Raw genomic sequence first — 285,707 nt, 5'->3', positions numbered from 1 at the left:
TATATTTCCATCAAGGCAGCACTTACTGATCAGGAGGCCTGATTAAGTGACATTGCCTGCTTATCTGTCTACAGACAGATAAAATAAAATGTGTGTTAAAAGAACAAGATGGACAGTACGTAAGAAATAGTAAGGTGGGAATGACGTAAGTAGTGGAGTTATGGTTTGCATCCAAAATTTCCCAGGTTCAGTCCTTGAAAATCTGCAGGGAAGGCTGGGGCAGACTCCTGCCGGAATCCCTGGAGAGCTTCTGCCAGTCAGTCAATAGGAAACAGCGTGGTGGGTTGGAGTCACTTTTGAGATGTCCAAACAGGTGAGTCACTGCCACTTACAAGGAAGGGCAAGGTGGTGGGGAGGGGAGTGCGGTGAAAATGTGCTGGCAGGACCACTGGGTTGGCTCCGTTGGTGTGTTTGCACCGCACCACCCTTGCCACTGCCTCTCCTGGTAAACAGCAGTGCCTCACCTGGCAGGAGATCAGAGAAATGCTTCCACCCCACCGTGCTGCCAGTGGGCGTGCAGTCTTTTGTTGAATCTTCAATGGTTGGTATTCAAGGAGGAGATCCTCAGATCTGAGGATCTCAGCCAATGGGCAGATTCACATGGAACATGGCAGTCTTTCAGGTACGCCAGCTTCAAACCCTTTAGGACTTACAGGGGTTTAAAGGGGCTCTTTGACTTGAGCTTGGGAAGAACCTGGCAGCCAACACAACATGGGTCCCATTCAACAGCCTAGTATCCTGAACCTGGTGCAATTTCAAAGGCAGCTCTACATACAATGTATTGCAGTGCTAGTCTAATGGTGTTAGCAAAGTGTGATAGGAAACTGTGGCCAGATGATTTCTTTTGCAGAAGAGCATGCTTCTTGTCAATCAACCAACTCAAATTGGGATAAGGCACATCATTGACAGCTGTCAAACTGGCTCTAAAAGCACCCTCAAGCTGCAAACCTGGTTTTCAAGGAGTATTGCAAACTGCTCCACAACAGGCCAGGCACCATTGTTATGGTCTCATGAACCATCTCACAATACCTTTAGTCTTTTACGGGAATTATTGCCCTAAAAGGGCAGGATGGCTGGGGGAACAGGTTTAGCCTCACCCACAGGGCCACATGATTCCTTCCAGCCCCTCATGTGATGGAGTAAATTTTTGTAGCAGGGAGTCTTGCGTATCCAATGGAGACTCCCTGTGCAATCGAGAACCTGGTCTTGAGAACCCTGCATTTGGAACATTATCAATACTGTTGATCAGATTACACCTCCTTGCCCAAATCAACTCACATCTCAATGCAGATATTCTCAGGGCATTGTTTCTGCAAACACATGAGGCTGAGTGTTTCCAGATGTCCATCCATATTTGGAAAATACACACACCATCTCAGGTTACCGGAATCTCCAGCCTGAGTTATCTGGCCAGTAAGTTCATTCCCTTGAAGAGACATCATAAAAGTGAAAGAACTCATTGCAGTGTCAGCCAGGGAGTATCCTGTTTTCTGCTTTGCACAATTTTAAGGCCAAAGCAGATTTATATCATTCATCAGCATGTTTGTGTATATATGTATACATGTATATACACCTAAATTTAACCATTCTGATCTGAATTGAGGCTGTAGCATAAGGGAGAGGGAAGTTAATCCATTGCCCTGATGACAGTCCTAACCCTTAGTGGAGACCCCTTCCAGTTGCTACTTGCCTTGGGGGAAAAGCTCCCATGGGCAGCAATGGGAGCTTCTCTCCCAATGCAAATACCAACTGGAGGGGGGCCTAATATGCACTGAGAAAGCCACAGAGCAAGGGTTAAAGCATGTCCCGCTACTGCTTCCATGGTGAAACTTATCATTTGGACAAGGAGCTACCCAAGTACTTTATTGTCTCTCTCTAACAAGAACAGACACCAGAAACATCTGGTGCCACCAAGGGACTTAACTACCCACTGATTATTCAGGAATCTGAAAGAACATGTAAGGTTTTAAATCTGTAGGCTGCCCAATCCCATGGGTCAGTGGTTTTCAACCCGTGTGCCGTGGCACCCTGGGGTGCCTTGAATGATGGTCAGGGGTGCCATGGGCAACACTGGCCTCTGGCCTCCTTTCCTTCCCTCCATCCTCTGATGCCCTCTCGCATCTCTGCCTCCCAAAGGCAGGCAGAGACAACCCAGTGGTGCCTCTGGGGCTGGCTAGGGGGTGCTGATTGCCAGGAGCTGAGGCACCCTTGGAGTAAGCAAGCAAGTGGGTGAGGGAGACTAGCCACCCAGTCCGCCAACCCTTGCAGTTGGGAATGGACAGGCAAGTGGGAAGCCGAGCAGGCAGGCACTGTGCTAGCCTTTCTTGTGCTTGCTGTGTGCAAAGCCTGCCTGGGAGCTAAGGGCCCAGTGCATGCAGGCTCGACAGCCACTGCTGTATCCCAAGGTAAGGTGCTGGCCTCACGTTCACTTTTGGCCAGTCTCCGTTGGGGTGCCAAGGCTGGGGAACTCTTCTTTCCAGACCCCTGTGGGGCAGTGTGAGGAGGCACCTCTCTTTGGGGCACGAGGTGTGTGGCTCAGAGATGAGGGGCAGCAGCACTGGCTTCCCAGAGAACTCCCAAGGAGAGGGGAGAAGAGAGGAGGCTGAGGGAACACTCCACAAGGGAGGGTGCTTGAAAAAGGGTGAAAGGCTGCCAGCTCTGCAGGCAAGGGGTGACATAACTGGGCTCCTGAGCCCTACAGGGGTGCCGCAGAAAGAAAGTAGTTGGTCAAGGCAACCGTGGACTGAAAAAGGTTGAAAACCTTTGCCACAGGTATCTGGTTGGCCACAATGAGAACAGGATGGTGGACAAAATGGACTTTTGGTCTGATCCATCAGGGTTGTTGATGCCCCTCGTGTTAGAGTATGTGTGCGCCATCCAGTCTGCCTGCCCTGCATCCCCTAAATTAGCCTGCTGCCCTCAGATGCACTGCTGTCTCTTTGCCACCGTTGGAGGAAGTTTCAGCTCTCGGTCTGATTGACTTTTGTACATGGAATGCGAGGAGGCCACCATCTTGTCCTTTGCCACAGGCAACACAATGTCTTGGGGCTGGGCTGGTTACCATGTACACTGATAAGCTTGCACACCATTTTGTAACATTTTGGTTGGCCTCACAAAAGTATCGACCTTCTACGGATTTTGGAATGGATAAATGTGTCCTCCACGACTTTGTCACTTTAAGAATTCATCTGGACTTATCACCGCATGTTGTGGTAGTTTCTCCCCTAAGTCACTTACCAATAATGTGAAAAAATACTTGCCCTTCTCTGTCCTGTGCGTACTGGCCTTCACTATTATGAATTGTGAAGGCAGAAATAAAACATTGAGGTTCCTCTTACTGATTGCACAAGGCACTGTGAAAAATAAAAATAAAACTACAAGTCCCTCCTGATGGTTTGCCGTCCAGTCTTGTTAACCAAGTTATGTTAATCTACAAATGGAAAGTTTAGTGCTGTTGGGTCACTTTTTACTATATACGCTTCAAGAATTGCCAACTGAATGAGAAGATGTTATGTCCAACTGAGCATATAAAACATATATCTTTGCAAATCAACTAATTCTCTATTAGTTCTAAATGCAGAGTACTGCAAGGTCCCTGTTTTGTTTCTGATTTATCTCTAAAGGTTTGGTGCTGGGATCCACTGCACAGAGGCTCTAAGGACAAGATGGCAATGCTTACTAGGTGTGCTTCATTGCATTGGTTCTTATGACCCTTAAATGATAAATGAGTATTCATGTTGTAGGTGAGGGGCTGAGACCAAGAGATTGTAGGGTGCCTAAGGCAGTACAATCCTATACAGTAGTACCTCGGGTTAAGAACTTAATTCGTTCTGGAGGTCCGTTCTTAACCTGAAGCTGTTCTTAACCTGAAGCACCACTTTAGCTAATGGGGCCTCCCGCTGCCGCCGCACCGCCACAGCACAATTTCTGTTCTCATTCTGAAGCAAAGTTCTTAACCCGAGGAACTATTTCTGGGTTAGCGGAGTCTGTAACCTGAAGCATCTGTCACCCAAGGTACCACTGTACATGCCTCAGAGCATTGGAAGAGCCTTACTGCAACAGCCCAAGGGCCTGTCCATTCTCACATTGGCCAATCAGATGCTCATGGGAAGCCCACACACGAATAACACAAATCGTTTCTCTCTCCAACTAAAAAAGTGAAATGACTCCAGCTGCAAACTCCAGGAGCAGGGTTGTGAAATTTGGTCACCACCACTTCAAGCTGGTCCTAGCAGCTGTTCAAAGCAGGAGTGTTTCCATCTTCCCATTTTCCATCCAGGGTAGGAGAATGTTCACATACATCCTACTGCCACCAGCTCCTGCCTTTTTGCTGCTGTTCACCCATAACCCAGAGCAAATATTCTTGCTTCATTTTCCCACTTGGAGATGAACAGCTGGGAGAAAAAATGCAGAAGCAGAACTACCCATGTTGTGTAAGGCACTGTTCAACTCTCTTAGGCCATGCACATGTTGAGAAATCAGCTATTAGCTCAAGGCCACAGGGCAGCAAGTAATATTTTCTGCAGAAGATTAAATAAGAGTGTTCTAGTGCCAAAGGACGAGGTCAGATCAGATATAGGCATTTGGAGACACTGATCAAGGAACTCAGTGGCTTCTATGCCTCCCCCCCCCCCCCCGTAATATACAGGAGCAGGATTAATTATTGGATGAGGCCCACGGAAGGACATACCTCCTTGACCACCCCAAACGTCGACATTGTGCATTCAAGAACAAAATGTGTAAATTAAGTTGGCCATGTTTACAAGTGTATCCCCATATGTTTTGCTTGGAGAAGGGACTGCAAAGCAAAGGCTGAACAGGCAGGATATCTGATCCCTGGCAACTCCAGTTAAAAGGGTCAGGGAGCAGGAGTCTCTGCTTGAGACCCTGGACAGCTGCTGCCCATCAGAAAAGACAATACTAGTCTTAGCTAGTACAAGACAGTCTTCTATAGTCAGATTTAGAAAAGATATACCTTGCAAAGGGCAAGGAACAAACATAGCAAAAGTGGAAGAATGCTGAGTTTAGGAAGGCAGGTTAGGAAGTTTAGGTTATGTATTTTTTTGCAGTTTTATTTGTTGATTGTGGCTGCTTTTGTTATGTTGTAATTATGTGTTTTTTCCACACAAGCCATCTTGAGCATGCTTTGAGCCAAGCACAGGTGGCATATAAATTAAATGATTGTACGCATATATGTAATGGCAAAGTTTCTAACAATCCCAGTCTTAATTAGCACATGTTGACGTTTGCAGCTTTGCTTGCTGTGCGGTGGATTGGAGACAATCCAAAAACTAAGGCTGGAAGTAGCTCAGAGCAGAGGCAATGAGTTATAATCTTCTTATCTGACATAAGCTGCTGAACAACCTGCCTTGGAAAATTACTGATATGAGGAAAAACCTTGCCGTTTTAGCATGAAGAAGAGTTATGTCTACCTTGGGAGTCGCTTGGGGTAAGTGGTTATCATGCTTTCCCATCAGTCTATGGGGCTTCTGGTTTTTATGCTGCTTGCATATTCTGGATGTCTGGAAAAAAGCAAAGCCAAACAAAAAACAAAATGAAGATCTGCTCAGGCAGAAGCAGAAAGATTCCTGTGGAATGTTTTATTTCTCTTTTTTTAAACAGATAACCCCTGGCTATATTGCAAGGCGCCTTTGAAAGCAAAACTGAGCACTACAGTGCATACTTTGGCTCAGCCCTAAGAAAATTCCTGCTGGTTCAGACCAGGGGTGCCAACTTGAATAAAATATGGGGGGGGGGGGCAGATAAGCCCCACCCTGCATAATTGACTGCAAGATGCAATGCACACACACCATTTGAATGGCAATGCCCACCTGTTAAGTTGTGGGTGAACATATCAGACGACACAGCGATTCTTCAGACAGCTCTTGTTTATTCACAGGCCAGAACAGAACTGAGCTGAAGGGTTCAGCCAACCTGCTTATATAGAGCTCAACTACAAAGCAACAGTAACAACTTTCTGTAACTATCCAATCACTGAACGTCACTTTCAATTCCTTATCTGCATATGTGGACCTGAGTGAAAACTATCTACAGTATCCCCCTGCTGGCCCAGGGTGAGAACTTCAGTACATAACACCACCAACTTTGGGGACGGAGCGGTCCCTTCAAATATGTTATAGGGGTGGGGGTAGAAGAGCCCTCGGGCCCTAGGAGTTGGCTCCTATGGGTCAGACCAAAGGCCTACCTAATCCTGCTCCCCACAGGGGCCAAGCAGGATGACCATATACAAGCCACAATGACATTGTTGGCCTCCGTTTGTCTCAAGAGACAATGGAGTGTACCTCCGGGGGTGAAGTCAAACTGCTGCATTAGTAGCACCAAAATGACCTTCCTCGGGTGCAAGCCTGGGAAGGGTGTATGGAGGTCCTGGGCTGCCCAGATGACAAGACCCCGCTCTTGGTCTCACTGATGTGGTCCAGAGGAAAGCCTCGGAGTAAGCAAGCAAGCGAGAGAGCCCAGTCATCCAGTCCGCCAGCCCTTGCAGTTGGGAATGGACAGACAAGTGGGAGGCCGGGCTGGCAGGCACTGTGCTGGCTTTTCTTGTGCTTGCTGTGTACAAGGCCTGCCTGGGAGCTAAGTGTCTGGTGCTGAAGAGAAGCCTTTCCACCATGCAGGCCCAGCAGTGCCCACTGCTGCCGCTTCTGTGGGTATGTTTCGTTATCTGAAATTAAAAATCAATAATATATATAAATACGTAAGTCATAGGCTCAGGGTTTTGTTGTCGTTTTTGAATAGGAACACGGGAACTGAGTTCCCTTACATTTTTAAAATTAAATACTCATTTCTCTTTTTTATATTTATTGAATTTATATACCGCCCTGTACCACTTATATATGTAATCAATATTAATCAATCAATTTAATCAATATTAATCAATATTTGGCCTGCGCCAAAAATCCAGCTCAATAAAGTTGTGGCCATTTCTAGTCCAGATCATTGTCTGCTTGAGTTTATTAATCACATCTTACATTTAGCCACTGTGGCTGGGCCTTCAATAAACAAACAAACAAAATTCATGGTGCCTCTCCCAACCGCGGATCCTATGCTTGCCCTTGTGAGAGGCGGGCGGCGGCGGCAGAACCAGTGGTGAGAAAGGGCTCCTTTCGGGCTTCTCGTCTCTCTGCCACTGCCACCCGCCTCACTCGAGTATAAGCCGAGGGGGGCTTTTTCAGCATAAAAAATGTGCTGAAAAAGTCGGCTTATACTTGAGTATATACGGCATATCAGGAAACATCGGCAGCTCATGGGGAAGAATGATGGCTAAATGGGAAGGAGCACAGCTCAGTGTTAGAGCAAATATTTTGCATGGAAAAGATCCTAGGTTCAACCCAGTTGGAAATGGGGCTTGTTGCTGCCAGTCAGTGTAGATGACAGTGAGTAAAATGGACCAGTGATTTGAAGGGGGATGGATTCTTTTTCTTCTATACTGGTAAACTATGAACTGTCAAAATATAACCCTGCTCCTTCCTCCTCCTCTGCCTTTGCCGCTGTTGGCAGCGGAGGAACTAGCAGCCTTTCGGGCTGCTTGTTCTTCCTCCGCCGCTGCCGCCACCACCAGGTTTGTGGTGTGGTGAACCGGCTTATACTCGAGTCAGTACGTTTTCCCAGTTTTTTGTGCTAAAATTAGGTGCCTCGGCTTATATTTGAGTCAGCTTATATTCGAGTATATACGGTATATGGTCCTTCCCCAGTGGTCATCTCAAGATGCTACAGTCTAGTCTTAATAGGTAACATGAGGAAAATGTGGATAAGAGATTCTCCCAGGACTGTGACATTCTAACGTCTTTCTCCCACGTTTCCTCAAAGGAGCTTGGAGCAGCACACATGGTCCCCTCCATTTTATTCTCACAAAGATCTTGAGAGTTAAGTCAGGCTTGAGCGATAGGAAGTGGTCCAAAGTCACACAGTGAACGTACTAGCTGAGTGTGGTTTTCCCCAGTCCTAGTCACACCAAACTGGCTTCAGATATGAAATTTAGGGTCGGGTGACCTGCTTAATCTCTTCCTGGCATGCATGCACATGGGGCGCAACTCATGTAATTAATGCAATCTTCCTCCTGATACCATAATTGGCCAGAACTGTTAATAAAGACCTCATGACATGCTCCCATCTTGTGCTCCCCTCACTTCCTGTGCGGAAGTCACAGTTACTCTTAAAAAACAAACAGAGGGGCAGAATTGTGCAAACCCCATTGGGCATGACCTCTCCTATTCCATCAGTGTGTTTTTTTCCTGGTCAGCCTGCTGAAACATGCTGCTAAAAATCACCCCCACCCCCACTTCCCCTTTAAATTTGGTTCAGGACACAATGTTTATGTGCTGACTCCATTGAACTGGTGGTGGTGGTTTAAATCAGCTGTGTCTCTGTATAAGAGGTCTTTTATCACCATGCTTCATCCAAGTATTTAGACCATGTGGGGCAGTGGGAAGGGGAATAAGGTTTCAAAGAGAGCCCTTAGGATAGTAGTGGGTAAAGTCCAGTGTGATTATAGCAGCAGTGGAAGAAAAGAGATATGGGCCAAAGTGAGATGACTGCAAGAACCCTTAAACTTTTGCAATTCTCAGTACCCAATAACCGGCAGGCCTGACTGAATCCTCAAGCTGTATATTTTTCAAATTTACCCAAAGCCAATGGAGTCACCCAGTGCCATGATTCCAATTCTTGTGTCATGCCTCTACTTCCTGTTCTGTTCTATCTTACTGAAGAACCCATGTCCTTTGCCCAAATTACCTCTCAGTTGGATAATGTCATGAAGGCTTCAAACCTATGCTCATGTACCTGGGAGTAAGCCCCACCAAACTCGTGTCAAAGGCTGAAGAAAGAACTTCCCAGGTAGTAATGGAGTTATGGAAGATAAGGCAAAGTAGCAATGAAAGGTTCTCAGCAAAGTTGATATAGGAATAAGACAATTTCATGGAGGAGAAGGTTATCACTGAGCATACCCTATGTCCTCAAATGCAGCCAGCGAAGGAGAAAGAACTTCTGTCAGCTGGCCAATTGCTGCCTTTGGGATGGGGGAATCTGAGATTGCATCATGTTTCCTACTTTAAAGGCAGGCATTTTCCAGGTTACTGCCCCTTTCTTAGCTTGTGATTTATATATAAATGGATGTTATAAAAACACTATGGTTACATGGTGTTAGTCACACTCAAGTCCATTAGAATTCATGGGTTCAAACTTCCTTTGCCCAGTGCTGTACCACGTTCTCTCTTGGAACTCTCCACACCATAGGGAAACAGATAACCGTGAAACAATATTTACACAAAGCAATCCCACAATTTATCATTATCTTTTGCACTGGTGCATCAGTTAGGAGAAATTCCACCACCGTTTCTCAGAGGAAGATGAAATTCTTCAGATACTTTGTTGGATGGGTGGCTTAACTTAAAAGGTGCCGATTGCGAAGAGCACCAGAGATACAGATCAACCTAGCAGAAGGACCTGAAACAGAGATAGCCAGGAATTGCTGGAGAACTCGAAACTGCTTTCTCCAGGCAAAGACCATCGGATTAACTCTCCTGAAGCCAGTGCAAACAAATGCCATTTCTGCAACATGAAGTTCAGTAAAGGGGAGTTAGCTGGGATTCACAGCCTGTCTTGTGATAGGCGACAGAATCATACAATGAGGGGAAACATGGGGCACAATCCAGAGCAAGTGAAGTGTCCTTCAAATATTAGTGCAGTTAACCCAGGCAATCTGGGGTTAACTTTCTCCCTGATGCTATTGTATGTTCCAAGAGTTTGATAAGGAGGAAGCATTCTACAGTATTCAGATTTAGTCCTCCCCTGCACTATGAAGTGGTACAATCCAGCAACAGATATATATCACCTTACCTAAGTCTGCTGATTGTGTGGCTCAGCTGTAAGTTAAATGCAAATTTAATCTTTACATTATTATTATTTTTTTAAAAAAACTTCAATTCACAAAACACTTTCACCAAAGGGGGAGGTGACACAGTGGCATAGCATGGGGGGTGCAGGGGGGGCTGGCCGCACCGGGCGCAACATCTGGGGGTTAGGGGGCGCAAATCCATGGGTTAGGGGGCGCAAATTACTTGCCTTGCCCCGGGTGCTGACAACCCATGCTACGCCACTGAGGGGACAGGAGCATGGCTATCATGGTTATCTTCTTGAGTGAGTCCCAATACCACTTGCAGCATAAAGAGAATCAATTTTTTTTCTCTGTCAGCATAGCTGTCAACATTTCCCCCTTTTTATGGGAAATTCCTTTATTCCTAATAGGATTCCTCACAAGAAAAGGGAAAAGTTGACAGCCATGTCTATCAGCATGAAATCTTGACGTACAAAAGCTAATTCCCGACATTCCATGGTAATCTTCTAAAAGTCTGCACACCTGTCTTAGGCATGTGTTTACGGACATGGCAAGTCTGCAGACTGGGCTATAACTTAGGAAGTAGAAGAAAACCATGTACCCCAGTAATATGCAAATTCTAGATGGAGTGTGCTTGACATTGTTTGGAGTCTGTAACCTGAAGCGTCTGTAACCCAAGGTACCACTGTATTTGAAAACATGGGCAGCATTAATATAAATTCAACAGGGTAAATAGGTTTTGGTGGATGTAACAATGGAATACTGAATGGTTTAGTTTATATAAAATATGCAGGGATTTATGTGATGCAAAATGAACCATGGAGAGAGAAGAAAGGAAGTCACTGGTATTTTAAGGTTGTTTAAATGAATATTCTAAAATTTAATAAAAAATATGCCAAAAAAAGAGGTTGGCTCAGTCTAAGACCGTTCCCTATATTCCCGTGTTTAAATGCCACAGTGAGGGGGCTCATACCTTCAGTTCTTGGCACAAGGCTCTTCCACCAGTCAGGGAATTGCTTACTTATTCCTCAGGGTATCATAGCTTATTAGGAAATGAAACTTGACTCCACATCAACTTTCGATCTGTGCCCTGCTACCCACTGTTCCCAAGGCGTAGCAGATTGTTGAATCACGATCTAACCCTCTACATCTCTAAGGAGTTGAGACATATGGAATATAGTTCCCTGTTGGCAGACACTGTCATTGAGAGATGAGTAGAGTAAATGTCACCAAGGAAAAAGAGGGGGTTATATGTGCACTGAAGAACTGCTTTGTTTCATGGGATGTATTTTCTTTAAGAAGGGAAAGTCACAGCTGGCCAACACAGACTGCACTGCAACTCTAGCTCTACACCAGGAATAGTCTCCATTTTCTTGTACTTTTCCATCTGTTATTACCTTTATATTTCACCTTTTCTCCGAGATACACAAGGTGGCGTACGTGGTCCTCCTCTTCCCCATTTTCAGCCCCACAACAACCCTCTGAGGTTTGATAGGCTTGAGAGACTGTGACTGGTCCCAGGTGACATCAAGAGCTTTATGCCTGAGTGGGGATTTGAACCCTGGTCTCCTAGGTCTAGTTCACTAGTCTAATCACTACTCTGCACTGGCACCATGGCTGTTCCTCATAAAATGTCTTGCCATGTTTTGTTCTCCATTCTACATTCTGGGGGGAAGTGGAGAAGGCCTTTTTAAAAGGTGATACATTTCAGTCTCCAGCTCACAGCATCGCTAGCCATTGGCCATGCTGGCAGGGGCTGATGGGGGTTGGTGCCTGTGACGTTAACATATGAGAGTGCTGGAGGTGAAATAGTTAAACAAGTTACCCAATCAGAACCCAGGGGGGTGGAGTCAGAGGGACTATAAAACCAGCTCTGGGAGGGGCAAAGGGGGAGTTCATTGGGAGTTGGGTGGTTGGTTGGAGTGGGAGTGAATTGGGATAGAGTCTGTGGGTAGGTTGAGTTAAAAAGGTAAAGGGACCCCTGACCATTAGGTCCAGTCGTGACCGACTCTGGGGTTGCGGCACTCATCTCACTTTATTGGCCGAGGGAGCCTGCGTACAGCTTCCGGGTCATGTGGCCAGCATGATTAAGCTGCTTCTGGCGAACCAGAGCAGTTCATGGAAACACTGTTTACCTTCCCATTGGAGTGGTACCTATTTATCTACTTGCACTTTGACGTGCTTTCGAACTGCTAGGTTGGCAGGAGCAGGGACCGAGCAACGGGCGCTTACCCCGTTGCGGGGATTCGAACCGCCAACCTTCTGATCAGCAAGTCCTAGGCTCTGTGGTTTAACCCACAGAGCCACCTGCGTCCCTAGGTTGAGTTAGTGTGGCGAAATAAGCTGATTCAGGAACAGTTAGGAGCTAGGAAGACAAGTAAATATCTGAGAGGTGGTTTAGTGAATGAGAGCAGGTAGCGGAAGTATTAGGTCTGGATAGGCACCCCACAATTGTAATTGACTGATACCGTTTATGAAACCAAACGCTTGTTAAACGGCAATAAATAAACAGAAGTTTATGTTCCAATTTAACCCTGACTGGACTCTGTATTGTACCAGGTAGGGCCTGGATGGTGGCAGTGATAAATAAAGTGGTGGCACAGGGATCAATAGACGGTGAAACGTCCGGGGACCCTGTGTGATCGCCACAGTGCCCAGCAACAGTGGGCCACAAATTCTCTAGCTCTGACGGAAGGGGGCATGGCAAGGGCAGATTGAGAGCCTGCTGGGGATATACCAGGGCGAGGTACTTACGTATCTGCAGGATCTGGTGCCTTCCCAGTACCCCAACATTTTCCCAGTCCAGAGACACAACTATGCCAGCCTATGGGGGGCAGGGAGAGAGAGAAGGAAATCTGTGAGATGTGATACGTAAGTAGCAGTCAAGTACAACATTCCTTGTTTTCCTAGAGTGGGCATGCGGGGGGAATATTTGGTCCAGCCAATCGAAAACTTCCTGTTTCCTCCTGGCTGGGACGTACTTCCTTTGCAAGTGACTAGAGGTGGGCATGACCTTACCTGTCCAGGTAACAAAAGGACAAGGCGTGCAACACCCTCTCTCTCTTTGACTTCCTCCGCAGGTGGAGCAGCAGCTTTTAGCTAGAGATGCTTAGTTGGCTTCCAGCCAACAGAGGACATTGGGACTATCTCCATATCGGATAGCTCCACATGTATATACTTTGTGACTAAGTCTGCCTTCAGGGATCCAACTGTGAACTGATGATGTGAATAAACTTCTTTTATATACTTTACATAAGTTTGTAGCGTGTTTATTCTTTTAAGAGGGATAGAAAGGAACTTACCAGGAATCTAATACAGTGGTACCTCGGGTTAAGAACTTAATTTGTTCTGGAGGTCCATTCTTAACCTGAAACTGTTCTTAACCTGAGGTACCACTTTAGCTAATCGGGCCTCCCGCTCCCACTGTGCCGCCACCGCATGATTTCTGTTCTCATCCTGAAGCAAAGTTCTTAACCCGAGGTACTATTTCTGGGTTAGAGGAGTCTGTAACCAGAAGCATCTGTAACCTGAAGCATCTGTAACCCAAGGTACCACTGTATTGAGAGGCTTAAGCAAGCTTGCAACCAGCTATCCGCTGTGTGTTTAAAAGGGGAATGTAAAACTCTGCTAAGTTATAGAACTTGCTAGTGCAAGTTAGGAAGGATATTAATAAACAATATATCCTCTCCTGCCTCCCTGAACATTCCCACAAAATCATCAAGGGGGAAAACTGGAAAGGCTTTGGCAGAAGTGGAGCAGCACCACTAAAGAGAGCCAGTGTGGTGTAGTGGTTAAGAGCAGTAGTCTCGTAATCTGGGGAACCGGGTTTGCGTCTCTGCTCCTCCACATGCAGCTGCTGGGTGACCTTGGGCTAGTCTCTCAGCCTCACTCACCTCACAGAGTGTTTGTTGTGGGGGAGGAAGGGAAAGAAGAATGTTAGCCGCTTTGAGACTCCTTAAAGGGAGTGAAAGGCGGGATATCAAATCCAAACTCTTCTTCTTCTTCTAAACTAGCTTGCCAGTTGCTTACTGGGAGGTAAAGAAGTGGGGTGAAGCAGTGGGGAGGTTGATGCTGTGAAATACACCAGCAGAGCCCATCTGGAGTTCCTGCCAGCGTGTTTGCCCTGTACTGACCTCCTTGTCACCTCTTTCCACTGACTTTTCTTTCTGCTAAGCAATTGCAAACCCACCTGTTCGCAAGCTAGCCTAGTGGCGTCACCCACTCTGCAAGGCAGCTTCTGGCTTTGGGTGATGCAAAGTCTTTGACGTCCCTGACTCCCCAGCAGGATTTTTCTGGAAACGAATTATTGTGAGGCTTCCATTGCTCCTTGTTCCCTCTGATGCCAGCAAGTGTTGAACCTTGTCCTGCCTGCACCAGGTAAGAAAGGTTACTGAGGGGGAAAGATCCCTTCAGCTTTGGTGGCTCTTGCTTCGGTCATGCTTGATGCTGGCCTGGCATGGGACCTGCGAGGTCTAGTGGGTAGAGTGTTGGACTAGGACCTGGGAGACAGGGGTTCAAAACCCCAATCACAGCCATGGAGTTCACTGGTGATATTGGGCCAGTTGCCTCATCTCGCATAGGGTTGTGAGGATGAAATGAGGAGGGGTAGAATCGGAGGGAAGGTGGAAAATGAATGTGATAATAAGTAAAATAAATAAAACCCAACAGAAGTCCTGACACTACGGAAAAGCAGGGCTGTTTGGGTGGCTCTGAAGTTTGCCTTCCAAAAACTTAGCAAGGAAGGCAGGCTGTTAGATTAAACAGGCTAAAGAGGGAGACGAGACTCCTGTTGAGAACCCAAACTATTGAAAGATTGGAAACTGCTGTTGTGTCTCTGAGAATGGAGGGGATGCTGATGGCTAAAGGAACTGATTTCAATGCTCAGTCTAACAAAGCACTTGTAGAATTCTCTCTAAAGCATTCTCTCTCTTTTGCAATAATTTTTATTAGTTTTCAATTACAAAAATCCAACGTAAGCCTTATTATAACAATACCAAATTACAATACCAGTTCAAATACCAATCAATCAAATAGCCAATTAATAATTTAGGTGGCCCCCTGTGTGCTAGATTTCAAGGTTTAATAATTCCCTTTAATTCTGCTTCGAATCCATTACTCAATCCAATTACAATCCAATCTTAATAATAATCTCTTATACAACAGCTACAATGTTTTTAACTTCAGTTCGTGTTGACACATTTAATAATTTATGAATCTGCAAGTGAAGCTTTCCTTTATTCTTCCTGTGTGTGGTATTTATTTTAACCACATTGTTCCTTTTTGTCCTTGCCAAATATTATGTCTATCTTGGTTATTCTTGATCTCCGTCATGCCTTGTGGCGTTGTTGTCACGATGTCGTTCTAAAGAAATCTCTTCTTCCTTTGTTTTCGACACCTCTGCCATTCATTTCTAAAGCATCCATTTGACCTTCCTCACAAAAGTTTTTTATTGTGGTGTAATTACTAAAAGTTTTGTGTTTGCAAAAACCATAAATTGCAGTCATGTTCAAATGTGATGAGATAATAAGCCTCCCATGACCTCCTTCTAAAAGTAACCAATCTTGGTTAAGCCCCTGGAACCTGTCACCACGAGAAATTTACCGCATTTTTCGCTCTATAAGACGCACCAGGCCACAAGACGCACCTAGTTTTTGGAGGAGGAAAACAAGAAAAAAAATATTCTGAATCTCAGAAGCCAGAACAGCAAGAGGGATCGCTGCGCAGTGAAAGCAGCAATCCCTCTTGCTGTTCTGGCTTCTGGGATAGCTGCGCAGCCTGCATTCGCTCCATAAGATGCACACACATTTCCCCTTACTTTTTAGGAGGGAAAAAGTGAGTCTTATAGAGCAAAAAATACGGTATTTATCACTTACTGCATTTATAACCTACCTTTCCCCCCAAGATGCTCAAAGTAACATACATGCTTCTCCCTGCTCCTCAATTAATCCCCACAAGCAACCCTGAGAGGTAGGTTAGGCAGAGAGGTGGTGACCATAGCCAGTGGCGTAGCGTGGGGGGTGCAGGGGGGCCGGCCGCACTGGGCGCAACATCTGGGGGTTAGGGTTAGGGGGCGCAAATCCACGGGTTAGGGGGCGCAAATCCACGGGTTAGGGGGCGCAAATTACTTGCCTTGCCCCGGGTGCTGACAACCCACGCTACGCCACTGACCATAGCTGTCAATGTTTCCCTTTCTTTAAGGGAAATTCCCTTATTCCGAATAGGATTCCTCTCAAGAAAAGGGAAAAGTTGACTGCTATGGTGGTGACTGTCCCAAGGTGAGCTTCGGGGCTGAATGGGGATTTGAATTGTGGTCTGACACTCGAACCACTGTACCATGCTGACTCTCAAGTGGGGTAAATGTAACAGTATCTTACAGGGTTTAAAGGAGTTACTCTCCTTTGAACAGTATTTTTGCTTTTTTTCAAAATATTGCATTTTGTGGCAAAGCAAACTTTTTGGAAAACCAGGTGCGAATCTTCAGCTGTGGGCCTCGAGCCTTGAGGGAAGTGAAAAGAATTTCTGTAGGGTTCAGACAGACATATCATGCAGATTACTAAATCTCTACATGAAGCTCCATAAAATGAATTAATGAAGAAGGCCGCATTTTAAGACTGATATTCAAATGGGCCTCTAGAGACATCTCTACGACGTCTAACTGAGCAGGATAAAGAAAGCAAACCAGCTTCTTCTCCATCATTTCTTTGATACTGCATTGGGACCTCAGCCAAGATCAAACTTCCTATGTCACTAGGCATTGTGCCAACATATGATAACATTCCAGTTCATGACTGTTTTTAAGAGGAGTAAAGATAACTTTATATTGGATTTTCTTTTTATTTTGATCCACTTTCAGATGTCTCTTCCTCAGCTGGCTGAAGATGGCTCTAAAAGCAAGAATAATAAAAATGGTCTGAAATTAATTGAATATTTGCTATGTTACGAAGCTTGACAAGGAAATATGTTTTCTTCATCCTCCCATTTGATTCTGGCAAGCAAACTGATTTTTGACTCTCCACGCTGTTTTCTGGCTGTTCGTATGTGTGTGTGTGTGTGTGTGCATTTGCACACCAGAGAATTTTGCTTCATGCAAAATCTCTCAGGACTTGTTTCCATTTTTTAAAATTACGTTTTCCAAAATTTCACACATACATAATAAAAAACTCCCCCCCCAACTTGCTGACCCAAGGTGTTTCTGTTTCTTTCTCTGGTGCACGTTGTCTTCTATCTCTTAACCCTTAACAAAACTACTATGATCTTTAATCCCATCCGTTGCTCATAGTTCCAATCCTGCTCTTGTGTTCATCATATGATAATATTTCTTTAAATGATCAAAAAAAAAAAAAAAGGTTTCCATTCTTCCACAAAACCTTCATTACTAGGTTCTCTTATTTTAGCTGTTAACTTTGCCAGTTCTACTTAATCCGTCAGCTTGCTTATCCATTCTGCTTTAGTGGGTATTTCTGCTTTGTTCCATTATTGTGCGTAGAGAATCCTTGCTGAAGTTGTAACATGCATAAATTTGGACTCGTTTCCAGTGAAGGCCTTGCTGAGCACAAAGAACATCCCAAATACAGATGCAACCTGCAAAAGAAATGCTTGGCATGTTCTAGTAGCATATTTTGCAAAGCTAGGGAGCTTTTTGGCCTAGTATGGGCTAAGATCAAGTGCAGGGCAAATGTTTAATGGTTAATTTTTCTAGTAGGGCTGTTTCCCATACTATTTGGTACCACTGGTCCATGCTTACTCCTGACAGGTCTCTCCAGTGTCTGGTTATGGTGTTTCTGGCTGCTGAAAGTAGGTGAGTTATGAGTGCTTTGTGGTGTAAATGGGCATTGTTGTCTTGGAAGATGTTTAGTAGGGCCAATTCTGGGCTGATGTCTAATACTTGCTTAGTTATTTTACAAATTTCTCATATGGCTATTGCCCACCCCACTCACATACAAAAACAAAGATCACCACAGCCAATCACAAACAAACAACCACACCCTAGGCCAGCCCCAACCTCTCTCACCACCAAAAGAACACAAGTGAACAGCACGAGTAACGCTGACACCAAACCCTACATACATTAAGCAAAATAGAAACATCGCCACCCGACCCCACCCATCTTCCACCCCTCTCCCCCTTTTCTTCCTAATGTCTCAACAAATGAAACTGATTTGTAAAAATGTTACATGTAAAAAATACGAGAGACATTACACATACTTCTGTAAAACAAGAAAATCTTTAATAAATAAGGGGGGGGGAGTGTACGGCAAATGTAAATGCTGTGTTGCTCTGTGTTTTGCTGTATTGCAAAGCCATGCACGGTATTGAAAATACAGTTTTTTAAAACCACAATGTAAGAAAGGCCCTCCAAAGATTGCTGGACTGCCCTTCCCATCATCCCTGACTGTGGGCTATGCTAGTTGGGGCTGATGGGAGGTGGACTCCAACGACATCTGGAGGAAGCCAGGCTCTACATCCCTGATATAAAACAGTCACAAATGAAAAGCAGAAACAGAATCAGAACTGAATCAAATCACTACCAGCTGCCTTCTAACAATCCAAGTACCTTGCTGAGTCGAAAGGTCTCACCCAAGTCTTCTGAAAACCTGCAGTGAAATGGCCAAATAAGTGGCCTAAGGCAAGGAGTTCCAAAGAGCTATTAAAGAAATGGCCTAAAACTACTTCATTCAATGGGGGTGGGGTGGGTGGTTTCATCTCACGATCTTGAGGCACATAGAAGAACATACAAGGTGGAGGTGTTCCTTCAAGTGCCAAGAGCCAGACAGCCTGGGACAAAACTAGCAAATTTATTTGAATAGGGAAACTAGCTGGAGAAGCAGTGCAAATCTTTGAGAATAGGTGTTAGCGTGGCCATTTATGTTAGCTATTCTTGATATATATATAAAAATAGATGCCTTACACAAGACTTGAAGATAAATCTTTACTTGTCAGTTTGGCAGTAGTTGAAGAACAAGTATTACACACACACACACACACACACACACACCAATGCATTCCTCTCCCTTGAGCCCAAGAGAGGGTTTAGTTCCTTTTGTTTTAAAAAAAAACTCATCTGTAGCAGTGCATAAGTTATATAGCTTGCCTTCCCTCACAAATTCCTACAGATGTCTGCTTGAAGTCACCGCACTCCCCAATTCACGAAGAATCAACTAACAGAATAACCAATCAATTCCCAACTGTCACTTGCCAGCTGCCAATTTCCAACTACCACCTCCTTTCCCCAATACCATATATTCTTTGTGGAATACGTTTACAATGCAAATGCAATACAAATGCTAACAATGTGTGCACAGCCAAAAATGAAGACATGTGTGACCACACAAGGGGTAGAACCATGGAGGACACAGATTTGTATTTGCTAATTTATATACATAGATGGAAATTCAGAAATAATTACTGAGGTTCTTAATTTTTATACTGGACTTGGAGCAGCCTGCCCACACTTTGAGTTCTGCTTCTGAGGCCCTGTTTGTGTACCCACCTGGGAGAGCAAACATACTGGCAGGGACAAGAGAGAGGGCTTTTTTAGCGGTGGCCCCACCTTTGTGGAACTGTGTTCGACGTTACAGATGGGTAGCCGTGTTGGTCTGCCATAGTCAAAATAAAAAAATTCCTTCCTGTAGCACCTTAAAGACCAACTAAGTTACAGGCTCCCCCTTGCCAAGCCTTTAAGCAGGCTTTGAAAACTGGGTTTTTGGTGATGGTTTTAATCAGGCTGCCCAAATCCTGTTTGAAAGCGTACTCTGTTTGACAGCTGTCCAAGTCTGAGACTGGTTTAAAGATAAAGAGCTAGAAAAACGAAGGGTGAGAGCTTTGAAGTTGCCATCAACAGCACCACCTGGTCAGCAGAATGAGCAAGCATGCAAGTTTCCTGGTGTCTTTTTGATTATATTGAGATTTACTGCTTTTCTAATTATAGTGATCATTTCTAAATTTGTGCCTACACATATAAAATTACCATATGCATTTTTAATGTAAATTGGTGTCCTCTTTAGTCCTTCGCTCTTGGTGATGCAAATCTTCTTTTCCAACCATGCATATTATATTGTAATTGCATAGTTCTACTGGGGCTGATTGCTGTTTTAATGCATTGTATATAACTATATAAATAGGGAGTGTTGAATTTTTCAGCTTTCAAATTCCAAAAATGATGGGTGCTAAAAAGCTGGTGGCGCTGTGGGTAAAACCTCAGCGCCTAGGACTTGCCGATCGCATGGTCGGCAGTTCGAATCCCCGGGCAGGGTGCGCTCCCGTTGCTCAATCCCAGCGCCTGCCAACCTAGCAGTTCGAAAGCACCCTCGGGTGCAAGTAGATAAATAGGGACCGCTTACTAGCGGGAAAGTAAACGGTGTTTCCGTGTGTGGCTCTGGCTCACCAGAGCAGCTTCGTCACGCTGGCCACATGACCCAGAAGTGTCTGCGGACAGCGCTGGCTCCCAGCCTCTAGAGTGAGATGAGCGCACAACCCTAGAGTATGTCAAGACTGGCCCGTACAGGCAGGGGTACCTTTACCTTTTTATATGTATCTGAAGAAGTGTGCATGCACACAAAAGCTTACACCTAAAACAACTCAGCTGGTCTCTAGGGTGCTGCTTTATAATTTTTAAATTCTTATGGAAGGATTCTTTTAAAGACTTTCTTAGATCATATAACTTTTCTGAAGACTTGATTCTTTTAAGGGAGTTTTTAGGTTTTGAAGAAAAGTCTTTTTAACTATCTTTTAAAATAGTTTTGTTTTATTTTATTTTGACTACAGCAGACCAACACGGCTACCTACTTGAATTTAATATAATTTCGTTTTTCTTGGCAAACAACTACTCAAAAATTATTGACTTTTTAAACCTGGTTGTGGAATTTCCAATCATTTTAACTATGTCAACTATTTTTAATGTTTTAATTCAAAGTTATGGGTTTTATACATTATTGTTATATCTGACCTACATGCCTGGTGAGAAAGGCTTCATTAAAAAAACAAAACACCACAACATGGTGGAATATAACCCTATTGAATAAGGAAATCTACTTCTGGATTGTGCAGTGCAGCTGCCTGGGGGCAGCAAAATGTCTAAGCTGATGTGCTGAACTTTTCAGGACACAGACAGCAAACACTTTCCTAATCTTCTGCTTTCAGATCAGACAGTCTGCTATCCATATCTTGCTCCTTTTGCATTGTTGTCTTGCTTCCAGATAAGTGCATGGTCCCCTGACCATATTTTGTCATCTTTTTAACATTTCCTCATTCCCAGTAGGCATATAACCAGATATTCCCCCATTATGCTTAGGCCCATGGCCTCAATCTGCCCCCCTTTTGTTGGATGCTTAAAACCCTAAGCAAAGCCCTGCTGGATCAGATCCAAGGCCCATTCTGCCAAGCATTCTGTTGTGAGAAAGCTTGTGAGAAAGTGGACTAGAGTGGTCATGTGGCCTGCTTGACATGTGTCCCACAGTCCTCTCTTTGAAGGACAGTCCTCCATCGATGAGCTGCCCATTTTAAAGATAAAGAACTGTGCAGCCGGGCTGAAGGAGGTGGGGAAAGTCATAGAATCATAGAGTTGGAATAGACCACAAGGGCCATCGAGTCCAACCCCCTGCCAAGCAGGAAAGTCAATGTAGGAAGCAAGCTAGAATGCCAGATTATTGAAAACTACTGTTGAAACAAGTCTTGGCAGGGATTAGAGAAGAGGCTCGACTGGTGTAGTGGTGGAATTGTACAGCAACAGCCCAACATTGGTGCATTAATAAAAGAACGATCTCTTCTTTCTTGGGTTTTGGAAGGGCTGTAATTTGCCAGGCACATATTTCCACATGTGGTAGAGTTTTTCCATCATGAACTCCTCTTGTCACTGTCAGAGGGTTTTTTGGGAGGGAAATATCTGCTCTAACCTCTTTTCGAAACATTTTCACCACAACATTCGCCTCAGTCCTCCCAGAACTTAGGCCAGATTGGACTGATGATCTGAGGGACGCTGGCTATTGGAAATAGTAGATCTTGAGCAATTTTGTTCCCTTCAGTGGGTTTTTTTCTTGCAGAAATGCTTTGCTCTCTGGCAATTGCGTGGCTGGGATGTGTCTTTGAACTGAAAGAGAAAGCCTCTTTCTTCTCGGGATGGAGAGAGATGTGGATGAGTAGAAACTACTGGAGTGCAAGTATCTGTGTGCAAGCACTGCACAGAGAAAACGCTATGTCTGTTGCTCTGTCGCTGCTCGGCACAGAGCCAGAGCAGGGCTCTTGGGAGTTTGTGATACGCAAGAGCTCCAAGGAAGAATTCTGAAACATCAGAGCGATCAGTTCGAATGTTTTATTAAAGAAAGGCATAGACTTACAGTGAAGCAGCCTGCTAGTTCCCCTTGCCCTTACAGACTCTGCAGCACGCAGGCATTGCAGCAAGGAGATGGCTTGTCCGCATGCAAGCAAAAGGGCTTAGCTTCTTCTTCTTTTCTTTTTTCTTTTATAAATATTTTTAATTGAATTTTACATTGCAAATTTAAATTCAAACAATCATCATCATCATTTAGGATTCCCTGCATCCTTTTACTCCCCTCCACCCTTCCATGGTTGCCATTTTCAATCTTTTTCCACTGCTTCCCTTATTTTTTCTATTTTTCTTACATAATCCATTTTTACCTTAGTTTTCAGTACATTACAAACGTTATTCAAATCCCGCCAAAGTTTTTAGCTGTTTACAGTGTTCTCTTAAGTACATTGTCAATTTTCCCCATTCCTTCTTAAAGTTCTTCTTTATTGACTGGAAGAAATTCAAAGATTATCTGCAGAAGCACTGTAAAATTAAGGAATGTTGAAATGACGTTTGATTGAAAATAAGTGGTACTGGTAAAGAGATGTTTAAGAAAATGTAAATAGGGATTGACAATTGGAAATGGATATTTATAATAATAGGTTAATATATAGTGTAAGGATAAATGTTAGAGGGTAAGGATTTGCTGAATTTAATATTTGAACTGGAATACAAAATGGGAGGTGTGAGGAGGTCAAGAAACTAGTGAAGAAAATATAAGATTTAGAAATACTAATCTATCTTTAGTTTTGATTTTTGGCTTTTCTCTTTGTTCTTATTTCTTATTCTTTCTTCTTTCTTTTCTCTTTTTCCTATCAACTGTTTTTCTATGATGTATTTTTTATCTGTTTTGTTTTTGTAGCTTAAATGTTGGAATTTGTTTTTATTGTTTGTGAAATATCAATAAATATCATTTTTTAAAAAATAAAGTTCTTCTTTTCCTGGTTTCTGATTTTCCCATGCAACTTTGCCATTTCAGCGTAGTCCATCATCTTCATCAGTCATTCATCTCTGGTTGGGACTTTATCTTCTTTCCATTTCTGGGCCAATAGTATCCAGAGGCCTTTTTGCTAGGAATTTTAGGTGCAGAGATACCAAAGGAGCAGAGACGATTATTTATGTATGCGACAACAGCAGCACGGATACTACTAGCTTCTTAATACAGCAAAGCAAAATACGTAAATCACCTGACTGGCAGGTAGCCAGTACCCAAAACATCACAGATATCCCTCTCTCTGGCCTCGGAACCCAGTATCCCAAGCCCAAAAGGGTACCTTCAAAGCAAGCTGAACATAGACCTTGGCTACAACCGCTAACAGTTGATTGTGGGGTCATCTTGAGTGCCAAGATAGCGCTATCAGAGCTTCCGGAGCAGCTCACATTTGGTTCAACACACCTGTCCACTTTTGCCTTTGGAACCACCCACCACTTGCACGTTGCTCCTGGAAGGCTGCCAAGGATGGTATGAGTCCCTCCTTCTGGAATAAGTCCCCCCTTGTGTTATGTGACAGACCAGGAGTGGAGAGGCCTCTTCAAATCCCCACTCAGCCCTGAAACTTGTTGGAATGACCTTGTGTCAGCCACAATCTCTCAGGTCCAACCACCTCACAGGGCTGTTGTGAGGATCATATGAGGAGGACAAAGATCTGCATCTACTGTCTTGACTCTGCAATTCAGCTTTCACTCACATGGGACTAAAGCGATGGATATTTTGTCAACAGGATCTCCTGTAACCACTACCACAATAGTGCTAGTACTATTACTACTAGAAATAGCAATATATGTCATCCATATCGTACTTTAGAACATACCACATATATTATCTCAGCAGTGCTCACCACTGTATAATCCCCTTGGCTTCTAGAATACCTCTAGCTTGGCCTCAAGTATTGCCTAAAGCCAAATTTGAGGCACACTTGGGACCTCTTGATTGTTGAAAACATCTGGGGAATTTCAAAGCAAGCCAAACAAGTTTTGATAAGACCAGCAAAATTCCTCAGCTGTCTCCCCTCACCATCTTCACACTTCTAGGTTCCCAAAGAGGTTCCTACTTCGGGGGTGGGGTGGGGGGAGAGAGTAATTTAAAGTGGAGCTAGAAGAGTTTCAGTACGACTAATTAAATTTCTCAAGAGGGTTTTTCAGTCTCAAAAATATATTCCCTGGCCATGGAAAAATCCCTCTGAGCATATGCAGGGTATTTTTATATGAATGGTGAGAACGAGCGAAGAATGTAGAAGGGAAGCTATTGGTAAAATATTAGTTTATTTGAGGAGGCAGCACCAATTCAGACTGTGGAGCGCTATTATTAACTAAACTTTCACTCACAGAGGAGTAATGAGATCAGTGCTTCTGAGCTTTCCCAGGTTATTTTTACTTCAATTGTTTAGCCAAGTAATAACAGCAAGCTGCGTTGTGCTTTCTAACAGTCCTATGCAAGTCCATTTAGAAGAAAGTACCATACCCTTAGTGGTGGTTATTCCTGGTTATTCCTTGAAGGTTGTTGGGTGGCCTCTACTGACCCCTTGGGAGATTTAATTTCAGGAGATTCTGGAGAAGGATTCTTAGATTGCAAGCCTGAGATCAGGGGCTGTCTTACTACTGATCTTTGTCAGTAGCTTTGAGAGCTTTTTTGGCTTTAAATAAATCATTGCCTTCTCTTATTTGCAGTATATACCAACTTTCATTTTGAAAAAAGACCCTGTCTTTTTTTAAAGAGATGTCAACAGCTCTATACTTGAGTATAGAGCCTTGAATTGAGCCTTGTGGATGGCACACAGGGGCTGACTGTAGTGTTTTCAAACATTAGCTTTAGCTTCCAGACAAACTTCACGGACAGCCCAATGTCTGGACATATTAGAACATAGGTTACTTACACGAAGCTATCCCAGTTCAGAAATTATTGTAGCTAGTGCATCAGCTGAAGCTGGGAATAAGCATTCCTTGCCACTGAAGCTACGTGGGCTTATGGTGAAAGCTTCGACCATATGCATGCTTCTTATATCTCCCATTCACAACAGGATCTCTCGCTATTTTATTGCTAAATAAAATTGCATAACTATTTAGCCAAGCTATTTGGATAAGTGGGCAACAGGTTATACAGTATATCCTGATAACAACAGTTCACGAGAAAAAGGTCCTGAAAATCAGGGAGCTAGAAAACTAAAAATAGAGCATCAGCATTTAAAGAGCTGCCATTTGGCTCATTTGTCTTAAATTTATGAAACCGTTAAGACTTTTATGGCCTCTGCATTTGGGTGCTCTCAGTCAGAGCCATCATAGAAACAATGACGGAGAAAGGCGATACATAAAACTTTTGAATATAAATGAAAACAAAACAAAACAAAACACCACCACCCTGCTTTACAGACTCCTGTGCTCCTCGCTACTGTTTTGAATTTACTGTATTTTTCGCTCCATAAGACACACCTTTTCCCTCCTAAAATGTAAGGGGAAATGTGTGTGCGTCTTATGGAGCGAATGCAGGGGAGAGGCAGGCACGAAAATCCCCCGCGGCTCTTGCGGGCTTTTCCCCAGGAGGGAGAAGGGACTGACTGGCCGCTTCAGTCCCTTCTCCCTTCTCGTAGAAAAGCCCGCAGGAGCCACGCGCTCCTTAAAGGGTGTGTGGCTCCTGTGGGCTTTGGCGGGAGTGGGGGAACCAGGTTCCCCCCCCAGCCCCAAAGAGTAGCGGACAGGCTACTCCCCAAAATGTGGGCTTTTGTGGGAGGTGGGGGAATTCCCCCACCTCCCACAAAAGCAGGGAGAAGGTCTGGGAGAAGCGGACAGGCTGCACGCAGCCTGTCTGCTGCTCCCTGAGCTGCTCTTTGGGGCTGGGGAGGGAAAGAAACCAGGCTTCCCCCAGCAGCCCTGAGAAGCTCTTGGAGAAGCGGACAGGCTGCACACAGCCTGTCCGCTTCTCCCTGAGCTGGGGGGGGGGAGAATAATATTTGGAGGTCTTTAAGCAGAGGCTTGACAACCATATGTCAGGAGTGCTCTGATGGTGTTTCCTGCTTGGCAGGGGGTTGGACTTGATGGCCCTTGTGGTCTCTTCCAACTCTATGATTCTATGATTCTATTTTTTCCCTTGATTTCCCCCTCTGAAAACTAGGTGCACCCTATGGTCAGGTGCGCCTTATGGAGCAAAAAATACAGTATTTCCAGCCACGTGAAAACCATTGAGGGTTTAAAAGGGGGTATATCTACCATACAGAATAAACTGGTTTCACAACAGTTTCCACTTCCTGTGGGTGGGGGTTCCAGATGGTTGTTTGTTGTGTGCTCCTCACGCACTTACGTTTTTCACATAATCACTGGCATCAGAATGTCAGCCCTCGTTCTTCCCAGTTTAATTGATTGATCCCTTCCATGGAAACTGCAGCAAGTTTCTTTAAGACAAGACACCAGCCAGCTGCCAATGACCCATTTGCGATACCCATTTGCAATATTTAGCACACACTTCCACACTGGAAGCAACTAAAACAAGGCCAGCCCCAACGCATTCTGGCACCCGAGGCGAACCACTAAATGGCATTTCTTCACTAGGGCTGTGAGATTTCGTGGAGGAAGGGGCTGCTGAACAGATGGCAGATCTGACTTCCATGAAGTGAGCCGCAGCTGTCACTGACACTGTGGCAGTGAGTGATGCATTCCTCAGAGGCCAGATCTGCTAAACCCTGTGGATTCTGCTGCCCCCGGCTGTCAACCTCAACTTGCCTCATGACCTAAAAAGTAACTGTAGTTCTGTGGAGAGGAGTGAGACAGGGGCCTCTTTTTCTGCACCCTCGCCAAATTAAAATGACCTCACACATAACAATGGTCCTGAAAGACCTACATTGGCTCCTAGTACATTTCCGAGCACAATTCAAAGTGTTGGTGCTGACCTTTAAAGCCCTAAATGACCTCGGTCGAGAAGACCTGAAGGAGCATCTCCACCCCATTGTTCAGCTCAGACACTGAGGTCCAGCTGTGAGGGCCTTCTGGCAGTTCCCTCACTGTGAGACGTGAGGTTACAGGAACCAGGCAGAGGGCCTTCTTGGTAGTGGTGCCCGCCCTGTGAAACACCCTCCCATCAAATGTCAAGGAAATAAACAACTATCTGACTTTTAGAAGACATTTGAAGGCAGTCCTGTTTAGGGAAGTTTTTAATGTTTGATGTTTTATTGTATTTTTAATATTTTGTTGGAAGCCGCCCAGAGTAGCTGGGGAAACCCAGCCCAAAGGACAGGGTTCAATAATAAATTGTGATGATGATGATGATGATATTCTTTGAGGGATGCCACAACAGTTAATTAATGTGAAACTGTTAACAGCATGTAAGAGATGTCCTTAGTGCCAAATGGTTTAAGGAAACACACGAACGTTCTACATAATTGAGTTAGCTTCTGGTAGGGATCCTAGGACAATTTGCACCTTATGAACAATTGATTTGAAATACCTCGAAGCAAAAAAGGACTGATTTCCCCCCATGGACTGTTCTAATGTATCACACCAAGTTTTCATCTTCTCAGTATTTTGCTGGGATTTTAGTTATATGAATGGACTGCCTGTCCTATTTAGAGGGCATGTTTATGGAAACAGGGTGTTGCTTGCAGACGGGATGAAAGTGTTAATTTCACACATATATTCCAGTGCATTGCTAAATTTCTTTCTGTAAGTATGATCTGTTCTAGTTCCCCAACTGTTCCAAAGAAAGTCATGCCAGTGATTTCATTCTAAATTAACTTTTAATAAGCTTTCATATTTCAGTGTAGTATAAAATGGAGATGCATCTTGGGGAGGGGGAAAGGTTTTTCATTGCAGCATTTTTCATATAACTGATTGATAATTTCTCATTTAGAAAAATTGGCACTTTTTTTATTATGCATATAGCCGTGATAACTTCAGCAATATATACAAACTAACCTTTTGGCACATATACATACAGGTATTTTACAGATAATAAATAAGAACATTTAAAGCCTAGTTTTATTTTCTCACATATAAAATACTTCACCATTTGGTGATCAAATGCTGTTGATATTTATATTTGATTTTGCCTTGAAATGTGCAATTCATAATACATTTATAGATACTGAACCCTCCACTTTTCAGGAATTTGAAAATGGAAGTATGAACTTTCGTCAAGAAGAAAGACTGCCTCATCTTTACAGATCTCCTTCAGTACTTAGTTATCAAACTCAAAATTATCATGCCTACACCATAGTTCATCAGGGCATAGAAATCATTTTTGAGCCAGCTAAACTATTATAAATTCTTTTCTAAAAAGAATGTTCTTGAAGGATGCAGTTTGTTGTGTTAGACTGGGGTACGTGCGTACTGGACCACAGTTTTGTCGCCACACACAGGATTTTGGTAACAATTTATTTGTGACATGTTTTTGCTCAAACAATGAATATTAAATGTCAGATAGCCCCTCGGAACAAGAGATAGAAGGTCAGTACATATATATTTCCAGGTATGCTTTTTCCGGTATCCTCATAAAACAACAGCTTTTTGTTTTAACTGAGTTATCAGCTACAAAACTGAAATGATTACTAAAGTATTTTGAGCATTCTAGTAAATACTTCTTAGGGCCCCTTTGTTTCATAGCTTGTCCATGTGTCCATGACTTTCTGATTCAAAGGGTGTAACGCTTGTGCATAATATGAAAGTGTGCATATTCTAAAAGTGTGCAATACTGCTTTTTGTTAAAACCTAGATGATTTCAGACAAACACTGTTATTCAAGCTTCTGCTGTTCATATTGCTGAGCAACAAAAGAGGTTCCATCCCCAAATTTAAGAATACCAGCAACAAAGAGGTGTTTGTCCTTTATCCTAGTCCTAGGAACAATGACTGCAGCTGTAACAATTGCTCAAGACTAGGAGTTGTCAAATTGAAATTGATAACGGAAATAGTGTTCCTGCAATCTTTTAACACACCGTTACTCCTATTTACTAATTGCTTGGTACAGTGCCAGAGAATGCATATGTTTTTATACAGATGCACTGCATTCTTGTTTAAAAAATGAAGATAGGACATTAAAAAAATGCTAGCTTCTTCTCTGGAAAATTTATTATCCTATTTAAAAAGTAAGTGTTCAATAAGTAATACCTAAGTGTACATAAGTGCTGACCAACTGCAGAGACTTCACCCTGCAGTCTTTCAGTCATGTTCAGGGTTGGAGGAGAAATGTATATAACAGGAATATGTTAAGTGAGAACTCTATCTATTGCCCTCCCCCTTCAAGTGAAATTATTGCCTTTCAGTCAAAGGATGCAACACTGAATGAATGACCTGAATGGAAATTGTCCAGCAAAATGTCCAAGTGATCATTAAAAAAACCCTATAAAAATACAAACTCATCAATTGAAATATCTAGCCTTTCAATAAATAGTTTTGGTTTTTTTTACACACAGTACATTATAAAAAAGTGAGAAACTGTAACAAGGTGGTGTGACAATTATGGTAGTTTGCTCTCAATGCAATGTGAGAGGCTTCTTTTAAAAAAAGAACAATTGGCTAGTGTGCGCTCTTTTGCATACTGAGATGTAACAAAAATGCTCTGACCCAGAGAAGGGCATCCCCATATTTTACAGTAGGCTTCTGCACGCATATCATTTGCTGGATCGGGAATACAGTGAGGATTTGAATTCTCGTTGAAAATGTTGTCTATTGCACTGCATTCATTTCAGTTGGGTGTGCGTTCAACTGGGCAACCCCAACCGCATTCTGGTGCAACCAGTCTAGAGCCTGGGTTGGGCGAAAGTCTTAGAGCAATGAAGAAAGTAGACAGCATTGCAGAAGACCGATAAATATTTCAATGGGTTCAGCCCCCGAACAGCCAACATATTGGCTCTTTCCCTGAATGGAACTTCTTCACCCACTTGCTATCCTTCGAGGAACTCAAGCGCCGATATTTATTTTGTGACTTGACCTGGTCTCTAAAAAAGAAAACAATGGGGTGGCAAAGAAAGAGGAACATGAGATCCATGGGCACAGCAGGATTGAACTTGGGGGTGGAGGTGGGAACTGCTGCCAGAAGGCAGAAGAGGGGGCAGTTAAAATAGCTTGTCGGCATGAGCCCACCAGGGTTCAGTATTGTGGGATGTGAAACACAAGAGCAGTCAAGTACAACATCCCTAGAGTGGACATAAAAGGGGATGTCTGGACCAGCCAGTCGGAACTTCCTGTTTCTCCTAGGCTGGGACAGACTTCCTCTGCATGTGACTAGAGTTAGGTGTGACCTCACCTGCAAAGGTAACCAAAAAGCAGGACTGGTCAGCCATCTCTTTCTCTCTGTGACCACATTCGTCTTGGCTTCCAGCCAAGAGAGGACAAAGGAGCTGTCTCCTTATGGGATAGTTTCCAGGTGTATATTACTTTTGTAACTTAGGTCTGCCTTCTGGGATCCATTTGTGAACAGAATGTGTGAGTAAACTCTTTTTATACTTTTATAGAAGACTGTCATGTCTATGAATTAACAAGGAAACGTATTTTAGAGGCTTTAGCGAGCCTGAGCAAACGCATCCGCTGTGCGAGTTTAAAAAGGGGAGTGTTACTCAGCTAAATTGTAGAACTTGTTAACACAAGTTGGAAAGGATATAACCAAACAATATATCCTCTCCTGCAGCCCTGAACATTCCCACAAGTATTTGGTGGTTTGTGCTTTTTTTTCTCTCCCTCAGAATGCAGAGGATATGTTTGAATTATATCCCATGGGAGGATGCCTGCACACAATCAGAGAGAAGCGTTATGTTTGGCTTTCTCTACAATGCCCTAGCAGGTTACGTACAGAACGAGGAGAACCCTGCAGTGTGTGGTCAGTGGACTAGGGGGTCTAGGCTAACCCCTTAAATGTTCATCTGGCACCTCCTTCCCAAAGCCCAGGAAGCTTCTGCCTGGCTTAGGGAGAGGGGCACGCTGCTCCAATGGGTCCAAGAGCCCTCCTTCCACCTTCCCAAAGCCAGGTAGCTTTGGGAACGAGGCAGCAGAGCTCCAGCATCCTGTCAGAGGCCTGGCACCTCCTTCCCAAACCCCAGAAAGATTCTGCCCAGCTTAGGGAGGGAGGCACGATGCTCACACATCCACACACCGACCTACTCACTCTCAAGGTGGCACCTCTGGCCCTAACTGGTCCCGTCACTGAGGTACAGTCTAGCAAGAGTGCATCACCTGATTTTGCTTATAATGAAACTTGGCTCTTAATCACCGTTTAGGAAGAGCAGGCATGGGTTGGATTCTACAGTGACCTGTCTGGTGGGGTGGAGCTGCTGCACTCAAGATACTAACCTTGCTAACTAGCAATGCCTCTGCTGCAGCTTGCCTGAATCAGACTTAGATGGGGCAGGGCAGTGATGATGTAAGGGCTGTGAGGGCACACCAGCAGAAGTGCTGGATCATGTCTGCCACTGTTCCTGTGCAGTTCCAAACCCACCACTGCCCTGCCCTACCAACTGTGAGAAAGGTGGTGGCAACCCATCACTCATGACCGAGTTCTCAGTGATACAGCTGCAAAGTTCTTACCATGAATTGTGATCAATGGAGTTTTTTCCAAGGCATCTCACGAATTCCACAGCTCCGCCTCCTTTTTTGAGGTAAGAGAATCCATCGCGAGAGCAGAACACCAACCTGCAGAGTACACAGAATATTACCATAGCTCTTTCCCGAAACAGCTATTAATACACCATCCTAAATGCAACATCTTATCTCTTGTTATTTAATCTGTTTCTTACACTGGAAAAGTCTTCTGAATAGTGGCATTTTATAATTGCGGGGAGGAGACAGGTTAACATGTTACTTTATTTCTTCTATGATGAAATTATACATATGGCACTTTCAATTATTCCAGAGAAGCAAGTTATGCTTACAAACCACAAAGATTTTGTGACATTAAAAATACCATCCTGGACCATATTTTGTAAAACATTTAATACTGCAAGCTTCCGCTGTATAGTGCAGAGAAGTATTACAATTATATACTCCCACTGAAGTCTGATCTTTAGCAGAAGACTAAATTAGAAAAACACTGGGGGGGGGATGTTGCTTGCTGATTATCCTATTGACACTGTCAGCAAACCTACATGGTAAAACTTTTACTGGACCATATCACAGCATTTCCTCCTTGCTTGCTGCACAATGTATTGATGATTCCTTGCACTCTAGAGGACAGGAAGCCCACCTCTATGCTCTCTCTGGGAGTTTGACTGTATGGAACTACCTTCTATCAAGACAGTCCATTGGCTAATAGAGCTCAATATTGTCTACTCTGATTGGGAGACACTCTAAAACAGGGGTCAGCAAACTTTCAGTGGGGGGCCGGTCCACTGTCCCTCAGACCTTGTGGGGGGGGGTCGGGCTATATTTTGAGGAAAGAAATGAACGAATTCCTATGCCCCACAAATAACCCAGAGATGCATTTTAAATAAAAGCACACATTCTACTCATGTAAAAACACCCGGCAGGCCCCGCAAATAACCCAGAGGTGCATGTTAAATAAAAGCACACATTCTACTCGTGTAAAAACATGCTGATTCCCGGATCATCCGTGGGCCGGATTTAGAAGGCAATTGGACCAGATCCAGCCCCTGGGGCCTTCGTTTGCCAACCCATGGTCTAAAGTGTCCAGAGAGCGCCAAGTATTCCGCTCACTGAATGGGCTGTTCCTCTCCATCCTCCAGCATCCCCAAAGCATCTTATCACAAGAGTCAGAGGACCCTCAAACAATGTGGGATATGGTGTGGAAGGCTGCTGGTGGTGAGGGGAGTCTCCCTTGCATGAGAAGAACTGCCTTTCGCTCACATGGTGCACCTCATGGTGCCAAGGTCTCTCTCAACTCTGCTAGTAGAGATGTTTTAACTCAAGTCTGGTGGACCCGTGGAACTCCGATATTGCTGGATTATAAATCCCATGTTCCCTGACCATGGGCCATGATGGAGGGCCACAGGTTCACCAGCCCTGCCTGAACTCATCTGGGTTTCCCATCCACAAAAAATTTCAGCATACCACTTTCACAGAGAATGGATAGATGGCAACTAGTCCTAGATGAAAGCAAAATGCGCTGCAAGGTAAATGACACACACACACACACACACACGGCACAATCCATTCTCTTACTTTTTCTGGGTTTCTCCAGCCTTGACTCTGACTTTTTGGATGCCAAACTCAGGGGTACCCCACCAATCGGCCCAGTCGAGAAATGAGCCTTTCTCCCACTGGATTTTGACAATGAGCAAGTCCCCAATGTCAACCTCTGTGTAGATCAGGAACGAATGAGTTTTGTTTGTGGAGATCTCGGGCCTGTTAAAAAAGAAAATCTATGCTTAGGCAATACTTCCCTGAAACCTTGTAAGAATTCAGTTATCTGAGAATGCAGTTGTTTCTTAAATGAGGAAACATGGAAAAGAAGGTGCTGGCTCATAGGACATAGCACACATCGTATCAAACATGTATAGGAGCAAAGATGTTCCACTAAATAATCAATTCTACCCACTATGTCAATCCTTATTGTAGCATCCACACAGGCACACGAGAGAGAAAGTGGGACACTGGCTTGCAAGAGACCAAGCTGAGACGACTCAAAACAAGAGCATGAAGTAGAGACAGAACCCATTTTTCAATACCATTACAGTGTTACCTCGGGTTAAGAGGTCTGTTCTTAACCTGAAACTGTTCTTAACCTGAAACACCACTTTAGCTAATGCTAAGGCTGCTGCCGGAGCACGATATCTGTTCTCATCCTGAAGCAAAGTTCTTAACCCGAGGTACTATTTCTGGGTTAGTGGAGTCTGTAACCTGAAGCGTCTGTAACCTGAACTGTCTGTAACCCAAGGTACCACTGTATTAGACTACGTCTGCCCACAGAATCTCACATGGGAGAAGGAAGTTCAGATTTAATTTTAAATCTCTGGTGGACTTAGGTGTCCTAACTGCCTTGTGACTAATCTTTGTACACAAAGATATGATTAGAGGAACTCGGCAATAAAAATTCAGTTATCTATGTGATTAAGTCACGAGACATAAGGGCATAAAAATACAGCGCCTACTGAACTCTTCATTTTATTTTATTTTAAAGTGAATGGGTGGAGATCTGCATACACAAAGAACAACACATATGACATCTACTCATAGCTTTATCATTTACACAACACAATTCCTAAGCAATTTGAAGCTTTTGCCATACCTGGTCAATTGAGTCCCATAATACAGAAAGAGGCAAAGTGATTCTACTCTCTGCCCTGCATAGCTGCTTAGCTCCTTAACTATTTCTCAAACTGGATAGCTGCCTTTGTACGCAGAAGTGTTTTGAGGTGTGTGTTTTGGACTCAGACTACAAGATGCAGACTGAGAAGCAAGCCTGTGCATGACTGATTGATTATAGAGTCTTTGTATAACTCTGTGTGTCTGTCTGTATGTCCATACATTTAACATTTTTCTACTACCCAAAATAAATGCAGTTGTTTGTCAATACTCACAGTGAAATTGCAATATTCTCACTTTCATCCTTTGTGCCATAGAAAGAGAGACGGAATTGCTGGTCTTTCTTGGTTGTATTCACCTTTGCGAAAAAATGGATCTTGACTTGATAATGATAGACTAAGCAACAAAAAGAGAGACCAAAAACAACAGATGAAAAACCTAAATTCAATTCTTTTTAATTATCTTGAGTTAGAAGCCACTACTTTTATTCAAGCATATCAATACTTCTGCATCCAAGTCACAAAGTCAGTTTTGTAAGATTTATTCACCATCAGTTAACAAAAGATCATAAAATCCATTGATAATCACCTTCTGTATCATGTGATGGAAAGGTGGGGTATAAATTTAACAAATAAATCAATTTATACCCAATCAGAGAACTTTATCTGATTATCTCATATCTGCAAACAATGCTGTTTTTTTGCATTGTGACTGGATTCTGGACAATAATGGAATGAATTAACAATGTCAATCAATCAATCAATCAATCAATTTATTGTGCATTGCCAAAGGCCTTTACAATGTACAGCTGAGGGCAAGGGTATGAAATTGCATGACATACCCTATAAAAGTCTGCAGCATAAAAAGTTTACAGCATGAATTTTTAAAATTAGAGAGCATTAACATGTCTGGAACGGAGCTTCTTAGCTGCCAGAGCAAATTTGGGTACCAGGTGTGTCATCTGTAGATCTTTATCAGAGTTCGACTGCCACTTCCTAGGGGGATTGGCCCTATACTGTATACAGTGGGGGCAAATTAGCAGGTAGCACATGATATCCTCAACCTGATTGCATCCATCAATGCATTTGCGTTCCATATTGGGAATTCCCAGGTATCTCCCCTCTAAGTATGCTGAGGGCATCTGTTGGAACCTTAGTTCAACAAATGCCCCCCTCAGTCATGGGAAAGTCAGTGTCTCAAGGTCTTGAATGGTTGATCTTAATTTGGGGGTACCAGGAAGAGTAAAGAGCAGCTATAATGGATGCTCTATCTTGATTGGCATTCTGGTCAATGATCCAATTTCTAAGGTCATGTGAACTCAGGGCCAAATATTTCTCCATTTGGAGATTTTAAGCCCTAAACTTATTGTGACACTTTTGCATCCAGCCACTTGTTTTTAGTTGCTCTAACCAGAAGAGCTTAGTAGGAATATGGCCCTCAGAGGCATTTAGTCTGTGCCAGTATCTGAGGTAGGCTAGATTGATTCCAGCTGCTATCGAGGGGAGACCCAACTCAGTTCAAAGGTGGGCGACCAGCAAAATTAACAATGTCAGATCCAGACAAAACAGCTGGTACGGCTGCAGCCTGCTTCTCTCCTTACTCGGGGAAAGAGAGGCATGATTCAGGTGGAAGGTTCCTGCACAAGCTCCTTTGAATAAGTAGTGCCTATGCAAGAGAACTACCAGGCTTTTCCATCGTTCTCTTTAAACTATATATATTCATGCACAAAAAACCCCCAGAGATTAGAATAGAGAAAGTCACCGCTTTTACCTTTGTAAGGCATTTGACTTCGAGTCTTCAGGTACATCTTGGTGCCCCTCTTGCTTCTTACTCTGTTGGCTTTGTAGCCCAAGTTGTTGCAGCGGTTCTTTCTGCAGCTCAAGCAGAGCCCTTTGTCAAACGCTTCTTTTGAGTTGCAGCGATAGGCCATGATTGGTTTCTCCTCGTACAAGAGGGAATCGATGAAGAGGTGAATGGAGCGTTCATGGGAGCATTTCAGCAGCTGATCTGCGTCTTTAAGGAAAAGGAAGCCATTACGTTACGGATGCACAGCTTACAGATGTGTGCCCTTTGTTAAACAACATATACAATATATGCAGGCGCAGTAAATGGCCTCCAGTTTTGACTTTTTGGAGGCCAAAATCAGTAAGTTTCAATGATGCAGATTTCCCCCCTAGAAAAAGAAATGTGATTTTTCTGCTCGTTCCAATGTAAGGATTTTCACTATAGATAAGAAGAAATAACCAATGTAATAGGGACCAGCACGAAGATCAATTCTCACATATATATGATATAGGTTAAATACTATTACCTTGAAGGCTATAGTTGATTAAAGGTAAAGGGACCCCTGACCATTAGGTCCAGTCGTGACCGACTCTGGGGTTGCGGCGCTCATCTCGCTTTATTGGCCGAGTGAGCCGGCGTACAACTTCCGGGTCATGTGGCCAGCATGACTAAGCCGCTTCTGGTGAACCAGAGCAGTGCACGGAAACGCCGTTTACCTTCCCGCTGGAGCGGTGCCTAGTTATCTACTTGCACTTTGAGGTGCTTTCGAACTGCTAGGTTGGCAGGAGCAGGGACTGAGCAACGGGAGCTCACCCTGTCACGGGGATTCAAACTGCCGACCTTCTGGTTGGCAAGTTCTAGGCTCTGTGGTTTAACCCACAGTGCCACCCGTGTCCCATAGTTGATTAAGCTATCATAAATTAAAAATGAGTGTTTCTGACACATTTAAGAATGATGTATTCTATGACACTGTTGATTGTATTTTACTAGTAAAATATTGTGGGTCAAGTCCCCATTTGCAGTGGATATGCTGGACCTAGCCATCCAACATTAAAATAAGCAGCTCTCTAATGCATAACACCTCTGGAGAATATTGAGTGTTTTCTTAACCATTCATCCACTGCATCTCTTGAATTCCCCAGTTGAGAATTGATAATGTGATTGGGAAACTAAAAAAAAAAAAAAATCTAGCTAAACTTGGAATAAGCGTGAATTCAAACAAGAAAAAGTATAAAATTAATGGATGTTTCTGTGAAGGATCTGAAAAAAGGGAAGCAAGTTTTCAGAAGAATTTAATGTTCAGTAGCACATATGAACACAATTAACCACTAGCTTTCGGTCATATTTATGCCTTTATTAAGAATCAGACTTGAAAACTCACCCTGAAGTCCTCCTTCTGCAATCAGGAGCAGGGCTTGCGCGACATTGCAACCAGGTTGGAAGATACCTCCATTAGGGTAGATATCAACATGCCCAACAGGTTTCTGTATTCCAATGCTGCGATCTGGGGACCCCCTTGTGAAAGTGTGCAAGACATCTACAAAGACAGCGTCATCTGGGGAAAGGCGTACGGATGAATCAGCATATTCAAAGTTAGGGCCAGCAGGATCTAAACCTTAGGAGGGAAGAAAACTGTTAGAAATCCCTGTAAGTATGATGCTTTTGTACGGCACATTGTCTAAAACAGAGCTTCCCAAACTTTTCATGTTGGTGATACCCTTTTTTAAAGACATATGGTGCATCATTTCGCGACACAGCAATTCAGTTTTACTAGCAAACCAGAAGTTAAACTAACCCCTTTGCAGCTGCAGGAGGAGTGCAGGGAGCATTCACATGACACACCTACACACTGCAGCCGGCACACTAACGTGTCACAACACACAATTTGGAAAACTCTGGTCTAAAAGAATGAATATTAGTGGTAGAGTTCCATAGGCCGGATTCACCTAACCTTGCATTCTAGCAGAAGCCAGTGCAAGGTCTCCCACTAGCACAACGGGCCTTTGCCCCCTCTCTTTCCGCAAATGAGGATTGGAAGAACCCTAGTGGGAGGACAGGGGAGATTTGTTTTGTCAGGAAAGTAGAAATACTTGTACCAATGGATTGGTGTAACATTGAATTCCTCCCCATTTCTCATTCAGTTCAATGTCAAAATTCCCACAGATATAAATAGCTCTCAACTGCACCTGCGCCTGCCCTGTGGAACGCCCTCCCATCAGATGTCAAGGAAATAACTATCTGACTTTTAGAAGACATCTGAAGGCAGCCCTGTTAGGAAAGTTTTTAATATTTGATGTTTTATTCTGGTTTTTAATCCTTCGGGAGCCGCCCAGAATGCCTGGGGAAACCTAGCCGGATGGGCAGGGTATAAATAATAAATGGTGATGGTGTTGGTGATGATGATGCTAGAAACAGAATCCTATAACTATTAGCACTACATCCCATTTCAGAAAGGTTGTAAAGCCTTTATGTAACATTTTAATGACCCTTTCCTGGTTTTGTTCTGGGGATAATTCATTTTGTAACGTGGAAGGAACCACGGCATTCAACCTTTCCTTTTTTAACTCAATGGCATCAATATTAGCTTACCAGTAATTCTGTTAATCTTATTAGTGGTCAGACTCCCAGCAATGCCGGCAACGTGGGCGCCAAGGCTGTATCCCAGCAAATGGACTTTGTTCAGTGAGTAACTGAATTGCTCCTATGAAAAAAAATCATATTAAAAAGATTAAGCTCTAAATCTATAGTTTTTATCTTGCTTGACACTGAACAGCCGATGAACTGATTTGCAACGGGGGCCAGCCTAGCACTTGGGCTGCTCCCAGACTACACACACACACACACACAAGTCATGCCCAGCGCTGCTTTGCACCTTCATTGAGTGCTTTTGCCTGCCTGGATGGGCTCCTTGAACTCTGACCATGCCTCTTTCCTGCTTGGATGGAGGCTGCAGAACAGTGTGTGTGTGTGTGTGTGTGTGTGTGTGTGTGTGTACCAACCTACAGTACAAAGGTAAAGTTCACATTGACTGCTATGCCCACTTTTGCTTCCAGTGCTTCCCAGCACAGGAATGAGGCTCCCAGAAGGTTATCTATACAAGAATGTGGCCCTCACCCCGATTTAGTCCAAAAATACTACCACAAACCCACTCAACTTGCACTAGAGCAGGGTACAACTCCCATCATCCCTAGCTAGCAAGACCAGTGGTCAGGGATGATGGGAGTTGTAGTCCAAAAACAGCTGGAGACCCAAGGTTGGGGGAGCATGGTTACTATTCATATATCCAGGAGACTAAGGACAAAGAAAAGAAAAAAAGGACAAAGAGGTGTGGTCCTTGCCAAAGTGTACCGCTTCAAGCTGCAGCTCGGATTCTCAGATGTTCTTCCATATTAAAAAATCCCCGGACAGAAATCCAATAGGACGGAAAGAAGGTTCTCTAGTCTGGCCTTCTGCCCAGTCTATATGCAGAACATTCCCTCCATTGGGAGAATATTTAAACATGTAATTGCCCCACCTGCAGCCCCATGTGGCACACTTCAACAAGAGATGCATCACTAGATTTCGCTGACTGCATAGCTATGCTTTAATATATAGCGTTTATAGTACATATTCTACACCTTTAACCTTCCTTGAATGTATTATGCACTAAAAATGAATGCAACTGCTTACCTCCAGCCAGTCAACAAACTTGGCAACATCTTCTCCCACCTCCTTTGTGTAGGCAGCAGAATCTGGATAATGTAAGCTGGATCGAGACAGCCAATCAACGACAATAACATTTGAATGGGGTTCCCTTTGATACAGAGCCTTTACCAGCTTGGGGACCCAGCTCTCGTACATGCCAATCACCTGCAAGACAGGAATAGAAACCACATTATTCTGTCTCAAGCTGTCACAGGGACCCCCCCCCCCAACCAAGGATGCAGTGTATGAACACACAAGATTAACACAATTTTCAAAGGTTTCCAGTGTGGGAACCTAAGAGGAAAGCATGTTTGATTAGGGAATTATATCACAGGAGCATCTAAGGTATATTTTAGGGGGACGGGAATCACTGAGGACAGATTTCAGCAGTATTAGTATAGTAAGTAAGTTAGCTTTACTATATGAGCCAAATGCCATGACAAAACCATAGAAAAGAAATATATATATATATAGCTGTAAAGGTAAAGGGACCCCTGACCATTAGGTCCAGTCGTGACCGACTCTGGGGTTGCGGCGCTCATCTCGCTTTATTGGCTAAGGGAGCTGGAGTACAGTTTCCGGGGCATGTGGCCAGCATGACTAAGCCACTTCTGGCGAACCAGAGCAGCGCACGGAAATGCCGTTTACCTTCCCGCTGGAGTGGTACCTATTGATTTACTTGCACTTTGACGTGCTTTCGAATTGCTAGGTTGGCAGGAGCACGGACTGAGCAACAGGAGCTCACCCTGTCGCGGGGATTCGAACCGCCAACCTTCTGATAGGCAAGCCCTAGGCTCTGTGGTTTAACCCACAGCGCCACCTACGTCCCATATATAGCTGTGTATATATATATAAACAGCCACTGCCTGAACCATCAAAATCATAGAATGCAGATGCACACCTAGACTGGGGACTCCACACAGAATACACAAATTTCCAATTTAGACCTATTATTAGTATAGTGAACACATACAAAATTCCCTCTCACAAGATGTGGTGATCAATTGTAGCCTAGATGGCTTTAAATAAGAATATGAAACTCTACTCGTCTAGTCTAGCATCCTGTTCTGAAAATTGCCAACCTGTTCTCTCACTGCCTGTGCAAAGCCTGCGAGACCTGAGGACAAGGTCTGCCCACTTGCAATTCCCAGCAACTGTCATTCGGAGGCATGTGGAGGCAATGGAATGGAGGCAGAACATGAAAATCTACCTAAACAGAACTGGACACATTTGCGAAGGATAAGTCGTCTATTCACCATGAAAGCTAAATGGAAACTGCATGCACAGAGGCAATATATCCCTTGAATACCAGATGCTGGAGTCAGACAAGAACAATGCCCTGGTCTTAATGCCCTGCTTGTTTAAGGACCAGGGCTAGTACTGGGAACCTTCAGTTCCATATGGGGCCCTGGTAAGTGTTGCAGCTAAGAACATCTTCCCAGCAATGAAGTATTCTCAAGCTCTGGGTGGCCCTGTCTTATTGGGCCCTCCTGAATCAGAAAGCCTTCCCTGTTTGGGCTGGGACACTACCTGAATAGTAAGGTCTTTCAACAGTGGTGTGTTTCTTCTGTGCCTGACTTCGCCCCTTAGCCCTGACTCTCTGGCTCTTGAACCACCTCTGACAGCTGCCTACAACTCACCCTCGACAGCTTCGTGGCTTCCAGATGAATCTGGCTGGCCAGCGGTGGAAACAGAATGATGGACTAGACCAGTGTTTCCCAACCTTGGGTCTCCAGCTATTTTGGGACTACAATTCCCATCATCTCTCACCACTGGTCTTGTTAGCTAGGGATGATAGGAGTTGTAGTCCCAAAAACAGCTGGAGAACTAAGTTTGGGAAACCCTGCACTAGACTGGCCCTTGCTTTCTCATTGAACTCTGCTGCTCTTATTTTGCTAAAGGTTATGATACAGTTATTTTTTAAGCTTAATATTATATTTGCTGCAAATTACTTATAAACACATAATATGTATTTCTAAGAACAAGTCTAAAGACTTTTTAACACTAAATGGAGCTCAGAAGGCTATCCACCACCCAGAAATGTGACAACTATTTGAAGTCTTCAAACAAAAACATCTTGAAGGTCCCAGGCCACAGAGAGGTTAGGCTGGCCTCAACTAGAGCCAGGGCTTTTTCGGCTGGGGCTCCGATCTGGTGGAACGCTCTGTCACAAGAGACTAGGGCCCTGCGGGACTTGACATTTTTCTGCAGGGCCTGCAAGACAGAGCTGTTCCACCAGGCCTTTGGTCTGGGCACAGCCTGACTCCCTCCTTTGGCAATCTGCACAGAACTCTAGCCCAATGGTTGACATCAATTTGATTTGAATTAATTTTATAATGAAATGATTTTAGAATGTTGTACTATTTTATTGTTGTTAGCCGCCCTGAGCCTGGCTTCGGCTGGGAAGGGCGGGATATAAATAAAATTTATTATTATTATCATTATTATTAAGTAGTATAGCATATGAGAATGATACAGAAAATTCGCTAATAGACTCTGTTCAAACCGCTCTGAATCAGAAAGCAACTGTGAAGCATCAGGAGAACTGCAACCCCTCTTACCGTCCATCCATGTATAACCACAAAGGTTTTACTGGTATGATTGAAGCTGCACTGCGCTACACTGGTTTCCTGGCCAGGAACTATGAGGCAGGTGTCTTCATCAGGTTTCCCAGGTGTCCTTAAAGAAAATTTGCTCTCGATGCTGCTGAAGTCCCACTTTTTGTCCGTAGTGCTCCCTAATGTGAGAACAAAACATGAAAACATTAAAATGACTTAAAAGAAAAGGAACGCCAGCAAATAATGTGATCGTTCTGCATTGCACACACAGCCTGTGTGGCCATAGAATCATAGAATCATAGAGTTGGAAGAGACCACAAGGGCCATCGAGTCCAACCCCCTGCCAAGCAGGAAACACCATCAGAGCACTCCTGACATATGGTTGTCAAGCCTCTGCTTAAAGACCTCCAAAAAAGGAGACTCCACCACACTCCTTGGCAGCAAATTACACTGTTGAACAGCTCTTACTGTCAGGAAGTTCTTCCTAATGTTTAGGTGGAATCTTCTTTCTTGTAGTTTGGATCCATTGCTCCGTGTCCGCTTCTCTGGAGCAGCAGAAAACAACCTTTCTCCCTCCTCTATGTGACATCCTTTTATATATTTGAACATGGCTATCATATCACCCCTTAACCTCCTCTTCTGCAGGCTAAACATAACCTCTTGAAGGGTCTTCCTTGAGGATGGTATGGAGGGTGGTGGACCACTGTCCCCTGCCCATCCTAGGATGCTGGCAAGACCAATGCCCACAACTATCATTGCTTTAGCAGCTGTATTAGCAGCTAAAGAGGCAGATGGGCCACCCCTGTTTCTGATCCCTAGCTACAATGGAATTCATCAGCATGTAAATCATTTGCCGCACAAAGAAAGTGCATACCATTTCAATTTTAAAATATATCACATTACCAATTAGCCTTGCAAGTTAATTCACAAACATTAGTAATCTGTCTGCATGTGTGTGTACACAGCACAGTTCACAAAACACAGTTTATAAAAGCTTTCCTGGCTTGTGTGCCTGGCTATCTATAAATCCTACCGTCATCAAATATTTTACTTTACTTGAATCAAGACATTTAGACTTCACTAGCAGCTTCCATCTTGCTCTTTAACAAAAGGGGCAGACAACATATTTTGCAGTGAAGATTGCTTAATTTTAACATTAAGCATGGTCTAATCTCAGTCCTTTGCTCAATAGGCAGCTCTTGGTCTGCTTCTACCTATCAAATATTTATTCACCTTTTCATAACATAGCAAATGTTGGTACTACAGCTGCCTTGTTTATCTAACTGTGTATTCAATTTGTTGTTTCACATAAGAGTTTCACAATGTTCTGGGAACATATTTGTGGAGTGCTGTTCAGAACTAGCAAAGGAAATGACGAAACCACAGCGTCTAATATATGTGTACAAATACAACAGAGACTTGGATTACTCTTAATTAGGCTGAGATTTGACTTTCTGCGACCTTTACAAAAACTATCATGCTATTACTGGTATCCTAGGATGTATATACACCAAAAATATTGAACTGACAGGTTTTCCCACTGAAATCACGAATGTTGCGCTGGAATTTATATTATTATTATTATTATTATTATTATTATTATTATTATTATTATTAATAATAATAATAATAATATACCACCCTACATCTGGAGGTCTCAGGGTGATTCAGCCCATCATATCCAAGTAGGCCAATGGTTCCTCTAACAGTTATATGTTTAATACCCTAACCTAAGCTCTAGGTGAAGAAATGCCAGCATTTTCAAAGGGTGTATTCCCATTTCAAAGTTAAGCATGCGTATATTTGCAAAATGAGTCCAGCACCATATTCCTTGGGTTGAAATCAGTAGGACTTTTGTCTCACTGGCTTCTGTGCATTGGTGCCAGGAAGGCTAAAAGGTGTGTGTAGTGGAAGGGAAGTAAAGGAAGCAATTAAACTCATTTATTTTTGTGGAAATTATTCTCAGACTTTGGAATCTGTGACTCTTTGGCTCCCCTGCCTCTGAAGGAAAATATTTTAGTATGGCTGGGATCACACATACCGTATTGTGCATTTATTAGAACTAAATAAATTTTAGAATTATTTTTCCCCCATTTGTTTATTTTACATAATGCCTTTCAACCTGCTAGGACTCACTGCCATCTTCAGGGAGCTCCCTTTCAAGAGAAATACATTTTATTCCTTCAGTCCTAGCTGAAGAATTTTGGTTCAGGCAGGCATTCCCAGGTTCACACTGTTTAATGGTACAGGGTTTCTTTTTTTTATGCTGACTGGTGCTAGTTCATATTACCGCTTATGATATTTTATGGCAGCTTTTGCACCTTATTGTTCTTAGTCTCAAGTACTACTCACAGTAGCCTTGCAAAACAAATGCATTGTCTCCTCAACCTATTGCCAGTTCCTAAGTATATCTTTAGGTTTATCACAGATTGCTAAATAAATATTCATTTTACCCACTAAGAAAAGGAAATTCATAGTTGAGTAGGTCTTAAGCTAAGTTAAAACAAACTCTTTGCTGCACCATTAAGTGATGAATCGACAGACTTCTGGATGGAATAAAAATAGCCTTCAACTATACAGAATGCATACAGGAAACCCTGTAATAGACTTCTGGTCATGAAAGGTTCTTGTTCCAAACAGAAACACAAAGAAGAACACCCTGTCTGTATTTTATTTACACCTTTGCATTTCTATACTTAGCTACTCTACAACTCCAGTAAGTTCATATAATTTCATAAACACAAAACTTTTACCAGTTTATACCTAGCAAGACATCTTGGCATGAAAAGCCAAGCTTATTTCATTTGAATTGCTGCCTGCCAGCTAAGTATACACAGCATACACATATACTGCCTTTATGCAGTATATGACTGTTATTAAGATTTCTACAGCACCTTTGAAGAGCTCAAATAAATATGAACTGTCTAGACCGACTAACAGTCTATACACCCTAGAACAGAGCTTTAGAAACTGAGTCGCGACACATTAGTGTGTCAGCTGCAGTGTGCGGGTGTGTTGCGTGAACACTCCCCGCGCTCCTCCCGGGGCTGGTGGAAAGGGGTTAGTTTAACCTCTGGTTTTCTAGTAAAACTGAATTACAGTACTGTGTTGCGAAATGATGTATGTCTAAAAAGTGTGTCACCCACATGAAAACTTTGGAAAGCTCTGCCCTAGAATCATAGAATTCACCAAGCAAGTAAAGGTTAGTGGGAATGTTTTTCCTACCTCTGAAGTACAATTACTTATAGTAGGAATGCTAGTAACCATCAAAAGCAGAGTTCTAGCACCAAAAGCAGGATGCGACACTAACACTTGCATTAGAATTATTTTATTGCTGCAGTTTGTAATGCCATCCATCTGGAGGCCCAATCAAAACCTCCAATCAGGGATAGAGTTAATGTTTTCCAGTGAAGCCCCACCCTCTCCACCTGACGCTGTTATTAATCCCAGGAGAGAAGCTTCATTAGCCACTAAAAATGAAAAGAAGGCTGCTAGTTTAAAATCAGGGAAAGAGTATTCTCTATAAAACACTGCAACCACCATTCATATCAGCTGAACACAGAAGGAAAGCATTTATTGAACTTTGTGCACAAAACTGCTGCAATTTACATGAACAACAATACTCAAAATTTGCAACTACTGTATCAGCATTTACACAAACAGTGTATTCCGGAAACAACTGCTACAGATAAGAAGCTGGCAATTCAGCTGTTAACTGACCAATGTTATGTTAAGTTATTGGTCACAAACTTTCTATAATTCTACAATTCACAATAAAATGAAGCTTTGCCAAGTTCCTTTCAAGTAGTTATTATTTTCCCTATTATGGTAATAGGGAAAATATGTATTAAATAAGCTACATTAACTTAACTTTCTGCAGTGTAACTCACTGACTTTATGATCTAACACGCTAGGAAGGACACAAAAAAAAGATGCTGTGATCAATGGCTGGCAAGTGGTATGTTGTAAACAGCTTCACTGATCAGGAACAAAAGCCCACCGACTGACACCCGATGGTTAACCAGAGGCCAAGCCTAATCTTTGAGAAATGGGTGTTTAACTTGGTTGCAAGTGAGGTATTTTGCAAGGGGGATTAAGAAAATATTTGGGGGTTTTCCTACTTGACTAAAGAGTTCTCCTTGTCATTCTTTTCATTTTCTGCATTTTAGCTATGTATGCTTTCAGAGCACAGCACAGAACGTTTCAAGCTGATGATGTGTGGTCCTGTTCTGCCCAGTTTAGACTGGTGGCCTAAACTTTTGCTGGTGAAGTATGCAGGACTTAACAGTACAGTGGTACCTCGGTTTAAGAATAGTCCAGTTTAAGAACGATTTGGTTTACAATCTCCACAAAACCGGAAAACGTGTCCTGGTTTGAGAACTTTACCTCGGTCTAAGAATGGAATCCGAGTGGTGGAAGTGCACCGGCGACGGGAGGCCTCATTAGGGAAAGCGAGCCTCGGTTTAAGAACAGTTTGGTTTAAGAACGGACTTCCGGAACTGATTACAGTGGTGCCTCGCAAGAAGAAAATAATCCGTTCCGCGAGTCTCTTCGTCTAGCGGTTTTTTCGTCTTGCGAAGCAACCCTATTAGCGGCTTAGCGGATTAGCGCTATTAGCGGTTTAGCGGCTATTAAAGGCTTAGCGGCTAAAAGGCTATTAGCGGCTTAGAAAAAGGGGGGAGCAAAAAAAATCGCAAGACTCGCAAGACGTTTTCGTCTTGCGAAGCAAGCCCATAGGGAAATTCGTCTTGCGAAACGCATCGAAAAACGGAAAACCCTTTCGTCTAGCGGGTTTTTCATCTTGCGAGGCATTCGTCTTGCGGGGCACCACTGTAAGTTCATAAACAGAGGCATGGCCAAATGTCTGCTGCCCGCAATGTCCTCTAGATCTGGTCTATTATGCTGGCCTCCCAGGTGGCAGTGATACAGCACAGGTATGCTTGCACTGTGTTTGAATCAATTGTAGTAACTTCTGTTACTGTGTTTGAATCCATTGTAGTAATTTCTGGAATGGAACTGCCACCTTACACATGCAAAATAAATGTGAATGGTCTCCCCACCCCCAATATAAATAAAGAAGCCTGAGCAGGACATGCATGCTAGTGTTATTCACAGAGCAGCATGAGACAGAAACTCTGAAAGAATCCACATGTGCTCAAATTATTGCCTTCTTCACATGCCATGGTAAGTCAGAATTTGGTTTGCCATTACCATGCAAACATGCTACCTCCCAGAGGAGAATTTCCCTCTTTTGTTCCTTCTCAGGCTTATTATGTTAGTATGGCACAGCAACTAAGCCAAGGTTTGGTTTTGTGTGTTGTGTGAACCCAGGATCATGGTTAAAGGATCTCCTTCACTACAACCTGTTAAGCAAGCAAATGAACTGTAAAATGAACCTTGACTTCAGAATATGTGAAGCTAGGGAAGGCAGAACTTGCTGTTTCTACCCATCACAAATCTGTTAAAAGCACGTTAGTCTTGCCATTTTGCTCATGCAGCCATAAGACTGGAATAATGCAACATATGAAAATTGGAATGTGGTCACAGAGTGACTAATCTGTAATATGTAGGCCTGAATACTGAACACTACCTTACCAGATGGTAACTTGTTACCTACAGTCGTGAAAGGTGCTTTTAAAAAGCAATGAATAGGTGCTTTTTCTGCACAAGCAACTTTGGACTTTCAACAACTCTAGCAACTCCGACTAAGGCTTTTAAATAATAATAGTAATAAATAATAATAATAACAACAACAACGTCTTCAAGGAGCCCAATGGGGTGGTGGTAGTCAGCGAAAGTACTTTACTAGGAGCATATATACCAGAAAACAAGGGCTACATCTTGCAGACAGAAAACATGCAGTGTGCAGTGCGATTAGAGAAGCCCTTTGCTAACACTTTGCCAAGTTTTGTGTGAGGGACAGAAAGGAGAATTTTAGGCACTCTCCATCTATCTCCCTTGAACTACAAATCTAGTGTACGGCCAATCTTTCTTCCATCCTTTGAGCTTTCTTCCCGGCTCTCTAAGGATTGCATCTGGAGATTGGGGTGTGTGTTGCTATATTGGCCTCCAATGGGCACAAGAACATATATGCGTGTGCATGAGGACTAGACGACTGACTTCCAACGCACCCTGTGGAGACCAAAACACCCGCGAAACAGCGCTTTTCCCTTCCCTTCCCTCTCTGGTTACTACACAACTTTCCACAGGCACTTCCTTCCTTCCTCCCTCCCTCCCTTGAGTGGCGCTTTCATCCTCCAGGGAGCATCCCAGCCAGGCTTTCCCCGGCACGGAAGCTGGAGCCGAGGCGGCAGCCGCTCTCGCTCCGCACGATCCCTCCCTCCTTCCCTGCCTGCACCGGCTCCCAGCAGCCCTTGAACCAGGGTGACCTTGGCCCACGTTCCAGGCATTCCTGGGCTCGCGAGCGGAGGAGTTACTAGCGGTCACCAGCAGCAGCCGTCAGCCGGCGGGCCCCTTCCCCGCCCAGCACACTCCTCCGGGGCGCGCGGGTGCCGGAGGAGAGCCGCCCTGCCCACTCCTGACGCGGCGGCGGCGGCGCTGACACGAGGAAGGGCGGCGGGCAGCAACAAGGAAGCGCGCAAAAGCAGCCGAGGGGCGGGAAGGAAGCTCGCGCCTCGCAGCCTGCGCGCCCCGAGCCACAGAACCTGCGCCTCCCCGACGCGCACGCCGAGCCCCACAAACCCTTCGCCTCAGCGCGCCTTTCCTTTTCGGCTCAAGTTCCGCAGGGCGTCGAGCTGCGGCATCGTAACCCCGTCAAGCGTCCCCAAACTTCTTTATGTATCTTAACCCGCTGCCACCACCACTCCCATTCCTTTCGCCCTTCCAATCTGGGGTCTTCTCCCCTCTCCCTTCCGCGGCGCCTCACATTTCCCCGCCAATACGCACAAAACTGCCGCGCAATGGTCCAACCGGCAGGCCCTTCTCTTAAGGGCGCCTCATGACAGAGAAGCCCTAGCGGGCGGGGCAGGTTCACCACTAAACAGCACACCTGCTTCTTCCGCAGTCGCGGGCAGGCGGCAAAAACTTAAGTCGCCTCATCCCGCGCGCGCTGGACGCGTGGCTGGATTGCTTGCGGAAACGCGGACTGTGCTACAAGCCCTTACAGGGTCCTCCGCGCTTCCGCGCATACCTTTCCCTACCATCCTCGGGTATGAACTTCTCCGAACACCCCCCCCCCCGCTTGACACTTGGCACCGTCCCGGGATGCCGGAGGCGCCCCTGCGCTCAAACTTGGGAGCCAAGTCCCCTGACGTCGGCGCGCATTACTTCCGAGCTCGCTCGCCCTGTCAGCCGCCCTTCCAAGACCCGCCGCAAAAATTGGCGCCCGCTTCTGACTGACCAGCGCCTTATCCTCGCGCTCCAGACGTCCGCTTGTCCTCCTCCCGCCCTCTCTGCCCCTCAGCCGCCTCCGCGGGTTCCCTTCCACTCCGCCCGCTCGACGCGTCTACCTGCTACTACTGCTCGCCCTCCCGCCACCCCAAAGCCAGCGCGGGCGCCGCGCGACGCTCCTTCTCTCCCGCCAACCCCAGCCAGGTTCGCTTAGCAGAGCGCTCGCTAGTCGCGTGGCCGCCTCGCTCTCTGGGCTGCGTGCGGGTCTGCACTTACTTGGGACCGAGGTGGTGCTGGTGGCGGAGGCGGCGTTGCTGCTCGGGGCGGCGGGCTGGGAGGCGAGAGCGACGAGGCACAGGGCTGCCAGCAGCGCGCGCCTGTCCATCGCTCCGGAGACCGGGGTAGCAGAGGCCGGGTAGAAGCTCGGCGAGCGCAAGGTGGCGGGCGGCGTCCGTGCGGGAAAGTTTCCCCTCAACTTGTGCCGTGGGAAGGCGGGGAGGATTCGGAGGGCGCCCTCGGAATGGCACGAAGGCAAGATACTCGCGCTTGCCCCCCACCCCGCCCAAGCCGGCGCTTTATAGAAATATGCAAATGAAGCTCGGCACCTATTGGTTCGAGGAGGGGAGGAGGGGCCCGACCCCTTGGCTGCGCGAGGAAGGCTTCGCTCAAACAGTTCTGCAAGGCTCGCTTCCTTTTGGCGCAGCTGGAGTTGCTCGGAGCCGTGAAGGCAGTGGGCGGAGGAATGCCTTGCAAGCCCCAAACTTAAAGGACGAGGGGCTGCAAATGCGCGGAAGGAAGCCACTGGGGAATTGAATTAAGACGCTCAGGTGTTTCCGCGTCCCCGAAGTCGCGACGTGGATATAGGAAAATCGTTGCTAAACCAGACCTGATGGGGGAGATTCATGAGCGGGACCAGACGGACTGGTTTGGTTTCCCACCTGGTATCTCCTCCCCAAAGCTACTATACTTTCATCAACACCTGCGCATGCCAAAGTGGAATCCCACTGTGTTCAGGCCAGGGGAACTTCTGAGTTTTGCGCAGGGTTGCAGCCTTAGTCCCGCAAAGGTGGGGCGGGGCAGATGCCATACCTGCATCGATCGGACTCACACTGCACATGACAGAAGTTAGGAGCAAGGATTTCTAATGTAGTCCCAATTGCTAACCAATACGAAAATGAGCCCCCACCCCAGCACCCTCTGCTGAAATGAAGAAAAATGGAGATGAATTTTCTAGAACAATGTTTTTGTTAAGAAAGGGACAGGAGATCTCTTTTCTATTCTGGTACTTCAGTCAAATTATGGAGCTCAGAATTCTGTAAATGTGCATCTTGAAATCTGCCCACTCATCTCCGACTTAAATGACTTTTAAAAATGCTTGCTTGGTTATCAGCAGTCAGCCAGACTACAACCTCAGACAGAAAACCTGCATTTAGGTAAAACTAACTTTGGATATTCAAATTCCCGCAACGGGGTGAGCTCCCATTGCTCAGTCCCTGCTCCTGCCAACCTAGCAGTTCAAAAGCACCTCAAAGTGCAAGTAGATAAATAGGTACCGCTCCAGCAGGAAGGTAAACGGCGTTTCCGTGCGCTGCTCTGGTTCGCCAGAAGCGACTTAGTCATGCTGGCCACATGACCCGGAAGCTGTACGCCGGCTCCCTCGGCCAATAAAGCAAGATGAGCGCCGCAACCCCAGAGTTGGTCATGACTGGACCTAATGGTCAGGGGTCCCTTTACCTTTACTAACTTTGGATATAGTGCATTGCATTTAAGCTTCTAAAAAAACCAGCAGTTACACACACATGGTAGTATACAGTGGGAGAATATACAGGTGTTGGGCATTTAAATGAAAAAGTGTCAAATGTGTGTTCCATATGGTCTGGAAAAATGCAAATTAAAGATAAAGGGCAATATCCATCCAGAATTTCTCCTGCACATGTCTCACATGAAAGTAGATTTATTTCAATTGGCTTTCGCGAGAGAGTTTCCTGAGGTATTGTGCCCAAAATTCATTGGTAAGATGTTCCAGAGTTTGCAGAGGTTGCCTCAGTCTCTTGGTTTCTGGGAATCATAAGTGGACAGAGTGCTGTTGCATCTAGTCAGCCCCTGTGAAAGCAGGATCAGACCATTGGTCTGATCCAGCAGACTCATCTGATTTTCTCATGTTCTCCTGTTTCACAGTTTGGAACATGCAGAGTCCTCCCTGCCTCCCCCGCCCCGCCCAAGGAATATCACAAACCTTCCTGAACTTCTCTTGCGTTCTTCCTTGTAAGTTCTTTTTTCCTGAACAGAGGCCTCCAAACTTGCTCCAGAATTTTCACTATCACTACAGCCAAAATGCACTGGTAACCTTAGTCCCAGGACTTTGCAACTTTCCTAACTGCATGGAGAGTTTCTTCACCAATCGATCAGATCTTTATTACGGTCATAGACCAGCATAAGTAGGCTGGGGTACAACAATTTAGAATCTGTAAAATGTTTTGGAAGGCTAAAAAGTATTAAAACAGAAGGTGTATCTAAAAGACTATAAGAATCTAAAAGAAGGGTTAGGAACATTAAATGGATATGGAAGAGCATAAAAGGTTAGTATATAAAAGACTACAACTATCAGTTTAGAGAGCACCCTGATGTGAGTGTTCATTAAATCTAGTTTGTGGCACAGGTCGTCATCATATGACAAATTTTGAATGCTGCTGTGCAGAATCTGGCAACACTATGCTGTAGCAGAATTGGTATCTGACAGCAGCAGGGAGGTATAAAATTGTCCTATGCACCCTGGGTACTTATGGAGTAGTGGGGAGGGGAAGCGAATACGAATGTATTAGCTATCAGGCATCCCCAAACTTGGCCCTCCAGCTGTTTTGGGACTACAGTTCCCATCATCCCTGACCACTGGTCCTGTTAGCTAGGGATGATGGGAGTCGTAGTCCCAAAACAGCTGGAGGGCCAAGTTTGGGGGTGCCTGGTCTCTATAGTATAGGCACCGGAGAAGCACATGCTCTGTTGCTTCTATTTGTCCAGTCACCAAGCTCTACACTCCTGAGAAGACAAGTGAGAGAGAACACACAGTTTGACCCCGCCCCCCCCAAAAAGCTGCATTCATATTTTTCTTGGGCATGCAATTGAATTGTTTTAGTAACAGCTAAAATTCTAGTTGGTTAGCGACTCTTTTGTCTCCCTGCTTTTATCCTGGCTTGTTCTGATAACTACTGTATCTTGTTCTTATAACTATTGTATTTTTGGCCATTTTAAAATTGCTGGTCTATGACCACAATAAACTGGTTGCCTTTGCCATACTGCCTTTGCTGACTTCTCTATGGGCACCTGCTTTTGCAAGGGGTTGGACTAGATGGCCCTTGAGGGACCCCTTTGAGCTCTACGATTCTGCGATCCAACCTTAGTTAAGCACTTTGAAATATCACTGGTGTCAGTGGGAAAGTTAAGTTGAAGATCTAATAATGTTTAGCATATTAAGGCTACGTACTTCGCCGAGGATTTGAGGCTCAAAGCCAGCTAACATTGGACTGAGCATATTTAGGCCATGGCACAAAACACTTCTCAACCTGATTACAATTATCTGCAGCTGGAAGAAAACTCCCAGAAATATCCAAAGAGTCGCAGAGCCAGGACTGAGAAAGCATCCTAGAGTAATACGATACACATTGCGTTAGCTAGATTTTCATATAAACTAGTTGGGAAATGATTGATTCTGCTTAGCTCACTTGCTCAAGGAATGCATATGTTTACAGACCCAGCCACAATAAGAGATACATGTCCTGCCCTGACTGGGTGGCCTTCTCAAGACATCAGTGCTCGCCCTAATCTACTTCGCAAGGTTGTTGTGAAGATAAAATGGAAACCGTCCTGTCTTAAATGCCTTAAAAGGAGAGCGGAACACATAGCAGATAGCTAGGCAGACAGGCATATTGACCTGTTTTAATTAATCCAATGTATTACATATGTATTTGCATCGACCAGGGCCAGAGCCTTTTCACCCCTGGCCCCAGTCTGGTGGAACGCTCTGTCACAAGAGACCAGGGCCCTGAGGGATTTGACATCTTTCCGCAGGGCCTGCAAGACAGAGCTGTTCTGCCAGGCCTTTGGTCTGGGCCCAGTCTGACCCCTTTCTTTCTATGGGACCTTGTATGTAAGTGGCCTCCTTGGCTCTTTCTATTGGCCCATATGGGACCAGCACAGTCCGAGCACAGTTCAAAGTGTTGGTACTTGGCCCAGTATACCTGAAGGAGCATCTCCACCCCCATTGTTCTGCCCAGACACTGAGGTCCAGCGCCAAGGCCCTTCTGGCGGTTACAGGGAACAAGGCAGAGAGCATTCTTGGCAGTGGCACCCGCCCTGTGGAATGCCCTCCCATCAGATGTCAAGGAAATAAACAACTGTCTGACTTTTAGAAGACATCTGAAAGCAGCCCTGTTTAGGGAAGTTTTTAATGTTTGATGTTTTGTCACTTTATTATTATTATTATTAATAATAATATTAATATTCTCTTGGGAGCCACCCAGAGTGGCTGGGAAAACCCAGCCAGGTGGGTGGGGTATATATTATTATTATTATTATTATTATTATTATTATTATTATTATTATTAAACAGTTTCACATACCCAGCAATAGAGAAACCAACAAGGGCAGGAAGAGAATATTTGGGGTTGTAATAATTGAGACAAGAGAGATAAAGTTTTGGCACTGGAAAAGTGAATAGGGTTCTTGTTGTGGTATGACCCTTGGTGACCTATTTCTTTGTTTGCATTCAACTGTCCAAATTACTCCGTGGTGGATCCTGGTTAAATCAGTTGAATGTAGGTCCCATTGAAATAAGTGGGTCAAGTCAGTCAACATCAGTTCCATTGATTTCAATGTGAACTAAGTTCAACTAACAGTCTGAATCCAGCTTTCAGTTTCTGGGCAGGTGTCTCCTTTTTTTATATCTCTTCAAATCTCTACCAAGTAGAACAGTGACTCTCTGGTCTAGTCATTCAGATGCCCATAACTCTCTCTCTCTTTCTCTTTCTGTCTTTTCTCCTTCTTCTCTAACTTCCAGTCTGCATCTCTTCCACCCATGGGTCAATTTAGAGGCATGTTTAACTCTTTCAACTTTAGCAGGAGGGAATCTTCTGTTTCATGTAGGCAAAGAAGTCGATTTAGACAACAAATTTCAGATTCCAGGAAAATCCAGACACTGGATTTAAAACAGCCCGTGCTGCATTTTTTGAGTACGGTCTAGTTCATAATGCCAGAGAGGCAGATACCACCCGCCAAGTGCATCTGGTTGTCTTGCCAGCCATTTTTTAAAAGCATGCAATGCAGAGAGACAGCCGGGTGCCGGCCCCTTCCCACTACAGGGGTGGGTGGTGGGTGTGGAGCCTGAGTCCCTTCTGCTATTGGTTCTTTCCCTCCTCTGTTGATCAGGCTCACATGGTTCCTTGGCTATTTCTGCAGCATGGGAAAGACATCGTCCCTCCAGCCCTTTGCCAGGCTGCATAAAAGTGCAAGAGTGAGGAAATGATTGGCTGGTGGGAAAGGAGGGTGGGGAATGATGGCTTTTTATTTATTTATTTTGGTCCAAGAGAAAAACGTTTAGTTCCTGCGGAGCTCTGTCTTCCTCACGGACAAAGTCGCTTCCCTTGCCAGCCCTCTCTGAACCAGCCAATTCCACCCCCCCACCTCCCTTCCGTCCTACATATATTTATTAAACAAATCGTTTGAGCCATGGGAACAGATTCTCTTCATTCTGTCGACCACAGCCTTTCTCTCCAAACAAAATAAAATTGGGAGAAGTAGAGGAACACCCACGCACAATAAAGAATACTCAGTAATGAATAATTGCATCTTCTTATATTCCAGGGTGTTCATATCCTAAGTCACTTTTGCTTATCTTTGATCTGGTTCCGAATTACAGCATTTATGTATGCTTTTCCTTAGTTTTTCAGTAACACTGGTCACCTCCTGAAAGGCAATTAAGTTTGTCTGGAGCCTTCCTACAATTCTAATCGTATCTTCTGGCGATTGCTGCACACGCTTCCTGTTAATGCTGAATTCAATTCTAACCTCCCCCTGCCTCCAGGTCCTTGCAACTTTTTCAGATTTGGGTCGATGTCGAGTGCTAAATTGAATTTCAACCAGCTGGGCCAAACTCATTCGACATTTCTTGAAACCATTTAATTCAGTTAGCTTCCCTCACCTCCGAAGCACCTTTTGGTGTCCTACAGTTTTAGTGAAATGCTTATAGTGGAATAACGTGCCAAGATCTAAAACGGCTTCTCATCTTCTTGGGCGTGTGAAATACTAACATTTTGGCACTGGTTGGTGTGAGGAGGGGGGCTGCCACAGAAATTCAGAAATCTGAAGTTTTGGTAATGAGCTTGCCAGCAACGAAAATTGCATGGAAACATCTCCTTGCTGTTCAGAATTTTGCATCTCTTTTTCAACAAACCCTGCCTAAGCAATTCTGCTACAGAAACAGTGGGCTGAAATCCTGCAAGAGTCCGCCAAACAGAGTCTGCCAGATTGTCAACAAATGGCATATCCACAGAGGGCATTAGCGCCATGGTGAGCTTTGGATAGTTCTCCAGTTTAAGTTTCTGGACTCCCACTGCCCTTTCTCATTCAACCCCCACAAGCCAGGATTGCCAGCTTTTCAACTGTAGCTGTGCCTTTAACAGAAACCTGATGTTTGGTCATTGGCAGGCAATAATGTTGATCTCTGTGCTGTGAAAAAACGTCAAGCAGCTTTTCTAGGAATAGGTCATTCCCTCTCTTCTCAGGGTACCCCAGAAGACCTGTTTATTGAGCATTTATCCTGATTTGCTTGCACAAAACTTAGACAATGTCTGGTCTCTATTGAGCATTCCTCGCCATTTGTTTGTGGAGTGGGGGGTTATACGACAAACAATGTTGTCCCTTAATTCATTCTGATTTGTTTGTGCTGCAGTCCTGCGTCTTCCCATTAATCCCATTGCCCTATCACTTTTCTAACAGCAAAAAGGTCTTTGTGGCAGGGTAACAGAGCACTTAAACTCACTTTGTGCAAACCTACATAAACCACAGAGCCTAGGGCTTGCCGATCGGAAGGTCAGCGGTTCAAATCCCTGCAATGGGATGAGCTCCTGTTGTTCGATCCCAGCTCCTGCCCACCTAGCAGTTTGAAAGCACATCAAGTGCAAGTAGATAAATAAGTACCACTCTGGTGGGGAGGTAAACAGCATTTCCGTGCACTGCTCTGGTTCACCAGAAGCGGCTTAGTCATGCTGGCCACGTGACCCGGAAGCTGTCTGTGAACAAATGCCGGCTCCCTCGGCCTATAGAGCGAGATGAGTACGCAACCCCAGAGTCATCCGCAACTAGACCTTACAGTCAGGGGGTACCTTTACCTTTACATTTTTTGTATGCACCTGAATCCCTCCCACAAAATACTGTCATTCTGGAGATGACCTAAATTTCACTGCACTGTATTCCATAAAGAGTCTACCATGTGGTACAAAATCCACAATTGTAGGCCTCATCTAGGGTTTATATGATTGTTATGCTGTCATAGAGGAATGCCAAGAAATGAAAACAGTTGCTCTTGCAAATCCCTTTGCTAACTCACTATGCAATGACCCCCAAAGAGGCAATAAATGACTCTGTGTTTGACATACATAAAGACCCCATTCAGTGTCTTCCTAAGAGGCTTAAATGCTCCGCAAAGATCAAACTCCAAGTCTGAATTAACTACAAGTCATAGTTATTATGCAGTCTGCCTTGGATGAGCAGTTGACAGCATTGTATAGAAGAAAATGGCACCACAAATACCTGCAAAACAGGTGAGTTTGCAGTTTGCTCCATGAGGGCACTTTGGAGGTTATAGTTTGATAACATGCAGCCCAATACATATGTACACCTATTTGAGGAAACACCCCTGAGTACAATTGAAATTACTACCAAGTAAATTAGCATGGGATTGGGGCCTAAGGTGTTTTTGTCTTTTTGTTTTTAATACGTAGATACTGATAATCCCAAATTGTCTAATTTCCTGTATGTAGGAAAGGTCTACTTATTTATTCAATGTGGTTGAGCTTTCAGACCTGTCCTCTTCTAACTGCGGACTGCAATAGCACAACCCACAGAGCTCTGTTGCTAAAGGTACAGGACCTCTGTAAGGGGAGGGGGGATTAGAAGAGAGTTTTGTGAACCTAGAAAAAGGGTAACTACTAGAAGCTCATAGAAGCTGTTCCAGCTGTTTGCAAAAGCAGACCTTGGCATTCACCTAATCTGAGCTCACAGAATTAATCAGTTGACTTGAGGACAGGCGCAGAGGGCAGGGGGCAGAAGCAAAGCTGCAATTCTGCACATGGTTGTATTTTGCCTGGTGTACAATCCATTATAATCTAACGCAAAGAAAGATACAAGGTGGTAGGAAGCCAGGGATGTGTGTATGGCTGTCTCTTCTGCTCCCTGGCAGTTGATACTCATTCATTCATTCATTCAAGTTAAATGCCACCCTTCATCTGAGGATTGGAAGGTGGTATACAATATAAAAAACACAATGATACATAACATAATAACAAACAAAACCATAAACTCCCCTTGTACACACAGTTCAAAAAAAGGTCATAGATTAATTAGCCAAAGGCCTGGGAGAATTGGTTGTTATTTTAAAAACTATTCAGGGTGGATCAAAATTCCACTGGAACAAAGCATTGTAATTTCATTGTGTTCTGCCACCACCCCTTTAAGCAAATCATGTTTTGATTTGATTTGTTCTGCATACACCATAATACATACTATGACGAACTCCAGGACTTAATTAGATCCAAAACAGCACATGCCCCTATGTGTTGAATTTTCAGTTTCTCAATTCCTTTGTGTTTTTTGGAATGCAGTGTGTTGGAAAACAAAATATGGCATTCGTGTCATTTAAATGTGAAGATGGCCTTTCACGGATTGTAGGGGAAATGTGTATTTGAAGTGTGCATTTTATGCTACAGTTCAATGTCAGTCCACATGAATGTAGCCGAAACATTTGGCTTGGTCGCAATCTTATTCATTCGCTGGGCACAGTCCGTCATGAAGTTCTCCTGAATGACTCCATTGTAAAATAAGTTTGCCTGCATTAATTCATTAAAAAATGCATTTGTGCTTATTTGTGCTTTTTTTACATAGCTTATGGAAGTAATGGGAGCAGAGTTTTCCAGCGACTGTTTCCTGGTAGCAGCAATTTTATTTTCCTAGAGTGCTCTGTTCTGGGAGCATTCTGAGGGTGGGGTGGGGTGGTGGTCAACACAAGAAAATCAGCAGTCTCGATGGCAGTCACCATTTCCCCCAGAATGCTCTGGGGAAATGCAACATCCAGGGTATTATGTGGAAATACAATGGTAAGCATAAGGAAGCAGCTACCAAGAGAAGAAAGGTAAGTTGCCCCACCCTCAGATAAGCAGCAAACAAGGTCATGAAAACATCCCCATTCATTAGTAATGTGTTTTTTGTGGGATTTGTTTCATAACAACCTCTTTCTTTAGCACACCTTTCCAATGATCCTATCTTGCTATCTGCCTTTCCAACTCAAGATGTGATATGCTGCTTAATGCCAAAATGGATTTCTAGGTGGTTTACAAAGTATAGCAACCAGCTACACAATCATTGAGAGGGACACGGATGGTGCCTAGGACTTGCCGATCAGAAGGACCAGAAGGTCGGCGGTTCAAATCCCCGCAACAGGAGATCTCTTTTCTATTCTGGTACTACAGTCAAATTATGGAGCTCAGAATTCTGTAAATGTGCATCTTGAAATCTGCCCACTCATCTCCGACTTAAATGACTTTTAAAAATGCTTGCTTGCTTTGTTATCAGCAGTCAGCCAGACTACAACCTCAGACAGAAAACTTGCATTTAGGTAGAACTAACTTTGGATATTCAAATTCCCGCAACGGGGTGAGCTCCCATTGCTCGGTCCCTGCTCCTGCCAACCTAGCAATTCGAAAGCACGTCAAAGTGCAAGTACATAAATAGGTACTGCTCTGGCAGGAAGGTAAACGGCATTTCCGTGAGCTGCTCTTGTTCGCCAGAAGCGGCTTAGTCATGCTGGCCACATGACCTGGAAGTTATACGCCGGCTCCCTCGGCCAATAAAGTGAGATGAGCGCTGCAACCCCAGAGTCGGCCATGAGTGGACCTAATGGTCAGGGGTCCCTTTACCTTTACACAAACATTAAAATATAGGCACCCACCATTAAAATAGATGATGCAGCCATTAAAACAACACAGCAGTTGTTTTATGTAGTATGAGAAACCTTGCCCTGCAACACTTGCAATAGCTAACTAGCTGGGCCACTAGGAATCTGAGCAATGCCCTCCAAGGGACCTACTTTTTCACTGAGCCCAATTTGATCAGGTCATAGAGGAGAACTCCTCACCACCACCCAAGGTCTTGATAAGGGCCTTTCTGTTTCATGCCACTGTGAAATGATGCCTCCATCACAGTGGCATAGCGTGGGTTGCCAGGGGCCGTTCAGAGTGGGTGGGAGGGAGAAAGGGAAACAGACAGAGCATGCATGCACATTCAACTGCCTAATGGCATCCTTGTCACCCAGGAGGTCACAGCCGCAGCGATAAGAAGAGTTGTTCCATTGTCTGGAGAGGCCACTGCCTGGTTTGCATGGAGAGGTCGTTTTCAACAGAGTCCAGCGACAGACGCATGCAGCTGTATTGAGGCAGAACCAGGTGTTGAAATGTTGTGCCCCTTAACAATTCTGCACTCAGGGCAACTGCTCCTGTGCTCCGCCCCCCCCCACGCCACTGTTCAGTTGTACAAACTACCTTTAACTTTCAAATACGCAATGGTCTGTCTGTCGTCTCGTATCGTGCATGGGTTTCGTGCATGGGTTTCGTATCGTGCTGGCTTTTTTCCTCCCCAGATCTTTCCAAGATCTTTGCCCCAGAAGCTCAGAAGGGCTGCTTCTTTCACAAGCGAGGAAACTAAGGTCTGCAGCATGGGAGGTTCAGAGGCAGCTGGTGGTTGCTGCACTTAAAATACATTCCACAGTTCTGAGCTTGGACTTTGTGGCACAACCAACCCCCCTGAGAAAGTCTGACATTTGATTGCGTGGTGCGACTTGCTTAGGAAATAGACTGAGCAATTGCTAAATATTATTTTTCTTTGGGGAGGGGGGAGGAAAGAAAATACTAAAGAGTAGAGCAAAAGCATCTTGGAAGAGTTTGACTTCTCTTCATTTTGCACCAGGGTTTGGGGTTCAGATTCTGGACCAAGGTCACCAGATGCAAAGGGGAATGTAGCTCCTATATTTTCTACATGGATAAAAGACAGAAATGCAAATGTGTCTACCACTAAAGGCATGATTTTTCAAGATCTGGGGCCCAGAGTCATGACCTACCACAAAGATGTCACCTTGTACTGCAATTGGCAATGGGAAATTATCAACATAACACTTCCATGTAACAGTAAGATCCAAATACAAGGGGAGGAATTCAACATTGGGCTATTATTATTGCTCCGTCTGTACAAGCAGTTCTGCTTGCCAGACGAAACAGTCTCCCCTCTCCTCCTCCCTCCAGAGCTTATTTGAGAGGTGCAGGGAGCACAGGGTAGTGGAATGGGCACCCTGTGCCGGCTCCTGCTTGTTTAATTGAAGCTAGCCCAAGGTCCCCCCAGGATGAGCAAGTCTGGAATAGGCAGATCTTGGAATGTCCCAGCTGAGCCAGGACCGACAGAACTCCCCTGTCCCAGCTCAGCCATGATAACTAATTATCTCAAGCCATTTTGGTCCAGGCTCCAGTCTGGTTTGGGGACTGAATTGGCCTTCATCAATTTGTTGAATGACCTTTATGTGGAGAAGAACAGGAGGTGTACAACTCTGTTATTTTTGCTTGATATCTCAATGGCTTTTGATACTATTGACCTGAAGAAATTCAGTGAACAGGGTATTGGGGCCACTGTGTTACGGTGATTTCGGTACCATCAGTTTGTTGATGATACACAGCTCAACTTCTCTGTAACATCAGGAGAGGCTGTGAAAGTCTTAGACAAGTGCCTGGACTCTGCGGTGGGCTGGAGGAGTACTAGCAAACTGGCTCTGAATCCCGGGGAAGGCACCCTGGGTGAGCTCAATTCACAAGTCCAGGTAACTGGTCAATTGCCTGTTTTGGAAGGAGCCATACACCCCATGACGGAATAGGTTTGTAGTCTGGAGGTCGTCCTAGAACCATCTTTCTCTAGAGGCCACGGTCTCCTGGGCCTGGGGGTAACCCACAAAACGCAGTCCAGGACTTGTCCAGAATCTGGACGTTCCTCTAGGAGTCAGTTCGACAGGGCCAAGGCAGGACACGAGGCAGGAAACCAGGCAAAGACAGGAACAGGGTCTCAGGTAGGATCTAGCATACAGCAATGTTGCTCCTGCAACTTGGAGCAGGGTCCGACAGCCTGTTATCTTTGTTGGGGTAGCGGCCGGTCCTGATCCCCTGGCGACTTACCTCCCTGTTTCACCTGAAGGCGAGCACTCCTCCTGCGAGTACTCAGGTCTCTCCTTCTCTCAGACCTTAGTCTCTGCAACTCGGGAGACGTCAGTGGGTTACTAGACCCAGGGGCCACCTCAGCCTCCCCTGACCAAACCGATAGTGGAGCAGCTGTAAGTGATGGCTCAGCTGAAGGCAACGAGGTAGTCCCCACATCTGGAGCCATGGCAGGCTCAGGCCCCTGACTCGGCCCAGCTGGTGTTTGTTGCAGGGGAACCTGTGCAGACTGGGACTCTTCAGGATCAGGCCCCAGACTTGGTTCAGGTGATGCAAATGATCCGGTGCAGACTGAGTCTCCTCTGGTTCTGAGTCCGAGCCCGAGTCCCAGGCCATCACACACGGTGATGTCTAGGAGTGCCCTTTAGCAGTTTCAACTGGTAAGTCAACTAGGGATGCTCTTGGACAGGAGCAGCCTGACCACTGTCATCCATGTGCTGGTACTCTCTCGGTTGAGCTACTGCAATGTGCTGTATGTGGAGCTGCCCTGAGGTTGAGCCAGAAGCTGCTGCTAGAGCAAAATGCAGCACCTTGCTGGGGCAGAAAGTCAACATCAGGTTAAGTCACTGCTGAAGGACAGGCTGCCAATCAGCAGCTGGGATCAGTTAAAGGTGCTAGTGCTGTCAAACAAAGCCTTATATAGCTTGGCACCAGGATACCTGAAATACCACCCCACCCATTTGAATACCCATTCGGTCATTGGGCTGTGCCAGGAGACAGCCTCCTGTGGATAACTTCTTATCAGGAAGCACCCACCCTATTGAAGCACCAGCCTTTAGAACACTCTTCCATTCTATATTAGATACCCATTGCCTTCATTGTCTTTACAACTATTAAAGAACTTCCTCTTCCAACAAGCTTTCCAAGTGGAGATTTTGATCACGGCCTTCACCCATGTTGGCCCTAGAAAAATTGTATTTACTGATGTTTTTATTGCTGATGGTTTTTTGTTGTTGTTGTTTAAATGCTTCTAGATGCAACTCATGGGAAGAGATTGATGGACAAAATTTAATGGGATAAATAAATAAAAACACACTCCATCCTGTGACGCAGAAACAGAAACCATGCTGGGTCCATGGAGATAAATTTTGGCTTGATAGTTAGTGGATGGGCATCCAGGGAGCAGATTTAGCCTGTGCCCCAGTCCCGGGAAGACCATTATTTTATCCCATATCTGTGAATGTGACATTCATTCCTACAGGAAAACAAGCACAGCACTTGGGGACAGTGTTGCAGCCAGGACCAGACCCCCTGATCCTAGGTGGCCTGGCCTTGCTGACATGTGAGATGACGTGCTTTTGCGTGTGCAGAGGACACAAAGACGCATTGTGTCTTCTGGGGTTGGGTGGATTGCGATGTACACATTGCTAGTCTGTAATAGCAGCATTGGCTCCAGATTTTAGGTCACGTGGACTCAGCTCATTGCTGTTGTCACCACTACCCATTCGCTTGCCCTCTGGCCCCAATCTGCACCTCTTCCCAGAAGGAGAGCATGCAGGGCTTCTCCTTCCTTTGGACCTCTTGTCTCCTGGAGAGGCCAGATGAAGACGCAACATCAGCAAGATGAAGGAATGGGCCAAAGGACTTTGGAGGAGGGACTCAGTAGCTGGGCTTCCTGTTTAATAGTCCTATGGATGGGGGAATTTTGGAAGGTGTGACTTGAGCCATACAGGCCTGAGAAAAGATGCACATGCTGAAATCCCCTCTCCTGCTCAACTATTACATTTAACAGGAGTCATTTGGGGTGTATGGAGAACTAGGGGAGGAGGAGTACCTCTGGTGGGGGACACATCATGCTCCTTCTGGGGCAGTTTGTCCAATAAGGTCTTGCTTCAGTACAATCCGAGGCTTTTTCTGTGTATCAGAGGGCATCCTAGATACCACATGTCCTTAAGCGTGGACTGCATCATTTATGGACTATGAACTGAAATTATTTATGCATCGTAAACATAATTAGGCTGAAGAGAGAGGAAGAGATCTTTGAAAATCATGCAAGCTATGACTTTGCCTTTTATCATAAAGGTAAAGGGACCCCTGACCGTTAGGTCCAGTCGTGGCCGACTCTGGGGTTGCGGCACTCATCTCGCCTTACTGGCCAAGGGAGCCGGCGTACAGCTCCCGGGTCATGTGGCCAGCATGACTAAGCCACTCCTGGTGAACCAGAGCAGCGCATGGAAACACTGTTTACCTTCCCGCTGGGGTGGTACCTATTTATCTACTTGCACTTTTTGACGTGCTTTCGAACTGCTAGGTTGGCAGGAGCAGGGACCGAGTGATGGGAGCTCACCCTGTCGCGGGGATTCAAACCGCCGACCCTTCAATCGGCAAGCCCTAGGCTCTGTGGTTTGGACCACAGCGCCACCTGCGTCCTGCCTTTTCTCATACATCTTCTCAATTATCATTTTTCTTGGTCTCCTTTACAATATGACATTTTCTTCCTTTCCTGGCAATGGGATCCCTGGGGCGATGGAGAGAAAAATGTATCCTTGCCATGGCCACCTCTAAGCTTTGTAACTGCAAACTGCTTTCTTTCGGTGTGTGTGTTTGTATGTGTGTACAGGAGATGGATGCCTGCCAATGGCGTTTCCGTCTCTTTTCCAAGACGCCCACACATACCAGGCACTTTTAGCATGTGCTGACGTGGTTTGCCTCCTCTCCAAGTGTGGCTCTCGGGGGTGCAATTTGGCTCTCAGTTGTAATAATCAAATTCAGGCTCCAGTTGCCAGCCACTTAACGCTACAGGAGGCGGAATCCGTTGTTCCCTTGGAGGGCAAAGAGAATTAATGAAGTGTCTTGCAGCAAGAGGGAAGATAATGTATTAGCTGTCATTATAATGTAGGGCCCCCCCCCGGTGATTTTGTTGTTATTATCCTTGGTTTCCTAAGACCAGGATGGGTGGACGGTAGATCAGGTTCTCCTGTTAGATCTTTGGGTGATTTGCAGTAAAGGTTTCTGACTCCCAGTAATAACAATGAGAAAATGGCCTCCCCCCACAATAAATTATTGAAGGAAGATAACCAGGAGTGGGAGTGTGAAAGGACTGTGTGCAGTGCAATTCTGATACCGAAATCAAATGCCTAGCCTCAGAATGTGCTCAAAGGAACCCTGTTCCTTAATTCCAGCTAGGGATGGGCGTATCTGTCCATTTCATTTTCTCCTAGTTTCTCACTTTTGCAGTCTTAAATTCAGTTCTCCGCAATTCTGCATCAGTTTTGTGATTAAAAAGAAAAAGAAAAACCCTCCTGAAAATTCACCGGCATTTTAGTGCAAATTCCTCTTTATATATCCATGTTTGTATGCAATTTTTGCCTAATATACACATTTTTGCAAAGAAGTTTTCCCAAATATAAATACATTTCTTTATGGTATTTTCATCACGGTGCACACTTTACCTTAGTATATGTATATTTGTGTGTTTCTTAGCCAGAGAACAACATTGCAAAATTCAGAGAAGTGAGAATTCTGAAAGTGGCTTTGTTTTGTTCCAGAAAGTGTGAATCAGTTTGGTTCGCTTTTAAAAGCAAACTGCATCAAATTTATCCCCCACCCCTAATTCTAACAGTATAATTCTGCATTGATATCTATTGCATCTGGTTCTGGATGGTAGATTGGGGTCTAATTTATAAAAATAATAATCTCATAAACCTGAAGTCCGCCTACTCCTCTCCTAAAATAACCAGTTCATATTCATTTCCCAATTAATGTGTCTAGGATCAGTATACATGTTAACACATAATTCTCAGCATAGCTGTCAACTTTCCCCTTTTCTTGCGAGGAATCCTATTTGGAATAAGGGAATTTCCCTTTAAAAAGTGGGAAAGTTGACAGCTATGATTCTCAGGGGCATTGTTTAGGGAGAGGGAGGGACATTTATCACTCGCTTGTTTCAGACCACAGGTGATTACTTTCCAGAAGTACATCCATCTCCGATCAGCTTAGCCCACAGGTTCTGTCAACACACACCATTCCAAACAAGCAAACAGACCCGTACGCGAGGCATGCGTGCCAAAGGCGCACATCTGCTTTCATCAGAAAAAAGGCAAGTCATTGAACTGTGTCGATAATGTTCCTGGAGTTACCATGAGCCTCTATTTATTTAGTAAAATGCACACCATGTCTTTCAGTTGGGATTACTAGGGCAGTTTACAGTTAAAACCAATAGAAATATGACCCAATAAAATGATGGCATACGCACGCATACACACACACACACACACACACACACACACACACACACACACAGTGCGAACTAGAGTCATGGTACCACAACTGAAAAGGCCCTTTCAGGTTGGGGGCACTGTGTTAGCTACCTGATTTAGCAGAAGAAAACAAGCTCTTGGGGAGAATCTTGGTGTTCAGATGTTGCTACTCAGATCTCGTGGAATGCAATGCAAAGAAAATCCACTTCTAGAGGATTTGTCAGAAGTTTAGGGCATGATCCGCTGGGAAATTCTCATGAACAAGCTCCACTGCAATGAGTAGTAGCCACTCTCACAAATCTACTCACAAGTAAATCCCACTAAGCTCAGTTAAAAATCACTCTCCAGGTTGGTCTGTATAGGGTTTCGTCCTTAATTGGCTTGCCATGACAGTTCTAGAAACAAAACAAACATGGTTTGATAAGAACTGTGGAATCACTGAAAGTTACAGTTCAACTGTGAATTTGAAGAATTTGGTCAGTCCTTTCTGGTGGTAAATATTTGCAAATACAGAGGTACCTTGGGTTACAGACGCTTCAGGTTACAGACTCCGCTAACCTAGAAATAGTACCTCGGGTTAAGAACTTTGTTTCAGGATGGGAACTGAAATTGTGTGGCGGTGGTACGGCGGCAGCAGGAGGCCCCATTAGCTAAAGTGGTACCTCAGGTTAAGAACAGTTCAGTTTAAGAACGGACCTCCAGAACAAATTAAGTTCTTAACCCAAGGTACCACTGTAAAATAAAATAAAATAAAATAAAATAAAATAAAATAAAAACACCCTATGAAAACAGAGCACATATGGTCCAGTTAAAGTTCTCTGACCTACTGCTCAGGGGGAGATTTAAGCATGTGCTCAATACTCTTAACTAAAATCCATGCAACCTAGAGATATGTCTTCTTTGGATTATTAAAGTAGGCCAGTTTGAGGGGAAATAACTTTCAAAACATGTTTTTGCTTTAATATTGTTCTCAACTTAGCTTTTTAAAAGTAACATTCATTTTCTCAGGTTTTCAGAGAGAGCCACGGCAGTGTGCTGCAGCGAGGAGTTTTGTAGCACTTCAAAGATTAAGAGTTGGATCCAACCCAACATCTGCTCCAGAAAGTTTCTCAAACCTGAGGGGTTGCAGACAGGGCTTTTTTCAGCTGGAACTCACCAGAACTCAGTTCTGGCACCTCTCAGATGGATGCTGCTGCCATTCTAAGGGAACAAGGGTGACTTCCAGCACCTCTTTTTCTAGAAAAATAGCACTGGTTGCAGAGGAGAGGAGAGGGAAGTTCTGTCAGTGTTCGATGCAACCCTACAGATTTATTATGCCATCATCTTCCATGGATTGCTGCCCAACTCATCAGATGCATGGAATGTTATCATGAGTTATGCTTATGCTGTAATAAATTTGTTAGTCTTTACATTCATGCACAAGGCTCTTCATTGCTCACGATTCAGGCGTACAAAGTTACCTGTGAGTAAATCCCATTAAATTAAATGGGATTTACTTCTGTCCTGAGTAGACATGCATGGGATCGCACTACTGGTCAATGGTGGTAATAATAATAATAATAATAATAATAATAATAATAATAATAATAATAATAATATTCTGGCCATCTGGCTGGGTTTCCCCAGCCACTCCAGGCGGCTCCCAACAGAATATTAAAAATACGATAAAGCATCAAACATTAAAAGCTTCCCTAAACAGGGCTGCCTTCAGATGTCTTCTAAAGTGTTGGTAAGCAACATTCCAATTTGCTGTACAATGAGAACTCTTCTGTGGGTGAAATCTCATTTTTTACTTGTCAATTTAAGGAGATATAACCAAAACGCACATGGAACTGTTGCCAAAAGCTGCAGCCTTATGTCCTCCTTCTCTGCAATGCCTACGTAAATTTACCTCTCAGTCTTAATGTTATTATTACCGTTTGTGGTGACCTGCCGTTGCTCCAGAGCATAGATTGGCCATCACTGACAAGGGCAAAGGGAATGCTCAGCATATCGCCAGCAGGAATCGTAGAATCATAAAGCTGGAAGGGACCCCAAGAATCCTCTCTTCCAACTCTCTAATATGCAGGAATCTCCACTAAAGCATCCATGACAGATGGCCAAACCAACCTCTGCTTAAAAACCTCCAAGGAACGAGAGTCTTCCACTTTCCAAGCGAAACCGTTCCACTGTCAAACAGCTCTTACCACCAGAAAGTTATTCCTGAGGAGGACACAAGGCGAATTGAACTTGGTATTATGGAAGAGGATGGGCAATGGGGCATGAGACTCTGGCATTTGTTCGCTGCTGTCTGGGACGTCTAGTACCCCACCACCGAGGCAATGTTACATGTTCTTGTGCAAATCAGTGATGTCGTCAGGGCAGGATTTTGTGGCAGAAGTCCAGGACCCAACTCAGCAGAAGGAGCAACAACAGGGGCTAGCTTATCACATTGCGAAGTGTGATAATACCATCTAAAGACGGGGGGGGGGGAGGCAGTGCCTCACCAATGCACCCTTTCATGATTGAAAAAGCTGCTCTGAGAGGTTACAGATGTGAGTGGCATAGATGTGGAGGCAGGAGGAGACGCCTTCCCTTTCCCTGCCCAATCCAAATCCTTTTCCCCCACTCCAGATTCTCCCCTCTGAATGGATTTTCCCTGTTTCAACGGCATGTCTGCTCTCCCAGGTCAGAGGGCAGCTGAAAGGGATTCCCCCTTTCCCTCTTTGACAGAACCTGCTTTGCATTTCCCCGGTCATTTATCGCCCTGGGCATGGATCATTCTGCCGCTCCAGGAAGAGAGCAGGGAAACCCTTGTGAGCACAGGGCTTCTCAGTGAGCTTGTTCAGAGCTCCCAAGCTTCCCCCTCAAGGCCTTAATGCTTTTTGTCCATATGTGCAAAGCTCTTGTTTGTTTCTGGACATGTTTGCATGGCTGGTGGACACATCCCTGGTGGTTCTTAAAGCTAAAGGTAAAGGGACCCCTGACCATTAGGTCCAGTCGTGACCGACTCTGGGGTTGTGGCACTCATCTCACTTTATTGGCCAAGGGAGCCGGCGTACGGCTTCCGGGTCATGTGGCCAGCATGACTAAGCCGCTTCTGGTGAACCAGAGCAGCGCACGGAAATGCTGTTTACCTTCCCGCTGGAGAAGTACCTATTTATCTACTTGCACTTTGATGTGCTTTCGAACTGCTAGGTTGGCAGGAGCTGGGACTGAGCAACGGGAGCTCACCCTGTTGCAGGGATTCGAACTGCCGATCTTTTGATCGGCAAGTCCTAGTGCCACATTCCAAGGCAGCTACTGTCGGCATTGCAGCAAGAGAAGTCTGCCCTCGTGTTCCCCCGGAGTGGCCTCACTTGCTCTTCCCGTCCGCACTTAGCAGGAGCATCTCCCTCTTGGGTCTATTGGCCTGGCCTGCCTTACAGGGACGTTGTGGAGATAAAATGGCATAACTCCCAGGAAATCAGGCTGAGCTCCTCAGAGGAAGGGGTAAAGATGCAAGCGTAGTGCACTAATACTAATAATCAATTTGAGGAGAGAGCTGTAAGAGTTCCTCATTTCAGAATAAATGAGATGTTGTCTATAGGAAGCTGCCTCACACCAAATCTGACCATGAAACATATTAGAGAGGGTGAAAGGCAGAACCTTAAAATGCAGTTGTGTGTAATATGAGTTATAAACATTGGTGTTGGGTGAGCAGGAATTCTTTTTTTTTCTTCAAAGAAAATTGTTTATTTGGTTTTTCAGATTAACATTTTACATATCCAACATACAACATAAAAACAAGATTCCAAGGAATCTCCTAGACTTCCATCTTCCCCTTTGTGGGTCCCACTGTTAATCATTTCCTTCTGCATCTTTTATAATAATCCAAATCTTTTATCTCTCCACTGTATCTAAAATTCACCATTAAACTACAAGTGATATTCCAACCCCACTAACGATTTTATCTGTTTACAATGGTCTTTAAGGTAAGTTATAAAATTTCCCCATTCCTTATTAAAATTTTGGTCTTCCTGATTTCTGATTCTTCCAGTCATTTCAGCCATTTCGGCAGATTCCAACAACTTGACCTGCCATTCTTCTCTGGTAGGGACTTTATCTTCTTTCCATCTCTTTTCTTTCCACCCTTCCCATGCTTGAGCAGGAATTCACTAGTTTTGTTGAATTGGAATATAACTGTTGAGTAACAAATGCAAATTTCTATATAGAAAAAAAACCTATGTGTATTCAATTATGCTGTGCCAGTGGCATAGCGCGGGTGCCCAGCACCAAGGGGCAGTGGGAGGGAGGGAAACAGCTGGAATATACATGCACATTCAACTGCCTTTTTTTTTAATAATAGTTTTTTTATTTGCTTTTTTCCAGGGTAAAAATACAACATCAGTAACACAACAAAAGCGGTTTTACAGAAAAGAAAAGAAATTTCAAAGAGAAAGAAGAAATTCACTTTTTCAGATCAATTTTCATAATCAACCAGACTTCCCCACGCCCTCCATCCCCTGCTTTCTTTACAATGAAAAATAAACAGCAAATTAATACCTTATTTCAGTTGTTTTTGTGTTTTCATTTAGTTATATAGACCATAATTTATACGTTTCAAAATCTTAAAACTTAGTTTCAATCATTTACCAATTTCAATACTGAGGCGTGTTTTTCCAAAGCACTTAGCAAACTCTCAACATTCATATAACTTATAATGTTTTTGTAAATAGTCCTTAAATTTTTTCCAGTCCTCTTCCACTGCATCTTCTCCCAGGTCTCGGATTCTGCCTGTCATTTCGGCTAATTCCATATAGTCAATCAGCTGCGAATGCCATTCTTCCAGCGTGGGTAGTTCCTGTGCTTTCCAGTATTTAGCTATAAGAATCCTTGCTGCTGTGGTTGCATATAAGAAGAAGGTTCTATCTTTTTTTAACACTCTCTGGCCCACAATGCCCAGGAGAAAGGCCTCTGGTTTCTTACAAAAGGTGTATTTAAACACCTTTTTCAACTCGTTATAGATCATTTCCCAAAAAGCCTTCACCCTCGGGCATGTCCACCAGAGGTGAAAAAAAGTTCCTTCAGCCTCCTTGCATTTCCAACATTTATTATCAGACAAATGATAAATCTTTGCAAGTTTGACTGGGGTCATGTACCACCTGTATACCATTTTCATAATGTTTTCCTTTAAGGCACTACATGCCGTAAATTTCATACCTGTGGTCCACAACCTTTCCCAGTCTTCAGACATAATGTTGTACCCAATGTCTTGTGCCCATTTTATCATTGCTGATTTAACTATCTCATCTTGGGTATTCCATTCAAGCAACAAGTTATACATTCTTGAAAGCACTTTCGTCTTAGGCTCAAGTAGTTCTGTCTCTAGTTTTGATTTCTCCACCTGGAAACCAATTTTTTTGTCCTTTTTAAAAATCTCTAGAATTTGGGCATAATGAAACCAGTCTCGCACCTTTCCTTTCAATTTTTCAAAGCTCTGCAACCTCCAGGTATCACCATCTCTCTCAATTATATCACAATATCTCAACCAGCCACTCCCCATATTACGTAATTTTATGGCCTTGGCCTCCGTCGGTGATAACCACCTCGGGGTCTTGCTTTCAAGTAAGTCCTTGTATTTAGTCCAGACAATAAATAAGGCTTTCCTAACAATATGGCTTTTAAACAATTTATGGGACTTTGCCTTGTCGTACCACAAATATGCATGCCACCCATACACATTGCTGTGCCCTTCTAGATCTAGGACATCAGTGTTTTCCAACAGAAACCAGTCTTTCATCCAGCAGAGAGATGCAGCTTCATAATACAATCTTAAGTCCGGCAGGGCAAACCCCCCTCTTTCCTTTGCATCTGTTAATATCTTAAATTTTATTCGGGGCTTTTTGCCCTGCCAGACAAATTTCGTAATATCTCTCTGCCACTTTCCAAAACATTCCACTCTGTCCACGATCTGAAGGGTCTGAAACAAGAACAACATTCTTGGCAATACATTCATCTTTACCGCAGCAATTCTTCCCGACAAGGTAAGTTTCAATCTTGACCAAGTTTCCAAGTCCTTTTTAATTTCTGACCAGCATTTTTCATAGTTATCCTTGAATAAATTCAAATTTCTCCCAGTCAAATTAACCCCCAGGTATTTCACTTTTGTAACCACATTTAATTCTGTTTCCTTCTGAAACCCATCTATTTCTGCAGATGTCAAGTTTTTTGCCAAAACCTTAGTTTTTTGTTTGTTCAACTTAAATCCCGCCACCCGACCAAACTCAGAAATTAGTTCAAGAGCTCTTTTTGTACTGGTTTCTGGCTCCTGTAGTGTCAAAACCAAATCGTCTGCAAAGGCCTTAAGTTTGTATTGCTTTTCTCCGACCTGTATTCCCTCCACCAGCTGATCCCTCCTAATCCAGTTCAGTAAAACCTCCAGGACAGAAATAAATAACAAGGGTGATAGGGGGCACCCCTGTCGTGTCCCTTTTTCAATTTTAAACTCCTCCGTCACCACACTGTTTACTATCAATTTAGCCTTTTGTTCTGAGTAGATTGCTTCAATACTATTTTGAAACGCCCTTCCCACTCCCATCCCTTCCAAATTTTTCTTCATAAATTTCCAAGATATATTGTCAAAGGCCTTCTCCGCATCTATAAAAATCAAAACTGCTTTTGTATTCATATTTGTCTGAAGTAACTCCAAAACGTCAATAATGTTCCTAGTATTATCAGACAAATGCCTACCAGGGAGAAAGCCTGCTTGGTCCTTATGAATTACTTCATTCAAAACTTTTTTCAGTCTGTTTGCTAAAATATCAGCAAAGATTTTGTAATCCACGTTTAGGAGTGAGATGGGACGATAATTTCTAAGTTGAGTCTTTTCAGATTCCAATTTTGGTATCAGAGTGATGAATGCTTCTTTCCACGATTCTGGTGCCCCCTTCCCTTCCATGATCTGGTTACATACCTCCATTAATGGTTGTGTCAAATATTCCATCAGAGTCTTGTAGTATTTGGAGGTAAGCCCATCTGGGCCCGGGGATTTGCCTATTTGCAGATTCTGAATGGCTCTTTCAATTTCCTGTTGTGTTATTCTACAGTTCAGGGTTGTTTGTTTGTCTTGTGTTAGCTTTTGCAGGCCATGACTTTTTAAGAAATTATTTATTTCAATCTCTGCTTGTGGTCCTTGGGTGTACAGCTTTTTAAAGTATCTCTGGAAGCACTTTCTAATTTCTTCTGGTTTCTGAATACAATCTCCTTCAACCTCCAGATTGGTAACAAAGTTCAATTTTTGTCTCTTCTTCAGCTGCCATGCCAGCAGCTTCCCACATTTATTCGCCGACTCAAAAGATCTTTGTTTCATCTGTTTAATTTTCCATTCAATTTCTTGGTTTATCAGTTTTGTATATTGTGCTTGATAAAATTTTATTTCTCTTAAGACCTCTTTTGATTTTGGATTTAATCTCAATTTCCTTTCTCCCTCACTTATTCTTTCCAAAATCTTGTCCTTTTTACCATTCCAGAGCTTCTTTTTGATAGTGTTCTGCTGTATCAGGAACCCTCTCATAACGGCTTTACTCGCGTCCCAGATTGTCTTCTTTTCCACCGAAGTATTCAAGTTTATTTCAAAATAGTCTTTCAGCGTTTTTTTGGGCCTTCTTCACAATCTCCTGGTCTCTAAACAAGTAGTCATTCATTCTCCATCTGAAGGATCCAGCTGGTGTAAGTCTCAAGTCCATTTTCAAAGCATTATGGTCGGAGCAAGTTTTAGGACAGGTCTCTATTTTTTTTGTCTTAGGTGCCAGTCCTCTTGATATCCAGATTTGGTCGATTCTTGTCCATGATAGATGGGCCTCAGAGAAGAAAGTTCCCTCCATGCCTAGAGGGTTCTTTGTCCTCCAAATGTCAATCAAGTCCATATTGTCTGTAAGTTCAAAGAAAGTCTTTGGAAGTCTGCCATCCTTGTTCAAGTTTTGGTTTTGTGACTTATCCATGTAGGTAGAGACTACCCCATTCATATCTCCCATCAAAATGATGTTGGTGTAGTCAATATGATCCAGCATTGTCTCGTGCAGTCTCTTGTAAAATTCCGATTTCCCATCATTTGGTGCGTATATTCCAACTATCAAAAATTTTTCTCCTTGTGATTGTATTTCAATCGCCAAAATTCTTCCTTGTTCATCTTTAAATACCAATTTTGGTGCCAGGTTCTCCTTTGCATAAATCACTACTCCTCTTTTTTTAACCTTGTCTGATGAAATAAACTCTTGGCCTAGTTTCTTGTTAATTAACACTCTCCTGTGGAGCCTGGTCACATGCGTTTCTTGAAGACAGATGACGTCCAATTGCTCTTTTCTTAAAATGTGAAAAATCTTCTTCCTTTTTTCGGGAGAATTCGCGCCATTTATGTTCCAGCTAAGTAACTGCAGAGACATCCTGGATCAATTTATTTGTCAGTAGGGGTGTCTCCTTTGTCTTCTTCACCTGGAGGTGGAACCGGCTTGAAACCAAACGAAGGAGGTGGCCAGGCTCCTACTACTCCTTTCCGAAGGTCCTCCCCGTGGTCGTTTAGGAACTTTTCTTGCTCCTCTGCTGTTCTAATTCTTACCTTCCTCTCTTTCAAGGTGAAAGATAGTCCTTGAGGGAATTCCCACCTATAAGGGATTTTATTGTTTCTCAGTAGGCTTGCTAGGTCTTTATACGTGGTTCTTAAATCCAAAAGCTGTTTTGGTATATCTCTGAAGATTTCTGCCGTCTTTCCCTGTATCACCAAAGAATTTTTAAAATGTAGGCCGAGTATGTTGTCTTTTTCTTGCTTTGATCTCAAAATGATCAAGCAATCTCTTGGTTTATCCTTCTTGACCACTCTTCCTAGTCTAAAAGCGGTGACAATTTTAAAGTCCTTCTCTTCTGTCAATCCCCAAAATTTGGAGATTTCTGTTGTCAAAAAGCCAATCAGGTCTTCCTTTTCTGATTCTGGAATATTTCTCAATCTGAGATTATTTTCCCTGTTTTTCAATTCTGCCAGGGACAGGTACGCTTGCTGTTCAGTTACCTGTCTACTCAGTGGCCTCCCCTCCCCTCTCAGTTCCTCTATTCTCTTTTTGTTTTCGTCTGTTTTTGTATTTACTTCTTCAACTAATTTTCGGTTTTCTGTTGTGGCCTTTTCAATATTGCTTATTGCCTGTGTATTTTTAGTGACCTGGTCTGTCAATTTATTAATGGAAGCTGTCACCTGGTCGAATTTAGCAGATTGTTCATCAAATCTAGCTGCCTGTTCGTCAGCTTTCTTATTCAATGCTGCCAGTTGTTCCAATATTTCTTTAGAAACAGGATCTATCCCTCCAGCAGCCATCTCCCCTAAGGGTGGTTGTGTAATTTGTCCTTCTTGCAGACCTGTCACTATTGGAACAGACGATCTGCGTAGCTGTCCAGGCAAAGTTGTTTGCACAAGTTCAGATTGTTTTGCTTTCTTTGCAGCCCTTGTTTTTGGTGCGCCACTCATTCCACAGCTGTCCCAGGATCAAGGTCAAATTATAAATCCCATGGGAAACAATCCAGAGAAAGTAAACATCCAGAAAAAAAACCGGCAGTTCTCAGAGACTATTAAATCTATAATCCAGTAGGGGGAGCTCCCAAAAACAAATTTAGGAGAGAAGGATAAAGAGTTTCCGCCATTAAATTCCCACAAAAAAGGAGAAAGAAAAAATAAAAGTTAAATAACATCCAAAACAGGGGGATCTTCCATTAACTTTTAACTGCAGAGAATAATAGCTCTCAAACAAAGGTGCATGCAACAGTTCTCTTTTTTTTTTCCAAATACAAAGTAGCCCGATCTAATTTTATGTTTTATATACAGTTACCGCAGTCCGATACAACTTATATCCAGGCAGATCGGGAGCCGGGTTTCGAAACTTTGTAATCCACAGGCAGGGAAGAATAGAGACCACAGTTTTAAATCCACTTACGATGCTATTATAACTTTTTTAAAGATTTAAGCAGTCTAAATCGAGTTTGCAAAGTAAATTCCAACTTCTTTTAAGCTCCTTTCGATGCTTCCGCTTTAGAAAAGTCTTTGCTTGGCACTTTAAGCAGAGCCGGAAGACTGACTTCCTTTTTAGCGTCTCCCGCTTTCAGCCGAATTTTGCCAAATTAGTTCCAAATAAAACTTTAGATTTCTTACTCACGAGTAAGTTGTTTCAATTCAGTTGTTGAAGGAAGAAAGGTCAGCGCTAATCAGCAGCAGCCGCGCGGCTTCGCTTCCGCGGAAAGAGCGATGGATTCACAGCACCGCTACCCCCTCCACGTTCCGATACCCCTTACGGGGTCTCTTCTACGTATCCGAGGTCGCTTCTGGTGCCCGCCGAACCCCACGGCCACGAGCTCACTCTACCCGTGGTTTGTCTGGATGGGTCGTCGCTGTGCCGCAGCGCACGACCCTTTTCCGCGGAGCCCCTCTTCAGCAGCTGAAGAGGACCGCCATTGCTGAGCGCGCCGCCTCCGGAAGTCCTATACATGCACATTCAACTGCCTGATGGCGTCCTTGTCACCCAGAAAATCGCAGATGCAGAGGTAAATAAAGAAGAGTCATTCCATTGCCTGGAGAAGTCACTTCCTGGTTTGCATGGAGAAGTCGGTTTCAATGGAGCACAGTGGTGGAAGTGCATAGCTGTATGGAGGCAACACTGGGCACTGAAATTTTTGCACCCCTAAGAATTTTGTGCCCAGGGCAACTACCTATGTGGTTTCCCCCATGTTCTGCCACTGCGCTGGGTGCATCTGTTTCCATTGCATATTTGGCCTGTGGTTATCTGCGGTTAAGTCAACAGAATTACTACCGCTGGCTGGCTCTCCTTTTCCAAGTTATACAAGTACACATCTTGCACACTTCCGCCGCTCTGTGTGTATTTGCCTCATCAAAAGCCTCTTGTGTGCTAGGCAAGATGCCCAAGGGCAGCTGTGATGCACTGGTAAGGCTTGTGTCAATACCAGATGAGGGGTGAAGAGGTTTTTCTGTATGCAGTGGAGCACCAGAGATAACAGAAGAGCATAGGCAGGATTCTCTACAGAGAGGTAGCATCCAATATAAACAGCCGCAGTAGTCCTGCGGGACTTCCAGGGAAACTCAGAGCACAAAAGAGCAAACAAAATGCCCTTCCAGTAAACAAGATTTGGGCAACTGATGAACCCACACTGGAAAATAAATTAAAGACACAATCATTACACAGCTGAGAAGCATTGTGCAGTTAACAGAGGCCATTGTGATCATTGGAGTTGAGTGCCTCTAACTCTGTGGAAGATTTTATTCTACAACTGAGCAACAACGTACTCTGCACTCTGCACCTGCTCAGGGACATGATCGTATTTTCTTTCCAGGGTTATGCTGTGGCAACTGTCAGACCCCACTGGGCAACTGTCAGACCCCCAGTACCCTGGTGGAGTGGGGCACAGCTGATGGAGGCCTCTATATCTATCTATCATCTATCTATCTCATTTTTTCTAGTCTGGCACTGAGCAGTGTCAGGTGGCTGGATCTTGGAACATAGGAAGCTGCCTTATCCTGAATCAGAATATCAGTTCATCTACCTTCATTGTTACGTACTGAGTTGAATAGGATCCAAAATGCAGCATTCTGATTGGTCCTAGAACAATAGGATTCAGAATGCAGCAGTCTGATTGGTCCACAGGAGCCACCCAATCCAGCTCCAGGTGAAAGTGAATCCGCAACCTGATTGGCCTACAGGTGAATCCCGGAATTAGCCAATCACGTGGGGCCCATTGTGTAAATAATGTATATAAAGCAGACATTCTGGGGAACTTCCATTAATCCTCACCACTATGAGCTGAATAAAGGGCATGAAATCCACTCTCAACTCCAAGTATATTTCATCCATTATGTCTACACTGACTCTCCAGGGATTTCAGGAAGGCTTCCCTCCTCCCTACCTATAGATGGCAGGATTTGAACCTGGGACCCACTACATGCAAAGCAGATGCTCTACCAGAGAGCTATGGGACCGAGCCTTCCTTTCAAGTTCCCACTGCACCTCTGACCTATCACTGCTGTGGAACATTGTGGGGAATCAAAAGGGTGGCGAGCGAGACCCAAATTCCCAGCAGTGCTTGGAGCTCAGGTGAATCCACCAGCCCTCACTGACCAGAGGAGGGTTCCTGCAAGAAGCCTCCTTTCTCAGGGCCTCGTCAAAACCTGGAGCAAGCCCTGAGCTAGGGCGCTGAAAACGTGCTAAGCGCTGAGAAGCCCCAGCACAAATTACAGACCCTGATCTAGCGTGGGTGGGTGGGAAGGAAGGAAAAGGAACTTTCTGACTCAGCCGTTTCTCCCGGCCTGTCATCCATGCTTGTTTATTCTGTGGAAATGGTTTATTCTGTGCCATTTCAATTGAAACGGAACCACAGGGTCCCCTAGAGTTATTCTCAGAAATGAAGCAAAGCTAATCTCAGGCACTGTCTCCCTCGAAGGGAACAGGAGAAGGAGGGGCAGAATGGAACTGGTTCCAGCATGGTATGTCATGCACAATACTCCACATGGGAACTTGAGTAACAGCCAAAGGATTTGCATTAAGAAAATAATCTATATTTTGCAAAACCGTAACGAGAGCAAGTAATGGTAGGGGAGAGGAAGAGGCAGCCTGCAGCCTTTTGCAAGCTGACTCACTGAACATTAAAACTACTTTTTGTATAGTCCCAGCTAAACGCCAAGTTCAACACTCAACTCTGTGGTTTTCCTCTCTCCTTGCCTTGCGGCAGCTCTTAATGAATCCCTGCAGAGAGACCAGGGAACTTTCTGTACAGACACAAAAGAGCCATCACTGGCTTGTTGTCCAAACAATCGGAAAAGGAGACGTCACTCTGACATTGGGAGAATCTGGAGTAAGTTCAGCTGAAGCACTTTAAACAATGAAAAGAGCTATGGCTTTTTTTAATGATAATAAACTAATGTCAATGGTGATGAGGTCTGTCACCTTGTCCTGAGCTGAGGAACAGGTGCCCTTATGCTGTCTTTGAATTATGAAGCAAACATCTGAATCATGGCCCTTCTCATGATCTGAATGTGAGGGATAATGATGATGATATAATTTATTTATATGCCACCCATCTGACTTGGTTGCCCCAGCCACTCTGGGCAGCTTCCAACAAATTAAAACATCAAGCACAGTAAAACACAAAACATTAAAAACTCCCCTATACAGGGCTGCCCTTAGATGTCTTCTAAAAGTAAGATAGTTGTTGATTTCCTTGCCATTTGATGGGAGGGTGTTCCACGGGGTGGGTGCCACTGCCGAGAAGGCCCTCTGCCTGGTTCCACGCAGCTTCGCTTCTCGCAGTGAGGGAACCGCCAGAACGAACTGGGCTGAATGATGGGGATGGAGATGCTCCTTCAGGCCAAAGCTGTTTAGGGCCTTAAAGGTCAGCACCAACACTTTGAACTGTGCTTCTTGTACTATACCAGCCTAATCTTCAGCTAAATAATTTTTTGGCTCTTGTACCCCTGACATGGCTTGCCGGTGACTGCTCTGATAATAAGCTAGGGCCATCCCATTCCTCAAGAGGTCTTACAGTTCTCAGATGCTCCTGACCTAGAATCCCCAGGGAACTGTAGACATTCTCACACCAGTGACCTTCAACTGGACCAGGTACCTTCACTCTCTGCACCTTCCTAGGGGAGAAAGCTGCTGGCCCACCAGTTGTCCTTTGGCACCGCAAAGGAAGATGGCTGTAGGGTGGTGCCACAGCTACCAACTCAGCAATGGTCAGGCAGCACAAGGTGTTGGTGTGTCTTCATGTGCCCCTGTTATGCCTTCGACACTGTCCTGGCTCACCCATCTGCACAATTTATAAACACTGGTCTCGTCTCAAGAGTGTTCATCTTTCTGACTGTTTACTCTGTCTGCTAGCTTGACAGCTTGCTTGGTCATTGCCAGCTCTGCCTCCAGAACTTGCCATCCATGCCAAGAACTGCCCAAAGGCCTGTCAGACAAGGGAACAGGAGCAGCTGAACATGTGAACTCGCCAAATAGAACTAACCCACCTATTTTGGTAGCGACGACTCCAAAGGGTAGTGGCTCTTCCAAGAACTTTACAAGTTTGGTGCTGATGAAGCCTAAGATGGGAAGAGGAAAATATAGACCTCAAATGAGCTTTGGACATTGCTGGAGCTACATCCTTCTTTCCTAGGAGCTCTCCCAGGTCCTGCAAAAACAGACCTTAGTATTGCTGCCGGGACCTGTTAACTGCTGCAGGACTCCATCAGTAGACCTGGTGGGTTCTGAGCTGCTGAGTGCCCTGTAAATGAGCCCAAATGACTACAGGATGATGCCCATGAAGCGTTTGGTAGCCAATCACAGTCTTTAGTTCCACCAGAGCAAGTCTCATTTTAAAATAAATAAATAAATAAATAAATATCCCACCCCATGGTTTAACTATTAGTTTTTCCAAACCTCTTTGCCACTTGTGTTAATCGAACATCAGCAGCAGCATCAATGATGCATTTCTGCATCTGGGATTTCACATGTGACTTCTCCATAATTAGAAGCAGATAGTTCTCGTCAGATCATCATTTATTTTTATTTTTTAATGTATTTTTATTAGTAATTTCAACATAACATTTTATCAAAAAACATATCATCCTTATATCCCCCCCCATTCTTTCCCTCCCCCTCCCCAAAACATAGCCCCCCAACTTCCCTCAGCTCCTATCTCTGGTTTATAAACATATGCTATTTTCCTGCATGTTACAAAACTGTACAGATCCTTAATTTATCTATCTAAATGTTATCAATAAAAAGTTTGTGAATGTTTATGCAAAACCTGCCAAGGAGTCCAGTTCATTTTGTTGTTTCTTTAAATACTTTGTAAAGGGTTCCCATTCCTCTTTAAAATCACAGTTATCCTTGTTGTGTAGTTTGTGTGTCAGTTTTGCCAATTCTGCGTAGTCCATCAATTTCTCTTGCCACAGTTCTTTAGTCGGGATTTCCTCGAACATCAGTAGCAGCATCAATGATGCATTTCTGCATCTGGGATTCCACATGTGACTTCTCCATAATTAGAAACAGATTGTTCTCATCGGATGATAATTTATGAGCATCCGAGGGCACTGATGACTGGCCTCCACACTTCTGCATTTCCCCCACATTTAGCATCCATTCCCACTTCCCTTTGTGCCACTGACATTTCCTCTCATCCTATTATTAGCCATCCCCCTCGGGACTTTACATGCTGGCTGGGGTTGATGGGAGTTATAGCCCAAAACGTCTAGAGGGTACTATGTTGGCAGTGGCGTAGCGTGGGGGGTGCAGGGGGGCCAGCCACACCGGGCGCAACATCTGGGGGTTAGGGTTAGGGGGCGCAAATCCATGGGTTAGGGGGCGCAAATTACTTGCCTTGCCCCGGGTGCTGACAACCCATGCTACGCCACTGTATGTTGGGGAAGGCTGCCTAGAGCCTACTTCAGCAACTTCTCCTAGAAAAGCAAACTCAGCAGCCCCACAGGGCGTGAGCCAATATAAGGCCACTGAGTTACAAGCAAAAGGTATATCAAGACATCTGGGAGGAACTTGAGCCTTGCAGGAATGCAATGGGGGGGATCCCTAAACCCCCCTAAAAGGATGGATGGTGGCTAATAGATTGAGGTTGAATCCTGACAAGACAGAAGTACAGGGTGGGGGGGGGACTCCCTGGTCCTGAATGGGGTAACTGTGCCCCTGAAGGAGCAGGTGCATAACCTGGGAGTCATTTTGGATTCACAGCTGTCCATGGAGTCACAGGTCAGTTCTGTATCCAGGGCAGCTGTCTGCCAACTCCATCTGGTACGCAGGCTTAGACCCTACCTGCCCGCAGGCTGTCCCGCCAGAGTAGTGCATGCTGTAGTTATCTCCTGCTTGGACTACTGCAACACGCTCTATGTGGGGCTACCTTTGAAGGTGACCCGGAAACTACAACTAATCTAGACTGGTGACTGGGAGCAGCTGCCAAGACCACATAACACCAGTCTTGAAAGACCTACATTGGCTCCCAGTACGTTTCCAAGCACAATTCAAAGTGTCGGTGCTGACCTTTAAAGCCCTAAACGGCCTTGACTCAGTATACCTGAAGAAGAGTCTCCACCCCTATCGTTCAACCCGGACACTGAGGTCCAGCTCCAAGGGCCTTCTGGCAGTTCCCTCACTGTGAGAAGTGAAGTTACAGAGAACCAGGCAGAGGGCCTTCTTGGTAGTGGTGCCCACGCTGTGGAACGCCCTCCCACCAGATGCCAAAGAAATAAACAACTATCTGATGTTTAGAAGACATCTGAAGGTAGCCCTGTTTAGGGAAGATTTTAATGAATGATGTTTTAATGCATTTTTAATCTTTTTTGGAAGCCACCCAGAGTGGCTGGGGAAACCCAGCCAGATGGGCAAGGTGTGTACAGTGGTGCCCCGCAAGACGAACGCCTCGGAAGACGAAAAACTCGCTAGACGAAGGAGTTTTTCGTTTTCTTAGCCGCTTCGCAAGACGCATTTCCCTATGGGCTTGCTTCGCAAAACGAAGCTTACCCACAAGCTCCGGGGATAGCGGGGAAGCGCAGCACGTCTTCCCCGCTGTCCCCGGACCTCTTTTGAAGCAAGGGGCAGCGGGGAGAAGATCGCTTCTCACCGTTGCCAGCCCCGCAATCTCCGGGGAGAGAGGGGAAGGCGCGTGCAAGAAGAAGTTTTTTCTTCTTGCTAGTTTTTCATCTTGCGAAGCACGGTTTCCCATAGGAATGCATTGAAAATCAATCAATGCGTTCCTATGGAGACCGTCCGGGGAGAGAGGGGAAGCAAGGGGTGGAGGGGAGAAGATCGCTTCTCACCGTTGCCAGCCCCGCAATCTCCGGGGAGAGAGGGGAAGGCGCGTGCGCCTTCCCCTCTCTCCCCGGACCCCTTTTGAACCAAGGGGCGGCAACGGAGCAGCAACTTTAGAACCAAGGGGCGGCAACGGGGAGAAGCGATCTTCTCCCCTCCGCCCCTTGCTTCCCCTCTCTCCCCGGACGGTCTCCATAGGAACGCATTGATTGATTTTCAATGCATTCCTATGGGAAACCGTGCTTCGCAAGATGAAAAACTAGCAAGAAGAAAAAACTTGCGGAACGAATTAATTTCGTCTTGCAAGGCACCACTGTATGTATGTATGTATGAATGAATGAATGAATGAATGAATGAATGAATAAAAGCAGCCCAGTGAAGACTGAGCATTCTTCATTTACAGGAGGAGCCATGGAATACTGAGTGTCAGTCATAAAGGAAAAGCAGAGAGCCAGGGTTGGGGTCATTTGGCTTGCTTGAGCCCCAATACTGTAGTTTATAGTATTGTAGAGAAAGACATGGCTAGGATGGCTGAAACACTGAACATGAGCGCTCCTGAGGGGAAGGAAGAGTGTCAGGAATTTACTACAAGAATTTGTTGCAAGTCCCATTTGTCTTTTATAACACACTCGCATCTTCACAGAAACTTGCATAACCTTCCAAGAATTCTTTACAGCCATATGAAAGTAAGCAATGCCCCCTAGTGGCAATGTTGAGGATTTTTATTATTCTTTTAAAAACCCACTTTACGTTTCATCGGCTTAAGAGAATCAAATCTGAAGTCTTCAGAGAATTCTTAAAATAAAGTTAGTGAAATTTCCTCCTTTAAATCCAGCTCCTCCCTGCTCCCGAGCATCCCAAATGCCTAACAAGCCAAAATACCATCTCTTACTCTGATAAATGGCTAGCACTCTAACCCTAAATAAACTCATTTTTAAGCAAGAGATACTTGGAAAGTTGTCTCTGTGATGTATCAGAATGCCCATGGAAGATTGCTTGCTTAAAACCATCCATAGGTCAAACGTGCATGTGGTACAGTCCTCTCACAGGAGCATGAACAAACATTCTTCTTGATATGCTTGCTTTGCATAAGGAGGAAGATTTTTTAAAATGTGGGACACATGGCTTCTGAGATGGATCAGCCAGATGGAGGACTGTAACACATGTTCGCCTGAGCATTTCTGTGAGCTCTGAGTCAATAGGCTGCACACTGATTTTGATGGCCCACACAGTCTTAAAGCTTTTCACATGTATACAGACAAACACATACATACATACACAGGCACATAAAGGCCATAGATCCCAGTCTAATGTATGTGCATATTTGCAACCATGTAACAGATTGGGACGTGGGTGGCACTGTGGGTTAAACCACAGAGCCTAGAGCTTGCCGATCAGAAGGTCGGCGGTTCGAATCCCTGTGACGGGGTGAGCTCCCGTTGCTTGGTCCCTGCTCCTGCCAACCTAGCAGTTCAAAAGCACATCAAAGTGCAAGTAGATAAATAGGTACTTCTCCAGCGGGAAGGTAAACAGCATTTCCGTGAGCTGCTCTGGTTCACCAGAAGCGGCTTAGTCATGCTGGCCACATGACCCAGAAGCTGTACGCCGGCTCCCTTGGCCAATAAAGCGAGATGAGCACCGCAACCCCAGAGTCGGTCACGACTGGACCTAATGGTCAGGGGTCCCTTTACCTTTACTTTAACAGCTTTTCACATTCTAATTGGGGCACGTCTGAAAATTCTGCCCATCCTTCAATTTAGAGCTGATACACAGAATTTCTGGGACTGCACCATTTCAGATCGCAAGCGGAGGAAAACGTGTTTGAATGCTCTCCCACACACAAAAAAATCTTCCTGTCTGTGGGAAACTGGCAAGTCAGGGAGAAGCATTCTAGTGTGGGTTTCTTCTTGGCAAATTCATTTTCCACATAAAGAGAGTTTTTCTTGCGTGTAGGAACATTCAAATATGAAAAAAGAAACCCATGCTATCTGAAATCGAATACTCCCATAAATTCTGTGGAATTGTGATGATACGTTTAATAATTTCTAAAAAGAGGATATGTTTGGATAGGTTGTGTAGGTGGGGAAAAAACTGAATTGGAGTGACAGAAGATTGTTTCTTGCACTGTATTTGTTCTAAACACAGTATACTCACAGGGGCGTGCATGGACTGGACTGGACTGGACTATCTGGAGGGATGTTGGTCTGGCGTTGTTAGTTGTTGGCATCTGTCTGTCTCAGGAGACAATGGTGCACCTTCGGGGGTGAAGTCAAACCATTGGAGAGTTGCAGCACCTGCTGTGGCTGTACAGAATGATAAAGGAGAGACATGTTTTGTTGCAGCTGGGGCATGTTGTGCTGTTGGAGATGCACCATGGCATTTATTCTCTCTGTGCTCCCTGCACCAGTCATTTCTGCTCTGGTCACAGCTATGGATACTGTCAGGAGCTCAGCCTACAGTCGAGTAGGACCCTGGTAGAGACACATGCCTGACTGGCATGTTCTCTCCCTCCTGGTCAATCGTTCGGGAGCTTCAAAAGCTTTCTTCAGCCCGAACATCACAGCGACCAATGCCAACAGACACTGGCACACTTAGGGATCCGCAGAGTTTGTGCATCATGCGTAACAGACCTCAGCAACTCAGCATTTTGGATAATCTACTTTATTTACATGTAAACACACACGGAGCACTGCAACATGGCTCCCTCTCTCTTTAGCATCAGACAGCAAAGAGAGAAAAACAAAGGACAATAGTCCCACTTCACAGAACACAGTAACACAAACATCCTGTTTCCGTCACATCCCACTCAAAACATATACTGCCATGTGAAAGACAACAATCCCATGACTGCAATCATGGAGCAGGAATTCTAACAGATACATGGCATGACTGCTTGTCTTCAGGCCCTGTGGTCACCTGCAAGGGATTCCCATATGGCAGCGTTGGTGTTACCAGCCTTTCTCTATAACACAGAGTTGGTCTGCCAACAGGCCTAGTCCCAGAAGCCAATCACAGCGACCATAGAGCATGTCCTTGGAGATCCTGCTACCTTGCATTTTGTGGACATGACCACTGGTGTACCCTGCATATGCTCATCTGTTACTGGAGGGATGCTGAACTAATCCTGGCATCCTTACCCTTGCAAACCTATCTAGAATTTTACCACGTTACCGTGTCTTCTATAGAGGTGAAACGAATTTCACTGACACACACAGAGACCAAAATTTCCAGTTTTGCCATTTGAATTTAGGGATGAGAAACTTTGACACTTTGGAATTTAAAATGTAGGGTTTAACTCAAAATTAAAGGAGAGAGGAGGGGGAAGAGGATGTATTGGTAGACCACGAGCTAAACATGAGTCAGCACTGTGATGCAGTGATCTCGAAAGCTAATGCAATTCTAGACAGCATCAACAGAAGAATAGTGCCTAGTTCGCAAACACTAATGGTACCGTTCTGATATGGCCAGACTCATCTGACCTCCTGCTGCTGCTTAACAGGGGGTAGAGTGGGAGGGGCAAGGTTCAAATGGTCCAAACTCACCACTGGGAGGGCCAGATTGGATCCACAACAATTCCCATTAGCTCCCATTAACAATAGCCAATGGTTCAGGATGATGGGAGTTGTAGTTTGTTCAGCATCATCTTGATAGCCAAAGGTTCCCTACACCTTTCCCACATTTATAGTCATGCTTAGAAGAAGCTTAATACAGATTTGATCTATAAAATACTCATACTTATGAACTTTACCCTGTTAGTTAACCCCTCTGGAGTTTAAAGAAACTGCTTATATAAAGTTACTCACCATAGCAAATTATTACAGCCAGGCCCTTATTTAAAATGAGACCACATATCCGCAGAGAGGCTGATAGAGCTGTATGAAATAACCCCCTGTCTGGTGAGGTTCAGCTAGATAATTCCACTAATCTCTAAAGCCAGGACCAGCCGGCACCCAAGTTTACAGGCCATAAACCTCAGGCAGTTGCAGTGAAATCTTTTCACGAGCTATATATCCAAGCTGCGAATTCTCCATTATTGCTGAGGCAAAGAGCCAAGTTTCAAACAAAGAATAAAAATTAGAATTACAAACTGGATAAGGTCAGTGCTTGCAATAACACTGAGCAAGAGCGTTTTAATAAGCACTCAAGGGCAACGTAAGTGGGTAGGCGATTTATTGATTTAAAAGTAGTGAGTTGAGATAGATCGTTGATCTATCCCAGAGGAGCCTGCTTATCTTGCACTCAAGTTGCTAAATACTGTTTTGTTTTTGAAGCATATCATTCACTGGTGTAAGAGGTTATTTCTAGGCAGTAAATGAGCATGCCCTGCCCATCACAATGGTCTTTGGGAGAAACTAGGCAACCAACTATTGTCCTTGCTACAGCAATTTCTGAAGATCTTGGACATGCAGACCTCCAAGGGTCCCTATTTTCCAGGGACAGTCCCGCATTTACAGAAGTTCACTTCAGTGCCATAAGCGGTGGAAGAACAAGTTGCTTAGGCCAGACTCCGTTTTGTCTGTTTGTGAAGAAGGGAGATGGTGGTTGGTCCACCTGAAAGCAAGTGAGGTGGTGCCATAAGAACATAAGAAGATTGGTTGAGGACCAGGAAGAGCTGAAGCCTGCAGAGTCTTTATACATTACCAGGCTGAGCTGCTTCATTATTGAACCAACCACTCTCGTCCAAGTTCCAAACTTTGATGGATTGAAATACTTTATTGTCACTTGTACAACTTGTATACAGTGAGATTACACGAGCACCCCCCACTCAGTCTTAATTCCCCCCGTTTACTGACGCACACCCACCAAACCCAGAAGTCAGTTGCCCTGTTGTTATCTTTTCATTCAGCAGCCTAACAGCCCATGAATAGAAGCTGTTCGTTACCCTGTTGGTGCAACTAATCATGCTTCTAAATCTTCTGCCCGACGGTAAGAGATCAAGAAAGTGCCGGCCAGGGTGTGAATCATCCCTGAGAATTTTCCTCACTCTCCTGAGGCAACGTTCTTCCGCTATTTCATCCAGCAGATTCATGGGACAGCCCATAGTATCTTGTGCTGTATTCACCACCCTCTGTAGGCACTTCCTATCAGTTGATGTCAAACCAGCGTACCACACCGTGATGCAGTATGAAAGGACACTTTCTATTGTTGACCGATAGAAGGAGATCATCAAATGTTGATTGACATCATTCTTTCGCAATACTCTGAGGAGATGGAGTCTCTGTTGGGCTTTCTTAACCACCTGGGTTGTATTTACCGGTATTTTCCAAGTAAGGTCTTCGCTGAGATAAACTCCTAGGAATTTAAAGGAAGAGACTCTCTCCACACAGCCCTCCCCGATGTACAGCGGGGCTAGTTCTCCTCTCTTCCTCTGAAAGTCCAACACCATCTCCTTTCAGACCCTCCAAGTGTCCTTTTTCCCCAGGAACAGTCTTGTCCCTGTTTCTGATTTGATCCTGGAATGTCTCGATTTTCCTTTAGGACATCACTATCTTCATCAGAGAAATGTTGGAGGTTCCCCCAAGCCAATGAGATAAGTAACTGTACAACTTTAAGAAGACATACAGTACCTGTATATGGCAGGTGTTTAACATTTTATTAAGTTTTTTTAAATGTTGGAAGCCGCCCAGAGTGGCTGGGGCAACCCAGTCAGATGGGCAGGGTATTATTATTATTATTATTATTATTATTATTATTATTATTATTATTAAACAGGACGTCCCTATTTTCATCAGAGAAATGTTGAAGGGTATGAGATTATCATTGCTGTTATTGACATCATTGGACTAGCACTGGGTTAAATCATCTGTTGATTTGACCCAGGCCCTCAATAATTGTACTAAGCAATAAATATTCATGTTTAAGCATAAATCATATGGTTTAATACATTGGAACGCTTTATTAAATATGTATAGACACAATTTGCTGCTGTTAATTTTCCTGCCTGACATGCATTAATATTTAGCAAGTATCAGGCACTACAGAAGCTGATAAGTATGCAATCTTGCTATTGCCTGTAATTTTAATGACTTATAGACTCAGAAATACCTTTTTTGCTGTATGATATTTAAATGGACTAGAAACTGGCACTAGAGAATCAGGCTGTGTGCGCACATTGTCATTTACTCTGGTCCCAGTGTGTTCCCACCTGTTTTCTGCAGTAGAGATTACTCACAACCCACAGTTAACTTATAGTTCCTTTTGAAATATTGCATTGTGAGGCATTTCCCCGCAAGCTAGCTTCACCCTGACTTGAAAACTGTAAGCTTATTCAATGTGCTACGAATCCCAGGGGCTGTGTTGCTGTGGGTGGTCCTACACATCTGACATCCGTATGTGTATGAGGGGATATGTATCATGGAGGAGTATCTAACCTCTGACCTACCTGCTGCCTTTGCCTTGTTGTCCTAATCCCATTGACTGAGAACTAAGGCTACGATCCTCAACATGCCTACTCAGAAGTAAGCCCCACTGAATTCAATGGAGCTTACTCCTTGGTAGTGTTACCATAAAGCACCAATGCTGCAGCAAGCAAAGGCTCCAGCAGCTCAGTCAGCTGCTTGTGGCTGGAAAGCCAGACAGGATGTTTGTGACTGTTGCCATGGAAACAAAGGGGCAGTCCATTCTGTACTGAGCACCGGATGTTAGCTCAGTGTGTGTGTCATATGACCTGTACTGGAAGTACATGGGTGGAGTTTCTTCTTGCTGTTGTCGAGTGCAGACGTGTTTCTCTGTACTGATATGAGAGACAGAAATAAAAGATGTAAATAGTTTTCTGTCTGCTTCTTTCCCCTCTCTGGGGGACACCAAAGGGGAGAGAGGGTGAACGGTGTGTTCCTCTCACACATCTGAGATGAATCGCCGGGACCTCGCCTGCTTATCAGCAGAGTGGAGACGCGGGGAGGTCGACAGGAATATCTGCCGGTGCCTACGCTGTGGCACATTCCTCTGACCCAGGCAGAATTCCAACAGTGGCAGCCTTCGGATGGTTGCTGTTTTCTTCGATCCATCGGACATCTGCATGAGAGGCTGGTGAATTGTCCTCCTCTGCTCAATGGAAGTCTGAATTGAGAGGCTGATTCTCTGCAGCCAGAAGCTGACCAGATGAAGGCTGACAGCCAAGCCGATGCCCAAGGTATGAGACTTTAAGGGCTTAAAAGTGTGAATGCAGAATGATTCATTCTCTGCTTCACGGAGAGCGTGTGTGGGAAAGCAGCTCCAACTTAGAAGAGGCCTGCATACCAGGCATTTTTGTGGTTTCCTGTCCCAGGAAAGGAATGCGCTGTTGCTAAGCAACGTCCTTCAGAAGGCTGTGCCTCAGAGAGGAGAAATGGAAAGTTACTCGAGAGGGCTGGACAGTCAGTCTATGCCTCAGAGAGGCGAAAACAAAGTTTTGTTTTGACTAGGTCCTCACGAACTGCTGGAAGGGACTTTCCAACGCAGCCAGTGTCAGAGTTGCCAGGTGTTAAGAGAGTAAACAAGCCAGCTATTGGATTTTAGAGGCTTGTGTTTCAGAGTCAATGCAAGGACTCAAAATGGATGCCAAGAAGGGGGGAGGCTTGCCTTCTCCACCCCTCCTGACCAATAACAATTATTCATCTTGGTCTGTAAAGATGAAGGCCCTGCTGCAGAATCAGAGACTGTTTGGGGTGATTGAGAATCCCATCCCAGCAGCACCAACGCGTGCTTGGGAGTCACAGAATGTGAAGGCTAGGACTGCTATAATTCTGTGTGTCTCAGATGAGCAGCTTGTGCATATACAGCATTTGGAATTTGCGCAAGAGGTTTGGAACGCGCTGCGTACAACGCATCAGAGAGATGCCGGTTCTTCAGCGTTGCTGTATTTTGAGAAGTTGACCAATCTGAGATTAGCGCCTGATGGAGATGTTCAAGCGCACCTGACAGAAATGAAGTTCCTGCGTCAACAGATGGTGGAACGCAATTTCCGTCTACAGGAGGAAGTGTTTTGCTTCATGATGATAAACAGCCTGAACCGGACCTATAAGGTTGTTGCCAGTCAGCTTGGTTCGCTACCTGCTCAGCAGCTAACCGTGGAAAGGGTGTGTGCTGTGGTCCTGAACGAACACGACAGACTTGCTGCACTGGAAGTGAAGGACAGAGGGAGGCTAGAACAGAGTTCAAATCTTCCCACTGCTGATGCTACTGGAGAGCATGCCATAGCATTGAGTGCTGTCCGATGCTATAATTGTGGACAGACTGGGCATCTACAGCAAAACTGTAAGAAGCCGCGACAGTCAAAAGGAGCCAAGAACAGCTCTACGAAGCCTGAGGCGTCAAGCAAAAGCCGTACCAAGTGCCAGGTGAAACCTGCAAAGGCGATGATGGCGAAAGGAACCACGCCAGATGTTGGGAATGCATTCATAATCGATACGGGCGCCACGAAGCATCTCTGCCCACACAGAGAACTGTTTTCGACGTTGAAGAAGCAAAGCTTCACTGTGAAACAAGCCAACGGTCAAGAACTGGAAGCGACCGGAATTGGAACTGTGTATCTTGAGAGTCTGAACTTGACTATAAGCGATGTTTACCTGGTTCCAGAACTGAAATTTAGTCTGCTGAGTGCTTCGCAGATTGCAAAGAAGGGACTAAAACTGTACTATGATGCTAAAAGATGCAAGATCTACAAAGATGGAGAACTGTTTCTAACTGCCAAAGAGAAAGATGGACTGTATTTGTTGACTTTTGATCAAAGTGATTACATGAAATGTAATACTTCTGATTCTAACGAAATTTCTCTTGCAGGTGTGACCAGTATGAGCACCAAGAAGGTGGCCAAGAAGGTCGACAGAGCTTTTCAGCGGGTGTATGCTGATGTGATTGGTCCTCTAGAACCATCTAGGGGCGGTGCAAAATATTACCTTGTGTGTGTTGATTGTTACACTAATTATTCTTGGGTTTATATGATGAAGAAACCGCAAGAAACTTTAGAAAAGTTTCAGGAGTTTTGTGACAAGGTTAAAAGTATGCATGATGCTAACATTGATTGTCTTTTCACAGATGACAAGCCAGTTTTTCTTTTACAGGATTTCCAGAGGTTCCTGGATGGAAAAGGGATAAGACACAAACTTGCTAGTTCCGAAGAAGCATGGAAGAAATGTGTCTGTGTTAGGGTGAACAAAGAATTGCAAAAGGGGATGCATGCGCAATTGCTAAGTTCACATTTGCCACATGATTATTGGGCCGAGTCGCTAGCGTCCTATCTTCATGTGTGGTTGAGAAAAGTCTCAACAGAGTTGGGATGTTCTCCTTTTGAGAAGCTGTTTAATAGAAAACCTACTGTTGCCTATTTTAAGGTTTTCGGGTCTCATGTGAGAACAGAAGCTCCAAGTGGGGTAAAGAATGCCAGAGGCATCTTTGTGGGTTATGAAAAAGGTCTCTACAGAGTAATTTTGTCTGAATCTGGTCAGGTGATTCTCACAAAGTTCCTAGAGAGTGCTCCTGAACAGGAGAGAGTGATTGTTCACACTTTTTCCACAGAGGATTCTGATGATGATGATGATGAGTTTGATCTTATTGAGTTCAGTGATACTGATGATGATGACACTGATAGCTCAGACAGCTCAGTTGTCACAGTCATTGAGAGGAAATCTCAAATAATGACTAGACCCTCAGAAGAGGAGGATAAACCACTGATTAAGCTTAGTACTGGTTCTCCAGAGTGTTCAGAGGCTGAACCAGAAAGCAGAGAAGAGCAGCAGCTCTTACGAAGGTCTGAGAGAGCAACGAAGGGTGTACCACCCAAGAGGTATTCAAAGGAGTTTGCTAACCTTGCATATGTTGCTGTTGTAAACGACCAAGGACAAATTGAAGCTGTGTCTGAGTCAGAGACAAAGGCACAACAGAGAGTTGTTAACCAAGGAAATGTGAAGTCACACAACCAGAGAGGTACATTGGTTAAACCAGTGGCGGGTAGTTCCAAGGGTGGAACTGAAACAACAGGGGAATGTTATAAGTATAACAACTGTTTGTTTTCTTCTCTGGATGACGCTTTGCTCGCAGCACGCATTGATACTTTAGGGGGAGTATGTTACCATAAAGCACCAATGCTGCAGCAAGCAAAGGCTCCAGCAGCTCAGTCAGCTGCTTGTGGCTGGAAAGCCAGACAGGATGTTTGTGACTGTTGCCATGGAAACAAAGGGGCAGTCCATTCTGTACTGAGCACCGGATGTTAGCTCAGTGTGTGTGTCATATGACCTGTACTGGAAGTACATGGGTGGAGTTTCTTCTTGCTGTTGTCGAGTGCAGACGTGTTTCTCTGTACTGATATGAGAGACAGAAATAAAAGATGTAAATAGTTTTCTGTCTGCTTCTTTCCCCTCTCTGGGGGACACCAAAGGGGAGAGAGGGTGAACGGTGTGTTCCTCTCACACATCTGAGATGAATCGCCGGGACCTCGCCTGCTTATCAGCAGAGTGGAGACGCGGGGAGGTCGACAGGAATATCTGCCGGTGCCTACGCTGTGGCACATTCCTCTGACCCAGGCAGAATTCCAACAGGTAGGTGGGTGAGGACTGCAAAATAAGTCTTGTTGATTTCAGTAGGCCTTACTTCCAAGTCAGTTGGGAGGACTGCAGACTTAAAGCAAGAGGTACAAGGTGGGTAGTGTTTGTGGGAGAGCTCCATGCTCATCTCTGCCCATCAATTTATGCAAACAAGAACAGGGTAGAGGATTATTTAAAGGGCCAGATGGTGTTGGGCCACCTCTCATCATCCCTGGCCACTAGACATGCTGGCTGGGGCTGATGAAGGTTGGAGTCCAATGCCATCTGGGGATGCCACAGATATAATAATAATAATAATAATAATAATAATAATAATAATAATAATAATATATTTATACCCCAGCCACTCTGGGCTGCTCCCAACAGAATATTAAAACATGATAAATCATCAAACAATAAAAACTTCCCTAAACAGGGCTGCCTTCAGATGTCTTCTGAAAGTCAGATAGTTGTTTATTTCCTTGACATCTGATGGGAGGGTGTTCCACAAGGCGGGCGCCAATACCAAGAAGGCCCTCTGCCTGGTTCCCTCGGAGCTGGACCTCAGTGAGCTGAATGATGTGGGTGGAGACGCTCCTTCAAGTATACTGGGCCAAGGCCGTTTAGGGCTTTAAAGGTCAGTACCAACACTTTGAATTGTGCTCATAAACGTACTGGGAGCCAATGTAGGTCTTTCAAGACCAGTGTTATGTGGTCTCGGTGGCCGCTCCCAGTCACCAGTCTAGCTGCCGCATTCTGGATTAGTTGTAGTTTCTGGGTCACCTTCTAAGGGAGCCCCACGTAGAGCCCTATCGCTGCTTTAACCAGGGAGTAAACCCTGGACGTTATAACTAAGCATACAGAATGATGGGTCCTCCTCTGTGTGCTTCTGAACTTCAGGCTGAATGAAGTAATGGGCAGTCAAGATGTTTTGGTGGTCTTCATGCCCATGGGCTTAGAGGGAAGTCACACCAAAAAGTTTCATTTGAGGCTGAAAACAAGCTAGTGCGTGATTACAATTGGGCAGACGCTGAAAGGCTTTGCTTCCAGGAGGTCCCAAGTTGGACCCCTGCCCTCTCCAGGTACGGATGGGAGAGACCCTATCTGAATCTCCCAAGAGCCACTGCCAATCAGCATGGACCATTGTGAGCTAGCTAGACCAATGGTCTCACAGACTCAGCACAAGACAGCATCCCATGATCCTAAATGCTCTGTTGAATTTCCAATAGCCCACTGAAGAAACTAACCAGGGTGAACACTTAAGGAATCCTTTGTTTGCAAGGGCTATATTATTTTCCCTCCCCAAAGCATAAAAAACCCAACTTGCTACTGGGCATCTTAAGCAAAATGCAATAAAGAATCCATTTATCTTGAGATTTAGGGTAAATAACAAAGCTGTAAGCTGAATTATTTAGCTTCTAGTTTACATGTGTTTTATTGGAGTAATTTGTAGCTAGCAACTGGGTGGTCAAGCATACAGCTAGGTCCATATATATTTGCTTTCCATATAAACCATTGCTGACATTAATATAAATGTGCATATCTAAAGCACATTTTTCAAAATTCAGGAACTATGGCCAAATTAATCACAAAAAATAGCTGGAAGAAACTGGGGCAAAATGTGGACCAAAAAGCTCACCAATTTTCATGAGGAAAAGGAAGGAAGGAAGGAAGGAAGGAAGGAAGGAAGGAAGGAAGGAAGGAAGGAAGGAAGGAGAAAGAAAGATTGCATCAGACATATGGAGAACTGAATTGTTGATTGAATAAATTGATACATTCAAAAAACCAAAATTAACAGATCCATTGCTTTCTTGCTGGGTCCAGCTTTTGAAAATGTGTTCCTGCATTATTTCTGCCTTCATCTATCCTCTTCTGATGGTGCCACATGAAGCAGGTCACTTCACTCTGCTGCGGGTCAGGGCCAGCCCTGGATGCACACAAAATAATGCTACAAAATCTACTACATTTCTCTAAAGACAAAATTACCTTCTCATTTCCTCCTATCTGCTGTCCTTTTGTCTGTACATAGTGTCATCATGTGGTTAAACACGAGGTGGCGCTGGACTTGGTTGTATGTAGGGGGAATCTGAATTTTCACGTCACTGTTCTGTTCTTGTTGGAGAGAGACAATAAAGTTCTTGTCTAGCTTCTTGGCTGGTGTCTCTTCTAAGCCTTCCCATGACACTTTCCTCCTAGATTAGAAATTCACTACAGTGGTAACTCTGGTTACGAACTTAATTCGTTCCAGAGGTCTGTTCTTAACCTGAAACTGTTCTTAACCTGAGGTACCACTTTAGCTAATGGGGCCTCCCGCTGCCGCCGCACGATTTCTGTTCTCATCCTGGGGTAAAATTCTTAACCTGCGGTACTACTTCCAGGTTAGTGGAGTCTATAACCCGAAGTGTTTGTAACCCAAGGTGTTTGTAACCCTTGTATTGCCTGGAAAATATTTAGCTAGATTTTGCTGATAGGAAGGGGCAGGAGGACAGAGTAGATGTCAGGGCCATTCCAATGGATTCTCACCAAACGTAAGATGCTTAATTTATGTTCTAGCCCCTTCTCTTTTGTCAAGCAAAAGCACTGGGCTGGAACTGGGAGTAAGTGAGTCCTATTAGTCTAAATGCCATTAGAGTTAATGTTGCCACTTACTCTGGAAAGCATAGCAGACAAGATCAGAAATGGCAGGAAGGTGACAATGACAGAGCAAATCACAGCCTAGAGGCAAGAAGAGATGCAGTTTAATCAAATACTCCTGATGGCCTGAAACTCTTTAGCTGGTAAGTACCATGCATGGATTCAGAGCAGGTGATTGGATAATGCCTGTGTAGGACACAAGATTTATCAGGATCTGAGACAGTTTGGGAAGGGCATGTACACATCAGGAGCATCTCCCTGAGGTCCAGCTCCGAGGGCCTTCTGGCATTTCCCTCACTGCGAGAAGTGAGGTTACAGGGAACCAGGGCCTTCTTGGTAGTGGCGCCCGCCCTGTGGAACGTGCTCCCATCAGATGTCAACGAGATTAGTAACTATGCAACTTTTACAAGGCATCTGAAGGCAGCCCTGTTTTTAATGTTTTGTTATGTCTTTTGTATATGCTGGAAGCTGCCCAGAGTGGCTGGGGCAACCCAGTCAGGTAGACGGGGTACAAATAATAAAATCACCACCACCACCACCATCACTGATGGCTGCATCTGCCCAGATATAGAATTATCAACCAACCACATCAAGCTTTGCCCTGCATTGCATCTGACTCTCCCACCCTTTCCTGCATATCCTGCTCACATCTCAGTCTTTTACACTATGCAAATGCTTTTGAACATGTGGAAGTCCCCTACCTACAGATGGCCAATAGCAGGCAGGCCTGGAGACAAGGTTCTCCTTGGGGGTGAACCTGACAGAGTACATAGGCTTCCCTCAGGTCCTCTCTCAGGGTATTTAAAGCCTCCTTTTTATTTTATTTTTATTTATCTATACTTTTCAAGTTTATACATTTCACTAATTTTACAATCGTTTTGACATTTCAGAACTTGACTTCTTTCCACCTCTTTCTGCGGTTCCTTAAATTATTATTTTTTAAATAGCTTCTGCATTTCCAAACTCATTTAATTTGCTCATTTGTTCATCTACTTTACATATGTACTCTTATGAAACTTCAGGTTATTACAATAATCCTGCCAATGTTTTTATCTGTTTGCAATTTATCTGTAAATATTCAACAAACCATTTCCATTCTTTTATTAAAAAGTTTGTGATCTTGATTTCTTATTATTCCAGTAAGTTTCGACATTTCTGCATATTCCATAAATTTTTGTATCCGTTCTTCCTTTGCTGGGACTTCTGCTGCTTTCCACTTTGGGGCAAGTAGCATTTTTGCTGCTGTAATAGCATACATAAATAAATTTCTAGACAATTTAGGTAGTTCGGTCCATATAATTCCCAGAAGGAAAGCTTCTGGGTTGTTGTGTTTTTTACACAAAGGTTATTTTGAACATCCTTTTTAATTCATTACATATCGTTTCCCATTTACTGCTTTTGAAAATGCAGAAGCCCTCTACGGCTTGCTCAAAGCTGCTAGGTGAGTTTCTCTATTCTGCTGGGAACATGATCTCAGGCATAAAAATGTAAGAAGAGCCGAAGCTTCAGATCAGGCCAAAGCTTCATCTACTCTAGCAGCCTGTTCTTACAACCAGCCGCCCATCGCAAGCTGAAAAGCAGAACCTGTGCACAACAACACTTTTCCAACTTGGGATTCCCAGCAACTAGTTTTCAGATTCATACTGCCTCCAACCGTCAAGGCAGAAGGTAACTAACCCTCTTGGACAGAAGCCAATGACAGCCTTAACCTCCATTTAATTTGCCTAATTTGCCTTTAAAGCAATCCTGCAATCCTACTCAATCCTGCTGAGTTCAGTGGGACTTCATCATAAATATGTACATATGACATCACAGCCTAAATTGTATTATATTCCCCCGGCTTCTCGGGGAGACTCTTCAGCTAGAGATGGAGAAGTTTTGAAATTGCAAACAAAAGTTCTAAGGCTCTGCATTCATTCTCTCCTGGCAGAGTTGTTAATCCTATCATATTAAAGCACAAGCCAACTGAAACCTAAGCTGTTGCTCACTCACACAATCCATATTTTCCACTGCAAAACATAACGCAAATTTTCTAGTGAAATGATGCATAGCATATCAGACAAATACAACTATATTCTGAGTTGTGTTTACTTTTCTTTTTTAAAAGCATCCATCTGATTTAAGCAACAACCACCCAAACATTGGTGTTATTCGGGGGTTTTGCCTTTTTTATCCCCTTCTTTTGTCTGATCATTTCAAAATTTACTTGGTACCAACATGGGGCTGCTTTAATTTTTGTGGTGGCTACCGTACAGGTTAAAACATACGGACTCCAGTCCAAATGATTTTCCTTGAATTTTGCTTAGGTCTAACTGAAATCACTAGGGAGTTGCAACTAGCTTATGCCCACTGATTTCTGTCTCAGTGAACTGGCCAGGTCAGGTCTGGTAGGCAGAACATTCAATGAGACAGTAATATTATTATTTTTTAAAAGACCCTGTTTCTATCCACCTCAAGCCAGATTTCTGAAGGCAGTGACAGCATGTAAGGTGGGGGCTGGATTTGACACCCTTCTGAGAATCATGGAGTTGAGGGTCATCTATTCCAACTCCCTGCAATGCAGGAATATTTCACCCAATGTGAGGCTTTAACCCACAACCCTAAGGATCAAGAATCTCATGCTCTACTAGCTGAGCAATCTCAGCTACTCCCCAAGTTGCAGCTGCTTATGCCTAGTTGTTGTTGTTGTTTAGTCGTTTAATCGTGTCCGACTCTTTGTGACCCCATGGACCAGAGCACGCCAGGCACTCCTGTCTTCCACTGCCTCCCACAGTTTGGTCAAACTCATGCTGGTAGCTTCGAGAACACTGTCCAACCATCTCGGCCTCTGTCGTCCCCTTCTCCTTGTGCCCTCAATCTTTCCCAACATCAGGGTCTTTTCCAGGGAGTCTTCTCTTCTCATGAGGTGGCCAAAGTATTGGAGCCTCAGCTTCAGGATCTGTCCTTCCAGTGAGCACTCAGGGCTTATTTCCTTAAGAATGGAGAGGTTTGGTCTTCTTGCAGTCCATGGGATTCTCAAGAGTCTCCTCCAGCACTATAATTCAAAAGCATCAATTCTTTGGCGATCAGCCTTCTTTATGCCTAGTGCAAGAAACCAAAGTTTATAAAACTGAAGGGAATACTTGGCCTGATTCTTTTGAAAAACAGAACTCTGCTCCTCCCCTCCCTCAAAGAAAAATGTTTACTTCCCAAGCATTCTTATATTTAGGGCACAGTTCTTTTTTTAAAAAAAACATTCACACAAAAACACTTTTAAAAACAATTCGGAGCATAGCATGCTTTTACAAGGATGAAACCCAGCAGCGACAGCAATGCATCTTAAACAATCTGAGTCCTGAATCAGAACTTAATGTTAAATGCCTGGATTCATCTCTATTTATTTTGTTAAGCAGTGAGCGAGCAGAAAATCTCGCTGCTGAACTGATGTGCTTGAAAGACTCCTGGCAGGCCATCCATCAGGCAAGTATCGATTAGCGCCAGCACAGCCGCTGTTTTGCACAGTAAGCCTTTATTCTTTGCCCTGAGAGATCCTTCTGTAGATGTGCATTTTGGCCGCCAGTATCTTTTGTATGAGGTAAGTAGCACCGAGTCAAAAGTGAGCCTCCACTAGCCTCACCACATAAAGAAGGGTGATGGGGGGGGCAAAGCAGGCAATAAGCAGAACATCTCATGAATATTCATTATATATAGAACATATCCAATCCCACTGGCTTTCTCTGGCTTGTAACGTTGGCTGAGAGAGCACCATGGTGGTCAGACCAGGAACAGGAAACTTGAGCACATCTCCAGCTGTTGTTGGACTCCAAATCCCATCAGCTCCAGCCAGCTTGGTCACAAGGTGGTGGGAGTTGTAGTCAAGCAACATTTGGACAGCCCTAGGTTTCCCATCCTGGGACAAGATCAGCAGTGTGGCAAGCAGAGTCGGTGGTGTGGTTTTGTCAGCCTAGTAAAAATAAGCATTCAAGTTCCCTCCCACTGCTCTGTGGGCCTAACCCTCGTGAGACAGTCAGGACTCAAGTCCATGCCAGCTCTTAAAAGTGATGAGCTGAAGCATGGCAGAACGGGAGTTAGGTTGCCAGCTCTGTGACCTTACAATAATACTTGCTTTTGGATTCAGACCATGTACCACTACTGCCCACCGTCTGAAAGGAGAGAACTGTGATCACTTAGATTATTGAAAGGTTTAGTGTTATGTACTGAAGTTCTCACCCTGGGCCAGCAGGGGGATACTGTAGATAGTTCAGGTCCACATATGCAAATAAGGGATAGAAAGTGACGTTCAGTGATTAGATAGCTACAGAAAGTTGTTACAGTTAATTGTACTGGAGCTCTATACAAGCAGACTGGCTAAACCCTTCAGTTCAGTTCTCTTCTGACCTGTGAATAAACAAGAGCTGTTTGGAGAATCGCTGTGTCGTCTGATATGTTCACCCACAACTTAACATTTAGGACTCACCTTCCTTTGAGGTTTTTAAGCAGAGTTTGGATGGCTATCTGTCACAGATGCTTTAGCTGAGATACCTCGCCAATCTGACTGGATTGCCACAGCCACTCTGGGTGGCTAGAATAGTAATGCCTAGAATATATCACCCCTCTGCTGTTTTCCTCCATGAACTAGCCAGAGCACTTTCAGGAGTGCTCTGGCTAGTTCAAGTTCCAAGACTGGTTCCTCCAGCAGCACAGGACAGAACTCAAGGAATGGCCATCAATTTGGTTGGCATCCATCTGTCTTGGGGAACGATGGAGGAGTGCACTTTTGAGGGTGAAGCCAAACTGTTGGAAGGTTGCAGTGCCTGCTGTAGCTGTAGAGACTGATGCGGGAGAGACATGTTTTGCTGCAGCTGGGGCAGATGAAGGTGTCCGGTTGTGCTGCTGCTGATGTACCATGGCATTTCTTCTCTCTGTGTTCCTCCCAGCGGTCATTTCTCCTCTGGTCCCAGCTTGACTGTCTCCAGGCAGTGCTGTGGTCTGCAAGGGATTCCCACATTTGCTGTTGCTGGCCTTCGTGTCACGTTTGCAGGCATTTGAAACACGGAGCTAGTCTGATAACTGCCTGAAGTTCTGCTGCCTGAAGTATCCTGAAGTTCTGCTACTTCCCGTTCTTTTTCACCTTATTTTATTTGCTGTGGTGGTGCCATCACCTCAACTTGCTTGTTTACAGATGCACATAGAGACAATTCTTATCGCCTGCGAATCAGCATACCAGTCATGGATAGGGGTGTGGGAAACCTTGCAAGATTCCTTCCAGCAATGCCAACATGGCAAATAAGTGCTGCTGTGTGGGCGTTACTCTTAGGACCTGCCGCTCTTTGTCTAAAGTACTTCCACATCACTGTTTAATGTATCCCTCCACCCCACCCTGCAGCTATCAATCTTTGGCCTTCGAGTCACAAAATTCACAGCCGAGTTCATCTAATGAATTCTGCAGACATACGGCCTGAGCAGACGGGTGTTGGTTAGACTGCAGCACCCATTAAGTTAAAGTTCATTACATTGCTGGCAGCCAAAGGACAGAGCAGACATGACAAATAGCAAAATAATATAATTTGTACTTCAAATCTGCAATCTACATTTAAAAAAGACCATCACAAAAAGTATCAAAATAAAATGTGCACACAGGAGAAGATAAGCTAAAATAAACCTCTGGCAAGACCATAAGTGATAACTGCTTTTATTTTATAATAATTTTTGTTTTAAAAATTCTTGGTTTACAAAAGTACGTGCCACATCTCTTTTTCAGGTTGTATTTTCTACAGATCGATTACATTTGTTGTGAGACATTAGTGTTGTATACATGGAGCACTTTCTGGAAGGGGTTCAAGCACATGCCACATATCAGAAAATTTAGGCTTGTGCAGTTAGAGCGGATGAAAGTGTAAGTCCATTTTTTAAAAAAGAAATAGACTTTTGTGGCTTGGAAAGGGATGAGTAAATGCACTGAAGTATGTGGAATGCACAAAGAAGTTGTGTCAGCAGGATGAATGCTCATTGCCTTATAACCTTCCTGCAAACGTATTAGAACAAATGCACATCAAATAGAAATACAACCTTCCATGTAGAAAGTACAATCCCCACGTAAACTTTGTTCAAGCGTATCAAGAGGATGCTCATTAAATGAGTGATCTGGAGAAGCCCTCTGACTGTTCAAAGTGATTCGTGCATACGATTTCATCTTCATAACAACCCTGTAAGATAGGCTAGTACTGTATTACCATAGTAATAGGTAGACTAGTATTATCATCGGGACGTGGGTGGTGCTGTGGTCTAAACCCCTGAGCCTCTTGGCCTTGCCGATTGGAAGGTTGGCGGTTCTAATCCCCGCGACAGAGTGAGCTCCGGTTGCTCTGTCCCAGCTCCTGCCAACCTAGCAGTTCAAAAGCACGCCAGTGCAAGTAGATAAATAGGCAGGAAGGTAAATGGTGTTTCCCTGCACTCTGGTTTTCATCATGGTGTCCCACTGCATCAGAAGCATTTTAGTCATGCTGGTCACATGACCCGGAAAGCCGTCTGTGGACAAACGCCGGCTCCCTCGGCCTGAAAGCGAGATGAGCGCCGCAATCTCATAGTCGCCTTTGACTGGACTTAACCGTCCAGGGGTCCTTTATCTTTTACTTTTTACCTTACCCCCATATAACAGACAGGCTGCATGTTTCTAGGTAATTAAAATATTTGGGGCACGGGGCCATGGCACAAATTTGCAGGAAATATAATATGCTAAGCTATAAGGAAATATGAAGACTTAAGCCACTTTACGGGGACAGTGATGAACTCTTGTCTCTTGTTAAAGCGTCTCCACCCCCATCGTTCAGCCTGGACACTGAGGTCCAGGGTCTTCTGGCGATTCCCTCACTGCAAGGAGTGAGGTCACAGGGAACCAGGCAGAGGGCCTTCTCAGCAGTGGCACCCTACCTGTGGAACACCCTCCTGTCAAATGTCAAGGAGATAAAGAACTACACAACTTTTAGAAGACATCTGAAGGCAGCCCTGTTATCGGGAAATTTTTGATGTTTGATGTTTTATTATGTTTTTATATTTTTCTGGAAGCTGTCAAGAGTGGCTGGGGTAATAGTAGTAGTAGTAGTAGTAGTAATAATAATAATAATAATAATAATAATAATAATAATAATAATTTGCCTCTCGATAAATTAAGACAGTGGGTGACTGAGATCTAATTGCACTTTGCAGCGTGTTTGGCTATCCTGTAAGTAAAGTTGTTTTTAAAATCAAGATTTCAGAAGGGGGAGGAAGCAAAAGAAAAGACCCTAGGCTAGCCCATAACAGCTCCCCTGAGATTAAGCAGTGGGGAGGGGAGGGCAGAGGCTTACAGCACAGTGTTTTAGTATACCTGGAGGCAGCTAATGCATTCATGGCCATACCCCTAAGCATTACACTCCCACCTCCATCTATCAGCATCCTAAAACACCCAAGTCACGCAGGGTGTTATATTTCCACTCTCAAAACTGAGCTGAATAGGCACCCATCTGTGATAAACAGGGAAATAAGGCATGGCAGGATTGCGGTTGTTTGGAGAGCAGCGGCTATGCAGCGTGACTGGAGTTTTCCTCCCTCCCCTCATCAGTCCTCCTGCCTCCCTCAGAAATAATTCCGATCAGGTACAGAGTATCAGTTTTTGCATCGCCAACTCTACTGCCTGATCCCCTGTGAAGGTCACATCATTCCGTGAGTGATGTGTTTAATAACTGCTGGAGCATATACTATGCAGGTCTTGTTCAGGAGGGAATCCGCTGTACTCTACTGTCTGCTGTGACAGGAACAAGGTAGAAGGAGTTGTTGATGATGTTGACACACTGGTGCTGTTGATGGGAGCCTGGTGTTCACTCGGAGAACAGGGAATGAAATATTCATGCCGCGTATCCAGTTCATGCCCCAGCCTTGTGGATACGAGGTCCGGGGAGGCCCAAGTGGGGAAGTCTGTGCATCTATGGTTCAGCTGCTCACCTACTGCGAGGCCCAACCAGGTAAAAAGCCACCTTGGCCCACCACACACCAGACTTAAGGGGAGTTGCCAGAAAAGCAAGGGGCAAGGCCATGGCTTTCTTTCCCCAACAGCGATCCCCCTATCTTAACTGTACCCCCGAAATAAATGGGTAACTATTGTGCCATTAAAAGTAGTATCTGGAGATGTTCCCCAGGCTCTGCCGCTGGACCGGCTGTGGGATCTGTCACATGCTCCTCACTTATTGGCCAGAATCAGTGTTGACAACCCTAACTCTGAGAACCAGTGAGATGCAGTGGCAAGCAAATGGCTGATCACCTGGTTTAACTGGTCATGTTGTTCAGATGCCTGATTACTGTCTTCCAAAGCGACTACAGTCATACCTCATGTTGCATTAGGTTCATGTTGTGTCCTTTCGGCTTGCAAATGGGTTTCGCCATGCATGTGTGTGCAGAAGCGTTCTGTGCGCATGGCACATGCGCAGAAGCGCTCCATCGCACCAAGCGTGTGCACAGAAGCAGCGCTCTAGTTATGGACTTTTCGGGGTGCAAATGGCACCCCAGAAAGGATCGAGTCCGTAACTAGAGGTACCACTGTACTCTATTCCCAACTTAAGAATAGAAAGTAATGCCGGTGGACAACAATAGAGGTTGAAAGATGCTCTCAGGGCAAATATTAAAAAAATGTAGCTTAAGCACTGGCAACTGGGAATTACTGGCCTGCAAGCACTCCAGCTGGAGAGTAGCCTTCACCAAAGGCATTGTGAACTTTGAAGAAGCATGAAAGGGAGAAATGAGCTAAGAGGAAGGCACGCGTGGCAGATCCTCACCTTGAGGATGTCCCCACTGTGGAAGGATGTGTGGATCCAGAATTGGCCTCCACAGTCACTTATGGACACACTGCTAAGACCATATTAATGGAAGACAATGTTATTTGGCTATGAGGGATCACCAAAGAGAAAGAAGAACTGGCCAGTTGAAACTGTTCCCGGGGTGTAGCTGCTGTTGCATTCTGACAGCTTCTAACAGCTGATTGGAGACCAAAGGTGGACAAACTATTCCAGAGGGAGCACAACACGTCCCCCACCAGGGGTACCACCCCTCCCCTAACACCCCATCAGGAACATTTGCACCCTTGATCATTGTGAGATATTTAAAAAACTGAACCACAACAAAGGGTCCTAAAATGAAGCATTTGGGCACATCCAAGATCAGGTCTTTCCCCCTTCTGGTAAATCTTGCCATCCAGCCACTGCTGCAGCTTTCCCCAAACTGATGGCCACCAAGATATTTTGGACACCTTCCATCAGCCCCAGTCAACATGAACTTATTGGAGAAGACTGCATGACTGAAACTTGAAGCCACGCATTGTGTCATTTCCCTTCCTAGTCAGGCCTTTCTCCTTGCCTAATTATGAATGACATCTGCCTTCGGATGTGTTTTACTGTTTGAGCACTTTGATTTTAAAATACGGTTTTATAATTTCATGATGACTGCTTTCTGTTTGGGTTTGTGCAATTTTGCAAATGCTCAAATGCAGATTCTTGCCATAGACTTTGTAAAAAAAGGAGCTGCTCAGCCACTGAATGAATGGTCTGTCAGATCATCTGGAATTTGAAAAGGGAAAGAGAGATTGTTCTTAAGACTGTGGTTTAGAGACACAGGGAATGCTACGTCCAATCAGATGTGGGGCAAGATCCACAAAACAATTAAGCAGTTTATAATCTCTTAAATAACAGGAGACACATTATTAGGTAAAGGTAAAGGGACCCCTGACCGTTAGGTCCAGTTGTGGCCGACTCTGAGGTTGCAGCACTCATCTCGCTTTGTTGGCCGAGGGAGCCGGCGTACAGCTTCCGGGTCATGTGGCCAGCATGACTAAGCCGCATCTGGCGAACCAGAGCAGCACACGGAAATGCCATTTACCTTCCTGCTGGAGTGGTACCTATTTATCTACTTGCACTTTGATGGGATTTCGAACTGCTAGGTTGGCAAAACAATTAAGCAGTTTATAATCTCTTAATTAACAGGAGACACATCATAGGCTCCTGTAAAATGGTACCTCAGAGCAGCGGTGACTAACTTGTTGCCCTTGCTAAGATACTTAAAATTTGAGCTTGGGAGGGTAAATATTCACCATCTGTTATGCAATATTTTGAAGATGTTAATACCCTTTCTACTTTTGAATGCACTTTGTAGAAACATCAGCCATGTCTGGATACATATTCAGACATTTGGATCTGTATGTGTAAATGATGACAGATGTATTTATATATTGCGAAGATGAGCTGACAGTGTTGACTTTGTTTAGCTGCTTTCCTCTCATTCCCTTCTCTTTTTTGTGTTGTTCTTTCTTTAATAAATTTATTTTTTAAAAAAACATTAAAAATTTGTTGAACAATGATCCCTTCCCCAAAGACTTACCATGTGAACCCATTTAACTGTGGGACGTGATTCTCAAGTCAGCAGATTTATGTCGTGAGTACGATGGAAGAATATTGTCTCGATTCTTCTCAAGCTTTACCTTGATGATGAACCTTATTAGAGAACTCAGCTTTGGTTTATGAACTTTCTGCAAAAATGGCCTTAGCTCATTGCTTGCGATGTCTATCCATAACTACAGGCAGGCTGACAAAACTATTAGACATCATATATATGGACAGATTTACTGTCATCCTTCCGAGGGGCAGTGATTAAAGAGATCATTCTCTGGCTTTTCAGAAATGGCAGCCTTACAAAATTATTGGAATCAGAATTTGGATTTAGAATAATTAGATCTGTTGGTCCTGATTTCAATGACATGATACATTTCAGTTACTGCATTGGGGTTTTCTTTTCTTTCTGTTCTGTTTCCTTTCTTGTAAACATTTGATTCAAGCCAAATTAAAAAGTTAAAAATTTATAGTGTAGGAAGAGAAGTGCGTTTGACGGGCGCCAGAAATATGTCACCGTACTTTGCAATTATTCAAAAAATCTGTATGATATATTTGCTCTCCATACATTTTTGTTACACAAACAGTGCAATCCTAAATATGCCTACTCAGAAGTAAGCCCCATTGAGTTAAGTATTATCTAGGATTTGTCTTCTTTTTCAGTTTGGAATTAAAATATAAAGCAATTTATGGGCTACTAGCAGTATTCAGTTGCCGTAGATAAGCGACATTAAGACAAGTGATATGCATAATCTCTGAATTAATTTTTACCTTTAATTTCTCTCAAGGACTAGACCCCTGGTTCTTTCTTTTATGTTAAACTCTTCATTCTGGAAGTTGTGCGGGAGCTACCTGAATTCAAACTGTACTCATAGCCACAGAAACAATCTAAACATACAAGCGCCAGTGTGGCATAGTGGTTAGTGCTGCGGCTGACCAAGCAGAATAATAGAATCATAGAATTGTGGAGTTGGAAGGAACCACAAGGATCATCTAGTCCAACCCCCTGAAATGCAGGAATACGCAGTTGTCCCATACGGGGATTGAACCTGCAACCTTGGTATTATTAGCACCATGCTTTAACCAACTGAGCTAGAGAGCCAAGTTCAAATTACACAGTCACAAAGCTTACTGGCTGAACTTGGGCAAGCTGCCACTTCTCTGCCTTCCAGCCTACCTCACAAGGCTATTGTGAAGATAATGGGGGGGGGGAGTGGCGATCAGACAGGGTCCCCGGACGTTTGACGGTCTATTGATCCCTGTGCCACCACTGTGATTGCTTCCACCAACCCGCTTCTCTCGGGTACACACAGAGTCCAGACAGTTGTTAACATTAAATCAAATAAGCAAGTTTATTTGATAAGCATTAACAAGTTTATGGTTTCAGATAATTTTTCTTGTCAGTTTCTTAATCTTGGTTTCTTTACCAGCCTATACCTTCCTAATAACTTCTAAATGATTATCCCAGCTATCTGTCTGACTCCTCCTAACAGTTTCCCTCACTCTCACACATCAAAACTAAACCAACCCACAGACTTGTCCTCCCTCTTCCTTCTCCAACTCCCAGCTGACTTCCCAACAACTCCAACTCTAACTCCTCCCCTTGGGTTCCCACTGGCCAATCACTTCACACTCATTTAACCCTTTCCTTATGGCCCACCTAGGAGGGCAAACGCCACGGGGGGGGGTGGATATACACAATGCTCTGGGCTCTTTGAATGTAGGACAAAACACATAACTAAATAGCAGCTAAAAATGTGTGGGCGATAGACATTCTTTTGGTGTGTGGCCTTATGCTCAAGAGGGTGTTTTTCTAAGATCGTACATTCATATTGTTCCGGTTCTGTTCCTGCCTCCCTAAACTGAGCACTGATGCTCCTAATGACGTTGGTGTTATTACACTTACCTTTAAATTATGCACACAGCCTTTCAAAAATCGCCACAGAGGAATCTGAATATTTCATACAGACTCTAAATGTTTCATGGCTGCTCACAGCGTCAAATTAATAAGGAGGCTTGGCAAACTCGTTTGCCTTATGTGTGCAACGCACCAAAGCCAAGGCGATGGCCATTTCTCACATTTCACCAGCCATTCCACCCTGGCTCCATCTCATAGGAGGAGAGCTGAAGGACTGAGTCATCAGCTTGTTCTCACTATCCTCTACCAATCAGGAAACTTTATTTCCTAGGACAGAGAAGGGGAATCTGTGGCCCTGCAGCGGGTATTGGACTGTGCCAAACATTAGCTGCTGGCAACATGGCTGTGCTACCTGGGGCTGAAGGGAGCATCCGACATATAAAGCTTGGGAGTCTTCATAAACAATAATCAGAATTGATAATAACAACATTCATTATTATTCTTAATCATCCTAATAGAGAATAAAGGTAAAGGTAAAGGGACCCCTGACCATTAGGTCCAGTCATGACCAACTCTGGGGTTGCGGCGCTCATCTCGCTTTATTGGCCAAGGGATCCGGCGTACAGCTTCCGGGTCATGTGGCCAGCATGACTAAGCTGCTTCTGCAGAACCAGAACAGTGCACGGAAACACCGTTTACCTTCTCGCCAGAGCGGTACCTATTTATCTACTTGCACTTTGACGTGCTTTTGAACTGCTAGGTTGGCAGGAGCAGGGACCGAGCAAGGGGAGCTCACCCCATTGTGGGGATTTGAACCGCTGACCTTCTGATCGGCAAGTCCTAGGCTCTGTGGTTTAACCCACAGCACCACCCTCGTCCCTAATAGAGAATAACTATGCATTATTCCTTTTAGTCCTCCTCCGTTATTTTGCACAAGGACCTTTAACACAGTTGAACATTCGTTGGCACGAATATATTCCTAGCTAGCAAGGTCACTTGTTTTACTGACTGGCACTGCAGTGTGACTGCAGGCTAACTTGAAAAGAGATAACCCCTTGTGGAATATTTTAAAATAGTTCCAAGCTGTTAAGGAGAAGGGAAGATGGGCTCATTGAAGGGTCGTTTTTATTGGCATGAACCTTCCCAGCAAAATTTTAAAGAACTCCTTGGAGCTTTTTTAATGATTTCGCATATCTCTAAGAATTTAGCTCTTGCCAGGAAGAATTACGACAGGTGAAGATTCAGAGAGGTGACCCTTATTAACCTTTCACATGAGGTTCTTGGCTTGGTCAAAGCACCTGATGAACACTTATTCATTTTACCGGCAAGGACAGAGAAGCAAATCTGAATAATAGCACATATTGGTTGCTCCACATCACAATCCTCCCACTCGTCATCTGTTTTGTCTGGTGAGATTCTTGGATTGCCAGGACTCATATTTCACATAAACCCAATCAGGGGTCCAAGGCAGAAACAGTGCCACTAGTACGGCCATGAATACAATCCTTTTGATCGAGTATAAAGAGGCCCCAATTAACTGGACAACAGATCTGAAAACTTGAAAAGGATATTTTACTACAAGTACAGTTGTATCTTGGAAGTGGAACAGAATCTGTCCTGGAAGTCCATTCAACTTCCAAAACATTCAGAAACCAAAGCATGGCTTCTAATTGGCTGCAGAAAGCTCCTGCAGCCAACAGAAGCCATGGAAGCCTCATTGGACGTTCTGCTTCCAAAAATAGTTTGCAAACCGGAGCACTCACTTTGGAGTTTGCAGCGTTCGGGAGCCAAAACGTTCAAGAACTAACCTGTTCGACTTCCAAGGTACTTCCAACTGTACTTTCAAAAACAGAGACAAAGTGGTTGGAGCAACAGGTGCAACTCTTACCCTCTGTAAGGTAGGCTACGTCCCAGCCGTGCAAAAGCTGGAGATTTCTACACGCACACCCCATTCTGGCAAGCAAGAGACATTGCCCTTCTACAAGTCTGTGTTTCAGCCTGGCAAAGTAATTTGAGGAAGGCGAGAAGCAGGATCAGTGAGGTGTGTGGCTTGGGAAGGTTCTCAAGGCCGGACAGAGATCTTGGGAATACGTGGCCTCTGGGGTTAAGGTTCCTGTCATGGACGGACTGATTGGACACAGAGGAATAGTGGGAGGAACCAGCTGGGGAACCCTCAGCCCAGGGAGGGTTGGTGGGACAATGATGAGTGGCCAGAGAGAGAAGATTGGGAAGAGGAGGTGTCAGATGTTGAAGAGGTAACAGGGCTTAGTGAGCTGGGAGAGCCTGTGGCAGAGAGCAGTCCAGAATAAGAGGTCGAAGCTGAAGCAGGAGCATGGGAGGAGGGAGTCCCAGAAGTAGAGATGAGTCAGGCTGCTGCTGAGTCATGGGTGTCTCCCCCTCCTGCTGCAATACTTGTCTCCCAGAACCAGAAGAGGCACGGAAAGGGCAGGGGAGAGGTTGGCTGCATGCAGGTATAGTCTGCGGGTGCTTGGGGAAAGCCTTGGAGAGGAAGGGTATTAGACACCTGTGGGGAGGTGGGGACTTTCAGTCTTGGCACCTGATTTTCATAGAATAAGACAACCAGGAATGAGCTGCTCTGCTCATTAGGCCTGACACTCAACCAAGTCTGTAGAGATGGTGTTTTTGCTAATAAAGACAACTCTGACTTCGAACTGTGTGATTACTGACTCCTGTGACAGTTCCCTATTCCTGTTGTAAGACCAAAATTAATATTGATTTTGATATCCCATTTGGAACCAATCTGTTAGACCCATTGTGAGGAACCTTTTGCCTGCCAGATGCTGCAGAATTACAACTCTCATCCTCCCTGGCTACTGACCATGCTTGCTAGGGCTGATGGGAGTTGTAGTTCAGCACCACCTGGAGGGCCAACGCTTCCCTGTACCTGTGTTGGATTTCAGCCTATCCAAATCAGCTGCAGGACATGGAAGATTTTCTGTTGTTGTGAACCCACAGGATGGTGCCTGTATTTCCGGAGGCGGGTGGAAAAGCCCACAATCTAGGCGAGTTTCTTAACAGTGACCACAGTACCACAGAGCCTAGGACTTGGCAATCAGAAGGTCGGCGGTTCGAATCCCCGCGACGGGGTGAGCTCCTGTTGCTCGGTCCCAGCTCCTGCCAACCTAGCAGTTCGAAAGCACGTCAAGGTGCAAGTAGATAAATAGGTACCACTCCGGCAGGAAGGTAAACGACGTCTCCATGTGCTGCTCTGGTTCACCAGAAGTGGCTTAGTTATGCTGGCCACATGACCCGGAAGCTGTACGCTGGCTCCCTCGGCCAATAAAGTGAGATGAGCGCCACAACCCCAGAGTCGGCCACGACTGGACCTAATGGTCAGGGGTCCCTTTACCTTTACCTGTTCTTTGTGTTGCCTCATTGCTTCCCATGTTGCATACTGGCCATATTTTCCTGTTTAAGTATGGAATGGTGAAGGCTTTGACTGACCATTTTGTCAGACGGAGCAGTAATGAGAATTCAGGCTCCAGTAAGCTGCGATCAAGAACAAAGTGCTATGCCATTTTAAAAACCTTTTACAAAATCAAGGAAAACCTTGCTGCTCCACACTGAGATCTTAATAGCTGGTTAGGCCATTTATACAATCAATCTCTTTGCTTCCTTCCTTCCTTACTTTAATGGAAGTTACATCTTACAATGGCGCAAGGGGGGTGGGGGTTTGTAGTCTCAAGATTAATTCCCAAGAGGAATGAGGGTGATACCGTTGATGCACTTGGCCAGATATGCTCTGTACAAATGAATATTGCTCTAAAATATCAGTAAACACAACAATCTAATTTACCCATTGTTCCCATAAATAAAAGGTATCTTGGCAAGAACACCAAAAATGAAAAGAAAAAAAGAAGAAGATACCAGTCATCTAATGAGAAACAATGTCTTTGCAAGAGTAAAAACAAAACAATTGTGTAGCTGACCACTTACTGGGGAAATTGAGAATGACAAAGGGAAGTGTTTGCAACTTTCAGGAATATGGCGAGTGTCTCCTCTCAAAGACTGGAAAGGTATATGAAAGATCTCTCACCAAGAAGAGACTTAAGGAGTAGACCACCCCTGACCCCAATTTCCCTTCTCTTCTCTTTTGATTGCTTATAGCTACTCCCGCAAGGAAGCTTCTGACATTCACCCCCACAAAGGAGATGTTTCTCTTGAAACTTCATCCCATTTTAGAGAATGCAAAACAACCATCCTGAGCCTTCCTTGTCCGATCCCAAAACATAGAGTAGCAAGACCAGTCCCTGCAGTGTCTCCCAAGGCTGTGCAGCCTGGTGTAGCCTTCTGTGGCAGCGTGCTTGGCCCCTCAACGTAGAGGGCGCCGGACCCTCATCAAACAAATATTGAGAGGTCCGAAGACAGCTCACCCCCCAAGAGTTGGTGCATCTGTCAAGACTTTGTTAGCCATTGATTGCAAACTCTCCTATGTCAAGCACGCTGATAAACCATGGTTTTCCACACACACACAAGCCGGATTCTCTCTTGAAAGCAGCTACCACCTACAAGACACGGAAAACAGATGCTATGAGAATGAGACAACTGTCCAAAGACGTCACAGTGAAGCAAAACATGCCTCTTCCTCGAAGGAGCAGTTGCTTCAAGCTTTGATTGTTAGACTGCCTAAAAAGCAGCTGTCTCAAATGTCTCTGTTTCAACGCTTTCAAAGACTTCAAGCTTAAACTTTGGTTGCTGATCAAAAAAACAGAAGGCAAAGACTATATGGTGCTATCCAAACTAGTGGTGAGGTTATCATTCCTCTGGCAACAACCCAGTGGGCTGCTGAAATGTGCAGATATGAGCGTTTCTGCATTAACATCACTACACCACATAGAGAAAGACTCCGTGTGACCATGGTTGGTATCCAGAGAGCAAAATAAGTACAGTGGTACCTCTAGATACAAATGGGATCCATTCCAGAGCCCCGTTCGCATCTAGAGGTAAACGTATCTACTGACGGCACGTCTGCACACACACACGTCGCTTTTTGCTGCTTCTGCTTCTGCGCATGACGTCATTTTGCACAAGCATCAAAACCCAGAAGTAACGCGTTCTGTTACTTCCGGGTTGCCGCGGAGCGCAACTCGAATGTGCTCAACTCAAAGCGTATTTAACCCGAGGTATGACTGTATGTAAAAAGTTCTGTGGTAACTCTGGGAAAATGTTGAAGAATGTGCCATTGTTGGAATTTAAGAAAATGAGGAAAAGGGACAGAAACAGTAAGGGCTTGAAGTAATCACTAGGCCAAGGAAACAGGAAGGCCAAATTGACCATAGAAGATGCTTGTCCACCTTGAGGTACTACTGGGAATGGCCTGATCGCAAGCTGGCATAGTTACATATGACTTGTCCCATGTATTTGGCCTGGATACTGTATCGGGACATCTGTCCACAACACAAGTTATTCTTTATAACAAGCTATCCACACCTGAGGTAGCCAGTGACTTTTTTTTTAATAACACACTTACCAAAACACATTAGTAGGGAGTCTCAGGGCAGTTGGTCTTTCAGAGAACCCAACTCTCTATACTTGTGAAGGGATTTGTTGAGGAACCCCATCATAATCGGAAGACATTTCCTCTTTAAATAAAAAAAGGATAAACAATCTCAGGACTGTGAGGCACAGTCAAGTCAGAGTTCTGTTTAGATCAGTGTTTTCTAACTTCTCATACCTGAGGGTACATACTTTTTTCTGAAGCAAAACCACTTCACTCTCAAATACTGTACAGGAAAGCCTGACTTTTAAGTGTGTAAGAATAAGAACAATCCATTCTCAGAGGATTTGTTTTTGTTGCTGTGCAAGTCATTGCTCCGGGTGGAATCACGCTATCATAGAGCTGGAAGGGAACTCAAATTTCATCTAGTCCAGTCCCTACCAATGCAAGACAGCCACACCATCTTGAGTGAGGTCTTTGTAATAAAATAATGGGTTTTGTGGCATTTCCTGGTCTTGGAGTGCTTCAGGAAGCTGTCTAGATCTGTGCTTGGGGGGCAATGGAGGCCCGCTGGCCTCTGTTCTGAACCTGGCACAGAGGAAGCGATTATTGCTATTCCTGGATTGCAGGGGGTTGGACTAGATGACCCTCGGGGACCCTTCCAACTGTAGAATTCTATGATCCTATGGTTCCTAGAGAGTCTCAAATAGGTCGCCATTCAGCCAGCAACAAAATGCACAGCCTTCTCTGAGGAGGGATGGATCTGCCGATTTATCTGCATCTAGAGCGACAAATGGGACGCGGGTGGCGCTGTGGGTTAAACCACAGAGCCTAGGACTTGCCGATCAGAAGGTCGGTGGTTCTAATCCCCACACCGGGGTGAGCTCCCGTTGCTCGGTCCCTGCTCCTGCCAACCTAGCAGTTCGAAAGCACGTCAAAGTGCAAGTAGATAAACAGGTACCGCTCCGGCGGAAGGTAAACGGCGTTTCCGTGCGCTGCTCTGGTTCGCCAGAAGCGGCTTAGTCATGCTGGCCACATGACCTGGAAGCTGTATGGCGGCTCCCTCGGCCAGTAAAGTGAGATGAGCGCCACAACCCCAGAGTCGGCCGCAACTGGACCTAATGGTCAGGGGTCCCTTTACCTTTACCTTAGAGCGACAGGCAAAATACCCGCCACCCCAAAAAGACAAGATCAGAGCATCCGGTCATGCTCAGTAGTAGTTCACATGTTGTGTATTCAGAAGTTCACTCCCTGGCGTCTCCACTTAAAATGGTTCAGAGAGCAGGTAATGGGAAAGACGCTCTTCCTGGGACTCTAGAGAGCTTCTGCCAGTCAGAACAAGCAATGCTGGGCTAGATTAACATACAGTCTGACTGAATCTATGACAGAGTCTTAAGTCCCAAGGAGTACGTTTCTCCACAGCTTCTGTCTTTGTGCTCGCAAAAGCCTTGTGTCCTTTCGTTAAATCATTTCTCAGCGCCACAGCATGTCCTGGCATGCTGGAAATTGCTGGTTTTAGGTGGAACAGTCAGAGTACAATAGCTTGTTATAAAAATGTTCCTTTGGTTTTACATTCTGGATTCTATTTCATCTGTATGCTCATTGTTCTGGCATATAATTGTTCTCAGTGCTGTTGTTCTTTGGTTGATTATTTCTAGTCACAAGACACACACACACCCAATTTGGGACTTAGAGCATGTCTTCCCCCAGCAGTTACAGTCACGGTATGCCCAGACTCTCACTGACACTGTCACAATCTGGCAAATTCAGGTTGCACAATTATGGTTGATTAGGATGTCTAGCACAACAAATCCATTTCCTCTGAAAGGCTAGACTTTTTGCAGTAAGGAAAATGCCCTGGAAAGTGTGAGATAACACTTGCTTCGAAGCAATGTCATCTAGCCTCTCTGCAAACAAATATAAACAAATGCTCATTAAATAGCCAACATTGTCTAATCTCCATGCAAACAAATCGGGATGAATGCTAAATAGGTTGTGTGGAAGTCTCAAACAGCAAAGCCCACTTTTGAAATTCAAAGGGTTACGTAGCTTTTCCCCTTTCACGACAAAGTTTGGGGGTGGGGTGTGTGGAAAGAAGGGTAATAAATAATCATTGCCAAGCTTCTTGTTAATTAGCGTGAAGCTTCCCCCCCCCCCCCAATTTCCCCACCAGCTGGTCAAAACAGCATAGCGAGCATCCGTCTGGATGCCAGAGCAATGGAGCTCTTCATACTTAATCAGCCCAAAGGTTTTACACATCAAATCGTTTATCAAAATTCCTAACTGTGAGTGCACCGTAACACCAGCATGGATGTCAGCTAACTCTGGGGAGAACCAATTTGCCACAGGTAAAAAACCGTAATCTGTGCAACGAGCGAGAAGCAGAAAAAGATCAACAGATGTCAGCTGCCACCTCCACAGAGCACACAAAATGGCAGGTCACTCTGCTAGAAAGGGCCAAACAAATTCGATTCCAGCCTCCGCCCCTTTGTCGCGTGACTACGCTGTTTTATTGGCCTTCTGAATAATTTTGCTTTTCAGTCAGCCTGAGTTGAACTACACTAGCCTGTCTTAAATGTAGTCACAAATTGCGCGCGCGCACACACACACACATAGGACTGGGATTTTCTTGGTTTCTTGGATACAGCTGAAACTGCTAGCTACCACCCACCACTCAAGTGTCTCAGTTGCCTGAGAAACACAACGTGGGCATGAGTTCCATGACTGAAATTCAGTTCTCGTTCCTTCTTAGGCAGTTTTCTATCGGAGCTGGGTTTTAGCCCTGGCCTGAGAATGTCATGACCCTCTAGCTACATATTACGGGGCTCAATAACCCTCCTGGGTTTGCTGCTTTTTCTGGGGAGGTGTTTGCTGCTTTTCAAACACCTGTCAGGGCTCAGCACATGGCAGAGTGACCTTTGAGCCTTGGATGTCACCTGTGATAGTAGATGAGAAAGGTGTGTGTGTGTGAGAGAGAGAGACTAAGGACTGATACCCTCCACACTTCCTTCTACTCCACACATATAAGCTAAAGGTAAAGGGACCCCTGACCATTAGGTCCAGTCGTGGCCGACTCTGGGGTTGCGGTGCTCATCTCGCTTTATAGGCCGAGGGAGCCAGCGTACAGCCTCCGGGTCATGTGGCTAGCATGACTAAGCCGCTTCTGGAGAACCAGAGCAACACACAGAAATGCCGTTTACCTTCCCGCCGGAGTGGTACCTATTTATCTACTTGCACTTTGATGTGCTTTCCAACTGCTAGGTTGGCAGGAGCTGGGACAGAGCAACGGGAGCTCACCCCATTGTGGGGATTCAAACCACTGACCTTCTGATCAGCAAGTCCTAGGCTCTGTGGTTTAACCCAAAGCGCCACCCGTGTCCCATACTCCACACATATACCTGTAGACAAATCCCCTCTCCCAGCCCACACACATAGACAAGCACATGCACTAATAACCTCTTCTGCCTTGCTTTTGCTGTGCTAGCAGCACCGAAGTAACCTCCCTGGATGCAGGCCTGGGCAGTGTGTGTGGAGGTCCTGGGCTGCCCAGACAACAAGACCTCCCTCTCAACCTCGTTGATGTGCTCCAAAGGAAAGCAGAGCAATACCTCTGGCACCTTCTTGGCCGCAGAAGTTACCAGAAGGCGGCCTACAAGGTGCCAGCCACCCATCCTTAGGGACTCCACTCTGGATTTGGGTACGGTGTACGTGGTGTTAGGGGCGGAGTAGTAAAAGTCAAGGTCAAGAAACCCTGGGCAGTTAAGTCCAGTTAATTTTTACTATGGGGTGTGGCGCTCATCTCTGCTTTCAGGCCGAGGAAGCCAGCATGTCTCCCTTGGTTTGTACCTCTGGTGGGGGACACAATGTGATCCTTCTGGAGTAGTTTGTCCACCTTGGGTCCCCACCCTGCACTCAGCTCTCACCTATGGCTCCTAGAAGCTGTCGGCATGTGTCAGCAGACACATCCCAGGAATGGCTTTGACTGGGTGGCTAAACCAGGTGAGAGTAGCCGGTGTGTCTCAGACATGGGCATAGCCAGGATTTTCATTAGTGGAGGCAGGACTGTTGTTAGGGGGGAGCAGAACCGAGGTGATTGGTCAGTTAGTTAAATATTTGTATTGTTTTACTTGATCCAGGGGGCAGCTCCCCCCCCCCACCTCCCGGCTATGCCCACAGTCTCAGGCTGTCAGTCAGTTAGGGATTTCCCCTGCAGGCGAAGACAGGCTCTGGCAGAATGAGCAGCTGAGACCAATTGTGGGTCCAAATGTCAAGAAGGCAGTTTCTGCACATGTTGTAGAGGGAAGTGAGGGGCAAATGGGGCTCATCAACTTGGGAAGGTAGCCTGTTATGAATTCAGTGGTCTGTGTTTGCCTGAGCTTGAGTTTAAACTAAGGATTCTGAGCCCCTGTGTTCTGATTCGATACATGATATCCAATCACAGAACATTTCAGCATTTGGGCCTCTGCCATTGGCCCTTAAACTCTGAGCTATGATTCGCAGCTTGGTAGTTTAGATAGCCAATCACGTTGGGAGTGGGAGTGGCCCAGGCCTTCAGAAATGTATGTAAGCAGTTGCTTTGCCCCTGTTGTTCAGTTCTGTTAATTCAGTCAAGGTTCTTGCTGTTATCACTGTGTCTTGATCATGGGAACCCACCTATACTTCATAGCCAATCTAGGAGAGGGAAAACTCTGATCCTAAACCTCCGCTGCCTTGTGGCTTTGGGAGTAAACCCTGAGGAAAAATCTGTACCCACTGCCTTCTGGAACAAGAAACAAATAATAATTTTACTTGTATGCTGCCTTTCCATGCTCAATGATGTGGCTTACAGCATCTACTTGGAATGCTGTTCTTCAGTTGCACGTGTTTCTCAGTCATGAACAAAGAGATCCCCTCTCAAAGAAAGCCAAAGTACTGAACTAGCTTGAGAAGCACATGAGTGCAAAAGGATCTTGCGTGATGGGGCCTGTTTGAGCACGGCATGCTTAGAATTACAAACTCCTAAGGGGTGGGGGGAAAGCTAGGTGAGACGGGTGGCAGCTGAGAGACTTGATGTTCTTAGAGGAGGTCGAGACCCCCAGCTATCTCAGCAGGAGGGCCATACAGTCCCTTGGCTGGCTGAGAGAAATTTGGCTTCAGAGGCGAGATGGAAAGCAAGTACATTCTGATATTTATACACAGCATGTAACTCCCCGGTAGCTTGGCAGGAATATTCCACCCTGCATATGCAGACTGACAATTCTTGATTCCCGGTGCTTAAGAAATACTGTTAAAATAAAAGGCACCGGCGCTAACAAAGAGTCGTTGTGGCTCAGCTTGGTGTTCAGGCTGCAGACATCGCTTCCTTTTATAATGCATTGTTGCACAAAAGGTGGAAAGAACATTCGTTTTGAACGGCAAGACAGCACACGTCCTCTGATGCTACCCTCACTTCAACACTCCCCATCGGTGGAAGGAAGTTTCTCTGCTCTGGTAGTATATAAAGCAGGGGTGAGGAGCCTTCTTCAGTCTGAAAGCCACATGCCAGAGGTTGGTCTACCCAGTGCCAGATTTACGTAGAAGCTAAACAAGCTTTAGCTTAGGGCCTCACTCTCTAAAAAATTTAAAGGGGGGGAAACTGGATGTACATTTCCAAAATATAAAAATAAAAAACAAATAAAATAAAACCTACCAAAGAGGAATGGCAAATCAAGTTGATGGACTATGCTGAAATGGCAAAGTTGACTGGAAAGCCTCAGGAACCAAGAGGACAAAAACTTTTTTAAAAAATGGGAAAATTTATAATCCAATTAGGAGACCACTGCAAACAGGTGAAAAAACTAGCAGGATTTTAACCACACTTGTAATGTAACAAATGCAACGGACAATATGGACTGTTATAAAATATGGATTATGGAACAATATGCAGTTTTAAATGTTAACATTAGGATCCATGGAGGGGATGGGGGGGGAAGTCTCGAGATTCTGAGTAATCTCCATATATGGATATGCAAAAAGGTAAAGGGACCCCTGACCATTAGATCAAGTAGTGACCAACTCTGGGGTTGCAGTGCTCATCTCGCTTTATTGGCCGAGGGAGCCGGTGTACAGCTTCTGGGTCATGTGGCCAGCATGACTGAGCCGCTTCTAGCGAACCAGATCAGCTCACGGAAACGCCGTTTACCTTCCCTCCGGAGCGGTACCTATTTATCTACTTGCACTTTGATGTGCTTTCGAACTGCTAGGTTGGCAGGAGCAGGGACCGAGCAATGGGAGCTCACCCTGTCGCGGGGATTCGAACTGCCAACCTTCTGATCGGCAAGTCCTAGGTTCAGTGGTTTAACCCACAGCGCCACCCTACATGGATATGTATTTGGATTGTTATAAACTTATATTTGTAAAATCAAACAAAAATGACTTCAAAAAGCAACAACACATGCAACTCACCACCTGATGCTGTAAGTGTCCAGTTAGGAACAGCCTTGTGTTTGGGTCATTGCTTTGGTGCAACGAGGGCTTTTTTTCCAGCCAGAACTCACTGGATTTCAGTTCCAGCACTTCTCAGGTGGGTATCATTACCATTATAGGAGAACAAGGGAGGGATTCGTGGTGAGTTCCGGCACCTCTTTTTCCAGAAAAATAGCACTGGGTGCAAATATAATGACCACTTACTGAAGAGAAACCATGAGTTACAATTCCTTCTCCCACCGCATGCTCAGAGCATTTTTATTAATGTGTTAAAATGTTTGGTTTTTTCTAAGTTCATGAAGGCATGAGGGGGAGTTTGTACTTTTCACATTTTAATGCAAACCTACCTTGCTTGCGCTCCCTCCGACAATGCACAAACCAAAATGCAGCTGTCCATTGAAATTCCCACTTTTTGAATGTTGTGATGCAGTTTTCCAGCCCTAAAAATGTGTAAAAAATTGTATATTTGGGAAAGTGTGTAAAAAAACCTGTATAGATTGGTGAAAATAGCATAAGGCATTGTATTAGGGGGAAACGCAAAGAAAATATGCATACTGGGATGATTTTCATGATGACTGCAAACTGATAAGGAAATGTGGCAAAATGTACAGTGGTACCTCAGGTTACATATGCTTCAGGTTACGACACTTCAGGTTACAGACTCCGCTAACCCAGAAATATTACCTCGGGTTAAGAACTTTGCTTCAGGATGAGAACAGAAATTGTGCAGTGGCAGCGGGAGGCCCCATTAGCTAAAGTGGTGCTTTAGGTTAAGAACAGTTTCAGGTTAAGAACGGACCTCCAGAACGAATTAAGTTCTTAACCCGAGGTACCACTGTATGTGGTACATACAGTGACAAATGTGGTACAAACATGACAAACTATGAGAAACCAAAGCCAACAGATTTGCTCACCTCTTGGGGCACTTTCCATCACCTTAAAACTGAAATTGACCAGACCAGAAAGGCCGCTAGTTCAGTGGCGTCGCGTGGGGGGTGCAGGGGGGGCCAGCCACACCGGGCGCAACATCTGGGGGTTAGGGTTAGGGGGCGCAAATCCACGGGTTAGGGGGTGCAAATCCACGGGTTAGGGGGCGCAAATTACTTGCCTTGCCCCGGGTGCTGACAACCCACGCTACGCCACTGCGCTAGTTATTTGGTCCAGTTAATTTTCAGTTGTATTCTGGGAAGTGGGAGATTAGCATTAGGAAAACAGAGCCAATTGGCCTCCCCCGCTTCTCAGTGACTCTTCTCACACTCTTCTCAATTGCAATTGCACAGCCGCAAGGCTACTGATGATCATTCCAACTTGGTGTCGCAGAGAAGGGGGGGGGGAATCATTTGCATCACTCCAGATACACAAGAATTTGCCCGGGGCCTGAGATTACCTTATCCCTCCTTTTGGTTGCTCTTCAGTAGCCTCCCACTCCCCGCCCCCTTTTTAAAACCAGAAGTACAGTTTGGCTTTTTGCCTGGCCTTAAGCATTCAAGCAAACATTCCTCCATTCGCATTGGAGAGTACTTGTTCCTGGCATCTGGCAGGATGAGTCTCGTTTTCACAGATACAGCAAGACAAGGCTGGTCCTCCTTCTGGCACCAGAGAGCAAAAGGGTACCATGCCAACTTTCTACCCTGCCACATCTTTGGTGCCTTTAACAACTGCATGAAAGTCACGCAGCTGGTAAGATTTCAGGTCTGCTGAACGTGACGTGCCAACCCTACTCATCTCTTCTTTGGCATTACAAATAAGTCAATTGTGCTGGTGGCAGTATTATTTAATTTAATGATTCATTATTATTTTTAAGCGTATATTCCACCATGCTCAAGACGCACACATGGCTCTTCCTCTCTCCATTTTATCCTCACAACCCTTTGAGGTTGTTTAGACTTTTATGTACATAGCAATAGCAGCTAGGATTTTATATGCGCAGAAATGGAAGGAAGAAGAAATTCCAACCAAAGAAGACTAGATAAGTAAGGTAGTGCACAAGGCAGAACTGGCAACATTAACAGCAAAATGATGAGTGCTTTATGGAAGAATGGATGCCTTTTTCGGACTATTTAAAGAAATATTATAGTACGGTGGTACCTCGGGTTACATACGCTTCAGGTTACAGACTCCGCTAACCCAGAAATAGTGCTTCAGGTTAAGAACTTTGCTTCAGGATGAGAATAGAAATCGTGCTCCAGTGGCACAGCAGCAGCAGGACGCCCCATTAGCTAAAGTGCTGCTTCAGGTTAAGAACAGTTTCAGGTTAAGTACGGACCTCCGGAACGAATTAAGTACTTAACCCGAGGTACCACTGTATGATGAGCCAGTGGCGAAGCTGCATGCTCTGTCACTGGGGGCGGAGAGAAGGCGGAGGCGTGGCTGGCATGCATCCCAGGGGCGTGGCACGTCACCCATGGGGGTGTGACATGCCACCTGCTGGGTGTAGCATGCGTTCTAAGGGTGTGACATGCTGCCCGCAGGGGCATGGTGCCCAGCACAGGGGGGTGCATGGCGCGTGTCAGGGGGTGGCCCCGATGGTGCAGGGGGTGGTGCGCTCCCCCCGTGTCCCCCCTCCCGCTCCTCCGTCAGTGTGATGAGCTCGCAAGGAGGATTAGAGCTTTGAGCAACAGAAGTAATTAGATTATAATATTGTGGTTATGATTTGATAGAAGATAGGGTGCAGCAGAAGGGGAGAAACAACAACTCCATGGAAAACAGGATGGAGAGTCTACAAAAATAAAAGACGGAATTGTGTTTTGACTGTATATGCTAAAAATGTTGATGATATAATTGGGGGGTGGAAAGAGGTAACAGGCTGAGAGACTGTGGGTTTATTCAGACTTGGCTTTCATATCACTCTTTCCAGGCAGAGGTTTGCAAGCTAACACTCTGTGTCTGAGCATTTAAAATATTTTTTGCCCTCGGCATTCCCCATGAAAACCCGCTCTTTAAAGCTGAACTGGAGCAAACATCAATTCAGGTATACTGTGGATTGATGTTTGTTCCGATTGCACTTTAAAGAGATTTTAGCAGGGGAAACTCCAGAACAACAACCAAAAATTGGCGTTCAGACACAGTGCCTTAAATCACAAACTGTGCCTATGAGCTTAATGGCTGGAGATTCTCTTCTTTCTCATACTCTCTTCCTGAGTCCTTCTGGACCAACATGAACATGCGACAAAGCTTGCAAATGTGTTTTGGGTTTGCTGCGGTTCACTGTTGACATATACACGAGCACACAGTTTGCAGAAATGGGGGAAGAGCCCTGGAAAAAAATTGACTGAGGGAAGATGCCCGGAAAAGGGGTGGGTGTCGTATTTATTTACTAGTACAGAAATGTAGCCTACTACCCATCACAGCTATTTCAGTGTGTCACAAACGGCTGGTTCACACATGCATGTTCATCCCTCGATCTCTCTTCTCTACACTTGATGACTGACAACTAAATGTATGCCATTGGAAAACACTGGGTTTAAAGGTGAAGGTACCCCTGCCCGTATGGGCCAGTCATGACCGACACTAGGGTTGCACGCTCATCTCGCTCAAGAGGCCGGGAGCCGGCGCCATCCAAAGACACTTCCGGGTCACGTGGCCAGCGTGACGAAGCTGCTCTGGCGAGCACCTTCCCGCTAGAAAGCGGTACCTATTTATCTACTTGCACTTAGGGGTGCTTTCGAACTGCTAGGTGGGCAGGAGCTGGGACTGAACGACGGGAGCTCACCCCGCTGCGGGGATTTGAACCGCCGACCTTACGATCAGCAAGTCCTAGGCACTGAGGTTTTACCCACAGCGCCACCTGCGTCCCTAAAGGTAAAGGTAAAGGTACCCCTTTAGGATGAGGTTATATGGAAGCGTGGTTTGTGATGTTTGATCTCCAAAGCTGCATTCCAACAGGCAAGTTGTCACCCAAGTCCTCTTCACGTTATTCACATTTAGCTGCATCCCTGAAGTTATGTGACTCCTACCATTACCAGGTTTGTTAGAACTCCCAAAATAGGTATCCAGCTGTAGAGAAAGCTCCCCTGTGTAAGTTATGGTGGGAGTAGGAATAGCTGCATGGCTTGGGGAGGGCAGAGCTAAATGCCCTGTTCCCAATGTCAACATGCATACCTTGAGACGCAAGTAACAAACAAAGATGGCTTTGATGGTGCAATAATCTATGACACATGATGCATGCTGGTTGTTAGTGACTGCTGTTATTTTTGGGGATTTGGCTGGTTTTAAGTGTATTTAAATTATTGGATCCTGCTTTAAAGATTTTGTAAAGCTGCCTTGCAAGGATTTCTTCCTTTCCTCCCCCCCCCCTCGAAAGGTGGGATGTGAATTTCTTAAATGAACGAACAAAGGCTGCCCTTGGCTTGAATGCACAATATACAGCCCCAGTCAAAATAGGCACAACTGTCTTCCAGTTTGCAATCTGAAGCTACTGCTTTGTCATTCCATTCCATTCTTGCTTAATGTATTCTGAGCAATCGAGATGAGTAAAGATTAAAGGGATCAGCAGAAAATGCTTATCAGAGCTGTCAGTGGCAGGGTGGGGGAGAGAGATGATGATATAGAGATGGTGAATATCCATGACATTAACATTCATGTAATAGCGTAATATTTTGGGATAGGTTAATAGCCTGATCAAAATTGGGTAAAATCAAGAGCGTGACTGGCTGGCTGGCATATCATAGAAATCATAGAACTGTAGAGTTGGAAGGGACCCCGAGGATCATCTAGTCCAACTCTCTGCAACGCAGGTATATTTTGCCCAACGTGGGGCTCAAACCCACAACACTGAGATTAAGAGTCTCGTGCTCTACTGACTGAGCTACTCTCAGCTTAATTTTAACTACCGAATGGCAAACAGGAATCTTATTGGTAAAACTTCTCATCACCATACCTACTTCTCGGGGCAAGATGGGAAAAGCAGGAACTCCAACTTCTTCCATCAATTCCAAATCGTTAAGACAGATAAACACAATCCCAGAATATGGTTTGAAGGCCACCAGCTTACTGAAGCTAAGCAGGTCTGCATCTGGTCAGTTCCTGGAGGGCTGACTGCCTAGGAATCACGTGTATGCTATCTTGGGTTCTCTGCCGGAAGAAAGGTAGCTTGGCCATTTTAGGCAGCCCTTCTCTCTGTGTTGGGCAAGAGATGTGCTGGGAAGGGATTATGATGCTGACTGTCGAACTCCAGTGGGTACCCCTGGGGGCTAATGTCCCAGTGCCAGGAGATATAAGCCTCTTACCAGAACACTTACCAAGGACAGCAGGTTTGAAGGCGCAACACCTTCCAAGTAAGTCAGGGTCCAGCACAGAGACTTGGTTCAGGTCCAAAACGTGATCCAGAGGCAACTGCCCAAGGTCAATAAGCACAGGGGGTGCAGGTAAGGTGCAAGGAGGGGATACCAGGCTTGGGAATGGAGTTCAGGGGTTGTATATGTTGTTTGGGAAATATATATAGTAATGTCTTATGAGGTAGTGTAGTCCCAGGGAGCCTTTAAAACATATTAGAACTTTGCCTTGTATTTGCTTGCCATTTTCACAGATAGGTGAAGCGAAATATTCCATGAATGGTTGAACTAGTTGGGTCTTATCCAGTGATCAGTCTTTCATGTGAAATCTTTACCCTGAAAGTATCAGCCTAAAAAAATAATCAACCAGTTGTCCTTATGCTTTTTGTTATGTAACCAGATTTGTTTTAAACAGTGATTTAAGGAAGAAAAAAACAATTGTCATAAGTGTCACCAGGTTTGTCAACAAGTGTATTTATTCCATGGAGAAAAGGCTGGATGTACAGGACAAGAATGGTCTAATGCATTAGCAGAGAAGCTGGCCAAGGCAGTCGGAGCATTGAGAGGATTAGACTATGAGGATGGTTTCATAGGCCAGTGATATGCCTTTATTCAATGGGTGAAAAATGAACAAATGAACACAATATGAATTAATAGCTTTTCCAGTGGACTACCATGCTTGATAAATGCTCAAAATCTTCCTCAGGACACTAGCAGTGTTCGCTGACAGCCCACTGGGTCGAGAGCCCACAAAAACTTGGGAGTGAAAGCTGATGGAGCTGAAAAATGAAATGTTACCTTAAACTGAATACCATTTTTTAAAAAATGGAAAAAAATAAAAAACTAAACTGAATGGGGATTTGTGCCTTATTATTATTATTATCACACATGACTCACAATGTGGGGATGCTCTGAGAAAGTGAAAACCAATCAGATAATTATGCTGTTCTTTGGCAACGGTACCACAGGGCAAGCTTAAATAATGACCTTCCGTTCCAGCAGATGAAATACATTTGGTTTATTTCTTTTCTAGATTTTTTTGTTTTGTTTTTACATATACATATATCATATACATAAGTGAAATCCTTCACCAGCTTGTTCACTTCCATAAACATAAAAATCCATCCAAGAGGCTTTATGTTTTCGTTGCGCCAAAGCAAGAATATTCCAACTCATTTTTTAAAAAACGTAGTTGTCATGGTCATGAACATGTACACAAGAAAGGGGCTGGGGGGAAACTACGATATCTCACAGCTTTGTAACATCAGGCAAATTATTGTCTGCATACCATAGAAGGGAGACTCCAGCAATGGTAAAACAGACAGAAGTGTATTTATATACAGGAAAAAAACCAAAAGCAAATGTAAACTTAATCCCCAAAATATTATTTCAATGATATAAAAACAATATCCACATAAGTGAGTCCATCTACCATGTGGAAGAGGATCTCCATAAGTGCCTTCATTAAATATGAAATTGCGTTTCTAGTACCTGTAAAGAGGGAATAGAGATTTTAAAGGAAATTCTATAGTACCTGTAGAGAATATTAACAAAATGCTTTGGACCCTTTGGCTACTGGTATGAAGGAAGTAGGTTGTGCTCTGCCCCTTCTTGTTCCCATAGGGAGAAATTAACCTTCATGGGCAGAATCCTGGCACATAGAGTTGCTTCAGGATCCTGCCTGGCATAACAAAATCTACTCCGTATCTAAGAAGAAAATGATTGGTCAATAGTACAATTGCCCAATGAACAGTAGTGGAAGGACAACAATTAGGGGAAAGGGTTGGCCGTGAACCAAGACTGATGGAGGCCAGGTAACATGGTTAGGGTTATAGTCTGTTATTCCAACCTCAAGTCGTGTAACGGGATGAAGGCTAGTATAGTCTACAATTCAACCTCAGTTGTTGTTTAGATTTTAGCTTAGAATATACACACACGGACAATTCCTTTAAAAAAATAAAAATAAAGGGGTAACAAAGGAATTTGCACCAGTTTGTTTGCATGCAGGTTTGTGTGTATGTGTGTGCATGAGTGCACAGGAACAATTGTTTTGCCTTCCTATTATGCTTATGATCAACATTCCCCAGAGAGGTCATGTTCTATAAGCTCGTACCAGCAAGAACAAACCATTTTGGTGGCAGCTGTGTATAGGACTGCTGAAGTTCAACCTTGACACCAGCATTCTCAATGGCTGCTGGAATTGTAGGAGGGATTTCCAGCAACTCAACTTAAGGCTGATGCTCTTGACTTGTGTGTGGCTCTGAAGACCTGTCACAAGCCACCACAGCCGATGGCAGCCTTCAACACCACCAGCACCAAACTCTTCCACATGCTGCCTTCTACAACAGTATCCACATGTTTTTCATTAGGACACCCTTTTGATTACCTTTGAGAAAAGTCTGGCCTACTCTCCTTGTCTTGAGATAAGATCATCAAGTCATTGGAGGTTGGCAGTAGTGCGTAATGCACTATGTCCCTCAATGTGAGGGATACTCGAGAGATATGCTTTCCATCTTAACTCTGATTCTTCTGTGTGCAGGCCTCAGATGAACTAGAGGTGAGAGGGGAAGCTTAGGAGGAAGGGAAGAGCTCCATGTTCTGCCTTGACTTTAAGGGCTTATCCATGCTTTCCTCTGCTCTTTCCAGGTACAGTCCACGTTTTAAAGCTCTCTGTCCAAGCGCCCCCCGCTTTTGCTCCTGAGGTTTCCCCACAAAACCCGCTCTTTAAAGCTTAATCGGAGTAAACGACAAGCCAAATTGATGTTTGCTTTGAGTGCTAAAGAGCAGGTTTTTGCAGGAAAAGCTCCGGAGGAAAAATAAAACGCTTGGATCCTGAACCTGCAGACCTGTGCGTGGAAAGAGGGAGACAAAAGTTAAAGTGTGGGTAAGCTTTAAATGTTCTCCCTTGACACTGGGCGATCCAAGAAAAGAGAAATGGAGTGCTACCTTTTCGGTGTTGCTATGGTGAAAGCTTCACCGCTCAGGACATGGGCTTTCAAGACCTAGAGCAGGGTCCAGCCCAACCCTTGTGTATAATTTCAGTGGAGGAACTAAGCAAGTGTTAAGGGCGTTTTACTGAAACAGAAGCAAGGCATGAAGTCCCTGTTAATGGTATTTCTGATCCCATGAGCACATTTCAGTACTGCTATGCACAACCGATTGATTCATATGCCGACACATTATGCAGCGGTACTACTTTAAACTCCCACTAACCATTTACAATCAGCTTTGACAGGGAAATGTCTCCACCAAGAAATCAAATGAATAACCACAAAACAATGGTACAGAAAGATCTCCTTGAGTTGGCATTTCCCTGTTAGAAATAATAAATAAAACCTCATCCTCAGAGTCACTGCAAATGTCAAGTCAGCTACACCATTTCTTCAAGAGGTAACAAAGAAATAAAGTGGGTCCCGACTGGACTAACTTCTAATGTCACATGAATATGTAAGCTTTTGAATCTCAATACCTCTGCTAAGGGAGGATGGAAAGCTCACTGCAGCTATGGATTGGGCAAAGGTGGTTACAGTTGCTTCAGACAAACCGCTATTCTAAACACAGAAAAACTTTAAACGTAAGTCGCAACAAGTGGGAAGGACGTGCGGTTTAAATGCCATCTCTGCTATGAACACAGAAGTCAGAGAAGGCTTGAACTAAAGGGAACATTTCTGGAATTACTATCCAGTAATCCTTATGTAAATTGAACAAAATAGCTAATGCATCTGGCCGATGCCTTCCTAAAGCCGCATCTGAAAAAGAGGCAACTGCTTGCTGTAGTTTACATCCATTCACAGCTGATATTTTTTTTTGGGGGGGGGGGGTAGAGATAGGAAATGATGACTAAAACAAAGCACCCAGAAACAATAAGCTCATTATACAATAGGAGACCTATTGTATTCTGCCACAACAGCTACCTGTCATACAACACACAGTCACTTAAAAGGCATGGCACACGTTACTAGTACAAGGTGAAATTTAAGTTCTAAATCTGCCAGAAGATTCAAGTTCTCAAGGCAAAATTCACATGCAGTATGACATCCTAAGTGCTACGATATGCCTCTATAAAGAATTGTTGTTGTTTTATTTTGAGGAGACACTAGCCAGCTGTCCAAAATATTTTACAGGCCTTTTCATCAAGAATACAAGACCCATTATTTAGCAAAGGTTCATATTTTGCCTCATGATCTTGCCTGTTTTCCTTGGCAATAGCCCAGACACAGTACTGACCCACTATGCTCCTCCCATCCGCACCTTTTCATTCTGCCCAAATTCAAAAGGAAATCCAGAAATTTGGGATAGAATCATTCTTAGCACTTGAACATTTCCAGAGTGTTCAAAGCACTGAACATAAATTATCACAGCAAGCCTTGCAACAACCCTATCTGGCAGCCCAGTGCTATCTTCTGCCTATTGCAGACTGGGAGCTGAGGCTTAGAGATGGAGGCTTGCTTAAAAATATTCACATAAAGACCCCAATCTCTTCCAAAACTTGCAACCATGTCTGGCAACCTAGTAAACTCTAGCACAGTGCCTGATGAAAAGACAGTTTTGTTCTGCCGTGTACCAGTTAAAGCAGTCTTGACAGTCTGAAAGAGGAATTTAAATCAATCACTGATTTTCAGACAAGTCTGTCTGCTGAGAAACGTGAGCACATTACCTCTTTGCAGACAATGGTACCTAGGGCACATTGCAAATCGGAAAATTAAGTTGATTTAATCCACCATTTGGAGTGATCCTGGGAACGGATCACAAATTTGGCACAGGGAAGGTGCCAAGTTGTAGAAGCTGCAAGATATGACTGCAAGATGTTAAAAGCAAGCACATATGCCATACAAACTGTCTGCCAGAAGCTTCCTGAGCTCAGGAATGTCATATTCACAATTAAAGGAGAATATAAATGACTCCTTGAACAATGGCTAGGCTGTAAATCGTCTTTTTTAAATAAACGAAGAGCTTTCTTTCTTTCTTTCTTTCTTTCTTTCTTTCTTTCTTTCTTTCTCAAAGATAATTTTTACTTAGCATCTAATTGCAATAAAACAGGAACAGATGCAAGATCTCAGCTTAGCAGAACTTAGTTTACTTATGGTTTACTTATAGACTCCTCAGAGGAAAACTGAAATACTGACTTAGAGAGCTCTGCGCAAGTGCACATGATGGGGAGCAATCAGCATTTGGAATACTTTCCAACCATTTCAGTTTGTGTGAGAGGAACCTGATTAGGCAAAAACCCATCGGCTGAAGCTGCATTTGGGCCAGCTTTGCAAGTTAGACCACAGAAACTACCAACACCCAAAGTTCTATAAGCCTATCTGCCCACACATACCCACGCTAGTCATTTGTGTAAATGAATTTTCTAAAGATATCCTGAATGGTTTCCCTGGAGACAATTCTTACTTGCGGTAGGTGAGCAGACAAAGCAACACTTTACAAATCTGTTTTGGCCATCTCATCATAACCTCATCATCAGTTCTGGCTGGTGCCCATCGAAGGTGGTGGGGTGGAATGCAGGGAGCCCAAACAGTAGACAGAACCAGTGCCAATGAGAGGTAGAGCCAACTAATTCTACTTTTATTCTAACTCTCCTCCCCGCTGAGTTCTGCAAGGGCAACACTGAGACTAAGGGGGAAGACGCTGACAGCCAGTGCCTCTCCCTGGACTGGTTTTAAGTAAGAAGGTAGGCTAGTGGGAACTGGCTGAGAGACTAACATGGGTGGAGCAGCGCCCCACTGAGCCTAGTCGGCCACCCTCCATTAAAGGTCAATTCTTGTACAGAAGGTTAAGCGCTGCTTGCAATCCTATTTCCTTTTGAAAATCCAGATTGCTACTACACTGTGGACTATGTGGATTCTCAATTTTAAAAGCAAGCAAGCAAGCAAGCAAGCAAGCAACCAACCATTTATAAATATACTGTACAACCAACAGAGTATTTATAAATATACTGTACAAGCCAAGTTAACATACACATGGATGTAGAAACTACTCTGCAGTGTTGTGTTGTGTTGTGGAATGTGGAGCTGTTGCACAAAGAACAGATCCAGGGGTGAAAGTTAAGGCCAAGAGGGGCGAGAAGAAGAAAGAGAAGTGATTAAAAGAATAACAAGGCATAATTTCAAGGAATAACCGGCCCCAGTTAAGGTCAAGCACATGGCTTATAATTCCAGGTAGGGATGTACTTTTGTATCAACGTCCACCTTTGTCTGAGTATGTATGTCCCTATCACCACTATGGAAATGCTAGATCAGAACAACTATAGCTTGCTTCTCAAGTGAATATAAAAGAAATATCTGAATGTATATAAAAGCCACAACCCATAGTTCAGTCGCATTCTAGCGTGACCAAGAAACAGAACCCCAAACGTCTGGAGTCCCTGTGTCACCAGGGGTGGGGAAAAAGCTTAGCTTCCTCAAGTGCATTTTTCAGTTTTCTCCCGTGAAGCAAATATACAGGAAAAATAAATGTAGTGCTTTGAGAAAAAGCAAAGAGCTACTCTTGGGAACAATGCTGCACTGAAAGCAAAACCTTCAGGGGCCTAACAGAGATGCTGTCTGAGAGGCGCAGGGTGGGAATGGTGGGTGGGGTGGGGGTTGTCCTTGCAATTTACAAGCACTCCCTCAACAGATACGCTCCGTCATCATGACGGACATTTTGCTAGTAATAAATAATTAGAATTCCCCTACAGTTCTTAAAATAAATAAGAAAGAACAGATATAAAATGCAGCATTTCAATTTATTTGCTCCGCCAATGTTCACAATGAGGCTTCGGCATTCATTATGGTACACATTGTGAACGAGAGCACGTGTGAAGCACACTCCAGCTTTCAATTGTGCAACTTAAAACCATCTCGGGGGCTATTTTGGTGCCCTGCAGTACTGCAAAATGATCAGCAGAAGGTTTCTCTGCAGTTACCCAGCCTTTTAAAGCTACCACACAGGAACATGGTGTACAACGGGCTCAGTTTGCATCCTTAGCTTCTCAACAACAGGAAGTGGGGGGGGAAAGAGGATGGCATGTCAGTAGTAGCTATGTTTTATCCATGGGCAAAAGAGCAAGGTGAATGTTTCACTGGGGAACCTTCCTTTGAGGATACGGATCTCCCCAGGTGCCCTTCCTTCCTTTCCCTGAACTGCCAGTACTCAGCTCTTTTGCTGGTTTCCGCTCTCCTCTCCCTGCCAATTTTCTAAAGCAAAGATGGCCATTGGCCTTTGGGCCAATCCAGGTCACTAAAACACCCACAGATTCATTCATTCAGGAAAGAAAATAATACTCAAAGTGTGTGTGTGTGTGTGTGTGTGTGTGTGTGTGTGGAGGGGGAGAGAGAGAGAGAGAGAGAGAGAGAGAGAGAGAGAGAGAGAGAGAGAGAGAGAGATCTTCTATAATGTAATGTTCTTTCATTCTCTTTGGAAACCATGCTCAAACTCAACCCATCCTTAGATTCATAGAACCATCAGTGAAGGGATCAGGTTTGCACAAAAGGCAGTTCCAGCCCAAGGGCCACTGTCAGGCAGACAAAACAAGTACTCCTGCCCCCCAGAATACAAAGCCACCCACTGCTCTAAAAGACACTGCCAACTTGCACCTAGGAAGTGGTACCAATTACTAAGGGTTGCATTCAACTAAGCTTCACTCTAAACAGACCTGCTGAAATTAATGGCCCAAAATTAGTTGTGTCTATTAATTTCACTGGGTCTATTCTGAGTAGGCATTACAGTGAGTACAACCCTAAGCCTCCAACAATGTCTGCGCCACCCACTTCTCAGATGAGACCCCCAAGACAGTGCTATTTGGCCAAGAGAAAAGCTCCCTGCCCCACAGTGCAGATTGTCAAGGGGTGGGTATATATAGGGGGAAATGCAAAAGAAGATAGTGCTTGTGTGCCTTTAAACAGTTGCAGAAGAGGTAGACTGAGAAGGAGCAGCTTTTCTCAGCCTGAAACTCTTACAAAGCTGTGCATCTGGGCACGCTAAAGCATACTGTAACCGACACAAATATGGGCATTATACTGGATCAGCTCCTCTGTGCACTCTCTCTCTCTCTCTCTCTCTCTCTCTCTCACACACACACAGTCATCTCTCCTTCAAAAGAGTCGTAACTGGGTCACCCAATTGTTGCATGACTGCAATATGTATCCTCCCTTCCCAAATCTTAGCTGATGCAAAGCTCATTAACCTCCAAGGGAAGGGTATAAAGAGTCACTACCTCTCCTTTGATCATCAGACTACAGTGGTTTAACTGTGCGAATCTTGACCGGTGACTCTGCATCTTCAGTGGAAGCAAGGTGAATACCACCCACCACCTGATAATTCCTACTCCAAACTTTAGGGTGAACACCATGTCAGAACCTACGTCGCAGCCATTCCAAGAAAAACTGCTATTCTAGAGTTTGCAAACACCACTCAGCAACACTCAGCAAACAGCCACAGAGGCCAACAGCCAAGCAACACAGAAGGCTCCTGAATAATTTGTTCCATCTACGGAAAACGCCAGAGAGAATCACAATGCAATATCATGGCTTTGCACATGTTGGTAACTGCAATCTCTCTTTTTTCCTCACCTCTACCTGCTTCCCCAGCTTTCAAAACAGTGGGCATTTCCTCCCCCCCCCCATCTTTTTAAAGTCATCTTCACTTTTTGCCTGCACTCCACCAGAGACGATACACACAGCAGTGAAGCCAAGGTCACCTCTTCCTTCTCAGACAATGCTAATCGGTTCTGTCACTTTATTGCTGTCTCTCTCTTCTCATTATAACTGGACAGCTTGCTGACTTTTCTGAACCACTGGTGAAAAATGAGCTACGGCAGAAGAACTTGCGAGCCACTGCCTCACAAATGCCACACTTCTGGGCTCATTCATTCTCACAGTAACTATCAACCGGTCTACATTAATGGCTGGTTTCGCCCTTCATAACGTAACAGGACTGACAATTCTCAGCCACAGGTTGGGTCTCCCTAGGAAGGTGCAGGTGGCAAGGGATTCCTGTCCCACTTCTTTAATTAATCTCAACTAGTTGCCACTCTGACTGCCAATGCCAGGAACATGCGCCTTTCGCCACAGAGACTGAGGGATAGAGCAACACTTCTAGTTGCACCTAGCCTGTGTCCTGGCAAATGGCGGCTTTTGATTTAGTACAGCATGTCACTATAGTCCTTCTTCCTCATCTCTGAGGCAGATGGCTTCATGGGAAACTCATCCTTTACCCTGTCTGTGACAGACAAACACACACACACACACACACACACACTGCCCCCAGATCAACAGCAGGGATGGGGAACCCGTGGACACTTTGATGAATTCCCATCAGGCCCAGTCAGCATAGCCAATGGCCAGAGATTATGCCAGTTGCAGTCCAACGACAGCTGAATAGCCGCAGGTTCCTCATCCATCACATATGGGAGCAATGTGTGTCCTTAACTTTGAGCTGCCTGTTCTGGGAGCCAACGTGAAAATCTATCATTTTTATTCTTAGCCCATGTTCTCTTTGCGATGAAAGGAAACAGAATGTGGAGGGCATTATCTATGGTGGGTGATATTTTAGCTGGAGGGATCTGCTGGCTGGCACAGGATGGCTGGAACAGAGCCAGTTTTTCATTTGTAGGAAGAAAGAATCTAGCTGTCATTCCAAACACCGTATCTCTAGTGTCTCTGTGACTTTTAGTTACAGAAGGGAACTGAGTAACATGCTGTCCCTTCAGACATTCCAGCATTCAGAGAGAAATTCTCAGCTGCAGTCTTTTAGACTATAAAGTGCCTGAACATACTTCTGGAGGAGGATCGTAATGCCAATGGAAAATAAATACACATTACAGCTGTCTGTACAGCAATTGTATGACTAAGATACTGCTGAAAACTGTACAGGTAGCACAACTTGCTGATAAAACAGAGAAGTCCATGGGAAAAAACCTTCAGTTCAATGAAATGGAAAAATAACCCAGTTTTGGTTGGAGCCATTTCAGATCACCAAAAGCCTTCCTTGGTGTCTAAATCTAGTATGCTAGCTTTGTTAACTCCATTTTTTCTCCTTCGCTTTTCAGCCCCTTACAGCGTGTGGGGCTCAGAGATCACAACTGGGGTTTTTTCACAGTCTAGCAATTGACATGGCTCCCACCACATGTTAGTTACAGAGCTCTGCAGCACTTGGAAACTTAATTTTCCCCAAGGATGTGCAGTTTCACCTAGTCTCTTTTAATAGTGAGACTACTATTGTGCCACCTTGGAAAATGCAAGAATCCGTTCACAAAGCTAAATGACTCAGTAAGCTTCGGTTTGTCCAGTTACTTGCCCTACTGCAGGAAAGCAGCAGATGACTTGAGATATGAAAATTACAAGCCAACAAAGTAAGATAAAAAGATGAGAGAGATAATTACATCATCAAATCTCTCCCTTGCTGTACCTTATTTTCCTTCTCTCTCTCTCTCTTTTTAAAAGGACTGGATCAATTGCTTTATGATAAATGAACTAGGCAAATGCAAGTCAGAAGCCAAAACATCTCCAACAACCTGTACAGAAACAACAAAAATTTACAATTGAAAATGTCACTAACACCCCATTCAGGCAGATGTGTTAATTTTGTTTTTGCAAAGGACAGGTTATCAAAGAGCGAGTGATCATGTTGTTCCTCCAGCCTGCCTCAGTTGCCCTAAGTAACCTTCTGCTTGATGCTCGGTGTTTCGGGTCTATAGTCTTTCCTCTCGGAGATGTTACGCTTCACCTTGGCACTAAGAGGGGACTCCTGATTTAATGAGGGGCTTGAGTGGCATTTCTTCAGTCCCGGGCCATCATTCTCATTGGTGCTCAGCAACTCCTTGCCGGCTCCCTCTGTGAGAAGAGACACGTAGGTTTCGTACCGAGTTTTCTGAAAAAGAAAAAAGGTGAGAAAAAGAAAGACTCAATCTACAGTGTAACTTCAGTGATATATGAAGGAAGTCAAGCAAGGTGATTTCTTCCCAGGTGAGAGGACCTACTCACCTGCACAGCAAGTGCACAGCATAACTATAGCAAATTGCCTTATGGATAGCAAGAAAACTGAGATGCCACAGAAATTTCCCCTGAAGTGAAACGGGGGGGGGGGGATAGTGGTTCCTCCTCAGGCAAAACGTTTGAGGAAATTTGAGAAAAATCTAAAGAGTCTCACCAAGATTATCAACGTTTTGGGAGAGGGGAGGTGGGGATGTCCCACACATCCCTAAGTTACCATTGGATTTTGCCTAAAGCAGTGATTCCCATACTGCGGACGGGCCTCACTTGGGGTGTGTGGAACATCTGGAAGAGGTGGATCGGTAACAAGTTCTAGGGAACAGATTTACAGCTGTGATTACTCCAACACTTCCTCCATCATTCCAACCTAATTTGGGTAGATCAACAGCTACGTGTGGTTGAAGGGAGGAAGGTCTTCTGTGGTAGGAATTCAACATCATACTCTTCTGCTTCCTCTGTCAGCACAAGTATTTCAGCTTGCCTGACTAAATGATCCCCCTCTCTCCTCCCCTCACATGTTGTTTTGTGGATTTTCCTGACACAAACCAATTTTGGGGGGCATGGGGGTATATGGGGGGAGGAGAGCAGGAGTCCAAGTGGAATAAATGTCTGCCCCCTCTATGATGGAATGTCTATCTGGTGGTGGGTGGGGAAAACATACAGAAGTTAGAATATGTCTTCTTGGGCAATATACCAGAATACAGTGGTGCCTCGCAAGATGAAATTAATTTGTTCTGCGAGTTTTTTCGTCTTGTGAATTTTTCGTCTTGCGAAGCACGGTCAAGTCACAACTGCACCTCTTCAAGCAGTTTTAAGAAAAAGGAAACAAACTTGCAAGACATTTTCGTCTTGCAAAGCAAGCCCATAGGAAAATTTGTCTTGCGAAGCAACTCAAAAAACGAAAAACTCTTTCGTCTTGCGAGTTTTTCGTCTTCCGAGGCTTTTGTCTTGCAAGGTACCACTGTAGTTTTTAAGAAAACAAACAGGGAGCTAGCTCGTAAGATGTGTAAAACGTCTGGGTGTGCATGTAACTATTGTTCTTTAAGGTACACACCATCAAAACAACAACAACAACCCTGAATTGTTTTATCTGTAATCCTTGGATGCCGTCTACTTATATAGCAAGGCTTCAACAAGGTTTTGTTGCAAAGTTTTGAAATCCAGTTACTTGTCTTTACAATCAGTCCATAATATTAATATGGAAAATATACCGGATCAGTCACAAGCACTGTAATTTTAGGTACAGCAAGACAAACCCCCATCTCTTTGATGAAGTAGATAATGCCCTTCTCCATGAATCAGAGAAGCCTCCCCTTCATTTTGGAACTGCATATTTACACTGAACATTGACACAATTAGATCCCCAAGAGCCAATGAGAACCTGTACATTTATACGTGTCCAATTGTTGAACATTTCTGTCCTACAGAATAATTGGACTAATACTTCCAAGGGCTTTAGGGCATTAGATTATGGTAATTACTATCAACCTGGAAAGTTTCCCCGATGACGAACTAGCCAACAAGTCTCAACAAGTGGGGAAATGAAATGGGCAAATTTGGCCAGTCAACATGGCCAATGGTCCAGGGTGATAGAAGATCTAGTCCAACAACTTCTGGAGACCCAAGGCTGGAGAAGGATGTAATTCAGCATACTTTGTTTTTAAGGTGCTACAGGACCTGGATACTTTTTACTGCTATAGACTAGGAAGTCTGAAAACACAGGAGCCATTTATTGTTTTCTGCCCATTTCTGAGCAGTAAATATCTTTATCTGTATGTCAAAAGAGAGGCTTTCACACAGATGGGTGGGTGGGTGCTTGACTGGGAAAGATTTCAACGAACCCTTAAGCACATAGCTGGTTCTTGTCTTTCTGTTCAGATTTTTAGGCATTCGGTATCATGATGTCAAAATGGCATTCCTAGAGAAGCCAAGGCAAGAACTTTGGCTCTTCTCTGTGCATTGCATACCAATGGGCTATGGCCTCGCTCTGAATTAATTTTTAAGGTACAGACCCTTGCTGCCCCTCGGCTGGGAGGACTGTGGCATTTCAAGCACATTCTGTTCCAGGTACAAATCTACTGAGCACACCAGGCCCAAAATACTGAGCTGCAGGAGACCCTATGTATTTCTGCAAGGAGCAAACTGCTGAATTTATTCACTGTCTAGAACAGCACACAGCCCTCTGTTGTAGGGCAGTTCTATCTGCAGCCTCATACAATGGCTCTGTGATTAACTCAAATAACTAGTGATTAGCTGGGATTCAGAAAAAGGCTTTTAAGAGTTGCAAAATGCACACTCTGGCCTTCCAGAATAATTTTATTTAACAATGCCGTCTTCTGACCCGTCTCCAATGAATCAGTGCAAATGTTGATGAAGTTCCACCAGTTGCCCACACGGTTTTCAAAGGGGAGAAAAACCGATTGTCAAGTTATTTGCATGCCACAATGAGGGGGGAAATGCACACACTCTTAATTCAAAAAACAAAATTCAGGTAATCATTATTATTCAAATGCAAGAGGACTTCAAGGCCTTTATGAAAGGGGAGGCGAGAGAGAGAGAGAAAAAGATGGCTATGAATGGCCTTTCCAAAGAGCTTTTGAAGAGATAGATTCATGCAGAAAAAGATCGCAAGAAAAATCCACTTTAAAATTAAATGAAGAAAGACAGCCATACACTTGGTATCTATACTTCCACCAGCAGTGAGGAGACAAATAAATTAAATAGCTAAAGCATGTCACTCACAAATAAGGGAACTTGTGAGATGAATGCTGATAGTGCTCTGGGCTGATTCATTTTTCATCAGATAATGTATACGCCAGAGAGCTGTAATAAGAGGAAACGGGGCTACAGATGCTGGGTCATCATACAGTAATTCTAAAGTCCTGGTGTTTTTCTGCCTGCGCTGCTGTCAGTCAAAAAGTTGTGGCGTCTTTCTTGCCTCCCCCAACCCCCCACCCCAATCTACAGGGCTCTTGGGAAACTTATAAAGGTCTTTCAATTAGAAAAGCACCGGAGGCAGAGAAGCTTTCCTGAAAGACAGTTTGCTCATCTGTTTATCTTCTTACGCAACCAACAGCGGGAGTCGATGCTTGACAGTGCACCCTCAGTTGACATGAGGCGATCAACAAGACCCAGAACATGCCCCAGAATGCTTTGCAATAGATGCGGATTTTTTCTTGGCTCAAAGAATGCATTCACCCTCAGCCAACCCTAAAGAAGTTGTGTGGCAGTGATCAGTGTGACCACCCCACTCTCACTCACATGCACAACAAACACACGGGCAACAACCCCCAATCCTCAACTGATCCTTCTGGGTCAGCTGAGGACTCTGCACCGAAGGAGTTTCTCTTCTGAATATGTACCTGCCCTTACAGCCTTTAAGCCAGTAGGCAGAGGAAGGGGACTCAGCTCACAAAGCTACTTCTCCCTTCGAGTTTACTTTTCTATTTAGCATTTATGGTTCTCACTTTTGCTGGATTCCACATACATCCAGATACTTTGAACTACTAACGTTTTTATCTGGCTACTGCCCACATGAAATGACATTCTGCAATTTTGCTTTGAAACAGTTATTTAAATGCCAGCCCACTGTTAATTATCCTATGAAACAGGATAATTTTCACTGTTTCTGCAGTGGCTATCTTTGTAACGGTGCTCTGCCATGGCTGACCCAGACATACCTCAAATTCCAGATAATGATCTTTCAGTTTGTAGTCCTCCACTTCCTTGCCTTTAAGTTTCTTATCTGGTGGGTAGGAACGATGCTCAGCTAGTTCAGTGGAGATTTGCTTCAGTTTACTTTCATGTGATTTCAGCTGATCTTCCTGCAGGAGACAATAGTATATGTCACAGCGAACCTCTAGTATATTTAGAAAATATAAAGGTAAGGGACAAGAATATGAACTACAGGTATCATAATATATTGCTAGGGGCTGTTTTGAACCAGGTAACACAAATACAGAGAAATGTTACCAACAAATAACTTTCTGGAGGGTCAGTCAAGAGACCTGGTCAGCTAACTGTAACTATTGGATGCTCATTTATTTATACTTCACTTCTATTTTAGATGAACTGCAGCTTATCTTGACGTCCAAACTCAGACAACAGTGGCTAATGAACTGCTATGAAGTTGGCTTTTTCCAACAAACTTTAGTAAAATTTAAGCACATTCTATGGTTCAGACCGCTAAACAGCAGGTAATCAAAACTCAAAGCTGCTTATCTTTTTCTTGTGACAATGCTGGGAGAAGGGGGAATGCATGAGCCCAGTGGTTGCTGCAACTTGCCCATGTAGCACTAAACCAGGCATCCCCAAACTCAGCCCTCCGGATGTTTTGGGACTACCATTCCCATCATCCCTGACCTGTTAGCTAGGGATGATTGGAGCTGTAGTCCCCAAACATCTGGAGGGCCGAGTTTGGGGATGCTTGCCATAGGTTAGCGTTGCATGCAAACACAACTATTATGCCTCTCGTTCAGGACCAATTAAGGTCAGAACAAACGAGGACTGCTCAAAATTATGGTCTATAAACCTATCTGAGCATGATTTCAAAGCTATTTCTGGTTAATGCTTATTACAGCTTGCTCAATTCTGGCATAACTACTGTTATGGTAAACCATGGAGAAGGGGAGGCAATTCACATACAATGTGGGGGTGGGGGGAGGAGCCCACAGTGCACTGGGGAACTGGGAGATTAAATGTCTGAACTGGGTCACTACAGTAAAAATGGTGACCCAGGCTGGACTACATGTTTACCACAGAACCCTCTATCCTGAGCTTCTTTAAAAGAAAAAGCAAACAAAAAGGAAGAGATAGCAACTGGAGGGGGCCTTGATCTGGCATCTTCAGGCATCCCCTGAAAATCCCCCACCACCCTCCAAGGTGCTATTTTCCCCTGTTGCAGAAAATGGCATCTTTAGGGGCAAATAAGCAGGTGGGGGTTTCATGGAGAAAAATTGTGCAGGGAAATGGGCAGATCCTGCTCTCCCCACATGCTATGGTCCTGATTTGGATTAGGGCCCGAAGTAGTTACTTGTCCTTCCTTCCTTCCTTCCTTCCTTCCTTCCTTCCTTCCTTCCTTCCTTATCTACTCCATTCTGGATCTTGGGTACAGAAACAGAGCCTGCGAAAGCAACTCTATGTGTAGTCACATCTTGATATGAGCAGCAACTTCTAATACAGCAGCCCAGCAGAGTTGACAGTACACATTTCATCCTCTGCAGTATACGCAGGAGCCTACTGGCAAGTTCTCTATCTCACAGATAAAAACAGACGGTTCTCAGATTATGCCTGAATTTATCTCCTTGGAAAGCATAACACTTTTTGTCCCTGCCTTTTGGCTTAAAACAGCTCCTGTCCTTTCGCTTCTCCTTCTCTTCTTTCTACCAACACGCAAGGCCCTACTTTCCTGAATGGGTAGCTGAAACAGGAAATTATGCAGCCAGACACCAGTTTCTGTACTGTGGCAAATCAAAAAATAATCAAAATCTGTAAGCTAACCTGGGATTTAATACAGGGTAAAATAATATTGCAGGCCCAGTTCATAGCAGCAAGGAAGAGAAAGAACAAGTGAGCAAGAGACCTGGCCACAAAAGTGGCTCTGTCTGTTTGTGTGCTTCTGGACAGTGGCTATTTTGGGGTAGGATTCCATTGTGTTCTAGCAAATTCAGGTTTCACAATGATTTGTGAAACAAATCTGCTTCCCCAAAAGATTGCACTTTTTGCTGTAAGGAAAGTGGCAGAAGAAAGAACTGGAAAGTGTGCGATAACACTTGCTTTGATGCCACATCATCTAACCACCCTGCAAACAACTGAGAATGTATGCTCATTATATAGCCATTGTCGTGATATAAGGATGAACGCTCAATAAACAGGTTGTCTGGAAGTGCCTCTGTCTAAATATCAGTCTCAGCACTCTTGTCACAATTTAACAGAATTAAGGAAGTTCTGCAGATGATATGGTAGGGCCAGATCAAAACATGATTGATTCTCAAAGGCTGGAAGGAGGCTGGGTCCAGCAGAACAAGCAAAGACTTTTGCCTCCAGCCAAACTCTGTTTCCAAGTAAACCCCTAAACTTTCTCCTGTACAAGTTAAGTAGCTGCCACTCACTATGAGGGCAAAACCCTTTCCTTTTCCCCAGTAATGGGTGCTCAAGACTAACAAAGGTATTGAATGCAGAAGGCTGCAGGCAGTGGCTCTCTTGCCCTCCCCTCTATATATTCCAACCGATTGTGCAACAACATTTTACTGGTTATTACTTGAAATATTTCTACCCATCCTCAAAAGTGTCCAATGTTTCAGGCATGCTCAAGAGCATCATTTCAACTTCTGGAGCTAGCCTTCATGGAAGATTGAGCACCTCCTACTGCAAGCTCTGCTCCACTTTGCTACAGCGTTTTGCTTCAGCTCACATGGGTCTGGACTAATCTGAAAAATGTCCTCAAACAGGGGGATTAACACCTACAAGCACCCCCCCTTCCCTAAATTCAAGCACTTGCCCTATCAATGGTTTGCTCTTTGCAAACGGGGGGTGGGGGGAGCTTTCTGTGGCTCATTAGATGCACACTTGAAATACACTTAGGGTTGCAGATTAATCACCTGAGACAATTTGGTTGTGGAAGCAGGTAACAGTGGGCGGCTAAACTTCTTCTGGGATCCAATAGCAGCTGGAAATGGTGGGGCAGAAAAAACGGCTGCTACAGAATTGATCTTGTTGATCCACAACTCCATTTCTTCCGGGCTCCTGCGGAAGAGAGCAAAAGGTCAGTCAGTCTGGGAGCTTGTCTGTTTTGCTTTCTCTCCAGCATCTGCTCTGGCCTAAAAGGAACTGCTGCTCTGAATCATATTTCCTACTTCAGCATCTCAATACTGGACAGTGGGCACTGACTGCACAGCTTGGAAGATTCCACCTGCTTCTTTCTCCATCCTTTGCTAGAGGTTGGTCTAAGCCCAGAAGCCCCCCTTCTCCTAATAGGTGAAATGTTTACCTTGTCTAATACTTGGTGCTTTATCACTAAGCTTCAAATGCAGCTGAAATATTTAACCTGGAAAGAGCCAGAGCCATGGGAGTAGAGGGGCTGCAGCAGTCTAGCTTCTTCAGGGATCATTACTGCATGGCACTGTTCCCAAACCACAAAAGCTATCCAGAAGGGTACCACAATCAATTCATCTAGGATAATTAAACAGAATGGCACTCCTTCTTTAATTCTCCCAGCAGAAGTCACCCACCAGAGCAGCAGGAAGCCCATAAACAGTCCCCGGGAAACCAGAAGGATAAGGGGCTAGATAATCTGCTCATCTGGGATTGCCTACAGCTGGGTCCTGTTGCACATTCAATCACCTTCCCAAAGAATAGCACAATAGAGAGACGTATCTATAGGTTGCAGTATTAAATGACTTCAGTGATGGTTTTCAACTGCAGTCTACTCATTGCTTCGTTCATTGCGACAAGGCAGCTTTCTCTCTCAGTGAAGTATTTATCGCCTCCAGTTTATTTATTTATTGAATTTGCATACCGCATACGGAGATCACAGGGTGGTTTGCAACATAAAAATACGAAACGAGAACACAAAATACATAACAAAACACCCACCCACACCCCACAAACACATCTAAAATCCACAGAACGAAGGCTTGGGTATAGTTTCTTATGCTGGCTTGAAACTTCCATGGGGGGAAATGACAAGAATGTCAGTGGTTGGCTGCACTCCACCAGATCCTTGCCAGTTCCCTCAAGAGTAAACAAAAAACAAAAAAGCTCAAAGCTCACAAGCAATTGTGACTAGCAAGGGCCAAGGATACTTCCAGCCAGATTGTTCCTCAATACCACCTTGGGTACTGGGTTGTAAATGTTTCTTTACTATTCAAAATAGAACAGCATGGAGATGATGCTTTGGTTTTGGCCAAAACCAAACCAAACAAAACACCATCAGTTTTATACTGCTTTTCGGTTGGACTCCTTATTCCAGAAAACGACTAAAGCTCTATTTGGGCATTAACTTCCTTCGTTTGGTGATAATCATGTTTGGTTTGGAGGGTGTAGTCAAGCCTAGGTCTATCTCTGTCACCTCAGCTATTATTGTTTTTTCTCTTTCTCTTTTATATGCATCTTTGCTCTCACCCCACTTTCCCTTTTTCCATTTGTACCACATTATTTCTTTAAAATTTAAATTATTTCAATAAAAATATTAACATTTTTTAAAAAAACCTGAGTCTATTAGGCAGAAGGTGGGTGGCATAGCAACTGAATTCATAGTAGTGCCCCAACCAAGTACAGACACCGAAAGAAGAATGGATGAGGTGCCCAGTAAGGAAAATGGAATGTTTAGGGGTTTTAGTGACCCCAACCCCACCTCTGTCTTGCTGCTGCATTGATTATCCAATCAGTAGCATCAGGGTCAAAACAGGATCTGCTGCCACATCTGAACAGGGTTGGGGTGCTGCACACCAGGTCTATGCCTTCACACAAGTTCAAATAAGGGATCACAGCTGTGTTACTGGAATTTGAACTGATACTAAACTGCACCAGCTGTCAGACTGATGAGTGACTGATGGAACAGGAGGGGTTTGATGAGCTGGAAGAAGGGCCTGGCTCTTTTCTCCCCTTTCCTGGCATACTCTACTCTCAGCTACAAGCAACTATTCTGCCATGCAAATAAAAAAAATATTCCACAAGCAATAAGAACAAAAAGATGGAGAGCCTATCCTGTGATACATTCAGCTTGCTGGCTCAAAACTAGTTTGAGTTACTGAGCTACAGTATGGAGTCTATGCTTTTTCATACTATCTTATATTCAAGAATAATTTATTTATTTATTTTAAATCCAGTGTGAGAAGACACACCATCCTTGACTGTGAGCATATTTTGCTTGAATCCCTAAAGGAACCAAAAGGGAACTTACTGGGCTTGGAAAAGCAGGACCCTCCAGTCAGCTGTCTTGAGCTTCAGAACATTTGGCTTCTTCTCATAGTCTGTCGCCTTTGATGCCAATGCGTGGTGCACGCTGACTGCATTCTTAAGATCTTCCTCTGATAAAGCTTTATCTGGTTTGTATTCATCCTGCAGAAACCCAAATTAAGAGTACAAATTATTATATAGTGCCGGTGTTTTTAAAGCCTGATTACATTCCAAAAGAAGGCAATAAACAAAAGTGTTATTTAAAAGAGTCATCTAATTTGGCAAAAAACAAACCAACAATCCCATATGCAGCTACAACCCTGTGTATGTTTATTCAGAGATAAATCCCACTGCACTGAGACTTAAGACTGCAATCCCATGCAAACAATTGGGGGTAAGAACTGTTGAACTCTTTGGGACTTTCTTTGGAGTAAATCTGCATAGGATTAATTTATGTATTTAAAAACAAAAATGCTGCTATTTAAATGTTTGGTTTTTTTTTAGCATTTTAGATTCAAAACAAGCATTTGCAACCTAATAATCTTTAACTGGAGATGCCAGGATTTGAACTTGGATCCTTCTGCAAGCAAAACATAAGCTCTACTACCACATCATAATCTCCTAATATTTTCCCAATTACAATTTTCCTAATGTGCAAGACACCGTTGCCTATCATCTGCTAGAGTGATGTGCAATGTTCAAGAAGGAGTTTCTCTATGAAACAGAGAGAGAGAGAGATTGAGAGATCCTACCATAGCACAAGTTTGGATCATCTTGTGTTCCTAAGGGCTTAATAACTGTTGGATCTGGCCGTCTCCTTTTGAAAACTCTTGATGAGTAAAAAAATAATCCCACACAGTAGGCTGCTCTGTAGCAAGATCCCCTGATCTGCCACTGTGGTTTCCATTTCCCATCCCCAGCAGTGAATGCTTTGCTCATATGACATCTCCAAAGTACATTGTTGGGGGCTGCTTGTTTTTTTAACATTATTAAGGAAAAAATGTCATAAAAACAACTTCCAGTAGCGTCCACACTGGTTACATAATGTGTCTTCAGCAGACAGACATTACAGGTCAGCTCTTCATTAAATCAATTTCAGCTCAGTACTGACCCATAGCAAATTCACCGCAGAACAGCCTGCAGCCAGCATATTAAGAAAGGTAAATCAAAGATTCTTCCGTGTTCAGGAGATGGGTTTTGACTAATATGCAATGTATCCTATATAGGAAGGCTAACTGGAAGTCAAAGTATGTTTTTTAGGATGGGAAACAATGCTATAAAAATCAAGCGAGTGGATCTGTGCCTGTGTGCTTGTTAACAGTAGTATGGCAAGGGAAAAACACAGCTCAGGAAACAGAGGAGAAGCTGCTGTGCCTTTTAATAGTTGCGTAAAAGAGAGAATTTCAGCAGGGCCATCTTTTCCCAACCCTACAAGGGAATCTGCTCTTGCTGAAATCCACTCTTCTACAAAACTGTCAATGGTACATGAGTTCTGTCCTCCTCTAAGTCTTATTAGTCTATATAATCTGTCACCTGCTGTTGACAATGGACATGACACCTCGGTTGTTTTTTTTACTGACATTGCGTCTGCTATTAACAGACCTACAATTTTAGTAGTAAATGATTCCAATTCACGTTTCACAATGGAGGTTGGAGGAGGAAAGTTTTTGACATCAACAGAAAAGATCAAGAAAAGAGATGGGGGTATGTCTGGCAATGAATAAAATCTTTCTGCTTAGGCAGCGGCTCCTTTGGGTCTGGGAGCTTGAGCAATCAATCTCACTGGTCCCTTGTTCCCATGGTGTTTCCCTAGAGTTTTATAAGAGGTGTTTACTCAGACATAAATCCTACTGTCTATTACAGGGCCTATTCCAAATAAGTGTACATAGGATTAGAGCCTTGGACTGCAATCCCATGGACTCATTTTGCATACCCACCTGTGCTCATTTGGGAGAAAGGCAAAATATAAAGGTAATAATAACAGAACTCTCCTGCACTCTTTGTCACGAACAGGCCCCAGCCATTAAGAACCAAGCCTGTTCCTATCTGCGCAACCACATTCTGCGTCATCTGTTAACCACACAAGTGATGGAACTTTATGCATTCTTATGTATATTGATATATTTGCTCCACTCCTGAACCCACGGGACACTTGTTGCTAAGTTGTTTAGGAACTGCAGGCAGTTTCAGCCTGCCCCAATCTATGCCACTTAATGCTTTCAGGAGAAAAATCTGGATGTTGCTAGTTCCAATAAGCAAGTTGCCAAAAAACAATAGACTCATTCCCTGCCTAACTAAGCTATTCCAGATGCTTAGCCATAGTACTGAAAGCATTTCCTGAACTTGATTTTATGGTATTTGCACCAGTGCTTTGTGAGTCGCTGTCCGACAATGTTAGCTCTGACCAAAAAGCTGGCAGTTCCCAGAATTGTTCAAGCTTGCCCCTTACGTATCTTCTACCTTCAGCTTCATTGTAAAGAACCCTGGATGCCGTGTCACACAATTTCCGTGTCTCGTTCCTCTTCACAGCTTACTTCTTCGATTTTCCATTATCCCCCACTGAGAAATTATATTTCAAAACAAGGTCTGTGGCATTAAACATGGCATTTGAAGGCTATGACTTTGCATGTTTGTTCTGCGGGTTGTGTAGATTCCTTTTCTCCACTTTTCCATGTTTCTTTTCTTTTCCGTTTCAGAAAAGGGAATCTCTGGCATTCAGTGACTAAGCTTGTGGCCGATACAATCTTCAGGCTACAGAAGCAGAGATGAATCAAGGCATTTCTTTTTTAAAAAATACTGAGCAGGAAAGCAGAGGCATCCAGAGGTGAACTGGCTGAGTCAAGGTCATAAAGCAAGATGGTGGAAAAGTGATGCCTTTCTGAAGCTATCACGTTGAAAAAGGAGTTGAAGCTTGAGATGTTTGCTAGGAAAAAAAGTCCACAGTTGAAGCTACTTTCATTCCTGTTAAGAATGCAAATTCTTTTCCTCTTGGGGCTCCTTTCACATTACCTTCATGTTGTGAGAGCCACTGCAGCAAAAGCTATGTCAGAAGCCCTGGCCCTAAATGGAAAGGTCCCATATGGCAGCTCCCCTTCCACAACCATGTTGTTCCAGTTACCTGGAGTGGCAGTGGCTCAGAGCTTCTCATGTTACTCTCACAGAAGTGAGAAGAAACCACACTAAAGTGATCCCAGTGCCATGAAGTTAACGTGTCAAGCCAGACCCTTAAGGTGGATAGTGTATCAGACAGGGAAACCTGAATTCAAGCTCCTTCCCAGTCTAACAGTTCACTAGCTGGGCCTTGTATTATCAAAACTTACCTAAAGAACCTATCATAGAATCACAGAGTTGGAAGATACCCTGAGGGTCATCCAGCCCAACCGCCTGCAATACAGGAACATGCAGCTGTCCCTTACGGGGTTCGTACCTGCAACCTTGGCGTTATCAGCACCACGTTCTAACCAATTGAGCTACCCTTGGGTCCCTCCATTAATATCTGGGAAGGGTCATAGCTCGCTGGTAGAACACCTGCCTTACATGCAGAAGATCTCAAATTCAATCTCCAGCATCTCCAGGTAGGCCTGAGAATGTCTCCTGCCTGTCAATCAATGTTGACAATACTGAGCTAGACAAACCAATTGTCTCATTCAGTATGGAAGGTTCCTATGTTGCAAGCAATAATCCTTCAAAAATGTTCCAGTTATTGGCTCATTTTCCACGGCTGGGCACCCTCCCTTGAAGACGGACCACCATTTAAAAGAAAAATGTAAGCAATTTGCCCATCTGCACAACATTATCTTTTTTTTAAAAAAAAAAACAAAACCAAAGAGATCAAAGAGCAGTCGAGTGGCCATGAGAAAAGTGCAGCAAACTCCGACACACTCGGTAATTTTTCAAAGCCACACGTGCCTTTTCATTCATGTCCTTAAAGACCTCTCCTTCAAAAATTAATCCTGCAATTGCCTTGTCGGCTAAAATCCTCCATTTTTCAAATCAGTTTTTGAAAAATTGCTTTTGTAATGGCTGAATTTGGGATTAGCTAACACAGAGATATCAAAAAGAAAAGGAGCTCATCTCTCTGTCTTAGAATGAAATGCGGTTGCTGTGAAAGTTGGGATAAAAAGGAAACAAAGAAACCTGAGTACCATCTGTTCGTTTTTAATTGTAAACAGGGATAGGATTATCATCTATAATGGGAGAAAATGTTTCCTGTAACCTTCTATCTCTGCCTCAGTCTCCATAAATTTCCTTCAGATGTGAAAACATTTGGCACTTGCTAATTACATAGTGTCTATTTCATGGCAAAACTTTGGTGTTCTGGGTATTTCAAGGAAACAAGCAAAGAGGAAACGTTTGTGACTTAACATGCACCACTCTTTCGAGTACCCTGTGCTTCCAGGTTTCACATGCAGTGCTGGGGAAAGAGGAAGAATTTCCCAAACTTGTGAAAGTTTAAGTATCTCTGGGGGAGTTGGGGAGACAACATGTGCTCCTTCATCTTCACCCCTGACTTCACATAAGACCTTAATGCAGGGATAACAGTAATAGTAGTAGTAGTAGTAGTAGTAGTAGTAGTAGTAGTAGTAGTAATAATAATAATAATAATAATTTATTTATTTATATCCTGCCCTACCTGGCCAGAGCCAGGCTCAGGGTGGGTAACACCAATAAAATCACAGTAAAAAAATAATAGGGGAAAAAGAGAGCAGGGGGGAACCAATTTAAAATACAGGTTAAAATGCAATTTAAAATGCAGCCTCATTTTAGAGTAGCTGATATTGGGGAGCCTCTGGCCCTCCCAATTATTGTTAGACTCCAACTCCCATCAGACCCAGCTAGCATGGCCAGTGGACAGGAGTGATGGGATTTGTAGTCCAGCAACATCTGGAGGGCCACAGGTTTCCCGCTCCTGCCCTAAACTATGTGGAGATGAAGTACTCCGGCTTCTGCTCCCTTCCTTGAAACAGCCAAATGCAGCTCAGATACAGGGAGCATCTAAAGCGCCTCAGAGGGGTGAAGTAATTGCAGACCATTCACTTGGCTTCTGGGCACAGAACACACACACAAGCCAACGAAGGAAGAAGACAGGGTGAAACACCTCTCCTTTATTATTCATCCAACAAGGAGTTCAAGGGAGTGTATTTGCCAGGGAACCTCTTACCTTTTGCAAATAAAGCACAGTTCCTTTAAGAACAGCATAAAAGGCTTTCCATCCCCTCTTCCCTCGTGGAGCTGTCAAAGTAGAACATGGACAAAAAATATATATGCATAAGTAACCATTGGTAATATAAATCAAGATTGTGCTCTGTTCAGGATCTGCCCCTTGTTTAAGATGGGGGCAGGAACAGAAATAAGCAACAGTGCATATGTCTTGTTGAGAGTTAATAATAATAATAATAATAATAATAATAATAATAATAATAATAATAATAATTTATTTATACCCCGCCCATCTGGTTGGGTTTCCCCAGCTACTCTGGGCGTCTCCCAATCAAACATTAAAAACACAGTACAGCATTAAACATTAAAAACTTCCCTAAACAGGGCTGCCTTCAGATGTCATTTAAAAGTAGGATAGTTGCTTATTTCCTTGACATCTGATGGGAGGGCATTCCACAGGGCAGGTGCCACTACCGAGAAGGCCCTCTGAATACATCCTTGGAAGAAACATTGCTGTTAAACTCGTGATTCTATCAGCTACTTATTGATATACCAGCCCTATTTTCACTGAAGACACTTCCTCCGAGACAGTGACAGAAAGCCCTTCAGTTTGGTGGAGGGTGTGAAAATGGGTGCAGAGAAAGCCATTCGTTGTGTCTCTCATGCTTGGTGTAGCCTGGGCTGGAATATGTGAGGGACTAGGGTTGAAGTAAGGAGCCAGGCCTAAGCAGGGGAAGCCATCATCAGTATACGAAGTGACCGGCCTCCCCTTCAAGAAAGCCCTGGTGAAGAAGGGAGAGGGGAAGGGGTTTATATCTTACAACTTGTTGGGTGCAAGAGAAATAGCCAGGCGAGAAATGGAGAGCTCTGGTGAAACAGCAAAAATATTCAGTCAGAGAGGAAGGGGCTGGAGCCCTACACTAACCCTCCCATCTCCTCCTTCTACAAGGCCTCGCTTACAGACTGCTCTGAGCATCTAGGGGCTCCCTCCTTGGTAAGCTTCACATAGATTTGTACAGTGTGAACGTCCCTTCGGTTCTCCTTCCAGCTTGCAAGGTGCAAAGGCTGCTCTGAAACCCTGGTCTCATCTGCCACACCCTTTACTTCCATTCCCATGCAGCAGTGGGGGCAAGTGAGTTGGACTGGGCAGCTGCACCCATGTAGCTTTCCGGTCATTTCACACACACACCCCTTCTCCATCGCAGCCTGTAGAGAAAACAGTTCTCATTGAAATGCACTCACTCTTCTTCCCATCCATATCAGCGTGGATTTTACGTGCCAGGAATCCAGTTTTGTATACAGCAGCATTGGGGTCGTGAGGAATGTCCAGGAAAGGGTTACCAGAGTTGCCTATGCGGTTGCCAGACTTCGACTGAGTTCCATTATCCTTCTCGTCGGTACCATCCGAGGGGGATTTTTTCTTTTCTTCATCATCTCTAAAGCAAATTTGGAAAAACAACAACACATACATACATACATACATACATACATACATAGTAAAGGTAAAGGGACCCCTGACCATTAGGGTCCAGTCGTGGCCGACTCTAGGGTTGCAGCGCTCATCTGGCTTTATTGGCCGAGGGAGCTGGCGTACAGCTTCCGGGTCATGTGGCCAGCATGACTAAGCCGCTTCTGGCGAACCAGAGCAGCGCACGGAAACGCCGTTTACCTTCCCGCCGGAGCGGTACCTATTTATCTACTTGCACTTTGATGTGCTTTCGAACTGCTAGGTTGGCAGGAGCAGGGACCGAGCAACGGGAGCTCACCCCGTCGCGGGGATTCGGACCGCCGACCTTCTGATCGGCAAGTCCTAGGCTCTGTGGTTTAACCCACAGCGCAACCCGCGTCCCTACATACATACACACACCTAAATTCAGTTGGCGAGCCCAATGCAATCTTTATCTTTTTAAAATCAGATTAAGGAGAGGAACAATTTTTTTTTATCACCTCAGCCTACCAAGTAAGTGGAAAGACACTTCCTTCCTTCATGTTAGGCGCTGTGGTCTAAAACGAACTGCAGTACTTCTAACATACACCTAATTTTAAACCTGCAAGAAATCTTATTAGTTTCAGCGGGATGGCTCATATATTTATATTTAGAGATATGAATCAGAACCAAAACCTCTGCACCATTCCCCTGGGGCTGCATGTTTTAATTCGTTGGTATCAACATTTCTACCCCAAGAGAGCATTAACTATGTAAGACATGTAACTAGAGCCAGTGTGACGTAATGGTTAAGAGTGTTCGACTAGGACCTGGGAGAGCAGGATTCGAATTCCCACGCAGCCATGCAACTCACTGCATGACCCTGGGCCAGTCACCATCTCTTAGCCTAACCTACTTCACAGGGTTGTTGTGAGGATGACATGGGGGGGGGGGGATGACCATATACACCACCTTGAGATCTTCAGAAGACAAAGGTGGTATACTATCATCCTCATCATCACTGCTATATGCCACTGTTGTAAAAAAAAATTGCCAGATTTGGTGTTGTTAAGAACGTCTCTCGCTTAAGTGTAAAGATTATGAAGGAACGGAAGGTAGAATGTAGTTGTAAAGGCATGTAGGATTCCAGGTTTTTCTTAAAAAATGTATGAACTATGACATAACATTTTTTTAAATGGCAAAATGTCGGAATGCTAACCAGGGGCAGCGGCTCTCTGTGTATCATACATTTTTGACCAAGAACTTATTGACTCGGTTTAATCCTGCAAATAATGACTGCAGTAAATAACTTCAAGATTCTGGTTTAAAGCATAGAAGAAGAGCGGTTAGACAGAGAACGCCTCTTGTCCAACTGACTGTCAACAAGTTTTCCCCCCTGTTTCATCAGCAATGCACTAGTTCATTCTGTTCCAATACTACTGGAGTGACATAAACTAAGGGGAGCGAGGGCTGTTATTTGATCTAAAATGTAAGAGCCATCTGCTGCACCCATAGCAGCACAGCACAATGTTTCCCACAGGGCACAGGGCTCACTTTGGAGCACCAGTGGAGAGAGGCCACAGTCATTTGAATGAATGCTGCACCATACAGAGTCTGTCTAGCCCAATGTAGTTTGCTCCAGTTGACAGCAATTCACTAAGGTCAGAGAGAAAGAAAGGCCTTCTTGGTAGGAGAGCCTGGATTTGGGATAGGTTTGTTGTCATGGCTGTAGAAAAGCTATACATGTATTCTGTCTTTCTCTCTGTGCTGAAATCAGTCACAGCCCAGGTCTCAATTAACAGAACTGCTATCTAAACTATAAAATGCACCCTTTGAAGAAATCTCCCCTGGTGGAAATTCTGTCATCTTAAGGAGTCTGACATGGATGGACGATAAATCAGTCCTCTGCAATATCTCCTTTGCTTCCTAACATAGAAGAGAAACACAGCAGCCGTCGCTTATTTCGAGTTTTATCAGCTAATGCTCATTTCCCCAAGCCCCTTGGCCCTAATCAAGAAAAGCAATTCTACCCTCTAAATGTTAAGATGTTTATAAATTACTCCAAACAGAACCAAGTAATTCCGCAAGTGTCCTTGTCAAGTGTGGAGTACCTGTATAATGTCAGGAGTTCGGGTGGTGTAGACTGTACAGAATATGCTTGCTGATCAAACAGGTTGGATAGCTCAGTTGGTTAGAGTGTGCTGCTGATAACGCCAAGGTCACAGGTTCAATCCCCAAAAGGGACAGCTACATATTCCTGCCTTGCAGGGGGTTGGACTAGATGATCCTCAGGGTCCCTTCCAACTCTAAGCTTCCATGATTCTATCAAAGTAAAGAGCTACCTCATTTAACTTTGGTCACTTGGCTTCAGCACTGTCTATCCTGACTGGTGGTGGCTCTTCAAAGAGGTCTTTCCTGTTAATCTAGTGCCAAGACCATTTTAGACAAAGATGCTGGAAGCATTCTTCATGCAAAGGATCTGCCCAACCACTGAGCTGCAGGGCACTCTCAAAACAAGATCTAGTCCTATAAGTTTGATTCTGTAGATTCTACATTTCCCAAGGGCCATCTCAATCTTGTGTTCCAGTGCTCCAGCCCCAAATAATTGTTTTCTGGCAGAGATTCTTCTCTGGCCCAGAATTCTTTGGCTCCAGAGCTGGAAAAGAATTTGAAATATGGAATTAAGGTCCAAATGCACTCACCTCTTCTTTGTGATGAACATTATGAACCTGCAAAGCCCATATCCAAGCCTGAGAGGTATGAGTTTCACTAAGGTAGTAGGGGAGAGGCTTCCTCTCCATTACGGAGGGATTTGCCCAACAAGGGAGCTCTTGGCAAAGGAACTGCAATCTAAACTGCACTGTTCTAAAACGGTATAGTTAAAAGAACACAGAGTTCTACCCATCCTCTGTCATCCTCTGCTACACCCTGCCCCCCCCCCCCAATCCTGGTCATTTGCCTTCTCACTTCTCCACCTTCCCTGGTTATTCAGGGCAGAGTCTCCACGATGACACATGTGTCCTAAATTGGCTGGTTTCTACTGCATGATGCTATCACAAGCAAGATGGCCCTAGAAAACTGGGTACTCTTGGAAGTGCCACTGAGAGGGAAACAGCTTTCTCCGTCAGTAGAGAAGAAGAAAGAGGAGAAGGGAGGTAAGTTCTTGTGGCCACTCTTAAGTACATGGATGAAGGTTAAATGAAGGACAGGATAGAAGGCAGAGTTCAGACAGCTGATTTCAACAGTGATGAAACCACATGTCAAAAGCAGCAGCTGATTTAAATGAAAATCCTGAAGGACCACAGCTACTCCAACGGTCTGCTTTTAGGTACCAATGTAACTGCACTTGCCCACATTCCCCTATCCCAAATGTCATCCCTGCCTCTCATCCCTCTCATTCCCACCCTGCCTGCCCCCCCCCCCATTTGCTTTAAATTGGATGCTCCTTGAAGTGAGGGTCTTGCCTATTTTCCCCCCTCTGTAACTGTACACTAATGGGACTGTATAAATAATAATACATAATAATAATTAACTTCCATTATCATCAGGAGCAATTTGATAGTGAGTGCTACTGTCATGGGAGTGCAAAGGACTCAGTAATACTGAACGGGTAATTATGGCATCTTTCATCCCGCAAACCACCATCAGTGCAGGAAAAGAGCCTGCAGATGTTCCACTGCAGTTGGTGTAACTTGAAAGCTCTTAGAGCAGCAATAGCTGGCTCCATAAAAGCAGCCTTCTTACCAACATCAAAATGGGCACGGCTGCATTTAAACTGACATCCTCTGTTCTGCCACAGCCTTCGCACAACAGCCACGATTCTCTCTCACTACAGAAAGCACCAGCGTCATAAGGAAGTCAAGCAAGCAGGGATGACAGAGAGGAATGATTAAAGTGTCTTGGCAGACACTGGACTCCTCATGCTTGGCTTTGAATTCCAATTGTTAGCTTCCTGAAAGCAGCCGAAGTGGGGTACATTAGGCCTTCCGCAATTAATTATCTTTGATATCAGTTCGTTGTCAAGCTATCCATAGTTAATCAAGAGACAAACACGAGACAACAAGCCAACAGGAAGAAATCTGACCCGAGACGTGTTTTCTACTCAGCAAGTTCTGACACAATGTCCTGGAAGATAAAAGGCCGAAAACTAAGCACGTGTTTTATTCATGCTGCCACAGATTAACTGAGGATTTAATTTCTCTCTCTAAGATGAAGTTTCCGAGCCAAATAAAAACGTCCTCCACCCTTACAAGTGGCCTTTCATCGCTAACAACTAGTTTTGCTAGCCGGTGTAACAGCAGGCATGTGGATTTCAGGATATAATAAGGGTTTGACAACCTGCGCTCTTGTTACAGCTTTGAGGACAGCTCATCCAGTGTTCTGTGGACCAGGGAGTTAAGGTCCAAATGCACAAATCAGCACATTTTCCTGATGTGCAATCTCCGCTATTTCAAAAAATTCCCATAAAACACCATCAAAACAGCACATTTGTAAGGCAGAGTAGAAACTCTGAAACTGTGCCATGAGAAAAATTATCCATCAAGGACATATTTCCCATTGGAACAACAAAACTCAGTGCAGCAGAATGATCTCCCCCTCAACCAGTAACATGAGCAATTGCATAATCTCAAGGGAAGGAACAAAGGGCCACTGCGGTTTCTGGATACACATTAAACAACTTGGGACTAGGGTATCTAGCGGACTGCCTTCTCCTGTATGTTCTCTGCTGGGCCCCCTTGAGAGCACTCTATGCCCCGGAGGTGTCCTCATCTTGTACTAGAAACCAGGTTCTTGGTGTCATAGCTCCAGTTCTCTGCAATCAATCACAAGCCGAAATTAGGAGACACCTACTGTCATGATGTTTAGATGCCTATTAAAGACATTTTTCTTTAAGAAGGTTTTCTGAAATGACCCAGGCGTTTGTGGCACAGTTGTATCTCTCAGTAAATTGTTTTCTTGCTTTTAGAAGTTGTGTGTTTGAATTTTATTTTGTTGTTTATCTCATGCGCCACTTCAATGGGCTTTATGTTATGAAGCAGTCTATAAATCTGTTAAATTACTACGGCAACAAAAAGCAACAATAATTAAAAAGCGTCTCCAGGGCTTGAGCACAAGCGACTAGGCAAAGGGGAGGGCAGGAGTCGAGGAGGCAATAACCATCAAGCTGCCCTGAGTGTATGTACAAGGCATTTGTTTTGAGAGACAAAAATTACATATACATTACAGGCAGGATTATTGTAATGAGCTAGATGAGGCTTACTTTGAAGACAGTTTGAAGACTTCACTTAGTGTAGTATGAAGCTACTTAGATTACCAACTGGGACTGGGCGTTATGAACCATTTCCAGATTCAAGTGAAAGTGGCAGTCTAAGAACATCAGAAACTGCCTTATAAAAAGTCAGACCACTGGTCCATCTCACTCAGTGCTGACAACATTGACCAGCAGTGAGTCTCCAGGCTTTCAGACATCTTTCTCAGTCCTACATGGAGATGCCAGAGTTGGAACCTGGGGCATTTTGTATCCATGCTCTTACCACTGAGCTGTGCCATTCCCCAAAGTTTGAACCTATAAAGCCCATCATGATTTAGAAGAGGGAGAACTTGAAGAACCACGTGTCTCCATATGCATCTAGCTGTGCATGAAGATCTTTGGAGCAGGGCCTCTTTCAAGTGACTTTGCTGAGTGAGGCAGGTGGCTACTGGGCAGGGCGGGGCGGGCCTTCTCAGTGGTGGCTTTTATGATTCTGTGACTTAGTTTACTAGCGTTTTGTATTTGCACTTTCATTGTTTTATTCTGGGAACAGTCCTGGAAATAAGATTGAAAGGTAACCATAAATATATAAATAAAGTGTGTGTGTGTGTGTGTGTGTGTGTGTGTGTGTGTGTGTGTGTGTGATAGAGATAAGATAGCTCAGTTGGTTAGAGTGCGGTACTGATAATGCCAGGGTTGCAGGTTCGATCCCCTTATGGGACAGGTGCATATTTCTGCATTGCAGGGGGTTGGACTAGATGATCCTGTCTATCAAATGTCTGTTTTACAGGTTCTGAAGTGCTTCACAAAACATACTTCAGTAATCCTTGCAACACTACTGTAAGGTGTTGTCAGCATTATTATCCTTACATTGCAAATAGAAGGAAAGACTGAAGCTGAGAAGTGCTTGGTTTGGCTAAGGGCCACCTAATGAGTTCGTGGCTTGGGCTGGATTTGAACCCGTGACCTTTCAAGTCTACTGCAGCTCGGTCTCTTAATTGGCATACTGTACTAGCTCTCCTGAATGAATAATGACTATACAGCAAATGAATGCAAGAGGACTTGGTGGCTTGCTCCCCTGGATTGCTGGGGTGGATTTCTGCAAGATCTAGAATCTGTTCCATATGCTGCCTGCATATCAAGCGGAATGCCATAACAGGCGTCATTTTTAAAACTCATTAATTCTGCACAATATACTTACACTGCCCACTCAAGCTTCTCGTTTTTGATTGAATTGTAGAGAGCCTGTAAAAGGAAAGGAAGAAGAAATTACTGGGTTCGTCTTGACCGCACACAGAAGACTGCTGATTTTTTTTATTTAGAAAAAAAAGACCTAAATGTCACAAGCAAGCTGCTTTTGATCATGAAAGCACCCATCTACGGCAAAATCAAGCACAAATGAAAATATTATTCAAGAGCAGGGTGGCACAAATGTGCTTGCCATTTTTTAATTCTGCTGAGAGCACTCGCTTTTTACCCAAGTCGAGAGAACAGCAGATGGTCTCTGTGACCTTGCACTGACTTTGGAGGCTCTCCAAAGTCACACTGAGATGTCACACTGACTTCCAAGGTCCTCAAAGCCATAGAGTGAAGGTCAAAGTCCCCACCAACCCCTTGCCAAGTCTAGAACTGGGTAGGATGAGGGAGCTTATGCTGGGCCCCAAAGCTCAGCATTAGATCACTGAGAAAACTTGCTCTCCCCTTTTGGAGGAAGAGCAGGGTCAATGATGGACAGCAGAAATACCAGGCAATCAAAATTTACTGACCCTTCAGATCAAGGAAGATTGAATAACTGTTGGCATATACCGTATTTTTCGCTCTATAAGACGCACCAGACCACAAGACGCACCTAGTTTTTGGAGGAGGAAAACAAGAAAAAAAATATTCTGAATCTCAGAAGCCAGAACAGCAAGAGGGATCGCTGCGCAGTGAAAGCAGCAATCCCTCTTGCTGTTCTGGCTTCTGGGATAGCTGCGCAGCCTGCATTCGCTCCATAAGACACACACACACATTTCCCCTTACTTTTTAGGAGGGAAAAGGTGAGTCTTATAGAGCAAAAAATACGGTATGTGTATAGAATTTTGGGGTTCTGTCCTGCAAATAAGAGAAATCAAAAGCAATGTCCTGAACAGTGATATGCCACAGACCAAGATTAATGCTGGATTGTTTACAGAGTTAGGAAACCAGCAGCCCAAATTTTGCTTCTAGGCTTTCCTGGGGCTTTTCATTTGGAGCCACAACACACAGCCTGAGCTCAATCCTTCTTTCTTTCTTTTTTAAGCAACACATTGGACTTCTCCAGACACAGGTAAAGGGGCTCTTTAACCCTATGCCCCTCCCTAGCCGAACAGCGACAGAGGCCTTGGTAAGTCAAGAAACAAGCCAATTAAGAAGGAGCAGCTGGTGTCCACTTAAGGCAAGATGTTCAACCACAGCCTCTTCTGCTGTTTTTGTTGAAGAAGAGCCCTTTGTCTGTGGCTTGTCTGTAGTTCATGCAGTTGTAAAGTAGCTAATGTTGTGCAAACAAAAAATATCCCACATTATTTACCCTAATACCAGATTGTGATCTTCTACCAAATAACACACAAACACACACGCAAACGAAAATCAAAACTGAGAGTTCAATCAATACATTTCAGACATCTCTCAATTGACTGTCATCATCATCATCATCATTTCACATACTGCTGTCTATTGCTGTTTAAAGTGCAGGTGGTATAGTGCCCTGTGAAGACAGACGGGCAGTTTTACTTGACAGAATTCCATTATATTATTAAACACCATGCCAATCCCATATGGTGAGGGTCAATCCCTACTCTGTGGTGCCTATATCAAATAGTATACTAAAAAATAATAATATTAAATTACGATACCTTTAGTATCAAGCAATCACTTATCTCCAGCAAGAGTGTGACTGTTAAAGGTCTTGAATGTTAGTTTCAGTAAGAGATTGCATTTTAGGCCTCTTTGATATGCAGACAGGTTTTAAACAAATGCATGCATGCACACACACTTTATTAGTATTATTTAATGCCATCTACGCACTGTCCTGCAGCGAAAAGGATCAATAAGAATCTATACAAAAATCAAAGCACAATCAAGACCAACAATCAAAAGCAACAGATTAAAATAATTGAAAACTCAAAACTTTAAACAATTTTTATGAAAACAAACAGATCACACTGACTGATGCTGGAAAGGCAAGCATCTTCAGAGACAGAATTCCATAAACAAGGCACCACCGCTGCTGAGAGGTCCCAGTCCCCAGATAGCTCACCATATTAAGTACAAACATGTTAGATTGTGCTCAGAAATGCACCAGAAGCCAGTCCAGTTCTTTAAGAACTAGTCTAAATTCGTTCTCAACATCCAGTCTGGTCATAGCAGCTGTGTTCTGAGCTAACTACAGTTTCACATAGCATTTAAGGGGAGTCCCAAATATAATGCTTTAAACCATAGTCAATTGTAAATGTTACTATAGATTACCATGCCCAGGCAATCTCTGGCCAGAACTGGCACGCCAGCTTCAGCAGATGGAAGATGTTCTTCACCACAGAGGCTCTTGGGGCTGAGGTAGAAAAGCTTGATTCTAGGAGCCGCCCAACCCCCAGCTTTGCTGCTTTAGGTCTTAGGGGGATTCATTCCTGTCCAGAACAGGATGAGTATCATTCTCCCAGTGGTTGCTCAAAGGCACAACTATCACTTCTAAGGTCGCTACCAGAAGAGGCGCACTTTGAACAATAGTGCTGATTTATTTTCAAAAAATAATGCAGCGGTCACACAGGTGGAATCTACACACATATAAAAAATGCTGCGAAAATGTTTTTTTTTTAAAAAAAGTTTTGAAAAAATACATTGAAATTTCCATAGCTCACTGTCACTATCTAGTGTCACATTTGTATACTGAACTTTACAACACACTTAAAACGCTTTATTTGTAGCTGTATAGCTGAGTCCACAATGTTGCCATCAAGTGGCTGTGGCACTTTCTGCCATGTTTTTCCATCACTTTTTATGCCTCAGAAAATCCATTTTTTCTTTTCTGGAAGTGGATTTCGTTGCACAAGAGTGCTGTTCAGTTGTTGCTATTTATTGCAATATACTCACTTGCTCTGTAGTGGGTGATTAAGGTGCTTTTACTGTAAGCTTACCAGACTTCCCCGTTTCCTGGGGACAGTCCCCAGATTTACAAATCAGTCCCCTGACAAAATCCATCAATTTAGTAGGAAGTTGAAAAGTGTCCCCGGATTCATGGGGGGGGGGAATCTGGTAACCTTAATTTATTGTGCAAAGGGTACCTACGGACATCTACCCAAATGCGAGGCAGAACTGCACAAAAGGCAGGCACCCTGGAGGTGCCCGAAGACTCTCCTAGCCTGACCTCTTTGGAGGACCACAGCAATTGCCCATCCCAAACTTAGAACACTTCATAGTGTATAGGAAGAATCATAATACAAATCCAAATAAGAAATCTGTGTCCATACAGAGAGGGGCATTCCAAAGACAATCACTCCACCTCAGTTCTTCACGCCTTAAACAAGCCACATATCTAATACAGTGGTACCTCGGGTTACAAATTTAATTCCTTCTGGATGTCCGTTCTTAACCTGAGGTACCACTTTAGCTAATGGGGCGTCCCGCCGCCGCACGATTTCTGTTCTCATCCTGAGGTAAAGTTCTTAACCTGAGGTACTACTTCTGGGTTAGCGGAGTCTGTAACCCGAAGTGTTTGTAACCCAAGGTACCACTGTAATTTATTTATTAACAAGCGGGGTATATGAAACCATTTGGAAGAAACAAAAACAAGCCTAAATGACTGCTAGAAATCCATTATTGCTTTCCCTGTTTCCAGTGGCTGCTCTTTCTCTCACTTGGTAATCTTCCAGTGCCGAACATATTAGTTTCTGTCTTATTCTTAATGGCAATTCAGCCCAGATCAATTGTTAGCCCAGTCTCCGAGTATGAGTTGGCATGAGCAAGCAATATTTTATTGTGGAGGGCGGGATGTCCTTGATGAGAATGATTCCCAGTTGCCAGGCATCAATCACACCTTCACAACTCTGGTTTGGGGGGAAGTAGCCACACTATGGGAAGTCCCAGAGGCCTGCCAGGATGCCACAGATAATACACTAGTCCCTAGTTAAACTAATAATGTTCCACTTGCACATCACAAAAACAGACTGCCATCTCTTGATACACAATAGAAAACAGCCAGCTAAGGCTACCTAAAAACATGTCAGTGCTAAGGTTTTGGACTCCCAGTACCCAAAAAAGAAAAATACCACATGAAACAGGAATCATTCGTTATGCTACATATTATTATATAGTTTATCAAACATAAAATCAAATAAACATACAAGTACACTGTAGCACTATTAAGGCTGTCTTTAATAAATCATTCTTTCACCACTTCAGTCCAAGTGGATTTTTTTTTTTAACCTGGATGAGTCTAAGCTACAGAGAAAGTTCAACTATTTCTTACCAGTAGGATCATTTTTATTTTTAAAGTTGGCCATGCTTCCTTGCCTTTAACAGCTTCCTGACAAGGTTCAGTGGATGAAGTTTTCTATGCCTTTATCCCTTTGCCAGGAAAAGCTTTCATTGCCAAAATTTCTGTGTGTCAAGCAGCTGTCATAGGTCTAGGAACCTAGCCAGGAAAGAAAGTTGGCAACCCATTTCTGCCAGACCTTTCCCTCATTTTCTAGAGTAGATGTGAGGAAACTTTTTTTTCCTATTCAAAGCCACTGACCCACAGCAGAATCAACACTATCTTTAATTGTGCTCTTCATTGTTAAATATTCTTAATTCTATTAAAATGCCATAAACAAATATAAAAGTCTACAAAGATAATACTAGGGTGTTGCCATCTTGGAGTGCCTCTCAGTAGCAGTGCCCAACCAGCCACTAGCAGGAGTTGAAGTTTATTTAGCTTTAAAAAAAAAAAAGTGCTGATACTCATATCTCCATAAAAGTGCCATGGGTACCCATATGAAATAGGCAGCAAATTAAGAGGCAATTGTGAGTACTGTCACACACACAAAAGCAGTGTTAGTCAATTGCCCTTCCCTCAGAAAAGATCAGCAGGGCTGGGGGTGGCATTGGGTGCCACTTCTGGAATATGTGCCCACAAGAATGATGCCTACCAGCTGTTCTTTAAACATGCTCTTCCTAATGAGGGGGGCATACAGTGGAAGATCTCCATTTGGGGGCCCTGAACTGTCATGGGGGCCTCTTCACAACCAGCAATGAGCTCTGTGTAACCACTGTTTTCTTCTTCAATGGGGTTGTTCCATGATAGATCACCACAATTTATTTATTTTTTTTAAAAAATTAACTACTACAGCTCAGATTTTGATTAAAATTGCTGTACTGGATTATATCACATGTCAAAGTTACTGGAGTGAATAAAAATTTGGTAGGCTTTATAGTTTTTGAGGTGTGTGTGTGTGTGTGTGTGTGTGTGTGTGTGTGTAAATTAGGGAAATGTTCTAAGACATGCAAGATGCACTTTTTAAAGCACTGAGTATGTATTATAGTTTCTTTTGGGGGCCCTCCAGGATTAGGAGCCTTGAAACTTAAGCTTGATTAGTTTCATAGTAGTTCCACCCAGGGGGCATACGTTAAGTTTTCTGAAAATGCCTAGATGCGAGATGGAATTTAGCAAGGAGACAAATGTTCCCCAACCTAAAGGAATGGAAGCATAAAAAGTATGGCAGAAATCTCTGTATCACCAAGACATGTATTCTGTATTTAAGTAAACACCTCTATAAGATATCTATTGGAGTTCTGGATACGTAACGTCACTCAGGAGGCTATGTACAGTCATATATGAATGCTGGGTTCTTAGCAACAAGTGCTGCCTGATTTGGCAAAAAATACTATTTTTTTTGCTATTTCTTTGACACTACTTATTGCACTCAACATGCCTCTCCTTTCTTTCAAGGATTTTAGACCTGGTGTCCACCCTCCCAGGCAATCTTCCTTCCAGAGTCCAGTCCCAGACCTGATTTCAAGCATGATTTTAATCCCTCTAAAAGTTCTTGCATGCCTGAAACCGGAGTTACAGAAAGTTCTAGAAAACACAGAAGGTTCTCGAAAACCCAATTTTTATTACAAACTGGGGGTCCAACCTATAAGCCAAAAGGCATTTAGTTTAGCTGATAGGGATAGGGCATGGAGGGAAGAGTCTTTACACCTTCTCTTTACAAAAGAACCATAACACACTGTTCCGTTTTATATAGCTCAGGAACCGAGGCTGACTGGTTATGCTGACCATGCATAGCCAAAACAACAAACTGGGGTCGATCTCAGCCATCCCTGCAGGTGCCAAGAATTGGGCTTGGGATCTTGTGTTTGTAAAGTAGACAGCTTTACCGAGCTATAGCTTTCCCCATATGAATGAAGGATTGTGCATTCGTGCTGTTGCACTGATTTGTTTCCCCCCTGGATTGCATCCTTCTACTCCCTAACGTCAATCGTTATTTTCTTCAGTCTGTTTCTATTTCCCGGCTGCCAGAAAATCTTAACATCCCCTGAGGTTGCTTGTTTTTATAATATCTTATTCAGCATTTCTATAATATCCTATTCAGGTAGTCCCACCCGGATGGCGAGTGTATGTATGTGATATGACTTCCTTCATGCATTCAAAGGATGCAAGACAGGGCCAGAGGGTTGTGCCAGCTAACCCCAGAATCAGGACAACAGTACGTAGCAATCAACCCATCCTCCACTGTGCATTCAGACTTCCACACCTACCAGTTCTCTGGACCAAAGCTGGCATAACCCAATAACCTCCTGACATGTACTTTCAACATACTGGTGGTAGTGATGGGGGACATGTGAACCTTCCTAGAGTCAACTGCAGCCTCCCTGTGGTGTTCTGAAACTTTTACAGACAAGAACCCTCCATTTTTAAATCATGCAATACATCAGTGACATTCCCTGAAAGAAAATGAATAGATCATGAACCAATTTCCTTGTCATTTTCACCATCCACCCCTTCCCACTACACCAGGGGATAGGTGAGGAACAGAATTCAACTACTCTTGACTTGAGGAAACTCTGAGTCCACTAGGTGTGGGTGTCGGAGACTTCAAGGAACCTCTTGACTTGATTCTGGGATTTAGTCTAGTGAGCCACCAGCCACCATGGGCATATGCTGTCACAGAATTCTGACAAAGTAGGGGGAAAGAGTGTACAACAATGGCCGCTGCGATAGGCAATCAGCATGAAGCCTCTGCATTGACCAGCCTTAGTATAAATACGAGGGGCCTGGCAGTCTGCCTTTGCCTTCTCAAAGCAATATTTGCTGCCTACAGACCCCAGGATGCCCCCCCCCCCGTCTAAGGTCAAGCCTCCAGCTCCACTTCCAGCAACTTAACTCTTGGACTCTGGTCTAGAAAACACACCCGCCTAGTCAAAATTTAGTTATGACTGACCCTGATGGGAGAATCTCCAGCAGGTTCCTATTCTGTAAAGGTAAAGGTACCCCTGATCATTAAGTCCAGTCAAGGACGATTCTGAGGTTGCGGCGCTCATCTCGCTCTACAGGCCGAGGGAGCCGGCATTTGTCTGCAGACAGCTTCCGGGTCATGTGGCCAGCATGACTAAGCCACTTCTGGCGAACCAGAGCAGTGCACAGAAACGCCATTTACCTCCCCACAGGAACGGTACCTATTTATCTACTTGCACTTGACGTGCTTTCGAACTGCTAGGTTGGCAGCAGCAGGGACCGAGCAACGGGAGCTCACCCTGTTCTGTAGGGGTAGCCAATATGGTGCCAACCAAATGTTGCTCTGCCAGCATGACCCAATGGTCAGGGATGATGGGAGTTGTAGTCCAGCAACATCCGGGGCACCCCATGTTGGCCTTGCTGTGCTGGGTTACACCACTGTCTCTAGAAAGGACACTACTTTTTCTCTTTCCATGCTTGTTTTTCAGTAGTACAAGATCATGTTAGCACCAGCGCACCTCTGTTGGCGCCTACTGATGGACTGATGTCAAATTCTCTCAGACTTATACAAATATAATGCTTTTTAGCATATCAACCTAGCCATCCCTATGATGTAAAAAGCAAGCAGCCCATTTCAAAGGCCTGTAGCTGTTGCTCGGGACAATACTGGTTTCATAAAACAGAATGCACACAAAAGAGCTGTATTTAATCTGACTCTGAAAGAGCCTGAGGCTCTAAACAATTTCACATGTTTTTAAAGAACATATTCTGACAGCAACAACTCCCTCTTGCTAGAGATACACAAACTTTCTGCCACAGAATCAGCCAGTTTCCTTAACTCCGAGGCAATATAAATCACACAAAGATTGAATGGCCTTTCAGAACACCCTCTCTATTACAAGTCTCCTGTTCAAGGGAATAAACATGCATATCAAACCATGCGGTCTTAATATGCCAGCAAAATGTATTTATTACAGCTGCCATCTGTTTACTACATGTGCCATCCAGTAGGATGTTGCTGCCATCCAAAAAAACAAACACAAAAGGCCTGTGACTGTCTGTACGACCCTGAGCTCTGTCTGCCCTTGGATGTCCTGGCCATATGCCTGTTTGTGATAGAAGCAGCCTCTTTAATTGAACCTAGTTTAACGTATGGATACTAAAGCCCCACATTTCTTCCAAAGAACTCAGGAGCAGCTTACATATGGTTGCCACACTGTCTACAAGGGTTGGACTTGTTTAGTTAGCAATAGAAGCACTTGGCCATTTACAAAACGTTATATCGAAATAGATCCTCTGCTCATTTAGATTCAGTGGCAGAGAGAAGCACATGTTCAATTATCTCATTAATTCCAACTACAGGATCTCAAATGACACATACCACTATCTTTCACTCCTAATGATGGAATAAGCACCTCACAACCTGATTCAATTCAGAATTGGGCTTGAAAACCAAGCTCCCCACACAGAAAGAAAGAAAGAAAGAAAGAAAGAAAGAAAGAAAGAAAGAAAGAAAGAAAGATTTATTCCAAGCCATATTCCTGATCTCAATAATATCAACTGCCCTTGGAGCCCCAACTCCACAGCCTGCTTCCCACTCATCAGATTGGTAGTAGCAGCGACATTTTCCAGGATATCTGGTACCTGAAAAACTGCCCTAGCAGGGTTAGAATTACAATTATTTTTTAACTCTGCATAGTACCCTTCATCCATAGAACTCAGGTACCAGATAAACAGGTGAGCAAGCATGAGGGATGAGTTTCTCAACAATCTGGATTACAATCTGAAATATTAAAGATCTCTTGGATCACAACGCTCATCTCAGGACAGAACAAGTATTCTAAGAGGAGTGAGGGAACCTGTAGCTCTCCAGATGCTGTTTGACTGCAACTCCCATCAGCCCCAAACAACGTGGCTAATGGTCAGGGATGATGGGAGATGTGGTCTAGCAACTTCTAGAGAGCCGCGGGTTCCCCAGTAAGTTGCCAAGGTTAGTATTATGAATCAACAAATTGCAAACTTTAGCAACTTCGCTACTCATCACCAACTCCACATAATTATCTTTCATTCAAATAAGTAGGACTTTGCATGGGTTATTATCAGCAACTAAAGAACACATAATTTGTAAGCCGTTAGCCTCAACTTATTGTCCTCTCTCATATCTTACTGCTATGATTTTAAATAATAAACGATTTCACATTATGACTTTTAATTAAATCACTCTAATAAAATGAATACTTTAAAACCATTTAACCAGCACAACCATTAATCTTCACATGCCCTAAACAGAACCGGATACAGCAATGAAATGGCTATTCAGTCTTCACAAATTGCAGCAGATGATGTAGCCGACAGGAAAAGATGCGAGAAAAACAGTTTACAGACTGGAAGAAAAACAAACATAGAAACAGAAATCCAGTTCTTCATATAGAGGCCTTCTTTTTTTACCTTATTAAACCGGGAGTAGCTATCAACTCAAGACAGAGACATACCGTATTTTTCGCCCCATAAGACGCACCGGCCCATAAGACGCACCTAGTTTTTTGGGGGGGAAATAAAGGAAAAAATTTTTATTCCCCCCCCCCCCAGGTGCGCTGCGCTACACCAGGAGCTTGGGGCGTGCGGAGCTCAGCGCGCCCCAAGCTTCTGCGTGCAGGCAAGGTCTCCGCTAGCGTGGGAGAGCTGGGCGCCTCTCCCAGGGCTAGCGGACCCCTGCGCTAATCCAGAAGCTTGGGACGAGCTGAGGTCAGCGCGCCCCAAGCTTCTGCGTGCGCGCAAGCAGTCCGCTATCCTTGGGATAGCCGCGGGGCTCTCCCAGGGCTAGCGGATCGCTGCGCTACACCAGGAGCTTGGGGCGTGCTGAGCTCAGCGCGCCCCAAGCTTCTAGGTGCGCGCAAGCAGTCCGCTGCCGCCCCAAGCCTTGCGCACCCGGTGGGACCTCCTGCCGGGTGCGCGAGGCTTGCAGACACTCGCCCGAAGCAGGGAGAGCCCTCCGGAGGGCTCCCCGTGCTTCGGGCGACAGGCTGCCGCCCCAAGCCTCGCGCACCGGGCGGGACCTCCTGCCGGGCGCGCGAGGCTTGCAGGCATTCGCCCGAAGCAGGGAGAGCCCTCCGGAGGGCTCCCCGTGCTTCGGGCGACGGGCTGCCGCCCCAAGCCTCGCGCACCGGGCGGGACCTCCTGCCGGGCGCGCGAGGCTTGCAGGCATTCGCCCGAAGCAGGGAGAGCCCTCCCCAGGGCTCCCCGTGCTTCGGGCGACAGGCTGCCTCCCCAAGCCTCGCGCACCGGGCGGGACCTCCTGCCGGGTGCGCGAGGCTTGCAGACACTCGCCCGAAGCAGGGAGAGCCCTCCGGAGGGCTCCCCGTGCTTCGGGCGACAGGCTGCCGCCCCAAGCCTCGCGCACCGGGCGGGACCTCCTGCCGGGCGCGCGAGGCTTGCAGGCATTCGCCCGAAGCAGGGAGAGCCCTCCCCAGGGCTCCCCGTGCTTCGGGCGACAGGCTGCCGCCCCAAGCCTCGCGCACCGGGCGGGACCTCCTGCCGGGCGCGCGAGGCTTGCAGGCATTCGCCCGAAGCAGGGAGAGCCCTCCGGAGGGCTCCCCGTGCTTCGGGCGACGGGCTGCCGCCCCAAGCCTCGCGCACCGGGCGGGACCTCCTGCCGGGTGCGCGAGGCTTGCAGGCATTCGCCCGAAGCAGGGAGAGCCCTCCGGAGGGCTCCCCGTGCTTCGGGCGACAGGCTGCCGCCCCAAGCCTTGCGCACCCGGTGGGACCTCCTGCCGGGCGCGCGAGGATTGCAGGCATTCGCCCCATAAGACGCACCCCGATTTCCCCTTCATTTTTGGAGGGGAAAAAGTGCGTCTTATGGGGCGAAAAATACGGTATGACACAGCCTCCCCTGAGTCACAGGTAACTTTGTTCTGTCTTTGACCTGGAAGCAACGGAGTGAACCCATCACACATGATGCAGAAACACAGGTGGTGATAAATAAAAGCCAACCTCAGAGCAGCAAATCATGCAGACACCTATGAGGGTGGGCACTTCGAGCCCAAAGAGACTTTTAATTATTTATTCTGCATGGCATACAAGAGGGCACTGGAGCAAAATTGGGAGGTTTCAGCGCCAGAACTGCAACAGCCTCAAAATGAAGCATCACACAGCTCCATCGATTAAATCTGCGGCCTCACAAATCAATCAGCTAAAGCTGCAATTGATTAATATCCCAATTAAGCCTATTAAAACTGCATCCCTATTATGGGTATCCTGAGATTCAAATCACGTGAAAGGGGTTGTGCACACTGTACTTAAATTAATGAATTGGGCAAATTAATAACTGGATGAAATTTACACTTTGGCAAACTATAGCCACAGACATATTTAGACCCTGCTATAGAAGCAAGTGGAGAGTACACTAAGGAGCTATGTCAACATCAGTTCCAATATAGTATAATAGCGATTTCTGGTTTTAAACAGAATGCTTCAAGCTGGATAAAAGCAAGCATCAAGAAGATACTACATTTACTGTAGTCCTATATGGGGGATAAAGCAGCTCCCCTTATTTAAGTCATGCTCCTACTACTCAAATGTTAATATGGTACCCAGGAATGAGAGCAGCTACCAGCATGAGTTTGATCAAACTGCGGGAGGCAGTGGAGGACAGAAGTGCCTGGCATGCTCTGGTCCAGGGGGTCACGAAGAGTCGGACACGACTAAACGACTAAACAACAACAATGAGAGCAGACCATCACTCTAGCCTTTGACTAGCATGAGGAAAGCCTGCAGGTCACAACTTGATAGGTGCATCCTTCATATTTACAGGACAGTGGCGTTGTAGTCTAAACCACAGAGCCTAGGGCTTGCCGATCAGAAGGTCGGCGGTTCGAATCCCCGTGACGGGGTGAGCTCCCGTTGCTTGGTCCCTGCTCCTGCCAACCTAGCAGTTCGAAAGCACGTCAAAGTGCAAGTAGATAACTAGGTTCCACTCCGGCGGGAAGGTAAATGGCATTTCCGTGAGCTGCTCTGGTTCGCCAGAAGCGGCTTAGTCATGCTGGCCACGTGACCTGGAAGCTGTACGGCGGCTCCCTTGGCCAGTAAAGCGAGATGAGCGCCGCAACCCCAGAGTCATCCACGACTGAACCTAACAGTCAGGGGTCCCTTACCTATGTCTGTGGCTGCTGGGAAGTCCTTGTAGGAGAATACCATGCTTAAATTGGCTCTAAATCTACTAAACTCAGATTCTGAAGCAGACTCGCCTGATTCAATCCGGAAGGATCATGACCTGGACCAGGTCCCCAGGCAGTCTGCAGCAGTGCCTCTGTTCCTATAAAACATATTTCTTGTCATGGCAGGTAAGCCAAACACTCACAGCCTGGAGCGTTTAGCTAGTGCATGGGGCTCCTTGTCACTGCACACTGCAAACCCGTATGAGAGCAGCAGGACTTGATAACATTGCATTGCACTTAGGAGGAACTACACAGGAAGAAAAAACAACAACCCATGGCTGCATTATTAGGGGCAGCTATTCCACCCGAGAACAACAGGTCTTAAAACCCATCAATCCCAGGTGGACTTGTTGTATTGCATTCAAAGCAGGCAGCAGCAAGGAACTCTGCATGATAGCTGCTCAAGGCTGTGGGTGGCTAGATTACCTGTTCAAACTTTTTAAAAAAGAAATGTATTTTATAGTCCTTGGACCACCTCATTGAATATTTTTTTTAACAACAACAACAACAAACCATGATTTTTTTTGCCTTTTGGGTTCTGCACAGCCTGTTTCCCCTTAAAAGCCCATGCAGAACCAGGAAGGAAAGGATTTAGTCTTGTTTTCATGCAGAACTGAGACAGAGTGGAATTTCATGGATCGGACCATCCCTGTTGCCCAGCAGATGTAGGGTGCCCACCCACAGCCCTGAAACATTAACGCAAAATTGCTTCCTTAATGTAAGTGCCAGGCTTAAGGATGATCCACAGTTTGCAAAAAGCATGTAGTATCATGGACTTAAGGCTTCCGAGCCCTTAGAAAGGTTTGGGGCTACTGGAAATATTTTTGAAGAACACCCTCACCACCTCAAAACCTAACCCTTTGAAAATGAATGTATGTATTTTGAAAAGGGAAGCAGGTTGGAGACTGAGGGTTGAAACCCTGAAGAAAAACCTAACTGCAATCAGACAAGAAAATTAATTATTTTAATTTGAATCTTAAATGGCTGAAATTGCTAGTTGAAACCATAGGAAACAGTTCCTGCTGACAAATGAGTAGGTGGAGTTCTCAAGACCTGGGGAAATTCTGTTGCTGTTTGGAGGGAGAGAGCTGGCTGCTGATCTGCTTTCGAGCTCCTGTTCCAGGAAGATTACAGGTAAAAATATTACATAGGTGAACATTCAGAATTACTCAAAAAATTGTTCTCATTGAAGTCCAAGCCACTCTATGAAAAATATGCCTACTACAAAACAGCTACAAATGAATTATTATTATTATTATTATTATTATTATTATTATTATTATTATTATTATTATTATTATTATTATTATTATATTTATACCCCGCCCATCTGGCTGGGCTTCCCCAGCCACTCTGGGAGGCTTCCAACAAAATATTAAAATACAGTAATGCATCAAACATTAAAAGCTTCCCTCTATCCCTCAGCAAACCTCTATTGATATCTGTGATGAAACATTGGTTGGATCATAAAACTTTGTTGGAAGAAGCCTTCTGCACGTGGTCAGAGACTCTCTCCTTTATTACTGATCAGCTCCAGCTGCAAGTCCAGCACTGAAAGGAATCTCTAGAGACGGATCTGTATGAGCACTGGCTCAGATTCAGTTCTGCCATAACAGTGATTTGGGGGCTAAGCAGCAATTTGAACCGAGATCTCCAAAGATTAAGTCCAGCACCGATCCATTACACAGAGGCAAACCCAGATTTGTCACTGAGTACCTGCTTAATAGTTATGGTATACTCGGTTACATTCACCTTTTGCATTCTGAGATGTGACATAGCCCACCTGTGAGGCTAAGGCCAGGGTTAGCCAACATGCTGCCCTCCAGAAATTGTGGACTATTAGTCTCATCATCCCTGATCATTGGCCATACTGCCTGAGGCTGATTGGAGTTGTGGTCCAAAATATCTGGAGGGTATTTATTTGGTTACACTCCAATTAAGGCCAACATTCAGACATGGCTGTATGTGGTCTCTTGAATGCCACCCAAAAATATACTTTACTGTCTGAAATGGATCCCAAACCCAACCTACTCACCTACCCTCGGCTAGGGGCAATACTTTAAAAGTCTTTCTGCCCTATTCAAACAGCAATTCCCACCTTCATCCCCCACCGCCCGCTGCATGGTGTCATCAGAAGTAGGCCCCTTCATGTTGCAGCATGGCAAGGCACGCAAATCTTAAGACGAAGGAATCCCTGGAGCCATTTGAAACATGGGAGTGGAAAAACAGCAGATTCATGCACAGTCCTGGTTGGCACTGAAACTGAACGAGTTTTCCATTCTGATCTCCAGTGCAACATGTATAGGGTTTTCGCTGGAGAAAAACCAAGGGATAAAAGAGGATGCTGTGGTGCACCCACAGAGAATCATGGGCGACAGCAGCTTCCGGTGTTTACCACACATTCAGGCTGTGTGTCACACCAGTCTTTTTTTCCATTCGGACTCACTCTCGAAAGCAAAATGCTGAACAGCAGCATCTGTAAACACCTGACAAGGCTAACCAGACAAGCACTTGTAAGTATCCATTGAGGTGAAAGCAGCAAGGGAAATGAAAAGCACAACCAGGTGTGCAGGGAAAGATGAAGATTGAACTAATTATCCCAGCTGTTTATTTGTGGAGAGGAAAATCATTTTGGTAAACAAAAAGCCCAGCCATCCTAAGCCACTGAATGCTGAGGAACTGCTCCATGGGAAACCCATTACTTATTAGGTGGCTGGTGCCGCAGGAGGCTTTTAAGCCTGCAAAGTCAGCCAAAGGGTCCCTTAAAGAGAAAAGTGATGCTGACTCCATTAAAAAGCAAGATGAGGAAACCTTGCAAGTCCAAGTTCGCTCATAATACTGCCTAGAGACAACCGTCCTTGCTATGTCCTTTTAAACATTTTTAAAATATATTACGACAGGGGAAATGTGTTATTCCAAAGCCATCTTTGACTTGGGCAAGTCTGTCGAATCAAAGACTGGGGAGTGCATGCTTTGAATATAGAAGGATGCAGGTGAAGTTGTGGGCATCTCCAGTTTAAGAAGGAACAGGTAAAGACCCTGTACCTGAGTCCAGAGTTTTGGGTTAAGCAAACAAGTATTGTGATGACCAGGCAGCTTTCCATGGTCCTCCGAAGAGGCTCAACTGCATGCCTATCCCCAAGGCTATGAGGGTGTGTGACACCCCCACACCATCAAAATCACTCCACGACTATTCTAACACTCCCTTCCTTCCCTGCCCCTCCACCCCACCTCATCTCCCGGGCAGTCTATACTATCTGTAAAATCAAATTGCAAAGCATTTTCTTTGACTGAATCACTTCAGGCTGCAGGAAGAGGGAACTGCTAGCTGAGTGCCTGTCTAAGTTCAGGGCAAAAAAGAAACAACCTCCAACTCATTTATTTATTTTTTAAGAAGAAAGCATTTCCCACTCAACAGCCAGTGATTACACCACAACTTGTCCTGGCTACATCCTTTCAAAGCCGCTGGGGGAAGAGATGAAAACCAGGGGCTGGGGCTGCAAATACTCTGCCCTAAAAAATAATAATAACATTACCATACGAAGGATACCCAAATTGTGCACATGTGCATGGGATGAACTGGATCGTATTTGAAGCACAGTAACGTAGCATTCGATTTGAAAAAGTATTATATGTTTTGGACACAATCCAACCAAAGCTGAGCACTCTGAAGTCTCAATGATTTCGGCTGAAATGGACAACTCTTCTGCCGAAATCAATGGATCTTGTTAACTAGAACTTGCACACTGAAACTTCAGTATTTAGAAGGACCTTGGGAGTTCACTCCTTTGTGTGATGATCAGTTTCTATTATTTCTAAAGTGCAATGGTATTTTCCTCTGGCACATACAAACATATGGTTCATAATCTTTCATGGTCTACTGTGGGTGAGCCACACTTTCTTAGGGCTCCTTGGTCATTTTGTGATTAAGAAGTGCTTAATTCAGTAATCTAATATATTAGATGGCCCTTTTTTGGCCCAATGGGAAATATCTTCCCTCACCATGTGGACCAACTTCAGCAGGTGGGCGGGGCCACCCGCTTATCAATCATTTGATATCACGATGACATTAGGTGTCTCGCTCACCTGTCAAGTTGGCCTGCAACGTGTGGGGAGGGGTCTGCTTTGTCTGCACATTCTCTGAGTTATTTTCAAACAAATGGCCTCATGAGCTGATTTGGGCCAAGACTGAGCCACAGGCTAGAGGTTCTCAACCCCTGAGATACCTTATGCTAAATTTGAACAAGTAATCTTCATAAGACTGTAAATCTATTTATTTATTTTTTGCAATAAACCACCAATTCCGTAATTGTTAATACTGTGCACAATTTATTGCAGAATTCAGTGCAAAGTTTATAATCATGCGATAAATAAGATTTCCAGGTTTGTGACCACTGTAAGAGTGCTTCTAGATGGGGGTTTAATACTGCTTAGTAGTCACTGAGATATCACAAATGGGTAAGCAACAGGAAATTATTAACTATTCCCTGGAAAGAGTAAATCCAGATTAAATGGGGGGGGGATACAGGTTAGCATTTGATGACAGTGGCTTCATGTACATGCTGCACAAAACATGCATGCATGTTTTGATGCCACAATAAACAACTGTTTGGAAGCACCCAAAAACTTATCAAGCCGCCTTTCTGGTTTCCAAGATTTTTCCTGTCGTTGCCCATTTAATGTCAAAGCACGTCTGGCTCTATCAGAAGACAGAGTGAGGAGGCTGCTTCAGGCAGCTGATGTTGGGTGTCATGAAAGGGCAGCCAGTTGTCAGGTGTTTAATGTACTGTTATTGCCAAAATGTGGTGAGGTGCAAAGTATCTTGGGCATGCAATGTAAAAGGATCCTGTGTCAAATCATATTTCTTGTGGAGTTTTGCACCAACCGGAGTGCCTTTGTTTTTGATGAGTCCCTTTAAAAAGTGATCCACGGAATAAGAAGTGTCCATCTATCACCATTGCTGACTGAAAACTGGAATTGTTAAATCTCATCCCACAATGGCTGAGGGTTACGAGGACAGGCTAGTTAAAAAGATCTGAGTGACTAACAGAGCAGACCTTGCACCAAGAGCTGCAGCAAAAGGGAGGGGAGAAAGGAACATTATTACACTTAACAACACCAGCTGGTGAGTTTTATGAAGCAATGACTGACTGGCAAGAAGAAGAGCTGGGTTTTAGCCTGCAAAGCTTTTATGTTTATGTTTGATTGATGACGTACCAGTCTAGGGATTAGCTTCTTGCAGTTCAAAATCCTCAACTGCAATACTTTTAAACAATGCCAGCTTTGTTTCGTTGCTACTTGTGATTGACTGCTGTACGCTGAGAATGAAACTCAAGCTAGCATATAACTCGGCATGAACTAAATCTGCTCCATGTGGGAGAAAATAGATTGATTTAGTGTGCAACACACTTCTCTCTCTCTCTCTCTCTCTCTCTCTCTCTCTCTCTCTCTCTCACACACACACACACACACACACACACACACACACACACAGACAGAGTGACACGTACAACTGACTAGGCAATTTGTTGTCCATGTTAGCTTTGGATTAGCTAAACTAAGCCTAAATCTCTCTGTGTGTGTGTGTGCGCGCGCGCGCGCGGTGATGTTTTGGCATTTTGAAATGGGATGAGTAGGAGTTGGGACAGCTGGCGTCCGTTCTTAGCTCCACCCCTGAGTCACTGTGCGGTAATAGGCATGTTCGAGTCATATAAAAAATAGCAACGGCTATACTAATGAAATTGTATGCTTTGAAGATGAAATCTGGAGTAGAACCTTACATCTATCCTGGATTGTCATGGCAAGACTGCTAACTGGCCAGAATTTTACCTGCCTGGCCACAATTTCATCCTCCTGGCCAGAATAAGAGGGTGTAAAACGTAAAAGAAAAGATCCATCATTGGGTGGTTTTGTTATTTTCCATAAGATATGTTTCCCTTCCCGCCAAAATAAATAAATAAATAGGCTCTTCAAAGGCACACTTTGCCATTACATTTTAAAAGCTGCTCCCCTAGGAGCAGCTTTTGCAAAGCCTCAAATTGGATTAGACCTTAGATCCTTAACAAGCAAAATCAACTGCCTCACTCAGGAAAATGCATTCTGTGCATTCTCACAATCATTATGCCAGAGGTGCCAAAGAATTTTAGGAAGCCAGAATCTCAGGAACAACATGAAGCAGCCTTGTAGGCAGGGCAGCAGAGCATGGGGGTGCACTTGTGGATTTGCATTTCATCATTACTCCCTCAAATAATGAACTTAGTGTCCCCATGCCAACAGGATCGAAGACAAACCAGCCACTGAGAAACAAGGAGGAGGCATCACTATGTCTGGGAATAGTAGAACCCCAGTCTACAAAATCACTAAAAAACCAAGAACAGACCCTTAAAAGAAAACCCAATGGGGACAACCTCCCCCTCACCATGTCCCAAACAGCTCAATGGGGACTCAAAATGCCTGTGGTTGCCAAGATCCAAGAATGTTGTCTGCCAACTGGAAAAGTAAAAAACAGGAAAGCAGGGTGGGAGGAGATGATAACCTGGCTTGCTTGAGCACCAAATAGCTTGAAGTATCCCAGAGGAAGAAATGGGTGGCTGGCTCTGTAAACACGAGCAGTGCTGTTAGGGGAAGTGATCCCATTTGTCCACTTATAGTTCTCTCTCCCTCCCCACCACCGCCCCAATACACAGTGTGTTCCAATGTGATATAGCACTCAAGAGATTTGACAACTTAAGGTATTTGGTCTCAACCAGAACTGTGGGCTTTTTACAGCTTCTTAAACTATCTCATTGTGCAATTTCAATTTACCAGCTCCGTGCAATGATGAATGAATTAAACCTTGCATAGCATTTTGCACTAAAAGCCCTATAGAAATGCTAACAGATATCTATAAATAACTTCTGTTTTGTGTGTTGAAGAAAGCAATAGAAGAAGAAGAAGAAGAAGAAGAAGAAGAAGAAGAAGAAGAAGAAGAAGAAGGAGGAGGAGGAGGAGGAGGAGGAGGAGGAGGAGGAGGAGGAGGAGGAGGAAGCAGCAGCAGCTAAATCTTTAGTTCTGGGGGGCTGGGGTAGCAGGGGAAGAGTTTGAAGCAAAACTGGATAATCTCATTTCTGATTTCATAATCTCACTTCTTCTTCCTACTATGGCTGAGAGGGGCATTTTCCACTGTATTCCAGAAAACAGCATCTGGGCAGCTGTTTCCATCTCAGTGTGACTTCATCAGATTACTGAGATGTAACATGTCACTCACCATCCCAATATATTTTGTCTAAAGCAGAGCCCAACTCCCACCACGGCCAACACTTTAAAGAGTCTTGCTGTACTATTCAGACTTTCATTTCCTGCCCTCATCTATATGCTCCCTCAGGGTGCAACCCAAAGAACTGTGCTTCACCTGGGGCTTGATAGGGCTGGTCCTGCCCTCCCTCCCACCCTTCTGAGGAGCAACAACTTCAACTAGTACTACCCCGCTTGCTAAGCGCTCACTATAAGTAAATGCACTTCATTAGAATGGATAGGTGGTTGGTCTGTGTACGTAGGGAGCATCACAAAGGACACTGCAACGTGTCAGGATATGCCTCTGCAGGACTGCTGAGTATTTGAGCGGACAGGCTTTGCCCTCATCCCAACAGTACTCCCACTTTTAGATCACCCACTAAACTGGGCAGCCGCTATTCTTTTATATGGGAGAAGGGTGCATTAGGATAATTCCCAGCTCCAGCGACTGAGATCTGGGGCTCTCCTACTTGTTATGAACATCTGCCTGCAACAAGAGTCCACTCATTCACAGCCCTTAGCCTACAGCTTTTGGGAGGGTTGGAGAAGAGTTGGTGGAGGCTCTCTCCTAAGACAAGGTTTCCCAGAATATATCAGGCATCTCCTTGCACCATTAGCTTCAGGGATTTACTCCTGCTCGCTCTCTCCACTCAGTTGGTCCACGTTCTAGTTACTCACTGAAATAATAGGGAGAGTGATATAAATGGACCACATGGGTGGGGGCAGGAGAGAAACTAAGTCACTCAGTGGTTAAATGACTTTCACAAGAATATGCTGAAGGTCATTCTGTTATCTCTTTTCCTGGCTGACCCTGCATCGCTCTTTTTACTTTGTGCTGTGCCTAATTCAATGTTTACGCTTTACCTTTTTATTGTATGTCAGATATTTTTTATTATATTCTGTATAGGGTTAATAACAACAACAAAAGAGATATTAATTCCATAAATGAGACCAAGCCCTCAAATGGGATTACTATAAATACACACACACACACAAATGATTTCACTAAATTCAGCTGGGGAACTGAGATGCATAAAGAAACTCTTTGAAGGCCTGGCTCACACAAGCACATCTACATTACTTGAACGCTTGTTTCTCATTATGGCTAAAGTAGGTTCTAGGGAAGACCCGGGGGCCGGATGCAGCCCAATCGCCTTCTCAATTCGGCCCATGGACGGTCCAGGAATCAGCGTGTTTTTACACAAGTAGAATGTGTCCTTTTATTTAAAATGCATCTCTGGGTTATTTGTGGGGCATGGGAATTCATTCATTCCCTCCCCCCCAAAATATAGTCCAGCCCACCACATGGTCTGAGGGACAGTGGACCAGCCCACGGCTGAAAAAGGTTGCTGACCCCTGTTCTAGGGCATTGGTCTTCGAGTGGTGGACTGGCTGGGACCCACTATGAAATCACTGCCGGATCCAATGCGGGTTGCAATAGCAGCACTTCTGCCTTATAAATATATGGCAAAAGAGAGAGAGAGAAAAGATGTGGGTCCCCAAATGCATGTCTGGGTTAAAGGTAAGTCCCAGGTCCAAAAAGGTTGAAGACTACTTCTCAAGACTACTAAAAGTTCTCCCACAATATAGCTGACCATCTTTAACGTGTTACCCAACCCTCTTGGTGACTATGAACCATCACGTGGTGACTATTGGTCAAGTCTACAAACTGCCTCAGTTCGAAAGTATCATGATTGAGCCGACTTGGGCTGAGTAAACTCTGATGGCTTACCATGTGGTAATATGGTAAACGAATAAGCATGTATGAACTGGCTTTAGATTACAACCAGTAGAGAACTGAGAATTAGTAATTTCAGGCTACCAGAGGCTCACAGGAAAAGGGGGTAGGGCACTTGTTTTATGATACTATACTGGGGGAAAGAAACAGAGAAAGCTGCCTTATAGCCTCAGATCTTAGCTCAGTGTTGTCTATGCTGCCCGAGCAAAGCCCTTCATTCAGACAGGTGCCTTCTCCAGCTAAGGATCTAACTGGAGACCTTTTGCATGAAAAGCATGTGCACGGTCACTGAGCTGTGGCCCTTCCCCTGGGGATGCCCCTTGTGACTAATCATGATCATAGCATGCTTAGTAGCAAACCAGCTCAGCAATGTTATATTTATGTATACACCTCTTCATGCGTTCGGCAATGGTTATCAGTAAAAATGCAGGGTTTCATTATATCGTTCATTTGCTGCAAACCAGCTAGATCTCGCCGCAGAAAGCAAACACCAACTGAGAGGTTCTATTGTTTTCCCCTACAATGGCATTCCTTTGGGGGGTGGGGAGGACCTGAATGAAACCGAACCTCTATAAAAGTATGTGCAACCTTGAAGATTCCAGTCCTGCCCCTTCCCTGCAAAGGGGCAAGAAAGCTTAAATGTCTGCCTTGAAGAATCACAACAGGATGGGAGCAAGTTTAAAGAACCTTGCTAAGTCCACATGATTTTGGCATGCCCGCCCACACTCCCCACCCATACTGGTGAGGTTCTCATGCAGATGGATATTTCAAACCTAGCACCCTGAAGGCAACATGATGCAAGAGGGAAGAAGAACAGGGAAATGAAACGTGTGCATAAACACCAAGCATATACAGGTATAACAGTAGCAGCATTTACATCTGACTTCCAATACTGCAGATTTACTGGGGACGCTTTTCAAAATTTTATTTTTTTACCACGCTCCTTTATAAAAGGCTACCGTACTTCCTGACTTGTATGCTAGTGGAAAAGCATTGACATTATGTGTTGCAACAGGAGGAAAGAGACAGAGAGGGCAATGGTTAAATTTGTGCTCAATCATGCCCACATGCAGATGCCCAGACAAGGCTACACAATGTTGCTTTTAAAACAACAACAACAACATCAGCAGAACAGAACGCAGTACGACACTTAAAGGCACTCCAAACAGCTCCTAAAGCAGGTGGCTGGAGCCAGCTGGATACAGTACTGTCTGCGGTGACAAACCAAGTACACAGATGACAATTTTATATAAAAAAAATGCCATGCACACAAACACAGAGAGAAATGTAATAATGAATATTTCATTGCAATATTTAGCCATGCATTTTAAAAAACATCACCTGAATCATGCAAGCCACCCACACAGACACGCACTAAGGGAGAAGGGAAATGCAATCAGCATGTAGAGCATTTCTGTCTAGAAATTGCAAGGTAGATCTTTCCCCTTCAGCTCCACCACCACCCCATGGAACACAGGAACACAGGTAAATGGCCAAAGAGAAAAACACCGGCTGGATTGGATCGGCTACCAAGTTGGCAGCATTGACTCAGCTCCATGAAGAGACATTCTCTGAAAGTCTATCAAATCCATCCAGCACCTACCTTCAATCTGGGATTTGTCCCTCCACCCCCACCTGCCGGCTCATTCCTTCCCCACGGTATTTTGTAAGAAATAAAAGGCACTATCAGCCAAAGACTCAAGGGCAGCGTCCCCTTTTCAGGACTGCCAGAAATGTTGTGGAGATTTATATGCAATGTTGCATCCATTTACCTTGGCTTCTTTAGCAGAAAACTCCGTGGAGTTGGAAATTTTCATGGACTTTGAGCGGTGAGTTTGCCGCCAGACTGGGTCCTCCCGCGGGTATTTCACCGAACCTGTAGCTCTCACTCGGACCTTGCTGGTGCTCTGGACACTATTAACTCCAATCATTTCCACAAAGCAAATAAATATTCTCTCTCTCTCCTATATATATATATATATATATATATATATATATATATATATGAAGCGGGGGGCAGAAGAGGAGAAATAAACCACACTTCACAAATTCTCTTCAAGGTAGTTTAGAAGGAGAGGAATCTCTGTGGAGCCTGAGCTGCAGCAATCAGTGTTTGCTTAAAAATGCACCAAGCTGGTCCCCCACTACCAGCCACCACACACATACACACACAGAGCATCTTCAACTACACTGTTTTGAGGCAGCGTGATTGTTCCAGGCACTGCCTACGTCACTGGCTGCAAAATATAAAAGGGTGGAAACCCCACCCCTACTCACTACCCTGCTGCTCAGCACATATCGCCATCCTTTCCCAATACACACAGACACACACACACACACACACACAGGGGGGGGTGCATTCTCCAGTGCGGCTCAAGGGTATCAGTTTCAAAGAGCGGAACAGATGGCAAAAGGCCAAGCAAAAAAGCAATTCATTTCTGACTGCAGACAGGCAACACTTGTATTCCAGCCATACCATGTCAAAGTGCATTAAGCTGGGTGCAATAAAATTAAGACGGCACAAATAAAAGACTGCCCCAAAGGAGACGAGCCTGCCAGGTAGCCGCTGCTTCGAAAAGAAAATTGGGGTGGGAGCTAAATGGATTGCAAAACATCTTAGGAAAGACAAGCATGTAAAAAAAGATGCTGCTTTTTCACAGGATGGTCTGCAGACACTAGCTTCAATTACAAGTGGGATTTACTGGGCAGCCCTGTGCATTTATACACAGAAGCACTTGGTAGCTATGATATGGTACTGGAAATCAAGAAATCCCCCATTCAGATCTTGCCTCTCCTTAAGGCAAGCTTCTCTCTGCCAGCTCCACACCTACAACTAGGATTACCAGGGCAATATATGTTAAATGCTATTATTATTATTTTAAAAACCTAACCATTATAATTAACTCCCAGGTAATTTGTGCATAGGTTTGCAGATTTAGAACTTGTGTCTCAATTCAAGTTTTAGGGGGTGGGGTTGTGGGGGGGGTGGGAAGAGGCATTAATGGCTCACTTACATTCTCAATCTCAATTTTCAGATTCGTTAACTGAGACACAAGGTCACACAGCTCAGCAGCAAAACCCCACTGTCCCAGCCTTGGCAGCAAAGGCTCGTATGTGAACCTTTGTTCCCAAAATAACTGGTGGAAGAGGCTTAAAAAGTGTGGTCAGTTCTGCCTTCAAATCAGCACAAGTGAACAAAAAGGCAGAGGCTATGATGGTAGTCCAAGTCCTGGATCTGTTTCGCCAACTAAAGCAGCCCATAAACCGCTGCACAAGAGGAGTGGGGTTTTTTGCCCAATCAGTGTTTCAAACGGCGTAAGGGGAAGTAAGCTCCATATAAGGGAACGGTGGTGCTTACCTAAAGGCTACGAAGTCCAACCCCCCACCCCACCCCCCAAATCATTTCTAGCTCCTGGAGACCCAGAACACAGCAGATTGCATGTAACCATAGCAACCAAGCTCAGATGAGAACTGATCCCTAGTACGTTGGCACACAGGGGGAGTATCAGCTGGCAGCACTGGCTGGAGAAGGTAAAGACAAAAGTTGAACTGCATATGACTGAGGATGCCAGGAGGGGCACACATACGCCAACTGTTCCAATTTACCAGGCACAGTTCCCTAATAGCTAGATCTATTGTTATATCTATCTATCTATCTATCTATCTATCTATCTATCTATCTATTAACACACACACACACACACACACACACACACACACACACACACTCCTTCAGATGAATCTACAGTTACCAGGTATTTATGAACACTGCCCACCATCACTTACAAAGTTTACTGAACCATCAGTATACAAAACTCCTTCATAAATTGCTGCATTCTGCACATTCTCTCAAGTTAGGAACTATCCTTCTTGCATAAGTTAAGAGAAAGAGTATGCTGAAGTGTGAACAATCTCCAGTGTTTCATGAAGGCTATGCATATTGACCAGAGAAACACTCTTGAGATATACACAGTATTGACCACAAAATGTGCATATTGAGCACTGAAATGTACAAAATGCAGACAAGATAGGCACATTTTCATGTTATCACAACATTCTGAACCAACACCACATTCCCCCCCCCCCACAATAAATGGCAAATGACTCTTGTCCACCTTGCTATATGTTGAGGTTTATCCAGTAATATTTTCCCCCAGTGCCTTCTGAAGCAGAGTATTAGCAATCCAGTTTCCTTTTTAAATGAAGTCATTTAATAGAATGTTTTCTCTCACAATGCACTTGATTTGCGCCTTATTACAATGCATTTAGCAACAATTGCCACCTGAGGAGGCAGCTATCAGGTGGAAGGGAAGGGGTACGTTGGCATTTTGTTCCTGTGTGTCTGCATAGACAACTATGTGCACTAAGAGTCAAAATATATTCCCGCTCCCATCTGGGGTTTTCAATTCTAGTGACCCTGGGGAAGGATATGAAGCCCAAGGAAATCATTTAAAAGATTTTAAATTAATCAAACAGTACACACAGAAGACTAATTAAAGGCCATGATTTACCAAGGACATTTTATATATACATTGGGGGTAATTTAAGATGAGCAGTACATAACAACTAGTTATTGTGCATATTCACCACAGCTCCTGGATAATGTGCACATAATCAGTCTATGAAGAGAACTGTGCATATTTCCAGGTAAACAAACATAATCCGCAAACAGCAGAGGCCATATTTTAGGCAGGTACCTAAACTTTGTCAGTGCCTTTTAAAACACTGGTGTGTTACTGAGTTCTGATGTTTTTATGTAAAGCTGCTGCCAGCACTGCCATCATCAGCACATGACTTTTCCACCTCAGTTGCGAATGTTTAAGTTCAGTTACCTTATTATGCTAGCACCCCGGGATACGACAGGGTTACTTTAAAGAGTAGGGGAAAGTTTTCCACAATCACTGTAACAACAGAAACCGATGTGGGGCTATGAAAAATTAAAAGGCAGGGTCATAAAGGTCCTTTTGAAAGTGGCTAAGAGCTTTGTCCTAGAGAACACAAGCTTAACAGGTTGCCTAAATGCTTCTTTGCAGCCTCATCAACAGATTCTCTGCTTTTGCACAGTTTGGGGACTTCATTGCACCTCTGCCTGCTGCTCTGACAAATATAAAAATAAGAATAATACAGTAGCAGCAGATCAAACTTCAGAAACTTTCTTGCCTCCTCATTTTCTGTGTTAGTAAAAACCTATCTTCACAATGCCCGTGAAAAACTGGTGTGCATCCACTTTGGAAGAAGCACAAATACCAAACCAAAGCTGCCCCATTTGGAGGTGTGTGGATGTCCTTGGAGCAGTCTTAAAGTGAAGGTTGATCCCAAAGCTTCAGACCCACTACAACACTTTGTAAGGTCCTGCAGGAGCTGTCAGTTTCAAGAGTGTGCCTTCACAGCAAGCAATACATGCTTATGCCAACACAGTGCAAGGAGGAACAACTCTGAGGGCACATATCAGTGTGGTTGTCAGAAGAGAAGAAAAGTAAAAGCTATACTAAAAACAAAACAAAACAAAATGGCTGGGAGTGAAGATCACGCCACAAGCAATGACCCTGTTGCCTCAAGGATCCTTGTGGTGCTGGGCTTGCCACAATTAAAATGAAGTAAATGTTTATCATTCCCTCGGCCTGTAAAAGCAAGATGAGCGCTGCAACCCCAGAGTCGTTCGCGACTGGACTTAACTGCCAGGGGTCCCTTTACCTTTTTAAATGTTTATCAGAGACATTTATGCTTATGTTATATTCAGATAGAATACTTTTAAAAGCATGTATTCTATCCTCCTATTTTTAATTGTTAAGTAAGCTGTATTTTAAACCCAGTTGGATTAAAAACTTAAGTTATGAGCTGTGCAGAGCGGTGTATGCTGACCCTGATGATAAGAAATAGTTCAAGCCTTAGCAACTGCATGACAACCATACTGAAACATTTGTGTGTGAGAGTGGAATAAATGGTTTTCTTCCTAAGCAAAGGCTAAGAAGCAAAATGAGCAGGTTTGGCTAAGCAGATGAGCAAGGACTGATTTGGGCTTAGCTGCTAACTTTGAACCTACATAAATGGAAGTTTCCACACACATCAAAAGAACAAATATCGAGACAATAATGATTACAGCAATGGATTTTTGACAAAGGTAATGCTACTTTTTCAACCCAATGGCATTTTAGATCCTGTGGGATGGACTTGCGTTTTCCATGCTTATATAAAGGCAGGACTGTCTCAATGCCAATCTGAAGGCACCAATTTGGAGAAGGCTATCACAGCATAATCCGAAGAGGCAACATATGTCTGCAGCACTCACCTTTTCCCTCTTTTTGTTTGTTACAGGATTCTTAGCCCAGGCCGTTGACAGGTGGATGGGTGTGAGTATACCCCATCTTTTGCGTGTATGAATTTAGGACTAGTGTACAAGGTAGGGCAGGGACGCGGGTGGCGCTGTGGGTTAAACCACAGAGCCTAGGACTTGCCGATCAGAAGGTCAGTGGTTTGAATCCCCGCAACGGGGTGAGCTCCCGTTGCTCGGTCCCTGCTCCTGCCAACCTACCAGTTCGAAAGCACCTCAAAGTGCAAGTAGATAAATAGGTATCTCCGGCGAGAAGGTAAACGGTGTTTCCGTGTGCTGCTCTGGTTGGCCAAAAGTGGCTTAGTCATGCTGGCCACATGACCTGGAAGCTGTACGCCAGCCCCCTTGACCAATAAAGCGAGATGAGTCGGTCACGACTAGACCTAATGGTCAGGGGTCCTTTTACCTTTACCTTACAAGGTAGGGCAATATCTTCACTCCTTTTTCCCCTTTTCCCCAGAGTCAATCTCCACGAGGGAAAGAACACCTTGCTATGGAAACATGTGTTTTGCAAATAAAGCTTTAGAACTTTCATTTTCAATCTGGTTGTTTGTCAATCCCTGGACTCTCCAGGCAGAGCTGGGAAATACATCCTGCCTGAAATTCTGGCAGTCAGTGTCAACAATACTGTGTCAGATAGTCTGACTTGGTATAAGGCAGCTTCCAATCTTCCCGTAAGTAACCAAGGACAGGGAGCGCAATAAACTCTGTCTTAGTAGAAATGTTGAATCAGGATAGATGTCACCTGTCAGGCTGCTGTTGAATGGGAAGTTAGCCAGCTGGCCAGTTTCTTTTCCTCTTGCAAGCAAGCTGGAAGGACTAGGGGATCCTTTCTCTCCTTTTCAGGCTTTACCAACCAACACTAAGGATTGGTAAGTTCAGGACAAAAGATGAAAACTGCTTTGACCTTAAACAAAACTGAATGTTCTTTTTTGTTTCTCTCCCTTCCTTCTCTTTCCCTGAAGGCCAACATTGGCTGAATCACATTCCAGTTTCCTCATATCCAAACAGCACCATCTTTCTTCCTTAGACGTCCTTCCAACTAACATGCGCATCAATTCACTTTTCCATCATCTAATGTCATTTGGCCCCCAACGACCCACTTGGTAGTTATTCTTCCACTCTCCACAATAGCCTGGACCTCCTCTCCTTTAAGCTCCTTTTTAAAACCTCCCCCAACACCATCCCTTTTTCTTCTGCATTTCACTCATCCTCCTCCACCACCACTTGTCTTCCAAGATCCCTTTAGCCCTTAATACTCAGGTGCTAGGACTTCAGTCTGTCTAAAAAGTCCCATCGGTTGTACATTTCAGTCTCCTTGCCTTACCTCCCTCAAAGAGATAGATAGCAATTACGGTTACCTAATGGTGAGAGAAATACATTCTAAATAAACGCCGAGTCCCTCTTTGCTATTTCCAGAAAGGAGCTATGCCAAAGCCCAGCTGGCATCAATGGCAGCTGCCAAGAACGCATGCCATGGGCAAGTTCAGCATTCCTGGGGACTGTAAAGGGCTATTGTTTGTTCTGGGATAATTTTATGTGTATTCTAAGGAAGTGTTATTTTCCTGTCACCTAGAATCTTTACGGTCAAAGAACACACCCCAGTCTACCTTGCCTTTCTGATTTGTCTGATCACACACACAAATTACCCATCAGGGCCTCGCTGTGAAAAGTACTTATAAAAAGGTGATATATCAACGTGCCACTGGGAGAAAGGGGGAAAGGGCAGGTGTTATCTTTTCCCTGCTGCTTACGTGGACAGCCCTGGGATCATTATTTTCCACTTTCAGCAGTGGAAATAAAACTGTTCCAAGAGAGGCGAGGATAATTACCAGTGGTGCTATTCCCCCGAGATTTTTTTAAAAAAGTAAGGTATTATGTTGGTGGTTGAATCACACTCATCAAACCTCCGGCACTTAAATGAGCATGCTCCAGATCATACAGCAGAGGACTATCAATAGCTGTTAGTCATGATAGCTATGTCTGGGCTCCATACTTAGTGTCACTATTGGGTAACCAGAGACTGGGAAGAAACAACAGAAGATTACCATGTCTATCAAGCCCTGGTTATGTGCTTCCAAGGGGGATGTGGTCAGCCACTACTGGACCTACAGCCCATACAGCTGGAACGGATGGAACTGCAGTATGATCAAGCAAATGTTCTTATGTTTTTATGAAACCAATGATGAACAAAATCAGGATTCAAATGCACCCGCAGCTTATGATGCTATCCAATGCTGCTTGGAAGAGCATGGAGGGTATTGGAATGGAACCAGGTTTGAGGAGGAAGGGCAGAATGAACATGAGTAGAACTTACTGGATCAGGCCAAAGGCTTCACCTAGTGCAGTATCATGCAAAGGCTTCAGGGAGGACCTGAACACAATAGTACTGTACAGGCCGCGACAGATTTGCATGGGAGCCACATTCCAGACCCCCACACGCATGGGTGAAGCCCGTGTAAGGTTGCTCTGTGCTGCCCCTTTGGTGACACTTTTAGGTCACTTCTAGGTTTGGGCCGATGAGTGCATACGCAGTCGCAAACATACTGCACAAGCATAAATCAGTTGCTGCCTGTACTCTTGCAATTCCTAGAAGCTGATATTCAGAGGCACAGTGCCTCTGACAGCTGGTGTAGAACATACCATCATAGCTAGTAGTCATTAATAGTCTTATCCTCTATCAATTTGTCCAATCCTCTTTTAAAACCATCCAGGTAGATACGATTTGGGCTTACTGCACTTAGGACAGAATGCCTGGGTAAGCAAATGTATCCTTTGTAGAATATTAGAGACAATTATAATGGAGAATGATGTAGAATAATACAACAACTCACTGGAGAATTAACCATATTAAAGGCTCAGCAACTCTGCTGTTGAAAATCATTCCATAAATTTGCATTCCGGTGCAAGCCAGACAGCTTCAATTAATTTAAACAAGCTCTGACAAGTACACAGTCCATGTCCAAAAATAATTCACTAACCTATTTGACCTTTATTTGAAGTAACCTAGTTTTCACAAGTGGATTCATAAGGCCATTACTCTGTATTCCCTTATTGGAAGGGAAAGATCCAGAGTAACATAGAGCTTCCATCAAAAGAATATTGTAAGAACAACCATCTAACTGGATACTCTGGTATTCTGGCTAGTCAGATGTCTCTGGGAGCATGAAGGGAACAACCACTTCCCTGCCTATCTTCAGCTTCTGGTAGTCAGATGTGTCTGAACATGAGTGGCTCAATGTAGCTATGTGGGCTAACAGAAGTGTCCTCGATGGATGAGTAATTCTCTTTAAAAACATAAAGTTTGTGGTCATCAACACACTTTGTATGAATGAATTCCAAAGCAGATTATGTGTTGTATGAAGTAGTCTTTCCTTTGGTCTCTCCTTAACGGTGAAATTCTATTCCGAGAGGTTCCTGGAGAAGAGTTCCTACCTCTTCCTTCTGGCTCCTGGTCATGTTTGTACAAGTGGCTTCTGACAACACCATACATATGAGGCAGCAGTCAGGGCCTCCTGGGAATTTCCTAGCACACTTTACTGTTGTTCTTCTATTGATAATGTGTTTATTGCTGTTGTCTTCATTCACTCCTTAGGTGCTTCTCTATTTCTAAAGCTTCTTGCCCTGTCAGAATGGTGGGCTGTCAATCATGAAGCCCTGCTACAGTAATGGGGTCTTTGTTGAGGTTGAAGGGTAGTCCTTGCTCCACCAGCTGGTCTGGAGGGTGGAAAAGACCTTCCCACCAGGTGAGATCATCTGAACAAGGGGGTCCTGCCTTCACAACCAGTGAGAGGAGCCATCCCAAGTACAATGACTGCCTTCTAGGAGCTGCTGGGAATAGATATTCAAGTTAAGAATTTCCTCCCCCCCCCCATAAAGTAATGTTAACATGACGACACAATATGATAAACCTCACATTTATTTTCAATCTTTCCTTAATATTAATTATGTGTGTGTTTAATAGTCTATTAACACGAACCTGTACAAATCAATGCACACACACCGAGGTTGGAGTGGGACCTCAACATAAAGTTTTATTCTCAATTTTGTTCCTTAGTATCATCAAGAAGGCTTTTAGATATACTGTACCTTTTCTATCAATAGAACACAGAATGCACTCTAATTATCAGCTTAGACACTTAGAAAGTACTGAGAAACATCTACTAGAATTATTCTTTTCATACTTTAAATGCTTTAAATTAAAGTACTATTTAAATCCTATTCTACCTGTGTCACTCAATCAGTGATACAGATTCAACAATCTTCACAACTGGCTTTTACACTTATTGACAGTAAACTAAATCTTCCATGAATTCCAGGGTACTGGGATCCTTAGAAATTTCTTAAGTGTCAGGTTTAAATGATTCACATTTGAGCCTTCAATGAAACTAAGATTTGGGAGCCTGCTTGCAAAGGAGGTTTCATTAATGCAAGTACTGCCATGATCTCTGATTGTAGGATGACGACATATTGGAGGGTAGGGGAGAGAGAGAGAGAGAGAGAGAGAGAGAGAGAGAGAGAGAGAGAGAACCTTTTATGGTGAACTACCCATGGAAGGATTAGACTCCCACCTCCAAGCATTCTGCCAACAACTGCAAGAATCTGAACATGTAATGCAACAATTCCAACTGTTACAAGGCACGTGTATTTTGTTCCAAGCAGACTATAAAACAGAATAAACATTCCTGAGGGAAGAAACAGACACTACTCAAAGCACAGGGCAGGTGCTGAAAAGAGCTGACTGGTGTCAAGTTCCCTGACACCACATAATATATACAGTGGTACCTCGGGTTACATACGCTTCAGGTTATATACGCTTCAGGTTACAGCCTCCGCTAACCCAGAAATACTGCTTCAGGTTAAGAATTTTGCTTCAGGATGAGAACAGAAATTGGGCTCTGGCAGCACAGCAGCAGCAGGAGGAGGCCGCATTAGGTAAAGTGGTGCTTCAGGTTAAGAACAGTTTCAGGTTAAGTACGGACCTCCGGAACGAATTAAGTACTTAACCCGAAGTACCACTGTAGTAATGAATCTGTGATGCTCCCTCCATCCCACAATATCCATCACTGGCCACCAAGCAAGAAGAGAACACTCAGTGTGGCATTATTAAGTCATGTAGGCTACATGACAGGGAGATGGGAATGAGACTTCTGGCCAAAAGTTCATTCCTGGCTGGAACACCTCTGGGAATATGAAACAAGGTGGATTCAATGTGCAACTCCCCCAGGGGAGGGCGCACAACGCCCAACTTCCTTCCATAAGTGCCTTTACCTCTCTCAAAGAGGGACTCGCCATCGCTGGAGAAGAATGGTTGAGTCTGTTTGGGGAGGAGCTGTGTGTTGTGCAGACCTTGAACCATGTAGGACTACATAAAAACAAGTGTCCAAGTAAACGGCTCTGCTAGCTTCTGATCTTCCCAAAGTTTTGGATGCCTCCCAAGCCATTTGTATAAATTAGGCCGAACTGGATATCTAAATTAGCTGAGATGAATGGAACTCTATACCTAGAGATGTTAAACTGTAACACTGGTGTAAAGACCTGCCCTTCACTGTGGAAAGAAATCCTAGATGGCCTTTGTGATGCAGAGTTGGAGAAACTCTACCTATGGCGCTTTCAGAAGGGCTCCGCTTTCTACACAAACAAAAGGAGAAGAATCCATTACCACAGTTTTTAAGCCCGAGTCAAGTGACAAAAAAATTAAAAAAACCTTTTTTTGAATCCTTCCAATAAACTATAGTAACCAAGTGACATGTTTGTACTGGACAAAGTTCTTATAACATAGAAAGCAATAATGGATTAATTTTATGTCCTCTCCATCAGAAGATGTATCCCACCCAGCTCTACATCTAACAATCTGTAGTAAACTGTAACATAGGGAAGCTACCTTGTACCAAGTCAGTCAATTGGTCCATCTAGCTCACACTAACTGGAAGCAGATCTCCAGGGTTTTAGACAGGAGTCTTTCTCAGCCCTACCTGAAAATGCCAAGGATTGAGCCCAAGACCTTCTGGATAGAAAACATGTGCTTTACCACTGAACTATGGATTTTCCCCAAACAAAAGCATTAGTGGCAGTCACCATGGCCTTGTGGCTTCCAACCTTAATTGTGCAACAGTATCAAGGCGGCAATTGCTGAGGTGTTTTACTAGTTTGATATCTATCGCTTATATGAATTCTCGAGATTTACCAGTACTTCAAACTACTGTCTGTGTACCTATAGGAACCAGTGATACCCAAGAGCAACTACTTATCATTTAAGTGCGCAAAGACCAAAATGGTTTCCAGTAACAGGATAAGAGAATATGTTTCATGCATTATGTGGAAATGACTAATATCATTACAGCTTTCAGATTTTCACCCTTTAGGCCTTTCCTTGATCCCAAAGATACACACCCTATCTGACAGGGCACATCATTTAGTTTACCATATAAATATGTATTTCTAGTATTTGCATTGAAAGAAGAAACACCATGGTGCATATGTAACAGCGAAACAGGATGCCTTCACCTGCCCCAGCTGCAATAAAACATGTCTCTCCCGTATCGGTCTCTACAGCCACAGCAGGCGCTATAACTCTCCAACGGTTTGACTTTACCCCTAATGGCTAACCCATCCACTATCTCCCAAGATAAACAGATGCCAACAACTGCACAATGTTCTGCTTGTTTAGCAGAAACCAATTTCGCTGAAGCCAATAGGAGTTACGCACAGTGCTGCCGTCTTGAATGAATGATGGTGCAATCATACCACTGCTACAATGGCTGGAAGTGGCTGAAATCAGAACCAAACCAATAGGACACAAAGTCATCCTGGAACAGCGGGGCCATTTTGTCAGAGGAAGCCCAAGGAGCAGTGGGACAATGCCAGTGCAAGGGGAAAGGGTGGAACTAGTGCTGCCTAAAATCGTCAAGGTGCTAAGCCTGGCAGACTTCCTCAGGAAAGACATTTAAAAAATGCTATGCCACAACTGAGCAGTTCTTGCTTGCCACCCCTGTTCTCCACAGCTCAAAGATGGAGCAAGGGCTCCATAGAAGATCTCAGGGAGTTCATATGAAAGAAGGCATTCACTTAGATGGGCTTGAAGAGTGCTTTTGCACCATAATTCTTTGGGTCACCTCACACATTATTCATGCTATATTGCTGGAGGTGCATGCACCAGAATATGGTATTTCACTGATAGATGGGTGGAATGGCTATGTCCATTCCAGTCATAACCCTGGCTCTTTGGCCATCAGAAATGCTGCCACTTCTGAATGAATGCTTCTTTTAAGTGCTTCTGGGACAGGAATATATTATTCAGAAAGCGATATTCACATTGGTCCAGTGACTGGACAGCTGACTGTCAAATCAAGCCTCAGCACTCCTGGGGGAGAAGGTCTCCTTGCCCCAGGCGGTCTCCCTGCCCCTCAAACCTACTTTTCAGGCGCAATTCCTGAATCAGAATAATTCTAATCATGACAATGCTGAAATCTTGCTTGATTCTTTAAATGTATGATTTTTTAAAATAGCCATGCGACCTCCTATGCTAATTGCATGGTGACAAATATCCTCCTGACTGAAGCCAAACGAAGCTGCTCGGTAATTAGGTAAAACAGTAATATCCAAATAACAACCAATCTCATCAGTTAAGGAAAGAAACATTTTAAGCTGTTTACACAGAATTACCCTTGCCATTTTAAAAAACAGATTTGCATGCTAATAATTCCCAAAACAGTAGGGAATGGGGAGGGGGGTGAATCTTTTAAAGGAGCTGGTGTAAATTATCTCTCTACTTCTCCGTCAGTCTACTTGCAGGCTGGAACTTATATTTTCTAGCAGGTCAGTGGGAGAACCATCAAAGGACATATTTGGCAATTTGTTTCCTTCCCACACTGAAGTGGGAGTAATATGTCACAGGGACCGGAATATATGTGACATTGAATTAAGAGATTTCCCAATTCCAAAGAAAGATTTGAAATATTCTGGAACATGCTATTTCCCCAAATGCCTTTTTTCCCCTTTAAAAAACAAACAAAACTGAATACAACAACGTTTAATAGGGAGCTCAGGCTTTATCTCCTAATAAAACAACTACAATATGTAATGTAACAAGTTTGACTGTAACTGGGGATATTAAAGAGGACAAAGAAACTAGGTTTCTACAACCCAAATCAGGCTTAATATATTTGCTACTAGGTTTCATCTTTACTCACTTTTTTTACTCAAAATATATCAAACGTACTTAATGATTATAAATGACAACCATTAATTGCTAAAAAGTCTTTTATTATTTATCTATAAAAATATTTACATACCACTGTATCATAAAGATATATCACGGCAGTTTACAGCAATATAAAAACATAAAACAATATAAAAACAATAACATCATAAAAAGTTGAAAACAAGTTCAAAGCAAAACATAAATTAAAAACAAACATAAATAGATGATTGTGCGGGATGTACTCTGCCTGCATAGGCCTGGTGGAATAGAAAAGTGTTCAGTGGGAGTTTAAAAGTTGGCGCCTACTGAATCTCTACAGGTGTTTGTTCCACAAGACTGGGCCAATGATTTTAAAGGCCCGATTTCTCATTGTGGTCAAACGAGCCTCACCAACGCAAGAAACGACCAAAATACTCCTGAAAATGATATCAGTGATCGAGCTGGAATATTAGGGTTCAGGCAATCCCTGACGTACCCTAGACCCAATATGCCCATGCCTTCGTAAATCAATACACAGTCACTATGCCACAGTAGATCTTAGCCATCACCTCCACGTGGAGCCTATCTAGCCACCTGTCTGTCAGAAATGAAATTTACTTCGGCCCAGAAATGGAAACAAGAAGAGCTACCTACGATAGAAGAATGGAGAATGAAAATGATGGACTATGCGGAACTTGATAAATTAACAGGAAGGATCCGGAATCGACGCAACCAGAGATTCACAGAAGACTGGAGAAAATTTACAGAATATATGTAAGTTTTAAGGAAGTTTTGTGATAAGATAAGATAGAAATATTGTTTTAAAAATAACATAAAAAGTAAAATAATATTGTAGTGCAATATTAATTTAAGAAATGTGGAAGAAGTAAGTAACATGAAGGATTACCAGGCAAGTTGAGGGAAGTCAAAAAGGAGAAATTGGTGATAAATAAGATGTTCTGATTGTATAATTTTGTATTGGAAAATGAACAAAAATATTATTTTAAAAAAATGAAATTTACTTCAGTGTCAAAAGTGTATGAAGGGAAACTAAATGTTCTGAAGCCTCTGTTCTGTCCCACATAATGGATGCATAATTTGCAAGATAAAACAATGGACATGGACAGAGCAATCCTAATCTCTTGCTGTGCTGCAGGAAGGGGTCAGGATAAGGCAGAGGCATCTGTCTCTGCTAGGCTCCACCAGTGTGGGTGGGTAGGGTGGTGGAGGCCCCCACTGTGCCCACTAAACGTGTAGCAGAAACGTGTAGCTATCGCCAGAGGTGTTCCCAGCAGCAGCAGCCATCATAAGGCCCAACGATGGAGCACAGCAGGGTTGGAAATGGATCCAAAGCTGGCCCATTTGTTGTACCCGACTGGGCCTTGTGCAGCAAAACAGTAGAACCACACACACAACCCTTGTACCCTGACACAAAATGGCAAGACTTTTGCTGTGCTGATAGATCTGCTGCTTTGTTCTGCCCTATTGCTCCTGGCCAGGGCTTTGGGTTATTCCTTTTATTTCCCTAAGTAATAATAACACTAACAATAACAAACGGAACCCTGCTGTTCTTGGGAAAGGCTGATTTTGCTTGAAACAAAGCTTCTGAGTTTTGAGAGGAATGATGAGCAAGGCATGCAAATACATGGTTCCTATTATGTGCTTTCCTGATTTGGGATTTGGCATTTACTATCACTTAGCAACTTTAAGTGGGTTCTAATAAGTGGCTTTTATTGAAATGTCTGAATGTGTAATTGAGATAGCAACGGGCAACAAAAAACAGCCTGTATGCTTCATCACTAACTGAAACACTGAACAATAAAGCAGGCAGTTTATTCAACTCCCTTCATTTTGGGAGGTAACAAAGATTTTATCACTGCCTCTCTCAGGGTTAGGGCACGGGCGTTTTTAATTAAAGGAGAATTACTTTGGAAATCATTTCCCTTAATGGGGAGTGGTAGGTGCTGGCTGTGGTGACAAAGGGGTAATAAAAAAAATGACAGAAACATTCTGCACATGTTCAGGACAAAAAGCTATTGTAGACTTGGAAAAGGCCCCCCAAAGAGCAACAAAAATAATCAACAGGGATGGAGCAAACTCCCTTGTGAGATTGCAGCATTTGGGACTTTTTAGTTTAAAGTTGAGTAAGAGGTGACATGATAGAAGTCTGTAAAACTATTAATGGCATGGAGAAAGTGGATGGAGAGAAGAGCTTTTTTTCTGTCTCCAGTAACACCAGAATTTGTGGGCTGAATGTTGAAAGATTAGGGACAGATAAAGTACACAGTGCATACGGGAGGGTGTTTCACAGGGCGGGCACCACTACCAAGAAGGCCCTCTGCCTGGTTCCCTGTAACCTCACTTCTCACAGGGAGGGAACCGCCAGAAGGCCCTCAGAGCTGGACCTCAGTGTCCAGGCTGAACGATGGGGGTGGAGACGCTTCTTCAGGTATACTGGGCCGAGGCCGTTTAGGGCTTTAAGGGTCAGCAGCAACACTTTGAATTGTGCTCGGAGGGCACTAGTTTGGAGAAGGTTGAACCAGACCATTACCCTTCAGCAATACCCATAGTTTTAAACAGCAATGTCTATCTCCTCTGCCCTTACAAAAGCAGGAGTCTGTTTCTCATGCAGAGCAGATGAGATTGCAAATCTATGATTACAGAAGACCCACATAACTGAATTCTCTTTCACAAATACAAATGTCTCATCACACAGAGAACTATGATGTCAATCAGACAGTCATATAGTTTTTGATGTGCAAGGATATGGGCCAAGTGTTATGTGAATGATTCAGTCATGGGAACTGCACTTTCCATCTAAAGTGTTGCAGCTAAGATACAGATATACGTCCTCATTTATTGTTTGCAAGAACTAGGCCATAGTCAAGTGGCAAAACGTAGGATGATACACAACACGAAGCATTCAACATTTATTTTCTCATTTTCAGACTATCTTCCTCTTCGCTGGCACAGCTCTCACACAGGCTCATAATTAAAAATGCAAATACAAATCAAGCAACATGAGCAAAACCAATAAAAATCAGTCACAACAATAACAGTCATTAAAAGCTCCAGCAGAAACCATTAAAATAGATGCCAGTTGTATACCAAGATTAACAACCTGATCTAGCATCCAATTCCACACATCAAAGGCCCAGCTAAATAAGGCTGAGAAGAAGTCAGCTTGGTGAGTTTGCCTACATAAAAAATACTTCTCTGAGCAGGCTTTCAACCACAGATCTCACCAGCCACACTTTGTGGACACCAGAAGAGACTCTCCAAATTATATTGAGGTCCACAGGGGAATATATGGGGAAAGGCACTCCCTTCAGATAACCCTTTTTTTTCAGCCTTAAAAATTGGGGGCCTCGCTCTGAATTGGACCCCAAAACTAACTGGTAACAAAAGCAAGTGCTTAAATGATAAGTGCAATGTGGTCTTTACAGCTAGCTCCACTCAACAACCAGGTTTCTGCTTTCTAAGCCTCTTACGTACCCTGCAGTCAACCCAGGATGACTTTGCATTATGTAAAGCAAGTGAATGGACATTTGTTCCCTTTTGCCTTTAGCCATCTGAAATGAATGGTCTGGATCACACACAATGTCACTAATTCACTTTAATCAAAGGTTTATTTTGCAGGGACAGGGCGGGTAGGACCCCCTGACAGACAGAAAAATCAAGAGTCAGATAAACAGATCTTTAATTAAAGTGCAAGAGAATGACAGCAAAATGATATAAATGCCTCTCTGCAGCTTCCAAAAGGGGAAGATGGGGAGGGTAGGCAACATGAAGACAGAGCAAGCGAGCAGACCAGTTGGGAAAAATTAAGAATTCAGGAAGAAATAGCTTTTATTGTACAGGGGTGGGGGGAACCCTGCTTCAAAGATAAAATTCAGCAGAAAGCCTGACCTAAAATGTTCAGCTAGTAAACTCCTTGCTATTTCCAGCACAAACACAAAACCAAAACAGCAACATTTTGTGTGCAAAATTTGCATTTCTTCTTTTTCTGCCATAATTCTTTATTAAACTAGGACACATTTAGGGATTGCTGCAGTTTTCTCCTTTCCAAGCTTGTTTTAAATATATTTGGCCCTAACTTGATACAACAGTTGTTCTTTGGAAAATGGAGAGGGGAAGGAAGGAAGGAAGGAAGGGAGGGAGGGAGGGAGGGAGGGAGGGAGGGAGGGAGGGAGGAAGGAAGGAAAGAAGGAAGGAAGGGATTTAAGATGGACAGTATGGCACAATACAGTCTTGCACTTGCCAGTTATCTCAGCCAGGAGTTGTGCTAAGTAGTTAACAGGTTTCAGCAGTAGAGAGTACATATATCTTTCCTTAAGGACATTTCAGAGTCAGTGGGAACCATAGAAACATTTGGTAACTGACATTTCCTATTATCTCAGTGCTTCTCTAGACTTAACAATGAACTGGAAAAGGACTTTTCTCCTAGTAATGAGTTGATTTTTAAAATAAACTATATGATCCCAATGCGCTATTTCTTTTGTCCATTTTTGATCACAAAATCTTTGTCTGTGGATTTCAAGACTACAGAGATTTGGAGGAAGAGTTGTGAACCACAGGGAGTCATATCATTAAACTTTCTAGTGCAATTCTAGATCATGTTCACCTCTTTTTCCAGTTTGTTTCCCGTTCAGGCCAGTAAAAGTTTTTTTTAACTGTTTTGGCACATATGAAACAAGTCAGTTTCTGTTCACATGGGACATTTTAAATATAGCTTTCTCTGTTATGCTTACTGGTATATGCCGTAAGACAATTAATGCCAGACAGTAAGAATATTAGAGGCAGAAACCTACAATAGGCAACAGGATACAAACAGCTAAAGGGGTGGAAATACTGTATAACAAAATAGAAAACGATGAGTTCTTCCAATGCATAACCATTAATAAGAAATGAAATATGTTTATATGTTGGCCTTTAGGTCAAATATTAGAAAGATGTAGTTTCAAATCAGAGTTTTGTGGAATCCCAATAAAATTGTTCTTCTTCTGAGCTTATCCGGGTGACTTTTTATGCCCCCTAGCTGTCTGGGGCCTGAAATTTGCACAGTTCTCAAAATCATAAATATTTATTACTACTAACCAAATTTACAAACCATCTAATAGAAAAAAAGCACTTCTCAGTCTATCAACGCTTGCTTCTAAAAATTTCTGAACATGTTATCTACAAGAGGTTGTCTTGCTCAGTGTTATTTCATGTATACACAGGAATAAAGGTAAACAGAAATCTGTATTTTTAAATATATTGTGGAATGTGTGCAGTTTACTTATTATCCTATACAACTGAAAAAAAGTCACAAGGAAAGAGCAATTTATCATTTAAGTAATATCAGGTACAAGTTGGAGGAAAAGAGTAAAATTCTATATGATTTAAGCAATGATATATATATATCCCCTGTATGGCTGTATTCCATTGAAAATCAACATTTGTAAAGGTTATAGCAGGCCAATAAATGTGTGATGTTTCTTTCTTTTTCTAGGAATATCTAAAGTGCAATGGAAAAGGGGATTTAAATTTAAAATTACTCATTTGAATCTTTCTGATTTAACTCAAGCAGCGTTGGAGGGTGGGTGGGAGTCTTAAAGCAAAGATCATTGGGCAGTGGGGCGGGGAGAGAATACAGCAGAACCATCTTTACGGAAATGGTGGAAATGCAGTCTAAATTCCCATTCAATCTATTGCTGCTTGCTATGAACGCAGATAGAGATGCCTACCAACTTTACCGTTTAAGGACCCTTTGAAACAATGCCAGGGAGCTGCATGGAAGCAGCTCCAGTATGGTTTGGATGACATTTAAATGACTCAGCCAAACAAGAGAGAATGGACCACCCGGGTCTTCCCCGCTCTCCCTCCTGGAGAGGTGATGAGTCCATGATCAAGACCCACATGACTGTCACTCTCACACATGGCTCTGTTATTTAAATGTTATCTGAACCATATGGAAGCTGCTCATGGAAACATGGACTACGTGCAAATAATTTTTAAGGGCCCTTTGAGGATGAGAGAATGTGAAGTAAGCAGGTTTATTTAAGAAGCTGAAGCAATATCCTGTTTGGGGTATCCTAGAGGGATGATTGTCCCGTTTTCCTTGCTCAATTTTGGACCACTGGGTATACAGTGGTACCTCGGGGTACAGACGCTTCAGGTTACAGACGCTTCAGGTTACAGACTCTGCTAACCCAGAAATAGTATCTCGGGTTAAGAACTTTGCTTCAGGATGAGAACAGAAATTGGGTGGCGGCGGCACAGCAGCAGTCGGAGGCCCCATTAGCTAAAGTGGTTAAGAACAGTTTCAGGTTAAGAACGGACCTCCAGAACGAATTAAGTTCTTAACCAGAGGTACCACTGTATCTGTCATGATGAAAGTTGGTCACTGCCACAAAATATCTTTTTTTTAAAAAAGCAACACTGTAAAGGACAACCAAATAGCCAACACTGGCAAAACAGTATGAAACATGATAAAGAGTCAACCACATGTGTTTGTAGCATGGCACTGAACCACAGCATGAAACGCATGTCACACACAAACATCAGTGCAAACCTGCTGCGATATAGACACCGCCTAGGTACCAATACAGATTTTATATTTTGAACTCTGGTAGAATATATATGGCAGAGAATATCCCCAGATGTGTCATCTGCGAATGGTTTGTGCATGTTTAAAAATATGGGCATATGTAAGTGTGTGTATTTGCCTAGCATTTCAAACATAGAGATGCAGAAAATGGAACCCACCAACCATTCGTATTGGAACCTGTGATTTTGAACTTGTTTGCAAACCATTTAGAGTTAGTGTTGAGCAGTGAGGTGCCCAAATCTGCTGATACTATAGGTTGCTCAAGGTTGTTAAAACAAAAAGAGATTGTGAAGAGTTCCAAAAGGACATTGCAAAGCTGAGTGAATGGGCAGCAAAATGACAAATGCAATTCAGTGTAAACAAGTGTTGCATGTTGGGGAAAAATTTCACACATGTGCTGGATTCCACACACGTGGTCAAGAGTTCGGAACTAGCAGTGACTGATTAGGAACAAGAACTTGGGGTTGCAGTGGATAGCTGAATATAGGTTTAGACCCAGTGTGAGATAGCTTGGGGGGAAGGATGTAAATTCCATGCTAGGAATCATTAGGAAAGGAATTGAAAATCAAACTTCAGATAGCATAATACCATTATACAAATCTCTGGCTGCGACTGCATTTGGAATACTATGTACAATTCTGGTTACATCGCCTTAAAAAGGAGTATTGCAGAGCTGGTTAAGGTTCAGAAATGGGCAACCAAAATGATCAAAATCCCCTACGAGGAAACCTTGCAATTTGTACCTTTTAACTTAAGAGAAATGGGGAGTAAGAAGTAACATGATAGAAGTGTGTGAAATTATGCAAGGCATGGATAAAGTGGATACAGAAAAGCCTCCCCCCCCCAATTCCCTAACACTTGAACTAGTAGACATCCCATGAAGCTGAATGTAGAAAGATTCAAGAAAGATAAAAGAAAGTTTTGGGTTGTTGTTGTTTTTTGCACAGCACATAAGTTGAACGACGGAACTCGCTCTTAGAGAAGGTAGTGATGCACTTAATCTGATGGCATTGACAGAGCATTAGAGAAATTCATAGAGGATAAGGCTACCCATGGCTACTAGCCATGTTGACTATGAGCTGCCTCCACAGTCAGAGGCACTAGGCGTATGAATGCCAATTGCTGGAAAATGCAGGAGAAGAGAGTGCTCTTCTGCTCAGGTCCTGGTAGCAGGTTTTCCCCAAGGCAGGGGTCTGCAACCCGCGGCTTCGGAGCCGCATGTGGCTCTTTTACACCTTTGCTGCGGCTCCAGGGTGGATACTAGCGAGGGGAGGAGGCGCATTGTGCGCCCCGACACTCCCCACTGTGGCGGGCGCTGTACTGGCTGTGACGTCGCATGGGGGCGGTGCATGCAGTAGTCACGCACAGTCCCGACGTCACCTTCCCGCCCTCCCGCTACATTGTAAGGGGCATGTACGCTGGTCACTGCATTGAAAGGGGGCATGTACGCTGGTCACTGTTTTGAAGGGGAGTGAAGAATACACACACACAAAATGGTAACTTGTTAATTTAACGTTTATTTCTATGAGGAGGAGTAATTCTGAGGGATCAAAGAAAGAAATAATAAAAAAGTGACAAAAAAGTTATTTTTATAATGACGAGTTTTGCGGCTCCCAGTTTGTTTTCCCCTTCGGAAACGGGTCCAAGTGGCTCTTTTTGTCTTAAAGGTTGCAGACCCCTGCCCCAAGGCGTTTGATTGGCCACTGTGGGACCAGGATGCTGGCCTAGATGGGTCATTGGCTTGATCTAGCGGGGCTCTTTTTTAATGTTCTTATGTTCTCGAAGGTAAGCAAACCTTGGATTTCAACAGCAAGGTAGATACAAATAACTCAGTACCAACAAGAAATAACAGAAACAGTATAAAGAGAAAACAATTGGATGTCAACACAAAATCAATAAAACAGCACCTGCCAAGTTAAATCGGTTAGAAACCGGGTCATTATTTTATTTTATAAAAAAGATTTAATCAAGCAGACAATGAAGGAAGAGTCCTCATTAAATGCCTGGAAGCAACAACTGGAAAGGGATAGAGACCCCATACCCATGTACATAGTAGGGAAACATGGCCATTTAAATGTCTACACACCATTTACAAGTGACTGAGCCATATGTGTATTTTGCCACTTAAAAGTCTGGGTACTTTTTGTCCCCGAGTTCAAGAAGTGATGGGTGTGAAGACACAGAGAGGAGACACAACAATAAAATCTGGCTGCAACAGCACGTTCTAGCTGGCTGCATTTTATTTCTGCTCTCGCAAGCTGTACCGCTCCAGGCAGAGATACAGCCACTGTGTCTGGAAACTGTCGTCTCCTGCATGTGCCAAGGCCACTAACCAGTCTTGGAACACAGCAAAGCACACAGACAGCTGAAGTGGAGGACAGAAGCAGTGAAAAGACAGACCAGGTAGACTACCTGGCAACAGCTGCTACTCAGGTTGCTGTTTTTCAGCCACCTCTGCACAGTGGAAGTTCACCTGAATCTGTGATTCATTCTAAGGTGGCATACATGGTTCTTCCTCTGCACCTCAACCTGCAAACATTTCATCCTCACATCACTAGTGAGGTAGGAGGGGCTGAGGGTGACTGGCCCAAGGTCACCAAGGGAGCTTCATTGCTGGCTCGGGAACTGAACCTGGGTTGCCCCCAATGCTAGCATGACACTCTAACCATGGTTCTCCCATTCTTCCTTGCTGCTCTTATGCCTGGAATTCTTTCTCAGAGGATCTACGCAGTGTCCAAGCCCTGTTCAAGCATTATTTAAACTCCTAAGTTCCCACCCTAGGGAGGTGGGGGGAATAGTGGAGACAAGTGTGAGATCTGACAGTTTTGGTCACCTTCTCTGAGCTGGCAAAGGGACCATCTGCAACGGAGACCCTCTTGTATCCATGGAGACACCCCACGGTTTTTGAAACCTCCTTCACCCACACGCTTTGAAACAAAGGGATTCCAAACTGCATAGAAACCCTCCTCTCAGACAATAGGTTCCACACGGCAGACAATCTCCTTCCAACTTGAAAACAGGCATTGTGGGGGTAAGGCAGAGCTAATTCACCACCCTTCACATAATAACTTTTAAAAAACACCTGAAAAAAGGCCTCTGTTTTCTGTCAAACCCCTCCTCAAAACCCACTTTCCTCATGGAACCTTTGGCTTTCCGCCTTCCATCTTTCTCGCTAGCTGGATGAAGCCGATGCGCTAACATCAGTTACTATTTGCCCATTGTTCCAGTAGTAGATAGGTAGCCGTGTTGGTCTGCCATAGTCAAAATAAAAAAATTCCTTCCAGTAGCACCTTAAAGACCAACTAAGTTAGTTCTTGGTATGAGCTTTCGTGTGCATGCACACTTCTTCAGATACACAGATACTTCAGATACTTCAGATACGGTGTATCTGAAGAAGTGTGCATGCACACGAAAGCTCATACCAAGAACTAACTTAGTTGGTCTTTAAGGTGCTACTGGAAGGAATTTTTTTATTTGCCCATTGTTACTTTCCCATCTCCCATTCTCCCCCGGCCCCCGGTATGTTGTTCTCCCTAGTGTCAAAAAGCAAAGACTTAGTTGTCTTTTGGGAGGCGAAGGAGCAGAGCATTGCCTTCTTCACTTGTGCAACCCTGAGGCAACTGCCCACTCTGCCAAACGGCAGAGCTGGCCCTGCTCAACAAAGTCTCACATACAATTAGGCTGATACTGATGTAATACTGGGGCTCCCTTACTTGAAATTTCAGGTCACATATTCTCTCTCTCCAGTATCTGCTCATTCTCCAGTCCCACCCTAACTGCAAATAGCACAATTTGCAGTTAGATTAACCAAGTTAAGTAGGGTTTACAACCCAGCTTCAAGCCCTAGGTCAGAATCTTGGCTAAGTGAGAGGCCTGGTATTCCTTAATCACCGACATCTCCCTTTAACTGTGAGTGGGATTTTAAACCATGGATAAAGCCTGTGGTATATGAGAGCATAAGATCCTCCTATCCACTCCCAATTATTGAATAAGAGTTAGCTTTCACTTAGCTAAACTCCGAAATCATATCTGCATATACACTGCAGAGAATCTGTCTTGTACTTGCTGTTTCTTATGCATAGTCACATAGATTAGACTGTAAATCTCCCTCTCACTCGGTTCTTTCCCACTCTACACCTATTGTACATTGCATCCACTATCATCAACATGCCTGCTTATTCTACTCACACCCAACTACAGTATACAGCTTCATTTAGGCACATACATTTCCATTTCACTCACAAGTCCTTTCTTTCTTTCTTTCTTTCTTTCTTTCTTTCTTTCTCTCTCTCTCTCTCTCTCTCTCTCTCTCTCTCTCTCCCCCTCCCTCCCTCCCTCCCTCCCTCTCCCTTCATTTCCAATACAGGGTAAAATCTCATCCTTGAATTTTCAACCCTGTTCTGGTGTCTGGTGTTTTCCAAAGCAAAAAGATAACAAGAAAAAACAAAAAAACAGGTCTGCATACAACTCTCTCTCTCTCTCTCACACACACACACACACACACACACAATGTTTTGACGCAAAGTTTCTTTGCATGCTCCTATTTATGAATATGCTGTGATTAAACATTGGAAACTATTCTGAGAAAATGCACAAATGCACCTGCTTGTGAGAGCCACATCTGTGTTCACTCATTTTCATTACATGCATATTAAGCATATATTTCGATTATTTTTGATCTGGCTGCTTATTCTGCACACAGCTGACCATCTTAAACCCACCTACACTTACATATTAAACCTAAAAAACTTGGTGGAACTGCAGACATATGAAGCCAGATCTCCTTGGATTTTAGGTGGTGGTGCTGTGTATTTTTTTTAAATGCCGTGTGAACGCAGTGCTTTCAGAACTACCTACACATATTATAAGCAGTGGGGTTTTTTGCCACGACCGTATGTGCGTTACATTTGCAAGGCATATGCCGCTGGTGGCATATGGCTTGGGGTAACTTCCTGAAGTACTAGCTGTACTCATCATGAAAACCTCTGAAGACTCTACTGTTCTAACAACAGCTAATTTTGAGCAGACAAAAATCAGGCAAAGAGGCTAGAGTGGTCTTGAGCAGAAGAAGCAACAGCAGGGGCATCATTTAAGATTTTGATAAAGGGGTACTGCGAGATATTTTCAAGATTAGATTACCAAAACAAAAAACACACTGTTTACTTTTTAAACCAGTTCTTTCCTGCTTTTCAATGAGGCGCTCAAGATGGCCCACCAGAGGGCTAAAAACAATCCAAAGTAATATAAACAAATATCAATCAAAACTCTTAAGTCACAATAATATGAAAATACTGCAGTAGACAACAAAAAGTTGAGAACAGAAGCGAACATGACAGCCAGGAAGCAAGCACGGCCTTTTACAAATGTTTACTGCTGCATCTTTCTTTCTTTTTTTAACACCTCAAAACACCGACAAGCAATATTAATGATTCACCAAGACACACACACACACCTTGTTTTTTTAAGCAAACAGATGTATGCTTTTGGCAACCATCAAATCATTGCACCATCGCTCCAAGAAGCACTCTGCTGTTTGGCCTGAGAAGGGAGCTCCTATTGGTGCCAATGGAAGCAACCTTCGCAAGTCAAATAACAGCTAGAGGCAATTCTTGTCAGGACTGCCGTTCAGGAGGAAAAGCTTAAAATCCACCACTACTGCACTTTTCCCATTTTGTTTGCCCCCACTCCACCTCGGCCTGTTGTATCCAATTTAAAAATGATAATAATGCAACCATCTGAAAGCAGCCCTGTTTAGGGAAGCTTTTAATGTTTAATAGGTTATTGTATTTTGGTGTTTTGTTGGAAGCCGCCCAGAGTGGCTGGGGAAACACAGCCAGATGGGCGGGGTATAAATAATAAATTATTATTATTAATTATTATTATTATTATTATTATTATTATTACTACCTCAAGTGGGCCCAAAGTGCAAGTTGGGCCCAAAGTGCTAGTACTAGTCTTTGAAGCACCAAAAACAGATTGAGGAAAGTGTCACCTTAAGGCCCACATGAACCTGCCCGTGTTTTATGATAACTCTGTTCTCTTGCCCATCACCACCAGGAAGATGGCTGCTGTATACCAGAGACAGGACCTGCTCACTTTTGCTGTGGGATCCTCTCTCTGTTGAGAATTGACTGTCTCCTCTCTTCCTACTTTCAGGCAGGTGGTCTAATATTTTGTTCTCCTTTCACTGCTTTATCATCTCTCCTGCTATTATAATGTTGTGCTTTTCTTATATTTTTGCCCACCATTTTGAATAAAATATTTCTATTCAGAAAAGGAAGATGATACATATTTATGAAATGACACAGTAATAAACAAACCAGGAAGCTCTGATTACCAGATATGGTGGCCTTTGAACAAAAAACAAAAAAAAATACAGACAAGAAGCCATCAGGTTCAGTTTACCCCTAGTAAGTCTGAAACTACAAGGCACTGGGCTGGTTTTGATATATTTATATCCTGTCCATCACAAGAAGCTTACAGGAGAGTAAGTGACACTTCCAGGCACTCTCTCGTTCAGATCCAAACCAGGTAACCTTTACTCCTGGAACTATAGAGCAAAGAAACACACTCTGGATTCACCCATCAGCTGACTAGACATACACACAGCTCAGAGAAGATTACAGCAGGTGGAAGCCCTGCCTGGTTCCCCTTCCAAAGGCCAGAAAGGGAGAAGAGGAAGAATAAGAATAAGAGTTTGTACTTGATATCTTGCCTTTCACTCCCCCTAAGGAGTCTCAAAGCGGCTGACATTCTCCTTTCCCCTCCTCCCCCATAACAAACACTCTGTGAGGTGAGTGAGGCTGAGACTTCAGAGAAGTGTGACTAACCCAAGGTCACCCAGTAGCTGCATGTGGAGGAGCGGGGAAGCGAACCCGGTTCACCAGATTACGAGTCCACCGCTCTTAACCACTACACCACGCTGGCTACAGGGTTCTGCTTCTCTCCTCCCTGCCAGAAACATCAGCTCTGATAGTTGCCCTTGGGCTACAGAAGAAGCCCAGTTGAGGGAAAGCCACAGCAATAGCCTCACTGATGCTTACTGGGATGGGGAGAAGGAGGAGCAAGGTGGCAGAATGGTCAGAGCTGTACAGTGAACTATTGGAGCCAAGTTTAACTCATAGGGTTAAATAAAAAAAAAACCTCTATAGTTTTATAGCTTCTTATGATTACCACCAGAGCTTCTTTTCTAGCCAGAGTTCACAGGAGCTCATCTCATCCACTTCTCAGGTGGACGCCATTGGCATTCTGAGAGAACAAGGGAGAGGTTCGTGGTGAGCTCTTCTTCTAGAAAATTAGAATTGACCCCCCACCATCTATTACTAAACCTTCAGAAAGGTTATTAAGAGACTACACCATTCCTTCAGATGCAGCTACTGATGAAGCAGAAACCTCCAAAATGGGACTACAGCTAGAGAAAAGAGGGAGAGCTATGACTCAGAGATAAAATCTATTCCACGCTTCCTGTTTTATTATTAATTACAGGCAGTGGGCGTCTCTAGTCCCACAGGAGATAAGATAGTCCAACACAACTGGTGTGCTGCTACCACGGTGGCCTAGTGCCATCTGGTGGACCCACAGATACCAAGCAAATCCAATAGGAAACATTGGGAGGCTTGGGGGGAAAGGAGGCTGTAGGTATTCAGGAGTTTCCTCTAAGCCACTTCCCATATTTAATTTAGAAAGTGATGTTTCACATACCTGCGCCTCTTAAGTTGTATGAAAAATGCCCTTGAGGAAGGGCAGACTGCCACATCTATTTTCCATTGGCAGCATTATCAGCTGCAGACATGTTTCAAGAGCATCCCAAAAGCTTCTCAGTCCAGCATCCTGTTTCTCACGGGGGCCAACCAATGCCCCTCTGGAACACCACAAGCAGGCTATGCCCGCCCCCTTCTGCCTGCCTCCCACCCTACCAGCAACTGGTATTTCAGAGAATGCTGCCTCTGATCTTTGGGGTAGCATATGGCCATCAGGACTTATAGCTTACAGCCACTTATAGCTTTATCCTACATTATGTTGTCTAATCCATAGGAAGAATCATAGAATCATAGAGTTGGAAGAGACCACAAGGGCCATCGAGTCCAACCCCCTGCCAAGCAGGAAACACCATCAGAGCACTCCTGACATATGGTTGTCAAGCCTCTGCTTAAAGACTTCCAAAGAATGAGACTCCATCACACTCCCTGGCAGCAAAATCCACTGTCGAACAGCTCTTACTGTCAGGAAGTTCTTCCTAATGTTTAGGTGGAATCTTCTTTCTTGCAGTTTGGATCCATTGCTCCGTGTCCGCTTCTCTGGAGCAGCAGAAAACAACCTTTCTCCCTCCTCTATGTGACATCCTTTTATATATTTGAACATGGCTATCATATCACCCCTTAACCTCCTCTTCTCCAGGCTAAACATGCCCAGCTCCCTTAGCCGTTCCTCATAAGGCATCATTTCCAGGCCTTTGACCATTTTGGTTGCCCTTCTCTGGACACGTTCCAGTTTGTCAGTGTCCTTCTTGAACTGTGGTGCCCAGAACTGGACACAGTACTCCAGGTGAGGTCTGACCAGAGCAGAATACAGTGGCACTATTACTTCCCTTGATCTAGATGCTATACTCCTATTGATGCAGCCCAGAATTGCATTGGCTGAAGAAGAAGAAGAAGAAGAAGAAGAAGAAGAAGAAGAAGAAGAAGAAGAAGAAGAAGAAGAGTAGTAGTAGCAGTAGTAGTTTGGATTTGATATCCCGCTTTATCACTACCCAAAGGAGTCTCAAAGCAGCTAACATTCTCCTTTCCATTCCTACCCCACAACAACCACTCTGAGGTGAGTGAGGCTGAGAGACTTCAGAGAAGTATGACTAGCCCAAGGTCACCCAGCAGCTGCATGTGGAGGAGCGGAGAAGCAAACCCAGTTCACCAGATTACAAGTCCACCACTCTAAACCACTACACCACACTGGCAAACTAAGGTCCAGGGGCCGGATCCGGCCCAATCGCCTTCTAAATCCGGCCCATGGACTGTCCAGGAATCAGCGTGTTTTTACATGAGTAGAATGTGTCCTTTTATTTAAAATGCATCTCTGGGTTATTTGTGGGGCGTAGGAATTACCGTATTTTTTGCTCTATAAGACTCACTTTTTCCCTCCTAAAAAGTAAGGGGGAATGTGTGTGCGTCTTATGGAGCGAATGCAGGCTGTGCAGCTATCCCAGAAGCCAGAACAGCAAGAGGGATTGCTGCTTTCGCTGCGCAGCGATCCCTCTTGCTGTTCTGGCTTCTGAGATTCAGAATATTTTTTTTCTTGCTTTCCTCCTCCAAAAACTAGGTGCGTCTTATGGTCTGGTGCGTCTTATAGAGCGAAAAATACGGTAGTTCATTTTTTTCTTCAAAATATAGTCCAGCTCCCCACAAGGTCTGAGGGACAGTGGACCGGCCCCCTGCTGAAAAGGTTTGCTGACCCCTGGTCTAATCCCTTTTAAAGTCTTCTCAATTGGTGACCATCACCACACCTTGTGGCAGCAAGTTCCATGGGCTTACTATGCACTGTACTAACTCCCTGCAACATGTAACTTTCTTTCTACATCTTTATGCCTCAGATCCCAAATGGGGCTTTCTTTTCTCTTGTTCAATAGGAACTCAATTGAATTTAACGAGATAGATATAATTGCAAACAACTAGAATTTTTTTCAGCGCCCCCCCCCCCCGCAGGAGCTGCACTGGGGGCTCCCCTTCCCCTATGGCCCTGAGCTACACCGCAGTCATTCCCATGCAAGAGATTAGAAAAGAGCTGGTTTTGTTCTATGTGTGCTGCACAGGGTGGATAAAAATCAATGATTTTTAAATATATATATATATTAAAAAATCAGATTTTTAAAATTTAAATCAGATTTTTTAAATAAAATGCTTTTGGAGGAAAAATCTTTCTAAATATAGTTTTCTATTTAAATTATATTATAGTCCAAAAAGACTATTCATCAGGAAATAAGGATTTGTTTTAAGTTTTTCATGTGTGCTAAAACTCAGTCTAAGTTTTGTTTTTTTGTTTTTTTTGTTTAACCACATCAGTTAACAAACATATGCTATAATGTTATTGTTTTAGGTAAATAAGTTGTTTAAATTGTTATTAAGGAAATGATTATTTTCCTCCTTCCAATAAAGTACAGCAGAAAAGTTGTCCAAATATAAACAGTTAACTTATTAAACCTTGCAATGATTTCACAATGATCTGTCTATGTATTTCTAATAGTATAACCAAATCAGTAATTTTTGATATGGCTATAAAAACTATTCTGAAAATTTATTATTATAAGATTATACCAGCAAGAATGAGTCTTTCTGTAGAAAAATGAAAAATCAAGTCTTACTGACTAGTCAGTTAAATTGTGATTTAAATCGTGAATCAATTTGATTTAAATTAAATCTCCCCTGGTGGTGCATGCCCACACCTGAAAACTCTTACCAGAGGAACCATTTAATCCCTTTATATAACATACAAATAAGCCCCCTTTCACAAGAGACTTGAGTTTATTTGACCAAATGTAAGAAGGAGCAAAGGAAGTTCAAGGCTTGTTGAAAGAAGAAACCACACAGCTTCAACAACCTCCTTTCTCTTCTCATTTCAGAAGATATGCAAGGCACATCCAAATTAAGGCAACCGTCGTCGGGTTTTTTAGAACTGAGCTACACCAGCCAGAGATCTGATGGAATGCAACATCCTCGCCACACGTTTAGCCTAGACAGGTCTTTAATCTTCATTCCAGCTGAAGGAACTGGGGGATATTGGCCAATTCATTTAGAGCAGCTGGGAGGACTATGTCTGGAATACGCTCATAAAAAGTACAATCTGCTAGCAGAAAGATATACATCTGGGAGAGAGGGATGAAGAGGAAGCTGCCTTTATTACACTAAGTGGGCTGCTTAAATACGGCGCTAGAGATCGATCCAGTCAATAAGAGCCTGTAATTAGAGTCTGGGGCCATTCCGCTGCACCTCTCCAAGACAGCATTATAAATAAGCTGATTTGTCAACATTGGCTGAAGCTTTCTCAGTCACAAACAGCCAGAGCCAGTATCTTTAAAAACACATGCTTGAATAATTCCTACATACTTGTCTAGGACTGAAGCCAAGAAAGAAGCAGCGGCTCCAATCTAGGGAACCAGGGAGGGATGTGGGGAGACCAGATGAGCAACCTTCATCAGAGCTAGTCCTTTCTACCCCAAAGCATATTGGCTGGAAATTATTTTGGGTTGCTGAGGCTTAAGAGCTGATATTCTTCAGCCCTTCAGCCCTAAGGGTACCAGCCTAAATAAAAGCACCAGTTTCGCTTTTATTTTATTTATTAAAAGTGTATCATAGAATTGCAGAGTTGGAATGAACCCCAATGGTTATCAAGTCCAACCCCCTTCAATGCAGCTGTGGTTATCATAGAATCATAGAGTTGGAAGAGACCACAAGGGCCATCGAGTCCAACCCCCTGCCAAGCAGGAAACACCATCAGAGCACTCCTGACATATGGTTGTCAAGCCTCTGCTTAAAGACCTCCAAAAAAGGAGACTCCACCACACTCCTTGGCAGCAAATTCCACTGTCGAACAGCTCTTACTGTCAGGAAGTTCTTCCTAATGTTTAGGTGGAATCTTCTTTCTTGTAGTTTGGATCCAATACTCCGTGTCCGCTTCTCTGGAGCAGCAGAAAACAACCTTTCTCCCTCCTCTATATGACATCCTTTTATATATTTGAACATGGCTATCATATCACCCCTTAACCTCCTCTTCTCCAGGCTAAACATGCCCAGCTCACTTAGCCGTTCCTCATTAGGCATCGTTTCCAAGCCTTTGACCATTTTGGTTGCCCTCCTCTGGACACGTTCCAGTTTGTCAGTGTCCTTCTTGAACTGTGGTGCCCAGAACTGGACACAGTACTCCAGGTGAGGTCTGACCCCCTTCAATGCAGCTGTAGGAGAGCGCAGACTGTATTCTACAGTGTGATCTTCAGTTCATGTGGGCAAACACTGAGAGCCCCCCCAGTACCCTGGGCAAGATGAGTTCAGTGGTACCTCGGGTTAAGTACTTAATTCGTTCCGGAGGTGTGTTCTTAACCTGAAACTGTTCTTAACCTGAAGCACCACTTTAGCTAATGGGGCCTCCTGCTGCTGCTGCCGCGCCGCCAGAGCCCGATTTCTGTTCTTATCCTGAAGCAAAGTTCTTAACCTGAAGCACTATTTCTGGCTTAGTGGAGTGTGCAACCTGAAGCGTATGTGACCTGAAGCATATGTAACCCGAGGTACCACTGTATTCTCCCTAGAATATGCCCCACAAACCTATTTGCAGCATGCAGGTAGATTCTTCACGGGAGAGGCCTCCCTCAAAGTGGAAAAAATCGGAAAGCCACAGGAAAGCCCTCCAGATGTTGTGGACTACAACTCCCCATCACCCCTGACTGCTGGCTATGCTGGCTGGAGCGGATTGGAGCTGTAGCCCTCAGTATCGGGAGAGCACCAAATTGGCTACTTCTACTGCAGAGAAATCCAGCACTGAGTAAAGTTTGACTAGGCTTGTTTATTGCACTCATTTCTCACCCATCCTCCAAGGAACTTATAGCATCTTACCTGAAACTTTCCGTAATTCTCCCATCCCAATTCCGCTCAGGCCCAGATCTGCATTGCTTCACAGATAGAAATTATTTGCTATTCCTAACCCTCCCTAGACCAAATTCTAGGCCAGTTTACCCTCCAGATTCCAACTGCAGTGCAGGGGGCATACATAACTTTTCTATTCCAAGTATCAATATGTTTCATTCAGGATCACAACAAAAGGAAAGACCAAAAAATCAACATAAGTCTTCCTTTGCTGGTGTTACAAGACTTCAAGTCACACTTCTTTGTGCACCAAAACATCATTTTTTTAAAAAAATCTTCCATTGCAAACTAAATGCAGTAGCAACCAGCAGTTCCTACACAAGCAAATCGGACAAAAGAAAGAGAAACATTCCTATTAGTGCCGACAATGGGGAATGTTCAGCACCTCAAACTCAGGCTTCACCAACTATTCAGATTCGTCTGCTGGAACAAATTGAGTGAACACATATACAACTCGGCACGCAAGGGGAGAAAAGCAGTAATGTGTACCATACAGAATGTCCCGATCTCAAATTATATCTTCCATTCAAATGTAAAAGCCCAAAGGCACCTTCTTTCCAAAGCTACCTAGAAAAAAACCTGTTACCATAAATACTCCTCAGGCAGCCTTAGCTTTCTAATAAAAAGCCTGTCTGGCTTTCTCCGCTTTCGCTTATTACACAAGGCACTTGCTAGTCTCAATCCAGTTTGGACAATTCAAGTGCTGATGCAAGATCTGCCTCCATATACCTTACTGGATTGGGAGTCGTATATGAACAAATGGCCCCTGTTGTGCATTGTCCTTGCTACATCTGGCCTCTGGTGCCGTGCAGGTTCCAATGCTGAATAAAAACAGCCCTGATCAAGAAGCCTGGAGAGGAATCCAGTTTCTTCTGCTCTGATCTTATTGATCAACAAGCACATGGAAGTCTAAGGCATGCTAAGATGCCTGCGAGCACAACTGGGCCAGAAACAATTTCACTCACACCTCTAAACTCATTTTCCTGTAAACACACACAACAGATCCATGATCCTTGGAAGACTTAAGCATGGACTAATATTAAGGCAATGTTTGCCAAAGTTTTGATACTCAAGCCACATGTTTTCTAAATCAAAACTGGAAGAGCACTGTTCACTCTTACACCAGAAAGGAAGGGCATATATTGTCTCAATCAGCTCCCAAAACTAAGGACAGGTATTCTGTTCCCAACTGTGAGATAGTATATTAGCACTGCCTGCTGACATCCTGGCCTCCTCTTTGTTCAGTGAGTCAGGGTTCAGGGGTGGGATTGTGCTTTCTGGGCAATGGCGATGCTTCTGGGATACTGCTGCACCCATAACCCACGCTGCATCAGAGAACACTGATTCATCTATAACTTCCTCCCTTGGTACAATGTTGCTGGGTAAGCACTGGCAGCCATGACACATCAATGGTGCATCACATTTTCCTGCTCCAAGTACCATATTGCAGGGATAGGCAGATCGTGATCTATTGGTAGACCATGGGGGTAGTTTTTAGTAGATCGGCAAATGAGGTTTCGTCTCCCCATGTTTTAAACAGCAGCAAACACGAAAATGGTCCTCCACCCCCATTAGGTTACTGAACCAAGAAAAAGCTTGCAGGAAAACTATGTGTGTGCGCGCACATATGCCTGAGAAATGACTGTCAGGTCAGATCTAATCCTGAAAACAAATCTCTGCTCTAAACATGTGCTCAAAAGAACTCTGGCCCTTAATGCTAAGGGTTGTATTCAATGCTAGTCCTATTCCAAGTAGACCCACTGAAATTAAGAAGTCTAAGTTAGTCAGACCCCTTACTTTCAATGGGCTTACTCTGAATATGTCTATCAGTGGATACAACCTTACAGGGAGAATCCAACACAGAACTAAGGAGAACATTCCATCAGTGCAACTAAATGTTCCCCCCTTCTCCTTCCTGCACCCCTAAATCTGTTCTGGGGGTTTCCCCAACCCCCTGGAGCAGACTTGAGGATGACACAAGGTGCAAGCAGAGGAAGGAGAGGGGAAGAGGGGGAAAGTCCCACTGAGTAAGCAATAATTGCTTGTGCAAAATTATTTAAGGTGCATACCGTCCTAAATATCCAAGAGCCGCCATGCACCATCATTTGGCTCCGGTGAAGCTTGAGATTCTAGTAAAAAACAAAAACAAAGGAGGCCCTTCAAGCCTCAGGCTTGTCCATCTCTGTCCTAGAATGGCGGCAGAATCCAACGTGCTGATGTAATGTCTTCAGCCCCTCTCCCAGTGCAGAGTGTGGGAACAGCTACACTAGGAGTGGTCAAAATAAATGTCCATAACTAGAACAGCAAAGATAAATGTGATCGGCATATAGCAGGCACTATCAATGTATTACCATTCATTCTAACGAACAAATAAAAATCATTAAAATACAAGAAGCTCGATCATTTTGAAAGCATCACCCTAGCACAGCCGGACGGCAGAGTTAGAGTTAATGTTGTATTCCCACAACGGAAAGATAATATAGTGCCTCACCTTCAAGAGTTCCCTTGGGAAATCTTTGCCTTCATTCATTCCCTGAAGGTTGGCAATGAATTCTTGACAGGACATCTTTTTGCCAATATTCTGAAAGATAAATGACACATAAATATTAATGCAATTCTCAGAAAAGAAAAGGACAGTAGCCTATAAAATGAGTTGCATATTAAAAGCTCTAATTGATATTTCCCCCCATGTTAAGTTAAAAACCAAGTTGTTAGCAGCAATCCCAGGGTAAGAGACATTGTAAGGGTGTCTGCATGAACACAGCTACAAAATACAAATCAGCATAGACAGGCAACCCTACTGGGAAGAGGGGAATCAGCGGGAAAGTGATCCTGCTAGGATAATGGTGGTGATGAATCTTAACAATTGCACAGGCTTTTCAACCATGGCCATCAAAGCACTTTATGGAACTGAGTTGCATTCCAAGAACGTTAAGGTCCTGCCACAAACAGAAGCTGGAATCATGCGGCCAGAGCGAGAGCTTGAAATTGACGAGCTGAAAAGAAAGTTATGGTGTGTATATGTATATATATATATATATATATATATTTTAAATCCTCACAAAAATGGAACATATCTGTACAAAATTAAGTGCCAAAAGAGGGGAAAGAAGCTTTTCTATTGCCGATTATGAGGTTTCTTTTAAAGCCCTCTTTTTCAGCCAGTGGACTGTGGGATCAAGGGCTCCCATTTCATCAACATCAACATTAAGCCACTTTGAAAGCAAACCAGGGTTCCTCTTTAACCAAGCTGGATCCAAAACCTGGTGGAAGTGGAAACTCTGGACCTCCTTCTCATACAGCCCTGTACAAATCAAGCACTTGCACTATGCACCATTTTATTTTTTTTGCTAAAATAAAAAAGAGTAAAAAATTGGGGGTCATCTTATACACAGAACATGAGCATTGGGGGGTGAGGTTTAAAATATTTGAGCAAATGTTCGGGATTTTGGCTTGGGTGGGCTGAGGAGTTCCCTGGGGCCGCCACCCCCTTTCCCCTCCCTCTCTGGGCTGTGCGCTGGTGACTGGCTCGCCTCCTGAAGCCCCCACTGGCTTGACCACCGGATTAAGAGCAGCAGCCACCACTAAGAACTGCCTTGGCTACCTTTCATCGCTCTTCTTTCCTTTTTCTCTCTCTTCCCCTCTCAAATCCCAAGCCCGTTCACCACCTTCCTCAGCTAGGTTTGCTCAACGGCATGGGCTGGCGTAGAGCGAGCGCTGCCTTCCCTCGGCTCTCCCTCGGCGTCTGATTCAGGAGCCTCCTTCCCCACAGCAACAGCCACCACCAAGGAGGAGTTTGGATTTGATATCCCGCTTTATCATTACCTGAAGGAGTCTCAAAGCGGCTAACATTCTCCTTTCCCTTCCTCCCCCACAACAAACACTCTGTGAGGTGAGTGGGGCTGAGAGACTTCAGAGAAGTGTGACTGGCCCAAGGTCACCCAGCAGCTGCATGTGGAGGATCAGGGAATCGAACCTGGTTCACCAGATTATGAGTCTACCGCTCTTAACCACTACACCACACTGGTTCTCAGTGTGTGGTGAGCGTGTGGTGCTCTAGCCACTGCCTTTGCACCACCATGCACTGCATGCACCTCATGCTGGAAACTTTGAGGGCGATTGCCCAAAGAAAGATCAACAATTTGCTGCTGCAGATTGTCCAGAATGTTACTTCTATTTTAGGGTTTCCTGCCCCTTAATTTTGGGTTCAAAAAACTAGGGGTCGTCTTATACATGGGGGCACCTTATACATGGAAAAATACTGCAATTGATGGGTGTGTTCATGTACAGTGAACCACTTTGGGCTCAAAAAGAAAAAAGATGTATATAAATTTTTTAAACAGTTTAAAAATAAAATAAAATCCAGATACATGCTTACAGGATGAAGCACTGAATTATAGTTAGGAAACAAATAATCTGGTTCAATGCATTCCAAGCTATGTTTTACATTCCAAGCAATAAATGCCCAACTTACCACCTAGAAAAACAATGCAATACAAAAAACAAAAAGTATTATCAGTTAGGATAAGCATTCCGAAGGAAAGGGAAGACACAAAAGTGATGGGGAAATATTGCTTTATCAAGTTAAAGTTGGCCCTACACATTTCTCACACTTAGCAAAATGAGGTGGTAGAAGGAAGTGCATTTCAGCTTCAGAAACCATCTAAAAATGTTGGAAATCAAATCTCCAGTTACGTATCTCTCAGGCTTCACCAATGGCTAAATACCAAATTATATTGGATTTCAGTCCAGAGTATGCAGGCAGAGGGGCTGTACTGCTCTCCAACTCTCTAGTGAAGTCCCCTGCACTCCCCGCAAAGCCATGGGTCCCTCAGGTAGTGACTGCGAGTTGTAGTGGGAGAAGCAAAATGCTAAAAACCATGTAGAAGCAGCTTGTGCAAGCAACTTCAGAACCTGCTCATTCACAACAGCCAGATTAACAGCAAACTACTCACCTTAAGAAATATTTGTGTGGTTTCAATGCTGTTTGACACTCTTTCTGTTTTCCTGGCTGTTGCTGCTACTCGGCGCCATTTCCCTTCTTCTCCGTTGCCGCCTCCGTTCTCCTCGACCTCACTTGCCCAGGTGGCTGCTTAATCCTACTGGCTGTGGCACTCCACATAATTTTGTTGATGAGCATATGTGATATCATCAGATCCGAAGTACATCATGATGTCATTCACAAAACCACATGAGTTGCCGCAGCCAGTAGAATTAAATGGGAGTGTGGGCAAATGAGACAGAGGGCGGCAACAGAAAGAAGGCGATGGAAACTTAACTGAGAAGAGCAGCTCTGGGAAAATAGGGTTGAGTTTGCAATGAAGTCAAGCCAAAAGGATTCTTTTCTCTTTTTTTAACAACCCTCTCCCCTACATCCTACCCCTTAAGAAAAGCTGTGCCCTTAAAAAGCTGTGGGGCTTGCCACCACTGATGGCAAGTCCCAACCACATGAAACTCTTGGGGGAATTTCTAACCCCCTGTAAAGAAATTCTGTGAAATGCCACCACCACAAATAAGAGTTACAGTCCATATACTAAGGTTACCAGTTTTTTTTCTCCAATGAATCCGGGGACACTTTAATTAATTAATTAATTAATTAATCAATACACATTCGGGATGTTGGTGCTGCAACGATGGCGGTGGCAGAGGGGCAGCCGCCACCTTGACCTCAACCACCACGTTTCCCCTTCCTCTGAGGCTTCTATATCTCCTTTTTCCAAGAGCCTGGGCAGCCCCTGAGTTGTTCGTTCTTTGGTGGTAATGGGGTGGGTCAGGCATACAAGGCGGAGAAGGAGGGCCGAGAGTGGCAGCAGCGGCTCGGCTCAGGCAGCGTGATGCCTCCCTTTCCATCGGAGCAGCCCCAATCCCATTCCTACTTGCGTGCAAGCAGCAGGGGGCAGGGATCCCTCAGCTGGGAAGCGAGGCTTCACACTGCCTTTCGGAGGGAAGGTGGAGGCAGCCCGGAAGCTGCATCTTAGAGTCCCTGCACCACCATCATATAGGAACTTCCAAGCAGCTCCTGAAGCCAGCCAGAGCCAACTGCTCCAGGCTGCTGAGACTGCCGCTGCTGCGGTTCCCGGGGATATTAGATGAAATCCGGGGACATTCCGAGGATGGAATTTGTCCGGGGACTTATTCGCAAATACGGGGACTCTCCCCAGGAAACAGGAACGTCTGGTAACCCTATTTTATACGTAGCCCTAAGTTTGTGATGAGAGCAGAAAGTTGCCCAAAACAAGAGACCTTTCCTGGGAAACAAGCACGAAATTAGGTAGCTAGTTTCAGGTTGGTTCAGGTGGGCCTCTTGGCATCTGACCTCTTCTTTACCCAGACAGCTGGAGCTCAAGTATGTGACCCTTTGCTTTCTGGCCAATGGTGATACCTGTTTTACATGTGGATTTAAAATGCAAGGCCCAGATAGGAATTTGCACATTCATCTGATGATGCATGAACAGTTCAGAGAATGCTATGCATGTTCTGCCACCTAGTGCCCGCATGTTACCCTGACACTGCAGCAAAGCAATGCCTGGGAAAATTACATTTTAATATTCAGGATACGTGTAGATCTTTTCTCTTTCCTTTTTAACCTTAATGAAGCAAGAAGAGCAACTTCCCCCTCACCTCTATGAGGTCACTAACACTGATCCAGCCTTGGCTGATGGGTAACTGTACAAACCTAATGAAGGTGAGTCACTACTCCCTTTTCAGCCACTCTCAGCTGCAGGCACTTGCCATAGTTGTGGGAAGCCAGTCAACAATGTGACCAAATGGCACACAACTATTGTTCCAGTCAGTTTTAACCCCAACCCAGGTTGAACACTTGAGATAAGATACAGCTTTGTACTTTTTCTTTTTTAAAGGTCACATAAGAACATTTTTAAAAACTCATTTTAAAATAGTTGTTCAAAACTGTTGGGGTACTGTATTTTTCGCCCTATAGGACACACTTTTCCCCCTCCAAAAATGAAGGGGAAATGTGTGTGCGTCCTATGGGGCGAATGCAGGCTTTTGCTGAAGCCTGGAGAGCGAGAGGGGTCGGTTCCCACAGGCTCCCAAGGCTTGCGGATAGCAGCCTGTTCTGGGGGCTGGGTCAGGAAAGCTCAGGCTTCCCCCGCCCCAGCCCCGCGCCTGGGGGGGGGGTTCTTTATTCCCCCCCAAAAAAAAACTAGGTGCGCCCTATGGGCCGGTGCTCCCTATAGGGCGAAAAATACAGTATATGGTTGTGTGTTAGTGCCCACGGGAACTTTCTGCTAAACACGAGAAACAGCCGCAACAGAACTTATACATGTCTCCTGCAGAAATGACGCTCACGCTTCTCTAGAGTTATTGACAGTTTTTTCCCCAGAGTACAGCTAAATAAGCACGACAGAATTTGGTTGACAGAGGTCATGGTAGGACAAAGAAAAAAACATGACCATTTGTATCTTGGATAAGAATGGCTCTGTAATATGGCTGCCAAATCTCTGAGAAGTTGCCATCTATATATAGCCTCCCTTTGTGCACAAGCAGGGATGCCAGGCATTCAGATTTTGAAGTTGGAGCAGTTTGTGCTGTGAGGATGATTTACAAGCTCTGCTTGCACGGGGGCTCGAATGGTCTGGCAGGCCAGACATCAACTCCCTATACAACTGGGCCAAGAGGGAACATCCAGCTTTTCAGGCACATCGCCCTAAGTAAGGAAATCAGGTGATCAAGGAGAGCCCATCCCAATCCACTCCTTGCATTGCATCTTTCAGGGTCTCCTGAAATCCAATAGTCTGGGAGATTTTCCGGTGCCCAAAATCTGGCTGGTCCTCTGTGCTTGTGAAACTGTTCTTCTACCTGCTTTCCTCTTCCGAGCTACTGGGTTTCCAGACTTGCCCAATTCACTGCATCCAGCCTGGCCCTCATTCTTATGGGACGCATTCATATTGGTTTTGGCTCCCTTGCCAATTTCATAAGCTCTTCACACAACTGCCTTCCACCTCTGCTAATGTCACCTGAAATCTTTTTGGCTGCTTCAACCCGACTCTGCGAGGACTTGAGTACTCAGCTGCAACAAGCATACTGAAAGAGCAGTTCAAAATTTCTGAGCAAACAGGACAACTTGCAGAATACTCACATGGCCGTGGAGGTCAGTGTTCAGCAGCATGATTGCGCATGTGAGGCAATGGACTCCATCTGTAGGGAGGGAAAACACCCCAAGCATGACACACAGAAAGTCACACAGACAGGTGGGGTGGGGGAGAGAAATCACACTTCCTACTACTCACATCTGCTTATGAAAGAATGATTCACGTTGAGTTGGGACCCCCCTGAAGCCTAATTAACACTCCCTTCTTCTTCCAAAAGCAATTTGCTTATAAAGAAATGCATGACATTAATCAAGAGAGACCGTCTCATGAGATGAAGTCATAAGAGTTGATAAGGAGGGAGGGAGAAACAGCTAGCCCAATTTTTTCCTTTTTTTGGAGGGGGCGGGAAGGTGAAACCTCCTAAGTTTAGGACCCAAACGCTTTGAAGGAACGCTCCACAAATGTCAAAGATCCATGAATATCAACCTCAGCCGTGTAAGCTGACCTTCCAAAGGTTTTGTCTGACTTTTTACAACCCAATCTACAGTCCAGTTAAGCCAATGGTTTTAACCAAATTCAGCCTCACTGAAGTCATTGTCCCCAACACCAGACTAGCCCAAACTCAATGTAAAAGGATTGGCCCTTTTGAGACCTTCAACAAGACCCTCACCCCCGCAGAACACCCACAGCATGCCACCTCTTTCTGTTCCTGCCCCCGTTAAATTCCTGTCTTTAAACCTTGTTGTTGTTGTTTAGTCGATTAGTTGTGTGTGACTCTTCATGACCCCATGGACCTGAGCACGCCAGGCACTCCTGTCTTCCACTACCTCCCTGTCTTTAAACCTACATCATCACAAAAGCCATTAACTAAATTCCTTAATCCACATTCCTCCAATAGAAACTAAAGAAGCCTATGTAACTGCACTTGTTCACCTTGTTACCTTTGCCTTTCCTTTTCATTCTCCTCCCAATGTCAACATTAAATCATAGGATTTTTTTGGGGGGACTGCCTTATTCTATAAAGCAAATGCACGAAGGAGGAGGAATAATTGGAGAAGAAAATAGCTGCCTTGTTCCATCAGCTCAGCACTGCCTCCAAAGTGGCTGGGCATATTTATTTTTTAATGTCTTATTGGTTTGTTTGTTTATAACATTTATACACCACCTTTTCCTCCAGGGAGCTCAAAGTAGTACACATGCCTCTCCAGCTCCCCATTTCATCCTGACAACAATCCTGTGAAGTAGGTAGGTTATGATGAGAGATAGTGCCTGGCACAGGTGGGGAAGCTCCTAAGAAGGTCACAGGAATAACAGTCACCCCATGTTGTTTATTTCCAGCATCTGGCAATGAGAGATAAACTGCCTCTGGAGTTACATGTTATATATTCAGTTTAGATCATTAGTGCTCACTACTGTTGCCTTTAGAGATTACTGCAGCTATTTACAGATAAATAGTCTGGGAGTACCCCAGTACTGTACTGTAGGACTTGTGAAACCAAGGTGTGAATGTGATCAGTACCTGGGTAAGAGTCCATGGGGGGGAAAGGAAAGTGGGATATGCTTTTAATAGTAATGTAGGATAGGTAAAGGGTAAAGGTAAAGGACCCCTGGACGGTTAAGTCCAGTCAAAGCTCACTATGGAGTTGCAGTGCTCATCTCGCTTTAAGGCTGAGGGAGCAGGTGTTTGTCCATAGACAGCTTTCCGGGTCATATGGCCCGCATGACTAAACCGCTTCTGGTGCAACGGGACACCACGACGGAAACCAGAGCACACGGAAATGCCGTTTACCTTCCCACCACAGCAGTACCTATTTATCTACTTGCTAGGTTGGCAGGAGCTGGGACAGAGCAACGGGAGCTCACCCCGTCGCGGGGATTTGAACCGCTGACCTTCTGATCAGCAAGCCCAAGAGGTTAAGTGGTTTAGACCACAGCGCTACCTGCGTCCCTAGTAATGTAGGATAGACTACAGAGATCAACATTGCCTTTGGCATATCCTCATCACCACCTATACTGAACAGCAGAGCAAAGCAGAAGCAGGGAATGGAGGGTCAGAGATCAGCCAAAGGACAGCCGGAGTGGCAGATGGGACAGGTAAGATGGGACCAGAAGGGCTCAGGAAAGCCCTTGGTGGCAAAGGAGGAGAGAGAAGTGGGACAAGATATAATGCTTCATGGACAATATAGCATTTCTATAGTGCTTTAGGGTGTTAATTTTATCTCAGTAAGTCTTGTGAGGCAGGCCAGTACTATTGCTATTGTTGCTGCTGCTGCTGCTGCTGCTGCTGCTGCTCCTGCTGTTGTTAACCCACTGCAGACGTGGGGAGTGGGGAAATTCCATTGGATTTGATTAGAGTCCTGCACTGAGTTCATAGTAGAGGCAAGTTTTAAATGTGGTTCTCTGTTCAGCTTCTTAGCTCAGACTGCATGTGACAGTGGCTGAAACACATCTAGAGGTTTGGGTGTGCTCCCTTAGGTCACCTGTGCAACAAATGGGTGCAAAGAGGAACAAAATCAGGTAGTGCAGAACCCATCCACACCTGCTGATTATATGCTGCACACTTCAACCACCCTGGTACTTTTTTGCTCCATTGAACCTAGCTGGGAGAAAAGCACCTGAGGCCAAGGAGCTACAGGGCAAAAGCACAGGGGCAAAGTTCAGCACACACTAGCAGCCCACCTCTTTAAAATACATTCCTCATACAGAGAGAAAGAAGCTGGTCCACATACACCAAGCAATGTGGCAGAAGATATGGTGCTTTAAGTGGGAGACAAGGGCATTCAACACCCAAATATGATGTATTATTATTAATCATCATTTCCCAAGCCAGAGCTCTTCAGATGCTGGCTGGGATTGCTGAAGCCCAAAACATCTAGAGGGCATCAGGTGGGTGGGGGGGGGCTGCTATCCAGGTATCTCCCTCCTGTAAATGGAAATACCTAACACTAGTCCTAACCAATTCTTGAACCTGACAACAAATAGCATATTCTATCTTGCCTTATTGCTTTGAGTTTTCTAGGTTTCCTTTGTTCCCCGACTAGATCTCAAAAGACTGGAGTGACTCAGTTGCAATCACAGTGGCCGTTTGATCTGACAAGTGCCAAAGCCAAACTGTGGCCTTCAGTGTGTTTATGCTTCACTGGGAAATTGTTCTATTTTTACTGGGAATTGCTTTGAGTGGGTGTGTTTGTTTTCCCTTGACTTTGTTGTCATTCCTGCGTTATTATCTTTGCATTACTGTGATGTTGCTTTAATTTTCTACTGTTGCTAGCCACCTTGAATTCTGCCTGAGGAAAGGTAGGAATGGAAATGTTTTAAAAGCAATGGAAGTAAAATTACCTTGTGTGGAAATGGCATTTGGGTTGCACTGGTAGTATCTGTTGGAGAAATGAACTAAAACTCGCTCTCTTTCCTGAGTTTCTCCAATAAGAGAAAAGGCTTTGAAGAATGTCCTGAGAAAAAAATGTAAAAAGAGGAGGGGGGAGTTAAACCAGCCTTTAAAGAGTCAAGTCAAGTCATTTTACTACAGTCAATGACCAGAAATTTCTGTAGCCTTTAAAGATGTTTGTACTGAGGTTGGAAACAGAGGACAGCATTTTCAGAGAACTGAATATGGTTCAAAAGGGCAACATTATCCAGCTTTTGCAAAGTGAAAAGGTAAAGGACCCTTGGACGGTTAAGTCCAGTCAAAAATCGACTACAGGATGCGGCGCTTGTCTCCACCTTCAGGCCAAGGGAACCGGCATTTGTCCGCAGACAGCTTTCTGGGTCGTGTGACCAGCAAGACTAAACTGCTTCTGGTGCAACAGGACTCTGTGACAGAAGCCAGAGCACATGGAAACACCATTTACCTTCCTGCCACAGCGGTACCTATTCATCTACTTGTTCTGGTATGCTTTCAAACTGCTAGCTTGGCAGCTCCTACTTTTACCTCTACTAGTCAAACAAATATTGCAGGTTTTTAATATTGTTCCAAAAACCCGCAGAAGCTGTTTCAGCAGAGAAAACAGTGGGAGAAAAAATTAGATGTACAAACACAATGGGAAGTACTATCTCTCTCAAACCACTTTTAAAAAGCTGTTACCTGTTTCCAGCCTCAGAATGTGTTGCTTCTCAATAAATGTGTTACAGTAAGGGGGGTGGGGGAGGCAAAGGAAAAAACAACTCCAATACAACCCCCACAAAATGGGAGATTGTGTAAACCACTGTTACACTTCTTGCACCCCCAGACATTTGAGGGATGGGACTAGGACTGGCTGTGATTCCTTTTTCTCCAAATGTAGTCCTATCTTTCTCACACACACTGAGGACTTGCTGGGTGCTGAGCTTCCTTAAAATCTTCCTTCCAGTAGAGAGAGCACACTGTTTAGATACACATTCCAAAATCCAGCTAATATTTTTTAAGGTAACACAGCTGTTAGGGTCTCTCATCTCCCCTCCCTATATATATTTCATAGAGATCTTGTTACCTCTTGTCTCCCTCAGTCTTTAGATCACACAATGGCAAGCCTTTCCAAATTTGTTATTATTCTCTCGCTTCCCCCTTTCTTTTTTCCTTTTCTTAAAAAAATAAAGCTCTTGTGGGGTTCAGGGAGGTGTTTCATAGGTTTTAAGTCTTCGCCACTCAAGAATTACAAAGCACAGAGAATGCAGACCTATCTGTGGTTTCTTTAAAAAAGCCTAAAGAGGGACTGATAGATCATGTCTGCCAGATTCCAGCTCCTGCTCCTTTCTGACCATTCTGCTCCAAGCCCCAGCTTGGGTAAGAAGCCCATACGCAGGGAAGGAATCATAGCTCAGTCATAAGAAACACACTCTGCATTTACAAATCCCTAAGTTCAATACCTGGCATGCAAACCTGGGGGCTTCCCAATAATCAAGTGATGGAAAGGTCAGAGGGTGGACAAATAGTCCGTGCATAGATGCAAAACACTAGAATCCATGCTGGTGTCTTGCCAGGTCTGGATTATGGGCCAGCAAGGCCTAGGTGTGCAGGGTTGTACATTATATTCAATGCATGTAGGCAGGTCAGGCCCAGGACAGAGTAGGAAGAGGCTTGTTGCTGGGTGGGTCAGGGGCAATCATGCCAACCCACCTTAAGAGTGCGAAGGCACACCTTAAGATAGGCACATTATCAGTGGATGAGACACAACCCAGGAAAAGACACAGAGATTTCCTACCTGAGTGAGTGATCCAAAGACATGCCTGTGAAATCAAAGAACTTGAGGTATTCCTCAGCGACAAGTTTGCTGAACTCATTGCTTAAGATGCAGGAAAAGAAAGAAGGAAAAGAAAAAAGCCACATTAATAAAAAGTGAACTTTTCATGTTTTTTTTTATCATTCTGCAGATGCAACATGAACACCCATTGAGATAGAAAGTCAGATCCTTACTTTTTCCCCAAGTGCTTCGCTACATCAGACCGCTTGAATCGATCCAGATGATACAGACGTTTTGCCAGCCTCCGGGCTGCTTCCGCATTGCCGCTGGTGGTCCCATTGATGAAGTCATGCCCCAGGTTTTCGTGCCCATCTTTCTCCAGGAAATCATTGCTTCCCATGTCCCCTATGGCATCTGGCGCCGTTGTGCATTCCAGTCTTGCATTGCTATGAAACAAACGGGAATATTAAGGGAACTGGGGAGGTGAAGATCCTTTTTTTAAAAAAATAATGTTTTTCAAGAAGAAATCCCTTTTAACAGCAAAAGAAGACTACATCAAACAATAAAGGTTGTCCCACTACTCTTTAAATATCTGTTCGCGTTCTATTCCCTCCCCTTTCTTTTTTCTTTCGCCTCCTGTGATGAGGCTGCATTTTAATATTTTAATGTTTCAATATTTTGTTGTATTTTAATCTTGTTTTTAAGTTGTATTCATTCAATTGTTTTTAAGTTGTATTCATTCATTGTTTTTATTATTGTTTTTTGTTAGCTGCCCTGAGCCCGGCCTTGGCTGGGGAGGGCGGGGTATAAATAAAAATTATTATTATTATTATTATTAAGTCACTTTGAGAAGAAAAAGTTCACATGCTGTCAGGGAACTGCCATCGCAGTCAGGAGTGGAGGAAGGGCTCCCGAGCGATGCCAGAGAAGGTCCCAGCAGGAAAGGAGGGGACTCAGTGACCGGGGAAGGAAATCAGCATTACACCAGGGAGAAAGGCGGGCGGAGGCGGGCTTTGGAGGGATGGCTCCAGGACTCTTCACCAGAGACCAGCGGGGAGAGCATTGGTCCTCCACTGCCCACACCCACCCTGCGCAGAAGACGTCCGCGCAGGGAGGCTAGGCGGAGACTATCCGTCAAGGAACTTTTATGTTGGAAGAAGTTCAGGAAAGGCCCACTGACGGATTCTGCCAGTGACTGAGACAGATGCAGAATCAGGACTGTCCAGCCAGGGAAAGGTTTTTCCAGGCAACCTCGCCGAGAGTGGCGGCAACTTACGCACAAGCAACCCCTAATTCCCATTACACATGCTAATAGTGAAGATAATTCTAAACAATTCCATGTATAGGACACAGGTAGCAGTTTCTTCACTTGAGCTTCCTTTGTCCTTCCTCAAATTCTGGTTATATTTGTCAACCATGTATATGGGGAAGCCACTGAAGGCCTTTCTAATAGCACCTACTATGGGCAAGAGAGTCATATCAAATCATGGCCCTTATTCAACTTATCGATCTTATCATACCTGTTCAATCTCCCATTACAGCCATCCACATCACCGGCTTGTTCATGTTTTTTCATTCCTCTCAAACAAAGATTAAGCACTGGGCACACACGTAGTGTGCCCATCTACTGGCAGTATGCAGCGCTCTCTCTTCAGGGAGGCGAGCTAGGAGATCCCCTCTCGTTAGTTTATAGGAAACCCAAATTGGTACTGGTGTGCACCAGGAAGTTCAGAGAAGGGGGAAAGGTCTCTATCATCGCCATGTCAAGATGGCTGAAATCTATGCCTGCCCTGCACACCACCACATGACTTGAGGAAGTTCCACTGGACATTCTAGACGGGTGGCATTCTGCAGAAATTACATCACAAGGAATTCTGTTCCATAGTGGGTGTGACATATTTGGACACGCTTGTGTAAGTGACATCTAAAGACCCAGACCAATGCATGGGGGGCAGCAACGCTCACCTGACCACTCAACAGCTGAGTCATTGGAATCATAGAATTGTAGATTTAGTTGAGACCCTGCTGATAACCTAGTCCTAACCCCTACATTGACACGGGTGGTGGTGGTCTAAACCACAGGGCCTAGGGCTTGCCGATCAGAAGGTCGGCGGTTTGAATCCCCGCGACGGGGTGAGCTCCCGTTGTTCAGTCCCAGCTCCTGCCAACCTAGCAGTTTGAAAGCACATCAAAGTGCAAGTAGATAAATAGGTACCACTCCGGCGGGAAGGTAAACGGCATTTCCATGTGCGGCTCTGGTTCTCCAGAAGTGGCTTAGTCATGTGGGCCACATGACCCAAAGCTGTCTGCGAACAAACGCCGGCTCCTTCGGTGTATAGAGCAAGATGAGCACGCAACCCCACAGTCGTCCGTGACTGGACCTAACAATCAGGGGTACCTTTACCTTTTAACCCCTACATCACAGGAATCTCAACTAGATCATGCATGACAGGTGACCATTCAATCTCTGCCAAAAAAACCCTCCAAGGAAGTAGAGTCCATCACCTCTCACGGGGGTCTGTTCCACTATCAAACAGAAAGTTTACTGCCAGAAAGTTCTTCTGGCTGCTTAGCTGGAATCTCCTTTCCCTTCCAGTCTTCTGCTGTTTGGTGATAACTTTTGTCTTCCAGCCTATATTTTCTGTGGTGAACTTACCATGAAATCACATTATTTTATTGGATGCAAGCCACGCCAAATATGCACACCTATTAGAAGGGTAGTCTATAAATTCTCAAATAAATATACATACATTGTGGAAATCATTTAAACTATTCCTTTTTGTTTTGAGAATACTCTCTATCATGGCACACTGGATCTGAACTTAACGAGGCCTGCATTCAAGTTTCTGGGCAAAGTACACTTTATTTTCTCTACCTACATCACAAGGTTGTTGTATGTATAAATAAGGGGCACACACTACCCTGAGCTCCTTGGGCAAAATGTGGAATGCAAGTATGATAAAATAAGGGAAGGGGGAAAGCCCACAGTGAGGAAACTGGAACGCCTCGCATAAATTTGTATTTCTGAATATAAGAAATCGCTTGCTGGCTCAAACCAAAGTCCATCTAACCCAGCTTTCCATTTCTAACAGGAGTCCGACAGATGCTTCTGGGAAGCTCAGAAGCAGGATGTGAGTTCTAGGGAGTCTGGTTACTTACCAGGCACCTTTGTGTTTATATCTATAATCCAGGAAAAAATGTTTGAAATTCCTAGGACGTAGCAATGCATAGAACTTGTCCAAAGAAAACCCACACCGACACATTCCTAGGGGCCAGCATGAAATATCTAGGTGCCTTGTAGCACCAAATGCAAAAGAATAATAACAAAAAAAGTCTGCTACCTGTTCATATGGGCTGACAGGCTCAACGCTTGTGAAGCGGCCTGAAAAACATGCCTTTGTTGCCGCCACGGCCACAACAGCACTGTGTGGCCATCGCTCAGTGTTGCTGCCAGGAGCCAGGCGCTTGGATTATGGCCAGCAATAACAGAATACACATTTGCATTGTCCCAGGAATCAGCCCACACAGAATAAATAAATGAGTGGATTTGCATTTCAGCTAACTGAGATGCTATTTGCGATGCTGCAAAAAGGCCCATGAAGATATGATGATTTCAGATTCGCTTCTTCATTGCTGGAGTACCTGAGAATTGAAGTGGGTATAGAAAAGCTAATTTGTCTTACTCTTCAGCCCAGTGGAAGAATGAAGGGCGGTTTCAAATTCAGAATTGCTTCTCTCCACTTCTGAGTGGAGTGGAGTGGAGTGGAGTGGAGTGGAGTGGAGTAGAGAAGAAATGGAGTGGGGGTTGGACTATATGACCCCTGGGACCCCTTCCAACCCTACAATTCTATGATTCTTCTACGCCTCTGTACTCAACCAGAAAGATACAGAAGCAACAGACTAGCAAAGGAGTTTTTTGCCCATTTGGCAGAGTGAATAGAAACCAATATGGAAGACTAGCCCATATGGAACTCTTTGATAAATGGATGCTAACATGTCCAGCAGTGCTGAATGTGTATATTTACTTCCTAGCATAGATGTGTATACACACGTGTCCTTGATAACCCCCTCCCTCGCTTTGGCCTGCTCTGGGGACACATCATCTTTTGAAATAAATGTTATAAAACTAGGTGGAAAGGCTGGATAAAAAGTGTTAAAGGCATCTTTAACAAAATTAAATTACAGTAAAAAAAATACTGAACAAAAACTAAAAACAACTGCTGATCCCCTCAAAGTTTTAGACGTCTAGATTTTTTATCAGTGGCCAGGTCAAAGCTTGCAACCATCTGATTAGCTCTGCATCTTTGCCTTCCAAAAAGTGTGCACCCTCACAATCAGTCAAGGCACAGTGTTATGAAGGACAGTTCTCTTTTTGTTTATTTTTTATTGTTTCATTTTATGGGATTGGTCTGATAAACATCTAAATGCCTCTGATCAGTGTGACTATTCTCAGAACAGGTCTCATGGCAAAAATAAAGTTCTGCTTTCAAAACGGTGAACTTGAAAGTTGTTTCATATAAAAGATTAAAAGAACACACCCTGCAATTTATCTTTAGTTGCAAATATCCTACCAACAGTTGCAGCACTCAGATAGAACGCGATATGCGTAAGAATGTCGCATGTGACAATCAACATGACAGACTGAAGAGGCGTCTGCATAGGATGGAAATGCATCAGATGCTAAGGAACGACTTCCTTGTTAATTAACTTTTTCTCTTGAAAAAAGAATCAAGACGGTAAACAAATCCCCACTCCCAGTATTTGATAAATTGCATTACCCTGCGTTAACCTGGCTTACACACCATTCGATGCTGCACTTTGAAGTCCTACACGAAAATGGCCTTCAAAAGGTATGCTTTGAAGAAGCTCACGCTTCTGTGACAGGAGTGACCCAGCTGCTCCCACACACAACTCCAGAATAATGCTGCAAAGTCGCTCTGCGCCTATCAGCCTATGAACAGAACTTCTGTGCCATTAATTCACTCACTCACACAGTGGAAATCTGCCAAAAAGACAATGACAAGGAGGGGAGGGCGAGAGGAGAGAGAGAAAGAACAGCCCCAACCTGCTGAACTCACCACACTGCAAAGGAACAGTTATAGGTTTCCTTTAAAATAACTTACGCATTCTGGTTTACAAAGCTTTCTAATCCACAGCTGAAAAGCCTCAAGTCTAACAGGAAGAAAGCTGAGTTGCTATGGTGAAGTGTCTGTGTCTCAGGCTAAGCAAACCTACCTCAAAGGGTTGTTTGTAAGGCTCAAACGTCGCCTACTGTATCCTGCTGCAGGAAAAAGCAGGCCAAATCTGAGGTGGACCAACGGACCGACCCTTAACTCCTTACTGCTGTGTTTCCAGCATACTGGTAGCTGGGGTGCGTTTGTTTGTTTAATTTAGAATTGTTGGTACACTACACCATAGGGCAGCAAACTAAGGCCCGCAGGCTGGATCAGGCCCAATTGCCTTCTAAATCCGGCCCGCGGACGGTCCGGGAATCGCTGTGTGGATCGCCAGCATGCGTATTCTTTCCCTCTCCCTCACACAGCGGCAGCACCTCCTCCCTCCCTCCTCCTGGTTTCTCCCTGCCCTGTCTAGAGGAGGAAGGGGGCTGGGCTTTGTTGCTGCCAGCCCCTCTCCAGAGCCCTTTCACACACAGCTCATCATCCCTCTGCTGCCGTTCTTCTCCCCCCCCCTTCCAAAATATAGTCTGACCCCCCGCAAGGTCTGAGGGACCGTGAACCGACCCCCTGCTGAAAACTTTTGAGGACCCCTCCACTACACTCTTATAGGCAACGAGTTTGCTTTTAGGGTGCATGTTTAAATAATGTTGCCAATATAAATTCTTACCTGTATTGCAATATTTTAAATGGTAACTTAGGTAACTCGGGCACTGAACCTGATGAGACACAGAGAATTACCTGCACTGAGAAGAGACAATTGGGATAAGCGGCGCCTCTTGGGATCCCTTCATTATTTAACACGAACTAGGCCCCAAATATAAGACCTTCACGCTCCCTCCCTTATAGTCGCTTTTAACTGTTTGTCTCTGTTTCTATCTTTTTAAATATGTACAATATAATCACCTTTTAATTACTAGTTTTTATTCCTTACCTGTTTTAAGCCTTATGTGTTCAGTTTATCCGTATGTTTTATCTTATGCTGGTCTGTGGCCGAAATAAAATTTGATACTAACATACTTATTTCCCACAGCACTTAACTGACTCGGTCAAGTTATAGTAACGTGTGCTGGCACACATCTGAGGTCTGTCTGCTTTGCTGTAGCCCAAGAGAATCATGGACTCACTACGCCAACAAGAGAATCATGGACTCACTACGCCCTTCCTCCGCTTTCTCTCTGACAAATACATATACTTAAACATTTTTAAGCACTGGTTTCAATTAGCAGCCAGCAAGTAAAACAGGAGAAAATCCCTAATGAATGTGCAGATTACTTATTTCTGGCGGTTCCCTCACTGCAAGAAGTAAAGTTACAGGGAACCAGGCAGAGGGCCTTCTCGGTAGTGGCGCCCACCCTGTGTAACGCCCTCCCATCAGATGTCAAACAGATAAACAACTACAGTATATGACTTTTAGAAGACATCTGAAGGCAGCCCTGTACAGGGAAGTTTTTAATGTTTGAGGTTTTATCGTGTTTTTAATATTTTGTTGGGACTTGCCCAGAGTGGCAGGTACTCTGTCTCATCCAGGTACATCTATTAAGTGTCCAGCCACACACTCAAGCACCTTAGTGGGTGTCTAGATTAGTGGACGCAAAGCCTAACTTTATAGGATAACTGTGATAAGAGGATCAAGGCTATCCCATGCATGAAAGCAGGATTAAACCAATAAACACAACCCTTGCCACAATGGGCAGTTTGTTTGATATTTTACTGATAATGACAGTTTGCTGCTCCTTAAAATCTAATTTTTGAAAGGTTTGATAGAATCATGTGTAAAACAAATTCTTGTTTAAATGAACAGCCTCTATACCATTTGCACCACACTTCCCAAAGTGGAATTGTGTCTATATGTGCAAGAACTTCATCATGTATACATTATGCATCTCTCTCAATTATAAGAAAAACAAGGTAATTGTAAGAAGAAGAATTTAAAGTTTGATTTAATTTACAATTGGCAGGGCAATATAAGGCTGTATAGCATGATGGGGTCAAGCTTATTGAAATCTATCAGCAGGCTATCGGAGTTCAGCTAAAAGGTGAATTCATGGCATCTTAGGCCCAGGTAAATAGCAGAAAGTAATTATGGGCCTTGGTAGCTTCACTAATCCCTAATGATTCATCTTAATTAACTGTATATAAACACAAGGATTTATATTCAACCTCAAAGTGGTTAAGTCACACTATCTCCAATGGTGCTTACTCCCTAGCAAGCAGATTTAGAAATGAAACCTTAATTGGTGCAAGGAGAATAACATTTTAATTATCTCACAATGCATTGTTAATGCATTGCTAGATATAGACACCGTTCTTGACTTTATAGTCACAAACTTGATTTTCAAAAGCAGCATGTCTTAGGCTGATTCTCAGAGTGAAATTGCATATTTTTTTCCTGCTAAATTACAGTTAACTGAAAAAGAAGTAGGGAAATATCTAATTACCTGGCTTGGAAAATGGTCAGCAGGTAACTATGCCCTTGACAAACGTGTTATCAGTGCATTCTATCTGCTCAGCAATTCTTTTCTCTCCACCGATACCTTCTCATGCTTCAGAAAGAGGAATAAACACACATCATACACAAGTTTCTGCTTTTATGCATCCCTTGGGGAGCAGGAATCAAAACTTAAAACAAATTTAAGGACTTCCTTCCCCTTCTTCCTAGTTCCCTAACATAACATCCCTCCAACAGGCCTGCTTCAAAGAAGCACAATATACAATGAAGTCACCCCTAACCCCCCCCCCTTAACATTCCCTTTAACCATTTGGAGACCAGAACAAAGAGCAGCTCAAGCTATTTCTACAATTGCTTCTGGATTAAATTCTGTCCTCTAGAGGAGAGAAACAGCTGCTCCAAAAATACAGCATTTACAATTCCTTTTCAAATAGGTGGTGGTGTTTTTTCCCGAAGGGGGGAGGGAGGGGGGCGTAATGGAATACAAACGTCTCATGCTTGCCGGCTGCATAACTCTTTTTTTAAAAAAAACAAAAACACTAGCAGCTCCAGCAAACTAACCTTTCCCCTTTGCAAATCAGCTTCTTTATCAGCTATGCCGCCAAACAGCTTGAATACTGGTTCCTAGTGGTCACGCTAAGTTTGGAGGGGTGAGGAGAAAGGAGAACCCTGAATTTCAGTGCAAGTGATTGCAGCTATCACTCTAGGTAGACAGCTGAGAACAGCAGAGTTAACTAGCAAGAATGCAAAGGGTGGTGGCATTTCTTTTTCTCTTTTTTTTTTACTGACAGACCTAACTAATGGATCAGAGAAGCCACGCTGTTAAATTCTGAGCCTGCATGCACCGGTCTGACTAGCGTCTCACTAAAAGACAGATGAAAAGAGCTATGCTGCAGAGATTGAAAGGTACTGGGATTCTACAAAGCTGGAGCAGTTTTTCCACCTAGGAATTTCCCTCCCTTGTTATATATACTAATATTTCTATTTTTGTCACTTAAAAGCCTGAGCTATTTTCTGTTCTCACCTGCTCTCAAACAACTCTATCAATTCTCACTTCCTGCCTCTTCACCCCAAATCTCCCTTCCTCAAATGGTACTACCGCTCACTGAAAGCCCATCTTAAATCCTGCCTCTTCTATATAGCCCCCAATTCTATATAGCGCCCCATCTTTCCTTCGAGAAGCTCAAGGTAGCAGGCACTGTGCTCTTACTCCCACCATCCGCACAACAACCCTGTGAGGTAGACTGATTAGGCATGTGTGGCAGTCCCAAGGTCCCCCTCAGCTTAAGCTACCTCACAGGGTTGCTGTGAAGATAGAATATACAGTATTAACTCTAGGGATCCTTCGCACTAAGCTTTGAAGCCTATGGAGAGTTGAGGTTTGAGCAAGGAAGTTTAGAGGGCGTTTGCAAGCTTTTCCAGTGGTGTTACCAATATACAGTGGTACCTGAGGTTACATACGCTTCAGGCTACATACGCTTCAGGTTACAGACTCCGCTAACCCAGAAATAGTGCTTCAGGTTAAGAACTTTGCTTCAGGATGAGAACAGAAATTGTGCTCCGGCGTCACAGCGGTAGCAGGAGGCCCCAGTAGCTAAAGTGGTGCTTCAGGTTAAGAACAGTTTCAGGTTAAGAACGGACCTCCAAACGAATTAAGTACTTAACCCGAGGTACCACTGTACACAATTTCACTTAAGTGCGCAGTGCCTTGGAACATAAACCCCACATAAATGTTGCCTGTATCCAAAAACTAAGTCTAACGGATGGTACATGTTATCCTTCTCTCTTCCATCCCTCTTTCCTCTATGTTTCTTCCACATAAAACATTAGAATGTCACATTTCTAATTAGAAAGGAACAGAAGGAAACTTGAGGCAGTCCATTTTAAAAAAAATATTATTTTGTGTTTCTCTTGTGTTGTAAAATATGATGCATGTAACCAGTACTTTATAAACAAATATATGAAACATATGCATAAATCCCTCCCCCTCCCCCTTCAAAGTTGAATTGGGTACAAGGCAGGAAGAGATTCAGCAGTAGTCTTCAACCATTTCAGACCTGGGGCTCACATTTAACTCAAATGTGCATTTGGGTACCCATATTTTAATAGTTCACCAAATATACGTGGGGTGGTAGTGCCGCTGCTGTGTTGTAAACCACCTTAGTCAAGTTGTGACCCTGTAGTGAGTCTTGACCCACGAACTGAAGACCAGTGAAGCAGGTGCAGGCCATCATTCTAACTCTGAATAAGGCAAGTTCTTCTATCTGCCTTCCTGTCCTGCAGCACGTGCTGTACTCCCAACCTACATCAAAAGTTGTCACTTCGTTCAGTGTAATGGCCATTTTATTTAAGTGTGCGCGTGAAAAAGTTGCCTATTTCATCTGAGCTAGGACGCAAAACAATAACCAGCAAGAAATTGGGTCTCAGTTTGTCACCTCCTACACCACTTTCACATCCTGCTTGTGTACATACACATACACATCTCCATATCCTCTGCTCCTAGGTGCCTATAACGCCATGTAAGTACAGTGGTGCCTCGCAAGACGAAAAGAATCCGCTCTGTGATTCTCTTCGTCTAGCGGTTTTTTCGTCTTGCGAAGCAAGCCCATTGACGGATTAGCGGATTAGCGCTATTAGCGGCTTTTAGCGGCTTATCTGCTGATCGGGTCAGCTGATTAGCGGCTTAGAAAAAGGGGGGGGAGGAAAAAACCAGCAGGAACTCGCAAGACATTGTCGCCTTGCGAAGCAAGCCCATAGGAAATTCGTTTTGCGAAGCACCTCCAAAACGGAAAACTCTTTCGTCTAGCGAGTTTTCCCTCTTGCAAGGCATTCGTCTTGCGGGGCACCACTGTACATGTACGTACGTATACACACACACACAGTCCTACCTCCTAATACACATACATCCACTTCAGAGTTTGGATACCTCCAAGTACCAGCTGCTGGAGCCAAAGAACAGGAGAGGGGTTGTTGATTTCATGCCCTGCTTGTCAGTTTCCCAAAGTCAGATAGCCCTGCAGCTGTCACAGAGGCTGCTAGACTAGATGGATCCTGGTTTGATCCAGTGGGACTCTTATTGCATTCTTAATAGATAGGAAACATGTGCAGAACAATGGAATTGCCCTAAGGTAAAACAGTCTTGCTCTGAGGCTCAGAAGAGATACTGAATTAATTGCATATGTGTCGTTATTTTTATTTTTTTAATGTATCCTGCTTTAAACCATGTAGGTCTCAAAGCTGTTTTAAAAAAACAAGATATACAACTGTTGTACTAGCCACAGACAAGCTTCCTTCCAGTGAGGCTTGAACAGAAGACATTCCAAGTAGACTTTAATCCTATCTTAATTAAAGAGAAGAGGGTGCAAAATATCATGTGTCTGTACTGGTGGTAAGACAAGGCCCCAATTCACCCTTTTATACCCCTAAGTGGCCTCTAAACGCCACAGACATCATTCATTCCCCTGCCCCCTCCCTCTTTCATTTCTGGGATGGCAACCATAGGAGCAGATCTGGATCAATTTGCTGAGGGGTGTGTGTGTGTGTGTGTGTGTGTGTGTGTGTGTGTGTGTGTATCTATATCTTATCTGTGCAGCCTATAAAAAGCTGGCTCACACCCATTCAGTTGGCTAAACCTCCTGCAATAGCTGCCCTGTCTCTTCAAATGCTAGCTAGCGAACTCCAAGGCAAAACAAAAACAAAAACAAAAACACAAGAGTGGAAATATCCTTCCAGAAATAGCAGGTTCTCTCTTTTGTTGGATGCTGCAGCTTATTTGGAAGTGAGATCACATAGTAACTGAACTATGTTTAAGAGAGAGTTCCCCTTTTCAAAAACAACCTCGCCCTTTAGGGGAAACTCAGCCAAGATCCTACATAAAACATGCATGCTAACTGATTTCAGAGCAGCCAAGGCCTCTCTCTCTCCCAGCTATGCCTCTCCCACCTTGCGATCAAAAGAACACTGCTCCCCCCCCCCCCCAATGTCACAGCAAGTACACTGAAGCCATGCAGAGTTTGGGCGCAGACTTACTGAACGTAGCCAAGGTCAGCAGCTGATAGGCCAGGCGGAGAGAAACACCCAGACACAAAGGAGCCCATAGGGACTCCTTAGCCCACAAGCTACTGCTAATCAGTCTTTTTAATTTCAAAGCCATGTGACTCACTTTCACAGAGAGGCTTCGCCTCTCAAGCCCCCCTCTCCCTGAAACTCAGCCCCTAACAGCTGAACCGCATGGAGAAAAAGGTTGGTCCCTTTCTGCTCGTTCATTTAAAGGATTGGATAACATTACTGCCACACATCACCCCTCCTGTCGATCAGCTGATCTCTAACCAACATTTAGAGTCTGGCTCTGCTTTGCACCACAGCCGTCAGAGCTTCATAAACGACCACACACACACACACACTTAGGCAACTGGCCTCTGATCTAAAATCTACCTGGCATCTTTTTTTTTTATAAAAAAAAGGATACAAAGGGATTACATCTCCCTTCTGACAGATTCTTCAGTATTGAGACAGAAAATCCGTTTCCTGCTGAGCTCTGGTCTTCTTGCTCATATCTTGGCTTTCAAAGGACCAGCTGGTTTCTCCAATCTGGTCCTCTGAACATCCACTAGCTATCAGACATGCTTACCAACCTGTTTTGACGCTTCAAGTCCATGTTAAAGTTAAAAAAATATTTCTAAACGGATGGGAGTCAAACGTCACAATTTGCATTCCCTGGCATCTCCAGATAAGGCTGGGATAAACCCTTGCCTGAACTCCGCGGCCAGAAAGACAGACGATTCTTGTACAGTGGTACCTTGGGTGAAGAATTTAATTCGTTCCGGAGGTCTGTTCTTAACCTGAAACTGTTCTTAACCTGAAGCACCACTTTAGCTAATGGGCCTCCCGCCGCCGCCGCCCGATTTCTGTTCTCATCCTGAAGCAAAGTTCTTAACCTGAGGTACTATTTCTGGGTTAGCAGAGTCTGTAACCTGAAGCGTATGTAACCTGAAGCATATGTAACCCGAGGTACCACCGTATAAGGAAACTTCCTATGTTCCTTACCTAGAAGGACAGCAGAAATGGGTCAATGAAGAGGACACTATCAGTACTGAATTTACTAAATACGTAGTAGTTTCGTGGCCTGGTGCAGGCTTCGAGTTCTATGTCTGGCCCCTCTCCAGACCTATAAATACACACAAGATTTAAGATGTCTTCAAGGAGAAGACGTGCTATCTTCTGCGTTGCTTTTGTTGGAAGCAATGAAGCAACTCGGAAAAACAATTACCTGCTGGCCATTACTGGTCAGTCGGCAGCAGCTAGCCGAAGTCTGTTCCCACACAAGCAGTCTTCAGTCTCCACTAAGCCACCAAGCTCACTAGGCAGCCTTGGGCAAATCATTCTCAGCCTATTTTACCATCTAAGACTGTGGTAATGCTGGAGTGGGATAGCCCTATGTATGCTGCCCTAAGGTCCCTGGAAGAAAGGCAGAAAATAAATTTTATCAGCTAAGCCTAAGTAGGAAAACCTTTTTATGTAGACTAGGGTTGTCTTTTCTCAGGGTTCGAGTCTTATATGTGGGACCAAGGATGGGGAGAATCAAACCTTTTATCTCCCTCCATGAGCTCCCTGCTAATGGCAAGCTGAATACCAAAAATAGTGGCACAGAGGGGTTATACGTTACCAGGAGGAGAGGGGTCAAGCAGCCGCTGTGAGCCGATCTGTGCCATTTGTAGGAATAGGAGGGATATTGTGGAAGAGATTCCTTTGCAAATAGAACAGAATAAAGGTGGGAAAGCGAGACCACCTGGCCCAAGACCATAGGGGCCAGGTTGTGAGCAGAAGGAAGGGTGCAACAAGAAGACCCTGCCTTGATGTTTCCTGGGTTTTGCTCTGCAGCTGTTCCTACTATTCCCTAAAAGAATGGAAGGCGGGTAGAAACACACACGAGCTTGGAGGCCCAGTCACAGAGTGAAGCAACTGGAGCATATTTCTGAAGGACGCCATGATGCTATAACAGCTGTGCTCCATGCTTGGGCCTCTGAGCTCATGCATGCAACTGACTGACTGACTGACTGACTTGTTTTTTCCTCAGGAAACGCAATGGCCCCTGTGAGGAGATAGACAGGGAGGCAGACACACACACTCACGAGCTCTACCTGCTGTTTCCTGGGATTGGGCACCTGAGCTCATTCATGAGCCTGCCTGCGTCCCAAACCACTTATCTCGTTCTCCTTACAGTGGCTGCTGTCTTTCTTGAGGAGAATGAGAGAAACTAGGAAGCAGGTGGGTTGGAGTTTGCGGTAGTATAAGAACATTACTTCGCCACTTCGTACTGGTTCCAGATGCAGAAGCCCTGATAAGTAGTGGTCAACGGGAGTCAGCCATCAGCACCGTAACAGGACAGGCCACAAAGACATAAACCTTTATCGGATTACTGGCTTCCATGGAGAGCAGGGAGATATTGAGATATTGTGACTTAAGTTCAGAGAGGGCTCCCTTGGACTGAGGCCATTTTCTTCATTTGTTTTTGAGGACAACTCTCCTGGCTGAAGGGGGCTTGAAATCCTCTCACCTGTGTTTACCTGAGATAAATTCGCATATATCTGAGGACTTAAACGTGTGAGGAACGGTATATCGTTACACAAGAGTAGCAAGGCGCCAAAAAGAGAAGTGGTCTCTTTTCTCACACAGCCTGCCCCTACCATGACCCAAACAGAGAAGTCAAGATGGGACTAAGTGGATGTGGCGTGGTAGCTGAGGCAGGGAACAGGAACAGTCGCCAATGGCAACCCTCGAGTCCTGAGGGAGGAGGGAACGCTACTGTCCTAAGGGCAAAAAATTGCCAAGGATCCCTGACTCTGTGCAACCTAACCCTCACTGTCAGGGATCCTTCAGGGGAGCGCAATAAAATTTCATGTACGGGGCAAACTGTTTCTGCTGGAAGTCTTCATAGTAAAAAGCCCTCCCCTCAACGCCAACCTGCCCATGATACTGATGGGTATTTTGCATGCGAGTGTACATGAATGTTGGAAGTCTAGAGCCAAAGTATGCGCTGGCTACTTCAAGCCAGTCTGTGACATTCAGCCCCCGCCATCGCTCACTGCTTCCTAGTCCACAATGGGGCCCCTTAAGATGGCCAGGTCACAAACCCTTCTGTGGCAAAATTCCAATATTCGGGTCGATAAATTCTCCTCAAAGGAAACCTATCCCTACCCTCCAATCTCCAGTTCCTCCCCTTGCCCGTCCACTTCCTTCAAGAAAGCACAACTTCTCCTACCTCTAACCCCTTATGTGTAATGCTACCTCAGTCCCACTTACCCTTTGGTTCTGCTGTTGTTCACATCTCCACCCCAAAAAATAATTTCCTCAGATTTATGCCTTTTCAGGCCACAGCCTACTTTGTTCCACTTCCTTCTTCTACCCTGTCCCTCAACAGTCTCCCTAGCATTTCACATTCTCTTGCCCCACAGTATTTAGCCCCTCTTCATCTCAAGTGCCTCACAGATGTTGTTGCTCCTTTCACATTCAACCGTTCTGGAAGTATTATTATTATTATAACATATATTGTATTGGAGTTTTCTAACATGGCAAACAGCAAACCAAAAACACTTCATATAAAAGCTAGAAGGGCAAGTAGCGCAAGAACAGAAGCTCGAAAAGGAGATTAAGCACATCAATTCAATCGCAAGTAAGAAAACCAGACCTCTATTATTAGGGGACCACGTTCCACAGAGTTCTGGAGTTATTAAACCTTGCATTTCCCTTTTTTGTTTGATCATGCAGTATTTAATAAAGATATTGGGGTTGTTGTTTTTTTCAAAACATCCACACAAAGAGATTTGCATTTAAATACTAGCCCGGTAACCATAGGTGATCGGGAATTTCAAGTTGGTAAGTGAGGATCCCTCCTCTGTACCTAACATGGAAACCAAATGGGTTGCTACTAAAGGAAGAAATGTAGCTCTCCAACCCTCTTCTGTCAGCCCCCACCAGGCTAGCAAAACATTACGGAGGCTAATAACTTTTGTGGACTTATAAAACTTGTTTTAGCACTGTTGTGCTTCCCATGTTATCACACTGCATCAATTCTTTGTCTCCTCCTTCCTTGTCCTCAAACCTCATTCTCCACTGACCCCTTCATCTCTCAGTCCATTGCATACTCTGCACATTCCTTTCAAATTCTTGCTCTTAAGTCTCCCTTAGTTTCTCTCCTTGGACCTGTTCTCAGTCATAAGCCACCCCATGTGAGGTTTTGATCTCTGCGCATCCAGCAAACTTCCTGTTCCACTGCATAAACTGGATTGCAAACTGCTTTAAGTAACTGCACAGCGAGCTTAGCTATCACACCTACTCAGCCACAAGCACAGTGCGATATAAAAATAAGTAGGTAAAGTCAGTTCCTAGGTTCAGTCTCTTTGTCACACTCTAGTGTGAGCAAGAACAAAACGGAAGGTGGGTTTGCACAGGCCACCAAAAAAAAGCTCAGATTCCAGCAGGTCTCACTCAGTACTAAGAGCTGCAATCTGTTGTGTATTCTGCCTCTCTTCAACTGTGCCTCCCTTGTTGCAGCCCATTTCGTCTCCCATGCGAGTCAGTTGATTCCCAACCTGCCCTGAGTATATAAATGGGGGTTGCTATGTTGTTGTTGAGCGTATCATTTGGAGCCTGAGCTACCTTTGAACCAAGAAGCTGCAAAAGCATGCTGTTCTGAATACCATACTGAACTCCTCACAGCAGCTCAAAGGGGACACCTATTGGCTGCTCAGCGTTCTCCCAGGTTTCCTTTTCCTTTTTAAACAATTTTTTGCATCTACTGACAGCATGACTTATCCTAATGAATCAGCACAAGCTGCCACATCGAGCAATCGTTAAAACTCCATTGTCTTGAAGGCCGCTATTCTCCTCTGCCTGTTCTCTGAGCCCTAACATGTAATAATTCCTTTGCTCTCTCCATGTTACAGCAACCATGTGGGAGGCTGCTTGAAAAGCTTCTCAATTCAGAACTCGAATGCAGCTGCACTAAACACGCACGGTGAACGGACAGGGCGAAACGTCTAGCACACGTCACAAAGTTGCTTGTCAGTCAAGGCACTGCTATTTAAGGGTGATTTTATTTCAGCCTCTGCTTGCCAAAGGTCTTTTAACATATTCCTCAATTTCTCTTGTGGTCTCAAAGACTTCTTGAAAATGCATCATGGTCTGCAGATCATATTCCCCTGGCTTGTTATGAAGCTCAGGGATCCCGGGTTCAAATGGAAGGAAAGAGCAGGCAAGAACAGTTTATTGCTGAAGCCCATCCACATAGCACTGCCAAAACATGGCTTTATGTGGAAATTCAGCCAATACAGGAGACGCTGACTAATACATTTCTAAAAGGTACACATTACAAGTGCATCAAACTGCAAAATCCTAAGGAACAGAAGAGCGTTAAAGGCTTTAATATCTATTGAGTTTGGTTAGTAGGCATAGTATAAATAGCACAAATAAATTAAAAATATAAGTAAACAGAAACAAATGTCCAACTAGCAACTGACAACACAGCCAAGCTTAAAAGCACATTCAGTTGGGGGAAATGTGAGGTATATTTAGCTTATGTTCCAATTTCCAAGTAAATCTGGCTTGCTAACTTCCCCTGGGAAGATTAGTTCAGCCCTAGCTTTCATTCTGTTACAACATGCAGAACCGGGAAGCTGTACTGCCAGCACTCAAGATGTTTAAGCTAAAAGCTTTCATTCCCCCCCCCCCCGGTACTTTTTATTAGGAGATAGGACTGAGTGCCCCATGCCTTGAAGCTGTACATCAAAGCTCAGAGAAGCCCCACCTATCTGTTAACTTATTTTCTTCCACCACTCAGGCTTAATAAGAGAAAGTAAAATGAAATCCAAAAGCCTTTGTTGATAAGACAGCCCAACAGCAAATAGAAAATGCGGAGTTAAGCTTCTTATGACAGCTAGTTCAGCATTTGCTTACACTTCTAGCCTTGGTGGTTCCAAGGCAGATCTTCGAATTTCCTTAAATGAGCTGAAGGCTTATTCTCATAATGAATAAGATTAACAGACTGTCCATGGCAATGGCGACACATACCCACCCAGATACCTGAGCCAGCGTGCACGCCTTCCATTGTACCAATAATACACTGGAAGAGGCCTATAGCTGACATAATGGCTATAGATTGCCTATCAACTCATCTGCACTAACGGTTTGTTTATATTGCACCATCACTGTGCACTGAACTTTATAAGGTAACATAAGCAGGGCAGACAGACAAAAGAGGTCCCTGCCCAACGAAGCTTACAATCTAAATTCTAGCTGTCTGCAAGACAGAGAGGAAGAGAAGGCAAACAAGGGATAACTGAGCAAATGCTATTTACAGTTTTAAATTACAAGTTTCCTAGTGCTTGAAATGGCAAGCTTCACATTACTTTATATCTGGCCCTTTGACAGAATATGTGGCACAGCGTTCCAGTGTCTGTACTGCTGCACACCGCTGGGATAGGGAAGGTCATAAGTTTGGACATTTCCCAAGATCAAAATCTCTATGCTTATGGGAAACTGGCGAAGTCATGGAGAGATTAATCCACTTCTTTTTAAATTTTGCCACAGGTAGAAGGATTCACCGAAACTGGGACCTAGGCTTATCCCGTCTACTTCGTATACCAGGCAAAATAGGTTCTTGCTAATAGCACATATGGTATTATAAACAGAATTTGTTGTGTTTTAAGTTCCAAGCAGTTGACTGAACATACTGCATGCCCATCCAGGTATTAAAAAGAGCCAATGTCTCCAAGATTTGGTCCTACTGTTAGCTTAACCAAGAACATGGTGCTGATAAAGAGAGGCTCAAAAACAGGCTTCCTCAACCTCGGCCCCCCAGATGTTTTGAGACTACAATTCCCATCATCCCTGACCACTGGTCCTGCTAGCTAGGGATCATGGGAGTTGTAGGCCAAAAACATATGGAGGGCCAAGGTTGACGAAGCCTGCTCAAAAACCTTGTCCACAGAGAGTGCACGTAAACATGCCTCTATCATTGAGCGGCTAGCCTTGAGCGGCTAGCCTTCAGAAAGAACACCCATCAGCACTGTAGGGCTCTGTGCACAGAGCACACACAGCCCCTCAGAGGTCTCTGCAGCATAGAGACTCTTCTCCCACCAAGGTCCATTTTACTAGCAACTAATTAAACACACACACACACTTTTTTGTGATGTGCCACTCAGTTAACACTTTCTTCTACCCGTGAGGATTAAAAAGCTCATTATCAGTGCAAAAGCAACAGCAAATGTAATACGGAAGCCATTTCTTAGTTACCTTTCTAAATGACAAGCTTCTGTGATGTCCGTCTCCTTCACATCTCCTAGTCCATTGGCAATCCCGTCGCTGTGGCCTTTTCTTATTGCCCCATCAGGAGTCCTTTCTAAAAATTGAGCGTCTTCTTTGATACGCTGCTGAATCATGGGAGTGAGCGGCATTTCGAAGCTGAAGTAGCTATCCGGCTCAGAATATAAAGTTTCCAGAGACTCCGCACTATAATATAAAGAGGCATTGTCCAGAATGCTTTCAAACTGGGAGCTGTACACATCTGTTGAGACTTCGGAGTGCGGTTGCCCAAGGACATCTTCCACTCTTCCACTGATGGCTTCGTCGTCGTCGTCCTCTTCCTCCTCCTCCATGAGCCTAGGATTCAAAACCAAAGACAGCCTCTTCAGTTTCTGCTTTAAGGTTTTCATGTGGGCACACTCAGATCTTCTGCGGATGCTTCATGCGCACACATACACACATAACTAGCCTTTCCTTTTGATGACCAGGTACCAATGTTTACACGTCTGGTTTCAATTGTGTTAATGGAGAACAGAAACCCTTGTCTTTCCCTCTGGCTCCCTCCACCCCCCACCCGGTCCCTGTACTCGAGTAGAAACAAAAGTGGCTTGCACATTATGATGTGTACTAAGAAAGAACATCAGCTCATTGTGTTCGTAGAAAAGACACACTTTGTGTCCCTACTCCAGATTAGCTTTTGGAGATTCTGAAGCTTTTGGGTCTGTTCTCCAAACATCGCAGCCAAGTCACAGAACAAAAGGACAGACAATGGCTATTCAGAGAGTTGAAAGTGGCCTAACACAGGCTTCCTTTCCCTAGACACTTCTCCCCATGCGTGTAATAACTTCCATGGGGAGATAAGTGTGATCCCCTGCTTATTTGTTTTTAGAAGAATCCTAAAACTTTCTAAAACAAAAAAAGGACTACATTGTAATAAATGGTTTTATTGTCTGCTGTTATTTTAATGTGACGCGGGTGGCGCTGTGGGTTAAACCACAGAGCCTAGGACTTGCCGATCAGAAGGTCAGTGGTTCGAATCCCCGCGACAGGGTGAGCTCTCGTTGTTCGGTCCCTGCTCCTGCCAACCTAGCAGTTCAAAAGCACGTCAAAGTGCAAGTAGATAAATAGGTACCGCTCCAGCGGGAAAGTAAACGGTGTTTCCGTGCGCTGCTCTGGTTTGCCAGAAGCGGCTTAGTCCTGCTGGCCACATGACCCGGAAGCTGTACACCTGTTCCCTCGGCCAATAAAGCGAGATGAGCGCCGCAACCCCAGAGTCGGCCACGACTGGACCTAACGGTCAGGGGTACCTTTACCTTACTATTATTTTAATACTGCTCACAGCTGTTTGTTATTTTATAATATTAATATGTTGTAATATTATCGTGTTGCAGGATTCTTTTTAACAATAAAAAATCTATAAAATAAAATAATTAACCCGCAGGCTCGGCTTTGCTCAGTTAGTAGAGCATCAGACTCTTAATCTCAGGGACATTGGTTCGAGCAAAAGATTCCTGCATTACAAGGGGATGGACTACGGTAAATGACCCTCACGGTCCCTTCCAGTTCTATGATTCTGTGATTTTGAAGCTCTATATAACCTATGGATGGAGACAAGAGTGGGATGGGTGCGCATACCACAAGCAATGATGCCTCTAGCATGCAGGGTTTGTGCAAAGTGCTAAAGTGGTTTGTTTGCATGTAAGTTCAAAAGTTCTACCGTACTGGCCTGAATATAAGCCTCACTTTCCCCCCAAATTCCGACCGTGAAAAGTTAAAGTGTGGCTGATATTTGCGACCTTACGGTATGCAGCCAGGAGTGCGCAGCAAACAGCGCCAGGAATGGAGTGGCTTATATTCGGGTATGTTTTCTTTTTTTCTGCCCTCCTCCCCCCAATTTTAAAGGTACGGCTTATATCTGGGTGCAGCTTATATTCGGGCCAATACGGTATTTAGGAAGAGAAAAGGGAAGCAAAGGACTATTGTGTTTGCTGATATCTCCATCTGCTATATATTTTGGAAATTTGTTTTGTTTGTTCACCATGCATTTGGACGCTTTTTAAGATACTGGAACTAAATTTTACAAGTTGGTTCCTGAGATCAAGAAGCAGATTTCTAGCTAAGTCTGGATACAACTGAATGCCATTTTGAATCAAATGGCTTTGTGAACCCTTCTAAAACTGCATTGATTTTAACCACCAATTTGAAAACTGCACTGTATTCCTCAGCAATGCTGGGTATAACAAGGCTATCAAAATAACTGTCACATTCAAAGTCACTCTGAAAGCGGCAAAGATTATAACTGACGGTCTACATAACGCCAGACCAGCTTCCTTCTAACCCAGTCCTCGTATTGTTCCATTAAGATGAGAGAGAAGAGGAATCCTGTTTGATGAAAACCATAAATATCTGTTAGTAACCCAAGCAATTTGGTCAAATGATTATGGCTCGGGATGGGGTGGGGTAGCAGAATAGTAAGAATATTTAGATAATCCTTCAAAATCTGCTTTTGGCACTGGATTTTGCTTTAGAAACCCATAATCTACTAGCTTTCAGAGCCTTAATATCTCTGACTAAAACAGCACTAGTCCCCAACACAGAAGCATAGAACTCCTGGTCTTATAGAGACGAACTGCACATGACATTAGGCACATAATTCCATTTGCTTGGGATGTATATATGGAAGGGGGGCTGTTTCACATTGAAACCTTAGCATGGGAAGTAGCGGGGCTTTGACCGTTTGCATCCCGCCTGATCGGAACTGGTCTCATGCACCTGTCATTTATATTGTCAAAAAAGGTCCCATTGGTTTCACTAATGAATGCCACATGTAGTTTGACCTGTAAGAATGGTAAAAACAGCAGGAGCAGGACAGGGGGAAATGTTTATTTTTTCCTCCCCTCTGCTATGAACAGTCCCCCACTCTTCCTTCACAACGTTTACTAATGGTTAAGGATTGGATGGTTTAAGTACGGTTAAAGGTAGATAATGCAAACCAGTCTTCTTTTTTTAGCTCTGCTGCAAATCCTGGTTAAGAGGGGACCTAATCCTGGTTAAGATGGAGGCCAGTGTAACATTTTAACACACTTCAGCCCAGCAGGAGAAGAGAAGGGGGGATTCATTGTCTTCATGTAACTGAGTCAGGATCATTCTGTCTGCACCAGCCTAGGGGTCAGCAAACCTTTTCAGCAGGGGGCCGGTCCATTGTCCCTCAGACCTTGTGGGGGGGGGGCTGGACTATATTTTGGAAAAAAAATTATAATGAACAAATTCCTATGCCCCACAAATAACCCAGAGGTGCATTTTAAATAAAAGCACATATTCTACTCATGTAAAAACACCAGGCAGGCCCCACAAATAACCCAGAGATGCATTTTAAATAAAAGGGCACATTCTACTCATGTAAAAACACGCTGATTCCCGGACCATCCGCAGGCCAGATTTAGAAGGCGACTGGGCCGAATCCGGTCCCGGGGCCTTAGTTTGCCTACCCATGCAACAAGGCGCTCTAGTGACTCTGTATAAATTCTGTCCTTTCACGAGTAAGTCTACTGGAATAAATTTAATTTTAATAACTACTCTGGCCCACCTTGTCAGATAAAGGACTGCACTCCATTGAGAGGCATGGAGCCAACCAAATAATATTTGATATAGCTAATAAACAGTAGCGACTCCTGAATTGAATTTTAAAAATTTAAAACTCAAAACCTGGTCATAAATATAAGCACCAATTCTGAGAATTGGCCGTTTTTTACTGCTACTTGTAGCACAATACTACTCTTAATGTCATATTTTATAAATTGCTTCCTGGTCACTGACCGTATTAAAGATATTTGATTTGATTTGATTTGATATAGCAGCTGCCGTTTGATCCAGGAGGTTAGTTGTTCAAACAGTTTAAGCTAAACTTCGTTATAACAATGGGATATCAGCTCCGCCCAAGGAACGATGGATAACAGCAACAAGCCGGGGGGGGGACGACGAGGGGAGAAAGATATAATGTCTTACAAGGACAGGAAGAAACACCATGGACAGAATAATTGCTACCCACAGGAAAGAACAATGATATAGTTTTGAGCCCCTCACTTGAAGTTTTATAAATCATTTAATGCGTCAACACATATAGAAGTTATTAACATTGCAGCTGTTGTATAAGGGATTATTATTATGCCCAGAATGTAATTGAAACTAGTAAGATTTTGGAACGCAGAAATAAAGAAAACTAGAAAGCCATGAAATCTAGCCACTTTAATTAAATTTTATAATTTGGTGTTTGAATGATTGGTATTAATAATTGAATTATAAATTGGCATTGTTATAAAGAGGCTATTATTGGAATGTAATTGAAAACTAATTAAAAAAATTCTGCAAAAAATAATAAAAAAATAAAATAAACTTGATTATATTCTGCTTCTAACGGTTGGCAACACATATTACTCATTCCTCCATCATGTTTATACAGTTAATTTGCTTGCTTACCATATAGATGAAGACAGAATGCAAGCTACAACTAAAGAAGTTGCCTACTGCTGCTGCATAGTTTACAGTGTTAAAGGAAACTGAAACCAAGCTGCAGCAGCAAACTGGTTTTGCCTCTGGACTAGGAGCGGCTAAAGCGAGCTGTTCTAAAAAAGCAAAATAGGTTCATAGAAGGAGAACCCCCTAATGTGCCTGTGAAATAAAGGTACAACAGAGATTTGCCCTTCTCCCCTCAAATTCCAAACCATAGCAAGGCTGGAACAGAGGAAGTCCAGGAATATAGTGGTGATGGGAGCAACAACAACAGGATCTGGGAGGTGCCAGCGTTGCAGGGGGTTGCCTCGTTCAGTGCTCATCAAGCCTGCATGTCCAGTTGTTGTCAGACCACAACTCCCGCTACCTTAGCCAATCACCAATCTGAAGCTGAGCAGTCGCCTCGTGAAGGGCGTTCTCAATAGTGGCAGCCCAAATCTCGAACGCTGCCCCTCTCTGGCGTGAGCAGCACCAAAACAGATGGAGCTGTGATGCTCTGCAGCCAAACATCTTGACTCCAGTGGTGCCTCTCATTTGGCAAGTGCAGTTGTGTTGTGAATGTAAAACCAGACAATAGACTAAGCTGCATTTAAATGAAATATTGTTTCATGGTATCATTTGTAATGTTGTTTGCCTCTCTGGGGTTAATGAAGGGTGAGGTATGAACGATTTAAATAAGGTAATAGCGCTCAGTTCCTATCCAAAGCTCTGTGCGTGGTAGGGGAGCGCCCACATGCACAATGGGACTCACTCAAACTCCTCTTGGCATATTTACACACCAGGTGGCAAGCAAACAGAGACAATCAATGCTGTCAAGATGCCAGCCAAGTGGTCTCTGCCAACTACAGATATGTCTCAGGACAAAGATGCTGAGAGGTGTCTCAGTTTCACCTATTTCCCTTCCAACACATTCAGCAGTGGCTATTCCAACGCTTCATCTACTCATGAAATGAGAGAGCCAATGTGGTGTAGTGGTTAAGAGTGGTAGTCTCGTAATCTGGTGAACCGGGTTCGATTCCCCGCTCCTCCACATGCAGCTGCTGGGTGACCTTGGGCTAGCCACATTTCTTTGAAGTCTCTCAGCCTCACTCACCTCACAGAGTGTTTGTTGTGGGGAAGGAAGGGAAAGGAGAATGTTAGCCACTTTGAGACTCCTTAGGGTAGTGATAAAGGGGGATATCAAATCCAAACTCCTCATAACCCAGTTTCTCCACCCCCCAGTCTGCACTTAGACCCTACTTCCCCTTCTGCTGGACGTAAAACCAAGGTGATGGGGAGGGGAGCATCTCCCCCCTCTTCACCCCCCACGTTCCTGCAAAACTCTCATTCTCATTCATAGCTTGCCTGCAGTCAGGAAGCCAGGCTGAACATTCTGACCAGCTTTGAAATAACCTGAATAATCAAAAGGGAGTGACGCCAGATGCATTCATTTAGCATTTCAAAAAGCAGCTTGTGACTGGCCTTGAACCAGAATTTGTTTGCTGCTTGCTGGTAGAGCTTTCCTGTTGCTATGATAGAAGCATCCAAAGAAATGAAAGGCGGTGGGGAGGGGGGTGCAGAATTTCACAGCCGAAGTGTTCAGAAAAAAATATCTGCAAGATCTGTTAACCATTATTTTTTTTAAATCATTCTAGTGCAGTTAATACATGACAGAGAGACATGCTGTTGTTTTGAGGCAGTTGTTTGTAAAAAGTTGGGTTAAATAATGAGCATTCAGGTATTGGAATAAGGGGAGAGTGTTTCGTGCTGTTCCCATTGCTAAACACACAGTTTGAAGATTAACTATGTGGTTGTAGTTGAAATAAATAATGGGCAAAAATATACATTTGTATGGCTGCAGGTCACCATAATGCTCAAGTCCCCTCCTAGCTAGTTACCATAGCTTCAGGAATGCTTCAGCCAAAGCAAGCCTCTTCTACAGAGAAACTTAGTTCAGGGTTCTTTGCCCACTGAAAGTTTCTTTGGCAAACACCTGAGACGTAGTTGTAGCACAAAGACAGTGAACCTCTCTCCCTCTAGAGACTCAGCAAGCTGCACCCGCTGAATGGTTTTAGGCAGCTTGATAAACAGTTCTTAATTCTCCTAAACCTACAGCCCTTAGCCACTGAAGAAACAAGAGATTTCCTGGTCACCCACAGTTGTTGTGTGCTTTGGTGTTATTTGTTTTAGTTATTTATTCAGCAGTATTGACTGCAAAACAAAACAAAAATTAAGCAGTTTACAAAAATTTAAATTAAATCACTAAAATACTCAGTTAAAACAAGTATTTAAAAGCTTCAAAGGATGATTAAAGCAAACAGCAGCGAAAAAGAAGTAAGACCAGTGCTATTTTTCTTAAAAAAAGAGGTGCTGGAATTCACCACGAACACCTCCCTTGTTCTCTTATAATAGCAATGGTGCCCACCTGAGAGGTGTGGGACTGAGCTCCATCAAATCGTGGCTGAAAAAAGCCCTGGATAAAACACATGCAAGTTCTACATGTCTGAACAGGGTTGCCTGAACAAAAAATGTTTTAAGACCAAACTGTTTGAGAAAACTGCTTAGGATAAGGTTTTCTGGTGGTTAAATAGTGTTGCTTTTATTGCCACAGGGGGACAGGGGGTTGTGGGTGTTTTGTATCATGCCTTACGCACAACAGTTTGTACACTGTTTGTATTGATCAATACAATCCTTGTGTTGAACATTATGAAGCCAATACAGTCATACCTTGGATCCCGAATGCCTTGTGACTTGAACGTTTTGACTCCTGAAAGCCGCAAACCCGAAGTGAGGGTTCCGGTTTGTGAATGTGCTTTGAAAGCCAAACATCCAATGCGGCTTCCGATTGAGTGCAGGAAGCTCCTGCAGCCAATTGGAAGCCGCACCTTGGTTGTTAAACATTTTCGGAAGTCGAACGGACTCCCAGAATGGATTCTGTTCAACAACCAAGGTACGACTGTATCTAACATGTTGCCTAGTAGCACTCTTAAGTATGAACTGTGTTCCCTCCCAGATCTGTAGAGACAGAGTGAGAGACTTGCTCATTCTCTCATTCTTTTTCCTTTTTTACCTGTCCTTGTCCGACATAGATTTCCTCTCCAGTGCCCAGTTCTTCTTTTCCTCTACTATGAAGACTTCATCCTCTCCACCTTCGGCCAGCGAAGTTAAAGGCCTGAAGTTTTCCCAGGATACATTCCAGGAGCGTTCCGGCAAACAGTCCAATTCTGATGAGACTGCCGGTGGTGTGTGGTGTTTTGAGACTCTTCTTTCTACACTATCTGTGTCAGAGAGTCCGGTTTCCTTCTGCTCCTCTGCTTTTTGGATCCAAAGGATTTCCACCCCTTGAAATTCCACGTGTTTACTCACAGCCGCCTCTTTGGATATCCTCCTCTCGGGTGCTCTTTCTTCCTTGTCTGAATCAAACACAGAAAACTCCCGCTCAAAGTCTGCCCAGGCACCGCCAAGGACTCCTGAAGCACCCACCTTTCTGTCCTCTGGCTGGGCCAGAGCTTTATGGCAACTGGTTTCACATATTTTGTGGGCCTCCTCAGTTGCACTGCCAGCAGTTCGTAAGGTCTCAGGCTGTATTTCCACAGTTAAGACCATAGAGTCTTCTGCGATCCAATACAATTTTCTCTCCGCTGTTGCTTCAGATGGAAGAGGCATTTCTGGAGGTTTTTCTTGGCCTGCAAGAACCATCTCCCTGACTGCCTCCTCAGCCCCACTGCCAACTTTCCTCTCTTTTTCCATTTGCATCTCTGAACCAAAAGCATCGTTTTCCCTGTCAAGCGCCTTTTCAGATTCTAAATCTTGGGAGGTTTCTATAGTCTCACTCGGCCTGCCAAACTGTTCTGACACTTCTTCCTCTTGGGGAGCCATTTGTAACCCCTCAGAGAAAAACTCTACCCCATCACTAGGTCTGCCGTTCTCAGAAGGCAGCTGGTCACATGGCTGCCCGTCAGAAACACACACTAGTTCGTCTTCGTGAACCTCAGAGGGAATTTCCGAAGTTTTGGCACCTTCCTCCACAGCCCCATATTCCGGGAATTCGTTGTTGATGTTGTGTGGAAGGAGAGTGCTACCTCCATGGCTGCCTGCAAAAAAATAAGCAAAATAAGAAGGACTTAATTCCAGCACTGATATTTTGTCTGCATTCCTATTACATGGAAACAGTGTTCCATTTCGGTCTCTCTTGCATGATGTCATTTCTCATTCAGTCTTATTACTGGGCTTGCTTTTAATACAGCTTTGGGGTTTGGGACAGCATTGCATTTTGGAAAGCCAGGCTTCCAAGTTTTAAAAGTTCCAAACAGTCTGCCATCACCTCTTTCTGGGGAGATGCAGTTCTGAGAGAGGGGCTAGGAATCGCCCGACAAAGAATTCCCTTCACCAGCTGAAAACCTCCAAGAGCCAAACACTTCAAAGGAAGCCATTCAAGCTAAACTGGCTCAATCAATCCACTCACCTGCTTGCCAACATCATGCACACCTGCACCACACAATGATCCCCTTCTGTACCACTGGCACTTCTTAAAAACACCCAACAGGAAGAGACTGAAGCCACACCTACCATCTCACACTTTGATCTTTCCCTGCTCCTGCTGATGACACGCTGGGGAGGAAACAAGTCCACAGTTTGTGTTGTCACTACATAAGAACTTTTTTCCGCTGGAAAAAACCACGTGCAGAAGGCCATGAACAACCTTTGACTTCCACTCCTGGCTGTTTGCAGAGAAACAAACCACAAGGCTAGGTTCCCACATAATGACAAGCCTCCCTTCTTTCCTTCCCTGTGCAGCATCAGCAGGAGTGGGAGAGCAAAACTGCAGGGGCTTTTAAGCAGTGTGCCCCAAAATACTAAGTGTTTACTTTAAACCAGGACTGACCTGCTGCTGCTGCTGCTGCCCAGGACTGACCTGCTGGAAGCCTGAAGGGCCCGGCCCTATTTCTCTCCACCTGGCTTGGGGCGGGGCCAGACGGGAACCATCACCTCCTGTGATGAGGCTGCATTTTAATATTTTAATGTTTCAATATTTTAATGTTGTATTTTAATCTTGTTTTTAAGTTGTATTCATTCAACTTGTTTTTATTATTGCTTGCTAGCTGCCCTGAACCCGGCCTTGGCTGGGGAGGGCGGGGTATAAATAAAAATTATTATTATTATTATTATTATTATTATTATTATTATTATTATTAAGGGCTGCTGACGCTGCTGCTGGGCAGAGAGGGCTCCGTTTTTGTTTTGTTTTTAAATTGCTTTTATTTTTTATCTATGTCGTTTTAAATTGTGATTGATATTAATGCTGTACTCTTAGTTTTAGATTTTATGATTTATGTGGAAATTGTTTTCCATCTGGTTGTGTACTTTTTGATGTGTTTTGTTTATTGTTTATGACTTTTGTTATGTTGGCAATTATGTAAATCTTGTCATGTTGTGAGCCACCTTGAGCATTGTTTTAACTATAGAAAGGTGGCATACAAATAAAATGATGAATGAATGAACCATTGTTTAGGGTGGTATGTGAACCACACTACTTCATGTTACTTGTTTTTGTTTTGGGGGTAGTTGTATTATGTGTCATACATGTTAGAAGACATAGCTATCCCCAATGCTGCTTAGGATAGTAGGTTTACCTTTTTTTTTTCTTCCAGGTGGCTGAAAACTGAACTACTTAGCAAGACAACAAGGCAGATCTCCCAAAGGAGATCAGCACTCAGTAGCACCCATTGTTCAGATTCAATAATGGCTTCGATTGTTTATAAACAGAACACGCAGAGTCCTTCTCCTGAGTAGCAAGTTTAAAGGATGCTTTCTTGATCGGCAAAATACCAAAGCATTGCTCAAAGGACAGAAAACTGCTATTCAGGTCAATTCAGATGGAGGATGAATGACACCCTGTTTCGAGATGAGGAGATCCACAGAAAGGCCCAAAAAACTTTAAAGGACTATTTTGAATTAAATCTAAAAACTGGTGTAGAAAAAAGAGTGATCTGGGACGCAAGTAAAGCGGTGATGCGAGGATTCCTAATTCAACAAAATTCAGTAAAAAAGAGAAAGCAAAATGAGAAGAAGGAAAAGATCCTGGAAAAGATAAAAGAAGGAGAGAAGAAATTGAGATCAAAACCAAAGTCCCAGGAGATTTTGAGAGAGATCAAGTTATACCAGACACAATATATGGAATTGATGAACCAAGAGATTGAGTGGAAGATAAAGCAAATGAGACAAAAGACATTTGAATCTGCGGATAAATGCGGTAAACTTCTGGCTTGGCAATTGAAGAAAAAACAGAAACTAAATACAGTTACAAATCTAGAAGTGGATGGAAAGAACATATCCAAACCTAACGAGATTAGAAACTGTTTTTTGAGTTACTTCAAAAAATTATATTCACAAGGACCGCAGAATGAAGAGGATATAGATGAATTTCTTAAAAAATATGGATTACAAAAAATCTCTCACCAAAGTAAGGTGGATCTAAATCAGAGAATAACAGAACAAGAGATAGAGGGTGCCATTCAGAACATGCAACTGGGCAAATCTCCAGGACCAGATGGACTGACTTCCAGATACTATAAAGCTTTGAAGGAGTGGTTGGTACAACCGTTAAAGGAAGTCTGTAATGAGATTCTAGAGGGGGAAAAGGCGCCAGAATCGTGGAAAGAGGCTTATATTACACTCATACCAAAGACAGAGACTGAAAAGACTCAGCTTAAGAACTACCGTCCAATATCATTATTCAATGTGGATTACTAAATCTTTGCAGACATTTTGGCAAAAAGATTGAAAAGAGTGTTGATGGAGAAGATTCATAAGGACCAAGCAGGCTTTCTCCCGAAAAGACACCTATCAGATAACGTGAGGAACATAATAGACATTTTGGAACTATTGGAGGTGAATATAAACACTAAAGCAGTGCTGATATTTGTGGATGCGGAGAAAGCCTTTGACAATATTTCTTGGACTTTTATGAAAAAGAATCTTCATGGGATGGGGGTAGGCCAAGGATTTGAGAATGGTATGGGTGCGATATATTCTGAACAAAAAGCCAAGTTGATTGTAAATAATGTGATAACTGAAGAATTTAAGATAGAAAAAGGGACACGACAAGGGTGCCCAATTTCCCCATTGCTTTTTATATCAGTCCTGGAGGTTTTGCTAAATATGATTAGAGATGACCAGCAGGTTAAAGGTGTACAGGTCGGAGCAAAACACTATAAGTTAAGAGCCTTTGCAGATGATTTGGTACTTACTTTACAAGAGCCAGATACTAGTACAAAAAGGGTGTTGGACATAATTCAAGAATTTGGTCAGGTGGCCGGATTCAAACTGAACAAACAAAAGACTAAAGTTTTGGAGAAAAATTTAACGGCCATGGAAAGGGAGAAATTCCAGAGTGAAACAGGTTTGACAGTGGTTAAGAAGGTGAAATACCTAGGGGTTTATTTGACATCAAAAAATTTGAACTTGTATAAGGACAATTATGAAAAATGTTGGTTAGAAATCAAAAAAGATCTAGAAATATGGTCAAATTTGAAATTGTCAATGTTAGGCCGAATTGCAGTTATTAAGATGAATGTATTGCCTAGAATGCTATTTTTGTTTCAAACTTTGCAGATTCTTGACAAGATGGACTGTTTCAAGAGGTGGCAGAAAGACATTTCGAAATTTGTCTGGCAGGGCAAAAAGCCCAGAATAAAATTTAAAATACTGACAGATGCAAAAGAAAGAGGGGGATTTGCCCTGCCGGACTTAAAATTGTATTATGAAGCAGCAGCGTTTTGCTGGCTGAAAGAGTGGATGCTCCTCGAGAATACAGATATCTTGGATTTAGAAGGTTTTAACAATGCATTTGGTTGGCATGCATATTTATGGTATGATAAAATTAAAGTACATAGGGCCTTTAAAAATCATATTGTCAGAAAAGCATTATATAATGTTTGGATAAGATATAAAGACTTGCTGGAAAACAAAACCCCTAGATGGTTGTCACCCTTGGAGGCGAAGGCATTGAAAAAGCTCAATATGGAGGCCGAATGGCCAAAGTATTGGGAAATCTTGGAACAAGACGGAGATAAATTGAGGTTACAGAGTCATGAGAAATTGAAACCCAAAGTACGAGATTGGCTCCATTATTATCAAATAATGGAGGTGTACAAACAAGATAGGAAAATTGGCTTCCAGGTGGAGAAATCAAAATTAGAAACTGAATTGTTAGAACCCAATACTAAGAACTTGTCAAGAATGTATAACTTGCTGCTGAAATGGAATACACAAGATGAAACAGTTAAATCAGCTATGATTAAGTGGGCACAGGACATTGGTCATAACATTATGTTTGCTGACTGGGAATGGTTGTGGAACACTGGGATAAAATTTACGGCATGTAATGTTTTAAAGGAAAATATTATGAAAATGATCTATAGGTGGTACATGACCCCAGTCAAGCTAGCAAAGATTTACCATTTGCCTGATAACAAGTGCTGGAAATGCAAAGAATCTGAAGGTACTTTTTACCACCTTTGGTGGACGTGCCCTAAGATTAAGGCCTTCTGGGAAATGATATATAATGAAATGAAAAAAGTACTTAAATGTACCTTCCCTAAGAAACCAGAGGCCTTTCTCTTGGGCATTGTCGGCCAATTGGTGTTAAAGAAAGATAGAACTTTCTTTATGTATGCTACGACAGCAGCAAGAATACTTATCGCAAAGTATTGGAAGACACAAGATCTACCCACCTTGGAAGAATGGCAGATGAAAGTGATGGACTACATGACACTGGCTGAGATGACTGGCAGAATCCGTGATCAGAGGAAAGAGACGGCGGAAGAAGATTGGAAGAAATTTAAAATTTATCTTAAGAACTATTATAAAATTGATGAATGTTAAAATGTCGAGGTGTTGAGAAAGAAAAAGAGATTACAGTGACATAAGAATAGGTTGAAGAAAAGACTAAGAGGACACATGTTTGACAAAATTATTTAGAAGCTGCTGAAATAATCTTGGAAATTGGGATGCAGAAAGGAGAGGTATGGGGGAGTCTGAGAAAAGAGGGTTATGAAAAAAAAGTTATGAAATTATACATGTTCGTTTGTCTTTTTATGTGTTTGTATTGTTTAAAAAAATGCTGTAAAACCAATAAAAAGAAAAAAGAAAACTGCTATTCAGTTTCTAGATTGCTCGGCATCCTCTTTACACTTGCATAGAATGCTTCTTAAGTGTTCGGTGTCCTTCGAGACAGTTTCTCAGTAACCCATGGAACAATGGCTTAAGGAGAGGCTAGGTGGCTTGCCCAAATGTATACTTGCCACTGCCCTTCAACCTTCCCCCTGGTGGGAAAAGAGGGGCCTTGCTCTCTTCTGATGCCCACGGCAACCACAGAGGGATGCCCCTGTTCCACTCACGAGCTCCAGTCTGGGTCTAGGCTGGGGTAGAGGCTCTCTCTGGGACAGTCTCCGACACACTCAGAAAGCACCATCTTCTCACTAATCCCTTCCATTGCTTTTCTTCAAAGTCTCTTTTTTTCCCCCACCTCCCTCCAACATGCTTCCCAACACCACCCAACAGGATTCCAGACATTTCTCCCCCCAACTCTCATGGGCTCAGGCCTGGAAATTTGCAAGTGAAGGAAGCAGCTTGCCAAAGAATGAGTTGCAGGGGAGAAGAGTTCCACTTCAGCCCAGGCTTCCCCCAACCTAGGGATGAGGTTGGGGAGCTATATTCCAAAAAATCTAGAGTGCACAAGGCTGAGGAAGGCTGGTCTAGACACACTTGCTATCTGGATTAATGCGCAAATAACTTATATTGTCATTCATGTCTTGTATGGATCAGTACTTATTCAGTCACATATGCCTCAACCTTCAGTCAGATGTGTACAGCTTAACACCTGTGTTTACCACACTAGTGAGACCTAGGCACTAGTGGGGCTATAGCAGAGGCAAAATTTAAAGTAGGGCATTCCTGCTTTATAGCTCAGTGGCTGAGCCACTAAGTGCTGATTGGCAGTCTGTTGGCAGGTGGTCCAGGCCACTAAGTGCTGATTGGCAGCCTGTTGATAGGCGGCTTCCTTTGCCTGATCCCAGAGCCATGTGCCCAATAGCTGCTATAGGACAACTGAACAATTGTCGCTTAGGAAACAATTCAAGTGGACTTGAGGTCACACTGACACAATCACCGGTGGTGAGACAATGGCCACTTGGGCGGTCATATAATTTTGCATCCTGCCTGCTGCAGGTGAATTTTCACTGCCAATTAAAAAATCTCCAGCTGTATCTGAAACAGGGTAGCTTAGTCTTCTGCTGTTAGGCAATGAGGAAACCCAAAAAGAGAAAACCACAGGCTAGAGGTAAGGCTTCAGGGGCTAGTGGAGATCTAAATCTGTCCTGCACAATAACCATGGAATCCCTAAGCCCAATTCTTGGGTTCCTAAAGTGTGGTTTACGGACCTATGGTAGGAATGGCAGTCCATCCAGGTGGTCCATGAAAGGTTGTGGAAGAGCAGTCAAGAATACTTTACTTGGCCTTATTTTTCTGACAATAGGGATCAGTGGCTTTTGACCTGGACTGGATTTATCAAGCAGGGTAAAAGTGTTCTGGCCTAGATCCCATTACAGTGGTACCTTGGGTTACAGACGCTTCAGGTTACATACGCTTCAGGTTACGGACTCCGCTAACCCAGAAATAGTACCTCGGGTTAAGAACTTTGCTTCAGGATGAGAACAGAAATCGTGCAGCAGCAGGAGGCCCCATTAACTAAAGTGGTGCTTCAGGTTAAGAACAGTTTCAGGTTAAGAACGGACCTCCAGAACGAATTAAGTTCTTAACCCAAGGTACCACTGTATTTCCATATTACAGTGCTGGTGCAATCAACCATTTCCCAAAAAAAGCTTTTTACCAATTAAAGGGGCTCGGATTCCATAAGAGAGCTGGGTTTTTGTTTTGTTTTATGACAATGGGGCTAAAGGGGGTGGGGAGTATATTAAGTGGTCTGCCAAGCCCTCTGGCAATTTTTAAATGGTCCAGAAAACCATGAGATTTCAGAACTGCTGCTCTAAGCATTATATGAGATGGAGCAAAGCCAAAGTCATAAGATTCAGAGACTGATTTCCACTCATACCCCTTGATACCCTACCAGTCGGCACTTTTCAACGCCTCTTCAATATAATCTTAAGAGGCTGAGCTATGAATCATTAAAGCTCCAGATTTGGATCACAGCTCATCCACAAACTCACACGGCAGCCTGATTCCATCAGCCCACCCTAGTGCAAAATGGGAATAATACCACCTCACAGGGTAGTTGTAAGAATAATGTAACAATCGGAAGCACTCTGAAATACTTGACAGCACCAAGCAGGTGTTAGCACTGATATAATTACCGATAGCTGAAATATATGGTAGCATTTTTTAAAAAAAATTGCGCAGTTTACCACTTATCAATCAGGAGCAATGAGCAAATGCCAGCCTCACTTTCAATTTCTAATTTCACTTGCAAATGAACTTCTGGGAGGAATAAAGCTGTGCTCCGGCTTCGCTGTGCTAGCAGTAATGCGATTATTCTTTAAAAGTCTGCCGGCTCTCTTCTTTAAAAGTCCTCTGCTCCCCATCCAAGAGCGCCTCGTTCTATTCAGGTACAAAAGCTTTTTTTAAAAGTGTTCCAAGCTCTTTAAGAGAAACTCCTCCCTCGTTCCCATCAAGCCACACAGCATCATGTCTTGTTCAACAACGAGCATATCACGTCAATCCTCCACTCACCCACCCTCCCCGGCCCGACAGCCCAATATAGCTGCCTCACAAACAAGACCAGTAAAAGGAACACAGCTACAACATTTTAGGTGCCACTCCACGGAAGGAAATCAGGGAAATCATGCATACTGAAAAGGAACTGGGTAAATCTCCCTTCCCGCCCCCCAGGTAAACCCTTTTGCCGTCTATCTCTTCCCCCTCCCAACTTAAGTTTTATTTCTTTCTGGTAAACATATTTCTGCCTTGAGGTATAAGACTGCATGAGAAAGCTGAGCCAGTGCAGCGAATATAGCCTGGAAGCAGCTGGCGTCTTTCCTGATGACGGGGGCTTTTAAGAATCCAAAAACTTAATTGAGCATTGGAATAAATATGATCTATATGTCACACATTAAAAAGCCAAAGGGAGACCGTCGGCTGAATGCCTGAAACTAGCTCGGGAAGCAAAGCACATTCATAGACCTCCCCCCGCAGAAAATGAGAGTGCTCTTTTACACACACGTTTGTGGGTGCGTGAGTTTGCGCGTGTCCCTAAATCCCTATCATCTCCCTGAACAAATAAGATATAATTTTGTTGAACAGAGGCTACTACTCACAGAGATTACTGTAGCTCCAGCAGTTACCCATTGGTCAATGAAAACACACAGATCATCAGTTTATCTAATAAGGATGCAAGCTTAATTCAATTGCTGCCGTTCTAAGTCAACTGGATTTCAGAATAGTTTCAAATTTCCTGGCGGTGGCGGCAGCAGCAGCAGCAGCCCGTTGCCCTGCATTGCACACAGTGATGTAAATGGAAGCATTCTGAGCATTATGAAACTGGAGAAAGGACTGCAGTCTCATTCCAGCTATGGCTGAAGATGAGTCCACCTCAGCAGCTTGTAGCAGAATAGCTACAGTAAGCTTTTCTCAAAATAAAAATAAAAATCAAGCTCTACTGTCTGGATATGATTTTTGCAGCCGACACTAATGATTAACGAGAGTTAATTTTATTCCTTGTTAGGCGTCATCGTAAAGCAAAAACCAAATAAAAGCAAGGAGGAGAAGTTCCGGTGCATTAATACCAGTGACACAGCAACGCGCACACAATCAATAATGGCACGCCGTAATTGAGCATTTTCTTTTATGGGTTTACAAATGAAAGCAAGCTCACCATGCTTGTCTGCTGCTTTTATATTATGTCTATTCAGTTCTGAATATTTTTTTACAATATAGGTGTCCCCCCTCCCCCCCCCCCCCGTGTTATGCATACATGTGCATACAGAATTCAGGATAGTCAGGGCAGTGTATATGCCAGGACTTTGTGGGAGCAAAAGGGAAAAGTGCAAAAGAACATACTGAGCATAGAATATCAGCTATCTTCTTATAAAAAAATCACATACTCACACTCAAGTATCTTTCCTTCATGACTTCACAAAAATATACTTGAATTAGCCTGGTTCGCATGTCACAATAAACCATAGTTAAATGCCAATTATGGTTTACTATAAATGAGAAACAAGCTGGGGCATGCTGCTGAAAAATTCTCACTGGGCTCTTCTCCAGCTGCTGCGCCATCAGGAAACAAGCCAGATGTTGGCTTGTCGTGTCCAAACCCAGGCTCATGATTTGTTTCTCTCTCATGAGTGGTAACCAAAGTTTGTTCTTGTCTTAGCATTTGCAGTTTGTTTGGAGAGAAACAGACCGTGATCCTGGGTTTTGACAATAAAAGATGACAACAGAGAAGGAGCAGCGGATAAGCACAAAAATTTGTCAGTAGCATGTACCAGCATGCTTTGCAGTCACAGTAAACCATGGTTTGCTTTTAACTATGGCATCGTGTGACTCGAGAACTAGGCCATACGGTGAGCCATGTAAATAAAGCTCCTTGCTTCTCCTCATAAGTAACCAGGCCAGAGTACAGTATGCAGAGTTGTAAAGCATACACAAAAACAATTTTGCATAATTATAAAGGCTATACAGGATGCAGTTGTCTTAGCACAAAACTTCAATGTTGTTAGCACAAAGGGGAGAAACCCCTGCCAATTTTGTGATTTAAAACAAGAACATCAGGGTAATTCAAATGCTGTCACCCAGGTGCCTATCGGAAGCCCACAGTTGAACATCAGGGTAATCCAAAAGCTACAAAAGGATCTCAATTAATAAGCAGCAAAAAGTGAACATTACTAATCTGTATGTGAGAGAATCTCAGCCAGATAATTTAAGCGGGGCAAAGGAAGCCTGACTCTGGAACACAACTTAATGGGAAGTAAAACAGGAACTACGTTATTTATTTGCATACTGAATGTTTATAGTCGCTCCATAATATGGTTTCACTTGGTGGTTAACAAAGGAAATACAGAAGAAGAAGAAAAACATTAACAGCTACCAAAACCACAATCAAAACAAATGTTTTGCCTATCATTATGGCTTTCTTCTTTTTTAATTACACCCATTCATCAACTAAAATATTTCAGCATTAATTAAAAATGCAGTTACTGATGTAACATTTTACTATACTTTATTAGGATTACTGTATTTCATTGCGGGAAATTACAGGAAAACCGGTTTGCTACAATTTGCAAATTCAACTAGAACATAAGACGAGCCCTGCTGGCTCATGTAGTCCAGTACAGTGGTACCTCGGGTTGAGAACTTAATTCGTTCCGGAGGTCTGTTCTTAACCTGAAACTGTTCTTAACCTGAAGCACCACTTTAGCTAATGGGGCCTCCCACTGCCGCCGCGCCGCCGGAGCACGATTTCTGTTCTCATCCTGAAGCAAAGTTCTTAACCCGAGGTACTATTTCTGGGTTAGCGGAGTCTGTAACCTGAAGCGTCTGTAACCTAAAGCATATGTAACCCGAGGTACCACTATATCCCATTCTCACAGTGCCCCCCCCAGATGCCTATTAGAAGCTCACAGTTAAACAATCACAAACATTGCCTGCTTGCCTTTTTGACACTTACTTGTGCATCACACAGGATAACTTGAGCAAAGAGTCCATAAGGAATTATGTTCTTATCCGGAAACTGTGTGGTGTTGCCCTCTGGAAGCCAGACGTGGTCAGTTCCAACACAGGGGCCAGAGAGGGAACTGAGGCTCAAAGCAGGCAAGAGGATATTTACCCAAACACATGCGCGCTGCCAGGCGCATAGAAAGGGGGTGCGGGGGGTGCGGTCAGACCCGGGTGTCATCCTCGAGGGGGGTGACAAAATGGCACACCGCGGGGGTCGACATTTACTGCCTACAGCGTGCAGGAGCCACGCATCTCTGCTAGGAGTGATGTGGCAGCTCTGGGCCCAACACTGCCCGAAACAGCAGTGTGGGGCTTGCATCCACCAGGCGGACTCCGTGGGCAGCTCACTACACCACCCCCGTGGGTGGCTCACCCCACCCACACCGCTCCGGGTGCCGGAGCAGCTAGCTACCGCCCCTGCGTGCTGCTTTGGACTATGAAGTGTTGAGTGGGATGGGAGAGCTGGAAACAATGCCAATGTATTTCACATCTGGCAACCAATGTGCCACCCTTTGGGTTTCAGAGAGAACATGGGTAGACAAGTCTAAAAAGCCTGGGACACAAATTTTCATGGCCCTCTAGCAGCTACGGTGGCTCATTTACCAGAAGTAATGTATTTAGTGTTAACTCTGGAAATGTATACAGTGGTAACTCGGGTTAAGAACTTAATTCATTCCGGAGGTCCGTTCTTAACCTGAAGCTGTTCTTAACCTGAGGTACCACTTTAGCTAATGGGGCCTCCCACTGCCGCTGCACCGCTGCCATGCAATTTCTGTTCTCATCCTGAAGCAAAGTTCTTAACCCGAGGTACAATTTCTGGGTTAGCGGAGTCTGTAACCTGAAGCGTCTGTAACCCAAGGTACCACTGTACTCAATTTGGACCAAACGAAGTCTCCTAGAGAAAATGCAATGCTTCCTTCCTTCCATTTTCTCTAACCACTTCCTGAATCAGGTGTGAGTGCCATTCCCCAAACCTAAGAATATGTTTTATAAAAGAGCAGGGAGGCAGCCCTGACTTCCTGAAGCCATTTCCCCAACTGCTTGAGCGACCGGAATTCTCAGCAGCATTCTGAGTGTTGCAGTAAAGCTCCTCAGTGAGACGTAACCAATCGGAGTAAAGCGATTTGCATTAATATATTAATGTAAAAACACACACATCCCATTAGCCAAGCTGCAAATAACCAAATCTCTCTGTAATGATTGGCTACGGTAATCCTGCAGCTCTCCTGACAAACCTTTTCAGGATTTGTTCCAAGCCATTTGCTCGTGACAAAGAAATCATCACCTCCGGAATGGGGCGAGGCTGTCACTCCAGCAACCGTGCCATTTGAGACAAAACCACAGTTTATATGGGAGGAGCGGAAAGTGGTCTACGTATGGTAAGTGCACGGGGGGTAGCTTTGCAGATGATCACACTATCCTGAAAAAATGATGGTACAGATGACATCCCTTTTTGCAGTCATCCAGCATCATAAACATGGTTATAAGGCCTATTGCACATATTGAAATCTGTGTTACTGTATATAAAACCACAACATCTCCAATGGAAAATATACTGTGGAGTGGAGATGGGCAAAAGCGTTCATTAGCTACTTTAGAGGTGCCACTTTACAGTATTAACCTCTACAGAATTACTTTGCTACAGGGAGAAAATGCCAGTAATAGGGCTCTAATCTTCTGTAAGTCCCACTGAATTCAGGGGGCTTTCTTCTAAGTGGATGCACACAGGATTATGCAGTCAAAATTAAGTGTCTGAAGAACACAAGCACACAAAACGCTATTTTCTCCCAACTACTGTGAAGGTATATAGCTTGGACATTGAAATAACAGCCCTTGCAAGAGCAAGTCTGCTAGGACCCAGATGCTCTGCTTCTGTTGATGGTGTCAACTGCAAAAAAACACCCCCAAAAAACAACAACAGTCTGACAAGCAAAGGAGAGAGAAGAGAGAAATAAAACATTAGGAAAGGGAGAAAATATGAAGGAAAAAATTCCGTCTGGAAACGTCCACAGGTGCAGAATTCAGTAGCCAGGTTGCTCACTGAGGCAAGAGGCATGCAATGGCAGGAGAGGAGAATTTGGGGATATAAGAAATAGTGAGACTGGGAGGAGATGTTTCTGTTCACCCGGGCACTTAGCTCTTAACTGGGGTCATAGGGTACAACGAGAAGCCCATATTGGTGTTCAACTTTTCATATGGTTCGGTACGATTTGTCCTTTTTATTACCGCTCTCAGTCAATTATTGTTCTGTATATTTTTGGTGCATTTTAAATCCTGTATCCAGTGTTAGAAACTAGGTATATAAGCTAGGCGCCAAATGGCTCCTTAAACCAGGCTTACAGTCGCCAAAACGGAATGCCTAGTTGCCATTTGGGGGCCAGGCGGCTCAAAAGTCGTATTTTTCCACATGAATTTTTGGTTCCTGAAATTTGCTGCGATTGTGCAAATAAAATACGACGGATAGACTTCTACAGGATGTGTTACTAGTGTGTGAAAACAGACAAGATCCAAGGATCCTCAGGCATGTGCCTCCAGATGGTAGAGACGTAAGGCGCCATCTTGGCGCCCGGGCATCTTTGCTTAGTTGCAAGTGGCCAGTAGCACCTGGTGAATTTTGAACACAGCCTGTATCATGTATGTTTTAAAACTGTACACCACTTTGAGACATTTTTGGAGTAAGCAATGAATAAATGTAATAAGTAAAATCATAATAATAGCCAAATGGGTGTCCGGCCCAAGTCTGTTTCAGAGACAAAGAACCTTAAGAAGGGAGAACAAGGGGTGTTGAAGGTTCCCACCAACAGTTAGCGCCTTAATAGCAAGATGAGAAGGCACACAGGCCACTTGCTTATTTTCTCCACTGTGGCAAGATGTAGTGGTACCTCGGGTTACATATGCTTCAGGTTACAGACCCTTCAGGTTACAGACTCCGCTAACCCAGAAATAGTACCTCGGGTTAAGAACTTTGCTTCAGGATGAGAACAAAAATCGTGCTCCGGTGGCACGGCAGCAGCAGGAGGCCCCATTAGCTAAAGTGGTGCTTCAGGTTAAGAACAGTTTCAGGTTAAGAAAGGGCCTCCGGAACGAATTAAGTACTTAACCCGAGGTACCACTGTATTGTACTTTTTTCGAAATTCTAGCAGTTATGAATAAAGTTGTATCTATACATCTAACATGAGCATTTGCGAATCTGTGTCCTCTTTTCGATGTCGCAGCGCCGCCACCCCAGTACTGCCTAACTGTGCAAAGTCCCCACCTTCTCAATTCACAGCCTCACCAGTTAAAATTGATCTTCACCGATTATCATGTAAAGCTTTGATAGAGCCACTGAGGAATGCTTGCAGCTCTAAACTTGAGGCCTGCGCGGAAGCAAGTGGGCCCTGAACAAAATGACAACCAAAAACAAATTTAAAACACGTGCACAAACTTTACTTCTGGGTTTTTGAGTGCTAATTAACTTGTCATTTTTGCAAAGCCAGAACAGCATAGGATACTTTGTGCTAATTCATAAGGGACCTTTCTGACAACTCAAATGTCTGCAGATGGCATACTCATTTTTTAAATGAGGAGGGGGAATCAAATTGGGGAGGTGGGTTCACATATTTAGAGAACGCCATGCCCTTCCTAATCACATGCCTCTGAAACTCTTTGGCAATATCTGAGCAAATATTTTCATGGCTAAACCTTAATAAGCAGAGCTCCAAGTTTTAATCAAATAATCAGTGTGGCTAATCACCTTAAAGAATTAATTGCAGATTAAAACCGATCACAAAATTAAGCCGGGGGCCAATAACAAATGAAAGCTCTAGGTCTTTGGATTCTTGCAGGACCTTCATGATGCAAGATTGAAGGAGAAGATGCATCCATTTCAGGTCCAATGAAAAAGAAACTTGAAAACAGAAGAAGAAGAAGAGGAGGAGGAGGAGGAGGAGGAGGAGGAGTTTGGATGTGATATCCCCCTTTATCACTACCCTAAGGAGTCTCAAAGCGGCTAACATTCTCCTTTCCCTTCCTCCCCCACAACAAACACTCTGTGAGGTGAGTGGGGCTGAGAGACTTCAAAGAAGTGTGACTAGCCCAAGGTCACCCAGCAGCTGCATGTGGAGGAGCAGGGAATTGAACCCGGTTCACCAGATTATGAGTCCACTGCTCTTAACCACTACACCACGCTGGCTCTCCTCCTTGCAAAGCTGTCACATAGCTTGTTGTTCCGGGTGAAACTACTAAACTTTTTCTGCTAACGACGACCACAGTAGCCATCGGAAGCATACAGCTCATTTCCCCAGCAGGTATCTATCATAAATAACTGGCATTCCCTATTTCATCCCCATTTTTGCCTTTGAGGGACGGCTTGTTAAAAAAAAAACCATGGCATCTTAGGGATCAGAAGGTTTATTGTGGCGTTTAGCTATCACAGAATAGAGTCCCTGGCTAACACAGTTTCCTCTTTGGGTTTTGACAACATTTTGTTCCTAGTGAGTTGCTAGTAGAGCTGCCATTTGGAGATTTATCTCCTTCTCCAGGACCTAAATTTGAGGGGGGGGATGTCCCTTGGTGGGGAATATGTGGCCCCTGCAGCTGTTGCGTAAACCAAACTTCCATCAGCCACAGTCAGGACCAGAGTGGATTTAGGGGGGTAAAACCGGTTCAGTCACACTGGGCACAGAGCCTTGGGGGGCACTGCAACTATGATTTAGAATGAAGAGAAGTGAGGGCACCAGGTATGGGCATCACACAGAGCACCCGCTGAAATATGAGACCCCAAACTCTGCCACGGCTAGCAGGGGGTAGTTGGGAATTGCAATCCAAACCATCTGGATTGGCTGAAGGATGGCACAGGCTGCAGTGCACAGATAACTACTTAACAAACTGCAGCAGCGGAGGTGTATTAAGATGGCATACTTTATGGCATTCAGTATGGAGAAGGAAATATATAGAGATATGTACACATACCTAAGGGACATGGGTGGCACTGTGGGTTAAACCACAGAGCCTAGGGATTGCCGATCAGAAGGTCAGCAGTTCAAATCCCCGTGACAAGGTGAGCTCCCGTTGCTCAGTTCGAAAGCACATCAAAGTGCAAGTAGATAAATAGGTACCGCTCCAGCCGGAAGGTAAACGGCATTTCCGTTTGCTCTGGTTCGCCAGAAGTGGCTTAGTCCTGCTGGCCACATGACCCAGAAGCTGTCTGTGGACAGACGCCTGATCCCTCGGCCAGTAAAGCGAGATGAGCGCCGCAACCCCAGAGTGGTCCGCGACTGGACTTAACAGTCAGGGGTCCCTTTACCTTTTACACATACCTAGCCACACTTCAAGCACACTGGCTTGAGTTTAGAATCAATCCTGAAGTGAATAGTGAATTCCAGCGGTATAGATATTAGAATTCATAATAGCAGTCTAAGTCTAGCCATGGATATATAGTTCCCCCCATCGCCTCTAAGTCCATGAGATACTATTGGGGAGCGGGGATCCTTAAGCAGTTAATCAATACAGCTAGTAAATTAATCAACCAAAACTTTATCTGATTAATTGGTGGGTGGGGGGTAAACTTTATTGGTGGAAATGAAAGTTGAGGGTACACCTTTTATTTTCTTTCTGGGCTTCATTAGAGCTAGTGTGTTACTGTAACAGAGCATGAAAGAAATATTCTAGATCCCCTCTCTTGCAAAGTGAGAGCTTTGGTTTATTAAGTTTTCTTTTTAAATTGTTTTTATTAAAGATTATCTTGGGTTACAAAAGTACATACATCATCTCTATTTTCAGACCATAAAGTCCTTTCTGCAGTTGTAAGTTTATTGCTCTTTCTTCAAGGGCATCTATATCGTTTGGCTCGTATGAAAAAAAAGCAACCAATCCGCTAAGAGGCAGGTGACTGAGTACAAAATTCATTAGTCAGTTGGCATCCCTTCTATTAAGTAATCTAAGTGTATCTCTTTTCACCTCCACCATGAGATTATGTGGACTGAATGCTATGATGACTGCGCTACCAATGTGAGCAATACTCTGGGTTTCTTGAATAAAGACTGTTCCATAAACAAATATGGGGTTTTTTTAATTTAAAAAAAACCTCCTTGACACGAGCCAAGTTCTACAAGTCAGTAAATGTTTCTTATGAGGCACTTCAAGAGTTTTCCTCACTTGAAACGCCAACGCTTGGGAACTTTCACTAATGAATCAATGGCCCCTTTCTTCTCCCATCGCTCCAAATAAAAGCTCCTTTAGTTTTCCTCTTTCTTCTGTTTCCTAAAAGAGCGAGGATGGGACAGGGTGAGAGAGAACCTTCTTGCCCAGGTCTGCCAAAATTAGCCTAATGTGCAAACACAGACACAAACCACCACCTAGAATTACAGTATTGGCCTGAATATAAGCCTCACTTTCCCCCCAAATTCTGACCGTGAAAAGTTAAAGTGCAGCTTATATTTGCAACCTTAAGGTATGCAACCAGGAGTATGGGGCAAACAGCGCCAGGAGCGTGGCAAAGAAGTGCCTGCCCTGTGCATAGTCCCCTGTCCTCTCCCCCAAGGCCGGGAAGGGAGAGAGTGAGGAAGGGAAAAGGCCACCAGCAACGCAGCGTGACTCCCCCCACTCCCAGTATGCAGCCAGGAGCAGCAAGGAATGGAGCAGCTTATATACAGGTATTTCCCCCCCTTCAATTTTAAAGGTGCGGCTTATATTCAGGTGCGGCTTATATTCGGTACTTAAAACCCCTGCCCAATGTGCAGGAGAACTGACTGAGGTCCGAGGGCACTTCCACACTGCAGTTTACTGTGGACACAGCTATAGGCTCAGGATTGCTCGTTCCTGCAAGCTTTGTGTAGCATCCATGCCACATCAGCCTCGCCTAAATGCTGCCCCATGTTGTTTTCCTATTTTTGCAGAATTTATTTATTTTTTTAAAAAACAAGCATGGAACTTGGAAAACTGGATTAAATGGGGGCAAAGATAGAAGAGCATTTTGATGAGGACAAACATCTCTCAGAGCTGTGAAAAACCTGGGTGCATTAGTAGCACCAAACCACTATTAACTGCCACACTGAAGTACCTGGAGGAGCAGGTTTTCCAGATCCAAGCCCCCTGCTCTTCTTACAGCAGAAGTGGATGTGTTATCAGCCAGCTATCTGTTCAACATGTGACAGCTGTCCAGCTCTCTGGAGAAGTATGGGAGTGATCGTTTGCTATAGTATGTCCACACGGACCCTGGTATTACCTCCAGGGCTAGAATCATAGAATCATAGAGTTAGAAGAGACCACAAGGGCCATCGAGTCCAACCCCCTGCCAAGCAGGAAACACTTGGCAGTGTTTGGGGACTTCACAAACCATTGAGTGTAACGAGAGACATAAGCTTATTGCACCCAATGTTCTAACCACCTTCTCTTAAAAATCAACTATCCATCACACACCTCAGTGTCTAAACAGACAGTAGTAGCACAGACGCGGTGCTCCTGCAGTTCCATTTCTGTTCCACCCTTCCCAACTTCCCTTGTGATCCTTAGCTTAACACAATCTGCAATCTGCAAAACAAGGTCCTGCTACTCTGCACTGCCTCTAGCACAGACTGCCAGTGGTTTTCCGACAGGGGATAGGAAATGCACAGCATTTCCCATGTTCAGCTAACCAGTGTTTCTCAACCTGTGGGTCCCCAGATGTTGTTGGACTACAACTCCCATCATTCCTAGCCAGCATGACCAGTGGTCAGGGACGATGGGAGTTGTAGTCCAACAACATCTGGGGACCAACGTGCTGCAGGGGAAGAGGAGAGTCATGGGAACGGAGCATTCGGCAATGCAAGGGGCCGGCAGCTAGTCTCCAGCACCCTACCTTCTGTGAGACACCACTATCTTGGGTCCTCAAGAAGTCAGGCAAAATAGGTTGCAGCTTCTAACTGAAGAGAGAGTCAGCTGACCTCCCAGCTTGAATACGGTCAGCTGACTCTCCAAATTCTCAACTTCCACAATCAGAGGCAGGAATGGTCCTGAATACCAATTGCTGGAAGCCACAGGAGGGGAGAGTGCTGCTAAGCTCAGGTCCTGCCTGCAATTTTTAACAGGGGCATCTGATTGGCCACTTTGAGAACAGGATGTTGAACTGGATAGGTTGATCCAGGAGGGTCCTCTCACATTCAGATGCTTCAGAGACTTCAGGATTCCCCTGAAGTGTGGCCCCAGCTGTTGGCGTATCATTGATTAATGCAATTTATTCAGAATTTTATTTTGCCCTTATCCTTTGTTGCACACCACTCTGACATTTTATGTTAAGTGGTACCTTGGTTTAAGAACAGCCTAGTTTATGAACAACTTGGATTAAGAACACTGCAAGCCCAGAAGTAGGTGTTTTGGTCTGTGAGCTTTGCCTTGGAAATAGAACATATTTCGCTTCCTGTTGAGTGTGTTCTATTTGCAAACTGAGTCCCCCGCTGCAATGGGAAAGCACGCCTTGGTTTAAGAACGTTTTGGTTTAAGAATGGACTTCCGGAATGGATTAAGTTCATAAACCAAGGTACCACTGTATATAAATCTGTGCAACAAATAAATAAGTCAATAGTGAACCCATGCCTGCCTTTGACCTTGTGTTTGGTTCTGGCTCCCTCATGTCTTCCATTGTTGCGTTGAATCTAGACCTTCTGTTTGGCTTCAGATCTGCACCTGCTTCTGGCCCTCTTATTCTTGTCTGCCCAGTCTAGCGCCTGATCTCCAGCCCCATCTGTGGACTATGCCCACTGCCCTCCAAAAGATTCAGGTAAATTCATATGAACCTTGTAGGAAGGCAGGATACAAACTATTGGGTGGGGGCTGGTTGTCCTACTGCCATATCATATATCCAGATTGGGGTTTCACCAATCTGCTCAATTTGCCTTGGGGACTTTTCTGGGTGTGAAGAATCAGACTTCCAGTAGATCCACTCACTGCTCATCCAAGGTGGTGTGAATTGCCAAGGAGACTTCCAAGGCTGGTGGTCCTCCAGTTGTTATTAGACTACAATTCCCATCTTCCCTGACCACTGGAGATGGAGTCAAACCACAATCTTGAGTCCACATGTCTCCATTCTTGGCTTATGTCCTGTATACCTGAAGGAGCGTCTCCACCCCCATCGTTCAGCCCGGACACCGAGATCCAGCACCGAGTGCCTTCTGGTAGTTCCCTCATTACGAGAAGTGAGGTTTCAGGGAACCAGGCAGAGGGCCTTATTGGTAGTGGCGCCCGCCCTGTGGAACGTCCTCCCTTCAGATGTGAAGGAAATAAGCAGCTATCTTCTTTTTAAAAGACATCTGAAGGCAGCCCTGTTTAGGGAAGTTTTTAATATTTAATGCTGTATTGTTTTTAACACTTGACTGGAAGCTGCCCAGAGTGGCTGGGGAAAGTCAGCCAGATGGGCGGGGTATAAATAATATATTATTATTATTATTATTATTATTATTATTATTATTATTATTAGGAAATGAAGGGGGGCAATCATAATCACAGTTGAGAGACCAGGAGCTCCCTTTCCTATACCTGCCTTAATTTCAGATCAAGGATGTGTCAACACCAATATGTCCGACTTAAACAAACAAACAGAATAATCCAGTACTGAAGGAGTGCACAATCTTGCACCCAAGAGTCAGCACTTGGGAAATGATCAAGGCTTACCAGATTCTGAAATATTTTCATTTTCTGATCCACCAAATAAAAACTCATATTTGGCCTTGGCAACACTCTGAGAATGAGCCGATGCACCGTTAACCCAAACAAATGCTTCTCCCTGCAAACAAAAATAGAAGAAAAACATGTTCAGTTCACTGTGACACATTCCACTGGCAATGCTCATCTCAAAGCGGGAGTGGGATTTATTTATTTTTTAAAAAAGGCAGACTGACCTTGAACACCCTGCAAAGCAAGATCGTTGCTTATCTCCCTCTTTCTCTCTTAAACACACAGAGGGGGGTGGGTGGGAACTATTTCTGCAATGGCAAACATACACACCCCTCTCATTTCCTTGCTCTTCCGCAAAATGCTTTCCAATTATTAGTTACACAACTTATACAGCAATCCTATGCGCACTTTCTAGGGCTGAACAAACCACGGCTTACTTTTCAGTAAACATGCATAAGCTTGACCTACAAATCTCTTAAACCACATTTTTCTATTCTTATGTATACATTGTCAAAGCATATCGGATCGTCTGGGAGATAGGCACCATTCCTCTCCACCCAACGCACATCTGGACACATCACATTCTGGCAAATGTTAAAAAGACAATATACAGTCATACCTCGGGTTACAGACGCTTCAGGTTGCGCAACTTTGGGTTGCGCACCGTGCCAAACCCGGAAGTACCAGAATAAATTTTCAGAGCAGTTTTTACAGTTATATAAAAAATTACTGATTTGGTTATACTATAAGAAATACATAGACAAATAATTACGAAATTATTGTGAGGTTTAATAGGCAGTTTATATTTGGACAACTTTTCTGCTGTACTTTATTGGAAGGAGAAAAATAATCATTTCCTTAATAACAATTTAAACAATTTATTTAACTAAAACAATAACATCATAGCATATGCATGTTTGTTAACTGATGTGGTTAAACATTTTTTTAAAAAAACTTAAGACTGAGTTTTAGCACACATGAAAAAATCTTATTTCCTGATTAATAGCCTTTGGAATATAATGTAACTTAAATAGAATACTATCTTTAGAAAGATTTTTCCTTTAGAAAGATCATGGATTTTTATCCACCCTGACGGCAATGACTCTCTAGGATTACAGACCGGGGTTTCTTCCAACCTCACCGGAAGATGTCAGGAATGGAACCTGGAACCTTCTGCAGACAAAGCTCTACCAGATAGATGGACCAATGATCTGATTCAAGGCAGCTTCCTTTGTTCTTATGAAATGCCCCAGGACCATGCTATAGCTCCTTCCCATAAAAGCATCGCCCAATTTCTGGAGGGCCAACACTGGGCCACAGGGGAACCTCCTTGTCCCCCATCAACCCAGCAGCATCTAAAGTGCTGTTCTGCAGCATCTCCTAATCCCATCAGGTCCCAAGTCTGGGTGCATATATAGCAGCCATGCCTCAACTCTTAAAGATGCCTGTTTTGAAACCGTAAAAAGTGGGATAGCTCAGTGAATTAACAATGGGGAGGGAAAAATAGATAAGCGAGGGGCAATGCCACAAACTTGATTCTGAGCAAGCACTGAAGATGCCCAATGTGTTTTTCAGCTGATTTGCTGCTGCCTCTGAAGCAGGCAGTCTTCTGCAAAACTTATTCCACTGTCTTGTTACTTTAAGCTTTTAGGTAAATCGGTGTATCTCACAGAGCTTTCGGTGCTGGCTGCCCTTCCTTTCCTTCCACCAGAGCATTAGCGGTTGCATCTCATCAGTTCCAGCAATGAGCCGGATATTCTCAGAATCTGGCCTCTCCCTTTAAAAAGTTAATGGAACTCTGAAGTCATTCAGAGCCTAAATAAGATCTGTTCTGGCAACCCTGCTTTGCGACTTCCTGTGCTGTCAAGCAATTTTATGAGGATCTTCTGGTCAGACGTAGGGAGCGATAATATGGAAGGCAGTATGGTCTCGGCTAGGAAGCACAGAAAAGATTGTCAGGGAGTCCAGCTGCTATTTTTTTGCCTCTGCTGCTGATCTGGTGCAAACCTCAGAACAAACTGGTCCTCCTCTTGTCTTGTAGTTTGGATCTCAACTGTATGCAGGCTTTCACGAAACAAATTGGGCCGGATTGCTGCCTCTGGGTCATGACACAGTCTTTAGATTCGCTTGCCATTTATCTCACAAGGCCTGCACATAAAGACTACAGTCCTCTGACCAGTTAAATGCCCTTAAGTCACATTTTACTTGACGCTTCTCCGGCTCAGACATCATGTGCACCGTCATATATGAAATGCCGCTCAAAAGCATGGACAGGAAGAGACTGAGGTAGTGTCACTAAAGCAGCAAACATAGGCAGAATTAATCTGAAAGTATGCACAAGTGGAACTTACAAGGACTGGGCGATAGATTGATATATCATCCGAAACCAGTTCGAAGTCCATATTGTGATATCGGTTTCATAGTTTTCGACCTGGCAATATATTGCAACTCAAGATGTGCGTGTGTGCTATACAAAAATCACAATGTGGGGGAAACTGTGAAGCCAGCCACTGCTTCTGCACAATTTTATCCTTATTTCAGACTTGAGATACAACAGTCTATCACAATGTTTAGCTGGTGTTATATCACAACGTTGAGAACCATATATTTGCCCAACCCTACTGTCTGCCTCTACATAGTTCCATCCTTATTTCAGACACCGTGTTATATCCATATATTGCGATATTTAGTTGGTGATTTATTGTGATGTCGAAAACAAGATATCGCCCAGCCCCAGAACTTACTTCTGAGCAAATATGCATTGATTGCTCTGCGTCATTATGAGTTTATAATGTAGACCCCTGGACTTCCTGGTTAACTCCTTGGCTTTCTCTTAGTCTCATCTTCGGGCTGCAATACCACCACTTTTAATTCAGATACTGAATGCAAACAGAATAACAGTGGTACCTCTACTTACACACAGCTCTGGTTACATATCCTTCAGGATACGCACATGGCAAACCCAGAAGTATTTTTCCGGGTTTTGCCGCGTGTGCATGTGCAGAAGCGCTCTACCGTGAGCATGCGCAGAACAAGTGCCTCCGGTTGCAAAAACCTCGGGATCCGACCGGAGCTCCGAAACGGATCCCGTCCACAACCAGAGGTACCACTGTACAGCCAAAACATGGTAAGTCATAAAACAAAGAGGTAGTATTAGCATAAACAAGATACAGGAAAGAAAGGAAGGAAGGGGGAGGGAGGGAAGGAAGGAAGGAAGGAAGGAAGGAAGGAAGGAAGGGGGAAGGAAGGAAGGAAGGAAGGAAGGAAGGAAGGAAGGACAGCTCAATTGGCCACAGAGTGTTGGTATCAGTTGGAAAAGAAAAATGAGAAAGGAGGTGGAGAAAAGAATGAAGTAAATATCCTGGAGGAAAGTGCATCTGGAACCTAGAAAGAGGCGAAAATACACTGAAATATTTTGCAGCAGGCCTTTTGCAAGGGCTGCAAAGTATATACACAAAGTATCAAATGTGATGACAGTAATAATAATACAACAAAACAACACCACAACAAACTGGCTTATAAGTATAAAACCAAATTTACTAGAATAATAGCTAGAATAGAGATAGACTTGTAACCATTGAAACAACAAACATACTAAGGTGCCATGTGCAAAACAAAGCCTGGAGATACTGTAAACATGGAGTGGATAAATGTACAACTGTATCTTAACAAGTTACATGTACAGTAAACGTTATACAGACTGGATAAATGAACTGTTCAACGAGTAGCACAAGTCCAATCACAGAACGGCAACCCCGTGCCACCACAACGGCAAGGGTAGCACACTGGAGAATATGAAAAAGTTTTTCAAAGCTGTTTTTCAAAGATTGAACCACAGGAAGGCAATCACGGGAAGGCAACTCAAAGCCACCACCCTGGTGAGAATAACACTTCATCAGTCCAAAAAGTGATGTTGCACCTTTGACCATGTAATCATGTTCATTTATCCAGTCTGTATAACGTTTACTGCACATGTAACTTGTTAAGATACAGTTGTACATTTATCCACTCCATATTTACAGTATCTCCAGGCTTTGTTTTGCACATGGCACCTTAGTATGTTTGTTGTTTGAATGGTTACAAGTCTATCTCTATTCTAGCTATTATTCTAGTAAATTTGGTTTTATACTTATAAGCCAGTTTGTCGTGGTGTTGTTTTGTTGCATTACTTCTGCAAGGGCTACCTAGAGAACATATGTGACACACATTGTGATGCTGTATATATTCCAAGTTTTATTTAAGGGTTTCTTCTGAATCAAGTACACCAAGTGCACTGCTGACCTCAGTGGGACCAAACATGTATCTAGCCACAAGACTGGAAGAGAAGAAAGGCAAATCCAGATCATGGTAGCCAAGATGGGTACAAACTGAATCACTGCACACTTGACACAACTAGCGTCTTGGCCGGAGCTCTCCATGTCTTGCACTGGGGTTCCACTACAAAAGGGCAGACACACATTGCTAAACACATCCTCAGGGACGTGCAATAGGTAGAGGTAAAGGGACCCCTGACCATTAGGTCCAGCCGTGACCGACTCTGGTTGCGGCGCTCATCTCGCTTTATTGGCCGAGGGAGCCGGCATACAGCTTCCAGGTCATGTGGCCAGCATGACTAAGCCGCTTCTGGCAAACCAGAGCAGTGCACAGAAACGCTGTTTACCTTCCCACCGGAGCGGTACCTATTTATCTACTTGCACTTTGACGTGCTTTCGAATTGCTAGGTTGGCAGGAGCAGGGACTGAGCAACGGGAGCTCACCCTGTCGCGGGGATTCGAACCGCCAACCTTCTGATTGGCAAGTCCTAGGCTCTGTGGTTTAACCCACAGCGCCACCCGCATCTGGATATTTAAAAATCCCACCAAATGCTAGCAGGCGGCAATGGCTGTGTTCTATTTGATAAATGGGTACAGGAGTCTTGCTCAGCCAGTGGACAGAATGCAGCCAGTGATTTTTTCCCTTGTTTCTATAAAAGAAAAAACTGGAGAATCATTTATTAAAAACCTGAGGAAGGTCTGAAATCCTCCTAGGGTGAGCCAGACCCTTGACAGGACAGGTTTTTTGAGAATAGCCTTGCCTTGCTCATGGGGAAAGATGTCTCCCTTAAATCAAGAGCGCATGACCCAAAGTCATGTCTAAGTCAGCTGTACGGCTGCAGCGCTTGATATTTCTTCCAGTCATTGAAAAGTTGTCAGTAGGGAGTTACACGTTGTTTTTATCAACGGCTACCCTCAACAAAAGTTCTTTCTTTCACAGTAGTGCCTTTAATGTAGTCCAGACTTTTTGGGAGCTATTGCAGGAAATTCCCCAGGTTCATCATTGCAATGTGTTAAACTGAGCCTGATCTCTGGAACTAAAAATAGGTTTCAAGCAATCAGATGAAACAGAAAAGAGCTCTCTCTCTCTCTCTCTCACACACACACACACACACACACACACACACAGAGCACTCTTTTGCATATAATTAGAATGAACTGGGACAGATGCAGGCTTTCAACCAACTAAGAATGGGGGAGTAAAGACCATATGGGACAAAGACCTGCAGCAGTTATAAGATGTATGGCCCAAGTGTGCCCAGATGTCAAAACACAGAAATGCGTCCTTTAATTAGCTAAATACACTTAGCTGTATCCAAATGTTAGTCATACTCAGAACAGACCCACTGAGATTGAATGGGCACTGCTAATAACTTAGGTCTATTAATTTCAACGGGTTAACTCTGAGTGGAACTTAAGTTGGCTACAGCTCAATTAACCTAACAATTACCAGTGTTGTAGATATGTGTCTAAAGACCTAGATGCTATGCAAAATACAAAGGGACAGGCCCCGTCTCAATACATGCGCACTGAAAAATAAGTCCCATTGAGTTCAGTGGGATTTATTCCTGGTTAAGCAGGAAAAGGATTGCAGCCCTAGAGAACAAAGTTACAAAACTGGAGGAAGCAAAAGTCAAAGCGACGACCAAAGCAAATTAGATGCAAAAACATGCCAACTTGCAACTTTGTTTTGGCTGTCGAAGCATTTCCATTATAATTTTAGTGGCCTGTGCAGTTTTTATCCACAGGTGCTAAATATCAAAAGAGGTGGGGGAGAAATCACAGCCATATCGTGCTACTTTCGCTGCTCTACTGTAACGCAACGAAGCTCCGGCCTCTGGAGCATAAACATAGCAAAAAACAAAACAAAACCCAATCTTTGTTAAATACATTTCACATTAACATCATCGTCATTTACATTCCCAGCAATCTTTACAACAAGCCTGCGAGGTAGGGCAGTTCTAAACTCATGCTTCAGGGGTGGGGATGGTCAAACACTGAACAGCTTGCAGAGCAAAGCTTAGATTTTAGCAGGAAACTTCAAAGCAGGGGACCTCTGTACTATTTTAAAACAGGTCGCTCGTCCTCAGGTGAGCTCAGGTGGTGGTGCTCATGGTTCCAAACCCCACCCCCCTGCGCCCCTCTTTTTCCTCACAACCCTGGAAGGAAAGCCAGCCTAAAGACGACCGCCTTCTCCACTATATCCAGATGTCTTAGAGGAGCAGAGATTTGAGCTGTGCCTTTCCCCCCAGCCTAAGTAAGCCACGCTCCCCACCCGCGCCCCCTGGGAATAGAACTCGCTTGAAGACGCCGGCGCGGTTGTCAACAGAACCCCCGACAGCTTCCAAAGCACCCTAGAAATGCGTAAAAGCGCAAAGCGCATCGCCCTATAATTTCCTTTTCTCTCTCATTCATTCGCTCGCTTACACACACATCAGAAGCAGCGGGAACGGGAGAGGGGTTGGGGGGGGCGGGGACGGCTTTGCCTCGGCGGCTCCAAGCAGCGCATAAAGAGGAAACTGTTCCCAGGCAGCATTTATGTAAGAAAGCAAAACTCAGCCACGGGCGCCTGGTGTTACCAGGGCGCACGAAGAAAGGCGAAGGAATAAGGCGCGGGGCAGGGCGGGTGGCGGGACTCCCTTACCCCACCGTCGCCTCCTTCCATCTTCCATCTCCCGGCCCTCGTCCGATGAAGCTGCAACAATAGCCCGGGGTGGGTGGGTGGTCGCGTGGGGAGGGGGCTGCCTCGCCTCCCTCGCCGACGATCCCTTTGTTAGAGGCGGAGAAAGAGGAAAGCACGCCGAGGCAGAAGCGCCCGGCAGCCGAGGGTGATGCGCGGGGATTGCAACTGCTGCTCCTGCCGGCGGCCGGGAGGCGGGCATGTGCCGGGGGGGGGGGGGAGAGAGAGAGACGGGGACCCGCGCGCGCGCGCGCTCCTCTCACGCGGCGAGGGGGCGGCGGCGAGGAGTCGGCATGACAACGAGGCGGTGGGGGGGGTGGCCGCCCGCAAGAACTTCACGCCGGGCAAGCGGCAGAAGCTCCTGCACGGGGAGGGAAGGTGAGGCGGTTCTTCTGGGCATGTGCAAAGCCCTCCGCCTCGCTCCGGTGGTGCCTCCAAACGGCTGCACATGTGCAGTGCGGGGCAGTGAAGCCGCCGGGGGAGGTTCCTCTGCCCTCACTTTGGCCGCCTGCTGAGAAAGTGCAGCTGTTCTGGCTACCGCTGGGTCTGGCTTCGCTGAGAGGCGAAGCGAGGTCGAGGTTGGTTCGGGCGGTTCGGGTTGATGAACGGTTACGGCTGCATTAAAATAAAAAAACCACACACACACACAAGTTTTATCCTAATATCTCCACGGCGGCAGGAGAACGTGCAGCCAGGGATTTATTTAATGTTTTGATTTTGTTTTGTTTTTTAATATAATTTTTATTAAATTGTCAGTTTTACATTTTAAAGTACATTCATTTTTATATCCTTAAAATATCAGTGGCTATACTGAATGGTATCGTTTTTGCAAAATGTGCAGGGATTTATGATATGTAAAATGAACCATGGAAAGAAGGGAAGGCATTGATATTTAATGTTTTGATTTTGTGTGTCCGGGATCAGAATTATTCGACCCCGAGACAGCCCTGTATAGGGGAGGTTTGTTTAATGTTTAATTATGTTTTTATATATGTTGGAGGCCGTACAAAGTGGCTGGGGGAAACCCAGTCAGATGGGTGGGGTGTGAATAGTAAAATATAATAATAATAATAATAATAATAATAATAATAATAATAATAATAATAATACATAGGATGTCCATATTTTCATCGGAGAAATGTTGAAGGGTATGCAGTCTTCAACAAAGGAGAATAAGCAGGGATCTGTTATATCCCATTGGTATCCACTGGAATGTGATTCCAACCGATGCCCTAAATAAGCAAAGTGAGATGCAGCGCTACAAGCAGAGATTAAGGAAGATCATTAAAGAAACAACAAATGATTTGGACTGCCATCCTATGCTGTACTCCTATACCTGGGAGTAATTCCCAGTGAACAATGGGACTTTTGAGCAGACGTGTATAATAGGATTGTGCAGTTAGTTTATTATACTTTTCCCGCCGTTTGGACTTCCTGCCTAGGCCTGTCTCTGTTTGGAAAGATCTAAGCTTTCCCCTCCCTCTGTGACATTTAATGCCTTCTGTATCAAAAAAATAAAATAAACGCAACAGATTTGCAACAGATGAGCCAACGAAGGCAGCAGCAGTGCAGTCGTACACCACAGGGAAGGAGAGTCATCAGCTTGTTGACACAAGTGTGACTCACTCTTACAGACTCTATGTATAAGGAAGACAAAAATTAATCTATGTCACATTTGTGCAAGTTGTGCACAGCTATATTGTACATGCTGTCTCGCTTACCTTCTCCTCTGTGTGTGTGTATTTATGTATATCTGTGCTTATGTGTCTATACAGCCAGCCACACTGAGCCACAGGAGGGATCATTTCATTTCCCGGTGAAGGCCACCTTGTAATTTCATTTTTGCTTTCTGCACTCACACTTTCAAATAAAATTAATAACATGAAAGTGCACATCATAAATTGTTGTTTCGTTGTTGTTGTTGGTCCTATATTCAGTTTATTCCCTACCCTCACCAACAAAAGCCATGGTAGTTGCAAATTGCCTGTAACCAGTGTCATGAGCAAAACCAGTCCATTAAATAACAAGAATGAAATTGAAAGTCATGTGGTTTTAAACACATGTTGCTTTCTTTTCCTTCCCTTTCTGGATTCTAGCATTTCAAACAACACTCTTTCCATAGAGGGCAGAACAATTCTTTAAAGAACATGAGGGACTTTATCTATCTGTTTATCAAGCACATTATTTCAGTCTATGAGTGGTAACAGTGGCGTAGCGTGGGTTGTCAGCACCCGGGGCAAGGCAAGTAATTTGCGCCCCCTAACCCGTGGATTTGCGCCCCCTAACCCTAACCCCCAGATGTTGCGCCCGGGGCAGCCGGCCCCCCCTGCACCCCCCCCACGCTACGCCACTGAGTGGTAATATTAACAGAATACTGACTGAGAGCCAACATGGGGAAGAGATCAGAGTGATGGACTTAAGAGACGGGTTAAAATCCCCACTAAGCCAGGAAGATCACTGGGTGAACTTGGGCTAGTCATTGCCTCACAACTTAACCTATCTCCAACCTAACCTACCTCATAGCGTTGTTGTGGAGGGGAGAAACTTGAGGTCCTTGGAAGAAGAATAGGATATAAACGATGCTATTGTTTTGTTGCTATACATCACAAAGCGCACAATCCGTTACGTCACTTTAGTGCAAATCAAGCTATGATAAGATCTAACTGCCATGCGAGGTATTAAGATGAATAAAAATGAATGGGTTTATTTATTAATGTTTAACCTGCTCTGAGCCTGGGGAAAGTCGTTATCAATAGTGCAAATAAATAAATGCCACTAAATAACAATTACATCTCGATGATGTCATTAAAAATGCTGTCAATGTTGCTTCAGAAAATTTATCTGTGTTCTCATTATCAATACATCTGTAGTTTAAAATATTCAGAAAAAGGGAAGTGTATATCTTTTTCAGGCTTAGTCAGTCTATAAAAACATAGACGGGAGAGAAAGACAGTGTGATGTAATGGCTAGAGTGCTGCTTTATGACCAGGGAGACCAACTCACTGGCTGGCAGGCACTAAGCTACCTGCAGTCCTATATGGTGAACATTAATCCTGCTTTGCATTCACAGAGTCAACATGGAGGTTAGACTGTGTCCAATCTTTACCAAGCTTTTGTTCGGATTGCAGGGAAGATGTACGACAGTGAGCACGGAACCTGAATTCTGGCTGAATTTCTTGTACGATTTCTCAATCACTCATCCATACCACACTTTTCAGTGCATTTCCCCATAACTTTTCAAAAAGCAGAATATCTGGTTTTTTATTTATTTAAAAAGCGGGTTTGTTACACCAAGGCAATAGAGCATCTTCACATACAGTGGTATCTTGGGTTAAGTACTTAATTCGTTCCGGAGGTCCGTACTTAACCTGAAACTGTTCTTAACCTGAAGCACCCACTTTAGCTAATGGGGCCTCCTGCTGCTGCTGTGCCGCCGGAGCACAATTTCTGTTCTCATCCTGAAGCAAAGTTCTTAACCTGAAGCACTATTTCTGGGTTAGCGCAGTCTGTAACCTGAAGCATATGTAACCCGAGGTACCACTGTACTTCAATTGCACAGTCCCAAATTTCAAGTGTGCCCTTGAATCTGCTGCAAAGTGCTGACAGTCAGGACTCAGCCCAATGTCACATGATCTACCAGTGGACCTGGAAAAACCTTTCCATTCCCAATTTACTGAAGTAGCCAGTTGGTTGGTTTGATTTTTAGGGCCTTGTTTCTTCTGCAAAATTCAGGAAGTATTCCAGTTTCAGATCTCTCTAGGTGGAGCCCAAAGAGATACACCAGTTCAGGGAAGTCAGGTGAGAGCATTGTGCCTCCAGGGCAAAGTTT

The 285,707-nt window shown here is 44.2% G+C and overlaps 2 protein-coding genes and 3 long non-coding RNA genes across 11 annotated transcripts; 3 read left to right on the top strand and 2 right to left on the bottom strand.

Annotated features, from left to right (window-relative positions):
• The first annotated feature begins 10,125 nt into the window (after window positions 1-10,125).
• Window positions 10,126-12,503, top strand: LOC308577099. The gene is made up of 3 exons (XR_014003438.1): window positions 10,126-10,205; window positions 10,264-11,808; window positions 12,173-12,503. It is a non-coding gene; the product is annotated as an uncharacterized lncRNA (long non-coding RNA).
• A 15,355-nt stretch (window positions 12,504-27,858) lies between these two features.
• On the bottom strand, window positions 27,859-50,109 carry LPL (lipoprotein lipase). Its single transcript, XM_081176654.1, has 10 exons — window positions 49,984-50,109; window positions 42,361-42,536; window positions 39,785-39,964; window positions 38,705-38,816; window positions 37,497-37,730; window positions 36,101-36,343; window positions 34,606-34,726; window positions 33,248-33,430; window positions 31,658-31,762; window positions 27,859-30,075 (listed from the first exon to the last, which is right to left on the bottom strand). Coding segments are annotated over exons 1-10 (1,464 nt in total). The 5' UTR covers window positions 50,093-50,109; the 3' UTR covers window positions 27,859-30,074.
• Window positions 50,110-129,598: 79,489 nt separating this feature from the next.
• On the bottom strand, window positions 129,599-282,095 carry LOC308576619 (PH and SEC7 domain-containing protein 3-like). 7 transcript variants are annotated; one of them, XM_081176229.1, is made up of 16 exons: window positions 281,843-281,964; window positions 274,883-274,994; window positions 253,593-254,616; window positions 246,026-246,391; window positions 227,341-227,553; window positions 227,129-227,209; window positions 225,288-225,400; window positions 221,996-222,054; window positions 216,386-216,475; window positions 158,693-158,736; window positions 152,057-152,250; window positions 150,816-150,886; window positions 145,659-145,816; window positions 143,356-143,500; window positions 140,437-140,580; window positions 129,599-136,634 (listed from the first exon to the last, which is right to left on the bottom strand). In XM_081176229.1, exons 1-16 carry the CDS (start codon window positions 281,861-281,863, stop codon window positions 136,419-136,421), a joined length of 3,051 nt encoding a protein of 1,016 aa, XP_081032355.1. In that variant the 5' UTR covers window positions 281,864-281,964; the 3' UTR covers window positions 129,599-136,418. The 7 variants fall into 7 exon arrangements, with proteins under 7 accessions (XP_081032355.1, XP_081032354.1, XP_081032356.1 ...); XM_081176228.1 differs by lacking the exon at window positions 274,883-274,994 and having other exon boundaries at window positions 281,843-282,095; XM_081176230.1 differs by lacking the exons at window positions 274,883-274,994; window positions 281,843-281,964 and adding an exon at window positions 262,855-262,900.
• Window positions 229,016-246,013, top strand: LOC308577097. Its single transcript, XR_014003436.1, has 3 exons — window positions 229,016-230,238; window positions 235,525-235,639; window positions 243,679-246,013. It is a non-coding gene; the product is annotated as an uncharacterized lncRNA (long non-coding RNA).
• Window positions 259,998-268,124, top strand: LOC308577040. Its single transcript, XR_014003376.1, has 3 exons — window positions 259,998-260,864; window positions 266,499-266,634; window positions 267,995-268,124. It is a non-coding gene; the product is annotated as an uncharacterized lncRNA (long non-coding RNA).
• Window positions 282,096-285,707: the final 3,612 nt, after the last annotated feature.

Source organism: Podarcis bocagei (assembly GCF_964188305.1).
Source record: "Podarcis bocagei genome assembly, chromosome: 17".
In the NCBI taxonomy this organism is placed as follows: domain Eukaryota; kingdom Metazoa; phylum Chordata; class Lepidosauria; order Squamata; family Lacertidae; genus Podarcis; species Podarcis bocagei.
This window is presented reverse-complemented; position numbering and strand designations above follow the sequence as displayed.

Excerpts from the sequence above, each read along its gene's own strand:
- LOC308576619 (XM_081176228.1), bottom strand. The coding sequence starts at position 282,080 with ATGCCCGCCTCCCGGCCGCCGGCAGGAGCAGCAGTTGCAATCCCCGCG. Across the intron at positions 227,554-246,025 it reads GAAGCTTGTCATTTAGAAAG|CAATGCAAGACTGGAATGCA; the intron begins GTAACTAAGAAA and ends TTTGTTTCATAG. Across the intron at positions 225,401-227,128 it reads TCTTTGGATCACTCACTCAG|GACATTCTTCAAAGCCTTTT; the intron begins GTAGGAAATCTC and ends TTTTTTTCTCAG.
- LPL (XM_081176654.1), bottom strand. The coding sequence starts at position 50,092 with ATGGACAGGCGCGCGCTGCTGGCAGCCCTGTGCCTCGTCGCTCTCGCC. Across the intron at positions 42,537-49,983 it reads CAGCACCACCTCGGTCCCAA|GGAGCACTACGGACAAAAAG; the intron begins GTAAGTGCAGAC and ends TTCTCACATTAG. Across the intron at positions 31,763-33,247 it reads GCTGGAGAAACCCAGAAAAA|GTTGGTGTTCTGCTCTCGCG; the intron begins GTAAGAGAATGG and ends TGTACTCTGCAG.